The following is a 282265-nucleotide window of genomic DNA, read 5'->3' as shown; positions in this document are numbered from 1 at the left end:
GATTGTAGGAATATGACTCAATCTCTGATAAGCAGAACATCCCAGAAGTTGATTTTTTTTTTCAGAAAATTGGCTTTTAGCAAATGAGTCCTTATGCAGAATGGTCATTAGGCAAATTCATCATTTAGCCAAGAGGTCATTTAGTGAATCGGCTTTCAATGACTTGCCCTCTGAAAGTCTGCTACAGTGAGCATTTTCTTGTGCTAAATGTTCATTTGATGTCCATAATTAATATTCACTGGAGCATGGATGGGAAACATCTCAGGGACCCAGGAGCATCCAGGACAGACTTATAATAATCAGACTACTAAAAATGGTCTCATTAAGAAAAAAAAAAGGCTCAAAGATTCAGGGTGTTTTGGGCTTCCTGAAACACAGCTATGAAGCTTGGTGCTATGAAAAAGGTCTCAGGGTTCTGTTTGTTGTTAGGATGACCCATGCAGCCTCTCACTGGGGGAAAAAATGCATGCTCTTTGGGTTTGGGATGGTCAGTCATCATATTGCTATAAGCCATTGCAACAGTATCCTATGCTCCACTGGGGGTCCAGTCATGGAAGACCCCATGATCCAGCTATCTGACCTCACAACCCAAGGTACCCAGAACAGTGCTTACTTTATTTTATCTTATTTTGAGACAGGGTCTCACACAGCCAAGGTTGACATCAAACTCCTGTTGTACTCAAAAGTGTCCTTGAACTCCTGGTCCCAAGCCTCCATCTCCCAAGTGCTGGGACTGCAGGTGAGCCAACTCTCTGCTGAGTGAGAGACCCGTTCATAACTGCTCTATATTTAGAGAAGGGTTCTCACTGTGTAGCCTAAGCTGGCCTTGAACTTTAGATCCTTCTGCCTCCACGCTCCTGAGTTCTGGAATTACAGGTATCTACCACCACACCCAGCACCACTTTGAAATCCTTGATTCTTTATCAAAGCCCCTTGTCCTTTTGGTGTTTTTTTGTTTGTTTGTTTGCTTGTTTGTTTTTGCAAAGGACTCCCCAAAGTAATATGACCAGTTCTTTTCATTTCTAGGGCTTAAAGCAAGAGATGCCCAGTGTCTTACAAACCTGGAAGGTGGAAATCCAAAACAAAGGTTCTGGCACTGCTAGGCTCCCTCCATCTTTGCTTCTTCTAGACTTTGATGCTATAGCAGTCCTCGGCGGTACTTGGCTTGTAGCTGCATCACTCTGAGCTCTAAAGTAATGTGGCCATTTTCTTCTGTGCCCTTGATTTTAAGTGGCATTTTCCTCTCCTATAAGGAGAGCCGCTGGTACCCAGGATATCCTCTAGCATGCTTCCCTGTTAAGTTGATTGTATCTGCAACCACTCTGCTTCCAAAATAATATTCACACTCCTAGGAACCAAGGGTTAGGAATTCCAGCCTACCTTTGCAAAGGATACAATTCAATCCTTAATACGTGGCTCCACTGCAAATCAAAACATTATATAATTGGAGCTGACACTGTAGCTCAGCTGGTAGAGTGCTTATCAACCATGCCTGAAGCCTTGGGTTCAGTGTCCTGCACTGTTTAAAATGGGTATGCAGGCCCACAACTGTAATCCTGGTACTTCGGAGGTGGAGACAGAAGGATAAGGAGTTCAAGGTCACCTCAGCTATGTGGCAAAGTTAGAGGCCAGCTTGGACTGCACGAGACCCTGTCTAAAACGCAAACAAAAACAACAAAACCATCATATAATCCTTGTGTTTCTCTTTGCGTGTCCCAGGACTGAGATCATTACACCAAGGTTCCTATATGGATCACACCTGACCCTGCTGAGACTTTACTGCAGCACCTGTCTCCAAAGCTGCGGGGCTTCTTGGATGCTGGAAACAGCCCGAGGAAGGTTGAAACTTTATTTAACCTTAAATCCTATTATAGAGTCTGCATTTGGTGCAATTTATATTTGAACTATAAAATTCTTCTATAAGTTGAAACATGGCCTATAAAAGGTCGCTGCACCCTGAAGCAACATTCTAGAAAGAAATCAATTGGTCCTTTTTCTTACAGAAGCCATTAGCCAGAGGAGAGATAAAGGAAAAACTTCCTCATGCTGATTGAACTCCAAACCCAAAGCATAATTTCTAAAAGGCAATGGCTTCATATAGCTAAAATGCATTAGGCTATTATTAGATAATAGAGAGCCTTTAATATAGCTCGTGCACCTACTGCCTCATACAATGAAGGACAAGAGCACTCAGATGTGCACCCAGGCCTTGCTCCAGACATCAACATCTGGAATCAGCACTCTGCCTGACAGGAGGAGACTTGGCCTTCCATTACACCTGAACACATCACCCCTGTGAGGTCCCTGGGTCCTCAAAAGTCTTTCAGTGATCTGAATAATAGTTCAGTTGGTAAAGGGTTTGCCTTACAAGCATGAGGATTGGAACTGATCCCTCAGACTCATCCGCACTTGTAGCACCAGTGCTAAGTTTGGGAGCAGGTAGATCCCTAGGGCTCATTGGCCAGCTAGCAGTGGACTCCAGGCCAATGAGAAGCCCTGCCTCAAAAAACCAAGATGAACAGGAACAACAGTGGAGGCACACGTGTGTATACACACACAAGATCCCTCAGTGACTTGTCTCCCCTTCATTCAGATCTAATCAAGATGCATAGCTTTTGTCACACTCAGTATACGAGGACTCTGCAGCCCATGGAGGGTCTTTTCTCATTCTGCTCTTGTCTATGGCATCAGAAAGGCTAAACCAGCCGAGACTTACTAATACCTTAGGAACACATCATGCAGTCTTATCATGAGGACAGCTATTGCTCCTTTGTTTTGTAGCAACAGTGATTAATAAGAATGATGTGCATCTCTCTGCCTCCCAAGTTTTGCATCACCACCAACTGCAGGCAGAGAGCTGATCAAAACGGCACAGGTAAGCCAGTGTCCCTGAGGCCACCTCTAAAGTCAGCCTTCCTCAGTCAGCCAGACCCATCCTACTTGTGAGGCATCAGAATCTCAGGTGACTACAGTCAGGATTATGCAATGTAAGAAATACAGTAACAGTCCAGCATGGTGGCACATGCCTATAATCCTGGGCACTTTGGAGGCTGAGGCAGGAGTATCATTGCAAGTTCAAGGCCAAAATGGGCTACAAAGAGAATACCAACCTAGCCAGGTCTACAGAAGCAAGACTGTAAAACAAATAAGGCTAGTTAGATAACTCAGTTAGATAGTTAGATAATAAGTTAGATAACTTGCCTAATGTCTTGAGTTCAGTCCGCGTAGGAGAAGCAACTCCTGCAAGCTGTCCTTACATATGGTGAATCACACACACACAAGCACACACACACACACAAGCACACACACACACAAGCACACACACAAGCACACACACAAGTAATAAACGTAAAAAAATGAAAAGACAAAACCCCACAGAAACAACTACAATTCACTATGTTTAAGTCAACCCAGCCCAGGGAATAAAAGACCAGGCCCTTCTTTAAAGGTTGTGCTGCCCTGGCTCCTTGGAGGGTCACAGACCTGACTGCAATCAATTCCCCTCTGTTGTTCTCCTAAGGGGTTTCTCATCTGAAAAGAAGCAATGGGACTTAATATGTCCCCCTCATCTACCTTCTGCAAGCATATTGAACAGGCTGGCTCAGAAAGCTTCCAAATGGAGGGGTTTTTTTTAACATTTGCTAAAGTGAGCTGCTCTGCTTTGAACGACAGTGCAGAATCAGGGGGCAGCAGGGGTGGCTTGCCAGCGTCATGCCTTTCAACGCTAGCAAGACACGTTAGCTTTGAGAACTCGGCCACCCGCGGCAGCTAACTCCCACTCTTCGTTGGGATTCTTTTCCTTGCTAGATCAAACGAAACTCCTGCTGGAGGCCCCTGCGATTCTGTGCACTCATCTTCAGCGCAGATATTGCTACTGTTTTATGTTCCCGCTTGAAGCCCCAGGCCCTGGAGGGCAGAAACCAAATAGACTTTATCCCACTGTTGCAGCAACTGGTCTTGCCAATCATACTGGAGATGCTTAGTAAGAATTAGGTGATGTTAGGACGCAGACACAAAAGCTGGAGAGTAGACTGAGGTTGCCCTTCCTGGCGGGTCCCAGAGGGCGGTGCTAATGGGGAGGGTGTTGATAGGCAACCCACACCGACTGCACGAGCCGGGTGGACCAAGACCAGTATGAAGGAATCAGGAGACTTAGAGCTGGCTTGGGTGGGCACGAACCCCGCCCCGCCTCCGGAATCAAAACCCGGGAGTGAGACCCGCCCAGAGAGGAGCAAGCAAGGAAGCGCACCCGACTCAGCGCCGCACTAGACCATAACCCCGCCTACAGGATGGCCGAAAGCTCAGCATTAGGATCCCAGGCGGCCAGGAGCACTTCCAAGATCCGCCTCCGCAACTAGGCCCCGCCTCCGACTGGTCCGAGCCTGCACCCTAATCCGCCAAAGGACCGCTCCCTAAACTCCGTCCCACATCAGTCTCGGACCCGCCCCATACCCACCTTGAACCCGCCTTCCAACCGCTAGGCTCCGCCCCAGTTCTGGTCAACGACCGCTCCTAAGCTCCGCCCCACCTCAGTCTCAGACCCGCCTTCCAACCTCTAGACTCCGCCCCAGTTCTGGTCAAGGACCGCCCCTAAGCTCTGCCCCACCTCAGTCTCAGACCCGCCTTCCAACCTCTAGACTCCGCCCCAGTTCTGGTCAAAGACCGCCCCCAAGCTCCGCCCCACATCCGTCTCAGACCTGCCTTCCAACCTCTAGGCTCCGCCCCAGTTCTGGTCAAGGACCACTTTCTGAGCCCCACCCCAGGCCAGTGTAGGCCCCGCCCTCAGATTGCCCGCTCCATCTCCACGAACCTGTTTAGAACGCGCCCCGCCGCCCGCATTAGCCTTTTCCTAAGTTTCGCCTCTTAAGACACAGCAACGCACAAACCCTGCAGTTTACACCCGCCTTTACCCCGCCCCACTATACTCCCCGCCCCCAGGGCACCACCTTGCCCCACTTCCTGGGCCGGAGTATTGGCTAGTCCCGCCCACAGCTGCCTCCTCTTTGCCCCGCCTCCTCAGACTCAGGTCTTGCTTCCGTTTGCATCCAGGAGACATTGGCCCCGCCCCGCGATGGCGCCTGAGGACCACGAGGGGGCCACGTCTCTGCTGCAGAGTTTCGAGCGCCGCTTCCTGGCGGCTCGCGCGCTTCCCTCCTTTCCCTGGCAGGTGGGCGGCGGACCTATGGCGGGTGTTGGGGTTGAGCACCTGGGGCTGCTGGGCTGGGCTTCTGGGGCCGCCTTCGCTCACTGCCCGACCTGGGGAGGCAGGCTGGGCCCTTCTTTGGCAGGACTTGCAGGGTCTCAGGCCGGGCTGTCTTATTTTAGCAACTTTTTAAGCCAGTGATCGTTCATCTTGGCAACTGCAAAACAGCTTTGAAAACTTCAACCGCGCTCTCCTGAAGGGGAGGCCAGGCTCCCATCCAAAGGGCTGGCTGCAGGCAGAACCGCCTCGTAGTTCAGACTGAAAAGGGAACTTCCTGGCGGTCTGGGGACGTGCAGCTCAGGCACGAGGCTCCTTTGGAGAGTCCTCGCTGATAACTCATGTGCAAGGAACTCACCGGCATGAGTCACTGTAAAATTGTATTCCTCCAAAGTCTGCCCGGTTTCTTTGAGTGGTATTTCTGATCTTACCACAAAATGGAACTCTATAGCTTATGGGTCCCCATTCGATGTCAATTCACCAGCCGTGCTAAACACTTGCTCAGGGTCGCCCACAGTGCACTGTACTGGGGTCCGTTGTCACTCCGTTTAAGTAGGAAAGGGTGAGTGAGAGCCAAAACTCTGGCCAGGGAGACCAACTTTCTGCTTAAATTCGAGCTCAAAGCCCGTGGGAGGTGGCACGCCAATTATCCTAACACTCTGGGTCTCAAACTCTTGAGACCTGCCTGGTCTACAAAGAGAAGAATCCTAACTCAAACCTCTATGTGCTATATGAATTATATACTGTGGGACCTTATGCAAGTGGCTACATTTTTGTGCCATCATGTCTAATTAACACTGTGGGGGATACAATGTCTCTTGCTACCAAACAGTTGGGCTTCTTTTTTTTTTTTCTTTTTTCTTTTTTCTTTTTTTCCCAGCTAGAAATCATAGGCAGACAAGAAGCTCAAGGCATGCTGTGTTTTCCTGTGCCAGCTGTAAGCAGACAAGAGCAGCAATTGTAGGTCTCTTGCATATAGGACACCCTTGGTCCTTATGGGCATCTGGAGTTCTTGAGGCATTTTGGCTGCCAGCTTCCCAGCAGGCCTACATGCTGGATTTCCTCACCCCTTGGCAGCAGTTCTTACAAACATACAGCTCTTGTGCAGGCCTTAGGCATAGGGGATTCCTTAGCTCTTGACCACGGTCAGCTGCCTGGCTGCTTTTACAATTCTGCCAGCCACTGTTGAGTCACCCAGCCACCGCTGCTCTGCCTTCTCCATGTTACCAGCTCAGCCTGCACCAAGAAGAGACCATTCCTAGGAGGGATCTTTGTAGTCCACTCCCTTCTTTTTTTTGTTTGTTTGTTTGTTTGTTTGTTTGTTTTTCGAGACAGGGTTTCTCTAGCTTTAGAGCCTGTCCTGGAACTAGCTCTTGTAGACCACGCTGGCCTCGAACTCACAGAGATCCGCCTGCCTCTGCCTCCCAAGTGCTGGGATTAAAGGCATGTGCCACCACTGCCCGACATAGTCCACTCCCTTCTTGAGCCACCACAGCAGGTTATGTAGTTGTCTGAACCTATCACAGCCTTGCCTCTTAGTACCACTGAGCCACCAGGGGGGGCGCGCTCCCCATCTGCACATCAAAATGAATGCAGAGTAATATAGTGTGTACCCAGGCTTATGACAGTAAAAAGTCTGTTGCAAAGTACCTCAAACACCCCTGAACGAGGCTGCACCATGCAAATCAGCTGTGGTTGTCCAAGGTGTTTATGGAGTGATCAGACAGCCAAGGCTGATGTAAGGGCAGTCCTGCTGCTGTCTGACTGATAGTCCTTTTGCTTAAGGCAGCCAGGGCAGGAAGGGAGAGTCCAATAGCTCCAAATTAGGGAGTCGCATTGCCCCCCCAGCCTTTGCTTATTTATAGGAAAATGAACATAAGAGGGCTTACAGCGAGAACCTAAAGACTTCACCATGAACAGTAACTGTGGATTTAACAGCCTTAGCACGGTTGCTGCAAGATAGGCAGCCCCTCCTGCATCTCACTTTGTGGGAGCACTGGAATACGAACCCCACTCACACCTGGCTATGGAAGCACACCAAGTGTTGCCTAGCAGTTAGTGAGTCACTAAATCTTTACCGACTGCCTGCCATCCATGAGCTGCACACGGCACAGTAGAGACCAGCCCTACTCAGACAACACAGTAAGTAACCAGAAAACGCCAAGCGAAACCAAATGAGGGAGCCAGTCTCAGCTTGGGGTGCTAAAGCAGGAGAATCTCTGAGTCAGAGACCAACCCCAGCTACAGGCTGAGACCCTGTCTCAAAAGAATAAGCAAGGAAATGGCAAATAGAGACATCAAAGGCCTCCCCAAAGAGGCAGCTCTTGAACTGCTACCCGAGCCCTGATCAGCCAGCCACAGGATAGTCTTGAAGAACAGGAAGCAACGGTCTTATAGAAACATGGCCACCATGATTAAGAACAGTAAAGGAGCTGGTGCAGCTGTACTGGGGTGAACAGGGATGAGACTTGAGTGTAGACAAGGCTAGAAAAGCATCAAAGCAGGTCTTAGAGGACCTGTTAGGACATCGTAAAATGCTCTGAAGACATGAAGGCTTGTAGTGTTTCACATACCTGCCCTGACGGGAGCTGAGTCCCTGTGAGAAAGATGGCATGGCCAGGCTTGACACCACACATCTGAGTCCCCATTCTAGCATAAGTGGCAGATTCCAGGCCATTGTGCTGTAACTGATTCTTAGTTTACCAGCTCAGCTTCAGAGTTGCTGGAACCCCGGTGATGACAGGACAGCCACAGCTGATGTGAACTGGGAGTTAGTCTACTGATACTCAGCCACACATGGCCCGTGACATCAGACTGAGTTCACCTCGGGTGGCTCCCACTTCAGATTGGTTCCAGGTCCCTGGGTAAAGATTACTGATGCTCTTTATCAGAATATTCCACAGCAGTGCAATGTTGCTGAGAAAAATCCCCCTAGGATTTATCTCACTCTCTCTCTCCTCGGAACAGAGCCTAGAAGAGAAATTAAGGGAGCCCTCAGGTTCTGAGCTGCTGCTGGCTATTCTGCAGAAGGTAAGAGCCCCAGCATACTCAGATAGCGGAGCCAAGGCTCACCTGTACCCTTTCCGAGCAGTGCCCCAAAAAACAAAGATACAGCACTTCTGTTGGCAATGCACACGGGTGTCAGCACCACAGACAGCTCTGGCTGTTTGGTTTTAATTGATAAAGAAGATATTCAGATAGACAACTGCATAAGATGAGGGAAGCTAGGGGATGCCTTTTTTATTTTTTAAGACTATATTTCTGTGGAGTGCTACTATGCCATTCTTTCTATATGGCTTTAACTTTTGGGTATTTTTTAATATGTGTGGGAGTGTTTGCCTACGTGTATGTCAGAAAAGGGTGTCAGATTCTCTGGGACTGGAGTTACAGACAGTTGTAAGCCACCATGTAGGTGCTGGGAATCAGTGCTCTCAACTGCCGAGCCATCTCTCCAGCCCACCCACTAGGGAAGTCCTGAACTACAGGGACAACAGGTGATAGGTGACTGCTTCCAGCATTTGCTAGCCGCTTTGAAATGTTCTTTACATTTAAGGCAAAAATAAGAAAGCTCATCTTGTCTGCTCAGTATCAGAGGCAGAGGTGGGATTTGATCTCAGAAATGCACATGCCTTTGGGTAGAGGTTTCCTGAATCAATGCCCCCAGCCACCACACCCACTCTAGGAGCCTAGGCCAGGAGTTCTGTGCTGAGCCAGGGCCAACTCAAAGTCAGCCTGATCTATACTGTGGGACCCTGTTATCAGAAAGGAAGATAAAGGGGGAAAGGAAGGAGGAAGCAGTCAGGCTTTGTCTTACAACCTTCCATGGGTGACCCAACAAAAATTAGAGCATACTGCTTTAAGATCCAATGGGGTTATCATCAATGAACCCTCAGTAGGAAGCTCTGGCAGACATAAGGGGATTCTGTGGTCCTCCCAAGGTAGAAAGCTCCACCTCCCTCCAGGCCCATTTCCATCTCCTGCTTCCTGATGGTCCTCTGACCTCCTTTCACCTGGGAGCTACCCCACACTGCCCTCTCTGCCCTGCTCCTGAGGCTTCCACTGAGTCATTAGTTCCTGTCTAGGCAGAGCCTTCGCTCTTCCATATTTGCCTGCTTGGCTCCATCTCTAACCCTCCCACCACCTAGGACTCATAGCCAGGAAAGGTATCTGGGGGGTCTGCCACTGGGCCCTCACCTCCATGAAGCCAGATTCCCCACTTTTGTCCTCACAACAGACTAATGTCATCCCCATCTGCCACCCTGGGTGGACAGGAAAGGGACTGTGAACTCAGCTTCCTGCCCGGAGCTGTGCCACTATGTAGAAACATTGTAAAGAAAGAACTTAAAGCTCAATCTTACATTGGGAGTGGCAGCACATACCCATAATCCTAAGGCAGGAGGATTGTAAATTCGAGGTCAGTCTGAGCTATATAGTAAGATCATCTCAAGAAAAGACTCCACCTTGCAGATGCCCATGGCACACACCCCCTTTGTCTCTGCACATCAGGTCCCCTCCAGTCATATGAAGTGTCTTGGACACTAAAGACGTGTCTCTAGCAATCATCTTCTTGTCTTTTGTTGTCTAGACTGTGAAGCACCCTGTGTGTATGCAGCACCTGCCATCTGTGAAGTACGCCCGCTGCTTTCTCTCAAAGCTCATCAAAAAGGTCAATGATGGGCAGTGGCTGCCAGGGTTGGGCCATATAGGGGAACACAGAGGTCCAGAGCTCTGCCAGGCTCCAGCAGCCCCACATCCCTGCCTTGGGGCAGGCGGATGCTGGTGGGCTATCAAGGGAGGGCAGGGTGGGACAGGGTAGGAGAGAGGCCAGGACTCTCAGCAGCAGCTTCATCTCCTGGACTCAGGTTCTCCCTCCTACCAGACATCCCTGCCACTGAGTGAAGGATGCCTCCTCCTACCCCACACCACCAGCCATTTCCTGGCTGGCCTACCCACTCCTGCTGGAGTTTACAGTGTCTTCCCCACCTCTGTAAGACACCTTAAGAATCTGTAAGGCCACTGTCCTTAGATGATGTGTTCAAGTGAGCCCCAAGCGCCCAGTGCAGCTTTTAAGCTGCCTTTCAGTGGTGTTGAGACACAGCTTCACCTGGCCTCAGAGCCCTATCCCTCCCGGTGCTGCCAGGGCCTACAGAGGCACTGAGGTGGTAAGGCCTGGAGCCAGGTCATGCAGAGATCACACCTGTGCTGAGCCTTACAGAGTGGCTTTCTCCTGAACTCTGCCTGCTGGCCTAAGCCTTGCCTGCCCTAACTCTCCACACCTCTCCCTGAAGCACCCACCAGTGCGCTTTTGTTAATTTTAATTCTAAATTGTCCATATGCTATCTTATCTCCCACTCCAAAATTTCCCCTATACATCTGGTAAACACCAGGCTGGAGCGTGGCTCAGCAGTAGAATACCAACCTAGCTTGCACAGGTCCTGGGTTCCATCCCCAGCACCATGAATGCTGTAATCAGGTCCTGTTCAGAGCAGATAGAAGCGAGCAACAGAATGGTTCTTTACAAGGGTCGGTATGGCCCTCAGTTAAAGCTCACTGTCTGTTCCCAGCATGAGGCTGTGCCCACAGAGCCTTTGGATGCACTGTACGAGGCGCTGGCAGAGGTTTTGATGGCCGAAGAGTCCACTCAGTGCCACCGGAGCTATTTGCTGGTATGAGATATGTGATTGTATTGTTCCTACTCCCACCCACCACACACACTCTTATCTGTGATTGACTGGGTCGTTTTAGATGAAGGGAATCACACGGCATGGCTCCTTTCACTCAGCACAGTAGCCTCAAGCTCACCCATATTTCTGGCTAAAACAACTTGGTTTCTTTTCGCTGCTGAGTACATTCCAGCGTACACATATTCTGCTCAGCTGCTGTGGTTTAGGACCCACCAATAATATTCTGATAACTCTGTTCATTCTTCCTGTCTCTGCAGCCTTCAGGAGACTCGGTCACACTCTCCGAGAGCACAGCCATTGTGTCCCATGGCACCACAGGCTTGGTGACATGGGATGCTGCTCTCTACCTGGCAGAGTGGGCCATCAAGAACCCAGCAGCCTTCACAGACAGGTAATCTTGGGGCACAGGCAGGGCACTAAGGCAGGTGGGGCTGGTGCAGTTGTGAGCAGGATCCCCATCTCCCACTCAGGACTGTCCTGGAGCTAGGCAGCGGAGCTGGCCTCACGGGCCTGGCCGTTTGCAAGGCGTGCCACCCCAGAGTGTTTATCTTCAGCGACTGTCACAGCCAGGTGCTAGAGCAGCTTCGTGGAAATGTGCTCCTCAATGGCTTCTCCCTAGAGCCCGACACCCCCACCGACCCAGACAGCCCTAAGGTGACAGTGGCCGAGCTGGACTGGGACGAGGTGACAGCCTCTCAGCTCTCCGCCTTCCAGGCAGATGTCGTCATGGCAGCAGGTAATGCCCCGGCAGCACTCACCCAAGCAGATGAAGACGCAATGGGTGCTGCAGGCAGGGACAGGCAGGGTCCCCGAGTGACACCCTAGGCCACCAAGCCACAGCACCCACTCCAGAGCCCCAGACCTGTCTGTGGAGACAGATGCTCTCATTGCTATGGCATGAACCACCAGCTGTCCCCAGAAGACGTAAGATGGGCAGGACAGGTGCTAGGGCAGCACACTAGGCTGGCCTAGAGGACCTTCCCCTGGGGCCACCTATTCCCTCCCTGGTCCTGTAGTGAACACCAGGGAAGTCCTACCCACCACACCAAGACTGTGCCTTCCATTGCTGGTGATAAACAGCCACCCTGGATCTGTAGGTGGGGCAGAGGCCACACAGCCTGTGGTCCTCTCAGGGCTACATCCAACTTCACCTGTTGATAGCACCATCCTGGATCATGTTTATATGGAGTGACAGAGGCCAACTCAGGGAACAGGAGCTGAATGGCCCTGCCACACTGTCTATGCTGGCTCCATGCAGATATGCCAAGGATTTATTATCCTCCTGTGCCATGTGGCCTTGTCTATCCCCACCAGTACATCTGGGTCCTAGGTCCCTGTACTTACTGTGTCTTTCAAAGAGCATGGAATCTTTGAGAGAAAGCAATGTTTGCCTGGGCCACCAATGATCCTTCCTCCCCTAGCACAACAGAGGTCACCAGAAACAGTACAGACAACATAAGACCCCCGCCCCAAAGCCCAGAGCCAGGCTAGGACCTGCTTACTAAGCAAATGAGTAAGGGGCATGGAACCAATGTTGCCCGGTGGGGGATTTGGGGGGGGGGGCGCCACTGTAGAGCTTTTAGACTTTCTCCATTTCACCCGCGGCACCTTCCTATGGAACAGCATAAGTCTCAACACCCAATGCATGGGCCCTCACCCCATGCCAAAGTCTGCTCAGCCCCGCACCCTCACTCTGGGCACAGACCCTAACAGAAGGCCCTTTCCATTGCAGATGTGCTATACTGTGGGGAAGTGACACTGTCACTGGTCAGGGTCCTGAAGCTGCTCAGCGACTGCCAGAGGAAGAATGCTCCTGATGTCTATGTGGCCTATACCGTCCGCAGCCAAGACACGGGCAAGCTGTTCATCACAGAGCTGGGTCAGTTCCCGACCCTAGGAGGGTTTAAAAGTCGGGCTGACTTTGGTCTTGCTCCTCAGCACCCATCCTCATCTGTTCTGAGGCACAGCCTAGACTGCAGAGGCAGTGAGCAGTTGGAAGCCATTGTTTGAGCACTCTGCAACTAGAGAGAAGCTATAGGTGATTTAGAAGAGGAGTAAGGGCCCCGCCATCTGCAGAGGCCCTAGATGGCACTACTACAAGCCTAGTCTGTGCTCCAGTCTGACACTCACCAGTTAGCACCTGGAAGGTTGTCCTGCCGTCATCCCACATCCTCTTTAGACACTAAGGCGCTCAGACCAAAGCTGTCCACTCACCTGCCATAGCATCTGTGGACAGACTCCCCCGCTTCAGTATAGAGCAAATAAGCAGGTGAATGCTCCCGGAACCCACTGATAGAACACTGAGGACCTTGAATGTACTTGCGTGCACACACACACACACACACACACACACACCTGCAATCTATTTTCCCCTGGAAAAACCGAGTACTACAGAGCAGTCAGCCTGTTCCTGATTTCAGTAACTCTCTTTATGGGATCAGGGCACTTAGCTCAGTGGTAGAATGCTTCCTACTATGTGCAAAGCTGGATTCCATCCATAAGATTTTTAAAAATTCAGTAGGAGGAGTTTGAAGTGTGCCAACCTGTGTCTGTGGCACTCGGGTGGTGGGCTCTGGGGCCTCGCATATTCCCGTGCCTGTGGTGCTCTGCCCTTTAAACTCCTAGCTTTACTTATAATGGAAGTGTAGACGAGACCACACGCCCCACGGTCCTCGCAAATCCCATGAACCCAGGCAACCCAGGGGCTGTGGTGGGAGAGGGGTCACACTGTTGCTGTTTACCGCCTTCAGGCTGGAGAGAGACAAGCAGGCAGAAGTGCTCACTGCACAAACATGAAGACCTGAGTTTGAATCCTCAGCACCCATGCAAAAAGCTGGGTGTGAGCTGGGAGGTGGTGGCGCACATCTTTAATCCCAGCACTTGGGAGGCAGAGGCAGGTGGATCTGTGAGTTTGAGTCCAGTGTTGTCTACAAAGCAAGTTCCAGGACAGTCAGGGCTACACAGAGAAACCCTGACTTGGGGGGAAAAAAAAAGTCAGGTTGTGGCCACAGCGCCTGTAACTCTAGTGCTGCTGGGGGTAGAGACAGGAGGTTTGCGGAGCCTTAAGGGAATACAGTGGGAAATGACAGAACCCCTGCCATTCTCCTGTAGACTGAGCAGGCCCACACAGACCCTTAGGGCATCTGCATAGGCCTAGAAACCTGTGGCCCAAGTAAATCAGCTTGAATGCACACCTGTGTCAACAGCCGTGCACTAACAGACTGACTTCCTGCCCCAACGCTGCCCTCCTGAGAGCTCTGTTCTCTGTCTAGATCGTGCAGGGATCTACTGGGAAGAAGTGCCTCCTCACGCCAGCAAACTGTTTCCCTATGAAGAGCACTCGGCCATCGTAATCCTGAAGCTCGTGCTCAGCCATCATCAGAGTATTTGAAGGGACTGAAGGAAAAGTGAGACGGCTGTCATGGGAAGAGTCCGTGGGAAAGCTGGGAAGACTTCTGTTGGCAGAGAAGTTGATAGCAAACCACAAATGGACAGTAAGCACAGGCTGAGTATGGTGCCTATCCTCAGCAGCTCATCTGGAGTGGACATGGGCTCAGAGCAAGCATTTCTACTGTACTAATAAAAACATGAATTTATCAAGTATGACTGTCCTGCCAGACAGCTCAGGCTCATCCAATCCCAGTGAACACATGATATCCCAGAGCTTATGGCAGCCCAAAAGAACCAGGACACAAGGAATGTGAAAGTCCGGAGACAAAAACCCAGGGACTGAGAGGTTTACAGGGTCACCAGAGAGAAGAGCTTCTCAGAGACACAGGATGAAGCAAGCAGCTGCCAGATGATCCATTTCCCAGTTGTCCACTGTCGTACTTAGGCTTCTGGCCACTAGCGGGCACTCAACAGCCCACCAGAGACCAAGTGGAGCAGGTGCTGGTTGGAAGGGCGGGTACAGGATGGATGGAGCCTGAACCTAGCTCCACACTGAGGGCAGGGCCCTAGTCTCTGGCCCGGAGGTCATTTGTGAGTGACCAAAGGGAGCACAGTCTGCTGCCAGCTCTCGTCCCACCGCAGTTGTTCCGACTCTCGGAGCTCTTTCCGGAACTGCTTTAGCTTTCCATCAGGGTCAGGAAACTTTAAGAAAAGCATCTACAGGAAAAGGAAGACTGGAATTCAGCTCCCTGCACACCCTGCCCCATGTCAGGTCCTGGTTGCTCATGCCTAGCAGTGCCCCTCCCCTCACTGGATACCTGAGGGATCAATCTACTTACCCACAGCCCTGCGCTGGGGCATGAGCCTCCACCTGCTGTCTTCCCTTCCCTCTACCACCCCTAACACAACTGTAGGTGCAGTTAAGATGGAGGCCATGACAGCTTTGCCTTTGAAGTACCTATCAGGGGCCAGCAAACTGCAGGCTTCAAGCTGAGTCCTGCCCACCTGGCATTTTTTGTAAGTAAGGAACCCAGTCTCCCTGTACATGTCCACAGCTGTATTCCCATCCACACCAGGATGGGGTTTCAGAGTTCTCACAAGGACTTAAGGACAAACGAGTCTCTTGTCAGAAATGAGAGCACAAGTATCAGGACAAATACACTTCTGCAGAAACTCCCTTGTCCCCCACTCTCCCCAGAGGGCAGCACAGCTCCCATCTTTACAAACAGGAGGCAGGAGTATATGTGTGTCCCTGGCTCTTCGAGCTCCTGTCATTGTGAAAGGCAGAGCAGGGTGAGAGACTATCTTGGAGGCCTCTGCTTCCTTCCTCCTCTCTACATCCCAGAGTCCTACCACAGCAGTCCTTGTGGAGGAAGCAGAGTCAGAGAGCTGGCTCAAAGCCAGGGTGAAAGCCACCAAACCCCCCAGGGAGTCAGCCTACTACCTGCAGCTGTGCTGCCAGCTCCTCCGCATCCTTGAAAACCAGTCCATTCTCCCCATGTCTCACGAGCTCATGCAAACTGCAGACAAAACAAGGGGAAAGGACGGGAACACAGATGAGCCACCACTGCTCCCTCAGGTGAAGCCAGCGTCAAAAGTGGTAGGTTGGCCTCAGTGTTCTGAGATGGAGTTTTTGGAAAGAAAAGCCTACAAGAGCACATGTCAAAACACCAGGCTGACAGGGAGAAAGGAAGGTGACCTTTCTGTGTCAAGATGGTTTCTGTGTTTTTTCTCCACTCCAGCCTGAGAACTAGGGTCCCAGCAAGCCTGTATTTGGCTCTACACATCAAGGGTACCTTTTCAGAGTCACTGGGAGATTTGATCCCGACAAAGCCTGAGCTTGGCTCACACAGGGTTTCACATCCTGAACTCCATCCTGCGGCTGGTCTCTAGCTGTTAAGCTGCAGCCTCCATGCCCACATCCACCCTGGCCAGGGAAAGTGGAGTCCCAGAACTGCACTGGTATGGATGGTTCCTATCCAACTGAGAGACAAGCCACAGAACAGAGGGATGTAAATCCAGTCGACTGCAGGCAGCTCTGGCCACCATTCCCTTCTCACAGCAGGAGCCTGAGTAGAATGTTAGCCATGAACAAACTCCAGCCACCCCGTCCCTCTATCTGTGCAGGACATATTCCTGGAGCCCCTCTCATATCCGCAGGTGGTTCCTTATGTAAACTGCTTTGCATGTAAGCCACATGAACCCTACTCTATGCTTCACATCCTCTCTAGATGGCGTTAACATCCCAGCAAGGAACAAGGATAAGAAAGCTACATGCTGATACAGACACAATCAACATGCTCCTTGCTACAACATTCCCAAGACAGGAACTCATTGTGTAGCACAGGCTGGCTTTAAGCTCAGGGATCCTCTTGCCTTTGCCTCCAGACTACAGGCATGTACTAATATTTCCAACATCCTAACTACATTTTGTATCTGGATGACTGGCATGGTGTGGATGCCCCAAGCTGACTATCTTTCAGTAGGGCTCAGCCCAACCATAGGACAGGGGCCCCAGCTGCTGGTCTAGAGTATGCCCCAGGTATAGCTTGGTATCTGTTCCTACCACTTGAAGTTCACGGCACAAACAGGCAAGCAGCACCCAAACATGTCCACCACCTTCATGGGCAGGTCCAGACCACTGGAAGACATGTGTAGACAGACACCCAGATCCGCTGACCCTGCAAAGACAGTCAAAACACTAGGGCACATTCTCCCGGGTCTATGTAATGACCCCTAGACAAGGAGGGGAAATCAGAAGCTGTCCCTGTGACACTGTCCCCAGATACAAATGGCATAAACTGACCAAGGAGTCAGCAGCCTGACCAGAGGCAAAAGCATGGCTGACCACTGGGTCCTGTCTCCCACTAATGATTAAATTTTGTTTTTGTTTTTATTTGTATTGATTTATTGTTTCTACTTAGCCATAATTCATTTTCAAAGATAAAATTCCCAGGCAGTCACTGTGATCAGCAGTTTCTGGTTATGGTTGTAGTTCATTCAGCTTTGTTAAGAATACTACCCAGTGACCACTTAAAAATAACTAAAGATGGCTGCCTTGGCTTAGCAGGTGGAAGTGCTCCCAAGCCTGACACAGAGCTCCATCTCTGGACCCCACAGAGGATGGAGGAAGAGAGCCAACTCCTCTAAGTTACAAAACCAGTGGTGGCGCACGCCTGTAATCCCAGCACTTAGGAGGCGGAGGCAGGTGATCTCTGAGCTTAAAAGCCAGTCTGGCCTACAGAGTGAGTTCCAGGACAGCTAGGACTACACAGGGAAACCCTGTCTCAAAAAACAGAAACAACAAAACCCAGACACGCCAGTGCACACCTATGACCCCAGCACTCGGGGCTGAGGAAGAGGCAGTGCTGCAAACTCAGGGCTACCTTACGGTACAAAGATCCTGTCTCAAAGATTACAGGGCAAAAAGGAGCTCAGTCTGCCCTTGTGGGACAGTGTTGTACTGCCCTCTGTCTCACCTAGAAGCAGGGGGTAGTCCTCGGCCTCCAGCCATGGGGTGCAGAACTGGACATGCCGGAGGTGCTTCTGGCTGATGAGGTGGCGGTAGTGCTCCCTGAGAGGTCCCTTCCCTTCACAGAGAAGAAAAGTCACTTACACTGTCGCTCTCCCAAAACCACACCCACCAGTGGCCCCATCAGGCCCTGACATCCCTGGCCAAGACGCTAAGCACACCCCAGCCAGCTGGCACAGGGCTGCAGGTTGCAAAGGGGTCTAAGATAAATGCTAGGGTGCCAACAAGACAGACACCGAATCTCCACCTGCACCAAGTGATACAGGGACTTTCCTTAGTGTGCCAGGGTCCCCTAGGAACCTGACTGGGAGGGAGCAGGAGGAGGTAGCTGCTAACCCTGTGACTGGACAGAGGACACAGAGGCTGGGAGTGCACTGGGAAAGCGGACGGTTTGGTCTAAGTGCCATCCAGATTGAAATCTGAACTCTTGAGTCCTTTCTGAGCCTCAGGTTCCCTATTTATGAAGTGGATGTAGAACCTATACCCCCAGGGACATGATGACACAGTCCTGTACCAGCTACTTGGGAGTCTGAGGCAGGTTAGCATATCAAAACTTGCCAGCCTGGACCCTCTCTCCACACAGAAAGATAAAATACAGCTAGGGATGTAGCTCCACGGTAGAGCACTTGCCTAGCTTGGGCAAGGTCTTGAGGAGAAAGGGAGAAATTACCCTGGAGAACTGAGATGACTACTGAGACAGTGCCCTACAGAGGTGTCCTCTAAAGGCCATATGCCCATTCTTCTGCCACCCTCTGCCCTTCTAAAAGTATGCCATGGTGTTCCCATCGTACCTGTTATCACACAGACTAGGGAAGGAAGGCTGTCTCCACTGAGTGTTAGTTGTTCAAACTCTGTTTTAAAAAAGACACACCAACCAGGAAAAAATAAGGTAAGTGTAGCAGGGAAGCTGCTTCTCGGGGGGTTGCTAGTCTCAAAATACATTCAGACTGTGGGAAAAGCCACTCAATGACCGTGTAAGCTTCCCATGCCCTCCCCTACTGTCCCAAGCTGGCCCACCCATGACACCAGGGGCACACCACGTGACAGGCTGCCACAAAAGGTCAGGTAAGTGCCAAGCAGTGGCCCCTGACAAGCTCCAAGCTGCTAATGCACCACACACCTACTTTCTAATGCTCCCAGCAGGATGGAGAAGTCCTCGTCCTCTGCAGGGAGAGAAGGGAAAAGGGTCACAGACTGCCACCCAAACCTCCCGCCCTACTCGTACACCCATCCCCAGATCCCAAGATAAGCTGGGCACACACCCCAGGTACTGAGGGAGGCAGACCTGTCCAGCTCGTGCTGCTCACAAGCAATGCTGGCCGTCCATGCAGACGCCTCACCACCCCGCTCTGACAGTCCCTCTCGGTGAAGGCCGACCTCTCCACACTGGGGTCTGAGGGCGCAGAGCTGAAGAATCAGAGGAGAGAGGTGAAATACTAGACACTGTGGCACAAAAGAGGAATCACAGGCTCCCAGCCATTTGGCACCCTACTGACCTCACTGATCCTGGTTGCTGGGACTGAGGTTATAGGAACAGTACCCACCCCCATAGGCTCTCCACTCTACCTGCTCAGCATCCCAGTGAGAAGGTACTGACCTGCATCCCAGCAGTTACACCTGATTTCCAGGAGCACACAGCATCCCAGTGAGGTGTTGACCCGCCTCCCAGCAGCCATGCTTGGTTCCCAGGAGCACACAGAGAACAGGGGCAGAATTGAAACAGGTACCTTCTCTCCCCAGTGAGATGCCCAGAGGACACTCAGGTCCCCTGCCCCACAAGAATCCACTGGCTGAAGGGCAAGGTAGCACAAGGCTCAGCAGGCAGTTCCTTAAAGGGCCTGAGAGTAGCTGCTTCAGGCTTTGTAAATCATAGACTCTTGTGAAACCTAGTCCCACTACTGCAGTTTGGGAGCAACCACTGTTTTTAAGGTAAGGTAAGGGCTTGCCATGTAGCCCAGGCTGGCCTCAAACTTAAAAGCCTCAGCCTCCCCAGCACTGGGATTACAGAGATTCACCGCCACACCAGGCTTCTAGCAGGCACTGACAACACAGAGGTGAACGGGTGGACTGTGTTCCAATAAAAGCTTATTTACAGGAATAGGTGGCAGGCCGCAACATTAGCTCGCTGGCCCTGGACGAGTCTGCAGGAGACCAGGACAGCGGAGAGATGGGAGACATACCAGCTTTGGAAAGGAGGGTATGTGCGACTCAGCTTCATGAAGAGCTCGTGCTGCAGGTCCAGGGGTGTCTCCTTAAAGAAAGATGCTGGCTTGTCGTAGACAGTCACAGCCCTGATGTGAGATGGGAGTGGGCAGAGAAAAATCTAAGCAACAGGACACAGCAGGATTCCAAAAAGCAAGGGAGTTTAGGGAATCCCAAAGCCAAGAAACTCCAGGATCATTTAGAACACTGCAGACCTTCAGGACCAAAAAGATCCTAGGCCACACAGCTGGGAGGGAAAGACAGCCTACTGCCTCCTCCCTTGGCTTAGGGCATGACTGCTTCAACGCAACACAGCAGGTGCTGCAGCTCTCAAAACACATGGCGGGCTGATGGGTATCCCAGGCCTGCATACCTGATATGCCAGTTCTCTGCCAGGTCCTCCCGCATCGCATTGGTCACACACAGGTTCAGATGGGATAGGCGCCCGAAGAACTTCTCGTACCTACAAAGATGTCTTGGGGATCAGCAGGTAGCCATGGGATGAGCCTAGATCCCACCCCATTCTCCATATGACTTGCTACCCATGGGTAGTGAAAAGGCTGCAGAACTAGGGCCCTTGAGCGCATGTGTCACGCGCTCCCTGTACAGTTACTTTTCCACACCTTCCTACCCTGTCACCGTTCCGCTTACACAGTTATTTCAAAAGGAAACGGTCTCCATAAATCCAGCCTCACGCAATAGAGGAGAAACCCAGTAACAGCCATTTAAGGAAGTCTCAGCCACCTGGACTAGCAGGGCTGCCGCTCTCTCACTGCAGTATAAAGGGAGTTTAGGGACCTGAGGCTTTGTCCCAGGAGAGGGAGGAAGAAGAAGTCAAGGTTACTGAGGTGCAGGCTGGGAATGTGGCTCAGCTGGCAGAGTGTTTTCCTGGCAGGCTAAGGCCCTGGTTCCATCTCGAGTGCTACAAAAACAGGGCATGGTGGTGCGCGCCTATCCAAACACTCAAGAGAAAAAGGCAGGATGTAGCTCAGCTGGTGGAGTGCTTGCCCATAATGCATTGGAGTCCTGGATTCTATCCCCAGCACATCATAAAATAAGCATGGCAGCACATACCTGTAACCTCAGGTAGATCAAGGCCAACCTGCAATAAGCGAGACTCAAAAATCAAATTTAGGGAACAGATAGCACTAGCTGCTCTTCTAGAGGACCAGGGTACATGGCAGCTCACAAATGTCCAGACCCAGGGCATCTGATGCCCTCTTCCAGCCTGCACAGGTACACCAACAAATATTCAGGGAAAATATCCATATATAAAATAATTTTTAAAAACAAAAATAAATTACAAAAAAAAATACCTAAAAGCTGGGTGTGGTGCCGTAAGACTTTAACCTCAGCACTCAGGAGGCAGAGGCAGGCAGGATCTCTGCATTTGAGGCCAGTCTGGTCTACAAAGGGAGTTCTAGGACAGCCAGAGCTACACAGAGCCTCAGTGGGGAGGTGGGGGTAATAAACTGTGTGTGGAGGAGTATGCCTAGAATCCCAGAGCATAAGCAGCTGAGGCAAGAGGACTGACATGAATTCAAAGCCAGTCTGGACCAAGTGAGAAAGATCCTTAGCTACCACCATAATACCTACTGCAGCCTTTTTTCCCCCCTCCAGATATGGAGAAGGCTCTGAAATGGAACTCCCTGGGGCTGATTCCTGACTTACTTCCTGGGTGGCAAGAGACAACATGACTCTCGGCCCACTCTCCTAACTCGTACAGTGTACCATAGCTGGGGTGATGGAGACAAATGGGAGACACGCGGGCCTGGCCTGGCCTGGCACCTGACATGAAGTTGGTGTTGTGTGACAGTTAGGAACTGCCTGGGCAACAAGGGACATCAGTCCCAGTGGGGAAAGGGCACAGCTAGGTGACCCCAGAGCTGGAAGCACACAATGAGATGGGACAACCAGGGTCAAAGCAGAACCAAGGACCCTGCTCCAGATCCAGGCCCTTCTCTCCCACCCACACTCTCTCACCACTTGGCCAGGAGCACAATGGGGTGTCGGGGGCCGTGTACCAAGCCCATGATGGAGTAGCCATAGTTGTGCCAGTCGATGACCAGTTTGCTCCCACATATGCAGCCCACAAGCCAGCAGACGGCAATGGCAGGCAGGCCCGGAGGATTCTAGGAAAGAGAGACTTGGAGGCAGTGGAGGAAGCACAGACCATGGCCCATGTACCGAATGAAGAGGAGGGACCACACAGCAAAGAGCAACGACGAGGCCATGACCTATAAAGGCTCTCATCAGCCAATGGGCAGAAGGAAGGCCCTCTCTGCCATCAAAAGAAAACAGAGTAAGAAGTTATCAAAACTGACCAATCTGGAAACCCCCAAATCATGAACAATCAAGAGCACCTGGGTTAAGGAGACGGTTCAAGAGATAAAGAATTTGCCACCCAAACATAAGGACCTACTTTCATCCCAGACTCCGCATAGAGCTGGGCATGGCATCTCCCAAAAATAACCCCAGGATTCCTCCAGCAAAATAGGAGCTGGAAGACAGGAGATACCGTGGAAGGCCATAGGAAAGCTAGCCTAGTGGATGAGGTGAGGGACAGAGACCCCCATCTCAAACAACGAGGTTGTCTTCCATCCTCCACACACATGTTGTGGCATGTACACACTCAAGCCCACATGAACACGCATGTACATGCACACACACTAAGATAAAATAAAAACTAAGGGAAAGGTAAAAATAAGAACACAAAAATGGAAAATCATGGTTTTTTTGGGAGGGGGTTGGTTTTGGTTTTGGTTTGTTTTTTGTTTGTTTGTTTCTTTGCAAGCTCTGAAAAACGCCAAGCAGCAGCAGAAATCACAGAACCTAAAACACAGGCACCTCAAAGGCCCAGGTTCACTCTGAGGCCATCAAGTTACACACCACATTTTAAACAGGAATTTCTGACAAAGCAACTCCACTGCTAAGAATTTCTCCTAAGAAAGAAACTGGACATGAGTCACAGATGTATATACCCTATACTCTTATCTCAGTCACATGTAAAAGAGCAAAAAAAAAAAACCCCAATAAGGCCAGGAATAGTGGTGCACACCCTTAATCCCAACATTCAAGAGACAGAGGCTTACAGATCTCTGTGAGTTTGAGGCCAGTCTGGTCTAAATAGTGAGAACCTATGCCACAGGGCTCTTGAGAGCATTAAAATACATCAATTAAATACATCAAGATACCAGTGGGTACGACACACACAACAGACACTAGAAACTCCTACTCAAGTTTTTGGGTTTTAATATTCATTTTTATTTATGTAAGTGGTTGCCTACATGTATGTGTGTATAGCACATGCATGCCTAGTGCCTGCAGAGGCCAGGAGTGCATTAGATCCCCTGGAACTGGAGTTACAGACAGTTGTGAGCTACTATTGTAGGTGCTGGGAACTAAGCCTAGGTCCTCTGCAAGAACAAGGAATTTTAAATGCTGAGCCTTTTCTCCAGCAACCTCTATACTCATGCTTATTTGGTTTTTAATATTATTGTGCTTATTATTTGACAATTTCATTACTGTATACATAATTATTTTGATCACTCACACCTTACCTTTCCTAGCCTCCTCCCAACCTTTCAATAACCCAACTAGTCCCCTCCTAGTTTCATATGGTTGCTTGTATGAACACAGGAATGGGGTTACTTCCTGGAGCATGGGCATTTCACTAGTGGACCTACTATGGAAGAAAAAGGACTCCCCCTCCCTTAACAACCACTAACTGCCAACAGTTCCTCAGCTAGTGACAGCACCACATGAATCCCTCCCCTAGCCATGCTAAATGTTGGCAGGCTTGATCTGTGTCGAACAGGTGACCACAGCTGCCACAAGTCCATGAATGCAACAACAGTCCTCCTCATGTTTTTTATACTTTATGCACACAGAAGTATGCAATATATTTAATAATTTGTGCATTTTGTGTGTGGACTGGAAATCAAATCCAGGACCTCACTGACCCACACCCACAACCCAATCTGTGCGGGTAACAGTGGCTCTCACAGAAGGAGACAGCAGCTGGCATATACCTGAAGGAAGATGTAGGCCGCAGGGTCTGTACACATCAACTTCCATAGCAAGTACACTGCCTGGAATATAACCTTGGCTCCATACTGGAGAACTCGGGGTCCAGCTGCAAGTCAGAACACATCCATCTCTACAATGGAGCTCCTGGCAGTCTGCTAGTCCCCTCAGCTCCCCAATACACAACCACCCCTCCAAACCACCTACCCCTAGTCAGGAACCTGGAGTTGTCTGGTCCTACCTCCCAGACTTGGCAGTTCTGTCAGCTTCACAATCTGAATCCTATCACTCTGCAAGAGTTCATCGCGAGGTTTGGAGTCTGCAAATGCAAATGTGCCCTTTAAGGTATCAGAAGTAGTTACAGGCAGCAGGATGTGTTCCTTCACATCTGTAATTCTAGTACTTGAAAGGATAAAGAGGATAGGGTGTTCAAGGCTAGCATGTGCTACAAAGCAAGCCACTTTCTTAAACAAATGAAGCAGGTGGGGATGTCTAGTCTAGTACTTATCAAAACCTCTCTGGTCCCCAGTAACCAGAATGGAAAATGAGGTCACTCTGTGTTCTTCTATGAGAATGCCCTTGAAGGGCATTCATCATATCCATATTCTTTAACTTAGTGACTGGCGAGCAATAGGAAATCAATTGATGTAGAGTAGACTTCTAGATGTCAGAGTCTGGGTCAGTCCCCTCCACCCAAGGCCTGGGATAGCACTCCACACAGGGACCAATAAGAGCTGCTCCCACTTTCCCTTAAATAGACCCTAAATGAACCCCCTAAATTCACAGATGTGTCCAATTTGAGGTGCCCAGAATGTGTGCAAGGATAGCTATGAATGCGCCTGACATGCTGGTAGATTTCATATTGCTATGTCAAAAGGTCGGACACATTGGGGACTTGGTAGTGCATGCCTCTAATTCCAGCACCCTAAAGACTGAAGCAGGTTAATCTCTGTGAGTTCAAGGACACTGTGGTCTACACAGCGAGGTCCAAGTCAGCTAGTGGCTGCTTAGTGAGACTGGGCCCCTGCAAAATCATCAACATGGAGCATAAGGAGGAGGAAGTGGACACCTATGCCTGCACCTTAGGGAACAAGAGAAACATCCCCAGCCAGAAAGGCTCAGTGCTGGATAAGGGATGTAAAGAAACACAGTTAACTCGCTGACAAGGCAGCACGAGGAAGTGGTGGCCAGCACTGAGGTCTCACACACCAGGGTTTCAGCCCCAGTCTCTGCACTACCTAGGCGAATTAAATGGGACCTTGCAACCGATCTCTTCGTAGTCCTCACGTATGGTAAAGGGCGGCTGACACAGGCTGCTCGCAGACACCAGGAAGCAGCGGTCCAGGCCAGAACAGGCAGGAGAGGAGCACAACCGCTCCTGCCTCAGCCCCAGACCAGAGCGAGCCAAGGGTCCCGGCTGAGCATCCCTCCCAGGTCCCTGCCACTCACTGTAGAACCCCAGCAGCGTCACGGAGAAGCCGCTCTGGGCCAATGACAGCGCGTGGTACTGCATGCGAGGGCTGCGGCCCACATCGCCCAGCACCACGACGACCACGTGCGCGGACGCGCCCGCCTGTCGCCCGCGCTTCCACGCGCACAGCAGCAGCACCGGCAATAGCAGCGCCAAAGCCAGCACGGCCACGCAGGACCCCGCCATCTTGGCCCGCCGGCGCCGAGCACGTGACCTGACCGGCAAGCCTGGCTGTGCGCAGCCGCAGAGCCAGACCCTGCTGTGTCGGGGCGGGGCCTTGGATAAGGTGGTGTCTGGAAGATTGGGGCGGGCCCTGGAGGGAGGGGCGGGGCCTGGAGAGGATCGGTGGCCTCGGAGAAACTGCTTAAGGAGTCCAAGAATTAGTAGGACATAGCCATGTCAGGTTCCCTGAACTGTGCCCCTGTGAAAGTAAAGCTGTTCCTTTATTAGAATCTAAGAACTTTTTCAGAGATCTAAGATAAATTACAAACTTGCCTACTGAAAGAATACACTTCCCATCTTCCCTTATGGACTACGAGGTCATTTCCACCGCTGTAAGAGGTCGTATCTCAGCTACTGTGGGCATCTTGACCATGGGCACACGTGGGTAACACAAATACCCCCTTGTTAGGAATAAACAAGGTCCTGGTTAAGATCAGACCAAGCCTCTTTTTTTCTGCCTTCTGTCTCTCTACAGCGGCCTCACTAGCAAGTGAGATAAAACTTTGCATGAGAGGCTGATGCAAAAAAAAAAAAAAAAAAAGTCTCCTCAGGTAAAGGTGCCTGCTGTCATGATAGAGTTCGATCTCAGGAGCCCACACAATGGAAGGAGAGAACCAACTCCCTCTAATGTCCTCCGACTCGACACTACCAGTATGCCAGGCACATTCATAGCTATCCTTGCACACATTCTGAGCACCTCAAATTGGACACATCTGCGAATTTAGGGGGTGCATTTAGGGTCCATTTAAGGGAAAGTGGGAGTAGCTGTTATTGGTCCCTGTGTGGAGTGCTGTCCCAGGCTTGGATGGAGGAGACTGACCCAGACTCTGACATCTAGGAGTCTACTCTACATCAATTTAATTTAACCAAATAAATAAAATGAAAAACAAAAAAAAATAAACTAAGGAAGAAAGTAAAAACTATAGATTTTATTGTTTTTAATGTGTTTGCCTGTATGAACATACGGACATTGTGTGCCTGAAGAGGTCAGAAGAGGGTGCTGCATCCTCTGGAACTGGAGTGATGGGTGCCGGTGAACTGCTATTCAGGGCCTGAGAACCAAACCTGGGTTAACAGCTGAGCCATCTCTCCAGCTTATTGCGACAGCTCTGTGCATGCCTTAGCACATCTAGATCTTATTCATTGTGGTGGTTTGAATGAAAATGGCCCCTATAGGTCATAGGCAATGGCACTATTAGGAGGTGTGGCCTTGTTGGAACAGGTGCAGCCTTGTTGGAGGAAGTGTTCACAGGGGGCCAGCTTTGTGGTCTCAGATGCTCAAGCCACACCCAGCGTGGTAGTCGTTGCCTGTGGATCCAAATGTAGAAATCTCAGCTCCTTCTCCAGCACCATGTCTGCCTGCACACTGCCATGCTTCCCACCAGGATGATAATGGACTAAACCCCTTGAAAGATCCCTAGGATACCCCCCTCAGGACCTGCAGCTGGCCTGCTCTCATGAGAACATCCTGTTTGCTTAGGAGAACAGGATATCTGTGATTGGTGCATGTGCCAAGCTTAGAATGTCAGCAGTTCACAAAAGGAACAATCTGTCTTCTTGAATAATCTAACAAAACCAGATGGGGAAGGTCAGGGCCAGAATGGAACATCTGGGAAATGGAATGAACAAACAACTTTGTCCATTGTCACTGTTTGATCTATTTAATATAACCAATGATCTCTATGCTCTGAAAACTGCCGATTATTAATCAACTTTGCCTATATAAGCTTGGTGAAATTTTGCTCAGGGTGTTCAGTTAGCGGGAGCTGCTGACACACCCACAAGCGCTTGTGAACAATAAAGAAGCCTCTTGCTGATTGCATCCGCCAGCCTGGTTTATTGAGTCTGGGGGTTCTCCAAACACCCTTGAAACCGAGGGTCTTTCACCCTGAACTGTAAGACACCCCAGTTAAATGCTTTCCTTTATAGGAGTTGACGTGGTCATGGTGTCTCTTCACAGCAATAAAAGACAGTAAAATGGACACCTTCCAGGATACTCATCATTTTCAATAGTCTCCATTTTACTTTTTTTATTCCTTTGCCCCTGGATTCCAAGCAGGAGAGGAAAATGCTGCTTATCTTTCTGAGCCTAGATTATTTTTACTTAATATAATCCCCTGTTCATTCTAATTTCTTACAAATGATATAATTTCACTATTCTTTATGGTTGAATAAAACTCCAGTGTACAGGCATGGTGGCCCACACCTGTAATCCCCATACTCAAGAGGTAGAGGCAGGAGTATCAGGTCAAGTCCAGTTACATGTCAAGCTCTGAGACCTGTCCTCCTCCTCAGAAGAATCCTCCACTGTGCAGATGTCTCATGTTTTCTTTATCCACTCCTCCACTGGTGGCCATCTAGGCTGGTTCCATATCTTATCCGCCGTAAATAGTGCAATAAACAAGGGTGTGCAGGTATCTCTGCGGCTTGCTGACATAGATTCTAGAAGCAGTGTGGCTGAATCACATGGAAATTCCCTTTTTAGTTGTTTGAGGCCCTGCATATTGACTTCCATATGATTTCCTACTGTGTCCATCTGTCTTAGGGTTTCTATTGCCGTGAAGGGACACAATGACCACAGCAACTCTTATAAGGAAAAACATTTAATTGGGGTGGCTTACAGTTTCAGAGGTTTAGTCCATTATCATCATGGTGTGACATGGCAGCATGCAGGCAGACATGGTGCTGGAGAAGCAGCTCAGAATCCTACATCTTGACTCATAGGCTGCAGGATGTGGTCTGAGACACTGGGTGTGACTTGAGCATATATGAGACCTGAAAGCCAGCTCCTACAGTGACACACTTCCTCCAACAAGGCCACACCTCCCAATAGTACCACTCCCTTTGGGGGCCATTTTCTTTCAAATCACCACACTGAGAAAGGAAAATACAAAATGTACAGCTTGAGAAGATTAGGAGCACCAGAAAGTATGATGTCAGAGCCAAATCCAGATAAGAAGTTTAAAGAAAAGCCGGGTGCTAAATGGAATAAAGGAGTGGCGGCTTCAGGCAAGACCCAACCAGCTAAGCAAATTTCAAACAGTGAAAGGGAATTAAAGAAAAGAATCAGCAATGAAGAAGACCATCAGCAAGAGGCAGCTGGTGAAGATGTAATTGAATGAGGAGGCCAAGTCCCAGCCCCTTCAAGCAGCAGACCTTGGCAGCTTTAACCAAGTGGTTTTGGCTTTAGAGTCAAGGATATAAGAAAGGGATTCTAGATGGGCGGTGGAGGCACACACCTTTAATCCCAGAACTCAGGATTTAGAAAAAAATAGAGGGGCTGGAGAGATGGCTCAGTGGTTAAGAGCACTGCCTGCTCTTCCAAAGGTCCTGAGTTCAATTCCCAGCAACCACATGGTGACTCACAACCATCTGTAATGAGGTCTGGTGCCCTCTTCTGGCCTGCAGGCATACATGCAGACAGAATACTGTATACATAATAAATAATTTTTAAAAAAAGAAAAAGAAAAAATAGAAATAATTTTAATAGAAAAAATAGAAAAAAAAATTTCCTCTATAGCAAGGAAAGCCACTGAGACCAGGCATTGTATCAAGAGTGTCCCTGCGTGGAAGCCCAGAGAGACCATTGTGTGAAGATGTGAAGATGAAGCCTGGATTGTGTGGGAGACCCCAAAATATTGGAGATGCCAGAGTCATGGGATAACAGACTAAATATCTGACCCATAAGCCAGCCCCCAGTTAAATGTGTCCTTTTCTAAGAAGTCCCTTCACAGCCACTAAGACACCCCCTTTCCTCATTGGCTGCATGATCAGGAGGGAACAATCTGGATCTTGTCTTTCCCTCTGCCTCTTAAGTTTGTCTTATTGTTTTCTTCAACAAAAACTGTGTATGGGTTCAGCCATGGTCTGCATCCTGCTTATATTAAAGCTTACCAAGTACATGATCTTATCCCGTCTGCAGATCATTAGGCACCTTAGCTATTAGTAATTTTTCATTCTAAACATCTGGTTTTGGGGGCGACAGTTAGACTAACTGCTCAGATGGTAGTAACTATTCATTCGGAACCTCCAGCTTGCCCTGCATGGTCTGGAAAACCCCATATGTCAGGGTCCATAAGAATATGCAGTAGAAGACAGCTGATATTCATAAGGTCGACCCACAGATGACTAAACTCTCTGACGGAGGAGCCTCCTGAGCAAGGTTTATGAGATCATTGCCTGTGAATAACAGACTGCTTCTGTCTGTAATTCTCTTGTGTGCTGCAAACCCCCTCCTCTTAAAACGGCCATGGGATTCTTCCCATAACTGTTGGCTGGCAGTGTGTTCCTCCTTTGCTGGCACTGCTGTTTCTGTAAATTGACTGGAGGGTGACTTCTTCCTGTACTGCATGATTTTGATGAAAAAAAAATATGCCTTTATAGTTAAACCTTTGTTCCACAAAATGGTGAGAAACTGAGATGCCTGTTTTCCATCATTAACTGGTTGACAAGACAATTAAGTATAATTAACTAGACTGAATGTCTCTGTGAATAGATAAGTTAAAATTTCACAGATAATACACAAGGACAGAATTGCAGGTGTCTGTTTTGGTAACCAAGTCCGGAGAGAAACAGCCTTATGCCCAGATAACAGTGGGGAAGGCTTCACAAATGGCCAGGACTACAGAGGATGGTCTGGCCTCACAACCTTGAATGAAAAGTTACAAGTTTCCCTCCTTGTGCTCTGTGGGGTGGCGCACAAGATAAGAAAATGCATTATTAGACTTGTGACACTTTGGGGGGGGGGGGCTTTCGAGAGGTTTCTCACTGTAGCTTTGGAACCTGTCCTGGAACTCACTCTGTAGACCAGGCTGGCCTCCAACTCACAGAGATCTGCCTGCCTCTGCCTCCTGAGTGCTGGGATCACCACCGCCCAGCTGAGATGTAGTCTTCTTAAGAGAGCGTCTGCCTATGCTGCATAGTGTCAGCATTGTCTGGGATACAACTTTTATATCACTTTCTCTGCCTCAGAGTTGTATATAAGCATGCTGAGAAATAAACTCCGGGCTGCAGTATTCACTGACAGTCCTTCCAAATCTATCTTCTGTCTCTGTCTTTTCTCAATCCTTACTCCCCGCTCAGGTACTGTTTTGGCTGTGCCAGCAGGTACTGGCTGTGCACGACTTCTATATTTCTTCCTTAGACCTCTCAATAGTTTAGCCTTTCTCCTTCATAACCCCTTGTAGGCTATCTTCTTAAAGATAACGTTACAGCTGAATTCCCTTTTACAGCTGCCCACTAATCAGAAAGCTGACAGGTTTGTTCCTCATGCGTCCCTTATCGTTCACACAAGGAATGCATTATGACCTTGAGAAATAATTTTTGTGACCTTTTTATTGCCTAAAGTTTGTTGTTGAATGTGTATATAAGCTGTGTGAACAAAGATGCCAAGGAGAATGAGAACTGGCAATATAAAGCACATGACCTCAGATGGTGACTGGGAGTCTTTCCCTCAGATAGAGAGGAAATTTTTCTAAGTACCGCCACTCTGAAGGCATTCTTTCTGCAACCCTGGTGCAGACCTGGGGGCTGGTCTCACCAGGCTGCAATACCCATTCCTGTTTCTCTGTCTCCAAACCCTGCCCACTCAGAGAATCTCTGAATGTTAAAAGCCCAGTTCCACATTCTTGGCAGCTACTGCAGCTTCCTCCCCTGAAGTTGCCAGCCACCCAAGACCCCACTTAAAGAGCTCAGCTTTTGACCATACTTGTGCACAACCCCAGTTTGTGGGAGACACGTCATCACCCCTTGTCTACAATCTATAAAGTCTTCCTGTATTAGTTGTGGGGGGGAGCCTGTCGGATCTCAATCTCTGGGATTGGAGAAATTGCCCAGGAGTTGCTTTGCTCAAATAAATCTGCTCTTGTACTTTTTTAGTTCAGCTTGATCTGGCTTACTGAGTCTGTGAAGAAACTTATAATGGGGTGGTGGTTGGGGGGCAGAAAAACCTATTAATAGTTAGTAGACTGCCCCAGGAGTCCAGTATTTTCTGTTTATCGATAGCTGGACCTAAACTGACCCATGCTACTTTTCTTTTGAAAATGAACCACTGATCTATATCTTAGCGCTCCTTTTATGCTTTTAAATTTCGAGTCAGAATCATTAGGTTGCTCTGGCTAGCTTTCAGATCATTGTCCTCAAATTTGTAGTGGATCCTTCTTCCTCACACTCCCAAGTCCTGTGATTACAAGCACACTCCACCGCGCCCAGCTTTGTGGGTTACCTCCCTAACTTGACATCAGTTCCCACTGGTCAAGTGCCGCTCTGAGAAAGCTTGGGAAGACAACGTGCCTGCCAATGAGTTGGTTCCGCAAGCAAACTGCTGGGCGCAGCGGCACACACCTTTATTTATATTTTTAAATTTTATTTGATTAACATTTTTCTCATTTATTTTACATACCAACCAGTTTCCGCCCCCTCCTCTCTTCCCATCCCCTCCCCCACCTCCCACCTACCCCCCTCCCATGCACTCTTCCTCTGTCTTCATTCAGAAAGGGCCAGGCCTCTCATGGGCTTGCACAAAGCATGGCACATCAACTTGAGGCAGGACCAAGCTCCTCCCCCTGCATCAAGGCTGGGCAAGGTAACCCAGCATTGGGAACAGGCTCCCAAAAGTCAGCTAAGGGACAGGTCCTGATCTCACTGCTAGAAGCCTTACAAAGAGACCAAGCTACACAGTTGTCACACACATGCCGAGGGCCTAGGTCAGTCCTATGCAGTCTCCCTAACTGTTGGTCCAGAGTCCATGAGCTCCCATGAGCTTAGGTCAGCTGTCTCTGTGGGTTCCCCCATCATGTGTGACCTTGACCCTCCCCCCCCAACACCCCCTCCAGGCTCGTACAATCCCTCCTCCTTTCTTCAGCAGGATTCCTGAAACTCAGCCCAGGGTTTGGTTGTGGATCTCTGCATCTGCTTCCATTGGTTACTGGATGAAGGCTCTCTGATGACAATTAGGGTAGTCACAAATCTGATTACAATAGATGGTCAGTTCAGACACCCTCTCCACTGTTGCTAGGAGTCTTAGCTGGGTCATTCTTGTGAGTTCCTGGGGTTTCCCCGGCACCAGGTTTCTCTCTAATCCTGAAATGGGCCCTCCTATCAAGACGTCTTTTTCCTTACTTTCCCACTCTGTCTGACCCCCAACCTGCCTCCTGCACCCAGCCTGCCCAGCCCGCTCCCTCAAGCTCCACCCCCCATCCCCCCAACCCTTGCCCCAGTTTACCCGGGAGATATCTTCTATTTCCCCTTCCCAAGGAAATCCATATATCCCTCTTTGGACCCTCCTTGTTATCTAGCCTGTGACATGTGCCCTTAATCCTAGCACTTGTGAGGCAGAAGCAGGTGGATCTCTGAGTTCGAGGCCAGCCTGGTCTACAAAGTGAGTTCCAGGACAGCCAGGGCTGCATGGTGAGATCCTGGTGGAGGGAAGAAACCTGAATTTTTTGGCTTCGGTTACACCATGGCTAGATCAGCAGTGGGAAAGATACAGGAGCTGGGGAGACAGCTGTCAGGCAATGACGTGCTTGCTGAACAAGCACGAGGACCTGAGTTCAATCCCTGGAACCTACATAAAAAAATCAGGCATGATGACACATGTTTACAATCCCAGCACCAGGATGGTGGAGACCGTAGGATCCCTGGGGCTCCCTGGCTAGCCAGCCTAGACTACTTGGCAAGTTCCAGGTCGATGAGAGGCTCTATCTCAATCAAGGTGGATGTTTTTATCTAAGCAATGATACCAGACGTTGGCTTCCACATGTGTGTGATGCCACACATACACACAGCACACATACACACATATGCACATACACACACACATATCCCTACAAGTACATGTACTTACACAAACTCATACCTACATACGCCTATACACAAAGACAACCAGCAAAACCCATACGCCAAACTGGCCTGACCATGCCCATGACCCTGTGGCTGGCTGCAACCCTGCCCCTGGCTCTTGTCTCCAAGTCTTCCTGGAGAAGAGAGGTGGAGGAAGAGGCGGGAACAAGGTCTTTAAAGGATCTGGGAGGGTTCCTGGCATTTCAGGGTGTGACTATTCACCAACAGAAAGCCATTCATGGCCAGGTTGAGGATGTTTCTACTTCTGCTGCTGGCCCTGCCACCACAGCCCTCCTCCTCACTGCCATGGCCAGACACCGCACAGGGCACCATGGCAGGCCTAATCCTGACTGCGCTCGAGAAAGCCACCTCGTTCCTGGAGGACAGGCTGCCTAATATCAATCTGGACGGTGCAGTGGGATTCCAAGTGTTGGAAGGTATGTGAGCTTTGCTCCCAGATGGACTCTAGGAAAGCCAGTTCCCCTAGGACCTGAGACCCCAAGGCCTCCTCCTGGATAAGGTGAAGACCCAGGGCTCTTCCTGAGAGTGTAGTTCTCAGCCAGCTCTTATCAGACTTTGCAGAATAAGGACTTAAAGGCAATATGAGAAAATATTTGGCAATTATAGGCTCAGAAGGAAAAGATTCCTTTGGCAGCCCTTCCTGACAGGCTGGGAACAGTAAGGAAATGTCACTCCCCTTGCCTCAGGGTGGCTGGAGACAAAACAGGAACTCTCCTCCAGATCAAGCCCCTACCTGGTTTCCTCCCCTTCTGCCAAAGGCAGCTAAAGGTCCTGAGAAAACAGTCAAGTGTTTGTTAGCTTTGGGAGGCATACGATCTGGAAGGAGTGGGCTGGAACCTGGCCAAGACACTATGGTGTGCATGCATACAAGTACACATGCGGGTCACAGTGAGGTCCTGCCCAAAGTGACAAAGGTTCCATGCCTGGTGTCTGCCTAGGCTTGGGCAGTGGACATCTCCGGAGAGTCCCATCCCCTCCAGGCTGAGATTAGGTGAGACAGACGTACACAGCAGCGCCAAATTCCTCTAGAAAAGAAGCATGAGGTAGATGTGGTGATCTGTGCTTGCAATCCTAGTGCTCGGGAGGCAGAGTCAGGTGGATCTTCATGAGTTCTAGGACAGCCAGGGCTACGTAGAGAGACCCTGTCTCAAAATAAATCCAATAAAGAAACAAGGGATGAAAAGGGAGGAAGAGGAGGAGGAGGAAGATGAGGAGGAGAGAGAGAGAGAGAGAGAGAGAGAGAGAGAGAGAGAGAGAGAGAGAGAGAGAGAGAGAGATTTTTCTCTGGCTGGCTGTCTTTCCTGTTAGGCATATAAGCAGGCACAGTGCCGACCTCCCTCCACCTGTATTTTTAGGTACCTGTGAAGACATCTTAAATGGTAGATGAGCAGACATTGGCCATAAGAACAAATCCATGTCTCCAGATGCCTCCACCAGTCTAGACTCCTCCTTGCTTATCCCTCACAGGTTGCACTTGCCGAGTCAATACGGAAAACTAAACTTCATTACGTACTTTCTTTGTACAACAGAAAATGCTGTCTCCAGGCATTAGCTCACTTAATCCCTAAAACATCCTCCAAGAAGTAACAATTTCTGATGATGAATGAAGAGAGATTAAGTGACTTTTTCTGGCCAGTTGTTGAAAAAGCATAGAGAATCAAGATTTGAACCCAAGCCCAATTCTAGAATTCAAGTTGAGCTGTACCCACAGGCCAGATACGCTTTACAGGAGCCTTGTTTCCGCTCAGGTCCATGACTATAGCCTTGGGTGTTTTCCCTGCACAGGTGTGGTCTGATGTTAGATGACTTCTCATCTCCCCTTCTAGAGCAACTCCAAGGAGTCCAGAAAAAATGGGCTTCCGACACCCTGCTGCTGCCTCTCAGCCTGCGCGCTGGACAGTTGGCCAACACGCTGTCTGTTCTGCTCCAAAAGTCCATCTTCTACCTCAAGAAGAGTGACCCCACATACCTAAGAGGTAAGAGAGGGGTGGGCCTATTGCATCAGAGGTAGCATCCTTTGAAATACCTAGGTATGGGCATCTCCTGAGCGAGGCTGGGTCAGGACAGTCCACACCAGTCATCAGGAAGCCACAGGGGACCCAGCCACTTCCTGGCTTTAATCCAGATTTCCCATCCTAGGCCAGAGAGGCAGATCTAAAGTGGCCTGTCTCTTTGCACAGAGAACCTTAGTGACTAACGTTCTGTATTTTGAATCAAAAAATAATAATAATAAGTTCATCACCTTGACCCCTTTAAGGATCCCACAGAGCAGTGGTTCTCAACCTTCCTAATGCTGCGACCCTTTAATACAATTCCTCATGTTGTGGTGACCCCCAACCATAAAACTATGTTCATTGTTACTTCATAACTGTAATCTGCTACTGTTATGAATCACAATGTAAATATCTGTGCTTTTCAGTGATCTTAGTGACCCCTATAAAAGGGGATTGAGACCCACAGGTTGAGGACCACTGCCACAGAAGCTCCTGTCCTATAAGCCTCATTCATCTGTCTCTTGTAGACAGACTCTTCTTTCCCACCTGCAGTTCTCAAATAACTGGCATGGAGACTCAATATTTATTATAACTGTTCAACCAACAGCACAGGCTTATAACTAACTAGCTCTTGCAACCTAAACTAACCCATTTCTATTAATCTATGTATTGCCATGTCGCTCGTGGCTTTACTTGTCCTCCAGTATGTCTTTCTCCCTCTGCATCTTCTGGCAACTCCTCTGACTCCTCCCTTCTTCCCAGAATTCTCCTAGTCTGGCTCTTCTGCCCAAACTCTCCTGCTCAGCTATAAACCAGTCAGATCTTTATTAATTAATGAGAATAATATATATTTACAGTGCATAAATACTGTTCCACAGCAGTTCCTGGTGGGGATGGGGACACCAGTGCTTGCTGTGTGGCGCTTTCCCTGGGAAGACATGAATGTCTGCTCACTCAAGATAGGAAATGATGACGGACCAAAACGGTGTTAGTGAACCAGTGAGTTTATTGGGATTACAAGTAGGAGTATGGGTAAGGGGGAACTCACAGGAGTATAGAGGACTCACAGACAGCTTCATCATTGAAAGCCCATCCCAGCATGGATGCTGACTTACACAAGCCTGGAACTGTTACCATCTAGAGACCTAGATCAGGTTCATTTTCTCTGCTAACTAAAGAGTTAAAAGGCAGGAAAACTCTGGAACACAGCAGGTAGCAGCTAGAAAAATCTTAGACAGCACAATCAACAGAGTGAACAGGTATGCACACAGCAAGGCACAGGTGGCTCCCTTGCAAGGCAGGGAGACCCCCTGGAGGACTGGGAGTCTTAAGGGTCCTTGGTGACCTGGAATGAGTCCCCTTCCCTTAATTTAGGATTGGTCAATTTAGATAAAGAAAGGGAAGCTGAGAGGCCCATAGCTTCACATAAGCATCCTAGTCCAGCCTTGAGCATATCTGACCAGACTGGACCAGGCATCAAGGGGGAGGCTCTACTGGCAGTAAAAAAAAAAAACACCAGACCTTTGTCTCAGGTCAGAGGAATGAGGAAGAAGCTGTCACTTCAAATATCCATCTGTGGATCTTTCCCTGTGCCTGTCAGAGCTGTCTAATTCCTGGTTCCTCAGAACCAACGAGCTCTCCACATGATTTGTAGTCACCTTAACAGGTCACAACCTCTTGCAGGCTGCTTGGATGTTTTTAGCCTCCCCACAGTCCTGCTACACAGACAAAACTGTGTAGCAGAGACCAGGCCTTTAACACTCCATCCAGCCATGCTGGAAGCCCCTGGCTGGGCGATGATTTCCTAAGAACGCCACTGGACACCCCGCCCAAGAGGTCCGGGACTTCCTACCACCACTTCACATTTCCATGGGATGCTGTGGATTTAGGCAAAGCCTGTCCATAAATCCTTGCTATTGATTAGGGGAACCATGCATTCCCTGATAAGTGAGAGGCTTTCTGCATCTGGTAAATTTCAGTGCCATAGCAGCCTCCCTTTAGATGTTTCTAAACTTGTTTATGTGTGTGTCTCACCTGCATGTGTCTGAGTACCAAGTGCATGCCTGGTGTTTGCGGGCTGCGTATTTAGGCAAATCCTTTTCCCTAGTGATTAGGAAAAATGTTCCAGTTTTGCTGTTTTAGGAAAGGGGACCAAGGGCTGGGGGCGTAGCTCAGTTGGTAGTATGCTTGCCTAACACGGACAAAGTCCCGAGTTCCCTCTCAGCACTGTGTAAATCAGCTGTGGTGATACAAGCCCATCATCCCAGGACCTGTTGAGGTGGGGGTAAGAAGACTGGGGACTCAAGGTTCTCCTCAGCTGTGCAGTAAGTCTGAGCCAGCCTGAGCTACCCTCAGCTGTGCAGTAAGTCTGAGCCAGCCTGAGCTATCCTCAGCTGTTCATAAGTCTGAAGCCAGCCTGAGCTACCCTCAGCTGTGCAGTAAGTCTGAGCCAGCCTGAGCTACCCTCAGCTGTGCAGTAAGTCTGAGCCAGCCTGAGCTACCCTCAGCTGCGCAGTAAGTCTGAGCCAGCCTGAGCTATCCTCAGCTGTTCATAAGTCTGAAGCCAGCTTGAGCTACCCTCAGCTGCGCAGTAAGTCTGAGCCAGCCTGAGCTATCCTCAGCTGTTCATAAGTCTGAAGCCAGCCTGAGCTACCCTCAGCTGTGCAATAAGTCTGAGCCAGCCTGAGCTACCCTCAGCTGTGCAATAAGTCTGAGCCAGCCTGAGCTACCCTCAGCTGTGCAGTAAGTCTGAGCCAGCCTGAGCTACCCTCAGCTGTGCAATAAGTCTGAGCCAGCCTGAGCTATCCTCAACTGTTCATAAGTCTGAAGCCAGCCTGAGCTACCCTCAGCTGTGTGTAAGTCTGAGCCAGCCTGAGCTACGTGCAAGCTGATAGAAGAAAGGCAAACTGGTGTGATTCAAATGTTCAACTAGGCAAGGCTCAGGCTCTGCCACCTCTTGTGGGCTTAGGTCCCAGGAGGGTGTTCTGCCAGTTTTGTGTCAATCTGACAAAAGCTGGAGCCATTTATTTGGGAGGAGGAACTCAACACCAAGAAATGTCTCCATAATACGGCAGCACACGCCTTTAATCCCAGCACTGGAGAGGCAGAGGCCAGCCCATCTCTGTGAGTTCGGGGACAACCTGATCTACAGAGTGAGTTCCAGGACATCCAGGGCTGTTACACAGAGAAACCCTGTCTTGAAAAACCAAAATAAATAATAAATTTAAAAGATTTGCCTGGAGGAGAGTCTGTGGTTGGTGATTGATGGGTGTGGGAGGGCCCGTCTCACCGTGAGTGGTATCACTCTGGTCCTGGGTGTTCTAAGAAAGCAGGCTGAGCAAGCACTTCTCCCTGGCCTCTGTATAAAGTTTCCTGTCCTGACTCCCCTTAGTGGCAGGGTGGGACCTGAGAGGTATAAGGTGAAACAAACCCTTTCCTCCCCAAGTTGCTTTCGGTCACAGTGTTTTATCACGGCAGTGGATGCTCCACAGAGGGGCACCATCTTTCTGGGCTTGGAATAGTCATCAGCATTGTAGCGCTTGGTTCCTGACCATCACTCGGCGCACTTCCTTCCTCTCCTTCACTGCAGAGTTCCAACCAAGCATTCAGCCTGGGTTTTGGAAGCTGCCCCATGCCTGGACACGCACCAATGCCTCCCTGATCTACCCCTGGCTGGAGCCCGTGGATTCATTCTCAGAGGAAAGCAGCGATGCATGCCTGGTGCAACTGCTAGGAACAGGGTGGGTCCCGTCTCCCCAGTACCTAAAAGCCCCATCGTGTCCTCAAAGCCACAACCAGAGCTTTGAGTAAACGCAGGTGCCTGTGCTCAGGTATCAGCAGGCCTCTCCCGCCCTGCTCCAAGCAATCCAGACCTCACTTTCCCTGGACCACAGCGTTTGAACTCCTCCCCAAAGTGCCCCCCCCCCCGTGTCGCCGCCGCCCCACCCCACCCCTACCCCTGTCCGTCTCCACACAGGGCTAAGCTTCAATCCCCGCCAGGCCCTGCAGGGCCCCAGCACCTCCCGTCTGGCCTCTAGGGGCAGTACTGAGCACAGTCGTACTCCCCGCTTCTGTCCGCAGCTGGCAGGCTTGCGGGAAGGTCTAGGGCATTTAGTGCAGGGGGCAGAACAGGATGGAGGGGGCATTGTCTTCTTAGCCTCCTTCAGAGAAATGCCAAGCCACAGCTGACCCACAGAGGGGCTGCACTCTAGGCGGTGACCTCTATTGTTAGGGTATGAGTAAGTACGCTGAGCCCAGATCACACGCCCCAGTTTGCTGGGTTTGAATGGCCCTTTATTTAGGAGACTGATGGGAAAGATACTTGGAGACGCCAGGGAGTGATAGGAAGTCTCAGACACTGGTGGCTGTCCAAGCCCAGGACAGTTCCACAGTGCCTCCACTGAGCTAGCTCAAGACCAAGACACAGCCAGTCATGGTATCAGATCCCTGCAGTCCCAGCACGAAAGATGGCTGAGACAGGACTGAACTACAGGATGAGACCTTGTCTCAAAACAAAGTAAGACTTGGGACACCTGTGTTTTAATTGGTAACCCTGTGCCCAGCCCAGAACCCTCACCCTAACAATCACGGAGGGAAACACGGGGTGTGCAGACTCAGGGTAGGATGGGAGGGAGCACTGTCCTCATCAGCCTGGCTTGTCTTTCTGCAGGACAGACAGCAGCCAGCCTTGCAGGCTCTCCAGTTTCTGCAGAACCCTAATGACTAAGGCCGGCTGCTCAGACTACAGCCTGTCCCATCAGCTGCTCTTCTTCCTCTGGGCCAGAATGGTAAGTGCTGTGCAGAGAAAGCCAATTCTCAACTCGTTTTCCCCTCTCACAGCCTGGCGACGTCCTGAGAGGCTCCCTGGACCACGCTGTCTAGCAGCACTTGGTGCTGCCTTAGAGCGCCACCTAGTGTTTGTTCTCTTGTCAGGCACTACCACTACCTACCTACAGTGCCTACCCAAGCAAAGTCCCCTCTATGGGTAGTGTCCAACCTATGCACGCAGGGCAACACAAAACTGTAATCCCACTTCATACACTGTGAAGTCTTCTGAGATTCCTTTGCAACTCTACTGTGCAAATCAGCTCAGAAGGTCAAAAGGTTGCACACACCTGCATGGCCATCCCTTTCTGGAAAAGGACTTTGAGGCTCAGAAAGACTAATGAGTGAGCCACGGTCATTAGGCTCCTAATTGACCAAGCCAGAACATACGCTGGCTCCACTGACCTGCAAAGACGGGAGTGTGGCTAGGGAAGGAGGAGAGACCTTCTTCCAAACACAGCCCCTGCAAGACCAGCTCAGAGCTGCAGGCCCTCCCTGACTGAGCATGTATCTCCCACATACCCACTTCCTCATCTCCTGCTGTCTGTCTGTCCCCCAGCAAGGGTGCACCGAGGGGCTGTTCCGCCAGAGCCAGCACTACATAGACATCTTCTGTGCCAACATGATGGAACTGAACCGGAGAGCTGAAGCCGTCGGATATACCTACCGCACCCGAGACCTCTTCATGGAAAACAGTGAGCCTAGCCTCGTGGTAGAGGAGGGGGTTATTGACAAGGGGGCTGCATGCACACACTCCAGACTGCTGAGTTAATCAAGTAAGCACAGAAGGTACAGGCCTGGGGAGGTGGCTTAGTCAATAAAGGGCATGGTCTGCAGGCATGAGGACCTGCGTTTGATCCCCAGGACTGCTGTGGAAAAGCCAGCGATGGAGACAGGTGACACATGCTGATAATCCTAGAGCAGAGGAGGCAGGGGCAGGCAAATCCCTGGAGGTACTGAGGAGACAGACGGATCCCCCAGACTTGGTGACCACCCAGCTTTAGTGAATGGGCAAGTCCAAGAAACCAAGAGATCCTGTCTTGAAAAGCAAGATGGGGCTGGCTAGATGGCTCAGGGGAAAAAAAGGCACCCACCTTAAGCCGGAGGACATAAATTCAGTCCCCGAGATCCACACAGTGGAAGGAATCAGCTCCCACAGGTTGTCCTCTGACCTCTACATACATGCCACGCACACACATGCCCACACACAATAAGAAAATAAACAATAAGGCAGACAGCTCTTTAGAAATGCTGCTGTAGTTAACCTCTGACCTCCACATATGCTTGCACACATATTGCTTATTAGGGGCTTAAATGTAACCAATCATTGTGTGTCTGTCACAGTGACTACTCTTTGTCTACCACGTCTAATCTCCTGAGGGAGTTCTGGACAAACTGACCAACTGTCAAAAAGACACCCCCCCACACACACACACCAGGGTCTTGGAGATAAAGAAAAGGAGCCCTTGGGTGACTGCTTCTTTCTAAACGCCTCCACCAAGCCTGACTCTAGCAGCCCAGTGACAGGACTGGAAAGGCAGGACTCGGGCCTGGGGCCTCTGGGGGCCAAGACAGAACATCTGTCGAGGCCCTGTAATCCTAGAGCAGAGAAAGAGGCAGGCAGGTCCCTTAAGCACCCCCTTCTGTGGTAGCCCCAGGGACACAGGGTGGGTGGTGGAGACAGGCCTACAGAGGAACCTTGGTGTGTGTTTGCAGTCATGTTCTGCGGCATGGCCGGCTTCTCCGACTTCTACAAGCTGCGCTGGCTGGAAGCTATTCTCAGCTGGCAGAAGCCCCAGCTGGGATGCTTCGGGAAGCCTGGTGAGTTGTGTGTCTGCCCCGCCTGGGAGAAGGGTTGGTGGGGTTCCAGTTTGGGGTCACTCGAGAAACAAATGCATGGGCACTGAGCACTAACTGTGATTTAGAACACACACATGTGTGTGTGCACAGGCAAGCACACACATGGGTGAAGATGGGCTTGGCAGCCAGTCCTGTGAGGAAGCTTGGCCCGCTGCACGTGTGTTGATAAATTCATTCCTTCAGTGTTTCCTGAGCATCTGTGAATGCTCCAGACATTATCCAGGTGCTGCGGAAGTCAGAGCTGAAGGAATGAGGCAGAAACCCCTTCCACATACAGATATGGTCATGCCAAGTTCTGCCAAGAGCTGGGAAAGAACACTGGGGAAGGCTCTTTAGACAGAGTTAGCAGGGAAGACCACCCAGACCGGGTGACAGTTGAGAAGCCCGAGATGAGCCTCTTCCAACCGTGTGACACGTGACAGTCGGTTATCTTAAATTTTCCCATCTGAAAATAAATGAGCATAAGCATCACCACCTCCAGGAACTCCCAGATTGTGCCCACCACAGGACAGGTTCCGGGTAGTACCAGTATCTCCATGAGAAGCTTGGGGCCCTTAAAGCAGCAACTGCCCTTGAGATAAGAAGAACGCTAAGGCTCGGTGATGCGCGAAGGCGCGGTGATGCGCTAAGAAATGGTGATGCACTAAGGTGTTAGACACAGTGACGCGCTATGACGCGGTGACGCGGTGACGCGCTAAGGCGAAGTGACATGCCAAGGCAATGGTGGTGCAGCTCTGTCATCCTAGCCACTGAAGAGACTGAGGCTGGAAAATAAGAAGTCCAAGACCTGCCTGGCCTGAGCAATTCAGTGAGACCCTGCCTCAAAGTAACAGTGTGTGTGGGGGGGGGGGGAGGTGTGCTTCAAGTAGGCTTAGGATACAAAGACCTTTGCCACCAAGTATAATGAGCTAGTCCCACATGGTAGAAGAGAATTGACTCCCAGAAGCTGTCTTCTGACTTCTACACACATGTCATATGTCACCCTTTATTTTTTTGGTTTTTCAAGACAGGGTTTCTCTGTAGCTTTGGTTCCTGTCCTGGAACTAGCTCTTGTAGACCAGGCTGGCCTCGAACTCACAAAGATTCTCCTGCCTCTGCCTCCTAAGTGCTGGGATTAAAGGTGTGCCCAGCTAGTAATTTTATTTTCAACTTATCTGTATGTATATGAGTGTTTTTCTGCATACATGTCTGTGTACCATACATATCTGGTGTCCACAGAGGCCTGAAGAGAACTCGGGTCCTCTAGAGCTGTGGTTACAGAGGGTTGTGAGCTGCCATGTTGGTGCTGGGAATAAAACCTGGGTCCTCTGGGAGAGCAGGAAGTGCTCTTGACTGCTGAGCCATTTCTCCAGCCCCAATAATAATTTTAAAAAGGGCTAGGTGGCAGAGTGCAGGCACAGAGTGTGCAAGATTCCAGATTCAACCCAAATACCACAAAAATAAATAAACAAAATAATCAAGTAAAAGAAGGTTCAAAAACAGCTTACTCTTGGGAGGCTGAAGCAGGAGGATTGCTGTAAATTCTAGGCCTGCTTGGACTACGGAATGAGAACCTATCTCAAAACAACAACTTGGCCTGGTGGCTCACGCCTTTAATCCCAGCACTCGGGAGGCAGAGGCAGGTAGATCTCTGTGAGTTCAAGACCAGTCTGGTCTACAGATAGAGTACCAGGAGAGTCAGAGCTACATAGTGAGACATGCATCTCAACAACAACAACAAAAAATTACCATGGTTTATAAAATGAAGATTCCTAGGACACTTTAAGAGTGAGTGTCAGATAGGAGCCCCTCTAGAGGTTCTGATTTAGGGGGTGGAGCTTAAAGGACAAGCATGGCCCTGTGTCCTGCAGAAAGACACAGGAAGAAACCTCTAGGGCAGTGGTTCTCAATCTTTCTAATGCTGCGACCCTTTATTACAGTTCCTCATGTTGTGATGACCCAACCATAAAATCATTTCGTTGCTACTTCCTAAGTGTAATTTTGCTACTGTTACAAACCGTAATGTAAACATCCAATATGTAGGCTGATCCATAATTACCAAAGGGGTTGCGACCTAAGGGTTGATAACCCTGCTCTAAGTCCCTAAAGGGGTCAGGAGGGGAAGAGGCTTATTGAGTGGGAGTTATCCTGAGAGTTTTGCCTCTGGCTCTTCTCCAGATGCAGAGGGGGAGCTTCCGGAAGACAGGCCACATCGGCAGGGCGTTCTGAGAAGAGCACGAAGGCGGGAGAAACTGTTCACAGGTAACAAATACCCAGGGGTTCACTTTCCAATCACCCAGGCAATCAAAGCTCTTACCTGATTGGTGGCTGTCATTTCTCCCAGTACAAGGGGATAAGACCAAGGGTCTAGAGCATCGCACTGAGAGCTCCACTACTGAGCTTTCCCACGTCTGTTTGCTCCCATCTGACAGTTCGCCCTCAGTGGAAAAGGGCCTGAGCCTTACCTGCAGGGGGCATCTATGATGTGCAGGACACTAATATGCCTACACTGTGCCTGGCAGATCGGCTGGGGGAGACCCATAAAGTATTTCTGGTGAAGTGTGTTGAACAAAGAGCCAAGTTTGCTCCGAGCACTTATCTCCCCTCCACAGATGGCTGTTCTTGCCACAACACAGCCACCGCAGTCGCAGCCCTGGGTGGCTTTCTCTACATCCTGGCAGAATTCCACCCAGACAGTGGAGAGCCACATCCACCCGCACAGTCACCAGAGAGCAACTATCAAGATGGCACTCCCATACCTGAGAGCCAGAGGACTGGCATGTCTTCTTAGATCCTGCGGTCAGGGGTCACATGCTGAGGGGGCATCTGGGGAAAGTGAGCAGCTATAATCCCATCACAACATGTGGGTATTTAAAAGTCTTGAGAGTGGGGTCAGGAAAGGCAGGACTGGAGAACGGGGTGACCAGAGGTCAGCAGAATACACACAGCACAACTGCAGCTGAGTCTTCTGTCTTTTTGTATACAGATCAGATCGTTCATTTGCTTGTTTGTTGAGATGGGATCTCCCTGTGCATCCCTGGCTGGACTGCAACTCAGAGCCCTGCCTGCTTCTGCCTCCCAGGCGCTGAGATTAAAGGTGCCCATCCGGCTCTGTGTCAGATCTTGACATGTACTTCAGACAGGGCCACGATCCTCCTGCCTCCACTTCCAGAGAGCTAGGATCACAGGTGTGTGCCGCTAAACCCCGTTGGGAGTTGAGTCTGGGTTCTCAGTCCTCAGGACAGTCTCGGAGGACTGTGGGGTCTCTGTTTCAAGTCCCCACTCGGAGTCAGCTCAGATCCTGACTGGAGCCAGGGTCCTGCTCTGTTCTCTGCAACTGAGAGAACCTGAGTCTGGGTGACTTGCAGGCAATGGAGACTTGTTTGGCCTACCGTTCCGGAGTCTGGGAGATGCAGGGGCCCGTACGCTGCTTCATAGCATGGCAGAAGGGCAGAGAACATGCGTGAGACAGAGATGGGGAGAGACACTGGAGTAAGCCGGACCCGTGCCATGATAACAAACACTCCAGACAGCCTGGCATGAATCCTACCAGAACACCCAGAACCGAATCTCCTCCTAGCAGTCCCTGTCTTAGTTAGGGTTTTTATTGCTGTGAAGAGACACCATGGCCACAGCAACTCTTATAAAGAAAACATTTAATTGGGGTGGCTCGCTTACAGTTTCAGAGGCTCGGTCCATTAGCTTCAATGACGGGATCATGGCGGCGTGCAGGCAGATGTGGTACCGGGGCTGAGAGTGCTACATTTTCCAGGCAACAGGAAGACAAGTGAAAGTCACACTGAGGCAAGTTTGAGCAAAAGAGACTCAAAGCCTGTCCCCGCCGCCCCACTCCCCAGCCCCCCACCCTGCAGCCAGTGACGTACTTCCTTCAACAAGGCCACACCTCCTAATAGCGCCCACTCCTGACCATTTTCCTTTAAGCCTCCACTGTTCCACCTCACACTTTGTCATTTCGCTTTGGTTTGGGTGTTGTTGTTGGTAGTGGTGCTTTTCTAAAACAGCATCTGGCACCGTAGCCCATGTTAGCCTCAAACTCACAGCGCTCCTCCCGCCTCAGTCTCCCAAGTACTGGGGAGTACAGGTGTGTGCTACCATGCCTGGCCTGAGGTCCCACTTCTTAAAACTGCTGCAGTGGTGATGAAATGAGAGTGTGGTGGCTGGGTTGTGTTCCTGGGTGGAGTGCTCACCTAACGTGTGTGAAGCCTTGGGATCAATCCCCAGCACTGTACAAACCAGGTTTATGGTGTGTGCCTGCATACACAGATAAAATATTGATGTGAACACTGCATCTTTCCCGGAAGAGGAGGTGAGGCTGAGAACAGTCTGTGACCACTGAGAGGTGGCTCATGCTGATTTCTACATGCTGTGCAACGAACTCTGAAGTATTCTGAGGGCATGGCGGCCTGGGGGCATTGCATCCTCGGGGCATGGCGGCCTGGGGGCATGGTGGATGCAGCCACAGCACTGCACAAATGCAGTGCAGACTGCCCAGTGGTCAGCACTCTGGCTTTGTGCACAGGCTCCAGTGTTCTGTGACCCAGTTTCTCCTCCTGTAACATCAGGATGATGACATCACCTATCTCAGTATGATGTTCACAGCATGAAGATGATGCCAAAAACTGCCTGTCACACTAAGGGCCAAGCAAGCATTATCTGGGGTTATGAGGTTAGAACGTCACAGACTGAGGGGAGGGTCCGAACGCATCAGCAGGGGCAGCTGGCTTTCTGGAGCAGCTCCCTGTCTCGGTTCTTCCTTTCTTCTGGCTTAGGAAGGTATCTAAATGTTTTAGCATTTCAGAGAAGATCTTCCAGGACATTCTTAGGGTCCAGTACCATCTGTAGGGATGGCGGCACTGTAAACACTGCTTGCACCAGGTTCAAGAGCCGAAGACAAGCTCCCAACTCAGTCTTAATCCAGAGGGTGCTTTGACCCTACTGCCCTGCTTTGCCATGAGTGGAAAGGCTGCTGATATCCTTAGGTGACAGCTGAGCCACACCAGAGCCTGGGAATTAGCATGTCCCTTGTCTAGTCAGCCAAGCATGGTGGCACACACCTGAAATCCCAGGACTTGGGAGGTGGAGGAAAGAGGATCAGGAGCCTTAGGTCATTCTTGGCTACACACTGAGTTCAAGACCAGCCTGTAGTACTTGAGAGCATGTCTCACAAAGCCAAAAGGGAACAACCCAATTTCAATCCTTCCATTAAAAACAAAAAACAAAAAACAAAAAACAAAAACAAAAACAAAAACAAAACAAACAAAAAAACCAGATATGGATGGGGCTTGATGGTGCCTGTCTTTAGTCCTAGCACTTGGGAAGCAGAGAGGCAGGCTGATCGCTGAGTTCCAGGCTAGCCTATTAGCTAGATCGTGTCTCAAAAATAAACAGATGTAGGATCTACAAGATGACTTACCAGGTAAAGACACCTGCCTGAATTTGATCCCCAGGACCGTCCTACGGTAGAAAGAGAGAGCCCATTCCCTCAAACCATCATTTGATCTTCACACCTGTGCCTTGGTGTGCACACAAACCCACATGCCCCTACACACAGCTGGGGTGGTGCATATCTGCAATTCCAGCACTCCTACCTGGAGACAGGAGGCAGAGACAGAGACTCTCCTAAAAGTCCAGTGGCCAATTAGACTAGACAGCACAGGAGCAGAAATGAGAAAGGCCGTGCATCAACAAGAAAGAAGCTAGAAGCAGCTCCTGAAAGCTGCCCTTTAGCCCCCACACATCCGAGAGTGCACACACAGGCACATGCTAAAATAAAAATTTTAAAGAAGAGATAAGTCATTAACATTTTTAGTTAAAAAAATAATCAACCCCCCCCCCCCCTTGTTCCTGTGCTCAGCTGTAAGCCAGTGGTGGGAGTGTGGGACGGATCTTTTAAATCTCTTTTCACCTAATCTTACCCTACTGTCCCCACGACATTTTACCATAATCCCTCTTAAATTGTCAGGCCCGGGAACGGTGCCTGGAATTGCTGGCAAGTTTGACGTGCTTCTGAGGCTGCTGTCTTCTTAGGGAATCAGGAGCCAGAATTTAATCCCTACTGGCCTTAGGGGATTTCCTTTGCATCACTTCATCAACACAAAGTTACCAAAACAGGCTCTCAGGTTTGGGAGAAGTCGGTTGTACATAAATGGATTAGAGGAGAATTACACCCACCTCATCCTTCCTGAATCTGAGCTAGGTCAGTGACTGAGCTGGACAATGATGTGGTCCCAAAGCTTAAGTTACTAAACCAGGGCTGGAAGAAGGTAGGAGAGCCTGTGCTGACAGGTCAGGCAGGGTTGCCTCTTGGAAGCCGCAACCGGCACCGCACTGAGGGATGGGGATGTAGCAGCTGACAGGGCCTGAGGCCCCGAGTTCACTCTCTAATATCATGTTAAGAGCAGGCATGGTGACACATACCTGTGATCCCAGCACTTTGGAAAAGGATCAGGAATTCAAGGGTAGACTAGGTTACAGGAGACAAGAAACACCTATAGTCTGTCTCACCTGAGCAGAGTGGCTGTCATCCAGGAATCCCAACAAATGTTGGCAAGAAGGCAAAACAAAGGAACCCATATTCTCTGCTGGCTGAGATGTGAGCTAGCACAGCCACTGTGGAAATCAGCATACAGAAACTAAATACCCACAGCTCAGTGGGCAAAGGTGCTTTCTGCCAAGCCTGACGACCAGAGTTCTATTCCCAGGACCCACATAAGGGAAAGAGATGACTGATACCTGGAAGATGTCCTCTGACCTTCACATGTATACTGTGTGGTACACATGTGAGCACACATGCACATAAATGCACACACACAAAAAAAACAAATATAATTTTTTAAAAAACTAAAAATCAGCATGCCTTTAATCCGGCCACTTGGAAGGCAGAAGCAGGAGGATCTCTGCGGGTTCAAGGCTATCCTGGGTTACATAGTGATTTACAGGCTAGCCAGGGCTCCATAGCTAGTCCCTGTAAAAGAACCAGTATTATCACAAGACACCCCAAGACCAAGTTCTCAGCACAAAGGAGATTTATTTGCTCCAGAGGGCAGAGAATAGGAGACAAAGACAGGAGATAGAGGAGGAGGCAGAAAGGAAAAGGACAAGGGAAAAGGGGAAGAGGTATTTACCCCAGAGGGACAAGGGACTGGCTCTGGATAGAGCGGAGACAGATTTGGCCTGTAGGCAAAGTGAAGTTTATAAAGGGAGAGAGGGAAACCTCATGTTAGGATGTGCTGGTTGATTTTGACTGGGCACATGAATTAGGTGAGCCAGCAGGGGCTTTTGATTGCGGGACTTCAATACTTTGAGAGCTGGACCTTGGTAGTCAGCCTCAGGAGGAAGAGGTGACCAATAAGAGAATAGACCCTTGGTGGCTAGCTTTAGGAATGTAATCTAATGGTTTCTAGCAAGGCAGAGGGAATCTGGAAAGGACAAGGCCTGCCATCCTCCAGCCTGCTAGAGCCCTTCACCCTGTCCTTGAAAACAAAATACAATAAAGTAAAATTAAATAAAAAAAAAAAAAAACAAAGTACATCTACCATATGACTCACCATTCCTGGGTACTAACCCAAAAAGCTAAGTCAGCACAGCACAGGGATATCTGACTATCCATGTTACCACAGCACTGTTCTCAGCGACCAAGACAGGCATCGGTCTAGATGCCTGCCAGCAGGTAATGAAGGAAACATGGTGCCTAAATACAGTTCTCTTTGGCCATGAAGGAAGAATTATGCCGCTTGTAGAAAAAAGGACAGTACAAGAGATCACCACTTAGGTGAAATAAGCCAGACTGAGAAAGACAAACACTGCCTGCTTCTTCCATGGGTGAAATCTAGATTTAATATCATTATCCCCTTCCTGCGCTTTCTCACCAGCTCACACGCTGACCGTCCCCCAGCTTTATCAGAGGGCCCAGACTAAACCACAAGGCCAGGCTGTTACACAAGAGGAGGAGCGGCGGCAGGAGGAGCTCGGCAGTTCCAGGGCTCACCCACGGCCCACTGGCCTGCCAAGCTGAGGCAGAATGTGTGCACAAGGGGGAAACTGTGCCTGACAGCGGCAGGCAGGTGCCAGACTTCACTCAACCCCAGAAAGCTAAAACCAAAACAAAATAAACAAAAGCAAACAAACAAAAAAACTGATGCTTTCCTTACTTAGTGTCGGTCACCCCGCCTCCAACACGCCTCACCCCGCCTCCAACACGCCTCACCCCGCCTCCAACACGCCTCACCCCGCCTCCAACACACCATAAGCCTGCAGCAGCTGAAGTCATGAGCAAAGGAAGACATCCCAAAAACGATGAGATGGGGCTTGTTGCTAATGTATAGCTTGGCCTTTTTTGTTTTGTTTTTGGTTTTTTGGGTTTTTTTTGGGGGGGGGGGGCAGAGTTTCTCTCTGTGTCTGTGAGTCAGAGCCCATGGTGGGGAAGCCTTTTCAGTTGCTGCAGTTATCTTTGAGACACCCGTGTTCCTCTGCTCAAACCCTCACCCACGCCTCTGTAAGGAACCCCAGTAAACTCACTGGCTCCACCAGGCTGGATCTGGAAGGAACTGCTCCTGAAATCTGTTGTTGGCGCCCTGAGATAAACAGATATTTACTCTCGTTCCCCTAGGAAAAGTCGTGCACACTACTGAACACACAAACAACAGAACTCAGACAAGGACACGGGCTGAGCTATCTCCAGCTGAGGAAGGCGTCCCTGGCTCAGCTGTCTGCCCAGCTTAAACAGCACCTTCAAGGGAGAAGCAGGCATTGAAACAGATAATACCAAAGTCAGAACCTGCCATGGCAGCGGCCCACTCCTGGCAGTCAGAGCAAATAAAATACTTTTGGAGGAAGGGGAAATGCTGGCAGGCCTGGCTTGTTGGCTGACTGCCTTTAGCAGCCCAAAGTAAAGAACGGAGAGACACGGTCCCTCCACCTCCAAGCAGACCATTTAAAACCACATCCCCCAGAAGAGCAGTCTCTCTGAGCAGTGTTCACTAGAGTAAGTTGTGGCTATTTCAGGCCTCTGAGTGCCTAGGGATGTTGAGCATCTTAGTCATCACTTGGCTTGGGGCTGCCCTACTCCAGCCTTGCTTCCTCCGTGTGTACTACCTGTCTCTTCGGCACAGCAGTCAGACTAGGTGGGCCATCCACCAGCTCAGCTCTAGGATGCCCTCACATGAACTAATTACGTCTACAAAGCATCAGACACACAAATAACACATTCTGAGGTCCTGCAGAGAACATGAATTTTGGGAGGGAGCACGATCCCACACCAGCCCTCAGAAGCACAGCTCAGGGAAGCTAGGGTTCAAGCACACACACTGCTCACAATGGACAGAAAGGGCTAGAACTGCTCAAATCCCAGTGGCACCTCTTAGACTTGCAATGCCTCCTGAGGTCAGGCACCAGACCTTGCCTTGGTCACTGCCCTGGAGAAGAAGCCCCAAGAAAAGCAACCTCTGAAACAAAGTGTGAAGGCAGCAATACAAAATAAACCGTGCTTCCAAGTGACGTCATGGCCTTGGCCAGGAGGGTCCCAGGCGCAGGACTTGCTTTAACATACTACACTCGACACCTAGAGATCGTGAGTTAGTTATTACTATGTGTGTGTGATGTGGGTGGGTATGAAAGCCATGGTGCACATGCGGAGGTCAGAGGACAACTTTCTGGAGTCGATTCTTTCCTTCCTGTCTTACATGGGTTCAGGCATTAACTCAGGTCACACAGCAAGTAATTCTTTCTACCTGCTGAGCCATCTCACCAGTCATTCCGACATCCTAAAGGCCAGCTAAAGGAAAACTGGTTTCTTCGGGCAGGAAGAAGAAATCTCTGATATGGGTGGAGACCCATCGTGTGGAGATAGGTCCAGAGCCAGGGTTGGTGACCTGTGCCTTTAATCTCATCACTTGGGGATTAGGCAGAAGCAAGAGAATCTAGACACTGAAACGTTTCTGTACCCCAATAAGCTCCTCCGATGACGCAGCAATCCAAATCAGACCGAATCAAACCGAATTAGAAAAAGCCCAGGTTTAATGAGTAAAAAGCAAAAAATCCTGGATGACTTTCCAGGTCCCAAAGAAAAGACAGGGAAGAGAGACAAAAGACAAAAAAAAAAAAAAAAAAAAAAAAAAACCCAAAAAAAAACCCCAAAAAACTGGTTTTTTTGAGGGGGGAGGGGGTAAATACCCTACGGGAGTGGTCTTGAATATCTCTGGGGAGGAGCCTTGTTCGGCAGGCTGTCTGAGGTCAGGCAGGGTTTGAGGAGAGATGGGGAAGGGGGATTGAGGTGGAGCTCCCACCAGAACATTCTAGACTCTTTGGGATTATGGATGCCAGGGGTTGGGGTGGAGATTTCAACAGAACATAGATAGACCAGTCTATATAGAATTTCAAGCCAGCCTGCCTACAATAAAGAGACCCTGTCTCAAAAACAAAAACAAAAGTAAGCCAAGCTACCCAAAACACAAAAGAGACAATCCAGTAAAATGGGTCACTCACCTGGCACTGGCTACCCCTCTGGGAGGCAGGACAACCTTAGAAAGGCCAGTTCACCTACTCCACACTAAAGAGACACAATGTTACCTCTTTGATGAGCTAGCTAATGTACTTTTTAAAAAACACATCTAGCCTGGCGGTGGTGGCACACGCCACGCCTTTAATCCCAGCACTGGGGAGGCAGAGGCAGGTGGATCTCTATGAGTTTGGCCTGGTCTACAAGTTACAAGGGCTAGTTCCAGGACAGGCTCCAAAGCTACAGAGAAAGCCTGTCTCAAAAAAAAAAAAAAAAAAAAAAAAACCAACTAAAAGAAATCTCACTTTTTTAATTTTTAAAATTCCATATGTATAGGTGTTTTGCTTAAATATCTATCTGAGCACCCCATGCATGCCTGGTGCCTGTGGAGGCTTGAAGAGGGTGTTAGATCCTCTGGAACTGGAGTTACAGACTGTTGTGAGTCACCATGTGGTTGCTGAGAGTCCAATCCCAGTCCTCTGGAAGAACAGTCAATACTCTTAACCACTGAGCCATCTCTCTAGCTCCACGAACCAAGATTCTTTCTTACAATGTTTTTTTTTTTCTTGTTCCTAAGACAAACTCTCAGGTAGTCCTGACTGGTCTCAAACTGGCCAGGTGGCCAAGGATGACCCTGAACATCTCTGATTGTCCTGCCTCCCTCTCCAGAATGCTGAGATTGAGGCATAAACCACCATTTCCGCTTTGGAACCTAGAGCTTTGAGCACAGTAAGCAAGCAGTATACCAACTTACACATTCCCAGGCCCCATTCTTGAGTTTTTGATTATTTTCTGAGTTTTACAGCATATAAAAATAAAAAGTTGCCGGGTGATGGTGACCCGCGCCTTTAATCACAGCATTCCGGAGGCAGAGGCAGGAGGATCTCTGTGATTTCGAGACCAACCTGATCTAGAGAGCGAGAGCTGTCCCCTCTATTGAAAAAAAACCCATAAACAAATAAATATTAAAAGTTACCTATCGCCCTTCCAGCCTTACCCTCCCTCATGAAATCTGGAGGAGTAAAACAGGAAGGTATTTGGGCCTTTGGAATCTGGAAGCACCCACCAGCTAGCCTGGAGTCACGTGGGGCGGGCCCACGTGACCGGAGCCCCAATCCAATATGGCGGCGCCCAGGAGGCGCGGGCTGCTCTTCCTGTCCTCGCTGCTCGGCTTGCTCGGAGTGGCGTGGTGCAGCCTGGGCTCGGGGTGAGTGCAGCTGCCGGGGCCGCCCTGCTGGGGTCCCCCTGTCCTATGTGCTCTCGGGCACAGCCCCCGGAGCTCACGATCGCCCCGTCCCCCGCAGGCTTTCCCGCGACGATGACCTGCTGCTGCCTTACCCACTCGCGCGCACACGTCCCTCGCGGGACTGCGCCCGGGTGCGCGCCGGCAGCCGCGAGCACGAGAGCTGGCCTCCGCCGCCCGCGACCCCTGACGAGAGCCACGGCGCGGCCGTACGCACTTTTGTGTCGCACTTCGGGGGCCGCGCGGTGGCCGGCCACCTGACACGGGTCGCCGCGCCTCTGAGCACTTTCTCGGTGCTGGAGCCCGGGGGACCCGGAGGCTGCGCGCAGAAGCGCCGCTCCACCGTGGAGGACACAGCCGTCCCGGCCGGTTGCCTCGTCGCCCAGAACGGTGGCTTCTTCCGCATGGGCACCGGCGAGTGCTTGGGGAACGTGGTGAGCGACGGGCGGCTGGTGAGCAGTTCCGGGGGGCTGCAGAACGCGCAGTTCGGGATCCGCCGCGACGGGACTTTGGTCACCGGGTGAGGAGGTGGGGAACCCCGGGGATTTCGAGGGCAGAAGGTCTCCGATGTGCATTAGCGCTATCCCTCCGTGCCCAGATTACCTAACCAAGCTTCCCATTCACCTTAAGAATGGGGACGCTGACAACTTCTTTGAAGTTTACTCGTGTGTCACTGAATGCTTGCTCCTGTGACCAGGCCGTGTGTTGGGTCCTGGATAGGCGACCATGAGCCTGAACGCACAGTTTGTGCCTTAGTGAACTTTCCCTAGAAATAGAGAAAACAAACATTTCATGTTCAGCGAAGCCATGGAACCAATTGGAAATAATATAGAGTTATGGACAAGTAAGTCCTAAAAAGCTAGCTGGAGGCCTTTTGCTATCCCGGATAGAAATTCTGGGTAGACAAGGAGCTTGTCGAGTGACCTCTTTGACAGTTTCTGTACCTCTGAAATTTGACAGCAACCAGAAGTGGCAGCAGGCAGGCAGTAGAAGATTGCACCATCTAGTGTCCAAGCTTTCTTAGGAGATGAACAGTTTTTGCCAAGCATGGAACGTGGGCTTTCCCCGGTTCTTAGCAGCCCCTGGTTGCAGTTTTGGGGCCTGCTCAGGCCTCTCGATCTTCATCCTTCAATAGCAGCCAGGGCCACAACTGTTCCAGTGACCAGCGCCTGTAGTTTCTCTTCCCTGACTCTGTCCTTCAACCTCAGAGTTTCATCCTCTCCACACTTCCATTGTCTCTCTTGTTCACCTCTTGGGCTCGCCTTCAGACTGTTCAGCTATATTGTTGCCGTGGCCACTGTCTCAGTTACCCCCACTGCTCTTTCTATGATGGTCCACACTCACCTTTTTTTTTTTATGTGTGAATGTGTGTGGGCCAATGTGTGGAGGCCAGAGTTTGATTTCAAGCGGCGTCTCTTGTTCTCTTGTCTTATTTGCTGATAAAAAGGTCTGAATCTGGAGCTCACTGATTCCATTAACCTGGCTGGCCAGCAGACCCCACCTGGCCTCTTGTTTCCCCAATCCATCCGCAGCGCTAGGATTACAGATGTTCGCAGCCTCACCCCACTTTTACATGGGTGCTGGGCATCTAAACTCGAGTCCTCATGCTTGGGTGAAAAGGTTTTCACCCATTGGGCTATCTTTCCAGTCCATCCTCCTACTTGTTAGCTGCCAAGCTGTTGCCTCTTCTGTCCTACTCAGTGCTACTTCTTCCTTTTTTGTTTGTTTGTTTGGTTGTTTTTTCAAGACAGGGTTTCTCTGTGTAACAATCCTGTTTTGGAACTAAACTCAGAGATCCTCCTGCCTCTGCCTCCTGAGTACTGGGATTAAAGGCTCCCGCCACCGTCCAGCAGTGCTACTTCTTTGTGTTATCAGGTCAGTACATGTTACTAAAGATGGCAAGAGAAGAAAATTCTTTCATTGTGTCTAATGTAGATGCACAGGGGAGGAAACACAAGAGAGCATCTTCCAGTTCACTTCCCAACTCAACTGATCACCTGTTGCACATTCAGAGAAGAGTATCTGCACCAATCACAGCACACCTAGCACGCAAATAAAGGCTTGCATTTGCACCAGTCGCAGCCTTGCCTCTTTGGCACCCATTAGGCTACCAGGGGATACCCTCTCCCTTTGACTTAAGTAGGAATGGTTACAGGGTCATCCTGCAAAAACTTTGGCACAAACTGTTTCAAACAGCCCTGACTGAGGCCTTCAGAAACCCTAGCAATTGGTGCGGTCTTTGTGTGACTGCCTCGAAATCTCTATGGAGTGTTCTAGACCACTGATGCTGGTATAAGGCTTGTCTGATTGATTGATTGATTTGACTTTTGCTTAAGCAGCCAGGACACCAGAGTCCAACAGCTGCTAATTAGTGAATAAATTAAGAAAATTGCAGAAAAGCCTGGAGTTGTTCCTGCCCGTGAGTGAGCCTCCTGCCTTCCTGCTTCCAGATACCTATCTGAGGAGGAGGTCCTGGACACCGTGAATCCATTCGTGCAGCTGCTGAGTGGAGTTGTGTGGCTCGTCCGCAACGGAAGCATCTACATCAACGAGAGCCAAGCCATCGAGTGTGATGAGACGCAGGAGACAGGTCAGGAAGGGAGGCAGCTGTAGTGCTTTCTTTTTTATTGTTATTATATTTTGATTTATTTACTTTGTGTGTGCACAGGAGGGGGGCATGTGCCATAGTGTGTGGGGGAAGGTCAGAGGACAGCTCGTTCTCACCTTCCATCATGTGAGTCCTGAGTGTTGAACTCAGGCTGTCAAGTGTGACAAGAGGCACCTTTACCCTCTGAGTCACCTTCCTGGTCCCAGTATCAGCTGTCTTGAGACCCAGGAACAGTGTGAGTAGGCTACTCTTCAGTGTTCCCGAACATTTACTGATCAGCTATGCAGTGTTTAGCGCTATGGCAGGAGTCGTGGGACTTCAGTCTTCCTTAGGAGGGAAACATTTGGCAATAAGCTGGAAAGAGTTGGTAAGTGCCAAAAAAGAAAGAAGGAGAAAGGGGACAGGTGGGGAACAGATGCACAGGTACGAGGAAAGTGCTGCAGATCTGTGGGATAGTGGCCTCCGCACAGCCATGGAGCTTGTCATAAAGGCAGAACCATGAGCCCACCACCTTACAACTCCCATCAGGAACCGCTGGTTAAGTCCCTACAGCCAGGTGTGCAGGGTCTTCCTTGGTGACTCCAATAGATGCTCAAGTTTAAGAGCCACTTGGGTGTGGGCTGGTGAGTTGGCTTGGGCAGTAAAGTGTTTGCCTTGAAAGCATGAGAGCCCAAGTTCAGGTCCCAGAAAACACATAAAAAGTCAAGTGCCGGGGTGCACGCTTGCAGTCCCAGGGAGAGTGAGCTACGAGGTGGAGATGGGTGGGTCTCTGAATAGCCAGATAACCTAACCTACATGGTGAGACCCTGTTTCAAACAGAAAGTGCAAGGCATTCGAGGAGCAACACCCGAGGTTGTCCTCTGCCCCCCCCCCATAGGTGTGTACACATGCGTGCACACCTCCAGAGTGCAGAGTGCTGGGGTGAGAGAGGATGCTTTGGTCCTGAGAGTCTCTGGCTATTTCAGGGTGGATAGTGGGGGGGGGGGGGGGGGTGGGGGGATGACTGAGGAGGCTGTCTTGGATCTAAAGAACAAGCTGTCAGAAGACCCAGGGCAGAGGCATACAGTTCCCAGTCAGAGTGCAGAGTGCAAGGCCCTAAGGCAGAGAGTAGCTGCTAAGTGAGGGGGAAACCACAGAAACAAGGCCAAGGATTCATGCAAGACCTTTGTTCTACCGACACAGAGGTTTCTACTGGAGACTCAGGTCACTTGAAGAGTCTTCTGTCTGTGTCATGGAGGCTCACGGAAGGTGGAGTTGGGATGTGCCTCAGTGATCCAGTACTTGCCTTACATACATAAGGTGCTGGGTTCCATCAAAAGAGAGAAAGTTGAAGAGTACAGAGGGTCCCCTGGAGGTCTGGGTAACCAGCCAGGCCCCTTCTCCTTCAGGCTCTTTTAGTAAATTTGTGAACGTGATATCGGCCAGGACAGCTGTGGGTCATGACCGTAAGGGGCAGCTCGTACTCTTCCATGCAGATGGACAGACGGAGCAGCGTGGGTGAGTCCCAGGAATCCTCGGGGATGTCTATGCTCAGTTAACCTCACCTTCTGATAGTTTCTGGGCAGTGGGTGGGACAAGGCAGCTTTGAGCCATTCTAGAAGTTTCACCTGCCCCATAGGAGTGATAGTATTTACCTGCCGACCTCAGCTACACACCCCTTCTGCACAGCATCAACCTATGGGAGATGGCGGAGTTCCTGCTGAAACAAGATGTGGTCAATGCCATCAACCTGGATGGAGGTGGTTCTGCTACCTTTGTGCTCAACGGGAGCCTGGCCAGTTACCCTTCAGATCACTGGTAAGAGCACCTCAGCCACCTTGGTGAGAATGGAAGCCCTGGCCTACCTTCATCTGTCTCAGTCAGTCAATATTGAGACCCTGCTCTATGCCAGGCGATAGGGTTTCTCTGTGTAACAGTCCTGGCTGTTCTGGCACTCACTCTGTAAAGCAGGCTGACCTCAAACTCACAGAGATCCACCTGCCTCTGTCTCCTGAGTGCTGAAATTAAAGGTGTGTGCCACCACCGCCTGGCTGTGAGCCAAGATCTCTTTCCTCAGTGTGCTGCGGAAACCTGGGACTGTGGTCAGGATAGTGAAGTAGGAGCCGAGGCCATGGCTGGCCAGCATTGAGCGAGCCCTCCACCAAAAGGCACAGTGTATGCAAGGTGGAGAGCCTGTAAATGGCCCCACAAGAGGCTCAAGCTACTGCTCAACAGGAAAACGGTTTGCCTTGCAAGCAGAGGACCTGAGTTCAAGCTCCAGAACCCACATTTAAAAGCCAGATGTGAGTGGCACATGCTTGCAATCCCGGTATTTGGAGGAGGAGACAGGTGACCCTGACCATCAGGTTGGCCAGCCTAGCCTACTTAGCAAGGTCCAGGCCAGAGAGATAACAACAAAATGAATAAAATAAATGCTGGGTACCTAAGGTGGTCCTGACTCTGTATGCACACGCACATGTGCATCCCCTAGTGTGTGTGCAAACATACGTGCACATGCAGGACCACAAGTGTCAGGATGGAGATGGAAGCAAGCTAGAGCAGCCTTCATAGGCTGCAGCAGAGACTTAAGAGGCCAACACCAAGGCCAAGACCTCTCCTCACAATGACTCCCCCACAGCCAGGACAACATGTGGCGCTGTCCCCGCCGTGTGTCCACTGTGGTATGTGTGCATGAACCCCACTGCCAGCCGCCCAACTGCAGTGGCCACGGGACCTGTGTGGATGGCCGCTGTGAATGCACCAGCCGCTTCTGGCGGGGTGCCGCCTGCAACGAGCTAGACTGTGGCCCCTCCAACTGCAGCCAGCATGGGCTGTGCACAGAGAGTGAGTGGGGAGCCCACGAGGAGGGTGGCGCTCTGGTGGGACCCCAGTTCTCTCACGCCAGGCCTGCCTCTGGCCTCCATGGTCTTTTGCAGCTGGCTGCCGCTGTGATGCCGGATGGACGGGATTCAACTGCAGTGAAGGTGAGCGCTCCAGTGGCCTGCAAAAGCTCCTGGAGAGGGTGGCCTGGCGGCATGAAGCTGTTGCAATGCCTTCGCCCCTGCTGCTGGCTTGGAAGTGGCCTTCAGAGCCCCTTCTCACTTCACATGCAAATCTCTTTACATCCTCCTGAATTTGCTGAAAAATTCCCAAGTAGGAGGCTGGATTTCAGCACTGTCCACTCAATTCCAAAGACCAACAGCAAAAAACAAGGTGTGGTCAGGCCACAGCCCTGAAGGAGATCCACCAAAGTCCTTAACACCTTGAAGTCAGCCCCCCCCCCCCCCCCCCCCCCCCCCCCCCCGTATTCCTAGGCGTGGGTGGTGTCACTCGGGTTCAGCCTCGGTGCACTTCCCATTCCCTGTCTCTTTGTTTTATAGTCATCAGCTCTAGAGCCCCCCCTAGAGTCAGGCGATATGCTTGTTTTTTATTTGAAATGGGGACCTACTGCAGCCTAGGCTGTCCTCTAACTCACTACGTAGCCAAGGATGGCCTTGAACAGCTGCTTCCTGCTTCCACCTCCCACCATGGATACTGGGAATCAAACCCAGGGTCCCATGCATATCAGAAACTGAACCACAACCCTGTGTGCAACTGGGTTACCTTTGAGAGCTGACCCCAGGGGTCAGGGGACATCTCTTTCAGCATGGCCCTGCACACATTCCAAGAGCCAGGCTGTTCAATAACAGTATAGACCCTGCCCTCTAAGGTGAAACCTGTCTGCCACCATTTCCTCTCCACAGAGTGTCCTCTGGGCTGGTATGGGCCAGGTTGCCAGAGTCCTTGCCAGTGTGATCACCAGTGTCCCTGTGACCCCCAGACTGGCAACTGCAGCATCTCGCAAGGTACAGGGCCTCCTGGAGTCCTTGAGGGCAGGTCTGGGATAGGCAAACCTTCCCCAATCCCTGCATCTTCTGTCTGGTGTCTTACAGCAAAGCAGTGTCTCCAGTCAACGGAGGCCACACCAAGGGCAGGAGAGCTGGCCTTTTTCACCAGGTAGGTGTTTCAGCAGAGGCGAGCCCCCACACCCCATCCATGAGGCTTGGCATCTGTCCAGGCACCAGCCAAGCCCGGAGGTTGCAGATGATCCTCTACTTTGTGAGATCAAGGATAGGCATGGGTGAAACTGGCATCTGCGAGTGCAAGGGAGAAGGACCCAGACCAGACTATGGGCTTGATCTCCCTGGCCATACAGTCTCAACTCAGAGCCTGAAGCCAGACTGTAGAGATAGGATTCGCCTCACTTTTGGATTCATCCTTGTGTTCAGGCTTTGTGTTGCTGTTGCTTCCTTTTAGCTGCTTCCTGGATCTCCAGCTCCATCCCCAGAGGGCTCATGGGAAGGATCATGAGGTTGGGGATGTGGCTCAATTGGCAGATTGTTTGACTAGCAAGCTGGAGGCTCTGGGTCTAATCCCCAGCCCTTAATAAACCAGATGTGCAGACCCATGCCTTTAATTCCAGCACTTGGGAGGTAGAAGTAGGAGAATCAGAAATCTAAGGTCATCAGGAGTCTAAGGCCAATCTGGGATGCATAAGACCCTAAATAAATAAACAGATTCATGAGCTGGGCCTTCTGGCATAAGCCTGTCATCCCAGCTACTCCAGGAGGCTGCAGTGGGAAGACAGTAAATTCGAGGCCAGCTTGAGCTACAGATCGAGTTCAAGACCAACCCTGGCAACTTAATAAGACCCTGTTACAACATTAAAAGGGGGGCTAAGGTAGTAGCTCAGTGGTAGAGCATTTGCCTAGCATGCACAAGGCTCTAGGTTCAACTCCCAGTACTTCAAAAAAATACATTAGTGACATCTGAACAGCAGTAATGTTCACATTAGAAGTTGTGTGTGTGTGTGTGTGTGTGTGTGTGTGTGTGTGTGCGCGCGCGCGCGCGCGCACGTGCGCGCATTCTTAGTAGCTGTCCACCTTGTTTTTCATTGGCCTGAAACTCAAAGGTTAGGTTAGACTAGCTGGCCCAGGAGCTCTGTCTTCCAAGCAGTGCAATGACAGTGTGTACCATTGATCCTGGCTTTTAAAAAGTACCTTCTAGTGATCCAGCTTGGGTCTTCATGTCTATAAAACAATCACAAGCTATTTCCCCAACTCCTGAAATGTTTTTAACATCCTTAAAACATCAGAGAATGCCTCTCTTATTCCCTGCATGTGTCAGCAGTAATGCCCCAGTTCCCACCCAAGCCACTGGGCCCAACATTCCCCGAGTGGTTTCTGAGTGCCCTGAGAGTGCTCCTCAGCCACCCACTCGAGTGTCCCTTCTGTCCTAGGACCACGTGGCTGGTACTTACCCTCATCCTAGTTGTCCTGCTGCTGATCAGCATGGTAGTCAATGTGAACTTGATCCTGGGCTCCAAGGCAGAGCGGAACCGACACCTCGACGGGGACTATGTGTACCACCCGCTGCAGGAGATGAATGGGGAGCTGCTGGCTGCAGAGAAGGAACAGACAGAAGACACCTGCAACCCCTTCAAGGACTGACAGAGACCTGGGCTGCCAGTGGCGTGCCCCCAGATAACGCTGTCCCTGCTCCTCAGTTTTATGGGGAAGGATGTGAGGCCACTGGCATGGATGCTACACGCTCCACTCCTTGCCTGGCCGTGTCCCCACACTGTGGCCCATGCCACCCCAGCAATACGGAGCTCTGGAGAGCCTGCACCTGCTTCCCCGCCTGCCTGTGTCTGCTGCCCAGAGACCTGTCTCCCACAGAGGTCTCGCCACTGCCAAAGACTCTCAGGAGGCAACTAGCAAATGAAATTCTATAGCCTAATCATGATAAGAGTGGCCAACTCTCCTGGGCCACCTGCACAGGGGGGAGAGTAGAAAAACTTACCCCCCGCTCAGCCACGGTGTACCGCCTTTTATGTAGCCTCATTGCCGGACTGCCAACTAGAATTCTGCAACCTGTCACAGGAAGCTCCTCATAAGACGATGGGGAGGAAGGATGTCGCCATGTTTACAGACTTTCTATTTTTGTTCTGCGCCCTAAAGGAATTTTCTAATACTTGAATAAATTGGGATACTAAAACAAGCCACCAGGTCTGAGCCCTGGGCAGGGGCTCTCATGGGGGTCTGAGCCATTCCCAGTGCCTTCTGTCAGCCAATGCTACACAAATGTGGCCAGGCACAAGGCCACGGGGACCATGCTGAGCCCTGGTTCTGTGTTCCTGCAAGCTCCAATCAGTGTTGTTGCTGCAGGCGAGGTTACACTTCGAAAGCAAGGATTTGATTGGCCCTAAGCGTTTTTCAAAGAGGGTTGTCCTAGTTTCTATTGCTGTGATGGAGCATTACCCAGACAACTGTCAAAGAAAGCGTTTAATCCGACTTGTGATTTCAGAGTGGCAGAGTCCATGATGGTGGATTTTATTTTATTTTTGTCCCACTTGCTCTTTTTCATTCTAGACCTGCATAAGAGTGATTGCTATAACTAAACAGCAGAGTCAATAGTAGGCCATCTTGAAATCTCCAACAAGCCAGGCAGCCTCAGGTAAATTCTTTGGACAAGAGCAAATGTCATATCCTTTGCCAAAATATTGCATTGTGATCTCTGCCCAGCTTCTTTTTTAAACATTAATTTTTTTATATATTCATTTTACATTCCAACCAAGGTTCTCCCCCTCCCCCTCCACATCATCTCCCCCCTAGTCCACCCCCATCCATTCCTCCCAACAGGTAAAGGCTCCCATGGGGAGTCGATAGTTTGGCACATTAATTTGGAGCAGAAGCAAGCCCCTCCTCTCTGCACTAAGTCTGAGTTTGGCACCCCTCGTAGAGAGTGTCTCCCCAGTTTCTAATGTCTCTCTTTTCTGAAGCCTCTCGTGCTAGGCCTTCAGAGCCATGTTGCTTTCAGCGTTGCCATCCTCCAAACTCCAACTAGGATCGCCCATGAAGTCTTGTTTATAGCGTTTAACTATTTTCCTAGTCCAAAGTCCAGAGTCTTCCTCCTTCCTCCAGAAACAGCATGCGTGGTCAGACCTATCACAGAAAAAGCTCCTGGTGCCCACTTTTGTCTTAGTTACCTTTCTATTACTGTAATGAAACACACGACGCAGGCAACATATAAAGAGAAGGTGTTGCTGGGCGGTGGTGGCGCACGCCTTTGATCCCAGCACTCGGGAGGCAGAGGCAGACGGATCTCTTTGAGTTCGAGGCCAGCCTAGTCTACAAAAGCTAGTTCCAGGACAGGCTCCAAAACTACAGACAAATCCTGTCTCAAAGAGCAAAAATGGGGGGGGGGTTAATTTGGCTTATGGTTTTAGAGGGCCAGAGTCCATGCTGTAAAAGGGAAGAAACAGTTGAGAGATGGCATCTTGACCTGCAACCACCAGACCACCAAGCAGAGAGGGAAAGAGGGAGCGGGGAGAGAAACTGGAATCCCATGTGGTTTGCTTTGTAACTTCAAAGATCATCCCAGTGCTATACATCCTCCAAAGTCACGCCTCCTAAACCTTCCCAAGCAGCTCCATCAGCTAGAAACTAAGTATTAAAATATATGAGACAAGTGGATGTTAGACATAAAGCAAAGGAGAACAAACCTACAATCTTTAACCCCAGAGAAGCCAGGTAACAAGGAAGACCCTAAGAGAGACATACATGGATCCCACCGGGAACGGAATATCTCAGAACACATATCACAGTAAATTGGGAGCATGAGGGAGAGAGAGGAGGGTGAAAGGTGAGGGGGGGAGGGGATAAGGAAAGGAGGAAGCATGAGAGAATGGGGTGGTTGAGTTGGAGGAAGGATAGAGAGGGAGAACAAGGAAGGAGATATCTTGATAGAGGGAGCCATTATGGGGTTAGTGAGAAACCTGGCACTGGGGAAATTCCCAGGAATCCACAAAGATGACCCCAGCTAAGAATCTAAGCAATAGTGGAGAGGATGCCTGAACTGGCCTTCCCCTGTAATCAGATTGATGACTACCTTATATAACTAAATATATGAGCCAATAGGGGCCATTTTTCACTGGTGGTAGTAGTCTGGTTTGGTTTGGTTTTGTCAAGACAGGATCTCCTGAAGCCTAGGCCAGCCTCTTACTTACCACATAGCTGAGAATGACCTTGAACTCCTGATCCTTCCACCTCTTCCTCCCCCTGAGTTCCAGAGTGCAGGCCTGAACCACCACAGCCAGTATGTGGAGTGCTAAGGAAGGAGCCCAGAGTTTCGTGCTTGCTAGGCAAGCACTGTCAACTGAGCCACACCCTTATCCATACAATTTAAGTCAGTTGTCCATGTTTAAAGTCAGCACTCCAAATTCTTGGTTTCTCCTTAGAAAAAATCACACAGACACCCCTGCTGTCACACAGGGTAGTGACTTGCTGTGACCAAGTAGTGACATTCTTCCCTTGCCCTTGGTCTGGATGCCTTCCCCAACCTCCCAGTCCTGCAACAGCTACCCCAGTCTGTGACCTGCTCCACCCAGTGTGCATCAGAGCCTATCACTCCTGGTCCGTGAAGGGGCTTCGGAAGGGCCCAGAAGGTTCCTCATGAGTATGTGATACTATGTGCTTAGCATCTGGGAGAGGAGCAGGGCTTTCCAAGCATGTTTGTGTTCGTTATCTTTTCATTATGACTTCCTGGGAAGTTATGAACTGATATCTGTTTATGTCAGAGTGGCCAACATTGACAGCAAGGGTCTGTCATGTCATGCTCTGGGGCCCTGGTAAAATGTGTTAGCATTTAGGCATTACCTGCCCAGCCCCTTGGGAAACTTGCCAGTAAGCAGGCAGTACCTTGGTCTGCTCAGGGTCCTGACAATGTCATCCTACTTAGCCTGTTTGTATAGCCTGTTTCTGCATGTGCCAAGCCCCCTTTAAGAGGGGGGCACTACCCACCTTTCTCTCTCTCTCTCTTCCTCTCTCTTCCCACAAGGTCATATCTGCACCTCCTCTCTTCCCCCTTTCTCATCTCTTCTCTTCCTCTCTTCTTCTGTCCTCCCCTCTCCCAGCCATGTCTCTGTCTCTGTCTTTCTCTCTCTTCCCACAAGGCTGCTCTATGCTCCCTTTCTCTCTCATTTCTCCCCCACCCCAATAAAACTCTCCTTATGAGTGCTGCCTGCATGGCCTGTCAGTGGGGCCCCTTGGCTCCAACCGGCCAAGGCTGCTGCCTGCCATTTTATTAAATTATAACAAAATGACTTGAATAAACTAAGCCATGTGAACCACCCTGTGCCATGCAGAATATTTTTTTTAATTTGCCAAAGAGTTCTGTCTTTTTCTACCCAATATCTAGTTCCTGTTTTAAATTTTGTTTTGTTGAGACAGGTTCTGTGTAAGGGTTGGAGGACCCCTCAGGGTCGGTACAGAACACACCCAGACATCAAATTCTCAGCACAAAGGAGATATATTACCCCAGTGGGACAAACAAGGGGTGAGCTGCCTCTGGATTGGGCAAAGGCAGACAGCAGGCAGCAGGGGTTGTCTGCCAGAGATGGTTTTTAAGGAGAAAGGGCGAAGTCTGTGCTAGGGTGAGTTGGTAAGACTTGATTGAGCAGGTGCACAGTGTAACCAAATAATGAATTTTGATGGCTGGATCTGAATGAGTCAGTGACCAACTAAGAGAGCAGACCTTGGGGGCTAGCTTTAGGAATGTAATCCAATGGTTTAGCAAGGGAGAGGAAAGAGAAAAGGGTAAACCTGTCTGTGGTGTCTGTGGGCCGGTTCAAGCTCTTTCTTCTGGCTGTACTAGAAATAGCAATGCAGCCCAGGCTGTACTTGAATTCACAAGGCTTCTTCTTGGTGAACCACTAAGCCTGGCTTTTTGTTTGTTAGTTTTTTTGAGACAATGTCCTGATATATATATATATATATATATATATATATATATATATATATATATATATATATATCTCCCAGGCTGTCTTCAAACTCACGATCCTCTTGCTCAGCTTCCCAAGAGCTAGGATTACAGTTGTGTAGCACCAGGCCTGGCTCAGCTCCATTTCTTCTCATGACAGTCCTGTGTAGCTGGCCCACCCCTGCAGGACCTAGGCAAGTGGTTTAATGTAGGAGGTGGCCCCAGAAAGTGCTGGTATCCTGTATCAAGAGGACATTGGCACTGCCCAAAGCCACTTTCTATATTTAAAAGCCTGGTATAGAAATTAAACCCATGTGCATGTGTCCATGGCTCATATTAGATTCTCAAAGGAATTCGTATCTTGGGAAAAATCTGGAATCCAGGAAAGAGCTCAAGGGTTTCACGTGATGTTTCCTGGGCAACATCTTGGTTGGTCCTGCAGGATCCGGAACAAGCAAGGAATAATCAGCCTTGGCTACCTGTCTCCCTGTCAACCCCCTCACCTCCTAGCAGCTGTGGCTCCTGCCACCAAGGCCCTGCCCAAACTCCCACAGTGGCTGCTTCTGCTAAGACGGTGCCCTGATGTCCCAGAGGCAGCTCCCCAGGAGTAGCTCTGGGCCGCAGGGAGACTGGGGCAGGTTTTGCTCTCTCTTACCCAGACTCCCAGAGGAGGCCTCGGGAGGACTGAGGGCTGAGGCAGACGTCAGCAGGGCCAGCAGCTCAGCCCTGAGCCCAGCCTGTGCCCTCTTGGGAGTTGTCTTCCTCTGGTGCACCTGTCTCTGTGGCTGCAGAGAAATCCACGGGAGAATGAATGACTGAGCAGGTAAATGAGCGATGAATGAGTGGCTGGACGCACGCACTGGTAGCAGCTGAGCACCGTCCTCCTTGCTGGGATGCTGGATGGGAGGCTGGGTAGGAGGTGAGCACTGTCCTCCTTGCTGGGATGCTGGGTGGCAGGTGAGCACCATCCTCCTTGCTGGGATGCTGGGTGGCAGGTGAACACCATCCTCCTTGCTGGGATGCTGGGTGGCAGGTGAGCACCGTCCTCCTTGCTGGGATGCTGTCACTGAGTTCTAGGACATCACACAGAGGAACGTCCCAGCTCCATGATGTTCCACACAGTAACCAGCACCCAGCTCTTAGCTGTGAGGGGGGAAGGCCAAGCCTTGGGCAGGACCTTGCACTTTTGATCAGCTGTGGCTAGACCCTCAGAAAAATCAGCTGAGAAATGGTTTGAGTCTGGGGTTTTTTGAAACAGGGCCTCTCACCTTGCAGCCCAAGCTGGCCTGGAACTCGCTACACAGACCAGGCTGGCCTCAAATGTGTGGAGATGCTCCTGCCTTCACCTCCCGATAGCTGGGATTACAGGTGTGCCCCACCACATTTTGTTAGAGCTAAGAAATTCTGGAATTGGCCCAGGACAGGCACCAGGGGTCTAAGAAGCTGACAGCAGATGATATTCAAACACAAAATGTTTAATGTGTCTGTCAAATCCTAGGATCAAGCAAACATCCTGTTTCTCACTGAACAGGAAGATGTGGTCGTTGCTGACTGGTTAGCTTTTGAGAGTTAAGGGAAATGTCCAGGGATTCCCGGATAGAAACACAGCCACCTCTTCAATTCCCCCAATCCCAACAGTTCTCTCCCTGAGTGTGCCAGGACTGGACTCACCAAGTGCGTTCTGTGTGTGGAGGCCTTGCCGGTCACGTCCTCTGTCCCACTGTGACTTGGTGAGGTAGGCACTGCCATCCCCATCTTACAGATGAGGTAACTGAGGCACAGAGAAGTCAAGTCACCTGCACAGGGTTTCACAGCAAGCGAAAGAAAGTCTGGGGTTTCAAGAAGTCATATTGGTGTAGATCGCTCTGATCTGGCCACAGCGGGATGATGAACGAAGTGGAGGAAGAAACCCACACCATGTGGTTGTCTATCCTGGGGTAAGGGAAAGGGCACAAGCTTGGCAGGCCCTCCTGGGGGACATTTTGTGCATGTGTGATGTATGTGTGTGTGTGCACATGTGGAGGCCAAAGATTGATATCAGGTGTCTTCTATGTGTGTGTGTGATATATGTGTGTGTGCATATGTAGAGCTGAAGATGACATCTTTTGTGCATGTGTGATACATCTGTGTGCACATGTGGAGGCCGAAGATTGATATCAGGTGTCTTCAACATTTGCGCTCCACCTTACTTTTTGAGACAGGGTCTCTCATTGAGCCTGGAGCTCACCAATTCCGCTATGCTGACTGGTCAGTGAGTGCCAGGCATCCTCCTGTTTCCACTCAGCACTGGTACTGCAGGTGTGCACTGCACATCTGTTTTTTTCCACGACTGCTCAGGTCTTCATGCTAGTGCAGCAGTCCTTTGGCCAGCTGAGTCATCTCCCAAGCACTCTCGGGCTATTTTTAATTGCTGGTTTTCCCGAGTGCCAGTGTAGGAGGACACAGTGGATGCCACCACAGCCATCTTCAGGTGCTATGACCCAGCTTTCCTGCAGAAGGACTTCTTATTCCCCAGTCCCTGCTAGTCTGTGCATGTGTATGACTTGAGCAGGGTCAGTCAGAATCTTTTGGGAGTTTGTAGTTAGGGACCCATCTTTCTCTTAGACACTGGAAACCCTGCGAGTACAGGCTTGGAGCTGCCTTTCAGCAGAGAGAAAACAGGAGGCCAATGGGCAAAGAGACAAGAAGTCAAGAGGCCTAGGTGCCGCTGAGAGCTCTGCTGAATCTAGCCATGCCTGCAGTTACCACCTTTCCACCACCCCAAATAAAAGACAATGGATTCTTCTTGTTCAATGACTTTGTTGGGGGACAGGAGAGGGACAGCCTTTCAATACTCTGTCGTGCTCTGTTCTTCACTGTCTGGAGGGTAAATGTAAAGGGGCCGCCAGACAGCTTCTCCCCAAAGCACGTCTAGGGGAACACTTTGGTTTGAGATTCAGGTAGAGCTCATTTAAAGATCACTGAGAGGGGCTGGGATTGAGGTGTGGTGGTAGAGCGCTGGCCCAGCATGTATGAAGCCCTGAGTTCAGCTCCCAGAACTGCAAACAATCGATGTAGAGGCACAGACAGGTAATCCCAAAACTTTAGAGGCAGAAGCAGAAGGACCAGGAGTTCAAGCTCATCCTTAGCCTATGTAGAGTTCAAGGCTGGGATACAAGAAACCGTGTCAAAAAAACCAAAAACAAAACAGTCACCACAGCAATGGGCCTCGCATGCGGCTCAGCGGCAGAGTGATTGCCCAGCATGAACAAGGGCTGGGTTTGAGCCTCAGCACTGCAATGACAGCAAATAATTAACAACAATGATAATCAAAATAATAAAGATCATTGAAAAGATCACCAGTTGCTCTTGGTGAGTTGGAGACACTGTCTTTCAGTGTCTCTCCGGAAGATGGACACACACATATACACACACACATACACACACACACACACACACACACACACACACACACAAATGCTGCAGTCCCAGGTCTCACTGCTATTCCTGAAGAGCAGAACAAGGAAGAATTCTGACCAGACTTTCCATCAGTGGAAGGTTTTCTCCCTTCAACGGTCCCTCTCCTACTGCTCTGGATTTGGAGCAGGTGCCAGCATGCAGTCTATACTTGCTCACCTGACCCCACAGCCGGAAACCACCCCTTAGCCTGGGGAGCTATAGAAGTGACCCCAAAATCTAAGCGAGGCTGACAGAAGAGCAATGCAGAACTTGTGGGCTAGACTGGCCTGAGACTGTGCACAGAGCTTCCGCTGGGTGGAACCCAGGGGCAGTGGTGTAGGTCAGTGCTGGTTGGTAGGGATGGAAACAGGTGTGGGTTAAGGAAAACCAGAAATCCTGACTTCTGTGTGCTCTGCTTCAAGTTTTAAGCCACGCTGTAGGCAAAACACAAAAATGCCAAAGAAAGGCAGCAACTAAGGGGAGATCACCAAGCAGTGACCTCAACCTCTGTGGATCCAGGAAATGAAAAGAACAAGTCCTTGGTCTCCAAGAAGACCCACTAGTCTCCTGTGGAAGATCTGGAAAGTAGTATCAGTCTTGGAGTTCTGGAGTCAGAGCAACGCCAGAGACAACCACCTCCACCCTCGGGTTTCCCAGCACCATGCTGAGACCGGATCCAGTCTGAACTAAGTCCTCCTGGGCTGACCAGGAGAGTCCTGACATTTGGAGAAAAGGGATTTTAGATTTTGATGTTGTTTTGTTTGTTTTGGCTTTTCAAGACAGGGTTTCTCTGTGTAGCTTTGGAGCCTGTCCTGGAACTCGCTCTGTGGACCAGGCTGGGCTAGAACTCACAGAGATCCGCCTGCCTCTGCCTCCCGAGTACTGAGATTAAAAGTGTGTATCACCACCACCCGGCAGGGTTTTAGTTTGTTGTTGTTGTTGTTGTTGTTTTTAAATATCATAAAGGAGCCGCACCCCAGGAAGAAGAGACTCTGGAGGGGAACAAGAGAGGCTGGAGTCACCCCAACACCCCATCACTAGAACTAGGCAGAAGCCCTAGGCTCCCTATGTTCCTGAGTCAGGGTAAGGTGCGTCCCAGACTAGAAAGCGGAAATGCAGTCCATGACGGGTTGTTACCTGTAGGAAGCGGATCCCTGACTCCCATCACAGCTCCCTGGACAGTGCTCGGCCACAAACAGCTAAACAGCCACTGAGGCACCGGCTCCCAGCGACCCATCCCCAGTAGTCCTTCAGCACACCTTGCCCTTTCCAGACCACGTGATTGGCCCCAGCACTATTCCGTAATCCAGGCTGGCCAATCACTACACTGTATTCTATCCCCCCCCCCCCCAAGTCACAGTGATTGGTCCAGATTGGCTGTGTGACCGAACTGGCAATCAAGTGTCCTTCAAGCGCTCTGACAACTGTGATTGGCTCAGAATGGACCCGGGCCCCAGCAAGCTAAAGAGAGTGGACTGTAACTTTGGGAAGGGAAGTTCCTTTCTTCACTCTCCTGGGAGATAGCGGAGGGTGTTCAACAGTGATGATCCCATGGTAGAAAAGGCCTCCCAGAGGAAAGAGCCAACCTATCAGAAGCACAGTAAATGGTGAGAAGGGGCCCAGTCCTGGTCCCAGCCCTAGACTCCAGATCCAGGACAGGAGATGGAGTATCCATGAGGTCTCAGCTTTTAAAAGAAAGTCTGTCCTTGTCCGCTCACGCGTGGAGAAGTAAGGCTCCCTCAGCTCACAGGCAGAGAGGTGGATCTCTGCTGTGGGGGTCCCCACACCCCAGCTGTGGTATCGTCTGTATCCAGCATGGTCCCACGTGTCTGGACTGACTCTCTTCTCAGCCTGGACACTGATACCAGGAGCACTCGGGCTGCCAGCAGGCTCCCAGTCAGCTATCTGGACACCAGTGAGCCACTGTGGGACTGGCCAGAGGAGGAGGAAGAGGTGGTGGCGCTGAGCTGAGAGAAACGGCTGGTGCAGGATTCCAGGCTGGACATTGAGCCCCTGGGGAAGAAGCGTGTGTACACCTTAAGTTATCTCCCAAGCAAAAGCTGTTAATACCGCAAATGAGGCCCCAGGGCTCCTTCCTCAAGACTGCTAACCACCACCAGGGGCTAATCAAAGCAGAGGGGAAACTCAGTGATGCCATCACAAGCAGAGAGGAGTGACCAGCTCCTTGCAACTCGTTCCCAGGGACCAGTTAGGCCGACTGCAGCCAGGAGCTACGCTGACTAGAATGGAGCAGAAAAACCCATAGCCTGGGAAATCTCAGTCCCAGGCTTATACTCTCTGGTTTTCTTCAGTCAAAACTAAGTACGGAGCTTGGCTGTGGTGGTGCATGCCATTAATCCCAGCACTCAGGAGACAGAGGCAGGCAGATCTCAGTGAGTTCTAGGCCAGACTGGTCTACAAAACGAGTTCCAAGACAGGCAGGACTGTTACACAAAGAAACCCTGTCTCGAAAAACCAAAAAGAAAAAAGAAACAAAACAAACAAAAAACAACTAAGTATGGTTGCACAAATCTGCAAACCCAGCACTCAAGAGGTGAAGGTAAGAGCATTTGAGTCTCAGGTCAGCCGGGGCTACCACGATGTACCTTCTGTCCAGTTAACCCCACTCCAGATAACAGATTAGATATGGCCAGAAAAAAAAAAACTTTCTAGTTTCTTTTGGTTTTCTGAGATAGCTTCTTATTAGGTAGCCAAGGCTGGACTCAAACTTGGGATCCTCCTGTCTTGGCCTTTTATACGCTACCACACATAGCTACACTCATTCTCTACAAGTAAAACTAAAGGGAATGGGCATAATTCCATCGGCAAAGTGCTTGCCTGGCGTGCACGAATCTCTGGGCTTGATTCCCGGTACCACATAAAGCCAGGTGTAGAGGTGCGTACACGTGATCCCAGCACCTGGCAGGCAAGAGGATTAGGAGTTCCTCGTAGTGACATCATCAGCCACATAGTGACCTCAAGGCCAACCTATATTTCTTGAGACCCTGACTCAAGACTAGAGAAAAATTAAAATTAAATATGAAAAGGGGGGAGAAATTGAAGATGTCTGCTCCACATCCAGGCTGCCTGCTTCATCCACTTCTGAGTGCCTACTGTGTGCCAGGTGGCATCTTCAGTGCTTCCCATGTAGCTGGGAAGCTTGGTCTGTGTGTGTGTGTGGGGGGGTAGCTTAAACGCCCAAAGTAGCAACCTGTAGACAGTTATCTGCAAGACATCATTCTAGAATATTTTAGAGTAGTTGCAAACTGAGGAATCTAGGGGTGAAGGGTCTTCCCTAGGCCTGGTGCACTGAGATCCTTCAAAAGGGGTCTGCTTCTTCAGAGGGTGAAGGGTCAGCATTTGAGAGAGGGCTACTGATGTCCACCCAAGAGAAGCCAACCCCAAGCCACTGCACAATCAGTCAGCAATCACAGAAGCAGCCATGTCGCCAGAGCAGGAGGGAGACCCAGGCCTCCCCTACCTAAAGTCTTGGGATGCCAGCACTTCACAGTAGTACAGCAGTTTGCTTTTGGGGCCAGGGCTGTGCAGAGCTGTCAGGACATCATCCACACCGGGAAGGCTGCAGGCCACACTCTCAGAGGGGCTGTGAATCTGCCACTGGAGCAGGTAGGTGCCAGGCCACTGAGTCACATGGGAACCCTGAAACACAGAACCCACAGTAAGCCCAGGTTCTCCTGGGGAAGGGATGGAGAAATGGGTTCCCCTGGAAACAAGGTGGGGACAGGTTGGGGAGCTGCATTCCACTGGGCCCTCCTGAGGACAAGATGGGGAATTGGGTTCTCCTGGAGATGGGATGGGAGGTTGAGCCTTCATGGATTTTCTGTGCCAAGCTTGGGAAAGGAGGCTCCTTCTATTTGGTCCTTTCCAATACCCCAGGAAATCCTATATAAACATTTCCCGAAGCCTCCTTGTGGTGACTGCCATATCCCTGGGACCAGAGCTTCCTGCTTACTGTAGGGGAGGAGATACTAGGGTATAGGGGTTCAGGGCAGCAGATGGGTTTGTGTCTCAGCTGATGAGATGAGTTCTACAATCCAAGGGCTTCTGAGAAGCCACTAGGGGGTGCTAGGGAGACTGTATGGATGGACACGGAGGAAGCTGTGGGAAGGTTGGAGGTGGGGCAGCCCTGAGGAAACACTGTGGGGATGTTCAGTGGGATGGTGGGGAGCTGGCTGTGATCTGCAAGGCTCCACAGAGCCTTCAGAGGACTCTGACTGTGTGTGTGTGTGTGTGTGTGTGTGTGTGTGTGTGTGAGAGAGAGAGAGAGAGAGAGAGAGAGAGAGAGAGAGAATGTGTGTGGGGGTCTGTGTGTGTCAGTGTATCTGTGTTATGTGTTTGTGTGAGTATATATGTGTTTTGGGTGGCTGGGTGTCTCTCTGTGCATATATGTGCATGTGTGTGTTTATGTGTAAATGTATATGTATGTGTGTATGTGTAAATGTGTGTGTACATGTGCATATGTACATGTGTGTATCTGAGAGAATGAATGTGTGTGTGCAGGGGTATATCACTGCCTGTAACAGTGCCCTCATGGGGAGATTGTGGGAATGAGCATGGTACTCACAACTCAATTACACATTCATGTTCTGACCCTAGACCCATGGATTCTCAGCTGCCATGGAAACCTTCATGCCAGAATCATAGGAGGCAGGAGATGTGGACTCCCAGCCCTACATTCAAAACTTCATAGTGGGGGTGTTTGGGAAGATTCTGAGGCCAGGGTCTTGGGGTGCTGGATTTGGCTGCTGACCTGGGGGCCATTCCACTTGTGCAGGCTTCCTCTGGCTTCACAGCTCATCCCAGGCCCATGGCATCTCCTGCTTCTTTCTCTAGTGTAGTCCTTGCCATTCCTTCCACCTGTGACATCCCCTCCACCTCGCTAGCCCCGACCACCCTGAAGGCCCTCTTCTGCAATGAACTCACATGGGAAAGTGGGACTTGGGGTTCCAAAGTCCCATCCTTCACTCACCATGAGGTGATGACATGGGTTGAAAATTGTCTCCACAAATCCATGTCCACCCAGAACCTCAGAGAGATGACCTTATTTGCATGATTCTTCCGTTTTTGAGCTAAGGATTTAGGGTCAATCCCAAACACAACTACTGCTATCCTAACAGGAGAGAGGGGAGGAGACCTGAACAAAACAGGGGCATGGAGGGCAGAGCCAAAGAGGACAAGCCGGGGACCCACCAAAGGGGCAAGAAAGAACCCTTCCTCGAGCCTTTAGGAAACCCCTGCAGGCTCCTTGACTTTGGACCTGTGGCCTTCTGAATGTAGAGACAAGAAATTTTGTTTGATTTAAATGGCACCAGTGGTAGCCATTTGGGGGCCCCACGTGTATGCATGTAATTGTGCCCGAGTATGTATCCACACTTGGCTTTTTTTCCACATGGGTTCTGAGGATCAAACCCAGGTCTTTTTTTGTTTGTTTGTTTGTTTTTGTTTTTCGAGACAGGGTTTCCCTGTAGTTTCTAGAGCCTGTCCTGGAAATAGCTCTTGTAGACCAGGCCGGCCTCGAACTCAGAGATCCGCCTGCCTCTGCCTCCCGAGTGCTGGGATTAAAGGCGTGCGCCACCACCGCCTGGCCAAACCCAGGTCTTTGTGTTTACAAGAAAGACGAGCACTTCACTGATTGAGCTATGGCCCCAGCCTCACTTAGGCCATTTAATGATTTCTTTTCCTCGCGGGGAAACTGCGGCTCCAAGACCTCCCTGGCCTCTTAGCTCAGTGCCCCATCCGCCCTCCATGGAGCCTTCTGGGGTGGAGAAGGACCTCCTGTTACACAGACACTGTGGGTCTCTCTCCCCAGTCGCCCTGCAAGGTCCCAGAAGCTGGGAGCACATCCTCTTTGTCCACAGCTGCCTCCCCAGAGACCTGGCCTGGGAGGGTGCTTGATACCCCATGCTGAGTCAGTAACCAAAGCCCATGCCTACGCACCTGAATGCTCTGGCCTTCCCGGCAGATGAGGGGCGCCTCTACACGGCTGTAATCTGCCCCAAGGACCCAGCTCTTGTCGATGAGCTGCCCACTGACTCTAACCCCAGGCTCCTGGGAACCGAGCGTGGGTGCCTGCTTTACATGATACAGACTGAACACCACGTCTCCTCGGAGAATGTCAAAGTCCCAGGTGATGACTGACTCTCCTTCTGGAATCTCCACGGCAACCTGCATAAGGGGAGTAGAGGTGGAAGAGCCCCAGGGTCAGGGTGTTCTTCTCTGGTCATTTATCAGTCTCCCTGTGGTCAGGATGAGCTGCTAAGACCCCCCCCACACACACACACTATTCCCTCCCCCCAGGCCTGGTCACTCAGGGTCAACTGCAGGTGCCAGGAGAGTAAGGGCACCCAGGGATTCTGCAACCATCCCATGTCCCAAAGCTTCCTGGACAGAGCTGAAACTGAGAGACTGGAATCACCCCACAACCAATCTGAAGGAACGTGATCCAAGACACCGCCCCACCCATGTCCTCCCAGACCAGGTGGCACCTCGTGGGGGGTTCCACGGAACACACTAGCTGCATGGTAGGTCTCACTCCACTGCCGTAGCTGGTCAGCCTGCTCCTGCTCCTCTTCGGTCAGATACAGAGACTTGGGGACCAGGCCTCCTTCTGGGACATTACACTGAGGGGAGGTTTCAAAGACTAAGAAGGTTAGCAGGTCAGGGTTGCCCCATCAGGTGCCCAGTGCGCGCTGAAACAGCTTAGAATAGTGACCCCTATTGGGCAGTGGCTCCTGTGACACCACCCTCTGGAACCCTCAGAACCAATAGCAGGGTAAAACACACTCTTCTCATTTAAGGAAAGAGGGAAGATGGAGCCATAAAGGAGGGCAGGCTTCTCTCCCAAGATCACACAAGGTGAACATGACTGACCAGGGCACAGAACTATGTTTGGGTCAAGTATGATGGTTCATGCCTATAATTCCGGAATTCAGGAAGGGGGACCCCAAGTTCTGAGCCAGCCTGGACTAAACAGTGAGATCCTTCTTAAGAGCAAAACAAAACAGTGTCTGGTGAGATGGTTCAGTGCCTAAGGGCACTTGTCATCAAGTCTGAACCTGAGTTCCATTTTTCAAAACGCACTCCGGCAGGCCTTTGTCCAACCTCCACATGCATGATGTGGCATTTGTGTACCCGACACACACAAAATGAGACACACACACAGAGAGAGAGAGAGAGACAGAGAGAGACAGAGACAGAGAGACACAGAGAGAGACACACAGAGAGAGAGAGAAACCCCCTCCTGGCCCTTTTCATGGTGTCTGGCTAGGTGTGGTTCCCTCTTCTGCAATACATTCTAAGTGGGGGCAGCATCTTTCCTTCAGCAGTGGGAATGACCAGCGTGGGCCTGTCTATTTCTATAGATGTCTCCCAGACAAAGGTGCCCTGGAAGGCCAAGCCTCAGACCCCAAGCATAGACACACAACAAGTTTCCTTGTTTCACTTTGAAAACAAAAAGGGAGGATGGATAGCGGGTCAGTCGCTGCCCATTTTCTTTCAGTAAGTCCTTGAGAGAGCTGTAGGTCGGCCACCCAAAAGAAATCCTACATCTGTATCATGAGAACAGAGCAGTCAATTCGGACAAAGTTCCTAAGCAAACCATTTCACTGACAAGCGTCTGTGCAGCATTTTGTGCTGGGGGACTGACGAGTGTGCTCACAGATGGACATGGGAATGAGAGCACGACCAGGTTTGCCCTCCTGGGAGCATAAGAGAGTCCGGACACTGCTTTCACTGAGCATCCCAGGTGAAGGGGCCATGGGTTGGGCCTGGCTCACTTACTACCTTTAAAAAGATGTTTATTTATTTAGTGTGTGTGTGTGTGTGTGTGTGTGTGTGTGTTTGTGTGTGTGTGTGTAAATTTATGCACAAGGCACAAATGTGGGGGAAGGCCAAAAGAGGGTATTGGGGGGTCTCCCATCACACTGTCTATTCCTTTGAGACAGGGTCTCTCCCTGAACCCGGGGCTCAATTCTCTTAGTAAGGCTAGAAACCAACAAGCCACCTCTGTCCTCCAGCATCTGCCTGCCCTGGATTTGTGCATTTGTGAATTCCTGCCTTCCTAGATGAGATCCTTAAGTTGCATAGCAAGTGCTCTTTTTGAAATGTTTTAACATTTATTTCTATGTGTATGGATGTTTTTTGTCAGCATGTTTATGTACCACATGCATGCAATGCCTATGGAGGCTAGGAGAGGGCACTAGATTGCCTAACACTGGAGTTACAGCTGGTGTGAGTCACCATGTAGGTGCTGGAAATAAATTCAGGTCCTGAGGAAAAGCAGCCAGTGTCCTTAGCTGATGAACCATCTCTTCAGCCTCAGTAAGTACTCTTAAATGGTGTACCACCTCTCCAGCCCTCGCTGCCTTTAAAAGAGCCAAAGGAAGACCCCACCTCAAGAGATTTCACCTCTCTGGGGAAGCTTCTACAGCCAGGCCTATCCCCACTTAAAGTCAGCATCTCCCTTTGGCGAGAGGAAGGGGGGCAGGATCCCCTAAAGAGCTGCCCATCAGCTTCCTGGCCCCAGAAGTCTGGGTTTCCAGGCACCTGCCCCGCTCCTTTCTGAGACCCAGGACCACAGCCAGACTCACCACGCTCTCTCCTCCCAGGAAGTCAGGGATCACATCTTTGTCCAGGTAGTCCACCAGGCCGCCAGGGCCCTGGTAATTGCTGCCGCTGTAGATGAGGAACTTCCGCCTGGTGTTCTCGTTGATGAAGGGGCTGACCTGTGGGCGGGGCCAAAGTCATAGAGCAGAAAATCGAATCGGTCATTTTACTGGTTGGCTTTATTTCATTTTATTTTTGGTTTGGTTGTGTTTATTTGTTTTTACTTTATTTTTTATTTTTATTTATTTATTTTTTGGTTTTGGGTTTTTTGCTTTGTTTTGAAAAGGCTCCTAACTTGATCTTTTTTTGGGGGGACACAGGATTTCACCATGTAGACCTAGCTGACCTAGAACTTACAGAAATCCTCCTGCCTCTGCCTCATGAGTCCTGGTTTTAAAGGTGTACACCACTACAGCTAGTTGTTTTTTATCTTTTCAAAGACATGGCTCAGTCAGTAAAGTACTTGTCACACAAGCATGAGGAACTGAATTTGAAATCCAGAACACACATGTTAAAAAAAAAAAGCAGGGTTTGGGGGCACCCAATTGTCAATCCAGTGCTTGGGGCTTGGCCTGAATCCATGGGACTCCTTGGCCGGCTAACCTAACCTAATGAGTGAGCTCCATGTTCGGTGAAAGATCCTGTCTCAAAAACTTAAGTGGAACACTCCTGAGAAAGGACACCCAAGGTCGACCTGACTGCTGCATGAATGTGCATATGTGCAAGCGGACCTGACACACGTGTGCACCCACGTGAATAAATACCTATGCCCAAAAACATAAAATTAAAAAGTGCAGGGTTCGGGTGGTGGTGGCGCACACCTTTAATCCCAGCACTCAGGAGGAAGATGCAGGTGGATCTCTGTGAGTTCAAGGCCAGCCTGATCTACAAAGAGAGTCCCAGGACAGCCAGGGATACACGGAGAAACCTTGTCTCGAAAAACCAAAAAGGAAAAAAAAGCATGATTTATAGGCTTTTGGTCCATTCATCATGTCATAAAACCCCTACCATAATCCAGTTATTTGTCCATCTCCAGAAAAGGAGCCTGACAACCTAGGATCTGCACCATCTCTGCCTGATCATTCAGGGAGAGGGTTCACCCACTGTGGCCCCACTCTGGCTCTTGATCTCACCAGCGTCCATAGCACCGGGAATACGCGGGGCGCACGCACGATGAGCAGCCGGCCCAGGGTCTCGGGGTAGTTGTCCTCCACCACCTCGATCATCCGCAGCAGAGCCTTCACCCCCGGCCGCCACAGATGCCGCATGTTGAGGCCCTCAAGGTCCAGTAGGCAGGTCCAGGAGCTGTGACAGACACGGGACCTTGGGGCTCTACCTGGCTCTGCCACCTCCCAGGGCCTCCAGCACCACCGCCTTTCCCCTCCTCCCCCGCAAACACCTGGAATGAAGCAAAGGGCTCAGGAAGGCAGGGCTGGAAGCAGGGACACGGGACACTTTCACAGTCCCTGTAGGTTACTCAACCCAGAAATGGAAATGTACGGGAGGAAGAGGGGAACAATGGGTCCCTAAGAGGAAAAAGGTCTCATCGGAGCTGAGGAGGAAGGCTGGCCTTAAGAAGCAAAGGGGAGGAACTATGGAGCTAAGGGTGGAACAGTCAGGAACAGTTCAAATTATCTCAGCCAGAGTCCCGGTTCCTCCACCAGCAAAACCCAGGCCAGGGGTCCTGCCTCAGCAGATCATTGTAAGAATTAAGGGATTGCACTGTCCCACAGCGCTTAGCCAGCTACCTGGCCCCGCACATGCGCAGTCAGCGTTAGCTAGCCTGCTTTGGGTTTTCGTCCCCAATTCGGGTTCTTGCCTGATGGGACGGCCAAACTGTCTCGTGTTCCCTTCGCATCTCTTCTGTCCTTCCTCGTTGACAGAAAGAACCTAGAAGGCAGGCGTGGTACTGAGAACAGCTGGGTATGCTGCTCCGCCCCCAGACCCCCGACGCCAGAGAAGGACCCACTCACGTGCTGCAGCAGCGCCTCCTCGCCTACTGCCTTCATCAGGCCTTTGGTGTCCATCTGGCCCAGGCGCAGAATGTACAGCGGGCGACCATCTTTGCGAGTGGGCGGAGCCCAGCAAAGAGAAGAGATAGCTTTTAGGGGGAGTGTTGACATCAGGAACCGGCAAAGGTCCTGCACACAGGAAACAGCGCATCCACCCTGTGCTCTGAGCTATCCCATCCCGGTTGGCTGTTCCCTCTTGTGGTACTAAGGTTGGGACCCAGGGCCTCACGCAGGCGGGTCCCCTACTGCCAGGTCATATCTCCAGTTCTCGTCTCACACTGTGTTTTGAAATAGGGTCTCACTAAGTTCCCAGGCCAGGTTTGAATTCACTTTGTAGCCAACACATGCTTTAAACTTGCAATCCTCCTGCCTCAGCTCCTGAAGTAGCTGCTAGGATGTCAGGCCTTAACTACTAGACAAACACTGCTAGCTATTTTAAACAGCAAAATAAGCCACCCTCTCCCAAAAAAATCTAAAAGCTGGGAGGTAGAGAGATGGCTCAAGGAGTTAAACAAAACAAAACAAAAAAAACATACTGTTCTTTCAGAGGTTCAGAGTTCAGTTGCCACATCAGAAAGCCACAACTTTCTCCTCTCTTCTCTCTCTCTCTCTCTCTCTCTCTCTCTCTCTCTCTCTCTCTCTCTCTCTCTCTCTCTGCCCCTTCTCCCTTTCCCCTCCATAACCCCCTAAATAAACATTCAACATGTAAAAAAAAAAGAAGAAGAAGAAAGCCACAACTGCCTGTAATTCCAGTTCCAAAAGATTCAAAGCCTTCTTCTGGTTTCTGTGGACACACACACACACACACACACACACACACACACGGATTCATACACACATAAAAATAACCTTTCCAAGACAAGAAAGTGTCACAAGAAAAGGACACTTGTTTAGAACAAGACAGCTACAAGAAGATATATGGGCAGGAGAGATGGCTCAGTGTTTGGGAGTACTGGCTGATCCTCCAGAGGACCTGGGGTTCAATTCCAGCACCCCCACAGCAGTTCACAACTGTCTGTGGCTCCAGTTCCAGAGGATCCAATACCTTCTTCAGGTACACATGTGCTGTATAAACATATAGGCAGACACAATACCCATGCACATAAAATAAAGTTTAATTAAAAAAAGGAGAAACACAGCCAGGCAGTGGTGGCACACGCCTTTAATCCCAGCACTCGGGAGGCAGAGGCAGGCAGATCTCTGTGAGTTCAAGACCAGCCTGGTCTATAAGAGCTAGTTCCAGGACAGGCTCTAAAGCCGCAGAGAAACCCTGTCTCGAAAAACCAAAAAAAAAAAAAAAAAAAAAAAAAAACGAGAAACACAGAACAAACTTGGCCAACCTCAACAGAGATCCTGTGTGCCAGGTGACTCTGTGTGTGCATGTGTGTGTATGTGTGTGTGTGTGGTGTGGCGGGTGTGTGTATGAGTGTGAGTATGGTGTGTGTGTGTGTGTGTGTGTGAGTGTAGAAGCCAAAGGTCAACATCAGATTTCATCCTCTATATCTTTTAATTAATTAATTTATTCTCCATCAAGATTTTTTGCGTTTTTTTTTTTTCAAGATAGGGCTTTTCTATGTAGCTCTGGCTGTCCTAGAACTCACTCTGTAGACTCGGCTGGCCACAAACTTAAAAATCCTCCTGCCTCTGCCTCCTGAGTGCAACGATTAAAGGTGTGCATCACCATCACCATCACCCAGTGTCCATCATGGTTTTTTTTTTTTTTATGTGACAGGATCTCTTGTTAAACCTAGAACTCACCAATTTGCCTAGATTGGCCAGTGAGCCTCAGATAGTCCAATCTCCATAGTGAGCCTCAGATAGCCCTATCTCCACAGTGAGCCTCAGATAGCCCTATCTCCACAGTGAGCCACAGATAGCCTCCTGTCTCCACATCACTGAGACTACAAGCACATGTGACTGCACCTAGTTCTCTAGTGAGTGCTGGGATTTGAACTCAGGGCCTTATCTTGCACAGCCAGCACTTTGCCGACTGAGCCATCTCCCTCCCCAGCCTCTCAGAGTACTGGAAATGCTTACCATTCTACACATATCCTGGAACAAACTACTAGTTTGGGAAATTTCAAAATAGCCAGTAGGGAGAGTTCACAAATACGGAAGCCATGAATAAGGAGTTGACTATGTGTTAAGAAACCACCCCGGCCTGTTCTTCAGGAGAGCCAAGTGTTTGCCATTATCAGCTTGGGCACCATTTTTCATAAAAGACCTTAAAAAACACAACAGTCATTGGCCTCAGGACTGTATACTTTTTAAATATGGAAAGGGTACCTAGATAGGAAGAATAGTGTCCCCCAAGAACTTATGTCCCCCAGAACCTTCAGATGGGACCTAAGTTGTAAACAGAGCTACAGATGTCAACTAAGGATCTCAAGATGACATCAGGAGGGATGTGGGTGGGTTATAAACGACCCCGGGCCCCTGTGAGGTGGTGAAAGGACATGCAGATACCTACAGGGAAGGCCACGCCAAGTGGGAGAAGAAATTAAGAACGGTGCAGCCACAAACTCAGGGGCTATCAAACACTGAAAGGGGAGGGGTAGGACTCTCCCCTAGAGCTTCTTGACTCCATTTGTTTATTTGCTTGTTTATGAATGACAGGATCTCTAGCCCAGGCTGGCTCTGAACTTACTATATAGCTGAGAATAACCATAAACTTCTGATGTCTCTGCCTCCACCTCGAGTGTTGGGATTTCAGATGTGTCCCACCAAACCCAGCTCTATGAAGTGCTGAGGATCCAACCTAAGGCCCTGTGCATGCTAGGCAGCATTCTGCCAATTGAACTACACCCCTAGGCCCGCTGTCTTCTGATCTCAGACTTCCAGCCTCCAGAGCTGGCACCTGTTGCTTTAGTACCAATTTGCTTTGGCTGATTATGTCAATCTATACTATATTAACAAGAGTGTGACTTACAATGGCCCTAGGGCAGAAACATTTTCCCAAGACCAAAATCTATGCCTATTCCACCTTCTGCATAGCCAGGTAACACGTCATAAGTATCTCCAGACGCCCCAGAAATCTAAAAGGGAACATGAGGTGTCAGCATGGGGTGTATCATGTACAGTATCCTCGGTGCTCACACACGGCTCAGATGTGGGACACACCTATGTCCTGGTAGTGCCAACCGCCCGCATAGAACTCCTGCAGGGGAGCAGGGGGCTGCCAGGTCTGCAGAAGGAGATCCACCTGGTGCTGCTTCCGCCAGCTCAGGGACTGGCACAACATGTCCCGGGCCTTGTCCAGGTGGAAGTCTCGTGCCCGCAGGAAGCGCAGGATGTGCTCGTCTTTGGGGATCTGAGAGACAGAGAAGGGATAAGACCACAGAACGGTACTTCCAACCCTTCAGATGAAGCAACAGAAGTGACCCTCATCTGCAAAACAGCTGGGGAAAATAGCCCAAAGCAAAGAGAAATGGTAGGCGGAAGGGCTGTGGTGAACAGCTGCACACTGTGGCTGCCTAGCATCACTCCCTGTTTGTCTTGGAAATAGCATCTTTCCTTGGGCTAACTCCTCTTCCACCCCCTTCTCTCCCGCCCCCTTCTACTCCTCTTCCTTTCCCAATATAACATCGGTGCAAAACCAATCCTCGTACAAGCTGTCTTTTCTGGGGTTCTTCCTTTGAGCCAGATTCCGCCCTAAGCACTTGATGTGGATCAGTGTTTGTGACCCACATGATATGAACAATGTCCCTGTTTTACATTTGCAGACAGGTTATACCATAGGCCCACAATGAGCAACTCTCTTGTCTGGCCCCAGGGCTGGGGAGGGAAAGGTAGGTGATCCGTGCTAAGCAAGAAGTTCTGATTCAGTAGCGCTGACGACAGAGTCCTGCTTGGGACTGAGGTATGTGGTGCACATTCATGTTACTGGAGCTAGAACTTAAAGGCCTAAGCTAGACAATCAACAATCACCCTTATTAAGTCATTTGACTCTTAGAAAAGGACAGAGTCCACGGTCAAATGAGCATGGTACTATATAGCTATGATCCTCAATTGCACCTGATTGTGCATGTACACACACACATCCCCAGGGGACATACGCCCATGCCAAGGGCCATTTCACATTGTCATACCTGCATGGGGCAAGGAACTGGCATCTACTGACTGGAGACAAGGGGTGTTACCAGACACCCTACAATACACATAATAAACACGAACACCAAAGAACTTCCTGGCCCCAAATATCACTAGCAGGAGGGTGGTGGTGTCAGTGTGTGTAAAGGACTGATAGGACAGACATGATGCAAATGAATCAAAACATAAATCTTTAGTATTACTGATAGCATAAGCTTGCTTATCTTTCCTCCCCAAGTCCTAGGCCGACTCCTGTCACTAACGTGCTTGCCCCACACCCACCTTGCCTTTGTGAGTCTCCTGTAACCAGCGTCGGAGCTGGACCAGGCAACTCTCCTGCATAGGAGTGAGATGCCCCAGGCACCTCTCGATGTAGTCTGCATCCAGCTTGTGCCCTGGAGAGAGGAAAATGGGGGTTTCAGGGCAGGGGGAGTAAGAGACCATCCGTCTCCCTCTTTTTTGTTTTTTGGTTTTGAGACAGGGTCTCACGTGCTCCAGGCTAGATTCAAATGCACTATATAGCAGAGGCTACCTTTGAGCTCCTGCTCTTTCCACCCACACCTCCCAAGTGCTAGGATACAGGTTTGTGTCACCAAATCTGGCATCTTCATTAGGGTTCCTACTGCTCCGATGAGACTCTGTGACCAAAGCAACGTGGGGAGGACAGGGTTTGCTTGGCTCACACTTCCACGTCACTGTTCACCACAGAAGGAAGTCAGGAGAATTCAAACAAGGTAGGAACATAGAGGCAGAAGATGGTGCAGAGGCCATGGAAGGGAGCTGCTTACTGGCCCCCACACACGATATGATTTCATATACCATATGATTTGCAGTAAGTTCTAAAGTAGACTAAAATAGCCTGCACCATGCTTGTAAGTTCGAGGTCATCCTCGGCTGCATACCAAATTCAGGGCCAGCTCCTGTCTCAATAATGATAATAACAAGCCAATATTAGTAAGGCATAGAGCATTCATACGGTACGATGAGGTGTTGGTGTGTGTGTGCTAACAGCATTAGTGAGGACCACCAAAGTACAAAAGGATGCCTGGCATCCTCCCACCCATTCCATATCTTCTAAGTGTGAATATGCATTTACACATGCATGAGGAGGTGTGTGCCCTCATGTGCCATATGCCCCAGCAAGCTTTATGAACACAGAACTACTGAAGACTCTAGGGAGAGGGAATGAATCATCATCCTTTTCTTTTGCATGTGTCCATGTGTGCATGTGTGATATCAGGCGCATGTGTATATGTATGTGGAGGCCAATCTCAGGTGTGGTTCCTCAGGTATCACCTCCCTTGGCTTTGTTTGAGGGAGAATCTCTCACTGGTATAGGGCTCTCCAGATAGGACCACTTAGTCTCGGCTGGCACGTCTCCAGCGGTAAGATCATGAGTGGGCACACTGTGCCTGGTGGCTTTTTTAGTGGGGTCTGGGAGAAGCAATTCATGCAAGACAAGCACTTTATTGACTGAACCACTTCTCCAGCCCTGACTTCTCACTATTCATCTTCCAGTTCGTTTAGATATTTTGCTACCATGATCTTGCATTACTCATGCAATTAAAAATATCCTCAAGCCACCAGAGGTCAGTTCCTGGTCTAGAAATAGATCGACTCTGAGAAGCAAGGGAGGAGGCTGAGTGGATGCCAGACTGTCCCTAACCCTGGCAACCTACAGCACCTTTTCCTCTTTTCGGGGAGCCCGGCGGTGTGGCAGGCTTCCTAGAGCCACAGGTGAGAGCACAGACTTGGAGTCACCTACCATCCGCTGTGGCCATCTCAGGATCAGGGCCTGGGGCATTACTGGGGTCATCTGTCACCATTGAGCTGGGACACTGCTGCACAGCCTGGCTGCAGGCATCTTCCTCCCAGACTGGGGCAGGTGTCCAGCGGGGAATGTGAGATGTTCCCTGGGAAAGGAGCTCACTCAGGTAGTGCTCAATCACCTCCTTCCCCTGGAAGCAACAGACCCAAAGATGTCACCAGGCAAGCAGCACTGGGAGGTCACCACACCGGCTCTGAGGAACCATACATGCTCAGGTCCCAGTCCTGACATATGGCTATTGCACAGCTAAAACAGGGCAAGAGGAGTGGGATGAGCAAGACTAAACACAGGACAGATGCACATAGCTCAGTTTTATATTGGTAATGTGTTTCACTAGAAGAAAACTGTCCACCTGGTAAATAGGCCACTATCTGACCTGGAGTTTCAGGCCATTGAAATAAACAGTGACTTTGTAGTGTTGGGAGCGAAACCCAAGGTCTCCCACAGGCTAGGTGCTCTACCACCCAACTACACCTGCAATCCCTCACTGGAGGATTCTAGGTAGTCACTCTAAAATTAAGCCACACCCTCAGCCCCTCACTGGTAGACTTTAGGCACCACTAAATCCTGACTCTGGCCTCAGTGAGACTTTTCTTTCCATGACCTGGTTCTGGGGATTGAAGCCAGGGCCTCACGTATGTTACGCAAGTGCTCCATACTGAGCTGTGCCTCCAGCTGTTTATCTCACTGAGTACCTAGGCTGGCCTTGAACTTACTGCAGCACCTAGGAGCACAGGGACCGTGTCAGGACGCCTCCAGAACAAGCCAGTTCTACTCACTTGTGACCTCACTGGTGTGGTTATGACCCCAGTGTTCATTTCAGAAATAAGAAGCCAGGGCTGCTGTCCAGTGCCAGGGGAGCCGTTGGTGGCAGAGCAGGCCTGTGCACCTTCCTGGTGTGGCTAGCACAGAGTCACTCACCCTCTTGACGTTGGCCGTGTACTGCTTCATGGCAATCTTCTCCAAGGTGCTTTCAAAGCCGAAGAAAGACCGGACATCCAGGGAGGCAGACTGCTCGAAGCAAGTCCAGTCTTCATTCTCAGGATGGACCTGCAGATGGGAAGGGGCCACGGCAGGGCCTCAGTATGGGGTTCTGGGCTCTCTCCCTCTTGTGGCCACCAGAGCCTGCCATGGCCAGCGTTCCCCACCCAGACAATGATGCAAAGTCTAAGTGTGGGGAGCAAAGAGCCCCTTCTCAAGCTGGGCATGGTGGTGCACACCTATAATCCCAGCACTAGAAGGCAGGGGCAAGAGAATTACAAGTTCCAAGCTAGCCTGGTCTACATCTACATAGTGAGTTCCAGGACAGCCATGGCTATGTAAAGAGACCCTGTCTCAGAAAGAGAGAGAGAGAGAGAGAGAGAGAGAATCACATACAGAAAGAGAGATAAAATGGTGTGTGTGTGTGATGCTTAGATCACTTATATGATACAAATTATCAATATGTGTTTAGATATATTTTGATAGTTATTGTGTCATATATTTATATACAAAAACTTTAAATATCCTTATATGTTCACATATTTATATATGTCAGCAATTTAAAGAAATCTTCACTGGGTATGATGACACTCACCTATAATCCCAGCACTCAGGAGGCTGAGACAGGAGAATGGCAAGTTTCCAGGCTAGCCTGGGCTACATAATGACATTCGGTTTTAAAAAAAAGGAGAGGAGCCGGGCGGTGGTGGCGCACGCCTTTAATCCCAGCACTCGGGAGGCAGAGGCAGGCGGATCTCTGTGAGTTCGAGACCTGCCTGGTCTACAAGAGCTAGTTCCAGGACAGGCTCCAAAGCCACAGAGAAACCCTGTCTCGAAAAACCAAAAAAAAAAAAAAGGAGAGGGAAATAAAACCCACTCATGAGGGGCCAGGAGAATGTGGGGAGGGAAGACCGGAGGGACACACAGGGCCCAGCCCTGGGACGGCATCAGGGTCCCTGGTCGGCCAGGCGAACTCACTGTGTAGCGGCAGTTTTCCTTCACGGTCACTCGGCTGGCAAAGGTTTCGTTGTGGGCATCGATCAGCAGGGTTCTCTCTCTCCAGTTCAGCACGTTTCTCTGCACAAATACCACCTGCTCCACACCAGCAATCTGAGAAGGGAGAGCCCAAGGAAGAGACGCTAGCCTGCAGGCCACCCGTCCTGATTCCCACTCCCGCTCCCACACAGCCTGGGTCATCCCTCAGCTAGAAATTCAAGTTCCATCTCCTGTCACCCTCTAGCCTGGCCTGTGTCATCCCCAGTCTAGAAACAGACACCCTGCTCCCTCTGCCATCCAGTCCAACAAGAGACACCCACCCTGGGGGTGGGATGACTCCTGCTCTCGCTACCATCCACACTGGCTCAGGCCACGCCCAACACAAAATTCGGTCCCTTGGGCTTTTCAGCCTTTCTCAAATAACTCCCACCCTGAGGACCCTCAGGGCTTTAGATGCCACCACCATCAAGCCAAGAGTTCCCCACCCACGCACCGCGCCGATGGGGGTCCTTTGTCCTGTCACCAGACAGTCAGGTCCGGCCCTCTCACCAGTTTCAGACACAGCACTACCACCCAGCCACCTCCACCATCCAGCTGTGGCCCAAACCCTGAAACCTGCACTCCCCACTCTACATCCCAGGATTCACACCTACCTCTGGTTCCCAGACCCTACGCCTGGGCTCTCCTGCTGCTATACCTCCCAAGATCTCAAGGCTCCAGCGTCCCCATTCCACTGCAAGTGGACCTATTTCACAGCCCGCACACCGAGACTCCAGCCCCGTGATCACCTTCCGCAGCAGCCGCGGGGCATCCACACGCAGTCGGCAGCTCCGCTCCACCGTGTGCACAGCCCCATCGGCGCTTCTCCACTCGCCCAGGATTTCACTGCCCAGGAAAACAGGGATGAGGGGGCAGGTGGGGAAGCGCTTCTCATAGGCCTGTGGACAGAGAGACAGTGAGTTCACGCTCCGTCCCTAGAGAGAAGCACCCAGTCACAGTGAGAACAACATGCACCTCTTGGCTCCTTTTCAGAGCAGTGATACACAGAGGCCCCATCAGGACAGTTTTTGTATTTTTTATTTATTTATTTTGGTGACTTTAAGGATTGAACCCAACAAGGCCAGCACTCTAACACCGAGCTACATCCTCAGAGCTCTTTCCTTTCCGAGGCAGGGTCTCCCTAAGTTGATCCGCTTGTCCTTGAACTCATTCTGCAGTGGAAAGCAGTCTCACAGCCTTCTCAGGCCGGGGTGACAGCTTGAGCTACTAGACCTAGTTCCTAGCTCAGCACTAAAAGGAAAAAAATTTTCTATTTCTCAGAAAAGGTACCTGAGCCTTTCTAACTTGGGCCAGGTGGAATGGCTCCCACACAAAGATGGGTTTCCAGAAAAATGAAGGCTGTTATGCCTTTCACAAAGCATTCCTGGGAAGACACCACCAACACTGACATGAGTACCCACAGGCTGGCTCCAAGAAGCATGATCCTCAGGTAACCAGAGAAGTCTGGAATTTGATTTAGAACATGGGACTCCAGACATGCGCATTAAGAAGGAATGCATGTATGTTTGTCCAGAAAAGGTAATGAGTGAGGATTCTCCAAACAAGAGCTGTAATTTGGTGACCTATGACCCCATTACCACGACAAAAACCTTCAGTCAATGTGGATGAGAACTAAGTGCTGAGTGTCAAACCAAGTTACACAACAGCCCTTCAGGTGTGAGAGAAAGAGATAGAGACACGGAGGCAGACACACACACACACAGAGAGAACCTGATAAAATGCAACACCCCTTCCTGATTAAAAAAATAACAAAAAACAAAGACAAAAAATCAACAACAACAAAAAATGATAATAACACCACCAATAAACTGGCATCCACAGAGGGAAAACCCGTAGCTAACTTCATACTCAAGAAATAAGACTCAGGTGTGAGTTCGCCTCAGTTCTATTTAAAACCAAAGTTCAGGCTGGGGTCAGAAACCCAGTCTGAAAGGACATGAAGCTATTTATATTTATAGACTACATTATCTTACATAAAAGAAGCCTTGAAATCTCTCTCTCTCTCTCTCTCTCTCTCTCTCTCTCTCTCTCTTTCTCGCACACACACACTTTCTCTCTCACACACACACTCACACGCACTCTCTCGTACACACACACTCTCTCACACACACTCTCTTACACACACACTCTCTCTGTCTCTCTTATACACACACACTCTCTCACACACACAGTCTCTCTCACACACACACACAATGTCTCTCTCTCAACACACACTCACAAACACACTCACACACACTCATTCACACACACACACAGTATCAACACACTAATAATTAAGTTTGGTAAGGTCACAGGATACAAGCTCCATATATTAAGACAAATTTCAGGCTGGGAACTTAGCTCACTGATGGAGGGGATGTGGTTGGCCCTGGATTCTGCCCCCAGAATCACACAGCAAAAATGGCAGGAATAAACTTGTGACCATGCTGGGTGGTGGCGGTGCACACATTTAATCCCAGTACTTAGAAGGCAGAAGCAGGTAGACCTCTGTGAGTTCAAGGCCAGCCTGGTCAACAGAACAAGTTCCAGAGTGGTCTCCAAGCTACACAAAGAAACCCTGTCTCAGAAAAACAAACAAACAAACAAACAAACTTGTGACCTTGAGCTAGGCCACACTTCCCTAGTTGTGGTGTCAAAATAAAAAGAGAACTGGACTTTCCTTGAGGCTTTGTGGCTTTAATAGACTCCATCAGAAGAGTGAAAGGCGGGTCTGGAGAACTGGCTCAGCAGTTACGAGCACTTGCTAGTCTTACAGAGGACCCCAGTTCAATTCCCAGCACCCACATGGCAACTCACAACCATCTACACTTCCAGTTCCAGGGGATCTGATGCTGTTTGACATATTGGCCTGATGCGCACAGACAAGCATGCAGGCAAAATAGTCATATACATAAAATAAAATTTAATAATCTAAAAAAATATAAGAAAGCAAAAACGGAGTTTTTTTGTCTGAAGAAATGGCTCAGAGGTTAAGAGTGGTCAGTGCTTTCAAGAGAACCTGAAGCTGGGCGGTGGTGGCGCACGCCTTTAATCCCAGCACTCGGGAGGCAGAGGCAGGCGGATCTCTGTGAGTTCGAGGCCAGCCTGGTCTACAAGAGCTAGTTCCAGGACAGGCTCTAAAAAAGCTGCAGAGAAACCCTGTCTCGAAAAATCAAAAAAAAAAAAGAAAAAAAAAAGAGAACCTGAATCACACTGGGTGACTGGTAACTGCCTCCAGTGGTCTCTTCTTGCTCTGAGGACACCTGAACACACACATGAATTTACTGAAATCTGTTTTAAAGAAGAAAGGATAGCTTGGCAGGTAAAGGCACTTCCCAACAAGATTAACAGCCTGAGTTTTATTCCCAAAACTTCCATGGAAGAGAGAATCAATTCCCGCATACACGTCACAGACATACACACAATAAATGGGGAAAGTTTAAATAAAAAATGAAAGAAAAGAAAAAAGGAATAAACAAGGTTAAAATGTGTCAGGCATGGTTGCACACCTATAATCCCAGCACTCAGTAGGCAGAGCCAGGAGAACCAACAAAAGTTCAAGGCCTTGTCTCATGTGTGCTAAGCCTGCATTCTTGTGTCCAGAACACAGTGACAGCCCAGGGTGGTATGACAAGCTGACTCCTCCGCAGGCACCGAATGCAGGAAGGAGAATGGGGCTGCGTTAGACTCCACCTCCCCTCTGGGTAGCTGCTGCAGAGAACAGTCACCATCTCCGTCAGATCAGGTGGGCCTGCTTGCAGAAGCTGTCACTGCCCATTAGGCTGGGGTGCCTTTGATATTTTCTCATGGAAGGAGGGAGTGGAGAGGATCAGTGGCCCAACCACGCCTTCTGCCATTGTATGCGGTTCTGCTCGAAGTTCATGTGGGGTCTCGGGGGTGCTAAAGAATATGGTGCATATAGTTTAACTGACAGAAGATCTCTAGCTCCGAGGCTATGAGGGAGCCTTCATCCTCGCTGCGGTCACCTTCCGGTGCAGTGTCTTCGGGGTCACACATATTCCTCTAAGCATTCCCTCACCCATGCTCTGAAGTAAGCCAAATGTGGCTCTTTGGTGGCATGGTACTTTGGTTCACCGTTGGGACCTTAATGGGGGGTAGATGTTGTTTATATCTTCCTGGGGAAGGAATGTTAACAGCAACAGATGTGGCATCTGGGAAGTGGGCAGAAAGTGACCCCTGCACAAACTCAAGCAGACCTGGTTTCTGCTGCCTCCTAACTAGGGGACTCTGGTAAGTCACTGGTCCTCTCAGAGCCTCCAATGAGCCATCTCTGGAATGAGGTGGTTAAGTTCCTGTATCACCAGAGCTCAGCAAGGATGTCACCGAATGAGAGTCACACAGCAAGTCTGGGCTGTGCTCCTCCAGCTGCGAGCTCTCTTCTGTCCCATCCTTGGAAGGATTTCTTCTTTTGACTAATTCAGAAGCCAGAGCTCACTGATTCACTGACTCATTGATTCACCCCGGGTCACACAGAATGAAATGATGAATTTGGACTTGAATCCAGAGTACCCAGCCCCCTCTCTCCTCCAGGAACCCCTTGCTCAGCACTTGCTCCCGTGGGAGGCTCAGAAACAGAACCAGACATTGTGCTCCGGGCCTGTCCAGCCACATCTTTCCCTTTTCTGCCCTAAGTCTTTCAATTCCTGCATGGCCATGGCTGCACCACCCCCTGTCTTGGACTACTGTCAAGTCCCTGCTGCCACCCTAGAGAAACAAGTGGACAAAGGAGCAAGCCCTGGGCTCGGGGAGGCTCCATAAGGACAGTGCTTGCCTCATACCTTATAAGCACAAGGGTTGACTTTAGTTCCTAAGAGCCTAAGTGAAAGAAGCTGGGCAAGGTGGTGGTACATGTTTGCAATTCCAGCGATGAAGAGATGGGAGGTGGAGACAGGTGGATCCCTGGGGCTCACTGGACAACCAGCCTAGCTCCTATTTGGGTGAGTTCTCCACCAATGAGACCTTGCCTCAAAAAATGAGATGGGCAGCACCTAAGGAACAAGAGATTGACCTCTGGCCTTTACATATGTAACTGTAAGCGTGCAAAGACTCTCTTTCTGTCTCTCTGTGTGTGTGTCTCTCTCTCTCTGTGTGTGTGTGTCTGTCTGTCTGTCTGTCTCTCTCTCTCTCTCTCTCTCTCTCTCTTTCACACACACACACACACACACACACACACACACACACACACAGACCTCACATTCCTTACTTGGCCTCCAGGTCCATCAACCCACCTCCCACTCAGCCCCCAACCCTGTCCCAGCCTTGCTAGCTCTGAACAGTATCCAGCTTGTCCTGCGACAGGACCTTGCACCGGTTGTCCCCAGGCTTGAGATCATCTATTGGATGACTGAGAGAGTGGGAGGCATGAGTCACCAGGACTTTCTGGAGGGAGCTACCCTTCTTCTGGGGATTCATCCCGGGCACCTCCCCCCATAGCTGCCTCCTCTCCATCCTTTTGTCCCATTCATTTCCTCGACAGCTCTTATCAACACGCCTAGTGATAGGCGTGTGTGCGTGTGTGCGTGTGTGCGAGTGTGTGTGTGTGTGGGGGGGGGTGATACTTCATTTGTATTTTAATAAATAAACCTTCCTGAATTCAGAGAGTAAAAGAGCCACACTGGTCAGCCTTACAGACCAGACAGATGTGACACACACCTTTAAACCCAGTAGCCACACTAGTTTGTCATAGAAATCAGGTGGTAGGGGTGCACTCCTTTAATCCCAGCACTAGCAAGGAATATAAGGCAGGAGGAGACAGCTCTCACACAGTCTCATTCTGAGACTCCTGGAGGCAGGATCGCCATTTCGGACTGAGATCAAGGTAAGACCCAGTGACTGACTGTTTTGCTTTTCTGACCATCAAGTTGAACCCCAAGTCCTGTCTCTGGGTTTTTATTAATCAGCTCTGTGTGTGTGTGTGTGTGTGTGTGTGTGTGTGTGTGTGTGTGCACGCATGTCCATGCATGGGGGTGAGTAGTTATCACAACATGCTTCCCACAGAAGTCTTCTGCCCCATCCCTGGCTCCATCCCAGGCACACAAATGGCAATGCAATCAGGGAACTCATATCACCATGTCAAGGCCCGAGATGGCATCCAGGGAGAGGGGACAGGCCACAGACTCAGCACCACAGCCGATGGATGGCCTGCTTCCCATGGGTAGAATTCCATCTGGAGACCTCAGATAACAAGTTTTGGGGATGCTAACTAGCAGCAGGTGGCTCTCTACAACTGTAAAAGAAAGGGCTCCATCTTCACCCAGAGGCCCCCAGAGCTCCAGTGCAATGGGGAGGTAAGCAACCCAAAGCTACTTGTCAGTGTCGAGGACAGTGGTCACCAAGGAACGCTGTACACCGCTGTTCCTCTTTCAGAGTACTACGACAGGGCGTAACAATGTGGAAGCCTGGTGTCCCCTGTCACATTTCTATGATACTCCCCCTCCACAGACGTGTAAGTGGAGGCCAGGGAAGTCAGGAGACTAGCCTGGCGAGAAGGAGGGTGCTCCACCACTGAGCCACTCCTTCCTGCCTGTCATATTTCACGTTCTCATCCTAAAGCCGGGAAAACAGGATGCTGCTCCAACTGCAGAAAGATAAGTCACTACTTCCTACCCCAGGGCAGGAGCAGGAGGGCCCTTGCCTTTTCACAGGGGAGTGTTCTAGAATGTGGTCACTGCCCAGAAAATCTTGCTTGAGTTCCTAGTGTTGAGTCCCGAGAAGGGATGTGTACAGTGCAGCTGTCGGCTGTCGCTGTGGCAACATGAACAGTGAGCACTGAGGGTCAGGATGGAACATTCCAGGCATTTCACATTATCCCTTCCAACAATCCAAGGAAGTAGGCAGTAATCATGTGGGTATGAAGAATCCTAAATTCAGAAAGACTGAGCCACTTGCCTGCAATCACACAGTTTGTGAGAAGAGAAGCTGACATTTGACCCCCTGGCCGCTAAAGTATGGGTTCTGGGTTCTTGCATTGTGTTATCCCTCAAGCCAAATGGTCACCCGTGTACACACGTATGCATACACACTAATACACCACAAATACACACACCACATACACACAAACATATGCGCATCACAAACACACATGGGGGGGTGTAAACTCATGTTTTAGACCATGTTTAGTGCAGTCCCGACACTCCCATCCCATGACTTCTTGGATAGACACTCAGTTGTGTGGGAGTATGTCTGCCCTCCCAGCTCAGCCCATGCAAGAGCCTGTCTGAGAGTCCGTTGAGCTAGCCCTGTATCCCCTTCCTGTGCTACACTCAGAAAAGGAACAGAAGTTTAAATGCTAGCTCAGCGCATGACACCTCCACCCTGAAGGTGACAGGGTGGTTGAGCACTGTTCCCACCAGTGGATTACAGGGTCTGCCTATGCCGCAACCACTCACACAACCTCGGTCCCTGCCAGGCACCTCAGCCACCAGCTCATGTCCCCATACTTGGCCTGGCCACCCACTAAGGAAGCCTGCGCCTGTTCAGACCAAATAGGTATGCGGTGTGGCCTTCTGGGGTCACAGGGTGACAGGAGGATCAAGTTACAGCCTCTTTGCCAGGTGGTGGCAGTGGAGAAAGGGTGTTGAACAACAGGGCTTGCCTGCTCAGCAAAAGAGCAGGTCCAAGGCCCAGAGCCTGTCCAGGCAAGCCACATCTTATGGGACCCATTCTGCAAAATGAGACCCACCCTTAGTGGGTAGAGAAGGAAGACTGGAGTCTGGCAGTCCTGCATTCCTGGCTGCATGGCCACCTCCAGGCAACAGAATTCTGATACAACTTCCCCTAACTATGGCTTGAATCTTTAACAGCCTCCTCTCCCACAAAAGACACATTTTTAAGAGAGTTTCACTTGGTCCCCAGTGAAACACTACTGAGAGAGATGAAGTCTATAAAAGCTGATGCCTGGGCAGGACATCAGGGAAGGGCTCCCACTGTTCTTCCAGGGGATCTGAGTTTGGTTCCCGGCACTCATGTTAGGTGCTTCTCAACTGCCTGGAACTCGAGTTCTGAGGGAGTTGATGCCTCTGGCTCCATGGGTACCCGCACTTACGTATACATACACCCATCATGCACACACATACACAGGGGGGTGGGTTACGGGCTAGGAGTGCAGGGTCAGTGAGATGGCTCAGCAGGTGGTGGTGTTTGCTGCTAAGTGACCTGAGATTGACCCCTCCCCAAAGTACCCATAAAATAGAAGAAGAAACGGACTCAGATAGACGTTGTCTTCTGACTTCACACTGTGCCATGACATGAGCGCTACCCCCCCCCCATAACATAAACAAACAAAGTGTAAACATTAATAAAACTTGGATGGAGTTGAGTGGAATGAAACCATGCACAAAAGGGAAAACACAGTGCGACTCCTTCCCTTCAAGACACTCAGGACGGTTTAGCTTGTAGACCAAGCAATGCAGAGGGTCTCCAGAGTCCAGGGCAGTGGTGGAGCGAGAGGTGTTTTGCAGGTAGTCTCAGCTGGGCGGTGAGAGGCCTCTGGGGGTGCCAGTTGCCCAGCAATGCATTTGTCCCTAGCGTCACTGACAGTAGAGATAAAGCAGTTGCCATGGTGGGGCTTTGTTTTGTTGCTGTTGTTTATGGAGCCGAAGCTGGAACCCACTTGGCACGTGCTCTGCCACGGAGTGGCAGCCCAGCCTGCAGCAGTGAACTTGGTGTGTATTGCACTGTGAGCGACAGGCACACACTTCGGACAGCATGTCTCAGCACCAGGAACATTTGGTCTCTGCACCAACGTCTCTAGGTCTGTGCTGTTGACTACCCAAGCAGGTAGCACACAGCTACAACCCCAGCACCTAGAAGCTGGGTCAGGAACTCAAGACCAATCTTAGCTGCATATTGCATTATTGGCTGCATATTGTATTTGAGCCTTAACTACGTGAGAGTTTGAGGGGAGGGAAACAAAAATACCTTAAAAGTGCCGGAGAGGGGCTGGAGAGATGGTTTGGCTGTTAAGAATATTGGCTGCTCTTACAGATGGCCAATATTTGGTTCCCAGCTCCCACATGGTAGCTCACATCATTCTAGTTACAATTCTAGTTACAAGAGATTAACACCCTCTTCTGACCTCTTTGGGCACCAGGCATGCATGTGGTATACACACACACACACACACACACACACACACATACACACACACCACACTATGCAGTTAAAACACTCATACATAAATTAGTAAATTTAATCTAAAAAATGTGGGATTTTTTTGTTTTTGTTTTTGTTTTTTTTTTAATGCCAGACATGGTAGCACAGGACTATAATCTCAGAACTCAGGAAACAGAGGCAGGAGAATAGACACAAGTCTAAAGCCATCCTGGCATCATGATATTCATAAGGGTTCCAGGCCATCCAAGAGCTACAGAGCAAGACTCTGTCTCAAGAGATAATCTTGAATCCCAGTCCTCAGGAGGCAGAGACAGTGGATCTCTCTAAGTGTGAGGCCAGCCTGGTCTACATAGAGAAACCCTGCCTCGAACAAACAAAAAATAAAGCTAAATAGTCAGGAACTGGGGAGATGGCTCAGTGGGTAAGAAAGTGCAGGCATGAGAATCTGAGCTAGAATCCCAACAGAGCAAAGAGAATCGCTGGTGCTTACTAGCTCTAAATTAAGTGAGAGACCTGCCAAGGTGGAGAATAATGGACACATGTGCACAGACAGACACCATACCATATGCGCAAAAAAAAAGAAAAAAAAAAAACTTGACCACCGGACAGACATGGTATCACCTTCCAGAAAGTTCTTAAATAAAAAAAGACCCTTAAAAACAACTAAACAAGGGGGCTGGAGAGATGGCTCAGAGGTTAAGAACACTGGCTGCTCTTCCAAAGGTCCTGAGTTCAATTCCCGGCAACCACATGGTGGCTCACAACCATCTGTGATGAGATCTGGTGCCCTCTTCTGACCTGCAGACATCCATGCAGACAGAATGCTGTATAGATAATAAATAAATAAATCTTTAAAAAAAAAAACAACTAAACAAGTCGACAATCAGTGATCTAGTGCCTTTGGGAGCTAATGCATGCAGAACGGAATGATGGCCAAGGACCTCCTCATGTCCTGCAGGCCTCTGACATCAGGAGACTCTGCTGGGCAGTTGATAGGGATTGCCCAAATCAGGGTTCACCAGCAAGGCAGAATTGCTTCCCTTCATCAGTTAGCAACCAGATCAAATGATGCCCCAGGGAACTCATTTAATCTCACTTAAATAAGGCCCCAGCTGCTTTATTAAAAGGATGTCCACAGCAACCAGTCCACTGGAACTGCTTTTGGCCTTGCTGCAAGAGTATCCGGCTCCTTATTAATGATCCATTTGCTCAATTACACGCTGTGTATCAATACAGCACGGCCAAGGGTTTAAATATTTTAACACTAAATTGCAGGGGGATGGAATGACGTCTCTACAACCTGTGGGAAATCTACTGCTTACAAAATTCCACTTCACACTCTCTTTCCTCCTTACATTTGAAGAATCAAAGGGGATTTGGAACCCAAGACAACCTGGGACAATGGCCCACACAAGAAAGGACAAGCTCATTTTTTAATCCTTAGGGCCAAGGGTTTGATCATGGTTTTACCAAGTGTCACGATGTAAGCTTACTCTATGGAGTGAGGCTCTCTAATTTTTGGTCCCAGTTCTGCTGTGTGCTGGGTGTTACTAACACAGGACAAAATGAGCCAAAAGTTAAAGGAACATAGTGTTAGGTTTGTATGGGGGCGGGGGCTCAAAAGGACACAGACAGATTCCTGAAGAATAAGGAATTTACTACAAGGGTTACAAACTCTGTGAACAGCCGAAGTAGCAACAGTACGGTGGACACTCTGTAGAGTTCAGGCTGCAGCTCCAGAGACATGCAGCATGGTGGAGTCTCAGCAGAGGAGGGAGCTTCTGTGTTCAGAGCAAGCCGGCAACCAGGCTCTCTGCTTCCCAGGCAGGATCAGGGAGGGGAGAGAGTGTGTGCCCTTTGTGTAGGTGCACTTCCCAAGTGAGATTATAGACATATCCCAGGAGGGTGCCCATCGGTATCTGCAAGGGGGCTTGGCAGTGGGATTCTAACACTACATCCTCACACACAGGAAGGGGGAAAAGTCTCTCACCCTGGAGTCTGATGTTTATTTCCTAGGACTGGGTCAAGAAACTTCAATGCAGCTCATAAAGCCAAAATCTCGTTCAGAGAAAGTTGTGTCTTGTTAAAGATATCTCAAATGAGAATGTCTAAAGCAACAAGCTGTAGCTACCTAGAGTGTGGGTACCAAGCATGAAGCCTTAAGTTTCATCTCCAGCCCCACATTTAAAAACAGGGAGCTTCAGGTTCAGAGAAAGCCTATCCCAAATGAAGGTGGGTGCCTTGCTCTGTCTCTCTCGGCCTGTGCACACGAAGCAGGAGCTAGGCTGCCTCAAAACTTCCCTTTTTCCTTCTGTTTAAAACTATATCAGAAGCCGGACAGTGGTGGCTCACACCTTTAATCCCAGCACTTGGGAGGCAGAGGCAGGCGGATCTCTGTGAGTTCTAGGCCAGCCTGGTCTACAGAAAGAGTTCCAGGACAGGCTCCAAAGCTACACAGAGAAACCCTGTCTCAAAAAAACAAAACAAAAAATCAGATCATTCTATTATAGTATTATTCAATGTGTAAATTGCCTAGTCATAAAATAAAAACTTTAAGGGGCTAGGGAGGTGTTCAGCAGTTAAAAACCATGTACTGCTCTTCTAGGAGGACCCCAGCACTGTTCCCAGCACCGATGTCAGGAAGCTTACAACCACCTTAACTCCAGCTCCGGGGAGGTTGATGTCTCTGGACTCCACCGACACCTACACACATGTGTGCCTGCTTACCCATGGACACACATGCATACACATGATTTAAAATACAATAATCTTCTATAAGTCATTGCTGGATGATGCAATTTTAATCACAGCACTTGTGAGGCAGAGGCAGGCAGATCTCCGTGGCTTACCTAGCAAGTTCTGGGCCAAGTCAAGTCTACATAGTAAGACCCTGTCCCCCAATGTTCCGCCAAAAAAGTATTGAAAAGGGTTTTTAATAAAATAAAGGTGGAGAATGATTAAGGAAACATGGTACCTGACAGCGACCTCTGGCCTTCTCATACACATGCATGTACATGTATATATCCACACTGTATGTACATATAACACACAAATACATAAACAACACCAGTCCCTTCTTTTTTCTCTTTTTCTTTTGCTTTTAAAGGTTTCACTATATAGCCAAAGCTGGACTTGAATCTGCAATCTTCCTGCCTTAGCTGGTCAAATGCATGAGCCACCATGCCCAGCTTAAAATATCTAAACTCTCTCTTTGTGCGTGTGTGCATGTGTGCGTGTATGCATGTGTGTGTGTATGCATGTGTGTGTGTGTGTGTGAACATCAGTTGATGCCAGTGTCTTCCTCCATTTCTCCCCATTTAATTTTGAGGCAGAATTGTTCACTTAGCCTGGAGCTCCATGTGTCTCTATTAGGCTGACCGAGCAGTGAGTTTTGGAGATCTGCCTGTTTCTGTACCCCCATCCTGAGGGTTAGGGGTGCACACTATTGCGCCCAGCTTTTATATGAGTGCAGCGGGGGAGTCCTAACTCAGGTCCTCATAGTTACACAGCAAGCCCTTTTGCCCACTGAGTCATCTCCCTGGCTCAAATCTTTTAAAACAGTCTCCACACTTAGGAGGCAGAAACAGGAGTGTTGCTGTGAGTTCCAGATTAGCCTGAGCTCCAGCCTGAGTGAGATCCTATCTTAAAATAAACTCAATCAATTAGATCAGGGAGATGGCTCAGTGGGTAAAGGGATCCGTGGTAAGACTAAAGACCTGAGTTTAATTCCCAAAACTCACATGGTTTTTAAAAAAAAGGCAAAACAAAAACAAGCAAACAAAAAACCCAAACTGTCCTCTGACTTCCACATAAATTCCGATCCTTAGTATCTCTCTCTTTCTAAAATAGTGTAATAAAATGTTTTAGAAATCTTTCTGGAGAGATGGCTCAGTAGCTAAAAGCACTCACTGCTCTTCCAGAGGACCAGAGTTCAGTTACCAGTACCCACATCAGGTGGCTCACAGTAACCCGTGACTCCAGACATGCTCTGGCCTCAGTGGGCGCCTACACACATAAGATGCACGTAAATTCATACAGGCATACATACACATAAATAAGGATAAATATATAAATGAATCTTTAAAATGTTTTAGAAATCAGTCAGAAAATCAATTGTTTTTCAGTTTCTGCTGGTGGGCTTTTGAAGCATGAAGGACTGATTCAGTGACCCACATACTTCTGTTAAACAGACACCAACGGGCCAGCAGCTCCTCAGATGCCTGGAGGCAGCTGAGTTCACCCCCCCACAGTGGTCCAACCTGGAACCCACACTGAGAGCGAGTATCAGCTGAGGAACAAAGAGGGGCATTAAGGGCAGAAAAACCCCTTTGTGCCTCCAGAGCCACAAGTTCCGCTTGGTTATGTAGCTATTTGAGGGACAATAGTGTTTTGTCAACGTTAGCAAAGTGTCTTTGTCTGTGGAGAAGCTGCAAATCTGGATACAGACAAGAACAGGACGGAAGAAGAGAGGCTGTGGTGGTGACCACCTTCTAGAGAACTCTTTGAAAATGACTCAATGCAATTTGCTGTTTATTTGTTTGTTTGCTTTGGTTTTAGAGACAGAGTCTCTGTGCAGCCCTGGCTGTCCTGTTACTCTCTGTGTAGACCAGGCTGACTTCAAACTCACAGAGATCATTCTGCCTCAGACTCCCAAGTGCTAGAAATATACTATTTGAAAACCTTCCCTATTTTTTAATCAGGGGCGGAGGAGGCTTGAGATAGTGTTACACGTGGCTCGGGCTACCTTGCAGCTCACAATGGTCTCCTGAGCCTCTTGTCTCTACCATTCTCTCACCTACTGCTAGGGTAGGCATGAACCAACCACATCAGATTGTGAACTTTTTTATAACCTAGGCATGATAAACTGGGTTTACATTTATTAGGCCCACACGGTAGATCATTTCCACCCTACAGACAGGTGTCTTGGTTTCATGGCTGAATGCCCTGGTTTCAAAACAACCCCAGAAGGTGAGGACAGGCTCTCTCTTCGACTCAGTGAGTGAGTGGGTTCTGAAGTTTACAAAGAATGAGTCGCCAGGAGCAGTAGAGGACTTAGAGTCACCACCGTTACCCCTCAGAGGCTTCTTGAAATGCTTAAATTACATTTACCGCCAGGCGGTGGTGACATGTGCCTTTAATCCTAGCACTCAGAGACAGAGACAGGCGAATCTCTGAGTTTGAGGTCAGCCTGGTCTACAGAAAGAGTTCCAGGACAGGCTTCAAAGCTACACAGACAAACCCTGTCTCAAAAAACCAAAAAAAAAATGTTTTTAAATTTGGGAGGCTGTGCGTGTGGAGTTCAGAGAACAGCTTGTGGGAGTCCGTTCTCTTCTTCAGCATTTGGGTGCCAGGGACGGAACTCTGGTCCTCGGGTCTGAAGGTAGGCACCTTTACCCAATGGGTCATCTAAGCAGACTTTTCTCCTTTCCATGGCATCTTCAAATAGCTCAGGCTAGCCTCAAACTCATGACAAGATGAGGATAATCTAGCCTCCTGCCTCTAAACCTCTGTGCTGGGATTATAGTTGAGCACCACCATATGAAATTTTGACTGAGCTCATGCTGTGGACCGAGCTCAGGGCTTTGTTCATGCTGGAAGAGCACGCCTCCAATTGAGATACAGCCTCTCAGGCTGTGGTGGCGCACGCCTTTAATCCCAGCATTTGGGAGGAGAGGCAGTCGGATCTCTGTAAGTTCGAGGCCAGCCTGGTCTACAAGAGATACAGCCTCTCATCTGGTATTTTTCAGCTGCTTGGTATGGAGTGAGCTCTGTGCTGGGATGGACACACACACACACACACACACACACACACACACGAGTCAATCACCATGACAACCTTATGCAGAGTGGGCCCTGAAACAATGTGGATCTAGTGCTTCTGACCAAAGTGATCAAGTCTCACCCTCTGGAGTCACAGTCCCACGGCAAAGAAGGAGAACCAGCCCTACAGCCTGCCTGGACAAGAGGACAAGTCACAGTAAGAGCCAGAATTCAAGGCACCTTTCTTCTTCATCAGAGCCTGCTGTAGGAGCTTCCAGATATCGGCTTACTCAGTCCACGGCCATCACCATGATTTGGAAAACCAGGGATGCCCACTTTAAAGCCGGGCAGCAGAGGGTTGGTTGGGAGGGAAGTAACCCACATTGCCAACCTCCCACCCTGGGAACCAGTCATGTGCAATGATACCTCCTGTGGGCCTTCATCATTTATCTGATTAGGAAAACCTAAGCATGTGGGCTCACAGAGGTGGACCAAACAGGAAACCTGCACATATTCACCAGCTGAGAGGGGATCTTACAAAAAAGGCTGGGGTTAGCAGTAGGGGTGGGGTGCAGCAGACTGGGGAGACACTGGTCACTTTGACACTCATTCATATGATGAATGATTATAGTCTACTACTATATTGGGCCACATCCGTAGCTGTCCTGGGACACATGAAGCCCATGGGTCACAATTTGGACACACTTGCAAGATATTTCAGTATAATTATTTATAAAACCTTGTCCTCTCTCTCTCTCTCTCTCTCTCTCTCTCTCTCTCTGTGTGTGTGTGTGTGTGTGTGTGTGTGTGTGTGTGTGTGTGTGTGTGCATGTGTGTGTGTGTACTAGCTTGGCAAGTATTCACCACTGTGCTTTGCTTTCAGCTCTAAATCTTGTGTGATAACAGGGAGTGCCATATGTCACAGGTACCTACTATGTGTCAATTATGTGGCTTCCGGGACACCAGTTACTTCTGTTACTCTCCACCACAAGCCTGCAGCACTGCCCCCATTTCTCCAAGGAGAGACTGAAGCTCCAGGAGGCAGAGTGATGAAACCCAGAGAAGGAATCCAAGGCATGCCCCAGCTCTGGCCTGAGAGCAAAGACCTGGTCCAGGAGGCACCCAACTGCCTCCCTGTAAGACACTCAGACATACCATGTCTACATCCTCAGACTGGGAGGCTACATCTCCATCCCCTATTTTTGTTTCTATGTAACCCAGGAGGACTTTGAATTTCCGATCATCCTGCTCCAGCCTCTCAAATGCTGGGATTACAGGCACATACCACCACACTAGATCTTGTATTCTATCTGCTAGGCAGTGTTCCAAGAGTCATGACAGATGGAAGGGGGTGGCCAGGCAAAGAAGTCAGGGCAGCGGAATAGTTCAGCAGTTCTTTCCCATTCCATAGTCTGAAATGTCCCCTCTCCTTCCCACCATAGCTGACCTCCAGCCACAAGAGGAACCAAGAACCAGGGGTCACTCACCGCCATGACCAGCTCAAACGGATACTTGTACACTCGGACAGGAGACTGGTATTTTTGCACCATGTTCAAACTCAGACGCCACCAGGACAGGGTGAGCACAGAGCCTGGGAACAAAGCGTAACTAGTGAGGTGGCAGCTCCCGTCACAGGAAGAACGGATATGATTGCCAGCGGCTCCCGGCCAGGTACCACCCCTCTGAGAGCAAGCATTGCCATCTCCCCATCCCCACTCTTCCAGAGCCCTTCATAGGTACCCTCAAAGCCACCCACTCAAACAGGCACATGCATTTCAATTCTTCCATTCCCACGATTGCCCTCGCATAGTCTCCCCATGGCTTGCCGTGCATATCCTGCCCTATTGCCCACCCGCCACCCCCAGTATTTTTGTGCCTGCCGGTTCATGTTCCTGAGTAATACCCTGATACATGCACCCCTCTGTATATTTCCCCTGCACTCCACGCCCACACAGAACAGACCTTGTATACGCAGCACAGAACTTTGCACAGACATTCTGCTCTCTGTAGCAACTACACACACACACAAACACACACACACACACGCACACCATTCCCCAGGTGCATACAGTGCGCACCCACACAAAGCTATTCAAACACTCTATGCAAGCACGCGCAGGCCCGCTCACCCTTGGAGCTGCTGGAGACACAGCACTGTGCTCTGGCACCTGCTTAACCAGGGAGCTGAGCTCGCCAGAGTCCCAGCAGACACCTTGCCCGGAGCACCGAGCCTTGGAGCTCAACAGCCTCAGCCTGGCACCAGCCTCTTGCTCAATCCTACATACGCGGTGGCCGGACCGCAAAAGAAGGACCAGATTGGTGTCCCGCCTGGAGAGCTCCAGGACCCCGGACAGCGGGAGAATTTAGCTTGACTTGGCCCCGCCCCTAGAGGTTTATCTTGCTCCCTGATTGGTCTGGTCCCAACCACACCGGCCAGACTCTGCCCGCTGTCTTATACCTTGCCCCTCGTTTTTACCCTTCCCTCGCTTGGTCACGCCTTCAGCCCCGCCCTTGCTTCCAATTGGCCACGATTGGAGAAAGCCACGCCCACATTGAACGCGTCCCCCAAGTCGTCCAGACTCAACAAAGATTCCGCCCCTACCCAATCTCCTCCTCCATAAGGACCCAGCCCCCAGGCCCTGCACCCCTTCACCTGAACCTGCCCATAGGTACAGTTCAGAGCAGCCTCGCTCTGTGTAACCTCTCCTTCAAAAGGGATGAACATTTTGTTGTTGTTTGGTTTGTTCTGAGGCGGACCTGTCTATCCCCGAACTCGCGGCTAGACTGCCTCAAGTACTGGAATTACAGACGTGCGCCACCCCCCTACCCCCCAACCCCCACCCCCACCCCCGGCTGATACCTGGCCTTGAGCTCAGCTCCTCCACCTTGTCGCTTCCGTGCAGCAGTGGTCCAGACCAACCTTTCCGGAAGCATTGTTTAAAGCATTGTTTATTCACCATTCACACCTTTGCAGAGCGCCCACTGTCAGGCCCTCGGATATTAAATAAATTCGGCAGGATGGAGAAATGGCTCAGCAGTTAAAATATTTACTGCTTCTCCAGAGTAGCGGAGTTCGATTCCCAACACCCAAGTCAAGCGCTCACAACGTCCTGTAAGCCCACCTCCGGGGACAACCAGCTCCTCTGACCTCTGTAGGCACCTGCACTCACGTGCACATACCTACACATACACATACGTAATTTAATTTAAAATAACAAAAATAAATGTTAAGACTAGAGTAATATTTATTATTTGATAATTTAGACATGATGAAAAGTGCCGAGAAGGAGATAACCGGGAAAGGGGTGCACAGGGTGACTCTGGGAGGAAGGCATTCGCCTATTCTAATTTTACCCGCATCCAAACCCTGCCGGTCTTCCCAGGGTGCGCAGGGACCAATCTCACTCCCGTCGGCCCTCCCGTTTCCCAACCTGCTGTTTCACCTTGCAAGAGCAAAAGAGATGGCCCCGGTGTCGTTGCCATCCTTTTGTCGTGGCTGCCCAGGGAGCGGCAAGATCTTACCAGGACCTAGCAGATAGCTTTGTGCTAAGTGCTATCTGGGTTAAAAAGTACAGAAATAGGAGTCAAAATTTCCAGAGTTACCACAAGGTGGCAGCAAAAGATAACCCAATTTGCCGCAGGGTATGGTTCAGTACCAGCTGTCTTATCCTTGCTGGACTGGCTTGTTCTCTTGCCCGGGGATCAGCAAGGCACAGTGACTGTAACACTGTCATCTGGTGTTTTCCAACACCACAGTTAAATCACAACCTCCTTTGCTCCACACCTTAAGGGGAGATGTGACTGTACTAGGAGAAAGAGTGGGTGACCGTGTTGGGTGCAGGGAAGTCTGGGGAAAGGGGGTGCATGTGTGGACCAGACCAATGAACGTGAATTAATATCACCACCACCACCCACACATAACCTCTTCGTAGCTCGGTTCTGCTAATTATCTCTACCACTTCATTTGTACGAACCCGTCCAGATCTCAAACACGAATGCACTTAATCCCCAAGACAGGTACTGTAGTGAGGGACCGGCTTGGAACTCAAGGGAGGTGGTGTAGGCAGAGCACGGGGGAGCTGGAGAGTTGGTGGTGTTTGCCTGGCTCCCATGAAGTTCTGAATTCCACCCTCTGCACATATACCCCGTCTGTCACATCAGCACTCGGGTATGAAAACAAGAGGACCAGAAGTTCAAGGTCATCCTCGCTGCTTTGAGACCAGCGTGGGCTGCAAGAGGCCCCGGCTCAAAAAAATAAATAAATAGGGGCTGGAGAGATGGCTCGGTGGTTAAGAGGACCCAAGTTCAATTCTGAGCACCTACACTGGGTGGCTCACGCCTGCCTTTAACTCCAGCACAAGGGTCCCCAATGTCCTTTTCTGACTTCCAAGGTTCCCGTACATATGGCATACACTCACACAACCAGGAACAAGTAAATAAACCAAAAATAAGTCATAATAGGTATAAATAATAAATCAGTAACGAGTATAGGGAGATGGCTCAGTAGATAACAGCGCTTGTTAAGAACATGTGAGCAGTGGGAGGGGACGACTCAGCCCACACGTGAATTCCAGGCAGGTGTGGCAGCCCACCTGCAACCTCAGTATGCGTGCAGAAGATGGAGATCCCTGGAATAGAATTAGTGAGCTTTGGATTCAAGTGAGAAACCCGACCTCAAAATGTAAGGTGGGTGCCGGGCGATGGTGGCAAACGCCTTTAATCCCAGCACTCAGGAGGCAGAGGCAGGCGGATCTCTGTGAGTTCGAGACCAGCCTGGTCTACAAGAGCTAGTTCCAGGACAGGCTCTAAAGCCACAGAGAAACCCTGTCTCGAAAAACCAAAAAAAAAAAAAAAAAAAAAAAAAATGTAAGGTGGAGAGTTCTCAAGAAGACATCTAGCCAGTATAATGCTAGTACTTGGGAGGCAGAGACAAGTGGATCTCTGAGTTTGAGGCCAGCCTGGTCTACAGAGTGAATTCCAGGACAGCCAGTGATACACAGAGAAATCCTGTGTCTTTGTTAGGGTTTCTATTGCTGTGATAAAACACCATGACCAAAAGCAACTTGAGGAGGAAAGGTTTTATTTAGCTTACACTTCCATCACTGTCAGGACAGGAACTCACACAGGGTAGGCACATGGAGGGATACTACTTGTTCATCATGGCTTACTCAGCCTGCTTTCTTTCTTTCTTTCTTTTTCTTTCTCTCTCTCTTTCTTTCTTTTTCTTTCTCTCTCCTCTCTCTCTTTCTTTTTCTTTCTCTCTTTCTTTCTTTTTCTTTCTCTCTCTCCTCTCTCTCTTTCTTTCTTTTTCTTTCTCTCTTTCTTTCTTTTTCTTTCTCTCTCTCCTCTCTCTCTTTCTCTTTCTTTCTTCCTTTCTTCCTTCCTTTCTTTCTTTCTGGTCAGGGTTTCTCTGTGTAACAGCCCTGGCTGTCCTGGAACTAGTTCTTGTAGACCAGGTTCCAAGCTGGCTTCGAACTTATAGAGATCCACCTACCTCTGCCTCCCGAGTGCTGGGATTAAAGGCATGGGCCGTCACTGTCTGGCTCACTCTGCTTATAGGGATAGCACCACTCACAATGGCTGGGCCCTCCCCCATCAATCACTAACTAAGAAAATGTTCTACAGGCTCGCCCACAGCCGGATCTCAGGGAGGCATTTTCTCATTTGAGGCTCCCTTCTCTTCGATGACTCCAGCTTGTGTCAGGTTGACATAAAACACCCTTGTCTAACAAAACAAAAGAAAGGAAGGAAGAAGATACCTAGCTTCCACATACAATTGCACACACAAGCATCTGCATCCTCATGCACACATGCACACACATACACACGGTAAAATAAAATACATATGGCATGAGCGGGTCTGTTGTAAGCATCTTACTGTGCAGTCCAGCAGACCTCAGTGCATTCACAAGGCTGTGTAACCAACATGACAGTCCTGGGAGGGCTTCACAACACCACCCCTCCCAGAAAGCCTACACCCATGAGGCAGTCTCTGTTTCAGCCTGTCCAGCTGCTGCTTCTGAAGGCTCTCTCATCTGCCCCTGACGGCCTAGAATCTAGGATATAGATTGTATTTTTGTTGTTGTTGTTTTGTTTGTTCATTTGGCTAGTGGGGTTTTGTTTGTTTGTTTGTTTGTTTTGAGACAGGGTTTCTCTGTGTAGCCCTGGCTGTCCTGGAACTAGCTCTGTAGACCAGGCTGATCTCAAACTCACAGAGACACACCTGCCTCTGCCCCCTGAGTGCTGGGATAAAAGGTGTGTGCCACCACCACCTGGCAAAATTGTGTTCTTTCTCCAATTCTCAGCACACAGCCCAAGGCCTCCTTGTTGGGGGCCGTCTAGGGCCACGCAGGTCACAGTCAGGGTTCCTGAGCACAGTTGCTCAGGTTCTAACAATGCCGCACAGAGTTCCTGGTGCTTTTGCAGCCTTGATGGGCAGGAGCGTGGTCTAGAGGGGCTGACCCAGGGGCTGACCTAGGGGCCTGCACTGTGGGTCCGACCCAGGGGCCTGCACTGTCGGTCTCTGTCCACTCCGATCCCCAGACTGTTCCAAATCTTTTCATTTCCATAAAGGCTTCTGGACTCCACCCAGAGTCACCTGTAAGCCAAAGGTCACAGAAAGGTGAGAAGACTTTAAACAGTGAGGATCCTCAGCTTGGAGTGAGGGGACACACAGGGCTGTGTGGATCAGCAGGCAGTGTGGATGCTTTCACAGATCCACCCTAGTGAATTCGGACTCTCAGCTCACAGATGTGTGGCCATACTGCTTCCTATTTCATTTTATTTCACTTTAAATTTTATTTTTATTTTAAATTCTCTCTCTCTCTCTGTCTCTCTCTCTGCTCTCTGTCTCTCTCTCTCTGTCTCTCTGTGTGTGTGTGTGTGTGTGTGTGTGTATGTATGTGTGTGTGTGTCTATGTATGATATGTAAACATGAGGACTAACGCTGGCAGAGCCAGAGACATTGGATCCCCTGGAGCTGGAATTAGAGGCAGTAGTGAGCCACCCAACATGGTGCTGGGAATTGAACTCTGGTCCTCTGTAAGAGCAGCAAGAAAGCTTAAATGCTGAGCCATCACTATAGTGATTGTGTCTGTTTTTGTTTTTGTTTTTGCTTTTTTTTTTTTTTTTTTTTTTTTTTGACAGCCTTGCTACACAGCCAAGGCTGCCCTTGAACTTATCACGCTCCTATCTTATCATCCTCTCAACTCAGTCCCCTGTGAGCTGAGATTATAAGTGTGAACTAGCACAGCTTTGGTCAAGAATTTTGTTTGTTTGTTTTATCCAGAGTCAGGGAGAGACCCTAGGGCCTTCTCTCTGCAGGCTGCTGGGCAGTGGCAGTGTCCCCACCCTTCCTTCCTTTCTGTGATTGAGTCACGCTCCTCTGTGGACAGGGCACATTTCAGTCATCTGCGCTGACAGTGTGGCTTTCACAGGTGGATAAGAAGCGTGCTAGCGATGGGGAGATAATCCGGACAAACAGCCGGCCAGACAGGCCACGGCACCCCAGGAGCCTTCGTGGGTTCTGAACCTGGGCACACCCCCTCCGAATCTCTTGGTTGTTTCTTGTGTGGTTGATTGGAGGTTTTTGAGGCAGAGTCTTACTCTGTAGCCCAGGATGCAGCCCAATCAACCTGCTGACTCACTAGATCATCCAGGCTGGCCTCAAACCTGCGATGACCTTGCTGCGTCAACCTCTTGTATGCTGGGGTCTCAGGCGTGAACCACAACTCTTTGTTTTCTGTTGTTCTTTATCAGGACTTAGCAGGTAGCCCAAGCTAGTCTCCACTTTACACTCCTCTGCCCCAGCCCCCTGAGCCTCCAAGAGGTGTGCATTATCATGCCTAGCTCTTGGGTTTTGAATACATCTCAAAAAGGGAAGAGACAGGGTGTGATTTGGACGTCTGAGAGGTGTCGCCTATTGGGTCCTGGGTGGTCACTGCCTTCCCTTTGGATGATTGTATTTAGAGGGTATCTGTGATGGGAATCAAGGCCCGGAAAGGAAGCCCTCCTTGGTCCTTATTCCCTGCCTTCACCAAGGTCCTTTCCTCTGCTTGCCTCCAGAGGTCTTAGTGGTCCAGGCATAGGACCCCTGCAGGCTAGGGAAGGAGCCACTGCAGGCTGTCAGGCCAGCCGCTCCCCAAATAACCACGCAGAGACCTAATAATATTAATTATAAATGATTGGCAATAGCTCGTTTTAGCTAGCTCTTACAACTTTGATTGTCCCACTTCTATTAATCTATGTGCTGCCCCAAGGCTCATGCACATACTTCCCATCCTGTTTGCTCTGAGTCTCATGGTATCTCCGCAGACTCCGCCCTTCTCCCCAGCATTCTCTCTGTCCCGAAAATCCTGCCTAACTATCGGCCAGTCAGCTTTTTATTAACAATGAGAGCAACACATCTTCTTCACAGTGAACAGAAGGATTACCCCACAGCAAACCTCCATGCTAGTTCCTGGATTGCTGTCACACACAGGCACAGACGTGTGGCTTGAAACCCAGTACAAATTCCCATCTCACAATCATAGAGGTCTGGAAGCTGAAACAAGCCCCACCGGGCTAGGGGTGAGTGTCAGCCCACCCATCTTTCTGCAGGCTCTGAAGGGAGATGGTTTCTGGCCTCACTGGGGCACCAGGCCATCTGCAGAGAGAGGCCTCCTGAGGGAAGAGAGCCAACAAATAGAGCCCTAAGTAGTGTGGCTATGGTAAGACCAAGGGAAACCTGGATACCTGTCACTGCACCCTAAAACACAGAAACAAGACTCTGCCTACCCTGGGGCCACCTGCCTCCATGATTCTACAGTGAAGCATGGAACCTGTTGAGAGGACTTGGTAGAGGAGAGGATCCTGCTACTTCCCTGCCCCTCCTTGTCATTCCCTGAGCTCTCCAGGAAGTGAGAGAGACCCGATTCCCTGTCTCTCAAGATCAGTTGGGAAGGGGAGGGGTCTGGGCACTGACTTGCTTCTCCCTGTCCCCAGTTACTGGGCAAAGATGCAACACTGATTCAGTGAGAGAGAGTCAGGCAGAGGGACAGCCAGGCAGGGGCTGAGCATGGTAGTTGCCCGGAAGCAAACGAACCAACTGTTTGTTCAGAGAAAGAGGAGGAGCCAGTTCTGCAGCACAGCAGACTTCACTGAGCACTTGATAGGGGCAGTAAAAAGCAGGGTGAGGGTAGACCTGAGCTGGGGGAGCAGACAGAGACTACGGAGGTGCAAAGGCCCTGTAGCATGAGTGTGTTCCCAGGAGAGTGAGAAGGAGACTAGACGGGTTGTTCAGGGTGAGCGTGAGAGCACAGATCTTCGTCTGTTCAGCCTCTGGCGCTGGGCTTAGAATAGACCAGTGAACCAGTGAGGGGGAAGGAGGGGCATGGAGGAGGGGGGGAGGAGGAGGGAGAAGGAGGAGGGGCCTGGGAGCACACAGAGTCTCCCGCAGTGCTGGGAATGAGGAAGAGTAGGTGAGGGGTGAGGCCTTGGATCTGGAGCTCAGATAAATGCCACAGGTGAAAGGGTCCCAAAGATGACTTTTGTGGATGAAGGGGAAGCTGAGAGAACCTGCAGCCAGAGGAAGGAGAATCCCATTTCTGCACAGGGTCACTCGCTCAGGGCAGACAGGAGCCTATGACAGAGTAGCCGGGGCCTCACCTCCCTGTGCCAGTCTCTCCACAGGCTTGTTAGGTCACAGAGTGCCGTATCCACAGAGCAGACTCCAGAGTCATCTGTCCTCAGCCTGAAGGGCTGCTGCCCAGCCCCACCCACCAACTGGCTCTAGAGCTGCTCAATATGACAACTCCCAACACACAGCTGGCCAAGCTGACATGAACAGAAAGAAGCCTTTGACACTTCCACACAAGCAAAATAAACGGCCAAATTGTCAAGCCCCCAGTTAGACTTGGTAGCATACACTTGTAATGGCAGCTACTCTAGAGGTTGAAGCAGGAGGGTAAAAGTTCAAGGCCAATATGAACTACAGAATAAATTCAAAGCCAGGCTGGACAACTTAGTAAGACCCTATCTGAAAACATAAATAAATACATTTATTTATTATTTTGTTTTTGGTGGTTTTTTTTTTTTTTTTTTTTTTTTGGTTTTTCGAGACAGAGTTTCTCTGTGGCTTTGGAGCCTGTCCTGGAACTAGCTCTTGTAGACCAGGCTGGCCTCGAACTCACAGAGATCCGTCTGCCTCTGCCTCCCGAGTGCTGGGATTAAAGGCGTGCGCCACCACCGCCCGGCTGTTTTTTGTTTTTTGAGACAGGGCCTTACTAGGTGGCTCTAGCTGTCCTGGAACTTACTGTGTAGACCAGGTGGCCTTGAACTCACAGAGATTCACCTGCTTCTGCCTCCCAAGGGCTGGATTAAAGGCATGAGCCACTGTGCCTAGCTATAAGTAAACTATAAGTAAATTTTTTATAAGGCTGGGCATGTAGCTCAGAAGGATGCTTGCATTCATGCAGTCTCGTGCTCAAATCTCGGAAATGGAAAGAAAAATCTTAGCAGGGAGCGGCTGGCAACTCCTCCCATGCGCAGCATGGTCGGGCCCTTTGATGAGGATCCTGATGACCAGAGCCCCCGCAAGCAAGGATGGGGCGGGGATCCTGGTCAGGGAGGAGGGAACTCTGTCCAGAGCTGGGATTGATTCATCAGTCTGGGCCCTTGGCCCAGAGCTGGAATTAACCCCTGAATCTGATCCAAGAAGGGTTGCGAGAGCAGCCAATGGGCGCTTGGCACCGGGTCCCAGGATGGAATGTTTGAACTCAGCAGAGAGGGTACAAAAGTCAAAGCAGACCTAATGGGTAGATGGTGGCAGGGAGGAGAGAGGTTGTTCTAGTCGCATCCGCTCCCACTGCATCACAGGCCTTCCTTCCTCGTGACGTCACACCTCCCACGCGCCAGCCACCTGCACACCTTCCAGTTGCAGAGGTCGCTCATTTATCTGCGCTCCCTGACTGGTTGGCGCTTGAGCTTTTTCTTTCTTTCTTTTTCTAGGGCGGGGAGCGACTGGGGAAACAGCTCAGTGTGTAAGGTATCTGCCATACGTGAGGACCTGATTGACAGCACCTACGTAAAAGTTGTGGCTGGAGCTGGACTTGGCTTACCAGCCACGGACATTTGCCGCTCTTGCAGAGGACCCAGGTTCATTTCCCAGTACCCATGAAGCAACTCAAAACTGGTTGTGATCCTGTTCCAGAGATCTGATACCCTCTTTAGCACCAGGCACACATGTGGTGCACATAAACACACGCAACCAAACAGTATTTACATAAACAAAAAATATATATAATATATTTATTTGTTGGCACTTTTATTTTTTTTATTTATTTATTGCCCGTCACTTTTTGGTGTTTTTTTGTGTGTGTGTGCTAGTGTCTCTCACTCTGACCTGGGCCTTGCTGATTTGGTCAGGCTAGGTAATCAGAGAGCTGCCAGGGATCTGCCTGTCTCTATCTCCCAGCAATGAACTACAATGAGCTCTACCAGCCCCATTTAAAAAATATATTGAGCCAGATGGAGATGGCACATGCCTTTAATCCCAAAGGCAGGTTGATATCCAAGTTCGATGCTATGCTGGTCTACAGAGTGAGTTCTAGCACAGCCAGGGCTACACAAAGAAACCCTGTCTCGAAAATAAAAAATAAACAAAAGCACCTGGTGATGGTGGCTCACACCTTTAACCCCAGAACTCAGGAACTCAGGAGGAAGAGGCAGAAAGATTTCTGAGTTCAAGGCCAGCCTGATCTACACATCTAGTTCCAGGACAGTCAGGGCTGTTACACAGAGAAACCCTGTCTCAAAAAGCAAAACAAAACAAACACAACAAACAGAAAGCAGCCAACACAGACAGTGCCAAGGAACACCTACCCAAAGTTGACTCCACAGGCTCACATGTGTGCAGGGCACCTGGGGATACACATGCACCCAAACACAAGGATATACAAATGCACCACAGCGAGGAAAAGAACAATGTGGCTGCCTGCTTTCCTGTTCCACCATCTTCCCAACGGGAAGGGCTCCTCACACAGGATGTGTCTTGTAACTCCTAGGCTGGATGGACAGAAGGTGCTATGTAAATTGATCATTACTCAAGAAGGAAGCACAAGGGGCCATGGGTCCACCTTTTTCTTTGGCAAGTAATGCAGGAGGACATGAAGGACCTCGTGCCTATAGGGTCTTCTGTTCCCAATGCCCTCAGCCTTAAGTCTGACCACTTTCCCCACAGTGTTCCCAGCCCCCCCCCCACAGTGTCTTTGCACACAGCGCTCTTTCGTGTGCTGGGCTGCTCTTTGGGGACCTTGAACTTACCCCATCTCCTATCCTCTCCCCGCTTCTTCACAGCAAAGCCCTCTGAGGGCGCCACCCTGATATCACGTACTGAAGAGCCGGAACTTGACATGTCAAATAATATCTGCTCAATAAGTATCGGATGATGTGATGGGCTGGTGATGTGGCACAGTTGACCGAGTAATTACCTAGCACACGCAAACCCCTGGCTGCCATCCCTAGCACCACACAAACCAGGTGCTCTTGTAATTCCAGTACTTAGGAGGTGGAGGCAGGAGGATTGGAAATCCAAGGTCATCCTCAGCTCTATATATGACCTCTTCTCTGACTCTTGGCTGGAGCTCTGGGGATCTTCCCTGGGACCACATTCATTCATGGTGAGAAGACTGAACAAAGTCTTAGGCCAGCAAGTGGTTAGTGCTGGCAGCAGTGGGGATGAGGGGGCTGGTCCAGCACATGGTCCTAAGCCTCTGGGAGTTGCCTTGAGAGGCATGTCATGATCATCAGCTACAGCTGAAAAGCACGGAGCAGAAGTAGCTCCTCCATCATTTCCGTCAGGGTTGGCAGCTGGGCGCTTGAGTCAAGGCACATCAGAACGCTGCTGTGAGAATGCACTTTTCATTAGCTGACATTGTCTTGCGTCGTCCCTGAGTTTATGGAGTTGGTATCCAGATGCTGCCATTTTGCAGGTGTGAAAACTGTCAGAGAATTGAAGACACTTGCCCAGGGTCACACCACAAGGAGATGAAAGAACTCAGACTCGACAGTTCAGTTCCTAAATTCCTCTCATTTAGCAGAGGGCAAACCATCCCCCAACCCCAGGTCACACATCTGGGAGCAGAGCTAAACTGGCTTTTGAGCCCAGATGGGCTTCATAGTGTATCTGGTTTAATTTCTAGGTCTGTGCCTGACTCACCTATCACTTGGGATTCTGGGCATTGGAGAGAACAAGGCCCTGACCTTCTGACCCGACCAGACCCAGGGTCATTCACACCCTAGACACTGGCCCAAGAATGCAGCTGCACTGGTCTGGTCTGCGTGAGCCTGGCAGGGCTCAGAAGGGGAGGAGCGGGCAGCAGGCAGGAAGAAGCATCTGGGCGTGGACAGGAGGCAAGGCAGCCTGTCCTGCAGGGATGCTGTGCCTGGCAGAGCTTGTTCAGCCCCACCCAGAGCCACCCCGCCCTGGCAGGGTGACTTCCTTGCAGAGAAACCCTCATGGTGAGGGTGAGAGAACCAGGGATGGTCCTAGAGTGAGTTTTCTGATCTTCAGAGCCACCCCTTTGTGACTAGGCCATGTAAGGAGAGGGCCAGGGCCCTGGGGTTCAGAGCAATCACCATTCAACCATAGTGGGAGTTGTTTCCATATTTTGGCAACATACACAACTGTACAGGTGCATACCTGAGTCTAGGGAGGGTCGCAGAGAGTCATGGGAACCTGTCTTCCAGGAGTGACCGCTGGGCAGGGCTACCCATCAGGCAGGAGGAGGCTGACAGGGGCCCCAGAGGGTGAGAGCCTGAGGTGAATACTCTAGGGGTGACTCAGGAGCAAGAAGGCTCAATGAGTCACCCTGGACCCTCTTCTGTGCCTACTTCCAGAGCTCAGCTTCCCCTCTTGCCAAGGGGAAACTATGGGGAGCTCCAGGGAGGGGGGAACAGCTCGGGGTTAGGTATGAGTCAGCCCATGTGAGCTGAAGGGCCAGCTTGACTTTCCATCCGAAGAATTGTCCTGCAAGAAAAGTAAATATGTTACACAATACAGGGCAAAGCTAGGCCAGCCCCCTCCTGCCCTCTGGGAGTGCGGGGAGGAGAGAGACCTCAATACCTAGTGCTCTGAACACAAGCATCCCTTTGTACTGAGTGCTCCCTACACAGTAGCTGAAGCAGTCCAGAGTGGTTAAGCCCCTGTTGCGATCACACAGCCAGGGTTCAAACCCAGGCTGGCTTTGAACTGTGTTTTTCAGATAGTCCCCTAACTGCTTGCTTCTGTGTCCCAGAGCAGTGCTCCTCTGGCTGGTTATCTCACTGGGTAGAGCATGGTGCTGATAAGATGCAGTTTCTTGGGTCCTCTAAAGACCCATTCCGTCATAATCTTAGAGGGAGATAAACCTGAAATTGGACGTAGGACCTCACACATGCCAGGCAAACAGTATACCACCGAGCTCCGCCCCACCACCAGCTCTTTTTAGTCTGTGTTTGGAGACAGGGTCCTGTTAAATCACTCAGGATAGCCTTGAACTCATTCTGGAGCCAAGGTGGGTCTTGAACTTTTAATCGACCTGCCTCAGCCTCTGCAGAAGTGACAGGCCTATGCCTGACTGGAATCTCTATCATAAGTGTTCCCCAGGTGAAGGCAGAGCCACGTAGGAGGTGCGAAAGGGACACTCGATGAGAGGCTGGACCTGGGCCTCCACCCTGGGAGGACAAGGCTCCATCCTGGTCCTGTGCGCATGGCCCTCTGCTCCCCGACTGAGAGAATGCTGTTCTTCCTGTTTCAAACTGGTTCAAAGTGAGTGCCGAGTGTGCATTCCTCTCCAACTTCTGGGGAAATGCTAAGCACAAAGAGGGTGTGGGTAACCCTTGCAACAAAGAAGTCCCACCTTCCAGCTTTGGAAAGGGACAGGTGTGAGAGGCCAAGGGTCACTGGTTGCTGAGCACTGGATGGCCTGGCAGGTGCCTCCTCTATGAGGTTTGACCATCCTGGAACAAGTATCCACCCAGCCCCAGCGCTGGCTTCCCTGCCCCCGCCACAGCAGAGGGGATGAGTCACTTGGCAGAAGGCAGCTTGGCAATGCCGAACTAACCCCATCTGGCCCCCAGAGGATGTACAAGTGAGGCCAGATCCCCCACCCCATCCTGCCTGCCCAGAGATGTGTGTGGGGTGTGTGTATACACACGTGCACACACACCCATGCATATACACACAGTTGCACCAGCCCTGAGCAGGCTGTTTTAGAACACAGTGCGAGAAGGTGGGTGAGGGCCAAGTGGAATTCCTCCCTTAATCTGTTAATTCCCTCCAACACTCCTGGACTGGGCCCAGCTGAGTCAGTGGGCACCAGGCCCAGTTGCCCTGAGCCTGGGAGTGGAAACTGTGGTGGGTAGAGAGGGGTGTCCAGATTTGGGGCACTTGCAGCTGGCAGATGGGGCCACAGACCAGTCAGGCACTGTGACTTTCGGTATGGCTTCCCTTCCCAAGAGAAAAAGCCAGAATACCAGGTTCCTCCTGAGCAGGGAGTCCCGCGGGCTTCACTTCACAGGAAGCACTCAGGAGAACTGATCACCAGAGATGTTGTCGTTACTCTGTGGTGCTCTAGGCTTACAAGCCTGGCGTTCCCTGTGCACCGCCTTCCCCAAACCACTTCACGTCCACCCACTCATCCACCAGGAATTGTTGAGGAAAGGATTTGAGTGTTTGGGGAAATCTGGAGTTTTATTCAGAGCTCTGTACCTGGCATCCCAGAAGCTGATTCTGTCCCTGGTTTTGCCGAGTTCTCTAATCACCACCAGGCTGTGTTAGGGACTCACTATGAGGGTCTCATCCCATGGCAGTCACTCTGCTTTGACCCACTTCACAGATGGAGAAAACTGAGGCCCAGAGAGGCAAAAGGGTCTTGCTCATTGTTCCCCACAGTTGAAAAGAGACCAAGTAAAGATTCAAACACTGGTCTGTCCTGGCTGCCTCCCCTCCTTCCCCACTGAAGACTTGTTCACCCTCAGGGGACTCAAGGCTAACAATTTCTCATAGGTCCTTCCAGAAGTTTTCGATGTATACAAAAGCACATTGTACAGGTATTCCCACCCACCAGCTCTCAGGAGCTGCACTCCTTGCCTCAACCTCTAGAGTTCAAAAACGCTGTTTTTAAAATTATGTGTATGTGTGGGTGCACGCGTGGGTGTGTGCATAGTGTGTGCAGTTGACAGCAGAGACCTGTGGAGCCCAAAGGAAGACACCAGATCCGCGGTGCTGGGGCCACCAGATCCGCGATGATGGAGCCACCAAACCTGGGTTTTCGGAACTAACAGGGCTCCTCTGTATGAGCAGTGTGTTCTCTTAGCTGCTGATCCAGGCTCCCCTCCCCCACCCCAGCACCACCCTCCTTATTTTAAACCCGTAGAACAGAGACTGGAGACCATCTCTTGCTGCCATGATCAAGGCCCTTTCCACTCTCAAAACCTCATCTCCCCACTTGAACTCAAAGCCCTTTGGCTGTCTGTGAAGTCTCTCCAGAGTGCATCTTCCCAGATGAGCTCCCACCCCACTCTCACCCCCACCCCCTACTCCCCGCCCCAGGGTGGCACTGAGTACTCCTCTCATTCCTACGCAGACTCAGTTTTCTGTCAGTCAACACAGAGATGCGTCCCTTGCTGCGGGCTGTGAGCTCGTGGGATGCGGGTCCAGCTCGGAATGGGAGAAAGCTCCATGTTTCCACCAGTCTTCTGTCCCCAATCCTGTCTCACCCCGGACATGCTGGCAGGATTGTGCAACGTTGCTATGCTCAGCCAGAACTAAGCAGCTTTTATGACCCACCATGAAGTCTCTATCATACCAGGGCCCGGGGTTATGAAAGTTTCAAGGGATATTATGTCCTCCCCAGCTGGCCTGGGTGACAGTAGTGGCCAAGCTTCGTGCTTGTTTGGGCTGGCACTGTGTGCCAAGCTCTTTTGTGAATTAGCTTCAGAAATTCCCTACAGCCGTTACGGATGTGGATCGCTATCATCCTTTGACAAAGGAAGAAACTGAGGCAGAGGACAATAAGTAAAACCTGGCACAGAGAAATCTTGACTGGCCACAGGTGTCCACAGGATCTGAATTTAGTACCACGCCGTAGTTGGTAGCTTCAGCCTTCACCAGTCACGTGGCCCCCACCTTGAATGTGATTTTTTTGACCATACAGGGAGCAGGGGCCCCACCACCACCTTCAGTCTCCCACATCTGTCTGAGGATCCAGCTGGGGAGTCATCAAAAGAGGAGTGTCTTGGTGTCTAAGCCCAGGTAAGCCCTTCAGCCAGGGGGCGCGCCAGGCCCGACGTGCATGATGGGCGCGGCCTCGTGTGCCGGCGCAGGTGGACTGGGAGTCCCGGTTCTGGCTACCGGCTGCGCAGCCTCTGCAGTACTAGGCGGCGGGGGCGGTGTCCGGCAGGGACCAAGGGAGCGCGCCTGAAGCCCCGCCTGCAAGGTAAGCGCCACCTTCCTGGGGAGCGGCTGGCAAACGAGTGGCGGGCGATCGCCCCGCCCTGTCCCAGTAGTGACCCAGAGTCGCGGCCCTCCTCACTAGGGGCTCCGCGCGCCGCCACCACCTCCGCCTTTCACCTGAGCCCGCCGCCCGCTTTCGGTGCGCGCCGGGCCTGTCGCCGCGTCCCAGGTCCCTCCGTCCCAAGCGCCACCATGCACTCGCTCTTCAGGAAGAAAAACAAAGGCAAATACAGCCCAACGGTGCAAACCCGGAGGTGAGGGGGCACTCTGGCTGGGATGCGGGAGACTCGGAGCTGAGCTAGGAGTTGGGAGATGCGTGGAAACGCCAGGCGGAGGTCCCTCTGGAGCTGGGAAGTTTTTATCTGGCGGGATGGGACCGGTGAAGGAAACCAAGAGTGACACAAGGAACTCTAGAGTCCCAGGATGCGCTACTTGGGGGCCTAGATGGGGGTTGCTTGGGTAGGGAGGGAGTACAGAGCACTGACTCTACCCCAAGCTGAAGAGTTGCCCTGAGCCTGGAATCTCGGTTGTGAAGCTTTGTGTGGCCACCCTGGAACTCTAGGAAAATAAGCTGGGTGTAGGGTGCTTCCCCGAGGGACTAGAAGACCGAGCAGGTGCGGCTGGAGTTGGACTGCGAGAGACGGTGGCTCCAAGGGTGGGTCACCTGTCCTAATTCTCCGCAGCTGCACCTGCCTACTTGCGCTGGAGCACTCAAAGGCCGCGGTGGGTGCAGGGGCCGCGGGAGTCCAGATTTAGTCACTCCCAGGCTCTCGGGAGTCCCCGCTCAGCCCGGCTGGGTGGGGACGGGCCTCTTTCTCACAGCACGATTTCTGAGGGGTGTGGCTCCCGGCGCTTCCCCACCCCCCTAGCCCCGAAACTGGCCGCGTCTGCTATCCCTGGGTTCCCAGGGCCGCCCGAGAAGCGAATGACATGTCTTGATGCGTCTGGATGGAGAAGCAGCCCACGTCGGTTTTGATAAGCCTAATGTATTCATTCGCTTAATAACCGGTTTAGGGGAGACTGGTGGAGTTGCTGAGATTGAGGGAGGGGGTGGAACTCGTGCCTCTGCCTTGAAACTTCCCTAGGGGAAGTGGGGGTTGGTCCCCCCCAAAGAACTTCAGGCAGATGAGAAGCGACAAATGTCAGAGCTCACCTTGCTGAGAGATTCCTCCTCCATTGGCCCAAGAGCAGTTCCGCCCCCCTCCCCAAACTCCAGATGGAGGCAAGAGACTCCACTCTGGCCCCGGAGCTACCCCATTGGCTGTCTCTGCTGTTCAATCCAGACCTACTTATGAGACAGGTGTCTTGGACACCACAGCCTGAAGTGTGGCCTGCAAGGTCTTGTGCTTTCAAAAGCTCTGCTACCCCGTTGTCCCACGGACAGGGCTGTTGAAGCTCAGTCATTTCTTCCCTTGTTCTGAGGTCCCCTCCCCTCTCCTGCCCTCCCCTCATCAACCCTGTCTTTCACAACCCCGGAGACTGGGCAAGGCCCTCCGTACTGTTCCTCTGTGTCTGATCCAGCTGGCTGTCAGTCCCAGCTGGAGTCCCATCCAGTCCTTGTACTCCTCTCTTGAGTATTGCACAATCGGATACTCCATGTCAGTCCCACAAGGGTCAGGCCCCTATGGTCCTCAACAGGAGAAGAGTCATACATCCCAGGAGCTAGGCCAGGTCCCACCCCACACTCCCAGTCCTCCAGCCCGGGAGGCCTGGGCTTGGACTAACAGCAAAGCCAAGAGCCAGGGAAGGGAGGAAGGAAGAGCTCCATCTTCTCCAGCTGAAGGGACTCTGGGGTCACTGAGGTTAAGTACGGGAGTCCTGCCCTCCTCCTGGCCAAGGCAACCCACTTTGTCCTTGGCTAGCAGCTTTGGTATGGGTCTCAGCTCAGAGGTCTCTTGCTCCAGGACAGGGTGAAGCCTCCTTTGGGCTCCCATGGCCTTGTGGTCACCGAGCCCTGAGTAGGAACTAGTCACTCTCTTTATGGTCTCCCAACTCAGGATGCCCTCTGTTTGTTCCCACCCTCACTGGAGGGCTAGTTCCTGACAAAACTGTGGTAGGGCCACCTTGTGCCTACTCAATTTCTTTTTCTTTTTTTCTTTCTTCCTTTCTTCCATTTTCCCTCCCTCTCTACCTCCCACCTCTCTTTCTTCTTCTTCTTCTTCTTCTTCTTCTTCTTCTTCTTCTTCTTCTTCTTCTTCTTCTTCTTCTTCTTCTTTAGTTTTTTTTTTTGAGACAGGCACTTGCTATGTAGTTCAGGTTTACCTCCACACCCCTGTGAAGCCCAGCCTGGCCTTGAACTCCATCCTCCTGCCTCAGCATCCCCATAACTGGGACTACAAGAATCTCTGTAGCAGTGGCTGGTGTCCAGTCAGCCCTGTAGCAGGCATAATGCTGATGGTGTGGTGGTGATGGTGTGTGTCCTCTTGTTGTTCTAAACTTTAGCTGCTAGCCATGGGGAACACCCACTAAGTTTTCCCTCACTCCGTTCTCTGTGGCTCCTCTGTTGCTGTTGCAGGGACAGTGCAGTCCTGGGGGAAGGAATTCGGGTCCAGGGAACAGAAGGCTTGCTGGTCATCCTGGTCTTGCTATACTGGTGGGAAGCTCTGAGCCTCAGTTTCCCTGCCTGCAAAGTATGGGATGATCAGCATTTCACCGGCGGAGGGCTGGAGAAAAAAATTCCCAGCATATCAGAAGTACCCAAGCAAGGGTTGTTAGCTTTCCCAAGCTCAGGGGACCCAGCAGTCCTGAGGAACTTTACACCCAGGCATCCAAGGACTTGGACAGCACAAGTCCCTGTCAGGGGACAGAGAAGCACTCTCCCTATTTGTCTGCCTTTTAGCAGCTGACAGGGGTTGAGGGGTGCTAGGCAGGGTGTGAACCCCACTGCTCCTGTCTCCCTGGTTCCTAATGACAGGTGTAGAAGTTGGTGTTCACACCTGATCTAATGACAGGGTCAGGTTTGGTGGTGCAGGTCACCGAGGACAGCAGCTAGACTAACAGGGAGGTACTGGAGGGCACGTGCTCCCTTTCTCCAGACTGGACAGCTTAGTGGGGATTCTTGACCTTTCTGAGCCACTCACAAGCAGAGTGTCTGCCTTCGAGTATTGGCTAAGAATTAAATGAAATAACCCAGAGAAAAGGGTGAGAGCCATAGGGAGTGTCAACATAAGGCGATGATGATGATGGTGATGATGGTGATGATGGTGATGATGGTGATGATGATGATGATGATGATGGTACAAAGGCAGGGTCTTTGTGGCCGGGGCTGTAGATCAGTTGGTAGAGTGTTTGTCTACCATGCACGAAGCCCTGAGTTTGAATCTCAGACCTGTACAAAACCAAGCATGATGCCTGTCATCCGAGCACTTGGGACGTGTAGGCAGGAGGATCAGAATTTCAAGGTCATCCCTGTTTATGTAGAGGGTTTGAAGGCAGCCTAAGCTGTGTGGGACCCTGTCTGAAAACAATGTGTGAATGCAGGGGATGTGCCTGCTCTCTACCCAGGAACAAATCGTGCTTTTCCCAGGGGGTGGAGCAAAGCTCAGGGAGACCTAGACAACACCCTGCACTCAGTTACTGGCGTCACAGTGGGAGATAAGATGAGGTTAAGCTTAAACACAGGTATGACCTTGTGACTGCTGGATTGATGGGGTCAGGAGGACAGAGCATCGTTTTGGCCAGACCAGGTCTGCAACCCACCGACTCTGTGTTCTGGAGGTGAGGTTGTCAGGTTGAAGTGTATCCAGGTCGTGGCGGGGGAGGGCTTCCTGGGAAAGATGTCTGAGTGGAGCAGTTAAGATCATCTGGCTTTGGGGTCAGGCTGAATCCACATTGACCACAATGATGGATCTCTGTGAGTTTCAGGCCAGCCTGGTCAACATAGAGAAATTTTTGTCTAAAAAATTAAATAGAACTGATCTCACACGTCCACCTTCAATCGTGTGCCCCTCCCACCCTGCCTGACACTCCAATCATGTGTCCCTCCCACCCTGCCTGACCCTCATACCCTCTCCCAGCAGCTGACAGCACCTCCTGGCTCTGTTGAGTCTTTGAAGAAGGCTGTGTTAGTTACTCATTGCTGGGACAAAAGCAGCTTAAGGAGGGGAGAGTTTACTGTAGCTGGCTGTTGATACAGTCTGTCACAGGGGGAAGGACTGGTGGCAGGCATGTGAGGCAGCTGGTCCCCCTGCGCCCCCAGTGTGCAGAAAGAGATGGACGCTGATGCTCAGGTCACTTTCTCCTTTCCCTTCAATCTGGGACCCCAACTTGTGGGACACTGCTGCCTGCATTTAGGGTGGGTCTTAGCACCTCAGCTAACCTAATTTAGTCACTCTCTGGCAGACATGCCCAGAAGTTTGTTTTCAAAATGAGTCTAGATCTTATCATGTTGGCAGTCCAGAATACCAGCACACATGGCTGTGGCCATGTGGGAGGATCCTGTGTGTAGAGAGGGGACTGGCAAGACGCGTGTCTTGAGGGCACCCTGACCATCTTGGTGGCAAAGAGCAGTGTTTGATGTCAGCTGGGCCTTTCCTGAGCTGGGTGACCTTGAGATCACGTCTCTGAATGAGGAGAGTTCTGATATGGACACCACTCGGACCAGCTTCTGAGCGGACCAGCTGACCAGCTGTGGAATAGGCCCAGCTATGGGACAGTCTCAGAGCAAGCAGCCATCACAGACGGCTGAGGATCAGGAACCTAAGTCTAGAAGCCTGCCAGGTAGCAGGCTCAAGGCCATGCATGTACCCGCTGATGAATGACAGCCGGAAGGACAATGATTCAGGGCAGGGCCTGTCAGCTAAGTGTGCCGCCCTCCAGGTACCTGGATGTCTTGGACAGAGTCAGCTGCCCATGACTCCCTTGCACCTGACCAGGGTCTCATGGCTGGGATACGGTCATGTGTCATTCTGACTGCATGCCCACAGAGGGACTGGGTCCCACTTCGCAGAGGTGGACAATGAAGCTGAATGGTACCATCCTGGACTCACAACCGGCCTACGCTGGGGCCTGAGGAGGAATCCCACCCCCATACCTGAGGCTGGCGGCAGCCCAGTCCAGGGACTCTGAAGCCAGATGGCAGATTGTTAACTCCAGCTCTGCAGACACTGCTACTTACTAGGGATGGCATTGGAGAAGGTGATTTAGGCAGGATCTCCACTTACTATGTAGCCCAAGGTAACCTTGAACTCACTATATATCCCAGGCTGGCTTCAAACTCATTCTGTAGCCCAGGCTGACCCCAATTAACTATGTGGCCCAGATTAGCTTTGAACTCATGGCAGTTTTCCTGCCTAGCTCCCTTGTGCTGGGATTGCCCTTGGGAGCCTCCACATCCTGGTCCGGCCTCTCTCTGCAGGTGATGTTGGTAGATGAAGAGATCTGAGACAGAGCTGGGCTCAGCCCCTGGGCAGCACTGCTAATGAAGATGGTGGGAAGGCATTATCAGCGGCCAACCTTGCAAGGAAGAGGGGAGGAGTTTTGGGGAAACACAGAGTTAGTTAACACCCAAAGCTGAGGGGATGGGGATCAGGCACTCCCAGGGTACAGCAATCCCCTGTAGGCAATGTGGGACTTCTCTGGCACTGTCTGTGCCCTCCTGCCTGCCTCAGCCTGTCCAGGCAGCAGAAAAGGAAACTGGCCTCCGGGCTTTGTTCTTTCTGCTTTTGTAGTCCCAGCCTCCTAAACCCGAGCAGCCTCCTGCTACCGGATTCTCCCTTAAATGGCTCCTCACTCCTGCAGCCTCCAGAAGTCAGAGAACCCACTAGGGCCCTTGGATGGCTGCAGATGCCCTTTGGCATTCCTGCTCTAACCCATGCCACCCTGCACAGCATGAGTGCAGTGCCTATCCCGTCTCCACGCTGCTCGTAGCGAACCATAAGGCCTTTGCCTAGGCTGTGCCCCCTGCCTAAAGTGCACTCTCCTCTTCTCTGTGGCATTTTCTCCCTGATTTGGTTCCCAGGGAAGTGCCACCCCCAAGCCTCTCTACTGGGATACAGCCATCCTCCCAGCCCATTGTCTCACCTAAGTCAGTGTTATCTCAGGGTCATTTGGGTTTGTGTGGTAGCCCACTGCACCAGGAGTGAGAGAAGGGTGCAGCCATCAAATCACAGGCTAGGGGATGGAGAAGGTAAGTAGATGAGGGCAGAGTTCTCTCTGGAAAAGGGAATACTAGAGGTTGAGCAGTGTGGTCCTCCCCCACCCAGTCTCTGGGCTAGGGAGAAGGCAGAGTAAACAAGAGGTAACAAGGAAGAGCACTGGGTACCGACATATCGGAAGGAGGGGAGCTGGGGGCATCTAAGCAGAGCCAAGGGTCAGCAAGAGATGGACTGATAAAGACAGCTTCAGAGAGGCTTAACAAGGCTCATTGTCTCCTCATGGGGTCGTCCTGAGCAGGCAAAGCAAGTGGATGAAAGGTGAGTAGGTTTTTTAAAACGCACAAACAGCAGTCAAGTATGGTAGTGCAGGCCTAGAATCCCAGCGCTGGGGAGGCTGAGGCAGGAAGATGGTGACTTCAGGGACAATCTGGGTGACATAGTGAAACCTTATTTCAAAACAAAACAAAAGCAACTAACAACAATGAAAAAGAAAAAATGCAATTTTGTTGATAATTTACATTTGGATGTAGACAAACAGATGTATTAAAAATATAAATGGGGGGCTGGAGAGATGGCTCAGTGGTTAAGAGCATTGCCTGCTCTTCCAAAGGTCCTGAGTTCAATTCCCAGCAACCACATGGTGGCTCACAACCATCTGTAATGAGGTCTGGTGCCCTCTTCTGGCCTGCAGACATACACACAGACAGAGTATTGTATACATAATAAGTAAATAAATATTTTTAAAAAAATATAAATGGGGTGGCTAGAGAGATGGCTCAGCAGTTAAGAATGTGTGTTGCTCTTACAGAAGACCTGGGTTCAGATCTTAATACCACCCGGTGATTCAGAACCTTATGCAACTCCAGGCCCAGGGCGTCCAGAGTCCATTTCTAACCACCTCACGCACCAGGCATACTGTGATGTATAGATTACAGGCAAGCAAACACCCATAAATAATAAATATGTAAAAATAAAAAATAAATGTATATATTCCTGAGATGGGGGTCTAGAAAAGTAACATAAATGACTATTTATTTCTTTTTAAAGAAAACCAGAAATGAATATGGCCATGAAAGGACATCCACTTAGTCCTGGTGGCAGACGTGGGGTGACCACTTCCTTTTGGTACTATTCTGCCAGCTCATGATGATTTACCCCTCAGAGTGACATTCTAATGCCCAGAGGCACCATGGTTATGTTGAGCCAGATAATAAATACCATAGGAATCTTCAAGACCAGCTTCGTGACCCAAAGCAACTTGACCTCTGTCTGTAATGAGAACCAGACGCCCAGAGGCCAGCAGGTGGGCGGCCTTCCCTGGGCAGAAACAGTTCAGGCCTTAAAAATAGAACAGGAATTACTGCCCCAGCAACCCACTCAGTGTAGGATTTACTTCCCCAGGATTAATAACTGGGTGTGGGGGAATTTATTGCATAATTACCACAGAAGTTTCTAGTAGGGAAAGTATTGGTCAATTGGCTAATCAATCTGGCGTTTATTGAACACCCCCTGCATGTGGCTTTCTCTTAAGATTTTCTTCCAGTGGAGACTGGAATTTTCTCTCATCCATGTTACTCAGCTTTAACAGTTGCTGTGCATTAGTTCCTTGTTCTCAGCCCTGGCTATGTTTTAAAATACCCTGAGGAAGTCTACCAGGATATATCTTATCTCAGACTAATGAAGTCTGAACTTTCTTGAGAAGTTCTTGGGCTGTGTAGTCAGGAATAACCACAGTAGTGATGTTGATGTCATGCTCTGTCCTAGCTTTAGATCATACTGTGTAGATCATACTTCCTCTTTCAGTGGCTGCTTCCTGGAACGTCACCTTCTGTTCCTTTCTGCTTGTCTTTCTTTTATCAGTTTCAGGTATGTCTTAAAATGTATTACAAGTCAGGCCTGGTGGTGCACACCTTTTGTTTTTTGTTTGTTTGTTTTTGAAACAGGGTTTCTCTGTGTAGTTCTGGCTGTCCTGAAACTCACTATGTAGAGCAAGCTGGCGTGGAATGCACAGAGATCCGCCTGGCTCTGCCTCCCAAGTGCTGGAAGGAATTAAAGGCATGTGCTGCCACCACCAGCAGTGGTGTACACCTTTAATCCCAATACTTGAAAAGTAGAGACAGGTGAATTTCTGTGAGTTCCAGGCCAGCCTGGGAAGGATAACCGTCTGTCTTTGGACAGACAGAGTCTCATGTAGCCCAAGCTGGTTTTTAACTTGTCATGTAACTAAGGATCACCTTGGACTCCTGATCCTCTTTCTTCCTTTTCCCAAATACTGAGATTTCAAGAATGAGCCATCATGCCCGAGTTATGAGGTGCTGAGGATTGAACCCATGCTTTGTGCGTGCTAGGCAAGCACTCTGCTAACTTGAACTAGATCCCCAGTCCCTTAATTAGTGAATTTAAGTCATTTACATCTATTGTAATAACCAATGTGTTTAGATCCACTCTGTGTTGCTGTTTGTAGTGCTTCACCTTTTTATTTCTTTACTCATTTTTATTGGATTGAGCTATATTTTCCACAATTAATTTAGATCATAAGAGTACCTGTAATCCTATCACTCATGAGGCTGAAACAGGAAGATTGCAAGTACAATACCAGCCTGGTCTGCAAAGTAAGGTTCTGTTTGTACAAACAAACAAAAACAAAAAACAAAAATAAGTTGGATTTTATGAGGTCCGAATGGGACTAATGAGACTAGGTAATTATCCAAATTATAATCAGTGGGGTGTTTTCTTAGCCCTCCTATTAACCTATAAAGTTTAGGACAATAAAGATTTACTCATCTTTAGGGTGGGCCCATCTGTAACCCTTAATTCAAGGGCTTGCATAAGTTTGGGGCTCGGGATATAGGCATTAAATGAACCAGGCATTTTATGGCCTGTCTACAGCTCATATCTTCAGGGGCTTATGGTCAAAGTCCAGTCTCCAGGGCCTGTGACAGGAAAAGGGAGATGGAAGGAGTCGGGGAGCAGGAGTGAAATGTATTGAGCTGTTATTGAATGTCTACGGAGTACCTGCTGGCTACTGCAGTTCTTAGTGTGGACATTTACTGACTAGTCTTACTGACTAGTCTAGGTAAACAGGAAGGCTGTCTCAAATAAAATTAATAATAGTAATAACTGCATTAAAAAACCACCACAAAGCAATTCCACCGGCCCCTCTTGGGTAGAGACATGCAGATGTGTCAGGTGAATCACGAGGCCCCCACCACACCAGTCGGCTCTGAAGCTCAGCCTTCCACCCCCATGGAAGCCAATGACACCCATCTTGGCAGGTGGCCCAAGGGTCAGAGAGGGAGCCTGTTTCATCACTGGGTGGGGTGTGTGGCCCAGGTTCCTGTGAAGCTGGTTCCTGGCACTTGAAAGTCCTGTTTAGAGGGACAGGTAGGGAGTCCCTTGTGGTCACATCTGAAAGAATGACTCACCCTCAGTTTACCACCACTGATTGTTACCTTGCCTGTTACCTGGGACTAATTGTCCTGACAAAGATGCCAACAAGATGTCAATTACTGTGTCACTCCTGATAGTGAATGCCTCACCCTTTTGTCCCTGGTGTCTCTTGTCACTTTGTCTGGGATGTGGTGGATGTGGTTTAGTATTGATGTCTCCCTTGGATTGGGGAGGTTGTTTTGGAGCCCAGCTACTTAGATTCAGATCTTGATACTACAGTTTCTTAGCTGTGTGACCTTTGACAGGTTTCTAAAGTCTGCTGAGCCTCAGATAACTTCCTCTGGAGAAAGGTGTAGGACTGTGGGACTGTGGGACTGTAGGACTGTGGGACTGTAGGACTGTGGGACTGTAGGACTGTGGGACTGTAGGAGTGTAGGACTGTGGAACTGTGGGGCTGTGTGGCTGTGGGGCTGTAGGACTGTGGGACTGTGGGACTGTGGGACTGTAGGACTGTGGGACTGTGGGACTGTGGGGCTGTAGGACTGTGGGACTGTGGGACTGTGGGGCTGTAGGACTGTGGGACTGTGGGACTGTGGGACTGTAGGAGTGTAGGAGTGTGGGACTGTGGGACTGTAGGATTGTGGGACTGTGGGACTGTAGGACTGTAGGACTGTGGGACTGTGGGACTTTGGGACTGTAGGACTGTGTGACTGTGGGACTGTAGGACTGTGGGACTGTAGGACTGTAGGACTGTAGGACTGTAGGATTGTAGGACCGTGGGACTGTAGGCCTGTGGGACTGTAGGACTGTGGGACTGTAGGACTGTGGAACTGTAGGACTGTGGGACTGTAGGACTGTGGGACTGTGGGACTGTAGGAGTGTAGGAGTGTGGGACTATGGGACTGTGGGACTGTAGGACTGTGTGACTGTGGGACTGTAGGACTGTGGGACTGTAGGACTGTAGGACTGTAGGATTGTAGGACCATGGGACTGTAGGCCTGTGGGACTGTGGGACTGTAGGACTGTGGGACTGTAGGACTGTGGAACTGTAGGACTGTGGGACTGTAGGACTGTGGGGCTGTGGGACTGTGGGACTGTAGAACTGTGGGACTGTGGGACTGTAGGAGTGTAGGAGTGTGGGACTATGGGACTGTGGGACTGTAGGACTGTGGGACTGTGGGACTGTGGGACTGTGGGGCTGTAGGACTGTGGGACTGTGGAACTGTAGGACTGTGGTACTGTAAGATTGTTGGAGTGTAGGAGTGTGGGACTGTGGGACTGTAGGACTATAGGACTGTAGGATTGTTGGAGTGTAAGGCTGTAGGACTGTAGGAGGCGTAAGTGTGAGAGGTCTAGGAGTGGCTGATGTTCCTTAATGTACCTGCTCAGTGCAGCGATGCTGATGAGCCCCAAACACCTTCAAGGCCTGGAACTGAGAGCCATTGAAAAGTAGTGTGTGACAGTGCACCCCTGTAATCTAGCCATAGGGAGGCTGAGGCAGGAGGCTCATCAGCTGAAGGCCATAATGAGACCCTGTCTCAAAAACAAGAACAAAAGCAACACACACACACACACACACACACCAAATAAAACCAACCGTCAAAGAGGGCTGAGGAGATGGCTCAGTCAGGACAATGTTTGACTTACAAGTGTCAGTACCTGAGTTCAACCCCTGGAACACGTGTTAAGATAAGAGCTGGGTGTGCTGTGAAGCATCTATAGTCCCAGTGATAGAGACAGCGGGTTCCTGGAAGCGTGCTGGCCAGCTAGCCTGGATCACTTTGTAAAGTCCCAGGCTATGAATGAGCCCGTTTCAAATAACTGGTAGAAGGCAGCTGATCAATGGCAGCTGAGGTTGTCCTCCCACCTTCACATGTGCAGACAGATATACTCACGCCCAACACACATGCCCACTCTTCTCCAACAACACACACACACACACAAAACCAAACAAACAAATAAATAAAATGTAATAAAAAAGAAAGAGAAAGAGAGCCCAGCCCCAGTTAATCTATAGTGCTACCCTTCTCAGATCCTCAGATTTTAATAAATGAAAATTATGACACATGAAAAGACTGGGCAGGCTTTCAGCACCTAGCGCGTGCTCTGTGTTTAACTCTTGACATTCTAGCTATGTTCAGAGTCACTATGTAGAAGACCAGATTGGGGGCTCTACCACACACAAGTCAGCCTTTATAAGACCGAAGCCTCAGGAGCCAGTGAGCCCATCCCCGGTTCCAGAGGCCGGTAGGACCCGGAATGGCAAGTGGGACCTAGAATGTGCTGGGGCTGGGGCTGGGGCTGGCAGGAGGCTCTGGGGAGCTGAGCAGTTCCCGGGAACTGTGCACTCCCACGTTCCAGGCATTCCTGCTCAGACGGTTCCCGCTTCCCCACCTGCACACACCCAATACTCATCAAGACCGAATTAACCCCAAAAGGGAGGAACTGAGATAGGACCAAAGGGTGGTGCTTGGGAACTGCTTCAGGCCTGGAGAGTCAGGTGGCTATGCCAAGAACAGAGTGCCAAGGAGAGGCAGGGGAGCAAAGACAAGCTGGGCAGGCAGGGACAGCTGGGGTAAGGGTTGCGGCATAGACCTTGGCCTCTCCAGGGTCACTAGGAAGCAACTGACTCTCAGCATGCCTGCTCTGGGGAGAAGGCTTTTTTCTTAGTCTGGGATAAACCAAGCCCCCTGCCCTGTGTGCTGGGGGCCTTGTCGCTGCAACTGGTGTCCAGCTACATCTTCATACACTAACTCTCTACAGTCAGTCCGGGGCTTGGCTAGGCAAGGCTGAAGCCCTGGATTTGGGGGTTCAGGTTGTCAAGGAGCTGGAGGCAAAGGCCTGGCCCCAGTGTGTGTGTGTGTGTGTGTGTGTGTGTGTGTGTGTGTGTGTGTAGAGTGGAGCAGGTACCTGGGAGCAAATACTGACTTTATTAAGTATCTATAGGTACCAGACCCTGAGTGAGACAGACAGATGCTCTGAGCCCTTGCTTGCTTCATCCTACACAGAGGCCCTAGAAATTCCTGGAGTCACACACCCCCATCATCCAGGTCACATGACTTCCTTGTCAGATGGGAGACTTCATATGAAAAAAGTGTGAGCAGCGCCTGGTGGTGCAGGTCTTCTAGTCTAGCAATTCCCATGCCCCAGAAATAAGGCTCAGAGAAGCTAAGTCACTGACAATGCACGAAGACGGGAGGCATCTGATCAGTTTATGTACTTAACAGACAGCTCTGCTCCTCGCCCCAGCTGTGGAAAAGGACCAATGACCCTGCATAAAATAACAGTTGGTCAGGGGTCCAGCAGGACATGAGTCAGGGTCTCTCAGACACCTGTGTCCCATCTTAGAGCATTTGTGCTTGGGTATGCCGTGGATGTCCCTGTTCCTAGCTCCTCTCATGGATGTCTGTGCTGGGACTGAGAGGATTATGTGCTGTCCTAGCTGTGCTGTGAAATCACATAGCATGGAGCTCAAATTCCAATTTCTTACTTGACGGTCGCTATCACTGCATCCCCAGCATAAAGCAGGCCAGGTTGTAGCCGCTGAACTTCTAACAGCCCGTGACGGAGCCAGGGCCAGTCTGTGACTCCCTGCCCTGCCCCCTACGTTGCTCTGCTCCAGATACATCCTAGGGATACAAAGAGATACCTGTTCCTGTTTCTGTCCCCAGAAAGCTCTCGTCGGGTCCTCATGTTCTCAGACCCAGCCCTGGTCATGCCTATTTGTCCCCATTGTCTCTGTCTTAGGGTTACTATTGCTGTGACAAAACACTGCGACCAAAGCAACTTGGGGAGGAAAGGGTTTATTTGGCTTACACTTCTACATCTTACTCCTTCATGAAGGCAGGGAAAGGCATGCACCACCACCGCCCGGCTCAGCCTGCTTTCTTACAGAACCCAGGACCCCCAGTCCAGGGGTGGCACCTCCTGCAATGGGCACCTCCCCCATCAATTAAGAAAATGCTGGACAGGCTTCTCTGCAGCCTGATCTTATGGAGGCACTTTCTTTTTTGGTTTGTTTGTTTTTGTTTTCTTTTCTTTCTTTTACTTTGTCCCCCAGATTGGTTTATGTAACTTAATAACATGGATGGAGGCATTTTTCTTAATTGAGGTTCCCTCCTCTCTCGTAACTTCACTAGCCAGCACAGACTCCAAGGAGGCACTAGCAGCCTGGCCTCACTTTGTCCCGGGAGAAGAAAGAGGGACATGAGAGGACCCCACTGGACTTGCAAAACCTTCTCAGCTGGCAGTCCCTACCCACAAGTCAGGCCTGGGCTGACATTTCTGGGGCCAGCGAAGTCCTGGAAGCCATCTCGGTCCTGCTTCTTAACATTCAATGGAGTGTGAGCCAAGACTGTGAGGTAGCATTTCTCAGGCCTCAGCATGAGCCTCCCCTGACCAGATTGCTTTAGGTGGACGTCTGATGCCACTGTCTTCCCAGCACCAGCACACCCACCCCACCCCACCCCTACCCCCTGTAGCTGTCAAGGAAGTTCCTCTGTCTTTGTCTTTTGTGGCCTTGGCCCACCTAGGCCTGTGTGTTGGTTGAACTGTGGGATGAGAGAGATCATGGAGTCACTGGGCCGGAGTCCCAGCAGTGGCACAGTGTTGGCTTTGGTAACAAGTAACAGGTATCAGGACCCCTGCTAAGTCCCATCTTGGCTTGTGAACCTGGCTTACAGGACCAGCATGGCAGAAATCAAGCCCTGTCCCCGAGAGGAGGGTCCACCTGCAAAAGCCACACACAGTATGGCGGCAGTTCAGCCCCAGTTCCGTTTTTAATGGCAACTCTAGAGGGAGAGACATTGCAGGGAATCAGAGACCCCAGGGGAATTATTACCACTGAGGTGCCAGGCCACCCACGTGCATTCCAGAAGCATGTTGGGTGCACCCTGTGTGGTCAGACAGACAGTGCTACCCTACTGCCTTTAGACCCTGCTCTGAACCCCAGCTCAGTCCTTGTACCCCCAAAATAAAATAGTGTCTTTAAAACTTAGTTCGGATGTCAGATGCAGCCTTTACCTAGGCAGCAGGATGTATCGATCTCATAGTAGGGATGATGAGAAGGGTCATGGAATAAATAGGTCACTGGGTGTAGTGATACAGGTCTGTCATCACAGCGACTGGGGAAACTGAAGCGGGGGAATCAAGAGTTCAAGCCTTTCCTGAGTGCAGAGTGAGTTCAAGGTCAGCCGGTACAACTTTGACCCTATCTCCAAAAAACTGAAAAGAAGGTTGGGGCTGTAGCTCGGGGTAGAGCACTTGCCTACGTTGTATAAGGCCCTAGGTTCAATCCTCAGTACAAAACGAACAGGCCCATTGTTGGCTGGTGCGGCCAGGATCTGATCCCTGTGTGGTTCTAGACACAGGTCTTTCCTCTCCACAGCTGTGACCCTGGGTGGTGCCTTTACTTCCGAAGTTGCCAGGGCAGTGGGCAGATGGGAGTTGATGGCTTCTGAGACACCTTAAAATGACAATGTGCACACCCCTGCTAACCTCTGGGCATGGAAGTGAGGCTGGGCATGCCACCACTTTCAGAGGGGTGCCTTATTCTAGCCCTGCCTTATTCTGGGGGTAGGCGGTTGGGAATGCTTCAGGCTCCCTGTTCCAACCAGGTGGTTGCCAACTGTGGGCGGGGCATCTTGGAAGAGGGTGGAGGAAAGGATGGTATCTCAGCCTCCATCAAGGCCATGAAGAGTGGATGCCCAGTGTGCTTCCTTGGTAAGATTAAAAGCCCAACCTGCCAGGCCTGTTCCTGTGCCCTGCCCTGTGGGTCCCACCCCCACATTCCTGTGCTGCTGGCATGGAACTCCACAGTTCTCACTGGAACAAACAGTGGCCCTCGCTTTCTTACTCAGACCCCAAACCTGATCAAAAGCACAGAATGTTCCAGCCTCGACCTTGTAAAAGCAGGGTAAATAATGCTGACATGGAGGGATGGCTCAGCCGTTGAGAGCACTGGCTACTCTTCCAGAGGACCTGGGTTGGGTTCCCAGCACAACACAGAGGCTCACAACAGTCTATAGCTCCAGTTCCAGAGGATGCAATACCCTCTTCTGGCCTCCTTGGGCACTGCACACACATGGTACATAGACGTACATATAGGCAAACACACACATAAAAATTTTTCAAAACAGTTGCAATAAATAATGCCACTTATTTCAGAGGGCAGCAGGATTCCTGAGCAGTGTCATAAGTACCAGGCCACTCACCACTGGGCTGGTGAGAGTCAGACCCTGAAAGCATTCACTGGCATCTTCCAGGTGGCTGGGGTTGCCTGCCCCTAAGAAGCTAAGCTAGTTCAAAGACAGGCTGGGGTATTCAGCCATTTGGGTTCAGCTCTTAGATCTGGCTTTCTGTCGTGGTTGCTGCCACTGCTGGCCACTGACCTGGTCCCTCTAGCTCTTAGGGCCACTCATGGCTCCTCCAGCTTCTGCTACTCAGCCTGGCCTCTACTCTTAGCCCCAAAGGTCCTAAGGTCACAAAAGGAGGGAGGTAGTAAGAGGAGGGTGTCTCCTCAGAACCCCTGAGTGAGCCTGCTTATGTAGCTGGGGAGGATCATAGGCTCTCACATGCTAATAAAGGTGGTGTTTGCACCAATCACAGCAATCCCTCTGCCAGGCCAGTCAGGAAGTGCTCCCTCTCTACCTGGGTAGACAAGGTCAGCTCCAGCTCACTGAAGCTTATGACAGCAAAAGATGGCATGCACACCTTCAGGGCTGGAGGGCTGGCTTTGATCAGTGAGTGGTTGTCTAGAGCTGTCACTACGGAGTGTTCTAGTCGGCGGGTGGCGGCGTGAGGTGCCTCTGGCTATTTGACTGGCAGAATTTTTGTTCAAGGCAGGGGCAGCAAGCCAGAGGCCAACAGCTTCCTATTAGGGAGTCACATGGCACCATCCCCCAAACCTTTGCTTATTTATGGGGAAAATGAACACTAGCTATGCTGACAATATAAACTTAATTTACTATTATCACTAACCCTGATATTTATAAATTTTGACAATGGTTAACACGAGCTGGGTGCCCCAGGTAGAAAGGGGCACCTTCGCCTGTCTCAGCCCCAGCCCTCAGGTGGAAGGATCCCTTGGTCCCAGGGGTTTAAAGCTAAACCCAGACAACAGAGACCCTGTCTCTTCCTCCACCATGTATTCACAACCACTGTAAATAGACTTTTGTTTATGTTGCAGGGATGGAGTCCTGGGCCTCCTGCACTGAGCTGTACCCCAGACTCACTCTAACTATTCCGTTAGTTATCTGATGTTGATTTTTTTTTCTGAGACAGTCTCATACTGTAGAATTTCCTATGTAGCCCAGGCTGACCTTGAATTTGCAATAATCCCCCAGCCTCAGCCTCTGGAAATAGATGTGTGCCACCATGCCCAGCTGGCCAGTCTCTTTAGAAAGGGTTCTATGAGACAAAGTACGCTAACTCTGCAGTTCAGTTGCTGAGTGGATGCAGTTCATGAGGTTTAGTATGTTCAGGATGTGCACAGCCAACGGCACAAGTAACTTAGAATAATCCATCACTCCCAACCCCCAGTGTCACTGCCCCACCCTTAGCATTCCTGAACCCTCTCCCGGCTCAATCCCCAGCCTCACCTAATCTGCTTTCTACTCCTGGGGACCCCCCCCCCCCCACACTCTGACATGTCACACCAATGTGTCCTTCACAGCTGGCACCTGGCCCTGTGGGTCACGTTCACAAGGGTCATCTTTATTGCAGCAGGTGTCCAAGCACGATTTGTCGTGTGGTTGAGCCGTACAGATGGGCCCCGTGTAACTTACCTGCTAATTGATTGATAGGTATGCCTGCATTCAGCTACTGGCTTATTGACTTGTTTGTTTTGGGACAAGATCTCTGAGTGTAGCTCTGACTGTCCTGGAACCTGATATGTAGACCAGGCTAATTTTGAACTCATAGAAATCTACCTACCTCTGCCTTCCAAGTTCTGGGATTAAGGGCATGTGCCACCATACCCAGCTTATCTACTTATTTATGTGTTTTATTTATATTTTTTTTATTTGTGAGGCAGGGCCTCATGTAACCCAGCCTGGTCTCCAGTTTGCTACATATCGGAGAGTGACCTCAAACTCCTGATCCTCCTGTCTCTGCCTCTTGAGTGTTGGGATCATAGGTGTACAAGCTACCACACTTGACTTTATTCTGTAGTGTGTGCGTGTGCACGTGCACACGTGTGCGGGAGTGCGTGCGTGCAGGTACAGTCACAGGAGGCCATCTTGACTTCTCTATCACTCTCTGCTTGTTTCATCCAGACAGGGTCTCTTAATGAGCCGCAGTCTGTCTCTCTCTCTCTCCCTCCCCACCCCTCGGCAAGCGTCCGCAATCCCCTGTCTTTGCCTTTATCGGTGCTAGGGCTGCAGAGATGTGTGGTGTCATGCCAGCTTTTACATGGGCACTGAGAGCCGAACTCTGATCATTACTGGGCCATTTGCCACTCCATCCTTCATCCCCCTTTGAAGACAGGGTGGCCTCAAGCTCATGACGTAGCCTTAAACTTCTGCTGCTGCAGCCCCTGCCTCCTGAGTGCTGGGTCACACTGTATGGATCTGGTTTTTTTTTTTTTTTCCCACCACCCCCCACCATTTCACATCCTCACCAGCAGCACGGGAGGCGGGCTGGGCGATTTTCTCCTCGTTAGCAGGTAGCACTGTTTTCACTATTCTTTACTATTATTCTGACCGTTTTAGTGGCTAACAGTGTGGCAGTTTCGAGCACATGTCATCTTAAAACAATCTATTAAGTATGTACTGTGTGCTCTAAGGGCCCCAAGATTGTCAAATAGAGACATTAAGGGCATGGACTCTGGGCACCACCTCAATTGGAATCCTGGCTCTGTCATGTAATTACTGTGTGACTCAGGGAAGGTTACCTAACCTCTCTGGTCCTTATTTTCCACATCTATAAAGTTGGGATAATAATATGGTTCCCCATCATGCTAATTACATGGTTCTAAGAAGATAACGTCAGGAGGGAGTAGGAATCTGGTGTGCAGAAAGTCGGTATTGGCACCTGTTGTTATCGTGATGCATGTTGCTGCCCTGTGTTGGGTCACAGTACATGTGACATGTGGCTTTCGCAGCATCCATCTGGGTGTAGTCAGTGCTCTGGGAAGAACTGCTGCTCTCTGCTCACAGGCTGCATGACTCCGCGAGAGTGTTTGATGTCCCTGAGCCCTGTTTTTCTCATCTGCAAAGTTCTCCACAAGCCTCCCTAAGTCTCAGGATGAGGATGATGCAGAGGTGGTATTGCTGTCTGGCCAGTCACTCAGCCAATGCCAGACGAACAAGATGCCTTTGTGTTCATCCTTACTCAGCAGGCGGAGAAACCGAGACACAATGCCTGCCTGAAACTGCCCAAACTCCAGCTGGCCCCTCTCAGTTCCCACTCTCTGTGCCCCATCCTGTGTGCTGAACTCTGCTGGAACTGCGACCTGTAGCAACGCTGGCTGAGCACATGACATATCCCCTGGGGGAGGCTGGAGGTCCTAACAGTGATGGCATTCCACAAGTGACCAGCCTGTGGCAAGGCTGGCTGAGCACCTGACACATCCCCTGGGGAGAGGCTGGGAGGTCCTAAGAGTGGCTCATAGGGGCAGGAGCAGGTCATGGAAAGCCTTGGTCTCCAGCTGCAGCAGGTGGGCTGCCGGTTGATTACAAGAGCAGGAGGCAGGGCATTTGGTCTCCTACAGTCTGCCCAGCTGAGGAACAGGAGAGCAGGGTGGGCCCTGACCTCTCCTTTCTGGGAAGCTCAGTGTATTCCTCTAGCCTGGCTTCTGCATGAATTCCCCCAATCGGCTCCCTCTTAGCTCACCCCTCAGACACCAGTGTCTGTGAATGGGCTTCTCGGAGCCTGTTATTGGCTTGTGACTTTGTCTGGGTGGAGGAGGCTTCCTAACTGCCTAAACTGGCAGGTCTTAGTCCTGAGTGACATACAGAATGAGGACCTTCTGTAGGAAATGCTGCTTCCTCGGGTGATTCTATAGAAGTGTGGCCTGAGTCTTGTTCTCTGTGAGCCTCCACAAGGCAGCCTCCAGGGCAAAGTCGAGGAGGTGAGCAGGTGCACTCATAGCTTCTATTTGCTATTATCATTTGTGCCCCCAGCTTTGTTTACCTCATTAGTAACCACTGGTGGGTATCCAGGTCCCCAGGAGACCTGAAAAACTAACTGCGATAGTACACAGAGCCCCAGGCTCTGGAGACCCAGACTCCAAGGTTTAGAGCAGTGCACAGCATCCTCAATCCCCCCTGAACTAGGAGGGTCACTTTGAGGATCTAGCACCCCACTTCCCCCCAGCCTAACCCAAAGGAGGCACCCAGGACCCACCTTTCTCTATAGCCTCTCCTTAACATACATTCTGACCAAGACACTGAACTTGTCCACATCTTTCAAAGCCCACCTATACAATGGAATTTTAGGCTGCTGTGGAAGGGGGTAAACTTTTCACAAAGATTGTGGCTGGGATGGACCTTGCAAATGCTGAGAGAAGCCAGACATGAAGGGCCACACACAGATAAAACACCCAGCATAAAATGCATACAGGTAGAGTTAGTGGTTGCAAGGAAGGGAGGGGGAGGGAGGTGAGAAGCAGTTGCTAACGGGCATGAGGTTTTAGGGGTGACAAACAAATTCTTCAGGTAATGGTGACGGCTGTGAAACTCTAAATATACTAAAACCCACTGTGTGTATTTCCAATGGGTGAGCCAATGTGGTGTGAATTATGTCTCCAAGAATATACTGAACGTGGCCCGGTGGCCTGCACCTATTATCTGGTTATCAGCCACCCAGTTGGGTCCTTCTGCTCTATTGAAATTGTGGGTGGGGAAGGAGCAGTGTAAGGGTGGGGCTTTAGCATGAACACTGCTCTGAGTGCTATCCCTGGGTGATTGACAGAAGTTAGTTGTGATGGCAGGTAGGGGCAGCAGTAGAGGCAGACAGCTAGAGTCTCCAGTCTTGGGCAGGCCTCAGGTACCTGCAAATGTTACCGTTCTCTTTTCATTTGGGTTGTAACCATCTGGAGATAGAACCTAGAGCTGGGTTATTGCCAAGGTGGGCGCTCCATTGCTGACCTGCTCCTCAGCCCTTTTTAAAATTATTAATTAATTAATTTCTTCCTCAGCCCTCTTTTTGCTTTTTATTCTGAGGCAGGGTTACTATGTTGCCCAAGCCAGCCTTGAACTCACTGTGTAACTCTGTGAGACCTTGAATGTGTGATCCTCCTGCCTCAGCTTCCCAAGTAGATGGGATGATTGGCCTGTATCACCAGGCTTAGCTGTATACCAAACCAGGCAGGCCTGGGCCACTAGGACTCTCAGCCCTTCAAAGTGTCCCAGCTCTCAGACAAGCCTAAGAAACTTGGGCAGGTGATGGTTTAATCCCCACCCTCAGAAGGCAGAGAGAGGCAGATCTCTGAATTTGAGGTCAACCTGGTCTCAGAGCAAGTTCCAGGACAGCCAAGGCTACACAGAGAAACCCTGTTTTGAAAAAAGAAAGAAAGAAAGAAAGAAAGAAAGAAAGAAAGAAAGAAAGAAAGAAAGAAAGAAAGAAGCCAGAATTCCTCAGCCCCTGACAGCCTAGCACTATGGGTCTCTGTGACCCCATCGTAGCCACCATTGCTCCTTTTGCCATTGTTAACCACTATCCTCTGGCTTAACCCCGCCACCTGCTGTTGGGGCTGCTGGGGTCCACACTTTTGCAGTGATACCTAACCTGAGTGTTTCAGGAAAGGAAGCATAGAAGAGAACTGTTCAGGCAACTCCCCAAGTGAGGTAGCCCCTGGTTATGTAGATTAAAAAAATGTGCCTGCACCAATCACAGCACACCCTGCATGCAAATAAAGGCTCCTATTTGCAGACATCACTGCACTTTCTCTGTACACCAATCACAGCAGTCCTTCTGATAGAATGCCAGGGAAGTGCTGCTGCTCTGGCTTGGGTAGGAATAGTTGTAGGGTCATCTTGCTTTCACCAAGGTTTGTGACATCAAAAAGTCTGGTGCAAAACTTTTTCAAACAGTTCTGTCTCCAGCTGCCTTCAGGAGCCGTGACAACCAGCTGTGGCTGTCGTGTAGTTTATTTAAGATGTCCATGGAGTGCTCAGAAAACACAGAGCTGGCATAGGGCAGTTCTGCTATCTGTCTGACCCATGGTCTTTTTGCACAAGACAGCCAGGGCAACAAGGGGGACATTCTCAATGTCTTTGTTCATTTGCTGGACCATACACATTAGCAGCATCTTCAATAAGAACCCAAGGGACTATCATTAATACGCATAGTGATTTTTACAGACTTCAATAGTGCTTTAAGGGTTAAGTGCTCCAACCTGCCAAGTGCCACAAGAAGATAGTGCTTTAAGGGTTAAGTGCTCCAACCTGCCAAGTGCCACAAGAAGATAGTGCTTTAAGGGTTAAGTGCTCCAACCTGCCAAGTGCCACAAGAAGAGCTGGGTCCATTCTTATATGTCTCAGTTCCAGTATGGATGGCTTGAGTCAGGAGTGGGAGTCAGCCAAGACAAAGAGGCCAACTCCAGAAAAAAACAAAACATAAACAAAAGATTCATGCTTTGACAACTTTGACAACTTGACCGAATAGAAGATCTAAATCCAATAGACAAAGTGAGGTTTGGTACTCCCGCCCCATGTACTGTTTATGGTGTTAGTGGCTTTATCCTGTGGGGACAAGCTAGCTCCTGGAAGTCTGACTGAGGTGGCAGGTCCTGCTTGGGGCCTAGGGTGGGCCAGCCTGGGAGGCCGGAAACTAGGGGCTTGCACTGAGCTCCATCTCCCTGCTCCTTTCGTCTGCAGCATCTCCAACAAGGAACTCTCAGAGCTGATTGAGCAGCTGCAGAAGAATGCGGACCAGGTGGAGAGGAACATTGTGGACACCGAGGCCAAGATGCAGAGTGTGAGTACCCAGCTCTCCCCATCAGGGCCTTCTGCATCTTGGTCTTCACCTAGTAACGACAGCCCAGCGTCACCCACATCCAGAAGTCTTTGTGGTTGCTCCAAGGAGTATGGCTCTTGGTATCTAGAGAGTGAGGAACCTGCGGTACTCACTCAGCCCAGCTGTGCCGAGACCTCTCCAGCCCAGCTGTGCAGAGACCTCTCCAGCCCATCTGTGCTGAGACACCTCTCCAGCCCAGCTGTGCCGAGACCTCTCCAGCCCAGGGCCTACAGGATGCTGAGCTCCTGAACTGGGTCTTACACAGACAGAAATTGGGAGAAAAAAAAAAAAACAGGATAGGTGAATTGGTAACCTAGTAACATAGTAGAGGGGTTATTTGGCTTATACTGTCCTCAAGGACATAGGCAGAGCTTTTCCTGGGCAGAGCCTTGCCCTGAGTAAAGTTTCCCTGTAGGCGGAGCCTCCCCTGGATGGAGCTTCCTGGTCTGGAGGAGAACTCTTAGGGTTTAACCTGGGGTAGAATCACTTACTGGCTGAATGATGTCTCCACTGTCTGACTCCCTCTCAAAGGTTTGGAGCGCACACCCAGTCAGGAAACCCAGGAGGTACAGCCTGGGGCTCCACAGGAAAACCAGGGCTGTTCTCCCTGTACACCTCCAAGGCCACAGTCTGCAGCCTTCCTTGCTGGGGAATGTATATCACTTTCCCATTCTTTCTCCCTTCTCCACCCCCTCAACCCCAGTGCTAGGGAGGAAACCCAGGGCATTGGGCATAGGAAGTCCTCTTCTGGCTTCCTAGTTGAGGTGCTAAAAGAACTGGGGAGTAGTCCGTGACAGCCGGCCCAGGAGTGGCTGCACGTAGGGCTGCTGGACTGGACAAAGGAAGTAAGTTGAGAAACCGGGTTACATTTGAATTTCAGAGTACTTCTCCCTGAGTGTCAGCGGGTCCTGGTGCTGCTCAGGGCTCACTTATACTCCAGTGTGGATTGTTGTTTATTTGGAATTCAAGTGTAGCCAAGAGCTGTGTTTCATCTGGCTTCTTAGTCACCAGGTGACTAAGAGCCTGCCCTGAGCAGTGGGGAACTGAGGGTGGGGAAGTCATGGTCTCTAGCCTCTGTTGTGGCCGCTCCTGCTCCCACAACCACCTCTGACAGACAAAGTGTACTGTCCCAGGGCCCATCTACAGACAGCTCAGAGTCCCCAAAGGATAGGGTGGGGGTGGCAGGTGGCAAGTAGGGATGTTGGGGTCAAGAAGCCAGGTGGTCAGTCCTGGCCCAGGATGGCCCTGCAGGGACTCAGGAATGGGGCCACCTTCCCCCTGCCTGGGGTCCCTGAGCTCTCCTCCCCAGCCTATATCCCCCACCACTCAGAATGCCTGTCCCCTCCCAAAATGCCTCTATGATTTTTTTTCCTGCTATCCTCTCTCCTGGGGCCCTGAAATAGTGTTTTGTTTGTTTTATTTTCCTAAATGAAAATCATCTTGTTGGGGTCTGTTTTTCATCACGACCAGAATAGCGTGTGCTTGTTACTAACATTTTTGGACAGATAAACAATATGATGAGGGACATTAACATCCCATAGACTCCATCCACAAAAGTAGATTCTCTCTGTCTCTCTGTCTCTCTGTCTCTCTGTCTGTCTCTCTCTGTCTGTCTCTCTCTTTCTCGTGTGTGTGTGTGTGTGTGTGTGTGTCTGTCTGTCTCTCTCTCTTTCTCTCTCTCGTGTGTGTGTGTGTGTGTGTGTGTGTCTCTCTCTCTCTCTCTGTCTCTCTCTTTCTCGTGTGTGTGTGTGTGTCTGTCTGTCTGTCTCTCTCTCTCTCTCTCTCTCTCTCTCTCTCTCGTGTGTGTGTGTGTGTGTGTGTGTGTGTGTGTTGAGGGGAGGTGCATGTTCAGGCTTCCCTTTGGGTTTGCCTGAGGAATGACTCAGACTGAGACTGACAACAATCTGCCTGTGTATGTAAAGCTTGAGATGGAGCCCAGGCAGTGTGCACATTAGGCAGGCGCTACAGCACTGAGCGACACCCCAACCCGGAGTCACTTCTTAATCTCAACAGAACACAGTTGAAAAAACAGCAGACACTTTTTTTGTTTTGTTTTGTTTTGGATTTTTTGGGGGGGAGGGGGAAGCAGAGTTTCTCTGTGTAGTCCTGGCTGTCCTGGAACTCACTCTGTAGAACAGGCTGGACTCAAACGGAGACCCTCCTGCCTCTGTCCTGAGTGCTGGGAGTAAAGGCGTGTGCCACCATAGTCCAGGCAGCAGCCACTTTTTGAGGAGTCCATGGGCCAAACCATCTCCTTCCTCTGGGCTTTTCTCTCTCCCTTCCCCCTCCTTCCTACCTTCCCTGTTTGCAGAAGGCATCATTATTTGTCCATTGTACTGCCCAAACATTTTCCTGAACTTTTCGTTTTTTTCTAATTGGTGAGAGTTGCTTCAGGCAGTTCAGTACAATGTTGGCCTCATTCCCGTTCCCCAGGAGCACCCTCTACCCTGAGACAGTTGTACCCTGCTCTCTCTTCCCCAGCCCCTGCCCCAACCCCTCCCCTCCTCTGTCTCTGTGTCACATGACCTGCAGATCCCTGTGACAGAGCTATCCAGTGAGGTGTCCTGTGTGCAGACAAGCCTGAAGGATGGAGCAATGTCCCTCTGTAGCTCCTCCACCAAAACTGTCCTGCGCCCACACGGATCACCTCGCTCTCCCACCTGTCCATCAGTGGGCCAGTCGTGCAGGGGCCCTGGCAGTCCTTCTGAGCTGAAGGACTGTTTTATCAAGGTGTAACTTACAGGAAGAGCCCAGAAGTGGCTCCCATCAATGAACTCACCCTGTGAATCTGCTTTGGTAGATAGTCACCTAGGCAGGATAGAATATGTAGGTAGGAGTTTTTTAGAAAGTCTTTGATGCTTGCCCTCTAGAGGCGAACTCTCCCTAACTCCTCTCACTGCCCGTTAGTCCGACTGACCTGAGCCCTTTGTCACCCTCCCCCTGTCCCCAGTAGGTCTCCGCATCTCGGCCAGACGTGTTCCACCCACATCATCTGTAGCACTCGGTGAAGATTTATAGACTTTTCTTTTGACAAATTAATCTTTCACACTAAGGCTGCCCAGGGTGGCCTTGGGTCTGTCAGTGATTGAGAGGATGAAATTCCACCCAAGCCAGGAAGTGTGTTGTGTTGCCTGCCCCAGGTCAGGGATGCCTGGCCCACTGGCCTTTGACTCCACAGCCTCAGCTCCAAGTCACTGGGGGAGCTGGGCTCTCCTGTGCCCGGGGTGGGAAGCCTGGATGCCATCTCCTCACCCACAGGGAGCCGGGCTCTCCTGTGCCCGACTCTGTGGCATCTCTGGACCTACCCTCCTTTGCCGTTTCTTTTTTCTGCTTTTATTTTTACTTTTCCAGTCCTCAGGATGGAAGCCAAGGCCCCACCCGCTAAGCACACTCTGCCGCTGAGCTGCTCCTCCTTGTCCTCGACTTTGCTCTCCTCCTCCTCCTCCTCTAGAGTCTCGCATCTCATGTAGCCCAGGCTGGCTTTGAACTGACTATGTAACTGAGTCTGGCTCTTTTTCCTTCCCTCCTTCCCTTTGCTTGTTTGTTGGTGTTTTTTTTAAAAAACACATGCATTTATTTAGTGTGTGTGTGTGTGTGTGTGTGTGTGTGTACACACGCGCGTGCTCACATCATGGCACATGTATGAAGATCACAAGACAACTTGTAGGAGTTTGTTCTGTCTACCATGCAGGTCCTGGGATGAACTCAGTTCATCAGGCCGGGTGGCAGATGCCCTACCCCTTTCCTGATTGTGTTTTGTTGTGTGTCTGGGTGTTTGGCCTGAATCTATGTCTGTGCGTCACTTTCATACCTAGCTCCCACGGAGGCCCGAAGAGGGCTTTAGATCCCCTGGAACTGAACTCCCAGATGGTTGGGAGCTGCTGTGTGGGTGCTGGGAACGGAACCCAGGTCCCATACAAGAGCAGCATTGTCCTTAACCACAGAGCTATCTTGCCAACCCCATTTTCCTCTTCTTTTTTTTTTTTTTTGTTGTTGTTTTTGAAATAAGTTCTTGCTATAATGGACTAGCTGACATTGAATGTGATTCCCCTGCCTCAGCCTCTCCAGGGCTGAAATCACTTTCATACACACACCCTTTCTTCTCACTTTAAAGAGTGTAGCCTGCTTTGCACCTTACAAGGTACGCGCAGTCCGAGTGCACCATCCAGTTTTCTTAGGACCTCTCTAGGGCAGCATGATGTTCAGTGTCAGCGTCTCTGCCCTTTCTTTTCATGTTCTTCCCTAGTCCCGGGCCAGGTACCTGCCCTTCTGCCTCCTGCCCTTAAGTCGGCTTGTTGGAGAGTTTTTATCTCAATGGAATCCCACACTCCTGGTCACTCTGTCTGTTTCTCAACAGTCTCACCTCCTGGGTGGGATCACCTCTCTCCGGGTGGGATCACCTCTCCCCGGGTGGGATCACCTCTCCCTAGGTGGGATCACCTCTCCCTAGGTGGGATCACCTCTGCCCCTGAGCTGCATGCCCAACCTGCTTTCTTTCTTTCCATTTTTGTGGTGCCGAGACAGAACGCAGATTCTTGCACCTGTTAGGCAACCACCTGCACACTGAACTTCTTCCCAGCCTCAACTTTCCTCTTCTGAAAACAGGTGGAGACGAGGTCCCCAAAACCAACCAGTGGCAGACCATGCTGCTGCGGTGCCCCAGTGTTGTCTATCCTGCCCTCAGTTCACTCACTGCCCTCCTGACCTCTACTGAACTCAGCCTTAGGGATTCAAGACACTGGCCGGCTTCACGGCAGCTGCAGTATACAGACTGTGTGTAGATACGCTGTCCTGGGGCTGGAGAGATGGCTCGGTGGTTAAGAGCACATGCCATTCATTCAGAGGGCCAGTTTGGTACCCAGCACCCATGTTGGGCAGTTCACAACTGCCTATAAACCTAGCTCCAGGGATCTGACGCCCTCTATTGGCCTCTGTGATTACCCAAACGTGTGTGCGCACACACATAGACACACATAATAAATACAAAATAATTCCTTTTACAAAGAAAGAACCCCATCTTGTCAACTAGCTGTTTTCTCTAAACAGAGGTTCTAGACTCACAGGGAGGCTATCATCTCTAAGTATCTACCACCCACTCTTCCTCCCCAGCACAGAACAGCCCAGTTCACCCCATTAGGTGCTGTCATGCACGACCCTCTATTCCCGCTCACACCCTAATGCTGACAGCCTGCTGCATGGCTCCTGAAAACCTCAACTCAGGCATCAAAGGAGCCATGTGACTAGCTCTTCCTTGGAGACCTTCTGTGCTCTGAGTTGTGTGATTGGCTCTTCCTTGGAGTCCCATGCTCTGGTGTCCGTAGATCACGTGACCAGCCCCCATCTACTCTGGTTTTCCTCTCACCCCTGCCTCCAGCCAAGTGGCCTCTCACTGGTGCCTAGATCATGGCTTGCTGTCTGTCTTTCCTCGGGACTTTGCATAGGCTCTTGCTTTTGCCTAGAACATATTTTCCTTCTGTCCTTCAGCTTAGATTATGTCGGCACCTCAGAGGGGCTTCCCTGAGCTACGTAGCTTCACTTATTCTGTCTCTGGTGCCTGCGAGGTTTCTGTCAGCTTGCCTTGCAGGGGACTCCCAGCTTGGGCTATGAAAACCAGGCAGCAGAGCCATGCCTAGGTACCAGTGGGACCATTCACCCCTGTGTGTGTCAGTGCCCAGCTGTGTTTGCTGAGTGCCAGTCTGGACAAGGCCAGAGGAGCCCCCAGCGGGTCCTGCCCCTCAGGCCCTGTGCTATCACTACTGACTCCTTTCTTTTCCTTCTCAGGACTTGGCCCGGCTACAAGAGGGGCAGCCTCCTGAGCACCGGGACGTGGCCCTGCAGAAGGTGTCTGACTCAGAGAAGCTGCTGTACGTGCTGGAGGCGGATGCGGCCATTGCCAAGCACATGAAGCATCCACAGGGGGACATGATCGCTGAGGAGTAAGTCCCCTCTGTGTGGTGTCCGGGGGGCATGCTAGGCTGGGATGCAGGCTGGAGGGCTGGTGCTTTCTAGCTCCCAGGACCACTCTCTGTTGTAGGGTGTACACAATGCAGGTGGACATCCAGCATGTGTACCAGAGGCCTTAAGTTAAACTTAACGAGAAGGCCGTAGTTGGAGGCTGAGGCTTTGGGAATAGATGCGCTCACTGCTTCAGGACTCTATAGTCTTTGTGTCTCCTGAGCTTACGGCCCACACTGCAGCTCAACACAGGTGAACCAGTGCCCACCCTGTAGAGTCGTGGGTCTTTCCATGTCCCTTACCCCCGTGCTTGTGCCTGTGTGACACAGCCCTGCCCATGCCTGTGCTGGGCATGTGCTCCAGTGAACAGTGCTCTTGCCTGTTTCTTCCAAAATCTTCTTTAGTAGCGCTTCAGAAGAAAGGGAGGGAAGGTTCGGGAAAGCAGACAGTACGAACAACAGGATTCAGAGGTAGTGTGGTGCCCAAGGCTGCTGCCCTCTCTCCAGGTCACTGATCTGAAGCCCATGCTGAGACCCAAGGCCTCTCTAGGGCTTACATCATGATCATTTGGGCAAGTCCCTCTAACATGGTAGCTTATCCCCCCCCCCCCCACAGCATTCGCCAGCTGAAAGAGCGCGTGACCAACCTACGGGGAAAACACAAGCAGATGTACAGCCTGGCAGTGAAGGAGGCTGAACCGAAGGTCAACTGGGCTGCACTGGTGGATGAGAAGCTGGTATGAGCCAATATCAGCAGAGTCAGCTCACAGTATCACAGCATTGCTGAGTAGGGGTCACCATTATGCAGTCTCCCGAAATTGCATGACGAGAGGATTAGGGCTCAGAGAGGGACAATACCTAGCCTGGAGTCACACAGTCAGACCTCAGTCCCTGCCAGCTGTGCCTCTCATGCCTAGCTCGTTGGTATCCAACAGCTATGGGGGCAGACTGGAGAAGCTCATCTCCTCCATGGCAAAGCTTGTGGCAACCACATCCGGGTGTCTTTGTGGGACGTCTACTGTTAGTAGTTTGTCTACCTGTAACATGAAAACAGTGACCAGGGTCCCATACGTTATTAAGGCATGAGCATCAGCAGTGGTCCAGATAAATACCTGCCACTACTTGCTCCAGAAAAAGTTAGGGAAAAGGCACTCACCCAACTGGAGTCAAAAGCCCAGGCTCCTGTGGGGTATGCCAAAGTCTGCCCCAGCCCACATCTTCCTGGTGTCTCTCCACCGACCCTCCAGGACAAGCTGAGCAGCCAGGGCTTTGGGACTGACCTTCCTCTGGTGGACAGCCAGGTGGAACAACACAACATCTTCCACAACGAAGTCAAAGCCATTGGACCCCACCTGGCCAAGGACAAGGTGCGTATGTGGTGGAGTCTTGGAGATGTGGGGCGGAGAGGGGCAAGTTTGGCCTAACCTCATTCCTTGGTTCTACCCACAGGAACAGAACAGTGAACTCCAGGCAAAGTATCAGAAGTTGCTGGTGAGAAGCCCTGGGGGATGGGAGAGGACACGGGTAGGGGGCTTATGGGCTGGGAGCTTGGGACACCATGATCTTCTAAAGGTGACACTGTATACTTATACTCCAGTGTCACCATAGCAGTCTATGAGGAGCCCGGGCTCCATGCATTCTGGAAGAGCACTCTACCAATGGAGCAACACTAAGCCCTACTCAATTCTTTGTGCAGCATTGCTACATGACAAGTAGATGCCATGTACTTTCTAGAGCATGGTTCAGGCATGTGTGTGCACATGTGCCCACATGTATGAGTGTGTGTATGTGTGCTCTTTTGTTGTTGTTGTTTTGTTTTGTTTTTGAGACAGTGTTTTTCTGTGTAGCCCTGGCTGTCTTAGAACTCACTTTGTAGACCAGGCTGGCCTCGAACTCACAGAGATCCGCCTGCCTCTGCCTCCCAAGTGCGCTACCACCACCCAGCATCACTGTTCTTGTTCTACAGGATGAATTACAAGCCTCCCAGTCTTCCCTAACCCTTCTTTGCCCTCAGAGGCTTCAGATGCTTCTCTGAACATAATCATAAAGAGCTGAGACGAGCTTGGTTTGTAGAGAGCTCGCCTAGCAGGCCCAAAGCCCTGGGTTCCAGCCCCAGCACCAGATAAAATCTGGTCGTGCACCCCTGGCGTCCTAGCACTCGAAAGGAGAGGCAGGAGGATCAGAGTTTAGGAGCTCCATGATAAGCTTGAGACCAGCCTAAGCTACATGAGACCCTGCCTCAAGTCAATAAATAATTATAAAAAGCAAATGTAGAAGGTATGGCTGCAGTCTGTTGAGTGCCAGCTCTATGGCAGTCCCTATGCCTTAGGGGTGAGCACGTTACAGGCGGCAAACCAAAGCTCCCAGGACACATCAGCCCCAAGGATGTCTTTCCCTTTGTTCACTGCTCTGTACCCTGGGCCCAAAACCGCCCTACACATCTCGTTGATGCTCCATAAACACTTGTGAATGAATGCTTTCAGGGGGCCATTCTGCTTGGCTGGGGAATGGCAGAGCTGGGCCCCAGTGCCGTGTTCACCTCACGCTTGTCCCACAGGCAGCGTCGCAGGCACGGCAGCAGCACCTGAGCTCCTTGCAGGACTACATGCAACGCTGCACCAACGAGCTGTACTGGCTGGACCAGCAGGCCAAGGGCCGCTTGCAGTATGACTGGAGCGACCGCAACCTCGACTACCCCAGCCGCCGGCGCCAGTACGAGGTGAGCACAAGGCCAGGAGCAGCTCTGGAGGGGGATGCGGGGCTGCCAAGCCAGGTGCTGACCCCACCTCCCTTCTGGCAGAATTTCATCAACCGGAACCTAGAGGCCAAAGAAGAAAGGATCAACAAACTGCACACTGAGGGAGACCAACTGCTGGCAGCGGAGCACCCAGGGAGGAACTCCATTGAGGTGTGTGTGCTCACCCTAGGGGCTCCTCTGCTCGAGCTGAGGGGCTTCTAACTGCACCCCATAACCACTGAGCCACCTTTGCCTTGGTCCTCTTCTAAGCTCTGCCCGGGCTGCCCACTTTTGCCTGGATGTGGCCTGGCTTTGTTTTCTGAGCTCCCCACGCAGACTGTCACATGGGATGGATGGTACATGTGCTCACAGATCTGGAGGCTGAACTGTGAACCCCAGGTGTGGCCAGTGCCTCGCTCCTCAGAGGCTCCCCCATCTCTTCCATCCAAGGCTGGTCCTCTCGTCTTCCTCCAGGAACTCTCCTACCTCTGCTGCCAACTTCTTGCTTTTTCTTCTTCCTGTCTCTGTCCTTTCTTCTTTTCTTCTGTTGAGGCAGTCTCCCTATGTAGGCCAGGCTGACCTCAAACTCATTCTCTCTGTGTCTCTTTCTGTCTCCTCTTTCCTCCCCCTTTCGCTCTCTCTCCCCATGCTCCTCTGTCTCTGTTTTTCTGTCTCTCTGTCTCTCTCTGTCTCTCTGTCTCTGTCTCTCTGTCTCTGTCTCTCTGTCTCTGTCTCTCTGTCTCTGTCTCTCTGTCTCTCTCTCTCTGTCTCTCTCTCTCTCTCTCTCTCTCTCTCTCTCTCTCTCTCTCTCTCTCTCTCTACCTTTCTTATCTCACTGTGCAGCCCTGGCTGACCTCAGACCCATAGAGATCACCTGCCTCTGCCTCCCAAGTACTGAGATTAAAGGTGTGTGCCGCACGCCTAACCTGGACTGTAACTCTGGATTCTCATGCCTTCCTCGCCCTCCTGAGTACTGACCACCATACCAGCCATTTCCCTTCCTTTTAAAGGACCTAATTCCACCATGATTTTACCCTGCAGTCTTCATTCAGCCCAGTCTTTTCCAAGTGGTCCAGGTGGAGAGAGCCTCGGAGGTGCTCAGTCCACTCTGGGCAACCAAAGCAGAAGCTTTGTTCTTTTACAGTGTTGGGCATGGAACCCCAGGTCTTGGAACCTGTCAGGCAAGCATTCCCATTACTGAACTTATTCTTAGTCCATTGTGGAATTTATATTTTGAGATTGAGTTCCACGTAGCCCAGGCTTACTGGGCTACACTTACTGTATCGCCAAGGACAGCAGGATGACCTGCTTCTGCCTCTCCAGTACCGGGACTACAGTGTGCTACCTTTCCTAGTGTTTATGTGGTTCTGGGAATGGAACCCGGGACTTTGCGCATGCTGGACGGCACCCTGCGATGGAGCTACAGCCCTACTGGTGGGACTTTGTTAAAGGCACCACTTTGAGTAGACACAGCCCCCAACTTGGTTGTACATGGTAACCCTCCTTGGAGTCTCAGTATGCCCCCTGTCTTTGACCCATCTGAATAGGAGCTGGCTACCTTTGGGAAGGGCTTCACCTAGGCTTCACCCACCTTTCTCTACCTTCCCCACCTGGATTCCTACCAGCCCCTCCCCTGACTTCCCAAGATAGCAGCAATGGGTCTCTCCTTTCCCTGGCAGGCACACATGGAGGCCGTGCATGCGGAGTGGAAACAGTACCTGAACCTGCTCATCTGTGAGGAGAGCCACTTGAAGTACATGGAGGACTACCACCAGGTACCTGCCTGACTGCAGGCATGGGAGAGGGCTCGAGAGATACCGGGTGCATTACCACCAGGTACCTGCCTGACTGCAGGCATGGGAGATACTGGGTGCATTACCACCAGGTATCTGCCTGACTCCAGGCACGGGAGAGGGCTCAGGAGATACCGGGTACATGCTGGGCCTCTTGAACACAGATGGCGGTCAGAGCACAGCTTTCCGTGAGTGAGTTCTTGTGCCTCTGCCGAGGGATCAGGGAACTGAACTCAGGTCATCTTGCCGAGGCTATGAGCACTTTTACTCACCAAGTGATCTAACCAGACCAAGGTTTTGATTTTTTTAACATAGGATTCCACGTAACCCAGGCTAACCATTATATGTAATAGAGGATGGACTTGATTCCCAGTCCTCCTGACCCCACTGCACCTGTAGAGTTTAATTTTGCTGAGTTACACAAAACATAAAACTTGCCATTTTAGCCCCTTTTCAAGAAAACTAACATTTCTACCCCCACCTTTTTGAGATAAGTTCTCAGTATATAACCCAGACTGTCCTTGAATTCAAACTCTCAGCAATTCTCCTGCATCAGCCTCTTGAGTGAGCACTTTGCCATTTGTTACATTCACAACACAGGACAACCTCTGTTTCCTCAACTGTACCAGCGTCCCCTTTCTTCCCCTGCCCTGATGACCTCTGACCCACTCCCCATCTCTGAATTTGCCTAGTATTAGCTAGGGTGGGCATAAGGGATGCAGAAATCCTGTCTTTTGTCCTTCTGTGCCTGTCTTTTCCCACTGAGCACAGTGTCCTGGTACTCACCGCAGCATGGCTGGTTTCTGCGCTTGGTTCCTTCTTATGGCCAAGCAGCCGCCCATTGTCTGGGTGGGCACCTCTCTACGCACCCATCTATCCAAGGAAATAGGTATTTTCATGGGAATGTGTGTTTCTAATAAGAGCTGCAGGTGGTTGTCATGATGAAGGGTCTTCCTCACTCTTCCCTAGTACTAGGGATGGAACCCGGGGCCTCACACTTACCAGGCAAGGGTTCTGTCTCTGAGCTATATCCCCAGCCTTCCTTTTACCTTTTGTTTGGAGACAGTCTTACTACTTGGCAAAGTTGAACTCACTGTAGCCCAGGCAAACTTGAACTTGTGATCCTCCTGCCTCAGCCTCCTGAGTGGCTAGGGTGACAGTGCTACCAAGCATATGTTTGATTTGAGGTCTTAAGATTGAATTTGAACTCAGTGGACTCTGTGTGACTCTTGTGGGATTTCACAAAGATCCAAAAGCCCTACTCAAGTCACTGAGTTCAAGTGTTCAGACCAGGGAACAGCTAAAAATAAGTGAATCAAGAGTTGATAGACCAAAGAATGGGCAAGGGAACTTTCTACAACTCGAGGAGAAGGTAGCTGGCCAGGCTTAGAATTAAAGCATGGTTAGGTGCTGCTCAACAGTGCAGATGGCTTCTGGGGAAATGCATGGCTGGGTGTGCAAACTCATGGTGTACACTTATGCCAGTGGTTTCTACTGGGTCAGGTGTTTGTAAGAGTTACCTGTCATATGGAGGGTACTCCCCTGAAGGTTTGCACGTGACTGTATTGTTAGGGTGTTCCTGGCACACACAGAAACCTGAACTTACTGGCATCTAAAGAAATACAATATAGAAGTGCGGTGTTGGGGAGACAGTTCTTCCCCCTGAGACCCTGGGGAGCCAGGCTGAAGAGGGAGTGTCCCATGGCTCAAACAGGTCACATCTTAGATTTAGAGTGAGTGGGAGGCTCAGGCCTACCTAGGAGATAAGCATGAAGCCGTGGCCAGAAGTCGAGGTACTTGTGGCAGGTTTCCATCTGTGACATACCCTTGGGTCTCCCCCAGTTTCACAAGGACATCAAGGATGCTCAGGAGCTGCTACACAAGGTGGACTCGGACTTGAACCAGAAATACAACCCCGACTTCAAGGACCGGTACCAGATAGAGCTGCTGCTGCGGGAACTGGATGTGAGTGACAGCCTGGGACCCCGCCAGGCCAGAGAAGGGGTCCCCACACCTCCCCTGCTCTGGACCTGAGCAGATCCCACCCAGTGCCTGCCTCATACTCCTCCCGGGACATAGAGGCCAGCCTTACCTGGCCCTGTGCTGCTCTTCCAGGACCAGGAGAAGGCTCTGGACAAGTATGAGGACGTGGTACGGGGGCTGCAGAGGCGAGGGCAGCAGGTGGTGCCACTCAAGTACCGCCGCGAAACACCGCTCAAGCCCATACCTGTAGAGGCCCTCTGTGACTTCGAGGGTGACCAGGTCAGTCACTAGCTGGAACCCTAGGCAACCCGGACCTGGACAGCACACTCAGGAGTAGCTAGCTATACCTGAGACCTCAAACAATCATCTCCCATGGGTGTCACTCTGTCCACCCTTTCACCTGGGGGTAAATATGCTCCCCCATGCTCTTTCCCTGGCTACACCGCCCTGCAGTCTTCTTGACAACCCTAGCCATTCTAGCTGGAGTCCTGGGGAAGCCCCTCATTGGTCCACTTTGTAATGTGAGCCACCTCTAACCAATCCCTGTGGCTGAGGGACTGCCAACTTCTCGCTGGCCAGATTTCCACCGTATTGTCCATCTGGAGACTGGACTATAGAAGAGGTGTCCCACTCGGACTAGGGGGTAGGAAGGGATGGTTCCCCAGAGTGAAACTGAGGAGCTGGGATGTAGCTCGGTGAGTAGAACACTGATTTAGCGTGCATGAGGACCTGGAGTCCTCTGCATTGCAGAAACCAGCCATGGATGATGCTCAGACTTTGTCAGCTCAGTACTCCAGCAGTAGAGGCAGGAGGCTCCAAAGTTCAAAGCATCCTCGGCCACATAGTGAAACTGAATCTAGCCAAGGCTTCACAAGACCTTGTCGCAAAAACAAACACAACTGAAGTTGAAATAAAGATGAGCTGGCATCCACAGTGCACCCTTTAGCTGGCTCCACTTCACTCTGTGGCCTGAGGAAGAGGCGGACTAAGACTGAGGCAGGGGAGACTGGGCTTTCAGGCCTGAGGTGAATCTTAACGGCTGGGTCTGTCCCACCACCAGGGCCTGATCTCTCGGGGCTATAGCTACACTCTGCAGAAGAACAATGGGGAGAACTGGGAACTGACAGATAGCACCGGGAAGAAGCTGAGTGCCCCAGCTGTCTGCTTCATCATTCCCCCCACCGACCCTGAGGCCTTGGCTCTTGTTGACAGGTACAGGAGGGCGCGAGGGTGGACCCACACCTGGGCTCCGCAGGCCTCGTCTATTCCAACCCTGGGCATTCTCTCAGTGGACAGTAGGGTGTGACTTATACCTTGTTGTTTTATCTTTGGCACAGTGACTGTGCCTTAATCTACTCTTAGTTCAGCCAGCAATTGTGACTCCACAGCTACTGGCCTGCTTCCCTGGCTGCTCAGGCCACAGCCTGGTGGGAATTCTGTTCCCGCAGGCACTGGCTGTTACTGCCACTAAAGGTGGCTTTAACTAAGTCTCTATCATTCTGTTTATAAGTAAGACTTGAGATTCAAAGGCTAGGATGAAAACCTGCTAGCTCAGAGAGGTTGAGTAGCAACTAGCTAACCTTCTCTCCTTGTTGGCATCTCTGAAGGAGAACATCCTTCTGCTCCACCAAAACAAAAAACCTGCCCACTCCAGATTCCTCCCTGCTACTCTGGTGCTTCTCTCTATCCTTCCAGATGCCCTCTGTTTTTGTTTTGTTTTGTTTTTCAAGACAGGGTTTCCCTGTAGTTTCTAGAGCCTGTCCTGGAACTAGCTCTTGTAGACCAGGCTGGCCTCGAACTCACAGAAATCCGTCTGCCTCTGCCTCCCTAGTGCTGGGATTAAAGGCGTGCGCCACCACCAACCAGCTCCAGATGCTCTCTGATGCTCTATCATTACTTTCTGCCAACTAGTTGCTAACTCAGCCTCCTGACCCAAGGTTAATTTTATTTAACTAACACAAATGCAAACTCGGGGTTCACAGTGTGATTGAATATCCCCCAAGAACCCCTCTCATTCTGGCCTCCCTAAAGGCTCCAGGAAAAGTGGTAGCTTAGGCTGGCTTTCTGAACAGGAAGTCTGGCTGAGGGCCAGTATAGCATGCATTTTGTCTTCGTACCTCTGTGCCTTTGCAAGTCTTAAACCTCCTGCCCTCAGCACCTGGGTGCTGTGTTACTGATTCTGGTCCTCATTTTGCAGACTTAGTAGGTAGAGTTCCTACCTTTCCTCCCTGGAAAGCTCTTTCAATGTTTTATTTTGCTAATATCTGTGTTTTGGCCTTCCTGGGCCCTGGCCCCATGATGTCAGTATCTGGTGGCAAGTCATTCAGTCACTTAAGAATTCTTTGCTCAATGAGTAGACTCAAGGGAATGCCTTTATTTACTCATCTCCCAAACATTTGTCAAGCACCTCTGCGCACAAGCCCCTTAGAGGTCACGTGTTAGAGAACACTAGTGAACAGATGGTTTTAGGTAGCAGGGCTTGCAACCTAAAGTAAACCTAAGGTAAAGGAGGGGGAAAGGACAAAGGCAGAAGAGGTTCTCCCAAACCTTGTTGCAGTGGCTCGCATAGAACTTTATTATATTACTTATGGGGATGGGGGTGCATGTGCATGCGACAGCGCATGTATGGAGGTGAGGGGACAACTTGCTGGCGTTGGTTCTCGCTTTCCATCACGTAGGTTTTGGGGATCAGAGTCAGGTCATCTGGGCTCAGTGGCAAGTGCCTTTACCCACCAAGCCATCCTGTTGGCCCCACATAGTCCTTTTGACTTTTCAAAACCCTCCAGGGAGCTGCTTGGCTCCCACAGGCTGTTGCCCAATTCAGGCTGGGGACCCGGAAGGAGGGTGGTTTGTATGAGGTCTGGGTTCCCAGTACATTCTTGTCCTCACAGTCTGGGCAGCCAGTACCGGAGTGTGCGGCAGAAGGCAGCTGGGAGCAAGCACACACTCCAGCAGCGGCATGAGGTGCTAAGGACAGAGAACCCTGGAGGTGGGTACCAGGGCTTCCTGCAAGGGGTCAGGGACATGGAAGAGGGGCCGGACTAGACTCTGTGCTGTGCATGGGTGACAGGGATCAGCTAGAGGGTTGAGGGAGGGAGGCCAGGCCAGCCCACAGTCTCAGCTGGTTCTTGGGGCCCTCATACTCCTGCCATACCAGATTTGTCTTCTCTCCAACAGATGCCTCTGATCTGCAGGGGCGACAGCTGCTGGCTGGCTTGGACAAAGTGGCCAGTGACCTGGACCGACAGGAGAAGGCCATCACAGGGATTCTACGGCCACCGCTTGAGCAGGGACGGGCAATAGAAGATAGTACTGAGCGGATCAAGGACCTCAAGGTATTAGCAGGCTGGGGCTCAGGTTGGGCCCTTGATCCTCTGGGGCTCCTGCTCAAGGTTCTACTTCTAAGGCATCTTAAGACATTCAAAGCAGGTGCTGGATAATTATGGTGGCAGCAGGCTCCAAGTAGATGTCCTGACCTGGTCCTTGACCATGCCCCTAGATGTGACCTGGTACTGCTTCCAAATGGCTTTTCAGCCTGAGATCATGGCCATAATGACGATAGCAGGAACTGGGATCCTAACAGGTACCTGCTGAGTGAGGCTGTGAGCAAGGGGTATTGTGGGCTGTGGAACTGAAGGCCCATTTCACTTCTGCTTCCTCTGAGATAAACTTCTGAAACCAGGCCAGGGTTTCTGAAGCCAACTGGTCCTCATTCGAGTATTGCAACTACCATACAAGAAGCAGATGTCTCCATGTACCACCGCCTGCCTTCACGGCCTTCTGCCTCACAACTCTTTGTGGTAGTGTCTGTCACCCCTGTTGTAGAGACAGGTAAGGGTTCAGAAAAATCCAGTGGTCTCTGGTGCAGGCACAGGGGCACAGGCCCACAGTATCCCTTCCCAAACTCTTTGGAGTCATTGCACGGGTAATTCACAGTATCTGCCTGGCAGGTTGTCTAAGATTCCATGGACTCTTCCGGAGGGTGGAGCAGAGTATCGAGTGCCCAGTGACACCCTGCTTGTTGTCTGAGTCACTGCCTTTAACAGTTCACTAGCACCAGATGCTCGTTAAAAACATAGACCCAGGAGCTGAGAAGATCTCTGTCAGTAGGGTGCTTGCCTTGCTTAACTCATGTGCAAGAATGAGGACCTGGATTCAGTCCCTGCCACTCACATAAAAAACTAGGCGTGGTAGGATACCCTTGTAATTCCACTGCCAAGGAGGTAGGATCAGGAGGATCTGGAGGTTTGCAGATGGGGCACCCTCATTGACAAGCCCCAGTTCCTAGTAAAAGACCCTGTGTCAAAGTCAAACACTAACAAACAAGGTACAAGAGAGGCTCATTTTATAAAGCGCCCGCACACAAGCATGAGGACCTGAGTTCAGATCCCCAGCACCTGTGTTAAAAGAAAAAAAATCCCAGCATGGTTGCACTTGTCCGCAAATCTGACTTTGGGTGAAGCTTGCACGCCAGTAAGTCTACCGGATCAGTACACACTGTTCTCAGTAAGAGACCCTGTCTTAGAAGACAAGATAGGGTTCTAGAAAGAACTGGCATTGGCCTCTGGCCTCCACACGCACACTAGCACCAACCCAGTCTAACCTACCCTCCTCTCTCTCCCTCCCTCTGCCTCTCTGTCTCTCTCTCTTTCTGTCAAAACAAGGTGAATGGCTTCCAAGGAACACCTGAGGGTAGCCTCTGGTATCTCATACATGTACACATACCCACACATGTATGTGCACATCCACACACAGAAACAAACAAAACCACAGACCACTGTGCTGGTGATTGAGCCCCAGATGGACACCCCAGGGAGGTTGGCCTTCTCATCCATTTATACTGCCCCAGGGCAAATCCTTGGGGGAAGAAAGCTGCTGGACTGTGGCTGACCTGGGCAGTCTTGATCCCATAGAACATCACCAGTGAGCTGCTGCAGATTGAGCCAGAGAAGACACAGCGCACAGCTGAGTGTGAGGCCTTCGTGCAGGCCCTCCCGGGCAGCGGCACTACCCCCTTGCTGAGGACCCGGATGGAAGACACCAACCAGAAATATGAACGACTGGTACAGCTGCTAGATGCAGCCCAGAAGAAGTAGGTATCAGGTGGACAGGAGGGTGGTCACAGTGGGGTCAAGGGGGCAACTGCCCCCTACACATATGACGGTGACCTGTGTCCTTAGGATGGATGTGGCCAACCACTTGGAGAAGAGTCTTCAACGGGGCAGGGAATTGTTGGCCTCACATGAGAACCGGCTGATCCAGGAAGACACAATGCCTGAAAGTGGCCACATGTTGGACAACAAGAGGCAGGAGCTGGAGGTAAACCTAGGATCTTGGGACCATGGAGTCCTTTCTTTGGGCTCAGGACAATCGCCTCCATCACCAGATGAGGGTGAGGGTCCTGAAGGTTTGGAGCATCTGGTGTGTCAAGCTGGGAGTTACAGCCATAGGTAACATGGCTGTTCCTGGGATCTGTGCATCCTGGAAGGTTTATTATATTTTGTATGCGTGAATATTTTGCCTGTGTGTATATCTGTGCACCAATACCTGATGCCCACATAAGCCAGAAGAGGGCACTGGATCTCCCTGGGACTAGAGTTAACAACAGGTGGTTATGAGCTACCCATGTGGGTGCTGGGAATTGAACCTGGGCTCTCTGGAATAGCAACCAGTGCTCTTAACCTCTGATTCATCTCTCTAGCCCCCAGCCCAGGGAGAGAGATACGGGTAAGGCCAGTAGTTCACAATGGCAGTTCTGCAGAAAACAGGTTTTGGGAAGCTCTGGTGAGCACATGTACCATCCCTGCCCTGCAGCTTGTGGGTAGATCCACAGTCACTGACACCAGTGGCCTTGGACACAGGTTTGCCTGCCTGAGCAGTGAGGCCCTTGGTGAGTAGCCTGCAGTCCTTCTCTGTCTCCCTTTCATGACCAGCCTTGGAGCAGAGAGACTGGTCTGAGTGAGGACCTCATGGCTGGAGGAAGGCAGGTACATATGCCACCCCTTCAGCAGTTTGCAGAAGGAGACTTTCAGAGTGTACGTTTATTGTAATAAAGAGGATGTTGCAAAAGTGGCTCAGACTTTGTAAGTGTGGAGGCTGAGCCATTCTCCCTGGTCCTAGGCCTGAACCTCCTCCCAAAGCAGGGGGCCCCAGTGCTCTAGTGATGCTGCCAGGCTCTTTAGGGAGCTCTTAGGGAGCTGCTGTCTCTTTACCCATCTGGCAGGCCATGGCTTCTGAGCTGCAGGCTGAGAAATCCCTCCTGGGTGAGGTGGAACAGAACCTGCAGGTGGTCAAGCAGTGCTCCAACTCACTGGCCAGTCGCTTCCAAGAGCACTGCCCTGACCTGGAGCGCCAGGAGGCCGAGGTCCACAAGCTGAAGCAGCGTTTCAACAACCTCAGCCAGCAGGTGGAACGCAGGTGAGGGGTACCACAGACAAGTGGGCTGGGACAAGGGCCTGGCTTAGCCTGGGGATCCTCTGGTGTCACCCAAGACCATTCTCATTTTGTTTGTTTGTTTGTTAATTTTTTATGATTTGTTTTATTTTATGTGCATTGGTGTGAAGATGTCAGATCCCCTGGAACTGGATTTTCAGACAGTTGTGAGCTGCCATGGGTGCTGGGAATTGAACCCGGGTCCTCTGGAAGAGCAGTCAGTGCTCTTAACCGCTGAGCCATTTCTCCAGCCCCTTGTTTGTTTGTTTTTTATATGTGTTTGTATGTATGTGTGGTGTGTGCATGCCCATAAGCATGTTTTTATGTGTTTGGGGTACAGGTGTATGTTTGCTCTTGTGGAGGCTGGAAGACAGTATTAATAATCATCCTTGATCATTCTTCTACCTTATTCACTGAGGCAGGCTTTCTCCATCAGACCCAGAATTCACCAATATAGCGAGATTCACACTGGTTGCCTTGCTCTGGGGATCTAAAGCTGAAGTTACAGCTGAGTCACATGCCTACCCAGAATTCACATGGGTTCTGAGGATCCAAATTCCAGTCCTCAACGCATGCACAGCATTTGACTTTTCACCGATGAATCATCTCCCCAGCCCTGGTACCCTCTTTTTAAAAAAAGTGACACACACAAAATAAGAAAATCAGTGCAATGTCCCCAGCTAAGCCATCAGCAACATGTGTGCGTGTATATGAGTGTGATGTGTGTGTGTGTGTGTGATCTGTGTATGTGTGTGATTGTACATGCCATGGGATGTGTGAAGGTCAAAGGATCATTTTGGATGTCAGTCCTTACTTTCTACCTTGCTTACAGGGTCTCTGTTCACCATTGTATAAGTCAGGTTAACTGAGTCAGGCTAGCTGCCTGAGAGCTCCTGTGCTCCTCCCACCTCCTCCTACCTGCGCCCACCTCCTCCCACTGTACCCAACTCCTCCCACCTCCCTCCATTGCTACTGTATTCTGGCTTTTGCTTGGAGCCTGGAGAGCTGAACCCAGGTGATCAGCCCTGCACAGCAGGGCTTTTCCCAATGAAGTACCTCCCTAGCCCCACCCATTTTTGCACGTCTCTCAAGGCAGGTGGATGTGGCATCAGTGTGAGCTGTTGCTTGTCTTTCTTCCGTCCAAGAAGGGCTGTGCTGTCAGTGTTGTCTCCTCCACTTCTGCTAGTGTGCTTAAGTGGCTGTTCCTAGTAAGTCTGTCTGAGGTCGATAGGTTTATGATCATTTCAAAGAACTTGGTGTTCCAGAACTTTCTCTCCTGTGTTCCTTTCCCTTGGCTTCCTTTATGTAGCTTACACTGGGTTTAACGTACCCGTTTCTTCATTTCTTTCTTTTATATTTTATTTTATTTAAATAACATTTCCCCATTTTTTTACATACTGACTGCAGTTTCCCCTCCCTTCTCGCCTCCCACTTCCTTCCACCCTCCCCATCCACTCCTCCTCTGTCTCCATTCTTCTTTACTTAAGGTGGAAATTTAGATTGTTGTTGTCTCAAGGTGGTTCCCTTCCCTCATGGAAGCATTTAACACTGTATAAGTTCTGCTTTTGCTGCACCCCAGCACTGCTGAAATTTTCATCTTGAGGGGATTAGAGGATTTCCCAGCCTCCACCATGGGCCTCCCTTTGCTCAAGTGAGATACATTGGGCACCTGTGCCTGTTAGGATGCAGCTTCTAACCCTCCCATTAATAATCCAGGCTTAACCATTTGCTTTTTCCAAGCTCAGTTAACAGCTGGCCTGTCTACTCTTTAAACTCAGAGTGGCAGGAAGATAGCCTTCAGTCAAAATGGTCCTTGTCACACAAACACGAGGACCTGAGTTTTCTCCCAGGCACATATGTAAAGGGAGGCATGGTGGCACATATTTGTTGTTTTTTGTTTTGGTTTTTCAAGACAGGGTTCCCTGTAGTTTCTAGAGCCCGTCCTGGAACTAGCTCTTGTAGACCAGGCTGGCCTCGAACTCAGAGATCCGCCTGCCTCTGCCTCCCAAGTGCTGAGATTAAAGGCGTGTGCCACCACCGCCCGGCTCAGATTTGTAATCCTAGAGTTGGGGCTGTAGAAACAGGTGGGCCCCCTTGGTGCTCACTGACCAGTCAATCTGACTTATTTACCTAAACACATACAAACCAAGAAAGAGCCCCCCAAACAGAGGGATCAGTGAGGATTTTGCCTGCTATGTCGACCTGATTGGTTCGTCTCCTCAGGGCCCAGAGCCTGCAGAGTGCCAGGGCTGCCTACAATGAGTACCGCCGTGGTTATGACCAAGTGCTCCAGTTCTTGGCTAACACCCCCAGCTACCAGCCTCAGGAGACAGACAGCCTCAGCCAGGTGGAGACCAAGCTGAAGAACCAGAAGGTAATATGGCTGCTTCTACTTTGCAATGTCTGGGGGGATCCAAGGTCCTCAATCCCAATGGGGCAAGACAAAGGACTAGGCCACAGCTTTCAGTGTCATCTCCCAAGCACCGCATGTCTCTGTCACCTCTTCCCTTTCGGTGCCCTTCACAGGGCTTGACCCAAGAGACACTCATGTGGAACCCTGTAGGGGAAGATCTCATTATCCATGTTGGGCTTCCTGCCTCTTCAGTGTCATAAGGACCTCAGAAACCCAGTGCCCGGGGCTAAGTGACTTAGTCAGAAAAGTACTTGCCATGCAAACACGAGGAGCTGATTTGATGCCCAGAACCCACCTAAAAAGCCAGGCATGGCTAAGGCATGTCTATAATCCTAGCACTGAGCAAGGAGGGAAGGGGACAATGAATCCCAGAAATTCACGGGCCTGTAAGCTACAGCCAAATTGATTGAGTTCCAGGCTCAGTGAGAGATCCAGTCTCAAAAAATAAGTAGAGTGCAACAGAGGAAGACACATGATGTAGCCCTCTAGCCTCCACATGTGCACACACAGAAACAGACAGACAGAGAGACAGACAGACAGGGATGGAGAGAAACAGAAACCCCATGGCTGACATTCAACTTGCTGTCCTTTCCTGGGCTTCTGTTTCCTCATTCTCATACAAGTTCCTCAGGTATGGCTTAGGATTACATGCTCTGTCAGAGCACTGCCTGGCATTCCAGAGCACAATCAACACCTGTTTCCTGGCATAGATAAGCATCTTCATGGCTCTTGCTCCAGGCCTTGGCATTGCCCTTTGTGGTGAACACATGTATACAAGAAAGTCATCACTACACTTGGAACTATAGGCATGTTGACTTTAGGTTCTATGGATTCAGACTTTTGATGGGTGTGTGTGGATACGTGTGCACGTGCACATACATGTTTTCAAGTATCTTTGTTTTACAGAACTTGCTTGATGAGATAGCAAGCAGGGAACAAGAGGTGGCAGAAGGTCTATATGGATTCCCAGCAGTACCAGCAAGCTGTGAAGGTGAGCCATGAACCCTGTTAGAACACACAGGAGGGGCTTTTGATTAGAGATAGAGAAACCTGGGTAGGCTGCTGGGAAGATGGGCAATAGCCATGTGTAGGTCCAGCCCTTTGACAAAACGATATGGCACCAGGCACCCATATCAACAGTTATACTCTTTGAACAGTAAAACTCTTTGGGGTATTTACCCTAAAGCAAAGCAAAACAACAGATAATGTACAACCAAACAGAATTATGTAATAGCTCTACTTATAACAGGAAAACAAGGTAGCAAAGCCTTATGCAGAAACATCTGTGTGAATGATCAAGCCAGCTTGATGGAAACATCAAGGTCTGTGGTGGAGGAAAGCAGGAGAGGTTCAGGATGCAGTGCTCACTAAGCAGCAGCATCTGGCCTCTGGACCTGTTGGAAGGCCTCAAGAGTCACTCGGTTTGTGTCTCTGCAGTAGTGGGAATTGCAGAGCATGTTATCTCGTGTGCATGTCTCCTCATGTGCATGTCACAGAGTGAGATAGCAGCTTACCATCATCACCGTCTTAGTAGCTCTCAGGACCTCCTGGCAGCCAGCTCAGGTGCAGATGTGAGGAAGATGTGAAGGCTTAAAAAACAGCTCCTGGCCAAGGGCAGGTCGGAGTTCTTAGAGGGAGCATAAATCATTGTAGCTTCTTCTCTGTTGCCATTAGCTGACTACTGCACTGTCTTCCTTTTACCCAGGACTACGAGCTGGAAGCAGAGAAGCTGAGGTCCCTGCTGGACTTGGAGAATGGACGGAACAGCCATTTGAACAAGAGAGCCAGGCTGCAGTCTCCTGCTGCCAGGGTGAAGGAAGAGGTGAGTTGAGTAGTGACTGCCAAAGGCTCTCTGGATGCAGGCCTCTGTGATACCCATAGACGAGGAGGAAGAACTTGCTTTGGGGCCGTGATATCAGTATCACTAAGAGGCAGTCTGGAAGGGGTTTCCCAGTGCCAGATAACATAGGAAACTCCCATCTTGCTCCCCTGTACAAGTCTGTAGTGGAGAACAGTACAGACCAGAACACATGTGAAAAGTATTTGGAAAGATTGTCTGTTGGCTTGCCTGCCAACTGCTCTCCTAAAATTTCTCTACAGGAAGCTACTCTTGCTGCCAAGTTCACGGAGGTCAATGCCATCAACAGACAGAGGCTGCAGAACTTGGAGTTTGCACTGAATCTCCTGAGACAGGTAATTCATCTTAGAATACTTCAGATTGTTCTATAAGGTGTTAAAGGACTCCCCTGCCTCAGAGAACAGGCCGTGAATGAAGAGTGTCCTCTGTGACACTTCTGAGAAGGACCAATGCAAATACTATTCTGAGCCAGTCTTCTACACTAGCATTGGGATAACTTCCATACCAATTCAGAAGACATTTCCTGAGGACCTATCAAAGGTTTCTTGTTTGATTTTTTTTATGAGTGTTTTGCCTGCATGTACGTACGTGTAACCACATGTGTGCCTGGTGCTCAAGGAGGTCAGAAGAAGACATTGCATCCCCAGAACTGGAGTTTCAAATGGTTGTGAGCCACCATGTGAGTGCTGAGAATTGAACCAGGGTCCTCTGTTAAGAACTCTAGCCCGCAGTTATTTTTAACAGCATGGTCATGTTTATGTGGATTCACATATGTACAGGTGCATGTAAACCGCTCGTGTGTGTGTGGAGGGCAAAGGACAACTGAAGTGTCATCCTGTCTCTAACCATATATTCACTGTCTTTCTGCCATAGCAGCCAGAAGCAGGAGTGACCCATGAGACTCTGCAAGGGGGCAAGCTGGGCTCCAACACAGAGGAAAACATGGAAGAATTAAGAAGGAATTGGAGGAGGAGATGGAGCGAAGGCAGCAGCTGGAAAATGAGGTCAAGAGTGCCCAGAAGGAAATCCAGAGTCTGAAGGATCAGGGGCCTCAGGAGTCATTGGTGAGGAAGGAGGTGCTGAAGAAGGTGCCAGACCCCACCCTGGAAGAGAGCTTCCAGCAGCTGCAGCAGACCCTGGCTGATGAACAACACAAGAACCAGCTGTTGCAGGAGGAGCTGGGAGCACTGCAACTCCGGCTGAAGTCCCTAGAGCAGGAGACCAGGAACGGGGGACAAGAATATGTGGTCAAGGAGGTCTTGCGCATTGAGCCAGACAGAGCCCAGGAGGATGAGGTACTGCAGCTTCGGGAGGAGCTGGAGGCACTGCGACGGCAGAAAGGTGCCCGCGAGGCTGAGGTGCTCCTCCTACAGCAGCGCGTGGCAGCCCTGACTGCTGAGAAGAGCAGGGTGCAGGAGAAGGTTACTGAGAGGGAGGTGGTAAAGCTGCAGAATGACCCTCAGCTGGAAGCAGAATACCGGAGGCTGCAGGAGCAGCACGAGCAGGAGGGTACACTCAAGGAGAAGCAGGAAGAGGAGCTTGAGTTTCCTGCAGGCTAAGCTTAGAAGACTGGAGAAAGAACGGGCCATGGCAGAAGGCAAGATCACTGTCAGGAGGTGCTCAAGGTAGAGAAAGATGGCAGCCACAGAGAGGGAGGGTCAATGATCTCACCCGCCAATATTGAGGATGAGGCTGCCAAGGCACGCACTGGCCAGCGGGAGAAGACAGAGCTTCTGAGAAAGATAGGGGCACTAGAAGAGGAGAATGCCAAAGTGTGGTACAGGAGAAGGTCCGGGAGATCGTGCGGCCAGACCCCAAGGCAGAAAGTGAAGTGGCCAACCTCCGCCTGGAATTGGTAGAGCAGGAGCGCAAATTCAGGGTGCTGAGGAGCAGCTGAAGAGCTACCAGAGTGAGCTGGAGGCCTTACGGAAGCGTGGACCCACAGGTGGAAGTCAAAGAAGTGACCAAGAGGTCATTAGATACACGACTGACCCAGAGACCGAGCAGGAGCTCCGCGGGCTAAGGGAGGAGATCATGGACAAGACAGGCTAATAGAAAGGTGTGACCTGAGATCTACCAGTTGAAGCAGGAGATCCAGGCCCTGAAGGACACCAAGCCACAGGTGCAGACTAGAGAAGTAGTCCAGGAGATCCTGCAGTTCCAAGAAGACCCCCAACCAAGAAGGAGGTAGAATCTCTGCGTATAAAGCTGTTGGAAGAACAGAAGAAACAGGTGACCTAGAAGGGGAACGGGCATCCCAGGAAGGGAAGATCCAACGCAAAGAGGAAGAGCTGGCACAGGGCAAGGAAAGGGGTTATACGCCAGGAGGTGGTGCAGTATGAAGATGAGCCAGACTTAAGAGCTGAGGTGACTGCCTTCACAGACAGCATTGGATGCCGAGCTGCGACAGATTGACAAGCTGCGTGTGGAGGCTGCGGCGGCTACAGCACTGCCGAGCAGAGCTGAGAGCGGCAGTTGTAGGAACTGGAGCGTGAGCGGCAGGCACGCAGGGCACTGAGCTGAGGTGCAGAGGCTTCAGCAGCGGCTGGCTGCACTGGAGCAGGAGGAGGCCAAGGCAGGTGAGAAGGTAACCACACACAGAAGGTGGTGCTGCAGCAGGACCCCACAGCAAACCAGGGAGCATGCCCTGCTCCGAGCCCAGCTGGAGGAAGAGCGGCACCGGAGGCAGCTACTGGAGGCGAGCTTGAACCCCTTCGTAGAAGTTGGCTACCCTGGAGAAGACAGAGATCAAGGAAAAGGTGGTCTTCTCTGAGAGCGTTCAGGTGGAAAAGGTGACACTGAGCAAGAGATCCAGCGGCTCAAGAAGAGCCTGGAAGAGGAGACCGGAGCAAGAGGGAGCTAGATACAGAGATGGACAGGCTGGAAGCAAAGTTATCTGAGTTAGAATTCTATAATTCTAATCATCCAAGGAACTGATTCCTCAGAGAAGAAAACCACAAGCTGCAGCTAGAGCGGCAAAGCCTACAGCTGGAGACCCGGAGACTCCAATCAGAGATTGAGATGGCAACAAACAGAAACTCGAGATCTAAGGAACATCACCACAGTGGATTCTGGAACCCACCTCAACTCTAGGCTGTGGTCCCTAGAGAAGGAACTGGATGACCTCAAGAAAATGTCCAAGGGACAAGGAATCTGGAGATTGATGAACTGCAAAGGCGCCTGGGCTCTGTGGCCGTCAAGAGAGAGCAGAGGGAGAACCACCTAAGGCGTTCCATAGTAGTCATTGACCCTGACACAGGCCGCGAGCTGTCCCAGAGGAGGCCCATAGGGCTGGGCTCATCGACTGGAACATGTTTGTGAAGCTCAGAAGCCAGGAGTGCGACTGGGAGGAGATATCAGTGAAAGGCCCTAATGGGGAGTCATCAGTGATCCATGACAGGAAGTCTGGCAAGAAGTTCTCTATTGAGGATGCTTTGCAAAGTGGAAGGCTAACCCCTGCTCAGTATGACCGCTACATCAACAAGGATATGTCCATTCAGGAGCTGGCAGTCTGGTTTCTGGGCAGAAGTAGGTCCAACTCTTCTGCCTGGCTTTCCTTGGAGGGGGGTGGTTGGCTTGCAACCTCCTAGGTGTCTTTCGCTCCCCAGTCCTCATGAAGGCCTTTGAGCTAGGTGTTATCCACACTGTATCAGGCTGATTACAATGCAGCTTTTGTAGTACCAGCACAGACACCAACTGGAGAGGCAACTCTCAGCTCAGCATTATTCAGTCTGGTGATTGACTTGCTCCCACATCAATACCTGATAGTCTCTTCTCTCCCTTTCCTATATGTTCCCATCATTGGTGCTTACAGCTGGAAACTATAGCACTCGGAAATATTGCAGACACATTCACCAAAACAGCATGGGGCTTTAGCATGTCATATTACACAGTGAAATAGAGGGCAGAAGGCCTCCTTTCTGACTCTTTCCACTCAAGACTGGGTCATTGGGGCTGTTGACCTTCCTTCTCTCACCATTTCAACTTTTAGGCTGGGATCAAACTATCAGCAATGCCCACTCAGTAATAGTGACTCTTCCCATGAGACAGACTGAAAATGTGTCCGGAATCCACAATGCCTGGCTCTTGGTGCTAGAAAGCTAGAAAAATGTGCAGAAGACAGGCATCAACAGCTGTTTCCTACTCTTCTGAAGTGAAAAGAGCTTAGTAATGGATATGTGCTACCCTTCCTTTCAGTGCCTTACAAGTCCTCATTATCTCACTGGCATTTAGATATATGAAGGTTGATCATCAAATTTCTGCTTCTCTGTATCCAAGTATTATGTAAGAAATGGGAAGTGTAGGGACTTTATTTGTAGCATGAAAATAAAAATCTGGTGGCTGCTTCTAACTCTAAGCAAGTATGATTCCTTTACAGAGGCTGACTTGGCTCTCAGTCACAATGGGGCATTCCATACACACCAGGGCTCCTATGCATGGAAGAATCACTCACAAATACAAAAGAATGAGGAAAGACAGTTTGGAAACCTCAAAACAATTTATTGAGTTGCTTTATACAAGATTAAACAATTTCCACACCCACCCCCCTAACACCAACATCGTGCTGCACAAAAAGCCACAGCCCCTCTCACACCTAAAAAACGGCCACGCCTGGTTAATGCTCAGAGCCTTGCACCCCCAAAGAAACCCTTGCATCCCCCTGAGCGCTCTCTACCCCCACCCTCTGCTGTAGCCAGGCCGCAGGTCTTCCCCGGCCATGGCTGTAGTCCACTCCTCTTTCATTACCACAAATAAAGCATAAACAAGGAAAAGAAATCTCATAACTCCCATCAAAGAAGAAACATTTCCCTGAGGCAAGAGGCATCGCTAGATTCCTAAAGATGAGGGCATCCTGCTCTAGCTGCACACGCAGTGGCACATGGGGAGGAGGGAGCACCAAAGGGGTGGGGTGCTGGGGCCCGTTGTTTGACGGGCAGAGGAGCCTGGAGAGTTCCCACTGCTCAGCTTTGCTGGCGGCCTCAGCTCGGCTTAGAGCTCAGCTATACAAATCTCTTCTTTGGCTCTTTTTTGCTACTACCTAAGACTATTCTGTAAACAAACTGGAAATCCAAGTTGCAAAAAATATGTGTAATAAAAGGATAAGGAATCCACATGGCCCAATGTGAAAACAATTGGTTCTTCCATACAAAAGGAATCAGAACAGAGGCCAGACCAAAGAACTGACAAAGGTCTTGCTCCCAAAAAGGTGGAAAGGAGACCACCTTCACAGAAACGGAGAGCTACTGAGTTCCACACCCTTGAGGCAGGAACCAAAAGCACACCGGACTCACCCTGGGTGCACACTGAGTGCTGATCACCTTCCCAAATGTTGTCTGGCTAGGCAGTCAGCCAGACCCACTATGTGGTAGATTTATAAGATAGGCAAGGGCCCTCCAAGTCCATATGAAACAGTCACTGGGTGAGTGTGATAGGCTAGTGATGGAAGCTCTGTAGTCACTATCTTTGTCCTCTGTCGACTCTCCAGACTCTCTGCACATCCCCCTAAGACCACACAGAAGCTCACTGTCCAAAGAGCACGCAGTACCCCAGACCTGTTTTCTGTGGCAGAGGCTTCAGAGAGCCTGTCCTGCAGCTCTGCCAGAGAGATTCTAAGAATAAGACAGTGGAATGTCTATCTGTGGCTTGGAACCTCTGGGGCTCAAGACACAGAGGGACTGAATGACTCCCTGCAGCCCAATCTGCATAACTCTAGAAAAACAAACAGAGCTGTAGCTCTATGGGGAACCTGGAACTTGGGGGTTCAGATTGACTTTCAAGTCAAGGACGGCACAGATTATGATGTGCAGTCATAAAAAAACCCAATTAAATAAAACTGTCTTAAATACAGACTAGCTTTTAAAAAAGGTCTTCATCTCAGATCCACTCAGTGGGCTGAATGGATAGATTCGAGTTGTCAAAGTCTGCTCCACCAAAAAGGCACTGGAATTAAGTCTTCCTATAATGTGATGTGTGAAGAGCAGTCCCATTCTATCCAATGCATTCAATGGTAATGACGAAAACAGCCCAAGATAGGTGTCTTTAAAAATCCTACCACGATTGTTGAATCTATAAAGATCTTTTTCTCTATAAGAGCTTCATTGTCATGTTCTGAGGAGAAACTGGCCCCTACAAGAGCACACATTAGGTGTTCTTAGTATTTTGCAAGATTTCCCACCTGTGGCTCTGGACTGGGTCTTATCCTCTTGAGCACACAGCCTGAGGATGGGACAGAATCACAACCATCCAGGGATTCTCCTGTGGCTAGGAGTCCCTGATCAGTAGGGAGCTCTGAGATACACCAAATGCCAGGAGTTGGGCAGATCTAGAACCCAGTAGCCAACAAATCTGCCACAGGAGCTCATGCACACCATGTTTCCCAACACAGTCTAGGCACACTTCTCAGCCCAGAGCTGCCCCTTGATGTCGTCCAGCGACAAAGCCACGAGGCCCCGAGCACCAGGTCAGTAAGTGCTTTGTGAGCAGCACAAGCTGCCCCTTGGTTGAAGGCCCATCAGAAGTGCTAAGAAGTGCTCCATTTCAAACTCGTCCCTGCTGCAGAATAAAAGCAGAGGGCAGGAAGAGCACAGCAAATGTCTGTTATCAGAGACCTACATGTTGGGCTTCCTCCTAGACCTACGTCATTTGATTCTATCCTCCAAAGTGGTCACAATTTCCTCGGTACAACAGGCCCTTTCCCATGAAGCTGTGAAGCATCTGGAAAATAAGCAAAAACATAATATTCTTTAAACACTCCAATTCCTTTATGACATAAACAACTTCACAAGGAAAGTAAGCAGCAAATGTCCTCAAACAGTGGCTGTGTGCATTGCTTCTTGTAGCATCCTGCATCATGCATGAGCACTAGCACTGTGCAGGCAGGGGGCCATGGAGTACTGTCTATAGAACAGGCACTCTGCAACATGACAAGGACAGCTTCAAGGCCTGATGACCACACAGAATCCAGACAATATCCACCCTCTTGCCAACAAAATGCACTCAGGTACCAGAGGGACAAAGACAAAAGCATCAGCATCAAGTCCACATGGGAGAAAGGAAAAGCAGAGCAGAAACAAGTTTCAGCTCCTGGCTAACCCATTTTGCGTGACTGCTCTTTTGCTTGCCTCCAATGCTTTTTCTTTTTACTCTTTGTGGTACTGGTAATGATCCCAGGGCTTTATATATGCTAGGCAAGTGCTCAGTCATGAACTACACCCCCAACCATTCAGACAGCTTTGGAAGACAGGGGATGGGGTGCGGTGGGGGGTTGGAGGGAACACGATAGGAAAATAGTATAAGAAATGTCTTTCCCTTTCTATCAGCTCCCCTCCCTCCCCCCCTCCCCCCCCCCCCCCCCCCCCCCGGTCGACTGAAAACTCCACAGACCCAGAGTCTGTTTCCAGTGGTTCTTCAATCACTTTGTTTCTCTCAAAGAACCACACAGGCTCTCTGGAGCTGGGGAGGTACCCACACTGCACTTAACAGAGTAGCAGCCACCAGTGTAGAAAGTCCTCAGATGTGACCGCTTCTTCAGAGGACAGGAATGACTACTGACCCTGACTTTGCTCTTCAAAGGGTTTCTCACTGTGGAGACCTACAAACTCACCCTCATCCTAACAAGACCTCCAGCATTCACTACAGAGTTCTCAGCTTTAAGACACTGGTACAAAAAACACACAAGCAGATCACAAAGCAGTCAAGAAGCTGGGAGCCCTGACTGTCCATGAGCTGGTCAAAGGCACACATAGCCCTAGAGTCCGCATCTGACATAGCCCTACGCAAATCCCCATGTTCCCTAAGCTCAGTCCTGCTCTCCCCAGTACAGCCCTGAGTCCTGTTTGGAACAGGTCTAAAGTGCTAAGAACACTAGGTCAAAATCAGGTTCCCCTTGGGCTCCTAAGCCGAAATCCCATGAGGTGTCTATATGCAAGAATCCAGGAGAGAGTGAGGCCAGTCTACTTATTACAAGATGCCTGCCTGTGGTAACTATTCCCCATTCTCATGCTCTCAAGCTGATAGCACATGTACCCAGGGCTCTTAGAGCTGCCTACTTTCAGAAGCACCATTCTGTCTGGCTTTATTCCTGGTGCGCATCCAAATCAAGGTTACACCAGGGTGAATTGACAGTTGCTTCTCTTTCGGGTTCATACTAACTCTCTCACAGACATGTACTATGTTCTCTTCCTATTCTGTGGCTATTTAATCATTTCAAATAGCATCTGCCACCTGACAATGCCTGGCAGGATTTCATCATGAAGGCCCTGAAGTACTTGGTTAGCTTTTGGTGGACAAGAGCCACCATTACCTTTCTTCTATTTAAATGCACGTTAAGGGTTGGAACACTTATGTTCCATGATCAGGCTCTACCATATACTGCTGTCACACAGGCTAAGTCATATCCAATGGCCATTCCAATAGGAAATCAGGAAAAGCCTCTGGTAGAATAGGCTTATATTATAAAGCCAAAAAGCCAGAGCCTCAAAAGACAAAGCAAAATACAAAACAGTGATGATGAAGCAGGGATGGCTAAAAGTGCTGACGGCAAAGCACCAAGGGTGGAGGGGTATGGTGCACAAGGCTCATGGCACACTGCCCATCTGGCATTTACCTGGCAGACTCTGTGGGACATGGGTGGACACAGCAGCATGTGGGAGAGGCGCTGTGTGGGGTGGGCTGGAGTGCAAGCCAGCCAGAAGACCTGAGAGAAAACAGGAGGGGAGAGAACAAAACACACACATTGAAGACAGAACAGAAAAGCAGCTTGGGAGATCCAGAGCCCCAGGTAACCTGTGGGCCAGTCTGGAACAAAACAGCTACTCCAGGTACTAAGCAGCTTCCCTGGACAAGGGGCACTCCCACAGTCACACCAAACACATACAAGACCCAACATGGCACACAACATAGGAACAGTGGCAGAAGATAAGAACTTACTGTGGCTGAGGCCATGGTGAAAGGTCCCAGGGGCAGGGCCTGTAACAATGGCATCCTTAGAGACCCCTGCTTTGGCAGAGGAGTCTGAACTGAAGGAGAGCACATGAAGTGGAAATGGGGCTATGATTCCCAGTGAGTTTGAGTTCATAGCCCCTGGAAGCTTGGGGTTGCTGGACTTATAGGTTGAAGGCAGCAGGCTTAAGGGAGAGGTGTTGGACAGCAGCACTGCCCCTCCGGTTCCTTTCTGGGGAGGAAACACACACACATTAAGAACCTCACCTGTGAGAGTCCCTACTACTCAGCACTCAAAAGAGGAATGAGGAAGTGTCTATAAGCCAGCATCTAGAGGCTTCCAGGGTACACAGACAATTTAAAAAAATGTAAATATGGCCAGGAGGTGGTGGTGCACACCTTTAATACCAGCATTTGGGAGGCAGAAACAGGCAGATCTCTGAGTTCAAGGCCAGTCTGGTCTACAAGAGCTAGTTCCAGGACAGCTACGGCTGTTACACAGAGAAACCCTGTCTCGAAAAATTTCCCCCACCCAAAAAATCCAAAAGTAAATATGTTTCTTTTGTGAAGCATGTAAGTAATATTCCATGTATGAGCCTGACAGTGGTGGTGCATGTCTTTAATCTCAGCGCTCAGGAGGCAGAGGCAGAGGCAGGCGGATCTCTGTGAGTTTGAGGTCAGCCTAGTCTATGGCATGAGTTCCAGGACAGCTAAGGCTACACAGAGAAACCCTGTCTCAAAACAAACAAACAAAAAATATAGTTATAAAATATACACTATATATAGATGTCTATAATGCATACAAACTCATAGATATACAAATATAGAATAAACAAATTTATATACACTCATTTTAAATTTATTATATAAATCTATGTAATACATACATGGGCAGGGATGGTTCAGTGAGGACCTTTGTGGTTTTTGTTTGTTGGTTTGTTTTTTGGTTTTTCAAGGCAGGGTTTGTCTGTGAAGCCCTGGTTGTCCTAGAACTGAGAACTCAGAGGTCTACCTGCCTCTGCTCCCAAGTGTTGGAATGAAAGGCATGCGCCGCCATTGTCTGGCTGTTGCAGTTTTAAAAATTCGGCTATGCTTCTAGAAGGCCCAGGTTGGGCTTCCATCACCTCTTATGGTGGCCCACAATGGTCTTAACTACAGTCTCAACGGATCCAACACCCTCTTCTGGCCTCTGTGGGCACCAGTCATGCACATGGTACACATGCAGACAAAACAATCATACTCAACACACACACACACAAATTTAAAAAAAAAAAAAAAAAAAAAAAAAAAAAAAAACCAGAAGTTATCTAGAGGAGCCCAGGATCCCACCCAAAGCCTTCATAAGTAAGTATAAACAGTGTGGCAAGATTCTCATTATAAAGATCCAACTGCAAATGGTTCCCCCACATATTCATGTTCACATGAAAGTGAACACTACTGTCCCATCATTGGACTTTTAAAGTTAATTGGAAAAGAAAGCTTCATTGTAGCACTATGGTGGAATGTGGCTGGTAAAATCTAACTGCACCAGATCATAATTAAATTTTCAATGAGACTAGCTAGTACATATTCATGAACCTTGACACCACAGTAAGTTAAAAGATAAATAAATAAACTAAAAGAAGTCCTGTTTAGCTGGGCATGGTGGCACACACCTTTAATACCAGTACTCAGAAGGCAAAGGCAGGTGTGTGTGTTTTCATTTAATGGGCTGAGTTGCAGCTTATCCATTATATGCCCTTATCTTACTTATAGACACTTCAAGAAGATCATGGATCGTCACAAAAAGTGTAAGTCTTTATTAAGATTTTCACCATGGCTGCAAATCTCAATCAAAGGGCTTATAGGAAACAGGAAGTTCTTATTCTATTTTTGAGACAGAGTCTCATAATAGGCCCATACTGGTCTATTATGTAGCTGATCCTGCTGACTCTACCTCTCAGTGCTGAGGTTACAAACATGCACCACTACTGGGCAGTGGTAGCACATGCTTTTAATCCCAGCACTCGGGAGGCAGAGGCAGACGGATCTCTGTGAGTTCAGGGCCAGCCTGGTCTACAGAGCGAGTTCCAGGACAGGCTCCAAAGCTACAGAGAAACCCGGTCTCAAAAAAACCAAAAACCAAACAAAGAAAAAAAAACCCAAAACAAGTATGTAGCACCATGCCCAGTTAGTGTGCTGCTGGGGACCACATCCAGGGCTTCATGTTAGTCATGCATTCTACCAACTGAGCTATAGCCCCAACCTATAATATACTGTCAAGGCAACATTAAGTCAATGGTTTCCCTTTTTCCTTTTTTTCCTAGCAGTAGTGAGGATTAAATGTAAGACTTTGTGCATGTACTGTGAGCTAGAGCCTCAGCTCTGAGGCCCGAGTTTAAACCCCCAGAACCCATATAAAACTGGATGTAGTGACATGAGTCTGTAATCCAGTACACCTACAAGATGAGCAGCTTTATAAAACTCAAGGGCCAGCTAGCCTGGTATAGCAGTGAACAACAAAGAGATCCTGTCTCAAACAAGACAGAAGGTGAAGTCTGAACTCAACACACACACACACACACACACACACACACACACACACACACACACTGTGTTACATATGTGTTCCCACTCATACAAACGTGTGCATACACCATTTTTTTTCTTTTCTCCTGGAAACTAACGTGTACAGTCACTATTCAGAGAGGCAGGGAGAATCAAGACTTTGATGGACTGACCTATCTACACCTTTTTTCTTTTGGTTTTTATAACACAGGGTTTATCTGTGTAGCCCTGGCTATCCTGGAACTCACTCTATAGACCAGGCTAGCATCAAACTCACAGAGATCTGCCTGCCTCTTCCTCCCGAGTACTGGGATTAAAGACATGTACCACCACCATCAGGCTTATGTGTTTTTAACTGCTGAGCCATCTCTCCAGACCCCTTTTCAATTTAAGACAGGGTTTCATGTATTCAGACTGGTCTCAAACTAGGTATGTAACCAAAACTGGCTTTGAACTCCTGATTCTCCTGTTTCTATCTTTGGGATTACAGATGTGCAACACAACCCTGGCCAGACTTCTAAATTTATATACACACCTCACAACACACCTTCCCTGCTAGGTCAAACCACCTTTGACTTACAGAGTTTTTTTGTTTTTTTTTTATTTATTTATTATGTATACAACAACATTCTGCCTCCAGAAGAGGGCACCAGATCTCATTACAGATGGTTGTGAGCCACCATGTGGTTGCTGGGAATTGAACTCAGGACCTCTGGAAGAGCAGCCAGTGCTCTTAACCACTGAGCCATCTCTCCAGCCCTTACAGAGTTCTTTTAAGTCTATTAAAGAACCGCAACCAGAAGGTACTGCCAGTTTATGCTGAGGCTAAACATTTCCTGACTGCCACCTAATAGCTGAAGGTACTGTTATTCAGAGGGCAGAGCAGGTTCTGGTGCATACTCTACTCCTCGCAGGCTCAATCTCTCTAAGAACCCAATGCCAACAGGTATTCCCTTCCCTTTCCCCTTCCAGTTCCCCTACTAAAAAAAACATTCAGGTAATAACAGTCCTCCAACCACCAGTAAAAGTGAGACTAAACAGGAAATCCAGTACTCTCTCTAGTATCTAATCTCACTTACTGTCCCCTACCTGACTTTCTGTTTCAGACTACATTTGTAGACCAGGCCAAGGCAAGCAGCACTGTCCCCAAATGCCCTTAGTAGGGGTAGGTTACAATGCTGGGATACTCACTGGCAAGGAGGTAGACGATGTCACACTACTAACTGCAGCAGGCTTCAGGGAGGAGGTCAGTAACTTTGCCACTCCCTGGGTCCCACCACCAGAATCTCCATTTGGACCTCCAGGAGGAGCCACCAGGGTCAGCTTCTGAGAAACAGGTGTTTTTTTCACAGCTGAAGTTGGGGCAGCTCGGCTTGAAGGCTGTCCCGCTGAGGGAGACTGCACACCAGGTAGCAAGGTCCCAGAAACAGAGCTCTGTACTTGGGCTCCTCCAGGAGATGGACTACTAGTAGAAGCCCCATGTTTAGAGACTGAGCCAGCAAAGGGGTTATTCTTATAAGATGGTCCCACAGTGCTGGCTGGATGCTGCTTTGCTGGATGGCTCAGGGTAGTGGAGGATGAGGCTGTGTTCTTATGAGAGCTGCTGCTGGAGGCTGGTGAACTTCCAGAGGAGGTTGGCATAGTGGCATGGAAGGCCTGGCCTTTGGTTGCTGTCTTTACCACCTGCAGGAGGGAACGATGACACTGTGGAGAGGCAGGCTTTGGGCCTTGCAGCTTGTTGACAAAGGGGGTCGGGGGTGTGAAGCTTTTCTGCTGTTGAGTGCCTGCATGAAAGACTTTGACTTGGGAGTTAGGCATGGGAGCTGCTGCCTGGGCTCCATGAGACGTCCGTGGCAAACTGTGGTGCTTTGCTTTGGACTGGTGCAATTCAGACATACCCTTGCTGAGGGTAGCTTGGCAGGACAGCTCTTTGTAGCCAGAACTCTCTGGTTTTTTCTCCTGAGAGGACTGCCCCAGTGCTAGAGCCTGTTCAGCCAGAAAATTGAGAGGTGACTGCAGAGCATTAGTGGGTGGTGGTGCAGAAGAGCTAGGCTTTGCAAAGTTCCGTTTCTCTTCTGTACACAAAACACCAGCAACTTTTTCTGTTGGTGTTTTGGAGGGTGCAGGCAGGGTAAATTCAGAACTGCTGGCAGCTCTGTTGTTCAATACAGCCAGTTCTTTAGACACAGCTTCCACAGAAGAGGCTGGATTCCGGGCTAAGTCTTCATCTAGTGAGTCCTCCAGGGGATAGGTACAGGGTCAGTGAGGCCACAAGCTGCCTGGGATGAAAGCTCCCTACTAGTTGCTCCAATGCTCAGGCCTCCACCCTGATGTTCTGAGAGCAAAGCAGTGGGACCACCAAGCTGTCCTGATGAGATAGAAACTTTTTTGTCAGGCTTAGCAGATGATTCCTAAAGAAAAGCAGAGATGCTCATAGTTAGAAGTATTCAAAGATACCAATAGTGGCCTGTTACAAGGATGTCAACAAGAGAAATGGGTAATTATAAGACAAGTGATGGATGAGAGTAGGTACCATGTCTGCCTTGCCTTGTAGTACTATTTGGCATGTGCCTAGCTGGCAGAGGTTGATTTTAAGCCAACATGCTTTGCCACAAAGTATGCCCACGCCCACAGTAAAATTTTTCTTCTTTTAGTTTCTGAAATAGTGTAAGACTTGCTCAGATACTCTGTTAGCTACTGTTATATCAACTGTCTAATGCAAGCTGGAGTAATTTTAGAAGAGGTAATCTCAGTTGAGAAAACACCCACACAAGGCTGGCCTGTGGGCAAGCCTGTGGTGCATTTTCTTGACTGATGATTGATACTGAAGGACCCAGCTCACTATGGGCAGTTCCACTCCTGTGCTGGTAGTCCTGAGTGCTATACAAAAGCAGGCTGAGTAAGCAATACTCCTCTATGGCCTCTGTACCAGTTCTTGTCTCCAGGCTTCTGCCCTGCTTGAGTTTCTGTCCTAACTTCCCTGGATGATGAACTATAAGCTGTAAGGCAAAATAAACCCTTTTCTCCCCAAGTTGTTGTTAGTCATGGTGTTTTATCACAACAATAGAAAGCTAACCAAGACAATCTGCTGACATTCACACTATCTTGAATGCTCCTGACTGAAATTAGACTAATGAGAATTAGTTTCAATTAACTTACTTTTCCTCAATACCTAACTCACCAGCCATTCTCATGGCAACAGAAATGGGATCTATATTATTGCTCCTGCAGCCCAGTACTTAACACAGTATGTTCTCACATATTGTAGGAACCTTTCAGATACTCAGGAATAAACAATTTAAACATCTGTTCTAACAATCACTTTAAGTAGGGCTAAGGGAACAGCAAACTCAACAGGTAAGTTTGGCAAGGACCAATGTTCCCTACTGAGAGGTTTCTGCGATCTCTAAGATGTTTTTCACATTTCTGTGCTCCATCCACTACTTCCCTGTAGTTCTCCCAGGTAACAGAGCCACTTCTCCTTTCTGCCACTGTTACAAACTAACTGGCCATAGCAGGAATATACTGCCTCTCTAAGAGATCTACTACACCGCTGAGCTTTCACATTTACAGTGACCCTGTAATTCCTGCGCTTCTTTGGAGTTGCTTCAAACTCTACTGAGTCCCGCAGCAACTGGGCTGGCTGAGTACTGCTGTGAAAAACTGAGGCTAGAGAGAGAGGGTTAAAGGCTCAGCTCAGATGCCTGCCTTGTTCAAGACTGCCATCTGAATAACTATTCTCAGTGAAGCTCACCAAGCAGCCATGAGCAGTCAAGACATTTCTTGAACTTGGCTTCAGAAACACCACATAGCCAAAGCAAACTGACTCACCTTCACCTTGATTTTTGAGGGAGCTATTACTTTCTTCTTGGCCCTGTTCGAAGAAATAAACAAAGAAATGGTTCAAAAGAGGTCCTCAAGAAGAGATTAAAATAGCAGTGTCCCATGAAATAAAACACTGAGGTACTTACAGGAGTGACGTCAGGTGCCCATGGCCTCGCCGGCTCTCTTTAAATAGAGTCCTGAAAGAAAAAGGGCTAGGGTATCATATCTGCCCCCAGCATGCCACAACTCTGCTTCTAGAGCTTCCCTGGATACTTCCCTGATACTCAGTGGCACTGAATCTAGCTGACTAGAGAGCCAAAAACCAGCTGACAGGCCTAATATGACCTCACCAACTCACCTAAAGCCAAGCATCTAGGCCCTACTAAGAAAGTCAGTGGCTGTGCTGCAACCTCTCAAAGCCACAAGTTCCCTAAGACAGTGGTACTTTTCTTACTGATATTCTAAATCCACCTAAGGAGACAATGTGAAGTAACACATATAGCATGCCTTTTTTTCCCCTCAGAGAAACTTAACAAAATTTATCTTTATATAACATATTCTATAAGGAAAGAATAATAATTCCCAAGGTTCCATCATCTGTCTAAATCACTGATGAATCAATCACTGTCTTTATTTAACCTCCCATTCCCTACATAAAAAAGACATGCTCCATTCATGGGTGGCAACACACATAAAGGAGCTTCTGGGACAGCAGCTCACACTATGCTCCCACATGGAATTAGAACTGCACCCTGTGAATCTATGAGGAAATCCCCAAGATGACTTCGATCTCTTAGCCTCTGGTAGAGCCACTGCGCCAAAACAACAAAGTTCATACTGTGACGAAATGAGAATACAGCCAATCCTCTGACTAAAGTAGGACACGCACTCTACAAGTAAGATCTCCTAAGGATAAGAAGACTCCTTTATAGACCCCATTATGTCCCTAGGTACTCAAGTGACATCAGAATTGAATCATCAAGACAGTGACTTCTGAGGGAAGGGATCACTGTTAGCCTAGACTAGCCTGTCTCACCTGGCCTGCATCCAGCCTTTGGGCCACAAAGGCTTGACCTCAGCATCCAAAAAAGCTTTCACACAGTCCTCCCAGGCCTGAGCCTTGCTGTTCCTCTCCAGATCACGGCTCTCCAGTTTGATCTTCACCACCTGGCACAGAAGCTCCCTGAGAAGCAGAGAGAGATCAGAAACTTCCCACCACCCCAAATGCTGTTTCACAGTTGTCACTGTGTGCTTTCAGCAACCCATGAAAGTAATTAATCCTAACCTTCATTAGCAATATGGGGACAGGCTCAGACACTGGTCTCACAAACCCTCCAATGACGCAAGGTCCCAGTTTGTGCACACCTGATTTCATCATTCCACTGGAATTTCTTCCGGGGTCCCATTATCCTCCGGCCCCCCTTTTCTTCATCTTCTTCCTCATCAGAACAAATTCGTTCTCTCTGCTCCTTGTCTTTCTCTTCCTCCAGCATCCTACAGAGGGAACAGAAGGAACCTTGAGGTCCTCCTGCCCACCAGCTTCCCCCTCCCTTCTACAATATTCTCCTTGATTTAAGATCAGAAAATGATGAAAAGCCTAGAATTGTGTTGGAAATGTAATACTGAGAAGTGTAAAAAGAAAAGACAGTGACCTGGAGAGATGGTTCAGTGGTTAAGATCATGTACTGCTCTTACAGAGGATCCAAATTCAGTTCCCAGCACCCCAGTTCACAACCACCTGTATAGCTCCATGGTATCTTTCTCTTCTGGATGCTGTAGGCACACGCACATTTCTACACACAGACTCACACAAATAATTTTAATAGGGGATAGAAGATATAGGAAAATAATAACACCCAAGTGAGATGGGACACACTTACTTAGCAACCTTTGCTTGTGTGTGTGCTTGGCATTCATCCTGGTACTTGGCCACCTGCTCAGGCATGGCCCTACCAATGGCATCCTTGAGTTTCTGGAGTGGTTCCTTTAGGCGCCCGCCCTGCAAAGAAAGGACAAAGTCCAGGTTTGACTCATGCACCACTCTCACACTGAGGACCCACAAGAGGCTATCAAAAGGAGACGAGATGCAGCATATATGATCCCTGTGCAGACGCTGCCACCCACCTGTTCATAGAGGTGAAGTTTCCGAGCACGCTTGACCAAAGCATCCTTGCTGCAGGGCAGGAATGAAGCCAGATAAGCAAACACCCCAGAACGAATTTGGCTAGTCAGCTCCCGGGTTTGCACCTCTATGCTGAAGAACACAACACAGTAATTAATGGCATGCAGCTTGATGCAAGTTTCATCTTCCTTAGGTTGCAGTCTGGAGAAGAAAGGTAGGCACCAAAAGCAGTCTGAACCTTATCTTGATGGAGACAACACAACCACATAGCCAGAGCAACAAAATCTCCAACAACAACATAAGGAAAAACTCTCAAGCTTAATGAATTTGGCCAGGAAAAGAGGGTCAAAGCTCTTAGGTCAAGAATAAGATCAAGTCAAAGGAAGCCAAGAGAACAAAGCGAAGAAGTAGATAGTTGTGGCATATGTCTTTAATCCCTGCACTTGGAAAGTAGAGGCAGGTGGATCTTTCTAAGTTCGAGGCCAGTTTGGTCTACTGAGTGAGTTCCAGTGGCAGCCAAGGCTACACAGAGAAACCCTGTTTCAAAAAGGGGGAGGGGGGAGTATGAGCATTAAAAAAAAAAAAACCATAAAAGCTTTAAAAGTGAAAGTAATTGCCACGAAATACTTTCCAGCAATATTTTAAAGATTTCTTTTTTTCTTTCTTGTTTTTTCCTGTTCTTTTTTTTGTTTGTTTGGTTGGCTTTGGTTTTTTTAAGACAGGGCTTCTCTGTGAAATAGTCCTGGCTGTCCTGGAACTCACTCTGCAGACCAAGATGGCTCAAACTCATAAGAGATCCACCTGTATACTTATACTTTCTAATCCAGTCCACACAGCAAAGTACCCAGATGATTGAGGATCTGGGGATGATGGGATGAAATGTACTGGGAACACAAGTAAAAACAAGAATGAACCCTGAGAGGCACCCCATGCAGAACAAACCTGAGGTTACCAGATTGTCACTCATTCTTCTGGATTCTCTCTTTTCATCTCATACTTGCCAAGAAATCCTCTTCCAATGGGCCATGACAATACATGTATTACAGCATTTTAATAATGTCTGTAAAACCTATCATTATGGAGACAGGGATCTAGTGTCCCTGTTTCATTCTAAATAGGAAAACAGAGACAAACAGATACTCACTCTAGCAGGATGCCATTAATATCTTGAGTGAAAAACTTCTGTTTGCTCTCTCCCTCAGCAGCTCTGGCAGCCTGATTCACAGGAGACAGTAACAAATATTAGTGTCTTTTCCCCATTCACAATTTCCCTCAAACATTCACTAGCAGGCACAAAATCACTGTTCCCAAAGAGCACCTGCCAGCAAAACACTTCCCACCATCTTCCTGACTATACCCCAGCCCCAGATTAAAAAATCATAAAGCTGATGCAATATCTGTGGGCAAGTTTCTTGGGACCTACAGTACTAATCACGGAACAAAAAGCAGTGATCTTGAGGAATCTGGTCAGAGGCCAACTCAACTAGTAACCCTGCATCTGTGTCTAGACGCTTACCAACTACACTGTAAATTGGAATTTCTACACTGTCAGTGGTAGAAAAGCAAATAAGACCTTAAGCAAACCTACAAGATTTAAAACAGTAGTTCTCAATCTCCCTAATGCTGTGACCCTTTAATACAGTTCATGTTGCGGTGACCCAACCATTAAATTATTTTTGTTGCTAAAAAAAACTCATAACTGTAATTTTACTACTGTTATGATTTATAATGTAAATATCTGTATTTCCCAATGGTCTTAGGCAACCCCCAAGGGGTCTCAACCCACAAGTTGAAAACCACTGATTTAAAGGCTTTTATGTATCAAAAATTATGCAAAGTAGTAAAAAAAAAATACTGTGTACTCCAACCATACCTAGTACCCAGAGATAAGCCTCCTACTAGAAAAGAAATTATTGTGTAATTTCAGTACTTAAGGATATCCTCTGAAAATTTGTAATATACTTAACAGTATCTCACACCCAGACTCCTGAAATAATACATGATACTGAAGATGACACTTGGGAACAAGCCTAGAGATCCCTGAAGTGATTCTCTCTTGGCTGTACATGGAAGTTACCTAGGCAGCTTTCCCTACCCAAGGCCAATAACCACAATCTTGGGAATTGGGTCTGAGGAATGTATGCTCTTGAGAAGTGGCCCAAACATCAGCCCTCACAAAAATAACACATGGTGATTTGAGAACCACTGACCTAAACCAAAGAAATACTGACCTGAGACTTTAAGGCAGAACATACTTTCTGAAATCAGACTCTAAATAAATTGGGGACAAGGTGACTGTAGAATAGATATATAAATCTTACATCTTCTGCTTTCCTCTAATTGCAGTCTCTGAGTCCCTCTGACTATGCCGTTAGGTCTTTTACCCACTCCCCACCAGAAACAGGTTTCAAAAGCTGAACCTGACCTTTAATTCCTGATCTTCAGGCCCCCACTTCCCAAGAGCTAAGATCAGCACCAAAATAGAATTTTTCCCCAAAATGTCATTCTCCCTTGTGGGTGATAGGAACAGAGGCATAAACTACTACGTATGGCTAAGGACGTGCAATTTCTTATACTTTCAAAAGCAGTCAGAATTCTACTTTGGTGTGTGACAGAGGAGCATGTCAAGTATCCTTCTCAATCACTCTCTGCTTTATTCCTCTAAGGTAAGGTCTCTCTCTGAACCTGGAATTCAATCTTTTTAGCTAAGCCTTTAGCCAGCAAGCCCACTGATTCTTCTGTTCCATCCCACCTAAGAGCACAAAGTGTAGTTACAGGTACATGCTATACCACACTTAGCTTTGTTATATAAATTCTAGAATCCAAAACTCAGGTCCTCATGATTGTACAACTAACTAGTACTCTTAACCACTGAGCCATCTCTCTGGCTCCTAGCCTTGAACTCTTGATTCTATCCTCTACTTCAAGAACTGAAATTAAAGGGCGTGCAGTACCATACCAGGCTATAAATTTATTTTATTAAGCCATTTCTCCAGTACTTCAGAACCTTTCTACCTGTATAACCCTTTAAAAACTTTCTTTCTGAAGCCTTTTATACTGCTTAAGCTGTATTTGAGGATCTGGTTTTATACTAAATTACTTAGGTGCTACATTTTTAAATAAATCCAAATTAAAGACCATTGGACGTTGGGCTAAGTGCCACACACCCATAATCCCAGTTGCATGAGAGGTTGAAGCAGGATTACAAATTTGAGATAAGGCTGAATAACTCAGTAAGATAACCACAATCTACAGAAGGTCTTGATAGGGAGGTCCAGCTAGCATCTGGCTAGGCTAATGTGCTGGCTGAATACAGTCACAAGTGTGAACTCAGACAAAATCAGAAAAGAATCAGTTAGCCAGTCTAGTCAAGAGCAAAATGAGGCTAGGCATTCCTTTTCAAATTTAAGCAATGGAAATGGGCATGTATCTCATCTAAAGGCCAGATTTAAAATCTAATCTTATTTTTAAAAAGAGAGAAAAGTAAAAAATAAAGCAAGAAATACTTAAACTGCTACCAACAATTATACACAGCAAGTTTAATTTTGGAGTTGAAACAGGGTCTTATGCAGCTCAGGCTAATCTTGAACTTCCTTTGTTGCGAAGGAATTACCTTGAACAACCATTCTGCTACCACCTCCCAACTACTGGGATTATAGGTGAGTGTAAACCATGCCCAGCATTCTAATTTTTAAAATGATATGTTCATTTCAAGATCTAGCATAGAACTCTTTATTAAGGCTACAAATAGCTGAATGTGGCTTTTGCAATTCTATGTAATGTTCTGTGTCCAAATAAAATTCTTCTCTGGAAAGACTTCCTTTCCAGTAAATTGTAAAAAAGGACCAGGCATTCAGACACCCATGCACACATACAAAGGGCTCCAGGCGCAGCAAAATCTGTAATGCCGAGGAGACATTACAACTTGCCAAACAGCAATGCCTACCTAGGGAGGCTTTCTTATACCACAGTCCAACACTGTTTCAGGCTGTGATACTTTATATCACTAAACCTTCCCCCCCCCCAAAAAAAGCAAAATAATAGGTTAATACTTTGATCACAATCTACTATGGGAGTGAGGGCATACCTAAGATTTTATTTTGACTTTTCTGTAAAATAAACAATGGTCTATTGCTTAGTCCTATTTAATTTCGTGAATAAAACTTTGAGAGACTACAAAACAAAGTGCTTACAAATTAAGGCATTGAAAAGAACAAGAAGCTTTTTTTTTTTTTTTTTTCGAGACAGGGTTTCTCTGCAGCTTTTTTAGAGCCTGCCCTGGAACTAGCTCTTGTAGACCAGGCTGGCCTCGAACTCACAGAGATCCGCCTGCCTCTGCCTCCCGAGTGCTGGGATTAAAGGCGTGCGCCACCACTGCCCGGCTAAGAAGCAATTTTTTAAACATGAATTTTGAGCAATAGGTTATTATGCTCAAATATGCCAAGTGCAGACTTAACTGCTCTCCCTTCAATATCATATTAAGATATACTATGAGTCTCTGGCATGACACAATTCATTAAAGCATTATATTCAAGAAGAACACATGCCCAATACTACACATGGGCTAACAAGGAGGAATCACAGATGTAAATAAGATATTTTATTTGCTTTGTATATTGTGTTTAAATATTTTCTCTAAGCGAGAAAAGGATTTCTAGATGAAGCTGACGTTTTACACTATCCTAAAACATGGAATATTATTCACAATCTGAAAATGCTATTAAGAATCACTAGTTCAAAATGTACAGCTGTTGAGCACAATTGCTCCTGGAACTAAAGTTCAAATCATAGTGCCTAGATGGAAACATTGTTTTAACAAAGGTAATGATATAAAACTAATAATCCACAGTTAGATTACAGCTAGTTGTAAATTACTGAACTGATAGTTCTTAGCACTTAGGGATCAACTCCAAATACTGGAGGAAAACAGGCAGCACAGCTATCCCATGCTAGATTGTTGTGTCTGGGACAGGAAAAGTGCTCACAATGTTAAGCTCCCACATGCCACCACGCAGGTACACCTGAACACTCCTGATGATACCCAACACAAGGGAGCAAGTAAAACCAAGTAGCAGCTAAGCATGTGCTATGTTTATACATACCACAAACCAATGAAATTTTCAAAATGTTAAAAAATGACACTCTACCTTAGCTGCCTGCTGCCAATATCAGGGCTGACAACCACAAAAGCAAAGGTCGATTGTGGGAAAGAAACTAATAAGTAGAAAATAAAACAAGAGAAAACAACTCCCCAAAGTAAAATTTCTAGAAGTGAAGGAATTAAGAGAGGCAGGGAAAAAAAATGAAGCCTGGTGTGCAAAGCTTAGTTAGTTCCTTCTTTGATGAAATAAGAACTTGGGAACTTTACACTTCCATTTCCCAACTCACTAAGGGTCTGTTTGGCAGCAAACTTCACAAGGTGTAGAGCTAATGCCATTCTACCCAAATAGCTTCCAGGAAAGCTCAGCCATACTGTGTCTCCATACCTGAGCCAGCTCCTTAACGCGCTTCTCCAGGGGTGTTGGCAGGCCTTCAGGGAAGGAAGAGGGCTGCCTGAATTCCTGATCCAATCCCACTCCAAGGGAATCACTTCCATCATCCATATCTTGGAAAGGGCTTCCTTCTGGAGACTCACTGAGCAGCTGCTCCAAGTCCAAGTCTGTCAGGGAGTCCATGGCAGTGGCAGCTTGGAGCAAGTCATTATCAGAAGTGGAGCCAAAGAGTGAGAGCAAGGGGTCAGAAGTGCCCTCCAATTCTCTCAGGCTCTGAGCATCTATTGATGAAACAGCTACAGGCTTGTGCTCCTCCTCCCTCTTTCTGAGCCTCTTCTCTTTCTGAAATTTCTTCAGCATCTCTTTAACACTTAACCCAGAGTACTTCTTCTTCTTTTTCTCCTTATTGGCATTGAGGGCTGTGAAGCTGTAAACAAGAGGGAAACTGATTACTCAGCTTGCAGGACTCTCTCCACGAGAAATGTTATCCTTTTAAAGGGTAGCCTTTATCCCTGTTCCCAGTAAAGAATCTCCATGAAAGCCTCTGTTCTGTCAGTCCACTCTGTTATGCCTCCATCCTCATGGCAGAGAGAACTCATTTTTGCCAGACCAAAGCTTGAATATGAATACAGATTATAGCAACACGGTATCATATAATGTAAATATCCAGTGAGTTAAGAACCACTGCCAGGCTGAAATAAAAGGTAGGAAAAAATGGGAGGGGCAAGGAAAGTATTTCAAGGAAGAAAGCATGAGAAGCAGAGAAAGAACATCAGTAACTTGAAGGCAGCTGGGGTGACCAAGGAGGAATCACGACTATAGACCTAACAGCTAAGACAGAAGAACTGGGACAGAGAAGAGTTCTAAGAGAACAAGGAACATCAACAAGCATATGGTAACAGAAATAGCTGCCAACATTGACAGAAGAACACAGACAGGCACATAGGCTATCTGACACACAGAGATGAGAATGGCTGACTATACCCAGAACAGCCCCGCTGGAGAAGACAGAAAAGGAAGGTCAGGCCCTATTGCCTATTTTGAAGCTGGGGAAGAGGGAGCGGGCAAGGCAAGTTGACTCTCAAGTGTCACGCCCTCATCTGGACTTCACAGGCCAGACTTTATCCTAGCGAAAAGCTGCTGCCTCACCCAGTTTTGGAAAACTTGGATTTTTTCGATTTCTTCTCCTTATCATAGGTGTCATCTTTTTTCTTCTTCTTTATCTTTTCACCACCTTCTTTCAACTTCCGCTTCTGAAAATTAAAAACAAGGTACAATTATACAACTCCTTGAGTTAGAGAACAAGCACACTAAACAGCACTGGCCTTGCTCCAGGTAGGGTACATCTTCAGACTCATTTTATTTCCTTTATGAACATAAAAGGCTTCCTTTTCAGAGCAGTCCCTGGGACTCAAACCTATAGATCTCATCAACGGTGTTCAGTAAACACCCAGATGGAAACTCCATGGTGGCAGTTCTGAAGACAGATTTTTTTAAAAAAATTATTTGTTTTATGTATATGAGTACTCTATCTGCATGTATTCCTTTATATCAGAAGAGGGCATCAGACCTCACTAAAATGGCTGTGAACCACCATGTGTTTGCTGGGAATTGAACTTAGAACCTCTTGAAGAAGAGTCAATACTCTTAACTGCTGAGTCACCTCTCCAGCCCCCTGAAGACAGATTTAGAAAAGGCTGTAGGTGGGTCCTCTCATTTTAAATAATGGGCAGTGGTAGACAGACCCTAAAATATGCTCAATCTAAGGCTGACTAGTTTTCAGTGAGTAACAATCCTAGACCCAAAGTTCTCTCCAAGTCCACAGTGGAGAAGCCAGTAAGAATGGTATACAGTTCACTGGCTCACACCCTCATGGCTCTCTACCCACTCTAAGATGTATCTGGAAACATGACGCTGCTGAGTCTACTGGAACATCTTGAGACATGGATGAAATGACTGAGGCCTGACAAGTATTCCCATACTCACATCATGTGGAGACAACTCTACCTTTCCACCAGTCTCCTGAGCCTTCCTAAAAGACTGCATATTCTAGTCACCCACTGATCTCACAGGCACATCAAAAGGTATTTCTGAAATCCAAAAGGAAGAATAGCCTAACCTTTGGAGATTTCTTCTTCTTTTCCTTAATGAAGTCATCCTCAGATTCTGAAGCTTGTCTAAACTGCAAGGTTCCCGAGTTAATGTAAAATCCTCCATACTTTGTTGTCAAAGAAGCAGGAACAAGTTCATCATACTAAGGGAGAGAAACATACCATCAGCTCCCATTTCTGGTTCTTTACTACAAGGTACAAAGCACATCTTGAGAATGCAACTAGGATTTTCTGTCACTCTTCAAACACCATGCTAAGACATCCTCTCCTCAATCACTAATATGCAAGCTACTGGGTATTTTAGAAAGAATGTGATTTTCACATGAAAAAAACAAAGCCTGGGTCCAGGAAGTCCCTTCCTCTTAAGTTCAGGACTCTTTGTACTAAGAGGACAAACTGACATGTCACAACCCTGCCCCACTGTCAGTACCATACATTCAGTAACTACTTACCGCCTCAGAGTTATCGATGAAAGAATCTGATTCATCATAGCCATACCCCATATCAATCAAATCCTGTATTCGGTCTTTCCTACGTTTCTTTCCACCCTGAAATTTAAAAGCAAGGGTTTTGGTAAGTACAATAAATATTGCCTTGACTCTCAACAGCTAGTGATTAAAGGTTGAAAAGCACTGAAAACATGTACTACCCTTAACCTATATCTCCTGTCTGTCTTCGTGTCTCTGTCTCTATCTCCCTTTTTCACCTCACACACACCCCAAACCTATCTCTAAAGACCTTTGGAAATAGGTCAGATTTATATCTGCATAAGTGGCCTAAGACAGAATGAAATAAATGGATTCTCTTGCTCTGTAACAAACACATTCTCTAAGGCCTTATTTGCCCATTTAACTCACACATTTCTCCTGCCACATGAGAGTTCTGAACCTTAATGCATTTGGTTAATAGCTGTAATCTATTTTCTCTGAGTCCTACATCTATTTCCAGATCACTTCTGACTACAAGATAATCCACTAAATGAACATGAAAATGCCTGGAGACTACTCTCACTAATGAGGTTGTTGTCTTGCCCAACACAGAAATCTTACATATTTTTCTTCAAGTTTCCGTGCAAGAGCCTCCACCTTATGCCTTTCTTTTTCTTCATCGTTGAAAGGATCCAAGACATCTTTTTTCTGGAAAGAGATATTCCAGAAAAAATAAATGAGACACACATACAAAGCCATAGTCCTAGTTAAAGAACCAAGACTGTAATAAAAAAATTTATTATTTAGAAATAGCAAGATAGAATACATGCCGCCATCACATCATGTTTAATTGTTGAAAAAACAAAATTGCAGCAAGTGTATCAGTTCATTGTCATCTTAGTTCCTAGAAAGGCTGAGGCACAAGTGATGTAGGAGGTACTTCTGTTTGTGTGTTGCTTTCACTGGTTAATGAATAAAGAAACTGCCTTGGCCTAGCTGATAGGGCAGAACTTAGGTCGGTGAACAAGACAGAACTCAATTCTGGGAGGAAGAAAGCAGAGTAGGAGAGAGAGATCATGGAGCGGCCAGAGTCAGACACGCTGAATCTTTCCCGGTAAGCCACTGGCACGTGACAATATACAGATTAATAAAAATGGGTTAAATTAAGATATGAAAGTTAGCCAATAAGAGGCTAGAGATAATGGGCCAATCAGCAATTTAATTAATACAATTTCTGTGTGGTTATTTCGGGTGTAAGCTAGCCAGGCGGCTGGGACAAACAGCAGACCTCTCCTTGTAACACACAAGGACCTCAATTTCAAAGCCAGTCTGAATATAGAGTGAGGTTAAGGCTAACCTAAACAATGCATTGAGGGCTTGTCTTAAACTAAAAGAAAAAAGGGCTAAGGGCCTAGTTTAGTGTTATTGCCCTTGCATGATCAAGGCCTTAGGCTCAATCCAAGAACCATACATTAAAGAGAGAGGAAGAGAGAATATGTAATTTCAACAAAACTTAATATCTACAATGGCCTAAGAATGAGGCTTCAAACAGAGGGCATTTACTAGAGATATTCAATGTCTACAGAACTGTGCTCAATAACGTTGATTCTTTCTGTAACAATTTTAGGTACTTGAAAACATTTTGAGATCAATAGGCTTCATAAAACTTCTGTAACAGTGAAGGTTCAAAAAGGTTAAAAATGATGTCTTAGGAGATAGCTCAGGGACTAAGAGCACTGATGTCTCTTTAAATGACTTTGATTCAACTCCTGGCATCCACATGGCAGCTCACAGTCATGTCTAACTCCAGTCTCAGGGGATCTAAGACCCTCTTCTGGCCTGTGAAAGCATAGACACACATACAGACAAAACACCCACATACATTAAATAAACAGAGAGATTAAAAAGGTTTTAGGGTCTTTTTTTTTCCCCTTTTGTATTTTGAGACAGGGTTTCTCTGTTGTAGCCCTGAATCTTACTCTGTAGACCAGGATGGCCTAGAACTCAGAGATCTGACTGCTTCTGCCTCCCAGGTGCTGAGATTTTAAAGGTGTGCCCCACCATACCCAGAAACAGATTTTTAAAGTTTTAAAAAGTGCTTTCTTTGGCAGTATATATACTAAAATTGAAACAATACACCGACGATGGCTCCTGTTGTAATGACACACAAATTCACGAAGCATTTCATATTAAGAAAAGGATATTTAAAAAAGGGTTAAAAATCCACTGAATATAATACAAATTCTTGACAAGCATTCTGTCTTTAGAAAAGTGTATGAGAGGTTTAAGAAGCTACTCCTCTGATAGTCTTTACCTAGTAAGCACAACACATTGAAAAAAAGGAAACAAATACCAAAACAATAAAATCATCATCATCAAACGAAAACTTAAAGGAACTCAAAAAGTGGTCTAAATAGTACTTCTCAAGTCAAACACTGACTCAAGGAATTGCTACCCTTGGAAACATACCTTCAAGGGCCCACTGTCATAACCCTCTTGTTTGCCAATCTCAATAATCATTCCAAATATTTTCATCTTGTCTTCTAAAGTTTATTTTTACTCCATTAGCTTACTCATGCATTTTTTAATCAAGTAAATTTTTCATAGCGGATATATGCTCTTGAACAAGGAATTTTAATATTAATAGAGATTAATATTAATACGCTAAAACTTAAAAGTACAAATAAAATACTGAAAAATGAATGTTTGCTTCAAACAAGTCCCTACTCTAGGCCAGGCATGGAGCTACGTGCCTGTAATCTCAGTACTTAGAAAAAAGAAGCAAAAGAATAGTTTTAGGCCAACTTACTACATAGTAAGGCTCAATTTCCAACCTCATACAAACAAAAAAGAAAAAATAATTCCTTTATTCCACACCTTTCGGCCTACTAAAACCCACCTACCCAAAAGATCAGTTATGTGATTTACAGTGTGCCTATATACTGGAATACTGTTGTACACACAAAATATAAACATTTAAATAGTAATAAATGATTTTATTTTTTAAATTTACCTTTATTTTATATGTATAAGTGCTTTGTTTGAATATATAGTTTGTATAGTATGTGCATGCCTGGTGTCCAAAGAGGTCAGAAGAAGACATCAGATCCCCCAGAGCTAGAGTTACAAGTGGTTGTGAGACACCATGTGGTTAATAGAAACAGAACCCAGGTCCAATATAGAAAAGCAGTCAGTGCTCTTAACCACTGAGCCAATTCTTCAAACCTACATAGGCAGTTTTTAAAAACAGGTGCTTATTTGTATCTTCTAATATTTCTACAATGATCACATACAACTTAAGCGGTTAAAATAACATTAGAAATCCCATTTTTGAGTACTACTCAATTCAATATGAATACTCCAAAGCCAAGCCAACACACCATTCAATTACCATTTCTGGACCAAAGGTTTACCTCTGTCCAAACACAGCATCCTGGCCATTATTAAGCTCACCCAAAGCCCTCTGGAGCTTAAACCTCAACATATTTTAACTTCTGCTACCTGTTCTCCTAGAATTTTCTTAAAATACCTACGAGACTGTAAATTCCCATTAAGCAGGGATAGTCCTTCCTACTTTTATATGGTCCTCACCATGCAGCAGCACTTCACATTGTAAAGAATATGTGCTGAGCCAACACACAAATGTATCAGATTATGCTAAGAGTGGTAATGGTGTTCAGGACCTCATGCATACTATACTCTTAACAAGACAGATCCACACTCAGGATTTGTAAAACTGACTCAGGAGTTGTAAAACTGAAGTCTAGGAGTGATTCCCTCGAAACTTTATCCAAATTTCTCTGTGTATTTCCATGTATTTTTCTGCAATATTGAAAATACGGAGCTCCTCTACCCCAGCTGCCAAAACAAAAAGCAAAACAAAACAAAACAAAACAAAACAGGGTAAGCAAGAGCACTGGAGTTCTAACTTCAGGTGTTCTACCCATTTGGTTTGAGCCCAGAGATAAATATGTTAACCTATTCCTACTAACGTCTCTTAAGGAATGGGACATTAACCTTACATGAAAAAGGAACTGTGAACAGATTTTAAATTCTTCTTCTCATCCTGTTTACTGGCCCTTATACAGCATGATGGCCCTATACAGACGACCCTTAGTATAGATGCATTGACTTTATTCTATCAGTAAGATACCAATCAAGACAGCAAACAGTTTGGGCTGGAGAGATGGCTAAGTAGCTAAGACTATTTACAGTGGACCTGTGGTCCCCTTTTCAGCACGCACATAGTAGCTCACAAACCACTGTAACTGAAACTGTCCAGAGGATCCAACCCCCTCCTCTAGCTTCTATATGCAACACACACATGTAGAGCAAACACTCATATACATAAAAGCAAATGGACCTGGAGAAATGGCTTAGTGGTTGACAGTGCTACCTGCTCTTGTAGAGGACCTGGGTTCAATTCTCAGCACCCACATGATGGCTCACCATTATCTGTAATTTCAGTTCCAGGGGTTCTGACACCTTCTTTTAGTTTCTACAGGTACCAGGTACACATGCAGTACACATATGCAGGTATAGGAAAAATACTCATAGCTTAAAAAATAATAATTAAAACATATTTTTGGTCAAGTATGGTGGCATATGGCTTAATCTCAGCACCTGGAAGGTGAACAAAGAAGGTTCAAGAATTCAAGAGCATCTTGTTATATGGTAAATTAAGAAGCTGGCCTAAGATACATGAGACCCTGCCTCAAACAAAAAACATAATCCTATACATTATATTTAAGAAAAGTGAGGAATGCTTCTAACTAGACATGCTTCCTCCAAACATCCCTAAAATAGTCAAGCTAAGTGAGTACTTGACACTGAGATACTATGCTAGAGACTTTATCAACATGACCTTACTCCACCCTCAGACACTGTGAGCCAGGTACTACCTTCCTTCATCCTTGTTCTAGTAAAGGTTATTCTAGAGACCAACTTCCATTGAGTATGATCTTACCTTCTTCTCCTAGTCTAACACAGTACACTAGAATATGCTTAAAATGTTCTTCATCTACCTTCTACTTATGATATATGTCTATATACATAAAACACAAAGATATGCAAAACTAGTCTTGACAGCAGTTGCCTATGGGGAGATAGTGTTCTTTGAGGCAAGTAAAAATGTTTCTAGTATCCTGATAAAAGTTCTATTTTGTGAATCATGTCATGTACAGGTTGCATGGCTGTGCTGAGTTTGTGAAAATCCACAAACTTTATCATGTATGAATGACTCAACTAAAAATTATATTTAGATTTTGTAGTTGGGTATAGTGGTATAAGGAGGATCTTAAGTTCAAAGTCATTCCAAGCTATAGAGTAGGACTATGTACTTCTTGGCTTTTTTTTTTTTGACACAAGCTATAGTGACCTTGGAAAAGACTTCAACAGAGAAAATGTGTCCATCAGAACTATAGGCAAGTCTGCGGGTGGTGGTGGCTCACGCCTTTAATCCCAGCAATCGTGAGGCAGCAGCAGGTGGATCTCTGAGTTCGAGGCCAGCCTGGTCTACAAGAGCTAGTTCCAGGACAGGCTCTAGAAACTACAGGGAAACCCTGTCTCGAAAAACAAAAAAATAAATAAATAAATAAATAAAGGCAAGTCTGTAGAGGTATTTTCTTGATTAATGGATGATGTGGGCATGACCCACTCTAGGTGGTGACATTCCTCGGCAGGTGGCCCTAGGTTGTATAAGCAAGACAAAAGGAGCAAGCCAATAAGCAGTATTCTCTCATAATTCCTGCTTCTGTTCTTGCCTTAACTTCCCTTCATAAAGGACTATAGTGTAAACTGAAAAAATCTTTCCTCCTCCCCAAATTGTTTTTGGTCTCTGTGTTTTTCACAACAATAAAGCAAACAAAGACACTGTTTCGAAACTACATAAAAACACACACTCTTTTTAAAAATGTTAATGAGCTGGGTAATGGGGATGCATATCTTTCCCAGTACTCAAGAGGCAGAGGCCGAGATCTCTGTGAGTTCAGGGCCAGCCTGGTCTACAGAGCGAGTTCCAGAACAGGCTTCAAAGCTACAAACAGAGAAATCCTGTCTTGAGAAACTGAAAAAAAAAAAAGAAAAAAGAAAAAAAGAAAAAAAACTTATTTTCAAACAGCTTGAAGTCTACAAAGCCAATTATGGCTAAAATAAACTTAAAAACTAAGAAAGTTTAAAAAAAAAAAAAAAAGCAGAAGCAGACTTCTACACATCCAGAAAAGAAACGACTCAAGACACTCCTGGTCAAAAGAGATGAGCAGTGTGGGCCTCTTCCTATCTGTTCTTCCACCACAGAGTGGGCAAAGCATACACCACTGAAACCATCAAAGAAGATCTCACCTATGTCACATAAAAATGTTACCAAACAGCAGTGGTACATGCCTTTAATCCCAACATTTGGGAGGCAGAGGCAGAGGCAGAGGCAGAGGCAGAGGCAGAGGCAGAGGCAGGAAGATCTCTGTGAGTTTGAGGTCAGCCTGGTCTACAGAGTAAGTTCTGGAAACATCCAAGGCTACAGAGACAACCGAAACCCTGTCTCAAACCCCCTCCCTGCAAAAAAAAAGAAGAAAAAAAAAGTTAACATAAAAAATGTGGTTGCTTCTTTTATTTTATATAACCAGTCATAACTCAAACTGCCTTGGATGTGCCATACGGTTTTCTCTAGCGTAAATCAGGAGAGAAAGATTCTTAAAAGAATTCTTTTCCTACCCAGTGCCTGCTCTAGATGAGTGGTGATCTTGGAAGAGTCTAGGCCTCTCTAGCCTCACTTCCCTGAGATAAAGGCCCATGTGAAACATATTGGCATCTGCAGTAACTCTGGGGTTTACTGGAATGTACCTTGTCTCCAGGATGAAGGCCTTCACCTTCCCTCCTCGATATTCTTCAACCAGCTCTGGGTAGAAGAACTCTGGGCAGCGTTTGGTGATCTTGGTCAAGAGGGTGAGTGTAATCCGAACAGCAGCTGCAGCTGGCTCACAGTCTTGATGCTGTTCTGTTTCCTCAACTCCTCTTTCTGGACTTCTTCAAAAATGCAGGATTCAAAGAACCTGTGAGAGAGGTGAACTGGACCCCTGTGGGGGCTCCGACATGGCTCCCAACAAGTCTTAGCAGGTGTCACTGCATGATTTCTGTTAACATTGAAAAGAAGGGCCAGGTCAACAAAATAACAAAGGTAGAAACGTTATCAAAGTAACAAAAACAGTTGTCAGTTACACAGAGTTTAAAAAAAAATTCCTTGTCAAGAAGAATCCATTGATAAATTATAACGTGTTAACTCATTTAAGCAAAAAGTGGTAATATAAATTTTTTTTCCTATTTAGAATCATCCCACATCACATAATTCAGGTTAAAAGCCTGTGTATTAATGCAGTCGAAAACTTTTTTTTTGCATGTGACCCTTCTCATTTTCTGTGTACCTAGCAAACTCTTTACAAACAGACCATAAGGAAGAAACCAACCTCCTCAGTCCTTTTACAGATACTAACTTCTAACCTAAGTTGAACTTAATGTCCTCTAAGGTTCTGAGAACAGGCTTCTAACTTGTTTTTTTTCCCCAGTAACCAATTACGGAGTAATATTCCTTTTCCTGATGATTTCTCACAGACCAAAGCAGACCTGAATATACTTATGGTCCATGCTAAAAGCCGTGTTACAATAATCAAGTATTTGAGAGATTCTTTAACCAATACAGCTTTGTCTTGAAAACACTTATACTTTTAGTATATGAAATTAAGTTCATCTTTTTTTCTTTTAAAAAATAGTAATGAGGTCTGGAGAGATGGCTCAGAGGTTAAAGAGCACTGGCTGCTCTTCCAGAGGTCCTGGAGTTCAATTCCCAGCAACCAACCACATGGTGGCTCACAACCATCTGTACTGAGATCTGACGCCCTCCTCTGGCGTGCGGGCATACATCAGACAGAATGTTGTATACACAATAAATAAATAAATCTTAAAAAAAATAAATATAAATAAAAATAGTAACGAACTAGGGGGCTGGAGAGATGGGTCAGCAGTTAAGAGTACTAGCTGTTCTTCCAGTGGACCCAGGTTCAATTCCGCACCACATAAGAATTCACAATTGTTTGTAACTCCAAGATCTGACCACCCTCACACATTTATACAAGCAGGCAAACACTAATGCACAAAAAATAAATATTTGAAAAATGATAACTGGCTTTAACCTATTTCAGATCAATTTTAGAATCATTTGTGTAAGTTCCCTCCAAATGTATTTTGCAAATGAATCACAAATATGAATTTCAGAATGATGTCTATCTCCACATATATGTAGATACAGTAGACTATATAGACATTCATTTCTTTCATTATCATAAAAAGGTGATGTAAGATCCATAAGGGAGTAAAACTATACAAATGAGTTTTAAAAAAATCTTCTAATCAGGCAGCAAAGACATACCAGTAAAACAGACTGGCCTGTGCAAAATGTTTACTAACATGCACTAGGATACTGGAAAAAAGAACCCTAAAAGAAACTTCCAAGGGTCTCAGAACATTGCAGAAAATTCACCTGGCTGTGAAAACAAACTTGAACTGAAAGTTAAAGGCTAACAGGCTCCCCACTGGAGGAAGCACAATCTTACTGAAAGAAATGGATCCAGCAAGTTACTCAATTGGATGAAGAAACCGCAACCAGATTCCTAGTCTTTCCTCTAGCAAAAAATGTTTAAAATGTAGCCTCATCTCAGTCCAGGTCTTTAGAGGGCACAACTCAATGCACATAGTCAGTATAATATTCCTATTAGCTAATTTGTACAAGTCTTATCAGGGAGATAGGACTGAGGAAGAAGTAAATCACCTATTAACTCTCACAAGTCAGAATTTTGGTTGAGTTTATGATCATCACAATATGCTATTTTGTTCTGGGGGCTAAGACCAGTAAAAACTTTAAGACAATCAGGTATATAAAGGTCATGTAAAATTTGTGCATTTAATTCCAAATGCTCAAGAAAATGGCAATTAAACTTCTAAAGTTTATAAAAGATTGTGAATCATATTTATACAATTAACTATATGAGTTATGATCTTGGAAAGAGCTTACTATAAGGCTACAAGTTTAACCTCTTTAGAAATATGAAGTAGCCAAGCAGTGGTGCACCACCTTTAATCCCAGCACTTGGAAGGGAAGGGGCAGGTGGATCTCCATTAGTTTTGAGGACAGCTGGTCTACAGATCAAGTTCCAGGACCAGCCAGGGCTCACAGAGAAACCCTGTCTTTGCAAATGGCCCCCCCCCCAAAGAGAAAGAAACAAAAAGAAATATGAAGTAATCTGAAAAAATTAAGAAAATTAGTTTTTTTCTTAGTGTAGTTTAAATAACTTAAGAGAATTTAATTAATCTGGTTTAAAAGAGTTAACTGCTTAAGAAAGTTTAATCTGGTGCTGTCTCAAACATTTGTCCAAGTCTTACTTTCACATGCAGGTATGCATGTGTGCATGTGTGTCATGTAGAAAACTTACAGAAGTTGATTCTTTCATTTCATCATGTGGTTCCGGGAACTGAATGTAGGTCCTTCAGGCTTGGAGGCAGGCACCCTTATCTGCTGAGCCATCTTGCAGACCCTCAAGTCATTTTTTAACATATAAGTTCTTAAAAATTTGTAAACAAAACATTAATGAAATTTTATAAGTCTTAAAAACAGCTAGGAATTGGGCTGAGATGGAGCTCAGCAGAGTGCTTTCCTAGTACACTGGAGGTCCTGGGGTTCAATTCCCACAGTGAATTAAAATGGGAACAGCAATAGACACTTGTAATCTCAGCATAATTGGAGGATGGAAGTAGGAGGATCAGAAATTTAAAAATTACTCTTACTAAAGAAGGAGTTGAAGGCAAGCTTGGATTATGTGAAACTCTGTCTCCAAATAAAACAGCAAAGAGAAAATAAACACACACCTAGAGATTAGAAGTTTTGGGGGTATTTTTTCTTGGTTTTGGTTTCGTTTTGAGACAGGGTTTCTCCATGTAGCTCAGGCTCCTAATTAAGAAATTAGGTTCTTAAATACTCTGAATGATTTGAATATTAGAATGCCACACAAAGGGGGCAAAAATTCTTTTTAAAAAAGATTGTGCCTAGGAAGGTGGTAGCACATGCCTTTAGTCCCAGCAAGTGCAGGCAGATCTCTTAGTCTGAGACCAGCCTGGTCTACAGAGAGAGTTCCAGGACAGCCAGGGCTACCCTGAGAAACCCTGTCTTGAAAACCCAGAACAAGAAAAAAAAAAAAAAAACTGAGAGCATGCAAAAAAAGTCACTGGATTCCTCTGCATCTCCAGATATTCCCAGGGGCTGTTTATGTTTTTGTTCTCATATTCTTTTTAACCATTTTACTTTTTGAACAGACTTTTGATGAAAGAGACAAACTTGTATGCTAATTTAATCATTATTATTATTATTATTATTTTTTTTTTTTGGTTTTTCAAGACAGGGTTCTCTGCAGCTTTTTTTAGAGCCTGTCCTGGACCTAGCTCTTGTAGACCAGGCTGGCTCGAACTCACAGAGATCCGCCTGCCTCTGCCTCCCGAGTGCTGGGATTAAAGGCATCTGCCACCACCGCCCGGCTAATCATTATTTTTTCCTTAAAGGCTTTCCTTCCTCTTTTTCTTGCAAAATGCAGTTTATTATCTACAGAAATGACAACTTTTCTTTCACATTTACTTTGTTTCCTGCCTTATTTCATTAGTTAGAATTAGATAGCTATCTTATTTCATTAGCTAGAATTAGACAATGTATTCTTTGCTCTATTCCTTACTTTGAAGGGATTCCTTACTTTAATGGGATTACTTCTATGTCTAGTTGTAAAGATTCACATTTAAAGAAGTCATTACAATATTTTTTTATTTCCTCCAAAATTCTAATTTCTAAATTAAGAACACTTGTTGAACTTATTAAATAATTTTTTTGTTGTCTTTGTTTTTGAGACAGGGTTTCTCTGTAGCTTTGGAGCCTGTCCCTGGAACTAGCTCTTGTAGACCAGGCTGACCTCGAACTCACAAGATCTGCCTGCCTCTGCCTCCCGAGTGCTGGATTAAAGGCATGTGATACCACTGCCAGGCTTTATTAGGTGATTTTTATGAAACATTAAATACACTTGAAAATGGTCATCTTGTATTTAAAATAACAGTGTAAAATGACAGTCCCTACAACTAATCTGTGGTACTTCTGGGCAATTTGTTTCCAAAGAAAAACAGACTGGGGTCAACCTAAAGCACCCACCCAGCTTTCTCCATCCTAACTGCCCCCAGAGCAATTTACAATCAAAGCCTCTACATGGGGGCCACTGCCTTAGGGAGATAGGTGGGCATGAACTCGACATCTTCCGAGCTAGCACTGACTCAAGAAAGTTAAGTCACCCCTAGAGTTAAGTTCACAGATTCCCAGCCGCCCGCTCTGAGAGTGGAAACTCTCTTACCTCAAAAGTCAGGCTTCAAGCCCGTCTGCGGAAGTTAGGGGCAGCCGCCCTGCCCCTCGGCAGCTAACTGTTCCCAGTACGCTGTCATCGGTCTTCCAGCTGTCACAACTTCTTGCAAGTGTCACACTACTTACAAAGGCTAACGCGGGAGGCTGGACCGGACCGCGGCACACACGGTTTGTCCCCAGAGCCGACGCGGGCCGCAGACGTCCCCCGTGGCGGTCCTCATGCCGGCCCAGGACCCCCCGGGCTGCGGCGCGCTCAGCGGCCCGCTCCCGAGCGATGCGTGCGGGCGCGCGGAGGGCCCGCGCCGCGGCCCATGGCCGGTTCCCCAGCCCGTGCGAAGGGAGTTCTCTACAAACCGCCGCTTTCCTCCGCCAGCCGGGGGAGGGTGCAGGGGGAGCCGAGATATGCCAAGGTCGACGTCCAAGAAAACAAGTCGGGCGACGCCGAGAACGCTTTGCGCGGATGGCGCTCCCGGACAACCGACTGTCGAGCGGGGCGCTCCTCAGCAGGCTGGAGCTCCCCCCCGGCGCGGGCTCGCGGGAACCAGGGCCTCTCGGGCTCCCAGCTTGGACCGAGACGGGCTTCCAGGCCGCGCCAGGGTCAGTCAGGGCAGCACCCGAGCTCCAAGCCCCGTCCGCCCAGCACCTCAGGCTCAGGAACGGCCCGGGGCCCGGGGCCCGCGCCCGACTAACGGCCGTAACGGAAGCGGCGAGAAAGACTTGAGATGAGTCCAGAGCCCCGGAAGCGAGGTGGGCAGCTCAGTCGGCTTCCTTTCGCGCTAGTCCGGCCCGCGCAGCCTCCGCCGCCGCTGCTTTGGACCGTGGACGCTTCGTTGTCACGAGCCGGAGGGAGGAGGGGGGCAGGAGCCTGGACTCCCCGGGCTTCGACGCGCTGAGAGCGCGGCGCTTAAGTCACGTGTTCTCCAAGCCGCCCAATGAGGACCAGCGGCGCGGTGACGTCAGCGCATCCGCTTGGCGGATGACAGCAGGCCCCCGTCACGTGGTCAGGCCCACTCCAATGGGCGGTGCCGCGGCGACCTGAAGTTCCCGGCTGCCCGTGCGGCGGCGGTGGTTGGGTGGTAAGATGGCGGCTGTGAGTCTGCGGCTCGGCGCTTGGTGTGGTGAGTCCCGGCTGCCAGGGCTGAAGGAAAGACGGCGCGAAGCTGTTTTTCCTGGTTGCAGGGTTGGCGCCTGGCCCAGGAGTTGCTTTATTATGCGCTCCTGGCAAGCGGAGAGTGGGGAAGACGAAGTGCTGCCGTGCTGCGAACGACGCTTGGGCGGAAGGGGCTGTCCGGTCCCCGGGGGGACCGAGGCCGAGGGTGGCTGCGGCGGTCCGGTCTCTCAAACCCCGAGGCTATCCCAGGGGAGGGCTACGGCTCTGGAACCCGGACGCTGGCTGCCGCTGCAAGAGAGTTCCGTTGTCGCGCAGGTTCCCTTGTCCCGGGGTCTCTCCGGTGCTCCTCTCAAGGCAGGAGAGGCTGCCTCGCGGGGGACAGAGCCATCCAGACCCGCGTCCCGGTGGGACAGACGTGGGCTGGAGGCTCGGTTCCAGGTGGCGAAATCCGACTGCCCGGCCGAGGGAAGGGGGGGACTTCTCCTTTGCAAATGATGGCTAGGCGGCGACCAGTGCCTCTCGTTCTGTTCCTTGTGTCCCCGCTCAACAGCCAAAATCAAGACTGACCATTGTCTCCTTGGAACTGCGTAGTTTCCCGACCTAGAGGAAGGTTTCCATAATCATTTGTCAAAGGCAGGCTGATCTTGTGGTGAATTAAACCGGACTTAAGGAAAGTCTCTTTAAGAAAGAACTGTTTTCAACCCTGTCACTGGGAGGGCCCAGACCAGTGACTCTTAATGGTTTTGTTATTCTTTATTCTTTCTCAGAGGAAGACTGCACGGACCACAGGCACACACACACGCACACACAGTTCTGTATTCATGTGTGAGGGTCCTGAGCCCAGCTCGGCAAGGCCCTTTAAGGACTCCAGTTTGCCTGCTTTTGTTCTGGCCCTTGAAAGTGCCAGCCTAGAGTTTACAAGAGCATAAATTGCGTGTTGAGTGGGCTGAAGGAGCTGGACTGGCTTTTCCAGGGCAAGTTCTGACTCTGTATTATTTTCTCTAGGGGGAAACTGGGCCGGTATCCTCCCTGGCCGGGAAAGGTGAGTGTGTTGCTACTATTAAAGGAAGCCCTCTGAAGTTAAGGGTGTGGGAGAATACTGAGTTTCTTCAGTCTCTAACACTGGCTTCAAATGGGCTCATTCAGATAACACTTGGTATTTTACCTCTAGTTATCAGTCGAATTGAAAGGTATGTCATAAACCAGAGTGTTTAATGTACAGTCATCATGTCTGTCTGCAGTCAGAGATGGGTGTGAAATTCGTTGTTGTTTTTTTATCTTGGAAATCAGTTGTAATCAGAATGTAGCATTATGTTTAAATCTTAAGAAGAAACAGATTCTGCAGGAAGAGGAAAGTCTAAATGTAGGTTAGTGAAAAGCCAAAGTATTTTTGTCCCAACTAAGTTTAAATCTTCTTTCCCTGCTACCATATGTGCTGCTCCAGTGCATATCTGCAGAAGCTGACATTCCAGATTTTTCGAGAGGTGATCCATCATAGCTTTCCAAATGTTCTGAGTTTTCAGTCTTGCTAGGAATCCAGGAAATGTCTGTAGACTTTCCAGTATGGTGTTTCCTGTGCCTCAGTAGGTCCTTTATTTTCACCATTTCCTGTCTTAACTCTTCCTGCACCAAAAGTATTTTGAAGAATGTTTTCTGTTTCTTCATTGATCACATATTACCTGGGGATAGAGGTGATATTGCTGTTAGTTTTAACTGTTTGCATACCAGGAGCCATTGCATAAAAACTATCTACTAAACAGTACACTGCGTGTTAGCCATGGGGATCTTAGGGGACATTTGCACATTTCTTCATATCACAATAGAAGACTTCCAGATACGGGACAAATAAAAGCCTTGGTTTCTTTTGGAACATAGTTCTTTTTAAAATCTTTGTGGTTTTTTGTTTTGTTTTTCAGATCACTTTTCTAGTAGACTGCTGGGTTCTCATACCTTTTTTCCCTTTTATCCTTCAGATTGTTAATCCACCCAAGGACTTGAAGAAACCACGTGGAAAGAAATGCTTCTTTGTGAAGTTTTTTGGAACAGAAGATCAGTGAGTAGGATTCCCTGAGAGTTCATAGTGCCTTTTGGTGTTCCCCTGAGTCTGACCTGCTTTGGGAATATTCTAAGGCCTCTTAGTTCAGGCTTACTGCAGTGTGTGAAAAAATGGTACCTCTTTCTGAGTGCAGGCCCAAATAATGGGTGGTATTCTTTCTTATCTGGCAAAAATTGTTCTGGGGCCAATAGTAATGTCCCTCAGGTAAGAACCAGAGTTCATAACTTTCTACATATTATAGACACATCAAAGTAGTTTCTTATATCTTCACTTAACCACCAGTTCCTATTCGCTTCTCTCTCTCATCAATTTTTTAATAATTTTGTTGCCTTGTGGATGGAACCTAGAGCTTTGCCCATGCTAGACAAGCCATTGACCACTGAACTACATGCCCAGCTGATTTTCTGTAGTGTGGTCTGTTTTTGAGGTACACTGAAAGCTAAGATGTTATTTGATAAAAGTACTTATTTAATCCTGTTCTCATTGTTAAGGCAAAGTAACTTACTGTGTAATTATAAAGCTTTATTTCCTAGTATGTGCTGAACTGAAAGAAGCTAAAACCATTACTTTGAGGGTCTTTGACATTACATCAGTTAAAGCAATGACACAGGAAAGAACGTGTATTAACTTGAATTTGCAGTGATTTGTTTAACTTTCTCCTCAGTACAAGAGGATTTCCTGATTCTGGCTAGGTAACCTGATTTCTTTTTTTTCTTTTTTTTCTTTTTTTTTTTTTTTTTTTTTTTTTTTTTTTTTTTTTTTTTTGGTTTTTTGGTTTTTTCGAGACAGGGTTTCTCTGTAGCTTTGGAGCCTGTCCTGGAACTAGCTCTTGTAGACCAGGCTGACCTCGAACTCACAGAGATCCGCCTGCCTCTGCCTCCCGAGTGCTGGGATTAAAGGCGTGCGCCACCACCGCCCGGCGTAACCTGATTTCTTTAAGCAGTTGTTTTTCTCTATAATTGTTAAAAGAAAAATGTTATTTTTAAGTTTAAAGAATGTGATTTTTTCTGCTAAATCTGATACTGATGGCCAAAATATTAATTCCATAAAAGCAACATATAATACTGTATATTAAAGTTCCTTATAGATTGCTTCACACATTCAGAAGTTTGTGTCAGAGTGCTCTACCCGGTTTCAGTTTACATAGTACGTTGACTTTCACAATACAGATATACCCTGCCCCCATTTTTTTTTTCCACAAGCCAACTTATCAGCTTTGTGGTGGCAGTGTTTCAAGGAAGGTTACTCTGAGTTCTAAGAGTGAGCCTGTGGAAGAGGGAATGTTCTTCAATGCCATGAATTGAGATTGAACTATAGCTCAGTGGTAGAGCACTTGCCTATCATGTGCAAAACCTTGGGTTCAATCTCCATCACCACCACTACCTCATCCGCCTCAGGAAGGAAGGAAAGTGTTATTGCCATAGACTACTTAAAGAAGATTATCCTGATAGAAAAACAGGTATTGGTGATGTTGCATATGAGTCTACATTCAGTAGTGCTAGACACTGAAGGAATTCCTAGAACAGTTAATGTTGTAGTCCTCACCTTTTTTTTTTTTTAATATTTTTTTATGGTTTATTTAACTTTGTTTTATGTTCATTGGTGTGAAGTGTCAGATCCCCTGGAACTAGATCTTCAGACAGTTGTGAGCTGCCATGTGGGTGCTGGGAATTGAACCCGGGTCCTCTGGAAGAGCAGTCAGTGCTCTTAACCACTGAACCAACTCTCCAGCCCCTAGTCCTCACCTTTTGAGAGCTTGGTAAGGGAAGGAGATTTAGTACTTGAGCTGGGATAGTGTGCAGAATAACCAAAGTAACTAAAAACTGTGATGGAAGTGGGCGAGGTCAGCGGAGAACAGCAAGGTCTAGGAAAGATGATGGGTATCAAGATGGGAATCCAGTTGGAAAGCATGAGTAGAGTTTGGATGATCAGGAATGAAAATGGCAATGTGGATCCTATTGAACTATGGGAAAGAAGGCTTCTTGCCTGACATAACTGATGCTAGAGAATCACAGGCAATATTATTAGCCACACTGTAAGATGACTAAATGAAAAATTAGGCATGTCTGAAAGAAATATGGGAACTCATTCAGATTATTTGAGGTCTGAAAGCCATTATTTGGTAAATTTTTTTTCTAAAGCTAAAATCCTAGAAGGTTTCTCTACACAAAATACTAGAACTAAGTAAGACACAGGAAATTGGAATTGCATAAGCTTGAGTACTCAGTGATAAGGGCATGTGTTGAATACATACATAATAACCCAGTGCTGGTAGTGACGGTGTGATTTCCAAACAATAAGCTCTCTCTAGTAGGTACATAACAAGTGGATACAAGGCAACAAGTAACTATAAATGACTTTAAGCCTTTTAGTTTCTTTGATGGATTTCCACATTAAAAATTTTTTTAGAAGGGCTCAAGGTGAACCTAGTAATATGGTATCTGTTTAACATTCATGAGGCTCTGGCTTCAATGCCCAGTACTTCCGAAAAGATGAAACCCAGTGCAGGACTCAAGTACTTGTTTGTTTGTTTTGTGGACACTGAACAAGTGAGATGGTTTGCAGCACTCTTGTTAAGGACGGCCTCCTCAGTGCTCAGTGTTAAGGCTGGTTTATTAGGTCAGTGTGTTATGTCTGGAGTGAGAGCTCCAGGTTATTTGGTAGCAGCAGAGTACTTGAGGAAATAACTTGGAATGTGTTGTCTGCCTAACATGTGTCAGATAACTGGTCTACCTGCTCTCTGATCTAAACAAACTATTTCACCTATCTGAGCCATCATCCTCATATGAAATGCTTTGTGAGGAAAAGCAGCATCACTTCTAACATGAAAGGATACATTTTTGCACTTTAGTGATGTGGCTCTCCAGAAAACCTATGTGTAGTTTAGTTGTTTCCCAGAAGACCAGATAGAGCTAGTCAAGATCCAGAGAAGGGACGTGTCAGACAGGAGGGTAGTGCTCTTTACTATGGGAAAGCAAATCCTGAAAAAAAAAAAAAAAAACATGGTCAGGAGTTAGGAACTAGCTAGTGGCCTTCAAGAGTTCTGCAAGGGACACCTCAAATAGAATGCATGATTGTTCAAGAACAGCACTATGATCCCTAGTTCGTGAAGTAGTCACTTTGAAGGTATTATAGACAAATGATAACTGAATATTTTAGAGATAAAAACAAGTTTCTAAAGGGCAAATATGTCTGAGACTATGGTGGAAGCTTTAAGACTGACATTAGGGTTGAGAGTAAGTGTGACCCTAGCTCATCCTGTTTTGAAGACTTCATTGGTGACTGAACCCTGGCCCAGTGAATGGAGCCCAACCCATGCTATTATATTCCTGAAAAACATAGGATTCAGTCAGATGTATTTGGTTTCAAAATTGACACATGAATTAATGGAAAATGCATGTAATTAATTTTTATTTTAGCAAAGACCTTTATTGCAGAGTTGAGTAAATTTATTAATGTCTTTTGATGGTCCTGGAGAGATGGCTCAGCAGTTAAGAGCATTTACTGCTTGCTTTTGCGGAGGACTGGATTTGGTTCCCAGCACCCACACCAGGTGTCTCTGACTTCCAAGTGCACTAATATGCACATAGTACACATTAACTCACATGGCACACACACACATGCACATAAATAAAAAGCAAAAATTTTCAGTATGTGTGTGTGTATATAAAATATATGATCCTACAGTTTTAGACATCTGGCTTTTCCTTTCCTTTCTTACCAAAACATCTAACAAATTACCTTGGCATCCCACAGTTAGGAAAAGAAGGCCCAACCTACCTCATCGGGCCTCTCTGTTGAGGACAGGACTTAATGAGATAGAGTCATTAAGATGCACCTTTTCCCTTTTACTTTAAAATAAATGAGGGAAAAATAACTTCAGCATAGCTCTATTAACTATACCATATGACCACAGTTAAATATCAAGAATCGGTGTATGTGAATCTACCTTGGACAAGTCTGTTCTTGGTTATGGCTCATCAAAGAAGAGATGAGGTTCAGAGTTTAAAATTTTGACCTGACATTAGAGAGGTGGTTCCACAATTTAGAGCACTTTACTGCTCTCCTGGAAGACCCTAGTTCATTCCCTGCACCCATAGTACCTAATTCATAATTACCTATAACTTTAATTCCAAAGGATCTGGCACCTTCTGCTTTTCACTGGTACTTGCACACATATAACATGCATCCACATGTGCATATGCACACACTTGTGCATGCAAATACAAATAAATAAAAATAAATCTTTAAAAAAATTTTTTTGATCAAGGCTTGGAGAGATGACTCAGTGGTTATGAGCACTGGCTGCTCTTCCAGAGGACCTGGGTTCAGTTCCCAGCACCCACATGACAGCTCACACCTGACTGTAACTCTAGCTTCTGGGCTTCTGACATCCTCACACAGATGTACATGCAGGCGAAACACCATTGAACATAAAAAATAAAAAGAAATTACGTATATAATCAGTTTATGTATTTTGATTAGTGCAAGCTGGCAAAGATGCAGATAAAGGTACTTGGCTGCCAGTCCACACAATCTGAGCTCAGTCCTCAGAACCCACTCAGAACCTTCTTGTAGAAGGAGAGAACTGACTCTTTGAAGTTGTTCTCTAACCTCTATACACCGTGGTCTAGTACATGCCCACATACACACTCACACTATTGAAAACTTTTGGTAAGCTTTCTAGCTGGAGATAGTGAAATGAGAAAGTGTTCGTTTAGTTTCAGGTACTCAGAGCCTCCAGTTCAAGAATACTGCTGCAGGTAATGAAGTGATAGCTCAGTGGTTAATAGCAATGTCTTCTCTTCCAGAGGACCAAGGTTCAATTCCTAGAACCCACATGGGGCTCACAGCAGTGTATAACTCCAGTTCCATATGATCCCATGCCCTCTTCTAGTCTCCATGAGCACTAGGCATGCACATGGTGCACAGACATACATACATGTAAAACACAGATACACAGCAAATTAAAATAAATAATGATGATAAATCAAGGAAAGGCCCTAAGGAATTTTCTTCTTTAAGAGAATACTATAGGCCAACTAGGCAGCTTGTGACTAGAGACCTCAGTTTCTATGGCAATGTTTATGGCCCGTTCTCCCCTCTGCTTTCAGGAAGTGGATAGGGATGGTGTTCTTACTCTTCTTATATGAGGACCAGGGATTGCAAATTTAAATGGTAAGATGTCCAGGATCCCAGACTCAGGAGCTTTTTAAATCAAGCCACATCAAAGGTGAGCCAGGCCTCACTGATATAAGGTGTAAAGAACTAAATGATGTGGTTGTTGGTGAAGAACATAATGGTTGGAAATGTGTGAGCATACCTTTTTCTTTTCACCTGCCATCAAGCTATCCACTTTCTATCTGATACCATTCATAGTTAGAGAGTGGAGCTAAGTGAGTAGTGAGGTCCAATGTTCAACCTGTCCTGTGCCAGCTGCATGGTAGCTGTCCTCAATAGAATGGATTAGATTCTTCTCCCTAGTAACAGGAACAGTCCAAATAGTGCCTCTCTCCATGACTGGTGACAGTGTCATGAGACAAACAGGCCCATAGAGGAGTGGTGACTATTGATTAACGGAGGCAGCACAAGTAGAAAGGCACTTGAGGATGTTACCAGTGTCCTTGTTAGTTTCTGTTGCTGTGATTAAGCACCACAACCAAAAACTATTTGAAGGGAGGGATTCTTTCAATATTATGCCTCCAGGTCACAGTCCTTGAGGGAAGTCAGGCAGGAACCATGGAAGAATGCTGCTTACTGACTTATTCGGCCAGTTATATACAGTCCAAAACCAACTTCCTAGTTGTGACATTGCCCACAGGGGCTGGGCCCTCCCCTATCAATCATCAAGCTATTTCCCCATGAACTACAGTACAATCTGATCTGAGTTCTCCCTCACTTAAGGCTCCCTCTTCTCAGGAGAAGGACCTAATCCATGCTTGGTTGTGTCAAGTTGACAATAAAAACTAAGTACATCAAGTTCTAGAAACAAAGTTTTCTAAATTCATCTTAATTACAAGTCTTTTGGTGTTTTCTTTTGTTGGTGGTGGCAGTGATGGTGATGCTTTGTTTTGTTGTTCTTGTTGTGGTTTTGAATTCCTGATCCTCTTTCCTCTACTTCCCAAGTGCTAGAATCACAGGAGTGCACAGCCATGCTTGACTTTGTTGGTGTCTCTAAGGTAAACTTTGCTTGAAGTGAATTGAGACATTTCCATATTGCCTTTGTTTGCCTATGTGTGTGTCTGTTTCCTGGTGCCTTCATTTCTAACTAGCTTAAAATTGGAGGTGACACATGTCATCTTTGGCCTCTAAGGACTACTCACACATCCAGATAGAGAAGGAGACCTGATGTGGGCTTTCTGCTCCTGTGTCTTTTTATATGTTATCCCCATCCAATACTGTTTTTGTGTGCCTCCATTTCAAAGCTTCAGCCCAGATTCTTGTAAGGTTCTCATATCTGATCAGTGACTAAGACACATGTGAGGTTGTCATATGGTTTTTCACTTAAGGAGAAAGCAGCTCCAAAGTATGGGCATTTTTATTTAAGTGGAGTTACCTTGAGAATGACTTAGTGGCAGATCTGTCTTCCATTTGAAGAGTTTGTAGAAAGTATAACAAGACACCAAGGAACATGCTGCCAGCCATGTCAGATGAACTCAAAGCAGCAGCCAGGTTGAGTTTCCCTGCCTCTAAGCCAGGAGTCTATGGCAACACCTGCTGAGAGGCTGGAATGATCTACATAAAGGTCTTTAATTGAAATTTGGATTCTTGATAATGTTAATGTTTTTTAAAATTAATCTGAAAATAATGAAATGATTCCATTGTTTCTTTTTTCCTTTAGCCATTCAGGTGGGCTAGTTTCTCTTTTCCCCTCACTCCTTTGTTTGTTTGTTTGGTTGGTTGCTTGTGTTTTAGTTTTTGTTTCTTGGGACCTTTTTGGTTTCATTTTGGTTTTGAGCCAGGTCAGCCCTGGCTGCCCAGGACATCACAAGAGAACTGCCTGCAACCAACTCTCAGGTGCTGGAGTAACATACTCAACTCAGGTTGACTAGGTTTTTTGGGTTGTACCATCCCAGAGATGTAGAATCAAGATTTCTTTATTCCTCTTATGTAGCTAGTAGCATATTACAATACACATAGTGCTTTTTCTTCTTTTTACATTTAAGAAATGTCTGATTGGGTAAACTCACAGGTTTCCAGTTCTTGTTTTCCAGCATTTACTACCAAAAACAATGTATAATTAACTCCCTTGTATATCAGAGTAAGACTTCATACTTTAGGCACAGACTGGATGAGTTTGTTATTTTTTTAACTTCCTGATCTATGGCAAAGTGGTCTCAATAGGTACAGCTTCTTCTAAGTCCTAGGAAAAGGTTGTGAGACAAATCACAGTAGCTCACTACAAGTAAAGAAACAAAACAGCTGTATAAGGCTGAGTGTCTAGCTTATTGGTTGACCACATGACTAGCATGTGTAAGCCCTAGCTTCATATTAACACCACACCCCTATCATCCACCCCGCAAAAAAGAGAACAGTCTTTTTTTAAAATGCCATCACAAGAGCTAGGACTCGAACTCAGTAGAGTGTCTGCTTAACATGCATAATCCTCTGGATTTGATCCTGATCACTTATTAATCAGACATGGTGATACACGCCTATAATCATAATTCTAGCACCTGAGAAGTCAAAATAAAAGGATCAAAGATTTAAGGATAAATTCATCCTTAGTTACATATGGAGTTTGAGGTCAACCTGGCTACCTGAGAACCTTTTCCTCCAAAAATTAAAATTAGTATGGTGATGAACATCTTTAGTCCCAGCACTTGGGATACAGAGGCAGGCGGATCTCTGAGTTCCAGAAAAGCCAGGGCTACATACAGACATGGTCTCAAAAAAAAATCAATAAGTGGCCGGGCAGTGGTGGCACACGCCTTTAATCCCAGCACTCGGGAGGTAGAGGTGGGCGGATCTCTGTGAGTTCGAGGTCAGTCTGGTCTACAAGAGCTAGTTCCAGGACAGGCTCCAAAGCTACAGAGCGACCCTATCACGAAAACCCAAAAAAGAAAAAAAATCAATAAATGGATGAATTTAAATTAATTTGAGGCTAGGGTTGGTAATGTACACACCTTAATTGAAGCATTTGAGAAGCTAAGGCAGGCAGATCTCTATGAATTTAAAGCTAGCCTAGACAACAGTGAAAACCATTGGTCTAGTGAATACCAAGCTAGATCCTGCCCTCCCACTTATTCATGTATTTTATTTATGCAAATTTTTATTTTTTAATGCTGAAGAGTTACCCAGCCAAGGGACTGAAGAGATGATTCAGTGGTCAAGTGTGCTGGCTGCTCTTCCAGAGGACCCGGTTTGATTCCCAGCATTCACACGCCAGCTCACAACCTTCTATAACTCCAGTTCTAGGGACACCACCTTCTGGCTTCCATGAGTAGTACTAGGCACACGGTATGCAACATACATGTGGGTAAAACATTCATACACATGAACTAAAACAAGATAAAATAGTTATCCAGCTGAGCATTTTATTTAGCACCTTCCCTCCCACTTAGCAAGCAGTTTTTCTAGCCCCTAAACATGGCTGGAAGATGCTATCATGGAAGCTATCATTTACTGGCACCAGTTTCATGCCAGCCTAGGCTGCTTTGCTGTTCCTCCAGGATTAGAAGTCTTACTGAGATTCCAGCTAAAAAGCACCATATCCACTATAGAACACATTTTGTTTGGATGGCTGAAGTGATTTGAGTGTGATTTGCTTTTTAGAGGTGATCCTTCTGGACTCTGGTGAGCTGGCATTTTATTGACTGTACTCTGGTGGGGCAGGATGCCTCTCTGTCACTTGATCAATTTCCTGAGTAGATTAACATTCTCTTTTTCTCCTCTCAAAGTCATATTTATATTGTAATGTCAAAATACATTTGAATATTTCAAAGATCATTGTATTGGGGATATTTTCATTATAGTTTCTCAAAGTCAGGAAGGTGAGTGGGATTTTGTGCTTATTCTTTTTTCTTACAGAAATCAGAAATCTGTCTAAAACATTTTGACTCAAAAAAAAAAAATAGGGGCTAATTTATTGGCATTTCTTCCAGAGAAATCTTCACCTCTGCTTTTTCTCTGAATCAGGTTGGTGGGAGGAACAGGCATGGCAGTGACCAAAAGGAGTGAATGGGGTTATTGCCTGTGGCGCATCTAACCTAGTTTTACAGCTCTGGGAAAGATGGACAGTGTAGGTCTTGAGAACCATGACTCTTCAGGATTTATCCCTGACACTGGTGTAGTCTCAGAACTGAGCCACCAGTTAGTACTTCAGCTTTACCACCTTTACCTCTGTCCTTAGAATTCTATAAATACAGTGAGAGGTCGGGTTTGGGGTCCCTAGGGACATACTAGCCTGCATTAGGAGGTTAGTACCTTAGTCCATGTTTCCTCCCTGTGGATTGGATTCATGCCTTCCTTATAAGGTTGCAAACTATAGCTGAACTAGCCACTAAAAAAACATCTCACTCCACTGCTGTTGTTGACCTGTTTGCCTTAGCCATAGATACCATGCCTGCCCTAGTGTGCTGTCTAAAACTTGTGGGCCAAGGTCTAAGGACTACCATATTTGTTCTTGACCCATCCTCACAACTGCTCACACAACACTCAGAGTGCAGGAAGATGGAGGTGGATAAAAACACTTGGGCCATAACGGGTTAATATTCTCTGGCTTTCTCTAAAGAATGAAACTTCAGCTATTGTTGTAACCCAGTTTCTGTATCCTTAGCCTGGCCCACTTTTTCTGAAGGTTATTCTGTGAGATCCTATGAGTATTACAGGGGAAAACATATGTAAATTAACTGATAACTTGTCAGGTACAATTGATACTTGTAATGTGTTCTCATTTGTGCTTAGAATCAGAACAGCATTTGGGGAAGCCACAGAAAGCCTACTGCAGAAGACTTGTTTATGTTCCATGACAGGCCAGATACTCCAGAACTAACAGCTAACTGTTTTTGTTTTTGTTTTTTACTTTAATGTTTTTTACATGCTAACAGTTGAAATTAACAATTAGAGGAGTTCATTTTGCCTTTCAAGAAGAATGTCATTTAAAGCCTCCATTTGTGACTGCTTCCCTCATCCCAAACCATATGTGTGTGTGGTTAAGTAGTAATGGATACCATCATTAAGGAATAAATTTAGGCTCGCTGGCTACAAATATCTAAAGAACAGCAAACTTTATATGTTGCATTTGGGGTAGAGTTCTCAGTTGATAAGTAGTTCAATCCCCAGCACCACCTGTAATCCCAGCATTTGGGATGTAGAGGCAAAAGAATCAAAGTTCATGCATCCTTATCTTTTTTTCATCTTCTTAATGTGGGTGGGTGTTTTACCTGCTTATATGTCTGTGCAGTGTGTGTGTGTGTGTGTGTGTGTGTGCGTGTGTGTGTGTGTGTCTAGTGCCTGTATAGTCTAGATCCCCTGGGTGCTGGGAATTGAATCAGGGTCCTCTAGAAGAACATCCAGTGCTCTTAACCACTGAGCCATATCTCCAACCTGAGTCCTTGCTTTTATAGTATGGAGGTGCTGCTGGCTGTGTCCCGCCGCCTGGCTAGCTTAACTCCCAAAATAACCACACGGAAATTGTATTAATTAGATTACTGCCTGGCCTATTATATCTAGCCTCTTCTTGGCTAATTGTTACACCTTGATTTAACCCATTTCTTATAATCTGTGTAGAACCACGAGGCCATGGCTTACCTGGAAAGATTCAACATGTCTGACCTGGCAGCTTCATGGCGGGCGGCTCTCCCTGCCTTCTTTCTCCCAGAATTCTGTTCTGTTTCCTCCTCCCACCTAAGGGCTGCCCTATCAAAAGGCCAAGGCAGCTTCTTTATTCAACCAATGAAAGTAACACACAAACAGAAAAACCTCCTACACCACTTGATTTTTATATGGATGGATGGATGGATGGATGGATGGATATAGATATGTAGATATATAGTTCTGGTTACATTTCCTGACTCTAGGCTCTAGGTTGATGGACAAATTTTGTAAATCTGGTTCAAATAGTTGACTAAGCCACATATGGTTCATACCTGTAATTTTAGCATTCAAGAGGCAGAGGTAGGAGGAGTGCCAGGTCTACATGGTGAGTTCCAGGACAAAGAGCTATGTATTGAGAGCATAGCATGTCTCAGAAAAAGAGCAAACAAAAATAGTTGATCAGCAGCAGTTGTTTCTTTGTGTGAACGTGTTGCCATGGTTTATAATGCTTGCAGGTATCCGTGGCCATCATGCTGCGCACTGTAAACAGCAGACTATCTACAGGCTTCTCCTGCAGTTGCAGGTGTGTGTGGTTGGGTATGGAAGGCCAGCAAATGAGAGTGAAAATAAAATGTATGACCGTGATTTCACTTAAGGAAAGTTCTGACCTATTGTATTTCTGTTTGTTTCAAGAAAATGTGCTTTAGGCTTAAAAGTTTGAGATGAATGGTGGTGAGGTTTATTCGTTTCCAGTTCCAACCAACACAAATGGATGTTCAAATTCTACCCTGGTGAGATCTCAGGACTGTGTTGGCCTATGCAGTATGGATAAAACTCTTTCTGTGTTTGTTTTCTACTAGTGCCTGGATCAAAGTAGAACAGCTAAAGCCTTATCATGCTCATAAAGAGGAGATGATAAAGATCAACAAGGGCAAACGGTTCCAGCAAGCTGTGGATGCTGTTGAAGAGTTCCTCAGGAGAGCCAAGGGGAAAGACCAGGTGAGAGAGACTTTAGCAGTTCCCCACAACAGCAGGCCCGTGGTTTAGCGTGGTTACCAGCAGATGAAATGTGTCACAGACACTCTCCATTCCCATGAGATGCCCAGCAAGGGAACACTGTGTTTCCAGAACTCTATGCCCATGGCTCACTTTTCTGAGGCTCACTTTTTTCTGAAGCATGTTGCTTTTAGAAGGAGTAGCTCAACTCTGGAGTATCTTGAGAGCTTAGGAACATAGCCACCACCTAGCGTTAGGGCTGTACAAGTGACATGATTTTCTTTTTTTAAACTGTTTTTCCAGTGCAAACGGGTGAGCAAGAATCCTGTTTGTCAGGGTGGCTATGAGGACAGTTCACAGAAGTGCCTAGAGCACTACATGGCCAGTGTTGGTAGTGGCTGTTGTAGTGGTCATCATTATTGTTGTTGAACTTTCAGACATCATCCCACACTTCTGCTGATGACAAGAATCGGCGTAATTCCAGTGAGGAGAGAAGTAGGCCAAACTCAGGTGATGAGAAACGCAAGCTTAGCCTGTCTGAAGGGAAGGTGAAGAAGAACTTGGGAGAAGGAAAGAAGAGGGTGACTTCGGGTTCTTCAGAGAGAGGCTCCAAATGCCTTAAAAGAGCCCAAGAGCAAAGTCCCCGGAAGCGGGGTCGGCCCCCAAAGGATGAGAAGGTTTGTCTTACCACTGTAGCTTCCCAAACTAGTGCTTTTTGTGTGTGTAAAGTAGAGCCATGCTCATCTAGTGGGTGTGGAGTTCCTGCCATGCTTTATAAATGATGCAAAAACAAAATGCACAGACATAGTAGGAGCAGGAGGTGGAGGCAGGAGAGCAGTCTCGTGAGTTGCTTGAGTACAACTGGCCTGGCCAGGGGTAAGGCTAGCAAGAAGGGAGGGAAAGCTCTGTAGAGGTGAGCATGTATCCCATGTGAGGCATGAATCTGGCATGAGTATCCTGGCAGGTAGAGGGACAGATAGGTTGACACTGGATCACAGAGGACCATACAGTAAATTCATGATAATGGAAGCTTTTAGAAAGCTATTTAAGCTGGTTGTTTGGATGGCATTGTGTGCCAGACTGAGACTTAGTAACTGTGAGGACAGAAAAGACAGCTAGAAGCCATAGTCACCCATGAGAAGGGATAGCATTTCCTGAAAGGAATGGGGCAGAGGCATTTCAGAGGAAGCCTTTCTATGATTTGGCAACCGGGTATGTGGAGGGGTGTAGATGAAAAGGAAAGAAAGAGAAGGTAGCGCCAAACTTCACCCCTAGAAGATAGTGCCCTTGCTTTCTTACATAATCAGGAGTCAAGAAATGGAGCTGTCTCCCAGAAGAGAGAGAGCTGGTTCTTTTTGGCTTTTGGAGGGATTTGGGGTTTGCTGTTGTCATTGTTTATAAAACTAAAGGTAGAACCTGGAGCTTCATACATGGTCAGCAAACACTCCACCACTAAGCTACATGCTAGTCTTTGGTTCTTTCTTTTAGTGTGATGCATTTGAAGCATGACCCAAACAGTATTAGAGCTGGGGACTTGGGAAGCCATCTTGGATGAAGAATAGCCTTATCCATGAGACTAGATGAGCTTGTCTTGGGAATATGAAGAGGGGTGCTCAAAAAGACAGGCTGTACTGCAAAGAGAATATTTGGTCAGGGCTAGTAAAGTTGGATGTGTGGCCAGATGAAACCAGGAAGGAACGGCACATCTCTCATCTGTGTCTAACAAGTCTTGAATTTCAGGAAGTGAGTGACCTGTGAATTGTGAGGTGCACACTGGGAGATAATGCAGCCAGGATAAAAGGAGCAGAAGCCAGGTGGCTGACGAGTACTGGGTGATAAAACCTTGGTGAAACACTACACACCAGAGCAAGACTGGCAGGTTCAGTCAAACACCAGTGAAACGACCCAGAGCAACTAAAACAGGAGCGCTCACTGCGTCTTGGAGCTGGCCCAGTTATACCCATTCACAGGGTGCCTGGCCAACTGCTACCAGGTTGTCTGATCTTTATGAGATGGGCCAGGAGTGCAGAATTGTATACAAAGCACCCTAAGTTTAAATGTTTGAATCTGATTCACATTTTAAAAACATTCTGCCTGGTCTGCCTCTGTGGGCCACTGATTGGAGAAGGTCCTTCACACTGTCCAAGGCTAAGAGAGCAAGAGTTTCCCTATGAGCATGATCAGGAGGTAGGGAGCTTCAGAGAACTGTAAGCCTCAGTGAATAGGGGACTTTGCAAGGAATGTGACCTGATATGAGCTCCCAAAAGACATAATGTAGTTTTCAGTCAAGAAGGAATTGGAGTTGTCACATTTTATACTGTCTTCAGGCACACGCCTCATAGATTCCTGAATTACCCTGGACAGAAACAGCTTCCTATTAGATAAAGGGAAGTACAATGGAGAGGTTGGAACATGGGCCCTATGTTTGTATTATATATAACCTGTGGCTTCCTGCAACTGATTGACTGTGGCCAAGTTCCTTTCCTTCAGTTTCCTAGTCTAATGGAGCCTCATAGGTTTACTGTGAGAATTGAGTGAGTCCATGGGTGGTGCTGAAGACCATACCTGAAGAGTGATGGGTATCAGATCCAAAACCTGTGTGAGCTATTTCCAGGATAGGAGCCAGGTGTGCAGAGAACTGAGTGGAAAGTTACTCCAGTCTAGCCCTCCCAGGATCCTACGCAAGCTTTCTTCTATCTCAAGACTTTCTTCAAGCTGATAATGAGAAGCATTTCACCCTTACAACCGAGTAACTCATTTGGGTGGTAGTAGCTTTTAACCAGGTTTCAGTCTAGGAAAGCAACCTGCTCTTGACCCCTAGCTGGGTCCTTTCTGGGTGTTTTTGGGTTGGGCCTATGCTCAGTGCTTCAAAGAGTGTGCCCTGGTACTGGAGTGACAGTACATCTGACCTCATCTGTTCTGTAGCTTAGAGTGCAGGTGTGTTACCATAGCAATTGTCATTTGGCTGGCAGTAAGCAGTAAAGCACAGGCTCCTAGCTGCAGAGTCCCAGGTGAGTGCCATTCTGTTGTGGTACAATCTTCTGTCCCCTAAGAATAACTGAAAAGGCCATCCTTGATCTCAGAGGTGTCAAATGCTTACCTTCAGACAAGACTGAATTTATGTCTAGACATCTGTTTCAGATCTTGCCTGGATACTTGCTCCCATGTCTTGACTGCTTCTAAGCTAAGAACTACAGCTTCAGCCAAGTTCAGTCAGTCCCATGGTAGACCTGAAATTTCACACTAACACCAAAAAGAGTGAATCAGGGATAGAGGTCTTTGTGTTTGAACTAAGAGCTGTAAACTCCTTGTTCTCATTCTGGTGTCCCTGGAGCTCCACTGTCCCAACTTCATTGAATACAATCTTTTTTAAAAGACTTATTTATTAAGAGGGCATCAGATCTCTTCACAGATGGTTGTGAGCCACTATGTGGTTGCTGGGAATTGAACTCAGGACCTCTGGAAGAGCAGCCGGTGCTCTTAACCTCTGAGCCATCTTTCTATTTAAAATTCACCAACCTTGTATCAGGTGCCACGTAGTAACGTGATTGGAGGCGTCAATGTTAGCTCAAAAAGATTGTATCTGCCACTGCAGAACTGTCTTTGGGGCAGTGCTACAACATCCTGTCTATTACACAGATGCTTATTGGGCAGCTTTGTCCCCTCTCAGGAAGAGATCCCTACCCCCACTTCTCTAAGGCATATTTAGGTTCATCTACATGCCAGCATGATTCCCAATGTGGAGTAGAGTGGAAGGAGAACACACTTGTAATAGCACCAACCCTGGGTCCAAATTACTGGAATTTGGATTGTTTTGTGTGGGTTTTTGTTTGTTCAATTGGTTAGTTGGTTGATTTTTTTTTTCTGGTTGGTTTTTTGTTTGTTTGTTTGTTTTGGGTTTGTGTGTATATTTTTAGATAGGTCTCACTATATAGCTTTGGCTGGCCTGGACCTGTGCAAACTCAGAGATATGCCTGTGTCTGCCTCCCCGGGGGCTGGGATGAAAGGTGTGTGCCACCATTCCCATGAGTTTGAATTTTTAATCTGTCTCACAGTTAACCAAGTTGATCTCCTTGCTTTTCTTTTCTGTAAAAGGAAGGCAGTATTCTCCATTGTGAGTAATGGGGTTACAGAAGACCATATATGTAAATTAGTACTAAGATGATTTCTGAAACCTTTGCTGTCATTGTAATCAACATCACCTTCAAATGGGAGAAGGTACTGAGAGGTCAAATAAAGCTATTTTGATGAAGGAACCTTTCCACGGTGTCCTAAAGTGAGCCTGTGACTCAGTAGACATGGTGGAAGACCATCCCCAGTAATACAGAAGTTCTGAGGTGGGTTGAGTTTGGAGTGTTTGGAATGGGGGAATGGAGGGCTGGTAAACTAGAGAATGACAAAGGAAGAGAAAAAATTAGGACTCAGGCTGGGTAGTGGTGGTACACACCTTCAGTCCCAACATTCGAAAGGCAGAGGCAGGTGTTATCTCTGTGAGTTTGAGGCCAGCCTGGTCTACAGAGCAAGTTCCAGGACAGCCAGAGCTATTAAGCAAAGAAACCCTGTCTCAGGAGGGTAGGGGAGGAAGGGGAGCAGAAAGTGGGGTAAGGTGACTAACAGTAGAGCCCTTCCTGAAGGCTGCTATAGCAAATTTTAGCTTCCTTGTGAGACATGGGAAACTGGCTTCAGGCAAATAGGGGGGTCTGACATGAGCTGGTGTGTGAAATCTAGTCTGAATGGAGCCAGAGAGGGAGCAGGAAATACATTGTTCAGCTGCCTGCTTACGGGGATGGTGGTATGTTGGCCAGTTTGGTATGAGTGACAAGGGAGAAGGGTGGCTTTATAGTGACAAAGCAGTGATCACTGCCCTTTGAGTCAAGGGAAACTCAAATTAGTAGAGGAGGAGACCTGGCACCAGGAAGATGGAATGTTTGTGGGCACATGGGCATTCACCCTGGTATCCCACCAAGGTGGGTGAAGTATGATTTATTATCACGGGTAGGAGGGGCCAGACCAGCTTAGTCCAAGGGAATGGGGCCCAGGCTATGCAGATGAAGAGCTACTCATTTGAACCTGTGCCAAATGTATTCTGGCATTCATCATCACTTTCAGATCTGGGTGGGTCTCCTCAGCATACCATAGTGTTGTTCTTGTTCTTGTCTATTTAAGACAAGGTAGATTCTCTCTGAAGCTGATTATTATTATTAGTGATTATTACCTGCCATAACGAATTTCCCTGTGACCTGCTGGCAGCTTCCTAATTAACCTTCATTCTTGTGACATAAGGTGTATGTGTGGGTTTCGTTAATACAGGACTGGAGAAGGCTCACTTTGTGTTGGCAGGAAGCAGTTGCCCTTCTCCCACTTAGAACCTTGCCCAAGAGATTGGCTTGAACTTACACTTAGACCATGGCACTTGCTAGGAGCTTAGTTTAGGGTTGAGTGTGGCCAAAAGGGAAGCAAAGTATCCTAATGGTTTCTCTGCTTTTCTCCTTTAGGACCTCACCATCCCTGAGTCGAGCACTGTGAAAGGGATGATGGCGGGACCAATGGCCGCATTTAAATGGCAGCCAACTGCAAGCGAGGTAAAGAATTTTTCCTGCTGTTAGCACTGGGCCACAATGTCAGAACAAGCACACAGCAGATTTTCTGGCTTTGCTATGATCCTCTTTCCATTTCCACCCTTTCTGTTGTTTGGTTTTGTTTTATTGAATAACAAGCAGTACAGAGGTCTAGGAGGAAAAAACTGCTTAGTGTTTTAGGTTTAATCTTCTAGGCAGTTTGCCTGTTTAGCATCATATATAGGATTATAGAGCCACTATCATTCTTACTGTTTGTAGTAGAATTGTTTTTGTATTTATTGTAAATACCCTCTCTTCCATTAATATTCTTTTTTTTTCCTCTGTTTTGTTGTGCATGCGCCCCCCCCCCACCATGACCACCTTAGAGGAAGTATGAGGAAGTAGTTTTTTGGGGGGAGGGTTGAGGGAGAGGTTATTTTGTCTTATGGCAGGGTCTCCCTAGGTAGTCCCTGCCTACATCAAACTAGATATCCTTCCACCTCAGATACCAATGTTAGATACTAGGATTATAGAAATGTAGCTACTAAGCCCAATTAATGCAGGTCTTGATGTTTTGTAGCCTGGGGTCACACTGACTTCCCTGTGCCTGCACCTGGTCGTAGGCATAGTTGTGAACAGTTGTGGAACTCTGTGGTTGTGACCACTATAATCAGAATTGATCCCAGGAAGCCAAGCCCTCCCTACAAGGGTCTGGACTCAGACCCAAGGAGACCAGAGTTCTGAAACGAAGAGTCCTGGAACTGTTGTGGCTTATGCAGCCAGACCAGCTGCATGCCTGGTGAATATTTAGTACTAAAATGCAGGAGGGCTTTATAGTATTTTCCACAGAGTGACTAGAGTGATTGGTCTTAAACTGCAGAAGCATCTGTCTTTTTTGTACTTGAATCCATTTTTCCTTCACTAGAAAAACATAACATAAAAAAACTTAAGCTAACTCTGGCTTATGAAAGGCCAGAATTAGGCCTGATGGCACAGGCTTGCAATCCTAGCAGAGGCTGAAGCAAGACGATCACAGGGTCATGGCCTGCCTGAGTAACCAAGTGAGCTGAAGGCCCAGCCTGAGTAACATGAATCCATTTTAGCTTATAATAAAAAGTGAAAAGAAACCAGTAGCACCCACCTTTAATCCTAGGACTCAGGAGGCAGAGGTAGGTAGATCTCTGTGAGTTCGAACACAGCCTGATCTACAAAGCAAGTTCCAGGACAGCCAGAGCTATAACAGAGAAACCCTGTCTCAAAAAGAAAAAAAAGAAAAGAAAAAAAAAGATGAAAAGAGGCAGAGTCAAAGACAGGTGAATATATGTGTTTGAGGCCAGAGCTATAAAGTGAGTGTCTTAACAAAAAAAAAAAAAAATGTGGAAAGAGGGCTTAGAGGTAGAGCTCAGTGGTAGAGCACCTGCCTAGTATTGGCAAGGCCCTCTAGATTCAATTCCTAGTACAGAAAAAAAAAACACACACACACACACAAAAAAAAAAACACTGCCAGGGTTGGGGATGGCACATGCCTTTAATCCAAATAAAGAGACAGAGGCAGGTGTATCCCTGTATGTTTTAGGCCAGTGTAGTCTACGGAGCAAGTTCCAAGACAGCCAGGGCTACTCAGAAACCCTGTCTCAAAAAATAGAAGTTTCCCAACAGCTTTGAAGGAGATTTTGTTGGAGAAACCTTGCAGCAGAAGGGCGTCCCTCATCTTGGCAAGAGGAAGTGGCTTTGTTAGAGGGTAGCTCATTTGATTTCCTTGTTTTCTGATTTCAGCCAGTCAAAGATGCCGATCCTCATTTCCATCATTTTCTGTTGAGCCAAACAGAGAAGGTGAGTGCTCACTTGGGACGAACCTGTTTATGAATGCCATAGCAACAAGCTAAGTGACAGTATAGGCCCATGAGAAAATCACATGCCAGTGAAATTAAAATTGAGAACAGTTTTAGAACTCAGCCACTTGTACTGCTGAGAAATCAGCTGTTGCCTTCAGAGTCTAAGGCGGAAGGAGCTAGACATGAAGGCTGTCTCCATGAGGTTGCCCATGCTTCCTGGGTCCACATCCTGTGGCTCTGTGGTCAGGATAGCTCCCAGCCCCGTGGCTATTGCAGGAAGTGTTATTAAAGTTTGTGAGACTGGGGGTTGGGCCAGACTTTGCAGGAATCCTATAGCAGTGAGTGACTTTGGAGGTGGGCAGATTTGATTTCCAGTCCAGCTTTTACTGACCAGCTCCGTAACAAGATACATAAGTTGACACCTAAAACCCAGAGTCAGACAAAGACCTGCAAAGAGCTATGTGGAGTGTTGAGGGGTAATGGATTTCTTAAAATTATACACCAAAGAAATACCCTGTGTTATTGTCTCACTCTAGGTATAACCACTTAGGGGATTACCATGTAGAGCTGTTACACTGCACTTAGTAAACTGACTTTTCCCTTCCTCTTTATTAGCCAGCTGTCTGTTACCAGGCAATCACAAAGAAGTTGAAAATATGTGAAGAGGTTTGTAAGCTCCCTGCCTTTCAATTTTTATCTCACCTGTAGTCTCGTTGTGGTCAGACTGCTAGATGATCATTTATACTTCCTGTCCCTAGGAAACTGGTTCCACCTCCATCCAGGCAGCAGACAGCACAGCGGTGAATGGCAGCATCACACCCACAGACAAAAAGTAAGACCTTGGGTGATGAGGCCTCCTGGAGACTCCGGATTCTGTTACAGCGGGGGAAGTGGCACCGAGGGAACCCTGAAGGACGTGTCCAACCAAGCCTGATAATAATTTGACAGCAGTTATATTTATCAGAGGAAGTTGTCATTCCTACCCCCACCTCCCATGGGGTCCTTCATTGAGACTAGACTCAGGTCTTGACTCCCTGTCAGTGAGTCTGAGCAGCTACTTAGAAGATCTCTGAGCCTCCCAAAAGATGGCTTGTAAATCACTGTCTCAGGCCCCCATCCTGGTTGGGGCTTCTCAGCTGATAGAGTCTGTCTAGGGTACAGCCCAAGAATTCATTTCTTTGCAAGTAGCAGAACTAACTGCTCTTGCTGCTACTGCTAGTCTGGAGCTACTCTTGGAAATTTGGCTCAGTATATACATTTACCGTGCGTGATGGGAGCTCTAAGATTAGCCCTGGTGAGAGGCAAGCAGGTTTTTGGAATAAAGCCCTTTGTATTAACTTACCCATTCCTCCCTCTGTCACCTCCCTGTTTTTCCCCTGCACCCTCAGCTGCTTTCCACCTTGCCTACAGGATGGGCCCCAAACCTTCCAGAGACCTGTCTTTGCAGCTTCACTGCTACTTCAGCTGAGCCGGTTGAACCTGTAGTCATTTAATGGAAAGGGTTTCATTACTAAGGAAGTGTGTTTTGAGCAATATAACAAGTATGAATTCTCATTTGTATTTTCCACATAGTTCTCTCACAGAGTAAACTCAGTATAACTTTTAACAGTTCAAACTCTTGAAATCCCAGGTTATATAGAGTCTTCTTGAACTCCCTCTCTGCAGTGTGCAGAAGATAGGAGCTTGTTGGAAACTGATCAAAGGTTGGGGGAGATAGAGCCCAGAGGTGGTGGTACACACCTGCGATCCCAGCACTTGGGAGGCTGGGACAGAAAAGGATCAGGAGTTCTAGGCCAACGTGGACTGCTTAGCACAACCATGTCTCAAAACAGAAAGGTGAGGGCCAGGCATAGAAGGTAGGTATCCTTTAGTAAGGATTATACTGGTTTTAAAAACAAGACCAGCACAGGACTAATGACTTGAATCATATTCTCACCCATGACCTTGACTCCCTCTCAAGGCAACTCTTTTGTTTTTCAGTTTTTCAAGACAGGATTTCTCTGTGGCCCTAGCTGTCCTAAAATTTACTCTGTAGACCAGACTGGCCTCAAAGTCACAAAGACCCGCCTGCTTCTGCCTCCTGAGTGCTAGGATAAAGGCATTTGCCAACACCACCCGGCAAAGCATCTCTTTCTTTATATATTGAGTTTGAAATCAGCTACCAAAGCAACTGATCCATGTTAACCCACACTGACATAGCAACTGTTGGACTATTACTTGTCATGTTGGAAATACAGATACTTTGTTCATATCTGTTGAGTTTCCTAAAACACAAAAGGAAAGAAAATGACTGACTTGAAAGGCCTTGTGGGGAGAAATTGTACTACTACATAAGAGAGATATGAATGTCAAAAGTCTTGTTATAAAACCTAGTGGTCAAAGAACCCTTTGTTGAAGAAGGTGGTGGCTTTGATTAACATGATGTTATGTGTGCTGGGACAGAAAGTGTTGAGTACTAGATATTCCTGCCAGAATAAGGAAAGCCTCCAATTAAAGGAGTCATTTTCCAATGGTGCCTGCAGGTGAGATTCCAGAAAAACCAAAAGTATGGAGAGGCTGCACAGAACCTTTGTGAGGAATTTGCAGAAAATGTTGAAAACTGAGAGAAAACCCGAATAGAAAACAAGAAAATAGTGAAATTTCTAAAAGAAAGGCATTTAACTATTATACCATACAAGAAGAAATGAAGGTATATAAAAACCAGCTGGGTATAGTGGTTCACTCTGGAGTCCAGCACTCAGGAGGCTGACACAGGAACATTGCTCTAAGTTGAGGCTACTGAGCCACATATCTGACCAGACTGGTCTACAGTGTGAGACCCTGTGTCAATTTAAAAAAATAAAATAAAAGTCTGGGGAAATGGCTCAATTGATAAACTCTTACCACATAATTCAGGACCTAAATTCTGTTCCCAGTACCCACATGAAAAAGCCAGACATGGTGGAGCATACCTCTAATCTAAGTGCTAAAGAGACAGGCAGGTAGATCACTGGAGCTCACTGGCCAGACAACTTCGCCTGCGTAGCAAGTTTCAGGCCTGTGAGAATCTTGTCTCCCAAAAAAGTTGTTTGTGTCTGACAATGACACTCAAGGTTATCTTTTGACCTACACATACTCACAAAAATATAAGAACCAGAAAAGACATTTAGGCAAAATTAAGATCTCTGTACAAGTACATAAAGATAGCAGTAATAGCTTTGTAAGTAATGCTTACATACTATTTTTATGTACTTGTACAGATAGTAGTCTCTCGATTTCTTCAGTGGCAGGAAGTTAGAATAAGCAGCAGAAGTTAAAGGCAAAATTTACCATTTGCACTTCAGTCACTGAGAGTTGTGATGGATTGAGAATAAGGTGTTGGAAACGAAGCTTTGGAGGATGTAAGGTGAACCTGGAAGAACAGGTGTCAGGGAGAGGCAGTGCATACTACTACTATTGCCTCCTGCACTGTGGAAGTCGCCTGGCTATCAACACTTGTCTCTGTAGTTTATGGATTTGGGACACACTATATAGTGGTCTGAAAGCCTAGTGCACGGAGTTGCTGATCAGCATGCCAGCCATTCAGGAGCTGAAGACAGCTCTGTGCTTTGTCACTGGAGTGGAATTAGAAGCTCAGATGCTCTATCAAAAGCAAGGGGGCCCACAATTGGAAGACTAACCATGAGGTATGGAAATAATGCTTTGGTATCTGGTAGTCAAAGATTTAGACATGGCCATATGCATTTAGGGACACTTACTGACCATCCAGAAGAAGAGGTAAAGCATTGCCTAATATGAAACTCCCCTAGCTTTGATACCCAGTGTCATAAAAGAAAAAAGTGCATTATTACTTGTGCTGCAAGATGGACGTGCCTTTGAACCAACCAATCTTTGTCTTTTTCAGGATAGGATTTTTGGGCCTTGGCTTAATGGGAAGTGGCATCGTCTCCAATTTGCTAAAAATGGGTCATACAGTGACTGTCTGGAACCGGACTGCAGAGAAAGTAAGTATTAAGGGTGAGGTTTGTCACTTGGAAAGTGGAGTAACTGGGGTAGTTACTCAGTGTTTCCATTCAGTAGTGTTCTGTACACAGAAAAATGAGCTAAGCTCAGTCCAGACAGAAGGATATATAAGATGTTATTATAAAAATTTAAATATTTAAAACTACTCAAGGTATGCCACACATGATGTTCCATGTCTGTGATTTCAGCACTGAGGCGATTGAGGCATGAGGATTGCCTTGCATTCTAGGCTAGCCTAGGTTTTATAGGAAGCCCCAGACTACAGTATGACCTTTTCTCAACAATACAAAGAAGCCTAGTAGGCCGGGCGATGGTGGCGCACACCTTTAATCCCAGCACTCGGGAGGCAGAGGCAGGCGGATCTCTGAGTTCGAGACCAGCCTGGTCTACAGAGCTAGTTCCAGGACAGGCTCCAAAGCCACAGAGAAACCCTGTCTCGAAAAACCAAAAAACAAACAAACAAACAAAAAAAAAAAAAAAAAAAAAGAAGCCTAGCATGGTAGTGCACTCCCTTAATTGTAGCACTCAGGAGACAGAAGCAGGCAGATCTCTATGAATTCAAGGCCATCTTGGTCTACAGAGAAAGTTATGAGAAACCTTGTCTCAAAAAAAAAAAAAAAAAAAAAAAAACAGGCTGGAAAGATGGCTCAACAACAGTTGAAAGTGTGTGTACTGTGTACTATTCCAGAGATCTAGGGTTCAGTCCCTGGCATATACATCAGGTAACTTACAAGCACCTATAACTCCAGCTCCAGCAAATTCAGTGGCCTCTTCTGACTAATGGACACCTGTGTTCATGTGTGCGCGCACACACACACATACATTAAAAATAGTCTTTTTAAAAAGAAAATACAAATAACAATAGCAGCAGAAATACCATTGCTATAAAATGAAGAGTACCCTATCATGTGGAGTATGTAGGCAGACCAGCTTCATCCTTTGTAACCACCATACTGTATCTATGATGTGGCCCAGTCTGAGCAGATTGAGCAGCAAGGCATGCTTCAGGAAATGAGAGCGCTGTTCTTATATGGACTGAAGGACCAGAGACTAGAAAGGTGCTATAGTCCTATGAATGATAAATAACTGCAGGGCTGAAGTGAGAACTGATCACTAAAAGAGACATTGGAGCTAAATGATGACAAAATATTAATAAAAATGATTATTAACAAAAATGTCACCAAAAAAACAAAAAACAAACAGATAAACCAGGCAGTGGTAGTTCATGCCTTTAATACTAGACTAGCACTTGGGAGGTAGAGGCAGGTGGATCTCTGTGAGTTCGTGGCCAGTCTGGTCTATAAAGTGACTTCTAGGACAGCCAGAGCAGTTACACAGAGAAACCCTGTCTCAAAAAAAAGCATGTCTTCAGGGCTGGGTATGGTAGTATATGCCTTTGGTCCTAACAGAGGCAAAAAGATTTTGTTTCAAGGCCAGTCTGGCCTACAGTGTAAGTTCCAAGCCAACCAGTGCTACATCATGAGACTTCATCTCAAAACAAAATATTTTAGGGACTAGACTGTAGGTGAGTGCTAGAGCAAGGCCCTGGTTCTCTTCCTTAGTACCTCCACTCCCAAAATTGGTTTGTACTGGATCAGGTGCCTTTCAGAACAGAAAAATGATTGGGTTTTGTGGGGAGCCTGGGACAGTGGGCTCCAAAGGCCATGCTTTATTGTTAGGCCACAGGTGTTGGGCATTGGGTACATTCTGTGAGGCTCAGCCCAGGTAAGATCCTAAAGCTCCACTGCAGTAGTGACTCCAGCATTCTCTGCAGAACTGCAGTTGCTGCAAGTGAGGGAAAGCAGGGTGTCTGGGCACGTGTGGTAGTGGGACATTTCCCTTTGAAAGAAGTGCCTCTGGCTGCCATTTTTCTTGATTGGAAAACATAGACAAGAGAGTGAAGCGTCTAAGAATTAAGTCAGGCAGACCCAAATTCAAATCACAGATATGCTGTGTACCTTACATGGCAAGACACTTGGCTTGTCTCCCCCTGTGTGAGTAGCAGAGCGAGAGCACCTGCTTCCTAGAGGGCAGAAATGGACAGTACTCAGCTCTGAGGAACTCAACGCAGGACCAGGCAGGAGACTGCTGTAAAAAGCCATTTAGTCTTCTAGTAATCCCCCTTGGAATTTCTTTTAAGTCTGTTGATAGAAATGGTCTTTTGACTGGGCATGATGATGCTTGCTTTCAGTCCCAGAATTTGGAAGACAGAGGCAATGAGATCTCTATGAGTTCGAAGGTCAGCCTGGCCTACAACACCTAACAAGTTACAGGCCAACCAAACATAGTGAGATGCTGATACCCATCTGTCAAAAGAGGAAAGGTCTTCTAGGACTGGAGAGATGGCTCAATAGGTGATGGTTCTTGCCACCAAGTCTAACCACCTGAGTCCTGAATTTTATCACCAGGACTCAAATTGTGAAAGAAGGGACTCCTGACCCACGTGTTCACATACATACATCACTAAGTAAATAAATATAAAAGCAAGAAAAAAGTTTGAATAGTCCTCTGGCCAGGTACAGAGGCAAGTGTTTATGGTCCCAGCTGCTCAGGAGGCTAGACTTCCCAGGCCAGACTGACTGCAAAACACAGTGAGACTGTATCAGAATGACAGCAAAATAGAATGATCTACTGGTGCTTCTGAAATAATAAATAAGAAACATGGTCTTAGTATTCAGAAAAAAAAGAATAAACTGAGTGGTGGAGGTGCACGCCTTTAATCCCAGCATTTGGGAGGCAGAGGTAGGCCGATCTCTGAGTTCAAGGTCAGCGTGGTCTCTATAACTACTTCCAGGACTCCAAGAGCTAGAGAAACCCTGTCTCGGGGTGGAAGTAAAATTGACTTATTATGGCTTATACATAGACAGAAGGAACATTAGTTCAAAGCCAGCCTAGGCTACCTAGCAAATTGAAGGCTAATCTGAACTACAGAATTAGACACTGTCAAAAAAAATTATTTTTATTTATTTTTTTTTCTGAGGCAGAGTTTCTCTGTGTAGTCCTGACTGTCTGGAACTCACTGCGTAGACCAGACTGGCCTCTAACTCACAGAGATCTGCCTGCCTCTGTCTCCTGGCTGGTGGAATTAAAGGCATGTGCCATCACTGCCTGACCCAAAAAAAAAAAAAAAAAAGATTTAAGAGTGTGGTGGGGGGCTGGAGAGATGGCTCATTGGTTAAGGGCATTGCCTGCTCTTCCAAAGGTCCTGAGTTCAATTCCCGGCAACCACATGGTGGCTCACAACCATCTGTAATGAGGTCTGGTGCCCTCTTCTGGCCTGCAGACATACACACAGGCAGAATATTATATACATAATAAATAAATAAATGAATGAATAAATTAAATATTTAAAAAAAGAGTGTGGTGGGCTAGAAAAATGGTTCAACAGTTAAAATTGCTTGCAGAGGACCAGGGTTCACATGTCAGTGCTGTATGGTTCCTCATAACCGTCTATAACTCTAGTTCAAGGGATCTGACATCCTCTTTGAGGCCACCAGGTGCACATATGGTGTTTATACATATATTCAGGTGAACATTGATTTATGTAAAATATATAGTTTTTAAATAGAAGGGGTGGGGCAGTACCTCTCCTGTTACTGCCATGTCCGCTGTTCTTTGCAATAAATATACTAAGTATACCTATTTTCTCTCTAAAATATAATTGGCTTGGGAAGATGGTTAGTCTTACTAAATAGATTGCTGTTCACTGAGGTTCTAAGTTCAAACCCCTCATATCCGCATAAAAACTGAGCATTTACAATAAATTTTTAATTAACATTGAGGCCAGTTTAGGAAAACACTAGATGTTGAGCTCTGGCCTCCATGTTAATATACGCATGAGCCCACACATATATGCACCTATAAACATAAGCACATACAAATAATAAAAAAAAATCAAAATTCAAAAGATGGGGCACTCTGTGAGAGCTCCTTAGCCTGGAAACAAAATCTAAAGCTTCATTCCCAGTAGATTAGACAGCACTAGCCTCCAGAAAGACTGCTCATTATAAGGTAGGGAGGAGCAACAAAGACTGATAAGAGGAAATTTGCAAAAACCATCTATAAACAATCAAAATTCTCTAAAGAAAAATATAAATATGGGGGCTGGAGAGATGGCTCAGAGATTAAGAGCAGTGACTGCTCTTCCAGAGGTCATGATTTTGATTCCCAGCAACTAATGGCTCACAACCAATCTGTAATCTGGTGCCCTTTTCTGATGTGTGTGAGGACAGAGCACTCATATACATAAAATACATGAACAAATAAATCTTTAAAAAAACAGAAAAAAATAAGTAGTGTTTTTGTTGGTGTTGATATTGTTGCTTTTTAAGTTTTTGTTTGTTTTTGCTTTTTGTTTTTCGTTTTGTTTTGTTTTTTGATACAGGATTTCTTAGTAGCTATGGAGCCAGTCCTGGAACTCGCTCTATAGACCAGGCTGGTCTTGAGCTCACAGAGATCCTCCTGCCTCTGCCTCCTGAGTGCTGAAATTGAAGGTGAGCGCCACCACTGGCCAGCTTAAATTTTTTTTGACTTTTTGAGATACAGTCTCACTGTATAGCTCTGCCTTCGCCTGGAACTCAATATGTGAGTTCAAGACTGACCTTAAACTCTCAGAGATCCACCTTCTGCCTCCCAAGTGCTAGGATTAATGGTGTGCATCACTACATCTGACCTTAAGATTTTCTTTTATTTTGTATGTACTTTCTGTGTATGAATATTTTGCGTGTGTGTGTGTGTGTGTGTGTGTGTGTGTGTATACAGCATGCATTCCCAGTGTCCTTGGAAGTCAGAAGAGTGTTGGAACCCCTGGAACTGGAGTTACAAAAAATTCTGAACTGCCATGTGGGTGCTGGGAATAAAAACTATGTCCTTTGACAAAACAGCAAGTGCTTTTTAACTGCTGAGCCTTCTCTACAGTTCTAGATCATTAGTTATTGGATAATAGTTTTCCAAAGCAAAAATTAGACAATATTGACTGTCCACCAACTGAAAGTAGTTGTGGCAGTGTGTGGTTCAGTGTATCTAGTGGGTAAGATGTGTGCTGCCTAGACTGACCACCTGCACCAGTGCCCAGAACTCATGTAGTAGAGGAGAGCCGACTTCAGCAAATTGTTCTACGACCTTCACATGTGAATGCACAGGCACACAAATAAAATTAATGCAATTAAAAAAAAATTAGGAGTCCAGGAGAGATGACTCGGCACTTAAGAACACTGTTTAATCTTGCAGAGGATGCAGTTTCAGTTCCAGAACTCATGTGTTGGCTTACAAACATCCATAACTCCAGATTCAGAGAATCTAACACCTTCAGCTGAGCATCAAGGGCACCAAGCACACATGTGTGTCCAAGTTATTCTGAATTTTTCTTTTAATACTTTTTTTGGGGGGGGTTGTTTTGTTTTGTTTTGTTTGGGTTTTTTGGGGGGGGGGTGAGACAGAGTTTCTCTGTGTAGCCCTGGTTGTCCTGGATAGATGAAGCTGGCCTTGAACTCAGATGCCCCTGCCTCCACCTCCCAAGTGCTAGGATTAAAGGGGTGCGCCTCCTCCCGCCCTGCTTTCTCTTCCAATTATCTTAGGGGGAATTGTGCACCAAAATACAGTGATCTGTTTTGTGGGATGTTCTGGATCATTTTAATTTTAGACAAAAAGAAGTTAGGTCTTCGAGACCCTTCATAAGTCTTAATATAGCTACAGGATTTGGAACCAGCCCAGGAGGGAATGGTGGTTAGAGTGGCTCAGGTCCCTAGACTGGTTTTACCAGAGCTCTCCCAGCATAGAGGAGCTGGACATAGGCACTGTTCATATCCTGCTCTTCAAACTTCAAACTGCCAGCCTTTAACAGACACTGACTTTGTGTTTCTAAAACAGCATATCATTCTAGATACCATGTCTATCTACAAAAACAATATAGTTTTTTAAGTTTCTGTCTTTTTATACTCAAGAGGTCAGGCCTCCAGCTCCAGTGTCCTGGGGCCTCAGCCTCCTGCCTTGGGAGACCAGCCAGGGATCCACACATCTCTGGCCTGTCCGGCATGTTTGTTGTGCATTGCATGCAGCTCACGTTAGGATCTGTGACTTTTGCAGTGTGATTTGTTCATCCAGGAGGGGGCCCGCCTAGGAAGAACCCCCGCTGAAGTCGTTTCAACTTGTGACATCACTTTTGCCTGTGTGTCGGATCCAAAGGCAGCCAAGGACGTAAGGATCCCCCTTCCCTCAGCATCTCAGGTCGTAGCCAAGAGAACTGGCTGGCCTCCTCCCCTTCTCCCCTGCACACTGAGTGAGTGTTTGCATGTGGGGGGGGGACATCCCATCTGGGGGCATCTCCCATTGGGAAAGATATTGTCAAAGATGAATACAGACTTCCTTTAATTCAAAATGAATTTCTAGGGTCCTTGAAGTCTGCTGGAACATTTTTCTGAACTTGTTCTAGATATTCTATTGAGCTGGACTGTTTGTGGCTGAGTGTGCCTTTCTTTGACCCAAGGACCAACTCCTGTTTTAACTGTTGCTGAATTTGCATGTGTTACAAAGTCAGAAGCACTAGTGATCCTGTTAAACTGAGTGATCCAGTCCAAAGAAGCCCCATAATAAGTAATGAGATTGTGTCTTTTAAACCATTGGAAGAGAACACAAAAGTAAAGGGATATATTCTGGAATGACGTTAAACAAAAGCTCACTATGTAGCTGTCTCCAGTCTGGAACTTGCTATGTAGGTAGACCAGGCTGGCCTCTACCTGGAATTACTTTTTTGTCCTATACATATTAAGTGGCTCTTTCCTTTTTATTCTTAATAGTTAATTTTTGATCAGGAAGTGAGGCCCCCAAAAACAACAGACTGTGTTCTGCAGGGACTTCTGAACACTTAACTGCAAGCCTGGGCTATTGCTCCTCATTGTGTCCCTACAGCTGGTGCTGGGCCCCAGCGGTGTGCTGCAAGGGATCCGCCCTGGGAAGTGCTATGTGGACATGTCAACGGTGGATGCGGATACAGTCACCGAGCTGGCCCAGGTAGCAGCCTTATCTAGGCTGGCTCTGGATCATCTTTTCAGTGGGAGCCCAAGACCCAGGCTGACCATACCCAAGTACGGGCAGTTTGGTTACACTAGAGCCAAAGCCAGAATGGACGTCGTGAACCTTGGGACTAGCCTCTTGACTGTCCCCCTTCAGAGCCTCAGCTGGTTGGAACTGCCATGGAAGGTCACTGCAGGCTAGTAGACAGGAGGCCCCATGCTGTCAGCCCTCCTGCATTGAGAAGCCTCCAGACTTCCAGTGTGGCCTTTTTGGCTTAAGCAACTGTCTACAGTTGAGTCTAGCATAGTGTCCTCCTACCAATCTTCTGGGCCCACTTGTGTTCTGAGGGTGGCTGAATTCAGTGATGGGCAGGGTCCAGTGGGTAGGAGGAATTCAGCCAAGATATCTGTATGGCTATGTTTGCCCCCTGGTCTCTGAGAACCAGAACACTGGGAAACAAGATGCAGACCCTAGCTCCGTTTTTCCTTTCTGTGACTTACTTCTACTAAAAGGATAGCCTGTTTGACCTACTACAGTAGTAGTAGAATTTGGAACTTTAGTGTAGATAGCCACATGCTAACATACTCCATGGTGGGGCACCATGACCCCTGTGTTTCTTCCTCCATATTTGGAGAAGCAAGACCCATCAGAAGCTGTGACTTTCCTTACAGGTAATTGTATCCAGAGGGGGGCGCTTTCTGGAAGCCCCAGTCTCAGGGAATCAACAACTGTCCAATGACGGGATGTTGGTGATCTTAGCAGCCGGAGACAGGGGCTTATATGAGGACTGCAGCAGCTGCTTCCAAGCAATGGGGAAGACTTCCTTCTTTTTAGGTAATACATCTGCCCACCTATCTGGGCATATTGGATCTGAAAGCTTGGGGGCAGGGAAGCACAGTGTCTATCCCACATGGCCTTCCCGCCAGGCTCCCTGAAAGAAGGCTGCTTTTGCCAGGCACAATTAGTATCTGGAAAGAAAAAGAACCTGTCCTGTCCAGGACAGATGAAAGAAGTTTTCAGGGTGCATGGGTGAGGGCAGATAGAGATGACCTGCCTATAGGATTCTTGAGACATCACCTTTGCCCTGCAGGTGAAGTTGGCAATGCAGCCAAGATGATGCTGATTGTGAACATGGTCCAAGGGAGCTTCATGGCTACCATCGCTGAGGGGCTGACGCTGGCCCAGGTGACAGGCCAGTCACAGCAAACGCTTTTGGACATCCTCAATCAGGGACAGTTGGCCAGCATCTTCTTGGACCAGAAGTGCCAAAGTAAGTCACCTTTGGCCTCTCTTGGCATTTTTGTTTTCACTGGAACTGAGCAGTTGGGCCAAATCATCCAGGAAAGTCCTTTCTTGGTTCATTGTGTTGAAAGCTCCATTTCCAGTCAGTCCTTGACCCGGTCAGAGAAGGCCCAGACACGCAGTGAATGGTTTTTGAAACCCCAGGTTGGGGCCCCCAGTCTTTAAGAGATGGACTTTGGAAATGCTAGAGGTGAGGCTGATACTCTAAAGCAGTTTTCATGTAGGTCTTCAGACTTCTGATGAATGGCTTTCCCTCCTCAGATATTCTACAAGGAAACTTTAAACCTGACTTCTACCTGAAATACATTCAGAAGGATCTCCGCCTGGCTATTGCACTGGGCGATGCAGTCAACCACCCTACCCCCATGGCAGCTGCAGCCAATGAGGTAACTTGACATCAAGTGGTCCAGGCCCTAGATTCTTGCCTTTAGTTGTTTGTTATTTCTTTCCTGTTTGCTTAGGCCATTTTATTGAACAAATCCTTCTGCTGCTCAGCTTCCTGAGTGCTGGGATTACAGGTGTGTACCCCACACCTAATTCTTAAATTTTCTTTTTTTTGTTTTTGTATTTTTAGTTTTTGATTTTTTGAGACAGGGTTTCTCTGTGTATTCCTAGGTGTCTGAAACTTAGTCTGTAGACTAAGCTGACCTTGTACTCAAGAGATCCTCCTGCCTCTGCTTCCCAAGTGCTGGGATCAAGGTGCACTACCACCACCTGGCTACATCTTTATATTTTATTCTCAGTACACCGAGCCAAGAAAGGAAAAGACATCCTATGTAGGATTGCACTATTTTTGTCTTAAATTAGGATCTGAATTTTTCCTGTGTAGTCCTGAAGAAGGCACCCTAGGCAACAGTTCTAGACTTACCTGTGACATAAGGATGAGAGCTCATGTTTCTGAACCACAATAATTGTTATTATTTCCTTCATAATTTCTTCTTTGATCTGTGGATTATTCTAGTTTGTCTAGCCAGGTATGGCATACATACCTGCAGCCTTAGCTACTCAGGAAACTGAAGCAGAAGGTTCAAGGTCAGCCTCTACAACTTAGTGAGAGTCAGTCTCAGAAATAAAGGAAAGGCTAAAGGCAGGTAGTGGTGGTGGAGGCCTTTAATCCCAGCACTCAGGAGACAGAGGCAGGCAAAGCTCTGAGGCCAGCCTTGTCTACAGAGCAAGTTACAGCTAGGGCTATTACACAGAGAAACCATGTCTTCATAGGGGGCAGAACACAGGAAGGACTAAAGATAACATTTCTTGTTATGCACAAGATCCTGGGTTCAATCCCTAATATCACCCCAAAAAGAAAAGAAAAGAAAGAAAGAAAGGAATAAAGGAAAAAAGAAAGAGAAGAGAAAGGAAAGAAGAAAGAAAAGAAAAATAGAGTGTGTGTTTGTTCCGTGGCTGGTTTGTCTTGTTCAGTTATTGATCAAAGTGGTTGACTGTTCACATATTTCATCTGTACCTGTGGGATTCCTGTTACTCTCCTTTAATTCTGTCCTTCTCATAGGATTTCATTTTATAGCACAGGCTGTCTTGAATTTCATTAGGTAGCCCAGATTCACAATCCTCCTGCCTCAGTATCCATAGTGCTAGGACTACAGGTGTATTTCAACATACCTAGCTGAATTATGTCATGTTTGCATGGCCTGTGGTTTTAGGGCTTGCATTTTCAGCCATCTTCAGTATCAGTGCTGTGTCCATTCATACCATGTCAATCTCATAGAATGTAGTGTGTTGTATCACATGGTCACTTTTGAGAAATTTCTTTTGGAAAAGGAGTCCCTGTTGTCCTGGCTGCTTCTTTATGCCTGGGCTCACATATTCTCTCCCATCAGTCTCCTAAGTAGTTAGAATTTGAGTTTCCACTTCATTTCTTTTTTAATCACTTTTTAAAAAGATTTGTTTTTTTAATTATGTATGCACATGAGTCCTGGTATCCACAGAAACCAGAGATGTCAGATCCCCCTGGAAATACAGGCAGTTGTGAGCCACCTAAAACAGGGCCCTCTACAAGAGCAGCAAGTGCTCTTCACTGCTGAGCATCTCTGTCCCCCACTTAATTTCTGACTTCTTGGCAGGGAATTTCTTTTATATTTGCAGCCTCCTCATAAAACTCATCTTAGAAGTGATTAGGAAGGGCTCTTTGTAGAGCTAGTTCTGGGGAGCTTCATGGTGGGTCCAGTTTATTTCTCCTCTATCTGCAGAATTTTGGTTCATTTCACACCCCAACATGAACTGTAAAACCCTTGGATCATGTGAGTTTAGGCTCTACTGCGCAAGACCCTGAGGGCAGGTTCCCTAGGCTAGCCCCTCCATTAGCATGTTGCCCTTGTATTGAAGAGCACTTGGATTTGGAGCTGTCCTTTTAACATTTGTTCTGTCGGTGCCTTTCTTCGTCTGTTTCTTCTTTCTATCTTTTCTAAGGCTATCTGTGTGTATGGTAGAATTTCATTTTCATTCATATCTTGGCTTTTTGTCCGTAATTTGCTATTCTATAGTGGTTATAGTCAGTATTCAGTGGATACCCTAAACTTGATGACTTCATAATTCATCCTGTGCCAGTTTGCAAAAATCAGAAACCTTGTTCACTTTTCCACATACTCGTCCCTCACCATAGGTTCTTGACTAGTTCCTCTAGATAGCAGTTCCCATCTTTCTGTTCTTTGTTAAAAATTAGGTTTCTCTGGCATTATTTCTTTTACCTGGAAGACTGCTAAGAGTTTCTTATCAAACCGGGTAGTGGTGCATGCTTTTAATTCTAGTGCTTGCCGAGCAGTGATGGCTGCACCTTTAATCCCAGCACTGAGGAGGCAGAGGCAGATGGATCCCTGTGAGTTCGAGGCCAGCCTGGTCTTAGTTCAAGGATAGCCAAGGCTATTGCACAGAGAAACCCTATCTGAAAAAAATGGAGGGGGGGGGTTCTTATCACATTCCTGCCAGTGATGGTGTTCTTGGTGTTTGATCTAGGAAGCTATTCAGGCTTCATTCTGCATTAACAGATGCACCAGAATGACCAGATTGTGTATTCTTCTTTATGGTGGCTCTGCTAGACTGTTCAGCTACCCTGTGTGTGGCCAAGCATATCACCTCAGCAAAACTGGGCGCTCTGTTGCCTGTCACACAGTGGCTTTGATTCTTTTCAACCTTTTAAGTGATTCGAGTTTTGGGTAGCTGCTATTGCTAGACTCTATTCTAGGTTCTGGAAACATGCTGGTATACAGGCAGCTGTCCCCTTCTCTGCAGCTTCTGTATTTTAATGGAGGAAACAGAAAATGAGTTTGAAGCTTTTAAACAAGTAAAAATTTCAGGGTGTAAGAAATAGCTTTTGGGGGACGTGGGATGTACTGGAGAAAAGTCTCAGCAGTTAAGAGCGTGCACAAATACAGGTAAAGCACCATGTACATAAAATAAGTGACACTTTTAATCCCAGTACTTAGGAGGCATATCCAGCTTAAAGCCAACCTGGCCTACATAATGATTTCCAAGCCAGCCAGGGCTACATAGTGAGACCCTGTCTTTAAAACATAATAATAAAAATTAATAAACAAGACAGGTGGATCTCTGTGAGTTCAAGGCCAGCCAGGGATACATAGTGAGAAGAGGGAAAAAAGCTATGAGATCTGTAGGCTCTACAGGAAAGCACTATTGCAAACAACAATAAATAATAAAACTTAAACACTGGGGTTGATGGCTCAGGAGTTAGAGCACTAGCTGCTTTTCCAGAGGACCTGGGTTCAATTCCCATCACCTACAGGACAGGTTACAACCATCTGTAACTCTAGCTGGAGAGGGTCCAACACCCTTTTTTGGCCTCCAAGATCACCAGGCACACAGATAGTACACAGACATACATGCAAACATGTGAAATAATAAAATAAAATTTTTAGCCAGGCGGTAGTGGTACAAGCCTTTAATCCCAGCACTTGGGAGGCAGAAGCAGGCGGATCTCTGTGAGTTCAAGACCAGCCTGGTCTACAAAAGCTAGTTCCAGGACAGCCAGAGCTATTACACAAAGAGACCCTGTCTCGAAAACCAAAATAATAATATAAAAATTTTACACTGAATAAAACAAAATAACAGGTAGAAGATAAATCAAAGGGTCCCGTAGCCATGTTGATGAGGAGCGCAAAGGAGCTTTTATAAAGTTGGTTAGGCGGTGCCAACCATTTTTAAGAAAATATTTCATGCAGCAGGAACAGTAGGGCACAGCGACCCTGGGGATAATAAAACATTACTTTTTTCTCCATTGAGGGCTGCCACTGTGACTCCTAGTGGCACTGAACACTTCACATCTCTGAATATGTGTAGTCCTCTGAGTAAAGTCATGTGGGTTGTGACTGTTGGCTTCTGCAGATGAAGCTATGGCAGAAGCCCACAGAGGCTGGAACATTTGCCCTCCTACATTAAGCCAGGATTGGTACCCAGATATCCCAAGCTTCAGGTCCTGCCTGCTAAGCAGCAGACAAGACTCATATCAGGGCTGGGTTGCCACATAATACCCCTGTAGCTAGAGACTGACATCTACCTCTTTTTCCAGGTATACAAAAGAGCCAAGGCACTGGACCAGTCTGACAATGATATGTCTGCAGTGTACCGAGCCTACATACACTAAGCCTTGCCCATCCATCCACCCCTCCCATCTTCCCTCTGGCCTCTCTCCCCAGTGTGGGGTCAGGGTTCTGGGACTTAGCTCTGGACCAGTCACCTGTCTCCATTTCCTTTTATACAGACTTTGAGACTTGCATCAGCACAGTAAACAGCAGCACTCTCCCTCCCTGAGGCCCTGGGCAGGGATTGGAGGATCTCCACAGGTGACTGTGAAGAACTCTTGAGCTGGGCATTGGCCCTGGAGCAGGAGGCTGTGTATTCTCTCTGTTTCTCTTGTGTTCTCTCTCTCTCTCTCTCTCTCTCTCTCTCTCTCTCTCTCTCTCTCTCTCTCTCTCTCTCTCTCTGTCTCTCTCTGTCTCTGTCTCTCTCTCTCTCTTTCTTACCCATCCCAGGATAGAAACTGCCCAGAAACTGCTGCCTGGCTGTTCTTCCTCCAAGCTTGTCTTATCTCAGCACCCTTCTGGTCAAGGGACTAGAGGAACTAGAATTGGCAGGGAGCACAGGAAAGCCTTCTCTCAACTTCCCCAGGAAAGAGGCTGGCAGAAGGTCCATGCCCCCGACTGGGCCCCTGGAAGGAGAGGTCCCTGAGCCATCATGAACCAGCAGACTCCCAAAGGAGGCTCTGTGGGCCTCCTCCTGAGGAGGATTTTCCTGTAGACACTACCATTATGCAGCACCTCCCCAGAACGCCTTTGTGAACTGAAGAGAGACCAGCATGGCCACACAGACAATTGACTCTGTGGCTGGAGCCTGCTCCTCCCAGGAGGTTTTGTTTGGATTTGCATTCCAACCCATGGGATGGGGTCTTGAGGGCACTGGGAGCAGAGTGTCGAGGTGGCTCCTTCCTCTTTCCGTTAATGGCAGTCTCTTCAGCCGGGCCACCTTGTTCAACCTGCTCTACACAGGTCTCCTGCATGCCCCTCTTTCCCTCTTCCTCCCAGGGAGATAGTATTTCTGTCACATCCTCTTTTGGCCCAGACCCAGCCTGACCAACACCAATAATAAACATTTCATAGATGAGCATTTCATAGGCTGGGCATTTGAAGTGAAACCTCACTTCTGCCAGTTATCAATGGTTCCAAGTCCTGGGTTTGCTGGGGAAGAGAACTGGGCCTTGTTCTGTTAACCTAACTGCTCCTCAGAGATGGAGCCAGTCCTCTGTAGGCCCCAGCATTTCTCCTTGGAGAGGGGACCAGAGAGAGAGGCTTAGAATGTCACATGAGAGGAATCACCTGAGTGGTGTGCCTTCCTCCTCATGAGTTAGGATTTCCAAAGCCACAATTTGACTTTTCCACTGGGAAGAACCTGGGATAAGGATCTCAGGACATAGGCATGGAGCAACAAATGCTTTTGGGGTTCAGTACAATTGCTCATTCACTGGGATGCTGAGCCTGTTTCTGTCTGAACACATCCTGTCTTGATCCTGGGGGTTAGGGGAGGGGAAGATGCTGTAAGGAAACCGGTTAGTCAATGTTGTCTTAATATTGTTGACAATTCTGTAAAGTTCCTTTTTATGACTATTTCTGTTTAAGCTATTTCACCTTTTGTTTTGAAATCCTTCCCTTTTAAGGAGAAAATGTGACATTGTGAAAATGCTTGTAAGAAAGCCCCTCCTCCCCTTTTTCCTTTTAATAACAAATCTAGGTGATTAAGGTTGTGAATTTTTATTTTCGCTTTGTTTTTAATGAACATTTGTCTTTCAGAATAGGATTGTGTGATAATGTTTAAATGGCAAAAACAAAACATGATTTTGTGCAATTAACAAAGCTACTGCAAGAAAAAAGAAAAATAAAACATTTCTTGGTACCACAGCTGTGCCACTTGTGCCAGAGCGCTTTGGGGACCTTGGGAGTCAGAGGGCATCCATGCCTAGGCTTCCTTCCAACGTCAGCCCAGCTGAGTCCTCCTGTGTCCCTGCTAGGCGGGCGCCACCTGGCGGAACAATACAGAAAGCGCAGTGAGGGACGGCTCCGCTGGCCAATCAGTAAGCAATAGAGATAGGTTGGTTGGCGTAGCGTCCCGCCCCTATTGAAAAACAGGGGTTAGGAAGGACGGATGGGCGGTGATGGGATCCGGAGCGGTAGCTGATCGTGTGCGGCGTCGCTGGGTTGGGGGTGGAGCTTGCGCCTCATCTACCAATCAGTGACGGGGTGAGGAGACGGGCCGGGCACGGTGCACCAAGTTCCAGACTACAGACCTCAGAGACGGCGAGCGGCCGCGACGATGGCGACCGCAATGGCTGCGAGTGCTGCGGAGCGGGCTGTGCTGGTGAGGCGCGGACGGTGGTTGGCGGGCGGCAGGGACGGACGGGTTTGACGCCGAGCTGTCCGCAGGAGGAGGAGTTCCGCTGGTTGCTGAACGCTGAGGTGCACGCGGTGCTAAAACAGCTGCAGGACATCCTCAAGGTAAGTGCCGGTCACGGCCGACCTGCCATCCCTCTTTCCACCGCTCCCGCAGCGGAGGCGGCTGAGCATGGTGGCGTTCAGGAACCAACGCTCTCAGAAGAGTTACAGTCCAGACGCAGACAAGGTGACATGTGTGAGTATGTGTGTGCAGCGAGGTATTAGACCCCAGGGTTAACACGAGGTCTTGAGTGAGAACTAACTTTGAAACAGTGACATTTCATCTATGAACCGGGTGATGGTGGATTTGTAATCCCAGCACTCGGGAGGGTGAAGCTATCGGATCACGAGTTAGAAACTAGCCGTGGGCTACATAATGAAACACTGTCTCAAAACAAAAACTGATAACCCGAACTCTGAACTATCCCCCTCCCTGCAGTGTGATCTCAGCCAATTTACATCCGTGAGCCTCTTCCCTGACCCTAACCAGCTGGGCTCACAGAGCTATTGTGGAGATGAATAAACCATCTCACAAAATGCCTAGCACGGTGACCTAGGAAAGCATGTTACTATGGCTACTGAATGGCTCCCTGCCTCTGCTCCCAACACCGGATCACAGTGCTCAAGTTAGCTGGGTACTGTGCCTCTCTGTTCTGTGTTCCTACCTGACAGCTCCCGATACTCAGTCCATGGAACGAACAGGTCTGAGTTCACAGAGGCTTGAAGACTTGGTAGGGCAAAGGCAGAGGAGCCAAGTCAGGCTTGCCCACCTTGTCCTTTCCCTGGCTAATTTGGCAACATATCTGGGCCTCGGAACGGAGCACTGACCAGACTGGGGTGTTGGAACTGCCCTGTCTTCCACAGGAGGCCTCTCTCCGCTTCACTCTCCCAGGCCCCAGCACAGAGGGACCTACCAAGCAGGAGAACTTTATCCTGGGCAGCTGTGGGTAAGCTGGGTTGGGCAGGAACTTTGGGGAGGGCACTCTTGGAGTACCTGGGGGAGGAAATGTTTGTGGCACTATGAAGCAGCCTGCAGGGGAGGGGACAGTAGCAGGTACCCCTCTGACTCCTATGTGTTGTAGCACAGACCAGGTGAAGGGTGTGCTGACTCTGCAAGGGGATGCCCTCAGCCAGGCGGTGAGTCCCCCGGGCCCTTTCCCTAACAGTGCTGCTGGTGATGAGGACGGTGATGGCCTCTTAGCTCTGCCACCATCTAGCTGCATGTCTCTGGGTAGGAGGACCCTTGTGCTCTCTGGACCTGTTTCCTTGTATGTCTGTAACTTGACAGGCAACTCTAACACTACCTCATGAAACAGGCATAGATTCAGCAAGACAAGAAGTGGGTGGCTTAGCCAGGTGGTGGTGGTGCACACCTTTAATCCCAGCACTCGGGAGGCAGAGGCAGGTGGATCTCTGTGAGTTTGAGGCCAACTTGGTCTACAAGACCTAGTTCCAGGACAGCCAGGGCTGTAACATAAAAAAAACCCTGTTTTAGGAGGATGGGGAGGAGTGGGTGGCCTGACATCTGGACCCTGTGAAATGTGAGTGTTGGCAGCCTGGCCCTGGGTCAAAATTAAGTCAACATCTGAGCTATGGACTATGCAAGGCCGCAAGGCACGGGGGACAATCCCTGTCTGTGTTGATCTTACAACACTCCCTCCTCTTAAGACCTTCCCCTTTCTCAGCTGCTTTTCCCTTTCACTGCTTTGTGGGACCTGAGTTCCTGTTTCTACACATCGTGTTCACTTAACCCCCAAGTGCATGGGCCCTCAGCCACCCATCTACTGCATTCCTGGCTCCAGGGATTCAGGAAGGACAGGGGTACCTCTGCCTGCTTATCACACTCTGGCCCATAGGATGTGAATTTAAAGATGCCTCGGAACAACCAGCTGTTACACTTTGCCTTCCGGGAGGACAAGCAATGGAAGCTACAGCAGGTGAGGTCCACTGCCCAACCCTGGCTCAGGCCCCCGGGCAGGCCCAAGCAAAGGCCTCCCTGGGATTGCCTTTCATGGGGAAGTCTGGCTGTAGGGTCGTTGTGACCACAGCAAACATAGGAGACTGACTGCTAGCAGAACTGCAATGGTGGTGCCTTGGGGCCCTAGTGTCTGCACCACATGATGGATGTGAAACTGGCCCTACCTTTGTAACTTTGACCACGTGAGGACAGCTGAAGGTCCCTTTAAATGCCACTTACTCCAAAGGGGCTTCCCAGGTACCTGGGATCATACACAGGTCCCCTGCCTACGCATAGTAGTCATGAATACACACACCCTGATCTGAAGCTGGTCCCTACCACAGGGCTTTTGCCTGTGTGTGCTGCTCTGTCTGGATCCTTACCCTTTCCTGCTTCTGTGGGTTTGGGGTTTTTTGTTGTTTGGTTTTTTTGTGTTGGGGGCAGGGTTTGAGACAGTTTCTTTGTACATCCCTAGCTGTCCTGAAGTTTCTCTGCTGCCTAGGCTGCCCTTGAACACAGAGATCTACCTGCCTCTGCACCCTGAGTGCTGGAATTAAAGGCTTGTGCTGCCACCCCCCCAATCCTGTGAGGTCTCTCCTGTCCTTGCTTATTTCCTCCTTGAGCCCTGCAGGATTATTTGTAGGTGTACTAGGAGTTGTCTATGTCGAGCTGTCTGTGACACAGGGCCAAGAGCCAGTGTGCCTTGGCGGTCAGGATTATCCAGGGCCTGGTCATCCAGCTTCAAAGACTACAGCTGTGGAGGGGAGGGTATTGATCATAAGTGATACTACTTTCTCCTGAGAGATTAGCCCATCAAGTGGGATCCTGTGCTTCGGGATCAGGCTGAAAACTCAGAAATGTGGCTATCCTGAAACTAATAGACTTTGGTTATGTGGGTGGTGGGGGCTGTTCCCAGATCCAGGATGCCAGAAACCACGTGAGCCAAGCCATTTACCTCCTGGCAAACCGGGATGAGAGCTACCAGTTCAAGACAGGAGCCGAGGTCCTCAAGGTGACTCCTGTTGTCCCAGCCCCATGTCCCCAGGCTTCACTAGAAGCTTCCCTTTTCCCAGTCATTGCTCACGGGTCTGGCCACAGTTATTGGCTGATAACCTGGATTGCAGTATCAGGCCTGGTTCCAGTCCCCAGATCTCGACGTGAGATGTGCAACCTTAAGTCCTTTGCTACTGTGAGCCCCCATTTGCTCACATGTTAAAAACTCACCTGGTGAAGTGCCCTGTTTCCCCATATCTACCTGTTAGTATTGCAGTGGTAGTGGCGGTAAAATCCTGTTACAGAACAAGGCCACATGGTATGTGAGGACAGCTTTCAGATGCCCAGGACTCTAGCTTTTTCTCTAAGACCCCCCCCACCCCAGGTAATAGACCCCCAGAATGGCAAGCATTCCTACTGGGGTTACAGAGTTTAGGCCTGGGAACCATAGTCACCTGGCAGTAGTAGAAGCTACAGTGTTGCTCACTGATGCTAGGGGGTGGGACACAAGGGACCCTAGCTACTACCGCTCAAGTAGCAGTGATGACCTGCCCCTTCCCAGCTCATGGATGCTGTGATGCTGCAACTGACCCGAGCCAGAAACCGGCTCACTACCCCAGCCACCCTCACCCTGCCTGAGATTGCTGCCAGCGGCCTCACGGTTAGTACTCAGATAGCCTCTGCCCAAGAGAGACGTCCCCTCCTGAGAAGCACAGCCAGTGGGAGTTCTGTGCCCTGCGACAGTTTCTGGGTTTCAGTTCTTGGCTCCCAATTATGTTAACCCAGTTTTCAGCCGTGGCTTCCAACCTAGCAGCACATGGAGATTATGGAGACAGGTGGGGAGCCTCTAGTGCCCCGGGCCTATGGAGAAGCACCTGGGGATAGGGCTTGGGTCCCCCATAGATAATTCATACCCGGCAGTAGGTATACAGCCTAAAGTGGGAGAGGGCCTTATTCCTCCTCCCCCTCCCATTTCCTCCCTCCCAGCGGATGTTTGCACCTACCCTACCCTCTGACCTGCTGGTCAATGTCTACATCAACCTTAACAAGCTATGTCTCACCGTGTACCAGCTGCACGCCCTGCAACCCACCTCCACTAAGGTAAAACTCTCCCCACCTCCCAGTACCCCCACACCAGCCCTGCTGAGAGCTCTCCACCCTGCCCTCACGGTCTCTGCTGCTTCTGCCTAGAACTTCCGCCCCTCTGGAGGTGCAGTGCTCCACAGCCCTGGGGCCATGTTGTAAGTACACTGTGAGATGTCCTAGAGCCCTTTCCCTCCGGCTCTGCATCTGAGGTCCAGGCCTACCCTCAGGGATCCACTTGTCATCTTTCCCCAGTGAGTGGGGCTCCCAGCGCCTAGAGGTGAGCCATGTACACAAGGTAGAATGCGTGATCCCCTGGCTCAATGATGCCCTGGTGTACTTCACTGTCTCCCTGCAGCTCTGCCAGCAGCTCAAGGATAAGGTGTGTCGGGGCATCTGGGGCAGGGAAGGCCATTCAGGAGCCACGTCATACTTAAGTGCCCCCAAGTTGTAAAGCCCATTGGCAACAGTTCCCAGACATGAGCCCCTTCTGTAACCTTGACATCACATCTGGGTTCTGGGGGTATAGCACCCACTGACCCATACCCCCTGAAGCCACACCTGTTGTTGACCACACCCCCACCCTCTGCAGATCCTCTGTGTTTTCCAGCTACTGGAGCTCCCGGCCCTTCCTGAGGCAAGCACCTGCCAGAATCCTCCTCCCAGGAGGGTGGCCCCTGTCCTGGAGTCCCTCTCCCCCAACACATACCCCCTGTAAGCCTGTTCACTGCAGGCTCTCCCTCTCACCACCCTGGGACACCTTTGCACTGCTGAAAGCAGACATAGAGGCACCCTAGGAGAAAGCGGTGCTGGCTGGTTGTTATGATGGGGGAGGGCAGTCAAGTAGATGGGCTAAGGTGTGGCCATGGTCCTAACCCTGCCTTTCTGGACACTCTGGGAACCTTTGGACTAAGGGTGGGGCCAGGGCTCTCCTCTCCCCCACTCTCTCTGCTCCCATTAGGGAAGGATGGGGGTTGACACTGAGCTGTGACGTGCAGGGAGGAAGAGGGGCCCAGCCTGTGAATGATCTGCAGTGCTGCGATGTTTGTCCTGTGACCTCAGCCCCCCTCTAAGAAATAAAGGTAGATCTTTTTGACTGCAATGCTGTTGTCTGTCTCTGCTCAATGGGACTAGGTCGAAGGACCCTGGTTGATCAGTGGTCTCCCATGTTCCTATCACCTGGTCTCCCCACTCAACACCATGTCAAGCCCTTTTTGAAATAGAGTCTGGCTGGGGTTTTGCCATCTTCTTGCCTCAGCCCCTTTAGTGCTGGCATCACAGCCTGTGCCCCAGGCAGAACACACATTTGAGAAAGGGACCCCTGGCTGCAGAGTGGCCCTGTGGGATAGTGACAGATGTCAGCCTGGGAGTCCAGGCCCTGAGTCCAAGACAGAGCCACATAGGCATCAGCCACCACATGGTCCATGGCGGGGTTAGAACACAATCCAGACTCAGGCTTTGGCAAAATTGGCTTTGTTTCTGTCATCCAGCAGGACCCATGCCAAGGTCTAGCATTAAGGTTCCAGTGCCAAGTTATCCACACCCTTGGGCTTTTCCTGCAAGAGAGACAGAGAAGCCATGTGGGTAACACTCCCAAGCTCTGCCTAAACCCTCTGCAGAAGAGCCTGCTGACCCTGCCTGTCCCACTTAAGAGGCTGCTATAGGAGCTCTCCTTCCTGAGTGACACCCCTTCCCAGGCTTACCTTCCCAGGGCTCACCTTCCGGGGTCTGGGGGAGGTGGTGCAGCAGCAGCAGCAGCAGCAGTGAACAACAACCAGTAACAACAACAACACCACAGTGCCTGGGGACCAGACAGACAGGCATCCTGATGTGGCCCTGCCCCAACACCAGGGTAGAGCCTGCGATCAGGAGCCACACTCACCCACAAATGTGAGAAAGACCACAAAGGCCGCGATGTCCCAATCAGACTGGAACAGCTGGTGGCTCTTGAGCCTCCCCAATACTTCCTCCGCAGTGGCCTCCAGCTCCTGCTTCAGCTCATCAGCTGACTGTCCCATCTTGGCTACCTGCCCCAGCCCCCCAAAGGGCCACCTCAGTCCAGGCCTCTCTCAGGTCATCCACAACCTCCTCGACCATACCCTAGGAAGACCCTGCCTTCTGCCCTGTGAGCCCTCCAGCCTCCTCCTGCTCACTCTGCTCCTGACCCAGCACCTCCTCCCTTCCCTGTCACACCTCTTTCCACCATCCCCTTCCAGACCTGCCGGCTCCCTTTCCTCCGCTGGCCCTTAGCGCCCCACCCCCACCCTGCTGACCCTTACCTGGCAGCCTCTACCCACCCACCATCCCTTTACCTTCTCTCTCCCTAGCCAGGCCTCTTCCAGTGCCCCACCTGCCTCTGGTGGTGCCCTCTACCCCAAACCAGGTAGGCCCAGGGTCCTGGAAATTCACACTACTTCCTGCTTCCGGATCCACACTACCTGAAACCTTAGCAACCAGCTCCGCCCTCCCCTCAGGGCCAGCTGAGGGTGTAGAACAGGCAAAGGCCAGGGCCCAGCTGACTGCAGGGGCTGGGGAAGAAAGTCACAGGCTGTCAGTTGCTCTGTACCCCCTATTCGCAGTATTCCAGATGTGTTAGTTACTTTTTCTGTTGCTATGACAAAACACCATGACCAAGGCAACTTCTGAAAGAAAGCATTTAATGGGAACTCAAAGTTTCAGAAGTTAGAACCTCTGAACTTCCCCAGTGAAAGCAAGCAGAGTGAGCTCTCCCCTGTTTTCTTGGCACCTGAGGGTCCAGATGCTATGCTCTCAGCCTAGATACATGTGACCATAAGACAACAGTTTATTTCTTCTTTTTTTTCTTTTGTTTTCCTTTTTTTGTGTGTGTGGGGGTGCTTCAAGACAGGGTGTTTCTATGTAGCCCTGTCTGTCCTGGAACTCAGTCTGGTCTCAAACTCATGCCTGCCTCTGCTTCCCGAGTGCTGAGATTAAAGGTGTGCGCCACCACTGCCCGATTGCCATTTTTCTTTTTTAAGATTTATTTATTGTATGTATACGAGTGCTCTTTCTGCATGTATACCTGCATCTCAGAAGAGAGCATCAGACCCCATTATAGGTGGTTGTGAGCCACCACATGGTTGCTAGGAATTAAACTCTGGACCTCTGGGAGAACAGCCAGTGCTCTTAACCACTGAGCCATCTCTCCGGCCCTGACAATTTCTTGGTCATGTGACTCTTAACCGTTTGCAGACAGGTTCCAGTATTGGCCCCTCACTCTCACCGTACACAGCACACACCTGCCCTGGCTCGGTCACGGAGTGATCCGAAAGACATAACCTCACTCTTCCCGCTTTTCCAGATGTGCAAACTGGGGACTGGGAACAGAGTGCAGTGGGTAAAGAGCCTGGTGTGTGCAAGGCCTTGGACTTGGTCCCCAGCACCACCTGAACTGGGCTTGTAAAAAAGGCCAGAAGTTCAAGGTTCTCCTGAGCTACATAATAAGTTTGAAGCTAGGCTGAGCTACATGAGACCCTGTTTCAGAAAAGAATTGGGGCTGGGCAGTGACTGCACACACCAGAACTCAGGAGGCAGAAGCAGGCAGGTCTCTGTAGGTTTGAGGTCAGCCTCATCTCCAGGGTGAGCTCCAGGACAGCGACAGCTACATGGTGAAACCCTGTCTCAAATTCTTTTTAAAAAATTGGGAGGCTGTCAAGATGGCTCAACAGGTAATAAACAGTGCCTGCCGATAGGCTGAGTTCAGTCCCTGGGACCCACGTGATGGAAGGAGAAGAGTCTTTGTGAAACTGTCACTTCCATGTGTACACTGTGCCACGTGTACACAGGCACACAGTAAAATAAAAACACACAAACAAATGGGCAACTAATGAAAGTCAGATATACTCCTAATGGACTCACTTGTCACTGTGATGTACAAACCACAAGCTCAGTGACTCCAAAGAGAGCATGCAGATTCTCTCGGCTATATAGACCAGCCTCCAGTGTGGACTGGCTGGACTGTGGAGGGGATGCATAGCTCTTGCTTTTTCTAGCCTACAAGACCCTGCCAATGTGTGAGTGTAGGCACATCTCTGATCCGTCTGTTTCAGCAGTCCTGACTGTAAAACTGAACAGGAACAGTGTCGGCTTTCTCGGGTATGCATTCGTTCATTCATTCTGGAGAAAGGGTCTCTCTACACAACTCTGGTTGTTTGTGGAACAAATGGAAATTTGCCACTGGGGTTAAAGATGTGCACCAACAAACACCCAGCCCCAGGATGTAGGAATTCCATGCATTGCTAACCCCATGGAACTGTCTCAGAACAGCGGGATGCTGTGCTAAGTTGCTTGTATTTCCTTGTGACAAAATAGCAAAGGAAAACAAGAAAGGTAAGGTTGACTTTGGCTCGTGGTTTCAGTCCATGGTAGCAATGTCTGTCCTAATCAGGGTTTCTATTGCTGTGCTGGAACACCATAACCAAAACAACTTGGGAAGGAAAGGGTTTATTTGGCTTACATACCCTAATCATAGTCCACTGAGGGAAGTCAAAGCAAAAACTCAAACAGGACAGGGACCTGGAGGCAGGAGCTGATGCAGAGACCGTGGAGATGCTGCTTGCTGGCTTGTTCCTCATTGCTTGCTCCCCTGCTTTCTTACAGAACACAAGACCAGCAGTCCAGGAATGGCACCACCCACAATGGGCTGGGGCTGGGCCCTCCACCACCAAAAACTAATTAGTATGGGCTTGCCTGCAGCCCAGTCTTGTGAAGGCAATTTCTCAGTTGAGGATCCCTCCTCTCAGATGGCTCCCTGTGTCAAGCTGACATAAACCTAGCCAGGACGAGGTGGAGAAGGAGCTCAAGAGGAAGTGGGCAGAAGAGGACCAAGCCAGCTGGAACTAGGATAGGAGAGGTGAGGACGTGGGGTAGAGCAATAGTGTGTGCCTCTCGTCTACAGCTGGACCAGCACACTGTCGTGCCTGTCCACCTCCGGTCACCTGGGAGGAGCTGACCAGTGCTTACAACAGAGGCCTGAACCCACACAGAGACATCTGTCCACCCCTCCGGACATGCAAACCTTAGGGCTTGCTAAGTCAATGCCAGAAAACCGGTCTGAAAAGATCATGTGAGATGGGTTTGGATAAAAGAAGCCTGGAGCCCCAGAGACACAGGGAGGAGTGAGGAACGGTAGAGAAATTCCCGGGCGGCAACTGTAGCCTGCCGAGCTTGGGAGGCTGTAGGTTACAACCTTTGTTGCCAGAAATAGACTGAGATGTCCTCAGTTTTATTTATTTTTAATGGGTATGAGTGTTTTGCCTGCATGTAAACCTGTGCACTACGTGTGTGCAGACCAGAAGAGGGAGTTGGAAACTCAGGACCCGAGTCACATTTGGTTGAACTCCCACGTGGGTATTACATTCAAACCCAAGTCCTCTGGGAGAGCAGCCAGTGCCCTTAACCCCTGAGCCATCTCTTCAGCCCCAGATGTCCTCAATTTAATTGCAAGGAAAAGGTTGGAAGTATTTTTTACATTTATTGTTTATGAATGTGTTTATTTGTTGTATGCGTGCATGTTGTTGGGGGCAACACATGCCACAGTATGTGTTGGAGATCAGAGGACAGCTCATAGGAATAGGTTTCTTCTTTCCATGTTTGTGTAGATTTGGGAGATTGAACTCATATCATCAGGTTTGGCAGCAAGTACCTTGTGTTGGCTAGTTTTATGTCAACTTGATGCAAGCTAGAGTCATCAGAGAAAAGGGAACCTCAACTGAAAAAAAAATGCCTCTAAGCCTGGTGGTGGTGTCATATCCCTTTGATCCCAGCAGGTGGATCTCTGTGAGTTTGAGGCCAGTCTGGTCTACAAATTGAGTTCCAGGACAGCCAGAGCTGTTATACAGAGAAACCCTATCTTGAAAAATCAAAAATAAATAAATTAAAATTAAAAAGTAGATAATAAGGCAGATTTCTGAGTTGGATGCCAGCCTGGTATATCGAGTACCAGGACAGCCATGGCTACACAGAGAACCCTGTCTAAAAAAAGAAAAGTAAGATTGGGCTATGGAGCCTGGTGGGGTGTCACACACCTTTACTTCCAGCACTCAGGAGGTAGAGGCAAACAGATCTCTGTGAGTTCAAGACCAACCTGGTCTACAGAGTGAGTTCTAGGACAGTTAAGGCTGTTACACAGAAAACTCTTGTCTTGAAAACACACACACACACACACACACAGAGGTTGAACTGTAGGCAAGCCTGTGGGGCATTTTGGTCTACAGAGTGAGTTCCAGGACAGTCAAGGCTGTTACAGAGAAAACTCTTGTCTTGAAAAACCGCACGCAGAGAGACAGACAGAAAGACGCGCGCGCGCACACACACACACACACACACACATACATACACACACACAGAGGTTGGACTGTGAGGCATTTTCTTAATTAGTGGTTGATGAAGGAGATCCTAGCCTACTGGGGGTGGTGCCACCCCTGGGCTGTGGTCCTGGGTTCTATAAGAAAGCAAGCTGAACAAGCCATGAGGACCAAGCCGGTAAGCATCCTCCATGGCCTCTGTATCAGCTCCTGCCCTGTTTGAGTTCTGATTTCCTTTGACAGTAAACTATGATGTGGAAGCTTAAACCAGATAAACCCTTTCTTCCCCAGCTTGTTTTTTTTTTTTTTTTTTTTTTGGTTTTTTCGAGACAGGGTTTCTCTGTAGCTTTGGAGCCTGTCCTGGAACTAGCTCTTGTAGACCAGGCTGGTCTCGAACTCACAGAGATCCGCCTGCCTCTGCCTCCCGAGTGCTGGGATTAAAGGCGTGCGCCACCACCGCCCGGCCCCCAGCTTGTTTTTGTCATGGTGTTTCATGACAGCTTTACCCTCTGAGCCATTGTACCAGCCTCGAAATCCTGGGTTAAACCCAACACAGTCAACCACTCTTGTAGCCTCTCTATGTGTAAACTTTGCTGATTGGTAACCCCCAGCAATCCAAAGGCCAACAGGTCTCACACAGGCAACTCCTATGCTGAAGCTCCACCCCTTCCCATCTCTCTCTCTCTCTCTCTCTCTCTCTCTCTCTCTCTCTCTCGGCGGTTGCTGCCTTCCTTCCATCCATGAGGTTTATAAAGGTGTCCTCACTCTGCTCCAGAGAACATATCCAGCCACTCTGTACCTGCTGCTGGGAGCTGTGGGGTACTTGTCTCAGGATCTGGGCATCTGCCATGTGGTTAGCATGTGGGACAGCCCAATCAAAGCTTGTATTACAGAAAGCCTTCCATGTCTAGACTTTGGGCAAGAGTTAAGGGAGAAAAACTAAGTGTGGTGGTACACACCTGTAATCCTACAGTTGAGGGACACAGTCAAGAAGATCAAAGTTCAAGATCATCCTGGTTACAGTTGAGAGCAGCCTGGGCATATGATAGATATCCTGTCTCAAAAGTAAAGTGTCATGTGGCTCACTCAAGAGGGCAGAGTGGCCAGGGCTTTTTATTTACTTTTTGGTTTTCTAAGGCAGGGCTTCTCTGTGTAACCCCGGCTGTCCTGGAACTCACTCTGTAGACCAGGCTGGCCTCAAACTCACAGAGATCCACCTGCCTCTGCCTCTGAATGCTCGGATTAAGGCATGCACTAGCACCACATGGCTATTTATGTTTAGTGTGTGTGTGTGTGTACATGTTTGTACATATATGCATATCTGTGTGTGCGTATGAATTCATATATGTGTGGAGGACAGAGGTTGCTGTCAGAGTCTTCTGCAACCATTTTTTCCACCTTATGTTTTGAGAAAGGGTCTCTCACTGAATCTGGAGCTCACTACTAGACTGGCTGGCTAGTAAGCCCCCAGGGATCTGCCCGTCTCTACTTTCCCAGAGCCGGGATTGCAGGCATATATCACCATGCCTGCAATACATCACCTTTTAGAAGATATTGGGGATCTCAGCTCAAATCCTCATGCTTGTATGACAAGCACTTTACAAATGAAGCCATTTCCTCCAGTGCTCTCCTCCTGCCCTTCCCAAAGATTTGCTTTTATTATTGTGGTGTGTGTGCGTGTGTGTGTGCGTGAGTGCACACAACAGGTTCCTTCCATGCCAGAAGAGGGTGCTGGATTCCCTGAAGCTATAGTTACATTTGGTTCTGAGTGGCCTGTCATGGGTGTTGGGAACCAAAGTTGATCCTCTGCAAAAACAACTGTCCTTTCTCAAAAGTATACGTTTTTATTATTCTATATGTATGAATGTTTTGCCAGTATACATGTCTGTGCACCATGTGTGCACAATGCCCTAGGAGGCCAAAAGAGGTTGTCCGATCCCCTGGGACTAGAGTTATAGATGGTTGTGAGCCACCATGTGGATACTGATATCAAACTTGAGTTCCACTACTTTAACTGATGGGCCATCTCTCTGGTCCCACCCTATACTTTTTTTTTTTTTTTTTTTTTTTTTTTAGGAAGGATCTAACTGAGTAGATGAAGATAGCTTAAAGTTCAAAATCCTCCTGCCTCGGCCTCTCAAGTGCTGGCATTTCAGATGTGTTTATCACACTTCTCTTGTCATCTAACACAGCTGGTATAGGACATGTCCCTGTCTATATGTCCTATACCAGGAAGCAGGGACAGTCTGCAGTCTGCTCCAGCTCAGCTACTTCCTCACGTAGACTGGTACAGGGATGTAGGGCTCAGCCCACCACGATAAGCTTAATAGGAACAGACCACCCAAAGAAAGTCCTTAACTTCCAACCATTATCATGGACCTAGCCTCGATAAGTTTAATGAAGACCTGAGTCTCAGTAGTTTACCCTGAGGCAATACCTGGTTGCAGGAAGAACCACAAACTGAGATTACCCAGGCATCACCCAGGAACAGACCGTCCAAACGAAATGCCTAATGTTCCAACTGCTGTAGATAGGATCACCTGCCAGCACACTCACCAGGACACCCCTAGACAAATGTCAGCCAGTCAGGGGGTCCTGAACCTCAGAAGCCCTTCACCCCCACCTTCACTACTCTAAAAACCCAACTCTAACTGAGCTTAGGGCTCTTTATTCCAATATGTTGGACATGCAGAGAGACCGAGTTTGCAAACTTGCTTAAAATAAAGGCTCTCTGCTTTTGCATACAGGACTCAGTCTCCTTGTTGGCTTTTGGGGGGACTTGCAGATCTGGGCATAACATAGAACACATTCCCGTAAACAGGAAACCTAGACAGACTTCCTGCTGCTCCAGCTCAGCTGCTTCCTTGTGTGACCTTCAGTTTCGGACTTTACTCTCTCATCCGTAATCTGAGATCACAGAGCACAGGTGACTTCAAATCCCAGGGCTGCCTGGTCGGTAGGTGTCTAGAGGCAGGTTCACCCATGGGTGCCAGCTTCTAGACAATGAGTCTCTATTCATGGTCCTGAACAGAAAGCTAAGGCGCATGGACTTGGGAGTGAAAACCAGCCTTTTTATTATCAACCCAGAAGTCTTGATGAGGGACCTGACTGGGGGCCTGGGCTCCCAACTCTAGCTGGGAGTCTTGTGTGTTAAGGTCAGGGTCACTGCCTGATGTTAGGGTTTCAGGGTTTAGGGTGAAGCAACAGGTCTCTGGCCTTAGCCCCTCCTGCCTGAGGGGGAGGGGGTAGGTCACAGGAAGGAGGAAGAAGGAAGCAGGCTTAGATTCTGTGGCTAACTGCCAGCCCTCCCCTCCCCCTTGAAGCACCCTAGGGCCTGCCAGCTGCTCACAGCTCCCCCAAGGAACTCCTCCACCAGGTGCCACATGAGCCAACTTCTCTTTCTCTGTGTCCTCTGTTGCTGCCCACTTCAGCCTGTCCCCAACCCCCGTTCCCCTGTTTGTGTGGTGGGGGGGCGTGTGTGTGTGTGTGTGTGTGGTGTTTTCTTCATTCAAGATCTGTCACTATCCTTTCATCTCTTCCAACTCTGCTCTTTGTCCCCCTGTAGAAAGTGAAGGGTCCCCAAGTTCCATGTTGAGATAATGAGCTCCCTAATCGTGGTTCTTTAAAGACTCCAGTCCAGCCACAAACGCTAGGGTCTGACTGGGAAGGTCATTGACAAGAAGAGTAGGGGAGGGGTAGATTCCTGAGACAAGAGTGTCTCAGGATGGGGACTCAGTCTCCCCAGCCTAGGGTCATGAAGACTCAGTCTGATCAGGGGTTTTAGAGTGTAGCCAGGAACAACATACTCAGCTATGGTTGGGAAGTGAGGAATCCAGCCAGGTATGGTAGTAAACACCTATAATCCCAGCACTTGGGAAACAGAGGCAGGAGGATTGTCACAAATTCAAGACTGCCCTGGCCTGAGCTATGTAGGGAGTTCCAGATTGGCCTAAAGTACAGTGTGAAACTGAGGGGTGGTAGCAGAAGGACGAACCAGGATGTAGCTCAGTCGGCAGAGTGCTCGCTTGTCCAGAGTGTGCAAAGTCCTGGTTCAATCCCCAAGGTTATTTAAGAGGTACGGTGGCACACGTCTAGGATCCTTGTACTTTGGAGGTGGAGGCAAGAGGATTAGGAGTTCAAGGTCATCTTCAGCTACAGAGCAGATGGAGGTCCCCTTGTCCCCTTGAGCTACATAAGAGCTTTTCTCAAAAGTTCTCTCAGAATAGTCCCTCCGAGCCCCAGCCCTAGCAAACAACATTCCTCTCCAAAACTTCCCCAGCAACAGGCACCATTGTATCCTCGGTCCCATGGAGGAGAGGCAATCGTCTTCTCCCTGCTCTTCACGGCCCTCCAGCCCCAGGACCCCACCCTGTGAGATGCTTGGTTCTGTGGGCATTGAGGCTGTGCTAGACCAGCTGAGGATCAAGGCCATGAAGACCGGGTTCGAGTTCAACATTATGGTAGTAGGTGAGTTGGGGCAGAGCCACAGAGGGAACGATGAAGAAGACTCCACGGGCATGGCCCTATCCCATCCCGGACCCAGTGACCCACCAGCTGCAGGCACGGCCCCTCCCCTGTTCTGGACACAGTCTTCCACTCTGAACTACCAGCTCACAGAAGAGCTGAAATTAAATATCTGAGAGATGTTGCATCATTAGATACAAAACCACCCATAATGGGATTACAGCAGCAAAGGTTGATCATGGGTGAGGGCTTTCCAGACAGCAACCACAAATGACCTTGCTCTACTGCTGATGGTTTATGCAATAGATGTCTCAGGACCCAGAGTGGAGGGCAGAACCAACACACACACACACACACACACACACACACACATACACACACCCTATGAGATACATACCCTAACATACATATCTCAGTCACTGTGTTCTGTATCTCCCAGGGCAGAGTGGGCTGGGCAAATCCACCATGGTGAACACGCTGTTCAAGTCCAAAGTGTGGCAGTCAAGCCTACCCAACCTGGAGCTACCCATGCCACAAACCTTGGAGCTGCACTCTGTGACCCATGGTGAGTGACCCTGCCTGCCCCATGGGCCCAGCCAGGGCTATAGTCTTCCATTTCTCTCCCTCTGCAGTCATCGAGGAGAAGGGATTGAAGCTGAAGCTGACAGTGACAGACACACCTGGCTTTGGAGACCAGATCAACAACGACAAGTGGTGGGTCCTTGGTGTGCAGCCTTTGTCCCCGCAAGGGGAAAAAGTACCCTGGAGTGACTGTCATCTGCCCTTGTCACTTGTGATCCTCAGTTTCCTATACTCAGCTTACCCTCCTGAGCTGATGAGGGCTGAAGATGCATAGGTCTCAGCCACCTGTCTAGTATTCAGTTGGTGCTCAATAAAAGCACCAGAGATCCATTACTTCTGTAATCCCTGTACTCTAGCAGCTGAAGCAGAAGAATCATGAGTTCAAACCCAGCCTGAGCAACGTATCAAAACTCTTATCTCAAAACGGAAGGGTGAGAACAGGGCTGAGCTCATAGCTCACAATTAGGGTTCAGGGTTAGAATGCTCACACAGCACATGAGAGGCGCTGGGCTCAATCTCCAAGAGCAGAATCAGTCAGGCACTCTGTTGGAGTGTTGTGCTGACAGGAACCCAGATAGGAAGACCCCAGCAGAGGAGTCAGACTGCAGAGATGGCGACTTCTGTGAAGGGCTTGCCTTGAAAGCATGGCGACCTGAGCTTATCCCCAGAACCCATGTGGGGGGAAAAAGGCCAGAAATGACAATGTATTCCTGAGGTCCTATTGCTGGGGAGGCAGAGACAGGGGCAGCCTATGAGCCCCGGGTCATTGAGGGAATCTTCTGTCAGCATACAAGGTGAAACCAGGTGGCACCTGTCTTTTCTTGTTGTTTTTGAGATAGGGTCTCACTGTGTGACTCTGGCTGTTCTGGAACTCACTATTCAGACCAGGCTGACCTCAGACTCACAAGAGATCCACCTGCCTCTTGACACCTTACTTCAATTGCAGCACTTGATCTGGAGGCAAAGGCAGCGAGAGCTCTCTGAGCTCGAGGACAACCTGGTCTGATAGAGCTCCAAGTCAGGGGCTGGAGAAATGGCTCAGATGTTAAGGGAAGTTGTTCCCGCAGAAGGACTGGTGTTCAGGGATCCAATGACTTCTTCTGATCTCTTTTGTGCCATTGTCTTACTTAGGGTTTCCATTGCTGTGAAGATACCATGACTGTGGTAACTCTTTTTTTTTTCCAAATCAAGTTTTTTTTTAATATTTATTTATTTATATGTATGCAATATTCTGTCTGCTTGTATGCCTGGAGGCCAGAAGAGGGCACCAGACCTCATTACAGATGGTTGTGAGCCACCATGTGGTTGCTGGGAATTGAACTCAGGACCTTTGGAAGAGCAGGCAATGCTCTTAACCACTGAGCCATCTCTCCAGCCCCTCGTTTTTTTTTGTTTTGTTTTGTTTTGTTTTGTTTTGTTTTATGGCCCTGGCTGTCCTAGGACTAGCTCTCTAGACCAGATTGGCCTCAAACTCACAGAGATCTGCCTGCCTCTGCCTGCCTCTGCCTCCCAAGTGCTGTAATTAAAGGCATTCACCACCACTGCCTGGCATACCATGACAACTCTTATAAAGAAAAAACATTTAATTTGGGTGGCTTACATTTTCAGAGACTTAGCTCATTATCATTACGGTGCAACATGGTGGCATACAGGCAGGCGTGGTGCTGAAGAAGGAGTTGATAGTCCCACATCTTGACCTGCAGGCAACAGGAAGTGGTGGGGGACACTGGGTGTGGCTTGAGCATATATGAGCCCTCAAAGCCCACCCCTACAGTGACACACTTCCTCCAACAAGGCCATACCGACTGCAACAAATCCACACCTCCTAATAATGTCACTCCCTATGAGCTTATGGGGACCATTACATTCAAATTACTACAGTCATGCAGGTGAAACACACACAAAATAAGATAAATCCAAGTCAGGCATAGCTACACGGTAGAGAGCAACTAAGGAAGACAGCCGAGAGTGACCTCTGACCTCCACATAGGTACACATATGAACACACACACACACACACACACACACACACTTTTGCAACCATCAGGTAAGAACCAGTGGTGTCTTGGACCATGCTGGTGACCAAATGTCATTTAATGACCACCCTTCCCTCACCAAGGAAATTGTATATACATCTGGTATGGTGATGTAGATATTAGGATATGTAAACGCATTAGTGCTGGAGAGTGAACCTAAGAGGTGGGGCATGATAGCAAGCCCCGAATGATATCCCCAGCTCCAGTTTTTACTTTTTGTTTTGAGACTTGGCTTTCCTAAATTACCCAGGCTGGCTTGAACTAATAATCCTCCTGCCTCTGTTTCTTTAGTAGCTGGGATGATGAGCCTGTGGCCACTTACTGTGGCCCAGCCAGTAAGTGCTATTACTGTGCTTGTTTTATGAGTGGAGAAGCTTAGACCCCACGTGAAGAGAGGCAGAGGTTTCCAAGTGTCTCTGAGAATGTAGATAGAACACCCAGAGGCCAGGAGGTGGTGCTGAGGGGACATCTCTGCCCCAGCTGGGACCCCATCCTGAGCTACATCAACCAACAGTATGAACAGTACCTACGCGAAGAGCTCCTCATCACTCGCCAGCGCCACATCCCTGACACCCGCGTGCACTGCTGTGTCTACTTCGTGCCACCCACTGGCCACTGGTGAGGTGACCCACTGGCTGAGGGAGGGCCACTTGCTGGGAGCTTTGGGTTGACTCTCCTCCCTCCCTCATCCGTCACTGCCCCCTACTGTCACTGGCCTGGCCTGGCCAGCCTCCGGCCCCTGGACATTGAGTTCCTGCGGCGACTGTGCCGGACTGTGAACGTGGTGCCCGTGATCGCCCGGGCTGACAGCCTGACCATTGAAGAGCGAGACGCCTTCCGGAGCAGGGTGATCTGGGTGCCCAAGGTAGAGCTGGGTCAGTGTGCAGCGAGCAGAACGCATGGTGTGCTGAGATCACTTATGCTTGGTTCCCCAGATCCAGCAAAACCTGAAAACTCACTGCATCGATGTGTACCCACAGAAATGTTTCGATGAGGATATCAATGACCGGCTCCTTAACAGTAAGATCCGGGTAAGGTGCTGTAGAAGGACAAACGGCCAGTGACACCAAGACCATTTGATTTCCTTCCCATCAGAAAACTGATCTCTTTCTGCAATTCCAGGAAATGTGTGTAAATATTTAAAGGTTCTTCTTCTGTTCACAAATTCAAAATAAGCAAGAAACAGCTCTCATCAGAGAACCCATGGGATGGGAAGAAATGTTGGTCAGCCATGGCTTTACCTGGAGTTACATTCTAATACAGAAAGAACTCTTGCTACTCAACAATAAAATATAACCATACTTTAAAATGGATGAGGAAAACCAGATATGGTGAAATACACCTCTCCTGTGTGCTCACACACACAAGCACAAACACAGACATGGTGGAATACAGTTCTCACGTGTGCTCACACACACAAGCACAAACACAGACTAGAGTATAAATAAACAAATAAAAAATAAAAATGTAGCCAGGCGGTGGTGATGTACACCTGTAATCCCAGCACTCAAGAGGCAGAGGCAGGGGGATCTCTGTGAGTTCGAAGCCAGCCTGGTCTACAAAGCAAGTTCCAGTGTTGATATACAGAGAAATCCTGTCTTGAAAATATTTGTGTGTGTGTGTGTGTGTGTGTGTGTGTGTAATTGAATTATTAAAATTTTAACTCTTAGCTACTGTAATCCCAGCACCCAGGAGGCTGAGGCAGGAGGATTGTGAATGCAAGGCCAGCCTGGGTTACATTAGCTTGGGCTCTATAGTGATCCCGTGTCTCAAGGAAACCAAACCAAGAATGGGGGCAGTTAGGAAGTTTGAATTTCTCCTTTCAGCTGTAAGTGAAAAAAGCAAACATGGAACCTGGCAAACTCCTGTGTGGGTGGCCAGGTGTGACTCCTGTGTGGGTGGCCAGGTATGACTCCTGTGTGGGTGGCCAGCTGTGACTCCTGTGTGGGTGGTCAGGTATGACTCCTGTGTGGGTGGCCAGGTGTGACTCCTGTGTATGTGGCCAGGTGTGACTCCTGTATGGGTGGTCAGGTGTGACTCCTGTGTGGGTGGCCAGGTGTGACTCCTATTGGTGGCCAGATGGTAAATATTTTAGTTTCTTTGGGCCAGATAATCTCTGATGTAACTCCTGAACCCTGCAGTGTATCCCAAGAGCAGCCCCAGAGGAGAGAAAACAAAGGGGCTTTTGTGCCAATAAAGATGCAGGTTCATAGGCCCTGGGCTTGGTCCCCATCACCACATAAAAGAAACATCCAAGGTCCTTGGGATGTAGCTCAGAGGTAACTACATGAGGCCCTGATTTTCATCTCCAACATTCCAAACAATAATAATAAAATTAAATATTTTTAAGTTGATGAAGAACATGGTGGTGCACACCTGTAACCCAGCACTTGAGAGGTAGAGGCAGGAGAATCCGCAGTTCAAGCTCATTCTTGGATACGTAGCGAGTTTAAGGCCAATCTAGGATACATGAGATCCTGTCTCAGGAAACAATTTTTTTAAATATAATTTACTTATTTTTATTTTATATGCATTGTTGTTTTGCCTATATGTATGTCTGTGTGAGGGTGTTAGATCTTGGAGTTACAGACAGTTGTGAGCTGCCATGTGGGTGCTGGGAATTGAACCCAGATTCTCTGGAAGAGCAGTCAGTGCTCTTAACTACTGAGCCATCTCTAGGCAGAAAACAACATTTTAAAATTCAAAGAATAGAGGCTGGCAAGAGGATCAATGGTTAGTGGTGCTTGCTTCAAGCTAAGTGACTTTAATTCAATTCCTGGGACCCACATGGTGGAAGAAGAGGACCACTTCCCGTAAGTGGTCCTCTGGCCTCCACGCAAGTGCTCTCTCCGTCTCTGTCTCTGTATCTCTCTCTCTCACACACAGACAGAGAGATAGACATAGACAGACAGATACACACACCACACACACACCACACACACACACAAACACACACACACACACACACACACACACAGGCACCGGCTAGAGAAATGTCTCAAAGGTTAGGAGACTGGATTCTTTTCCAGAAGACCTCAGTTCTGTCTCCAGCACTCACAGTCACCTGGGACTCAGTCAGGGGATCCAGAACCCCTCACATGCACTCACATACACATACCTATACGAACACACACATAGACAGAATTTAAAATAATATTTTTGTGTCTTCTAAATTTTTGTGTCATTTATTTATGTGTATATATGTGTGTCTGTGCAACTGCCCAAAAGGATGAATGAGGTCAACTCCTTGAAGCTACAGTTCTGGGAAGTTGTGAACTGACTGATGCGGGTGTTGGGAATCGAACTTGGGTCCTCTGCAAGAACATGTGCTCTTGCTGGGCGGTGGTGGCACAGGCCTTTAATCCCAGCACTTGGGAGGCAGACGCAGGTGGATCTCTGTTGAAGTTTGAAGCCAGCCTGGTCTACAGAGCAAGTTCCAGGACTGGCTCCATAGGTACTGAGAAACCCTGTCTCGAAAGCCAAACCAAACCAAAACACAACAAAAACAAAACAAAAAAAGAGCATGTGTTCTTAACAATTGAGTAATTTCTCCAACCTCTGCTTTTAAATCTTTAAAAATAAATACATAAAGCTGGGTGGTGGTGGTGCATGCCTTTAATTCCAGCACTTGGGAGGCAGACACAAGCAGATTTCTGTGAGTTCAAAGCCAGCCTGGTCTACAAATAGCCAGGACTGTTTAACAGAGAAATCCTGTCTCGAAATACCAAAATAAATAAATAAAATTACATATATATATATATATATGTGTGTGTGTGTGTATATATATATGTGTGTGTGTGTGTGTGTGTGTGTGTGTCATTTCAAAAAATCAAAACCAGGCAAGAAGGCACACACCTTTAATCCCAGCATTCAGGAAATAGAGGGAGGACAATCTCTGTGAGTTTAAGGTCAGTCTGATCTGTACTGCAAGTTCAAGAACAACTAGAGCTACCCAGTAAGACCCTGTCTCAAAAAATAAATAACTTTTAATTCAAATAATAAATTGAAAGTATTTTTTAGCTTTATGATGGAGCTAATAAGATAGCTCAGTGGGTAAAGGTGTCTGCTACCAAGCTTAAGGACCCGAGTTCCATCCTCAGACCCACATGGAAGAAGGAGAAAACAAACCCTCCCAACTGTCCTTTGACAATATATCATGTGTCCACACATATGCATGCATACACACATACAAATGAAAACTAAATGTATTGAAAATTTTAAGTAAACTCCTAGTTACCATGAGAATTTTCTTGTTGTTTGGTTTGAGCCATGGTTTATCTACATAGCCCTGACTGTCCTGGAACTCACTGCAGACCAGGCTGGCCTCAGGATTAAAGGCATGAGCCACCACCACCCATCCTTATGAGGTATCCTTAAAAGTTTATGAAGGAAAATACAAGGTAGCCAGTTCAGTTTGACCACTAGTTACCAGGGGCCAGTTCCTGTTGTATACAATTCCTATTTAGCCTGATTATAACTTCATTACTGTCTCATTCCTGAGACATTTGATATTATCAATATTCTGTGTGTGTGTGTGTGTGTGCATTTGTGCACGTGCACACACATTATTGCATGCCTTCACACAAAACTCAGAGTTTCGTTCATATTAAGCTCTGAGCCACACCCTTTCCCTCAAGACTATGTAATTAATGTAGGAGTTAATAACAACACCATTTCCTCTGGGCAGAGGTGGCACACACCTTTAATCCCAGCACTCAGGAGGCAGAGGCAGGTGGATCTCTGTGAGTTCGAGGCCAGCCTGGTCTACAGAGTGAGTTCCAGGATAGCCAGAACTGTTAGACAGAGAAGCCCTATCTCAAAACAACAACAACAACAGCAACAAAAAAATCACACCATTTCCTTGAGTTACTTTGCTAATGTGTAGCTGTGCTGGGCACTTCACCGTCAGCCGACAACCCTGTACCAGTATCAGTATCATTTGTGCCACCGTTTCATAGAGGAGGTGAGGGTGGCATGAATCCCAGTTGGTGTTTAGGGACTTCCTAGTTTTATGTGCCTGACTCCTGCCTCAGTTTCTTCTCTCCTCTGTCTTAGGAGCAGATCCCTTTTGCTGTGGTTGGGGCTGACCGAGAGCACCTAGTAAATGGGAGATGTGTCCTGGGCCGCAAGACCAAATGGGGCATCATTGAAGGTAAGTTTGGGGACATGGTAGGCATGCAGTGGGTATGGGTTGGAAACAGGGCACACCCTACACCTGCACCTGCATCCTTCGCACCCCCTTGCCTGGCAGCTGCCCTACCTGCAAGTCAACCTTGGGTTTCCCTCCATGTGCATGGAGTTACTCCTACCTCGGCTCCCTGATTTATTATTATCATTATTTTAAACAGATGGAACCAAACATGAAAGCACACTCACAATTCTAGAATGAGAGAGGTGAAGGCAGGAGAATCAGAAGTCCAAGGTCATTCTTGGCTACTTAGCAAGTTTGAGTTCAACCTGGGCTATCTGATACTCTGCCTCAAAAAAAAAAAAGAAAGAAAGGAGGAAGGAAGAAAGGAAGGAAGGAAGGAACAGAAAGAAAGAAAGAAAGAAAGAAAGAAAGAAAGAAAGAAAGAAAGAAAGAAAGAAAGAAAGAGAGAGAGAGAGAAAGAGAGAAAGAGAGAAAGAGAGAGAAAGAGAAAAACAAAAATTTTGTCTTTGGTGAGGGCTGGGCTCACTAGTTTAGCAACTATCTGTAGGAGCCAGGTCCCAGAGATATAACAATGAGTAAATGAATAGGTGAATCAATGGGGGCTGGAGAGATAGCTCAAGAGGTTAAAAGCACTGGCTGCTCTTCCAGAGGTCCTGAGTTCAAGTCCCAGCAACCACATGGTGGCTCACAACCATCTGTAATGAAATCTGGTGCCCTCTTCTGGCCTGCAGGCACACACACAGGCAGAACACTGTGTACATAATAAATGAATAGGTGAATGAATGAAGCAGGGAGGAGGAGGTGGGACACGGCAATGGCAGTTCTCAGAAGCCACATAACATGAAGCAGCTGTCCACTCTGGACTCTCAGAGGACAGAGCCGTGCTAGGCCCCATGTCTTACAGTGGAGAACATGGCACACTGCGAGTTTCTTCTCCTGAGAGACCTGCTCATCCGGTGAGGTGTGGGGTACCCTGTGTTCGGGTGGTTGAGAGGCGGGATCTGGGACCACTGTGACCTAGGCTGACTTGCCTCCTATCATTCAGCTCCCATCTCCAGGACCTGAAGGACATTACCCACAATGTGCACTATGAGAACTACCGGGTCCTCAGACTCAATGAGAGCCACCAGCTGCCCCGAGGGCCAGGCTGGGTGAACCTGGCCCCAGCCTCCCCAGGACAGCTGACGTCCCCTGGATCAGGGAAGGTCCGGAAACGAGCTAACAAGGACTCCAGGGAAGATGAATGCTGAGTGTCATAGCCCCAAGCTTGCTAGGCTTCTCCACTCTTCATCAGCCAGCCCACAACACACACCTACGGACTAGAGCATCTACGAGAAGCCGATGTTGCTTTGTACTAAAAGCTGTGCTTTGACAACTAAAGGGTTTGTAAATGAGTCCTCTGAGCCAGTCTGATATAAATGGATGACTTTGGAGCCAGTCTGATATAAAAGGATGACTTTGGGGGCTGTTGATGCGGCTCAGATGGTAGAATGCCTGGCATGCCCAGAGCCCTGGGTTGAATCTCCAGCACCATATAAAGCCAGCAGTGTGCACACCTGCAATCCTAGAAATCGGGAGGAAGAAACAGGATAAGAAATTCAAGGTTTGGTAGTTCCCTGGTCTAGGAGTATGAGTCTCCCTTAGGGTGTGAGAGGTTCCTGGTTCATATCAAGATGAGCCCAACTTTTAAGTAATATATTCTAGTTGGAAAGAAGAATCCAATCCAGGCAGTGGTGGTTCATATCTTTAATCCCAGCACTTGGAAGGCAGAGGCAGGGGACTCTCTGAGTATAAGACCAGCCTGGTCTACAGATCAAGTTCCAGGACAACCAAGGCTACACAGAGAAGCCATATCTTGAAAATACAAAATACAGAACACACACACACACACACACACACACACACACACACAAGAAAATCAAGGTTATCCTCAACTAGATAGTCAATTTGAAGTATTTTTAGGGTTCATGGAGACCTTTTAGGGGTTCTTGTTCCATCAAACTGCACTAGCCTGGAAACAAAAGCAGAACCTCTTTTCCAAAGTAACATATTCTTAGACTCAAATTTTGAAGCCAAGATAACCTTGAAAATATATATTCTGGTTTAGCTTAGCAGCCCCCAGAATCAAATGTTTTTAAGCAGTTAACTCATTAACAGTCAAAAATCAAAAAAAACCCACAATAATATATATAATTCAGACTCTCTGTGTATATTCCATATTTATGTGGTATTTTTTATTCTATTACTTTTTAATATTTATTTTATTACCTTTATTCTTTAATCTATGACTGTCTATACTCTTTTCTCTCTCTTAAGCCCATGTACATGTATCCAACACTGTGACCTATTCAGAGGTATTTTTGTCTGAATCTGTCTTATTGTGTATCCGTAGTAATTTTCTGACCCAGGGAATTTTTTTTTTAATGCTAAGCAGGTATGGCTAGGACTAACACTATGACTTTGCCTGTTGGCTCCACTCTGTCCAACATGGTGGAGGTATGTTCACCACCTCTGTGAAGCATGCTCACCTCCCCAGCTCCAGGGATGTAGCTGGTCTATGTCACCATTAAGCAACTTGTAGCACTCTGCTCATAAGCCCCATTCAAGTGCTTTGTGCAGGAACTCCTGAAAGAGCCAGAGCCATTAGTGCCATCTCTTTAAAAAGCCACACCTCAGCCCGGCAGTGGTAGCACATGCCTTTAATTCCAGCACTCGGGAGGCAGAGTCAGGCGGATCTCTGTGAGTTCGAGACCAGCCTGGTCTACAAGAGCTAGTTCCAGGACAGGCTCCAAAGCTACAGAGAAACCCTGTCTTGAAAAAGCAAAACAAAACAAACAAACAAACAAACCCCAAAAAGCTGTGCCTTGTTTATGGCCAGCAAGCAGAGCCTAACTGAAAAGCTGTGGCTACCAAGAAGCTCCAGTTGACTCCCGTTTCTGTGGGTCTAGAAGCCCCTTTATAATTCTTTCTTAGGCTTTATGTGGATGTACATTGCTGAACAGTGGGTGCCATTATGTAAACAGAGATTGCTTTGTAAAGGAAGACTGTACTTCGTTTCCCAGCCACCACCCAGTCCTGAATAATCACACAAAAACTGTATTAATTACAACACTGTTTGCTCAACGGCTTAGGCATATTTCTAGCTATCTCTTATATCTTAAGTTAACCCATCTCTATTAATCTGTGTATCACCACGAGGCTATGACTTACTGGTAAGATTTTGGTATACTTCTTCAGCAGCTACATGGCATCTGCCTGACTCTGTCTTCTTTCCTCCTCTTTCATTGCTTGGATTTCCTGCCTTGCTATATTCTTCCCTGCTGTAGACCAAAGCATCTTCTTTATCAACCAATGATAATAAAACACATTCATAGCATACAGAGGGGAATCCCATATCACTGCTTTTGTTTCCCAGCTTCCCAGACCCAAGCAATCACACAGAAACTATATTAATTGCAACAATGCTTGGCCAATGGCTTAGGCATATTCCTAGCTAGCTCTTACAACTTAAATTAACCCATTTCTATTATTCTATGTATTGCCTTGAGGCTTTGGCTTACTGGTAATGTTCTGGCATCTTTCTCCTTCAGCAGCTACATGGCATCTCTCTGACTCTGTCTTCTTTTTTTAGTTTTCATGCCTAGCTATATTCTGACCCGCCATAGGTGCAGCTTCTTTATTAACCAATGGCAATAAAACATATTTCTAGCATACAGAGGAGAATACAGGAGAATCAAGCCCTGGGATAATAGTCCTGGGTTCTATTAAAAAGCAGACTGAACTGAGCAGCGGTGACACATTCCTTTAATTCCAGCACTCAGGAGGCAGAGACAGGCAGATCTCCATGAGTTCGAGGCCAGCTTGGTCTACAAGAGCTAGTTCTAGGACAGGCTCCAAAACCACAGAGAAACTCTGTCTTGAAAAACCAAAAAGAAAAGAAAAAGAAAGAGAGAGAGAGAGAGAAAGAAAGAAAGAAAGCAAGCAGGCTGAACAAGCCATGAGGAGCAAGCCAGTAAGCAACACCCCTCTATGACCTCTCTATCAGCTCCTGCCACCAAATTTCTGCCCTGGCTTCCCTCAATGGACTCTGTGTAGAAGGAGGAGCGGCAGACTGTGTCCTGCCGCCCAGCTATCTTAACCCCTGAAATAACCACACAGAAATTGTATTAATTAAATTACTGCCTTGTCCATTAGCTTTAGCCTCTTATTGGCTAACTCTCAGATCTTGATTAACCCATTTTTATTAATCTGTGTTTACCATGAGGTCGTGGGTTACCAGGAAATATTTAGCATGTCTGACCTTGTAGCTTTATGGCATCTCTCTGTCTGTCTTTTTCCCCCCAGCATTCAGTTCTGTCCTCCCCACCTACCTCAGCTCTGCCCTATCAAAAGGCCAAGGCAGTTTCTTTATTCAAACAATGAAAGCAACACAAATACAGAAGGACCTCCTACACCAACTCTGTGTCCAGATATGTAAGTGAAATAAACCCTTTCCTCCCCAAGCTGCTTTTGATCACAGTGTTTCATCTCAACAATAGAAACCCTAACTAGGACATCCTCTTTAACTTTAAAAAAAAAAAAAGCTGAACTGGGCATGGTGGCACACGCCTTTAACCCCAGAACTCTGGAGGCAGAGGCAGGAGAATCTGAGTTTTCTGTACTGGGGATCAAACCCGGGGCTTTGTGCATGCTGGGTAATCACTCTGCCAAGAGAAGTGCATTCCCAGGATTTCTGCTTACTGTCCTCAGGCCTTGTTATCCATGCACGTTATCCATGGCCTATTATCTCGTAAGTCTCCTGCACTAAGCTATGTGTTTTAGTCAGGTTTTCTATGTGAAGAGACATCATGACCTTGGCAACTCCTATGAAAGAAAACATTACATTGAGGTGGCTCACCATTTTAGAGGTTTGGTCCATTATCATATGGCAGGATATGGTGGCATGCTGACAGACGTGGTGCTGGAGAAGGAGTTGAAAGTTCTACACCTTGATCAGAAGGCAACAGAAAGTGAACTATGACACTGGGCATAGCTTGAGCATAGGTGACATCGAAGCCCACCCCAACAGTGACACACTGCCCCCAGCAAGCCACACCTCCTAATAGTGCCATCATTCCCTTTGAGGGCCATTTTCTTTTAAACCACTACACTGTGAGAGGACAAAAATCCCTCCGCTTCATCCCAGTGTCCAGCTTTATCCCTGTGTCTATCACCGTAGCTAGGGCTCAGCAAACGATGGACCCTATGCTGCTGTTTCTCTGCCTGCTTAGTGAATTCACAAGCCTGTTCTCGGCTGACTCTAGGCTTAAGGAACTCCTATCCCCAGGGCTCAGTGGGCACACATCACTCATACCCACCATCTCAGAGGCAGCATATTGCCACACAGAGGTTGAGACATTACTCATGAAACAATAGGTTGTGAAGTTTCAGATGAGCTTCCGGCAACTTGGCAAAGCCCGTGGTATTTCAAGAACACGTGCCCTTTGGCTCAGCAGTTGCGTTTCTAGGAATGGGATTACACACAACCCTGCTGGTCATAGCATCAGCGCTGCCCCATCAGTCTTGGCGGTAAAGGAGCTAGCCTGCACTCTCTAGGACAGTTACCGTTACCACCATCCCAGTCTTTCACCGGCTGGATGTCAGTACTAACTTCCCTGTTGTTAACCAGGACATTGCCACGCGTTCCCTAGAGGAACACAAGTGTGTAAAGAGTGTCCTCCAAGGCTATCCAATGTGATAAAGGGTGGGAAACCGTCTGTCTGTCCAAGCACAGCAATGTCATGAGGATAAACAACCCATGGCTATTCTGAGCAATTAGCACAAACAGGAGAACAGGAGGTTTCTTAGCAAAAATAACTTAATAGTCGCTGAGCCAAAACTAAGGTTTCAGCTGGAAGTAGAAGACCGACTCAGTCTGCGGCTTGCATTTGTGCTATTTTGGGTTTTGAGACGGCCCAACAATGTAACCCAGGGTGGCAGATGGCATTCCTCCTGACATGAGAGGAATGAGGCACTCAGCTCGACCAATGTGCAGTTCTGTTTGTTCATTTTCGAGACAGGATTTCTTTGTGTAGCCCTGGCTGTCCTAGAACTCACTCTGTAGACCAGAGTGTTGTGATTAAAGGCGTGCATTACCACTGCCCGGCTCAGTGTGCAGCTTCTAAACAAATAGGTCAACGGATGATTGTGAGTTAGACGGTTCAGAGTGAACGTCTCCGTTCATCAATATGGATACTGAGGCTAAGAGTGCGCAAAAGTCCATAGCGGCGCACCATCCAGAACTACTCTCTCAGTCTAGGCTCCAGAGAAGACTTAAAGCAGCACCGCCCAACCCAAGGAGCTCTCAGAGCCTCATCCAGCAGGTATCGGTGCGCGGTGGTCTGGGAAACGTAGTCCGGTTGCAGGGTCAGCCTAAACCTGTCACTTCCGCTTCCGGAGCCCCTTGCGGCTCGCAAGACTGACAGCTTGGGAGCTGATCCAGGCCAAGAACCTGTGGTTGCCTAGGGAAGAGGAGGCGGAACCTGGGCAGACCTGTTGCCTGAGGTCAGGTCCAGGAACCCTGTCAGCTGTGTGAGCCACTCCGCAGATTCTCAAAGGCAGGGTGAAGGAGACTGGACCCCTGGGTTAGTACTGAGAACTAAACTAACCTGTGTCAAGAAATCTCTGGATTTCTTGAGTGCCGGTCCCTACTTGAGTGCCTAAAACTCGGTGTTGTAGCTGTTCTTTACCTGTAGAGGTAACTACAGTTTTACTAAATTAGGCGAATGGATTTTCTTTTGGGGGGGGATAGGGGAGCTCGAGACAGGGTTTCACTGTGTAGCTTTGGCTGATCTGTTTTGCAGACCAGGCTGGCCTCGAACTTGTAGAGACCCACCTGCCTCTGCCTCCCTAGTGAGTGCTGGGATTAAAGGCTTAAACCACCACCGCCCAGCATCGATTTTCTTTTGAAACAGAGGTCTCAATAGCTGATGGCCTTGAACTTGACACGTGTGTGTGTGTGTGTGTGTGTGTGTGTGTGTGTGTGTAGCCAGTGTTTGTTTCTTTGGTGGTGTTCCTCAGGAGCAATCCACCTTCGTTTTGTGCTTTGTCCTGGGACTTGTCAAGACTAGGGAGGCTGGACATGGAGCCTCAGGCATCCACCTGTCTCTGCCCCACTAGTGCTGGGATTGTAAAATAGGCCCTCTCTCTCTCTCTCTCTCTCTCTCTCTCTCTCTCTCTCTCTCTCTCTCTCTCTCTCTCTCCTCTCTTTTCCGAGACATGGTTTCTCTGTAGCTTTGGAGCTTGTCCTGGAACTAGCTCTTGTAGACCAGGCTGGCCTCGAATTCACAGAGATCCTCCTGCCTCTGCCTCCAAAGTGCTGAGATTAAAGGTGTGCACCACCACTGCCTGGCTAGGTTAGAGTTTATTAAGAAGAGCATTTACGGGGTTGGAGAATGGCTCAGTGGTTAAAAGAACTCTTCCAGGGGCCCCTGGTTCAATTCCCAGAACCACATGACAACTCACATCTGTAACTCTAGTTTCAGGGGATCTGGTATCCTCACACTGACAGGCATGCAGGCAAAACACCAATGTACGTAAAAAATAAAAAAAAAAATGTTTTTTAAAAAGGAGGAGACTTTATAGCCGGGCAGTGGTGGCACACAACTTTAATCCCAGCACTCAAGAGGCAGAGACGGGGAATCTCTAAGTTCAAGGACAGCCTGCTCAACACATAGAGTTCCAGGCATGCCAGGGCTACATAGTGGGACCCTGTTTGATAAAAAACTTTTTGAACGTAGATTTAAGCACAGAAGTTAATAGGCACTCAGGGAGAGTACACACCCAAGCATGGGTGTGGGATTCTCAAGGTACAGTCATGCTTAAGTGTCTTAGCAATAACCATAGACAGTCTCAGTAACTTCTGAAATTGTGCTGTCCACAGTGATTCTAAAGGAGGCCTTTTGGGGGGAGGGGGGAGGGAATGAAATCATAGAGTGGCTCTTGAGGTGGATAGGCCTTGAATAGGATTGTGACCTAGTAAGGAAAAACTGTGGGTCACAAGGCTGCACAAGGGACTGAAGACATCTTTTCCTGTAAATGGAGTGGCCTTAGAAAATTGCGTGGTTATAGCTGGGGAAAGGGCTGTACTTTGCTGTATGTGCTTAGGCATCTAGCAGGGTGCTTTGCCCTTTCAGCGTTTTGGTTTGAAATGTCTATGTGGAAGGAATATTGTCTTCATGTAGGTGATCTTCACAGCATTTTTAAAAATTGAGCCGGGTCCCCTCCTCTGTTTCTGAGTGCATAGACCCTGGGCTTCCACCCAGCTCAGGAAAAGGAAGCAGAACGAGGCTGAGCTGATCTGGGAAGGGGCAGTCAGGGTCGAACTCACTGAGTCTTGGGAATTGACCTGAGAGATCCGAGAGACCACTGGCTCTGGGCAGATGGTGGCAAAGGGATTTAGCATATGTTTCCCACTTTTTTGTTTGTTGGCTGGTTTTTTTTCAAGACAGGGTTTCTTTGTAGCTTTGGAGCCTGTCCTGGAACTCACTGTGTAGACCAGGCTGGCCTCGAACTCACAGAGATCCACCTGCCTCTGCTGCCCAAGTGCTGGGATTAAAGGCGTGCGCCACCACCGCCCGCCCCATTTCCCACTTTTGCTTTGCTGCCAACTGGTTCTCTATGTTAAACAGGCTGCTCAGCCACTGTCCTGCCTCATCCTCAGGAGTAGCTGGAACACGGGTGTGTAACATCGCTCCCAGTTTATTCTGAAGTTTTACTTTTTGGAAATGAAACCCTCAAAGGGGCATTTCCTACTTGTTGAGAACAATCTACATGCCTGCTGGGAGAAAGAAACACTCACTGGCCCTAGGTATGCTTCCCTCGGGTATACACAGCCTCCTAGGCTCTGCAGAGTCCACGGGGGAAGCCCAACGCTTGTTTCTTTTCTCTTAGTCTCAACATCCATCCTTTCCTTTCTAAGGAAGCCTTGAAGTAGATTGAAGTGAGTTAGGGTCCGTTCTGTAGTTGGGTTTTTCTTTAGACCACCAACCAGCTTTCCAAATAGAGACATGGTGATTTATTATTAATTATTAATTTCGGCCCTAGCTTAGGCTTCTCCCACTGCTCTTTTTTTGTTTGTTTGTTTGTTTGTTTTTAAACAAGGTTTCTCTATGGCTTTGGAGTCTGTCCTGGAACTAGCTCTTGTAGACCAGGCTGGCCTCAAACTCACAGAGATCCGCCTGCCTCTGCCTCCCGAGTGCTGGGATTAAAGGCGTGCGCCACCACCGCCTGGTTCCACTGCTCTTTTAACTTAAATTTAACCTATTTCTACTCAATCTGTTTTGCCTCAGGGCCTTTAACATTTCATTCTGTATGTCCTACTTTCCTGACTCCTCCATGACTGACTGGCTGGCCCCTGTCATCTCCCTGCGTCTCTTTTTCTTTCGTATATTTCCTCTGTCTTCTTCTGTCTCTGTTAAGCCCAGATCCTCCCCCTACTCACTCTCTCTGCCCAGAAGTCCCGCCTATACCTCCTGCCTAGCTACTGGCATGTTAGCTTTTTATTAGACCAATCAGGTACCTTAGGCAAACAAAATAAACAAATGCAACATATCTTTACATAGTTAAACAAATATTCCACAACACCTTTTCATTAGTATTGTCTCTCCTGACAGCAACCTTTCCTTCTCTCAGTCTGCTGTCTTTTATTCCCAATGCCATCCCTGTCAACATCATTTCATATGCTCATGTGCACACGCTCATTTGTATATGTAGACACAAGTTTCATGTGCACACGCTCATTGTATATGTAGACACAAGTTTCATGTGCACATGCTCATTTGTATATGTAAACACAAGTTTCATGTGCACATGCTCATTTGTATATGTAGACACAAGCTTCATGTGCACACGCTCATTTGTATATGTAAACACAAGTTTCATGTGCACATGCTCATTTGTATATGTAGACACAAGTTTCAAGTGTACTGATATGTACAAGACTTAAAAAAATGGATGTCCAAAATAGCAGAGACTCAGGAAAGAAATTTGAAGTGGGATTAGAGCTGTAACTCAGTAAGTGGAGTGCCTACCTAGCATATGATGGAGGCGGGTCTTCTATCAATCTGTTGATTTCATTGGTTAATTAATAAAGAAAACTGCTTGGCCTAATAGGTTAGAAAATAGGTGGGTGGAGTAGACAGAACAGGAAGAAGGAAGTGAGGTAGATGGCTCAGACAATTGCCCTGCCTCTACAACCAGACCCAATGAAGCTCCAGCCCAAGATGGACATACGCTAGAAACTTCCCGGTAAGGCACCATTTCGTGGTGCTACACAGATTATTAGATATGGGTTAATCAAGATGTGAGTAAGAGGCTGAAATAATGGGCCAGGCAGTGTTTAAAAGAATACAGTTTCCGTGTAATTATTTCGGATAAAGCTAGCCTGTGGCTGGGAGCTGGGCGGCGGGAAGCCGGCCCACAGCTCCTCACTACAAGCATACACAAAGGTCGGGGTAGATCCCCAGCACCCTACCGACCAGGTGTGATAGAGAATGCAGGTAAGATTGGCGCTTGTGAGGTCGAAGCTGGAGGATCAGAAATTCAAGGCTTTATTGACAACATAGCCAATTTGAGGCCTACCTGGGTTACATGAGACTGTCTTTGGAGAAAAAAAATCTACACGCATGCCTTTAATCCCAGCCCCGAGGAAGCAGAGGCAGGAGTATGATTGTGAGTTAGAGACCAGCCTGTTCTACATAATGAGTTCCAGAACAGCCAGAGTTAAACAGAAAGACCCTGTCTCCAAATAAATGAGTAAATAACAAATTTTCCTACCTACACTCAGGAATGGATGAACTGGAGATTCAGTGAGTGACTTAGCAACTGAACTATGTTATCCACAGTGCATACTGCAGATTAGCCTGTAAATCGAAGGCTAACAGCTATGCCATGTATTGTAGGCAATGTAGTCCTCGCAGCCTGTCAGGTCTAGAACTGAGGCCTCCGGAGCCGGTCTGTGACAGGCATTATGGGCAGGTAGTTCTCATGTTGGCTGAGTCAGCTGCTGAAGGTGATATCTTTCCCACTCTTGATACACCTGATATGGCTGTGCAGGGATGATCGGTCCCATGTGTCTCATTCATTCTGCAGTACAGCCCCAGTGTGTGGGCCAGGCTGCCCTGAGGCGAGCGCCTCACGAACAATTCATGAAGCTCTCCGCAGCTAGAACTTCTCCAGAAGCCACCAGGCCAAAACTTCTGATGCTGCCAGAGTCAGTGCAGCATATCTGACCTGAGAATATCTTTGGACTGACTCTCTGTGTCCTGTGGCCACTGTGAGGACATTGCACAAGTACTTTCAGTGTACCCAGGGCACAGAGTAGAGTAGGAAGGAGGATGCATGTGTCTCCTGTGTTACAGACCCCATAGCCTAGTGGCCTCTGTAACAGAAACCTCTCATAGAGTCAAGATGTTGGAAGGGGTGGAGGACCTGGTGGAGAATCCATCCCCACTTCCAGCTTAAAGTGGCTGCTAATGCCCCTTTAATTGAGTCCCATGACACTTCCCTCTTTCCTGCTCCCTCCCCCTTTTTAAATTTTTTTTTCGGTTTTTCCCAAGACAGGGTTTCTGTTCTGTAACTTGCTCTGTAGACCAGGCTGGCCTTGAACTCCGGGGTTCACCCGTCTGTCTCCCAAGTGCTAGGATCAAATGTGTGTGCCACCACACCCAACTTTTAAGTTGTGTTCTGAGGTTTGAGGGGACATGAACTTTGGGGGGATCCTTGGCAGTGCACGATACAGCACAATAAGAGCTGTGGGTGCTTATTGTATGGGGTTCGTGTAGCTGGCCCATGACTGCTGCCAACCAGCACTCTCCAGCCAGAATCACCTCCTTCCAGACATTACAGAAAGAAAATGTGGGACTTGCTCAGGAGCCAGTGAGGAATTAGGTGAATTTGGAGTCCCCTTTGCAGATTCAGAGCTGCTCTGTAAAAGGGGTTGCCTGGGTAGAAATACTTTCCCAAGATCTCAGCCTCCTGGGAAGCCTGGGGATTGAGCACCTGTCCTTGGAGCGGGGAGCCTGGGTTGCTTTGACCCTCTTCTCTGAGCCCTGTTGGCCTGTAAGGTAAACTTCTGTGATCAGTCCACATGGCTGAGAGCTGATGTAGACATGTGGTAGTAGTTACTGAAGTTAAGAGGCAACTTTTGAAGCTGTGGCATTCTGGGATGTTCCATCCAGGTGGTATGTCTGTTCCTCATGGATGAATACATTTTTTAAAACATTGCAAAGGGACTTCAATTCCCAGCACCCACATGGCAGCTTGCAAGTATAACTCCAGTTCCAGACACATAAGACACATACATATATGCAAAATACCAATGGACATAAAATTTTAAAACAACACATTTAGTGAAACTGGAGAGATGACTCAGTGGTTAAGAGCATTGACTGCTCTTTTAGAGGTCCAGAGTTCAATTCCCAGCACCCATATGGTTGTTGCAGAATATTTGTTTACACTGTGAAGATGTGTCTTTGCCAAGGCACCTTATAATTGGTTTAATAAAGATCTGAATGGCCCATAGCTAGGTGGAAAGAAGTCAGGCAGGACTTCTAGAGACAGAGAGGACTCTGGGGGAAAAAATGGCAGGGTCACCAGCCAGATGCAAAGGAAGCAACATTGGCAGTAGGAGAGATGAAGTATGAGCCACGCCACAGAATGTAGGTTAAAATAAATGGGTTAAGTAAGTTTTAAGAGCTTGTTAGGAATAAGTCTAAGCTATAAAAACAAGTCTAAGCTATAGGCCGAGCGTTTTGTAATTAATAAGAACTCTTCAAGTTGGAGAGATGGCTCAGTGATTAAGAGCATTGACTGTTCTTCCAGAGGACCTGAGTTCAATTCCCAGCAACCACATGGTAGCTCACAACCATCTGTAATGAAATCTGGCACCCTCTTCTGGCATGCAGGCATACATGAAGGCAGAATGTTGTATACATAATAAATAAATAAATCTTTAAAAAATAAAAATTAAAAGAAGAAGTCTTAATGTCATTATCTGGGACATGGCTCATGGGATCAGATGATGTTTTCTGATGTGCAGATCGATCTATGTGCAGACAAAGCATCCATATACATAAATCTTATTTAAAAACCATTTATGTGTGGGCATGTGCAGGAGGTGTGTTCCACCGTGTGTATGTGAGCTCAGAGGACAGCTGGTTGGTTGTCTCCATCCACCTGTGTGTCTCAGGCAGCAAACACAGGCTACCGGACTCAGCGGCCAGTGCCTTTCCCTGCTGAGCCCGCTCCCCAGCCCCAGGGTGTCTGGCCCACGCTTGTGTTTTCGCCATCTCTCAGGACCCAGGGCTGTCATTTGGTCTTTCTTCACTCACATAATAAACTCTAGTACTTGTCCTGAACCCATGAGCTCTACCTGTTCTCTGGAGAATGGAGCTTTGGTATGGCATTTATCTCCTGAACCCTCAAGATCACTCAGGGGGCACATGGAAACAGCAGAGGCCCCCCGGCCCCAGGCCATAACGCTAGCAAGGCTGTGCAGCCCCACCCTAGGTCCCTGTACTCTGCTGATGCCACAGGGAAACAGTCGACAGGCATGGCATTTTTGGGCTTCTCATATGGAGACCCCTCCACCTACTGGGGCCCTTCCTGTTTGGGGTCCTGTCTTTAACCCTCGTGGCCTTGTCATTCTTGATGAGGAAACCTGAGAGGGTTTCGGGTGCTAGGTGTGTACCATGATGGCACTTCACCGGTCTATAGGGGGACCGTCAGTTTTATAACCCCCCCAAGACCCCCACCTTAGAGTCCTTTTGTACTTGTCTTCTCAGCCCCTCTGGTCTGCATGATCTTCTGAGACATGATGACGTCACCCAGGTGGTAGATCTAGCTTTGGACCCAGGTCTGCTTGCCCACTACCACCCTCCTGCCTTCCCTTAAAGCCAGTGACTGACAGGCACAGTTGAAATTGCAGCAGAATTTATTTCCTATCACATGAGGCATTCTCAACAGGTTTTCTACCATTAGTGGGGTGGGGTTGGGAGAAAGAACGTTTAGGAACAATGAGGCACTTTTGCTCTTGACAGCTAAATGGCTTAAGTGGAAGCTGCTGGGCAGGGGGTGGAGCCGTGCTGCCCTGGAGTTCAAGCAAGGGACCTCTGCACTTGGGCAGGGCAGCCTGGCTCCCTTACAGGGAGGCTGCCTGTGGCCTTGGTGGATGTCTGTCTTGCATGTGGCATCTAAAGAATATGTCTTGAGGTTGGGATTAATAGCAGTCCCTGTGACTGTATCAGACAGGGTTTTCGTTCAGGATTCTGGGCGTGCTGCAGCCAGTGACAACAGTGGTCTGTTTGTGATCCTGTCACAGGACCTGACATGTGGCTCAGGACTTGGCACTGAGATCCTTGCCTAGCAGCAGGACAGCTGGCAGTGGTAATGCCCCCACACCACAATGAGTGCTAAAACATTTGTCAGATGTCAAAGATCCTCCTCTGCCACCGAAACCCTGCCTTGGTAGTGGTTTCTCTGTTCTTCCATGGAGGGAGGAGGCAGGGGAAGACTCTGGGGAGATGAGGGGGCAGAAAATCAAAGGGGCTGAGAACGCAGGTAGAACAGACCCTAAAGATGGAGCCTGGGGTGGAGTGGAGAGGTGGAGGGGAGACAAGTTTTGCAAAGTAACCAGGTGGAGGAAGCACAGGTGTCCCCTCTGGGGTCCAGGCCTCAGCTGGTCACACAGCTTTCATTGAGTACCAAGGAGGGAGAGTGGGTACCACTGCATTTCACACAGTGTGACTCCTGGTGTTGGAACTCCTGGTAGGTACGGTGTTAC

The 282265-nt window shown here is 48.4% G+C and overlaps 11 protein-coding genes across 17 annotated transcripts; 7 read left to right on the top strand and 4 right to left on the bottom strand.

The window, feature by feature from the left end:
* Nucleotides 1-5040: 5040 nt before the first annotated feature.
* Eef2kmt (eukaryotic elongation factor 2 lysine methyltransferase) lies at nt 5041-14487 on the top strand. The gene is made up of 8 exons (XM_038327674.1): nt 5041-5167; nt 8168-8230; nt 9786-9866; nt 10765-10866; nt 11142-11275; nt 11355-11620; nt 12617-12763; nt 14157-14487. The coding sequence occupies exons 1-8, from the start codon at nt 5072-5074 to the stop codon at nt 14273-14275; spliced, it is 1008 nt and encodes a 335-aa protein (XP_038183602.1). The 5' UTR covers nt 5041-5071; the 3' UTR covers nt 14276-14487.
* On the bottom strand, nt 14459-25712 carry Alg1 (ALG1 chitobiosyldiphosphodolichol beta-mannosyltransferase). Its single transcript, XM_038327673.1, has 13 exons — nt 25484-25712; nt 24276-24353; nt 24040-24143; nt 21992-22140; nt 20382-20471; nt 19987-20097; nt 19092-19213; nt 18931-18969; nt 18598-18657; nt 17754-17864; nt 16841-16955; nt 15719-15794; nt 14459-14991 (listed from the first exon to the last, which is right to left on the bottom strand). Exons 1-13 carry the CDS (start codon nt 25689-25691, stop codon nt 14860-14862), a joined length of 1395 nt encoding a protein of 464 aa, XP_038183601.1. The 5' UTR covers nt 25692-25712; the 3' UTR covers nt 14459-14859.
* An 8092-nt stretch (nt 25713-33804) lies between these two features.
* Nucleotides 33805-45035, top strand: C4H16orf89 (chromosome 4 C16orf89 homolog). The gene is made up of 8 exons (XM_038325473.1): nt 33805-34003; nt 35414-35563; nt 39171-39321; nt 40251-40368; nt 40965-41100; nt 42122-42226; nt 44423-44506; nt 44857-45035. Exons 1-8 carry the CDS (start codon nt 33805-33807, stop codon nt 45033-45035), a joined length of 1122 nt encoding a protein of 373 aa, XP_038181401.1.
* An 8819-nt stretch (nt 45036-53854) lies between these two features.
* Nucleotides 53855-62949, top strand: Nagpa (N-acetylglucosamine-1-phosphodiester alpha-N-acetylglucosaminidase). Its single transcript, XM_038328117.1, has 10 exons — nt 53855-53967; nt 54065-54523; nt 56454-56593; nt 58000-58108; nt 58280-58408; nt 59229-59434; nt 59527-59574; nt 60334-60435; nt 60523-60586; nt 61869-62949. Exons 1-10 carry the CDS (start codon nt 53882-53884, stop codon nt 62077-62079), a joined length of 1554 nt encoding a protein of 517 aa, XP_038184045.1. The 5' UTR covers nt 53855-53881; the 3' UTR covers nt 62080-62949.
* Nucleotides 62950-67443: 4494 nt separating this feature from the next.
* On the bottom strand, nt 67444-105600 carry Sec14l5 (SEC14 like lipid binding 5). The gene is made up of 17 exons (XM_038328943.1): nt 105424-105600; nt 104782-104885; nt 89149-89298; nt 88343-88474; nt 87305-87433; nt 86321-86513; nt 84838-84950; nt 83587-83776; nt 80428-80516; nt 80274-80344; nt 79588-79759; nt 78439-78573; nt 76336-76470; nt 75788-76015; nt 73311-73489; nt 68063-71842; nt 67444-67464 (listed from the first exon to the last, which is right to left on the bottom strand). The coding sequence occupies exons 2-16, from the start codon at nt 104842-104844 to the stop codon at nt 71731-71733; spliced, it is 2091 nt and encodes a 696-aa protein (XP_038184871.1). The 5' UTR covers nt 104845-104885; nt 105424-105600; the 3' UTR covers nt 67444-67464; nt 68063-71730.
* Nucleotides 105601-120807: 15207 nt separating this feature from the next.
* Ppl (periplakin) lies at nt 120808-170736 on the top strand. Its single transcript, XM_038324933.1, is given in 44 exon segments — nt 120808-121021; nt 143071-143170; nt 148991-149145; nt 149780-149900; nt 150411-150530; nt 150613-150654; nt 151721-151882; nt 151964-152071; nt 153580-153675; nt 155536-155658; nt 155809-155955; nt 156737-156888; nt 158568-158665; nt 158854-159011; nt 160590-160768; nt 160857-160995; nt 161900-162093; nt 164332-164482; nt 165428-165466; nt 165468-165512; nt 166227-166343; nt 166622-166714; nt 167253-167324; nt 167327-167917; nt 167919-168035; nt 168037-168060; nt 168062-168149; nt 168152-168253; nt 168256-168420; nt 168423-168443; nt 168446-168550; nt 168553-168609; nt 168612-168691; nt 168693-168770; nt 168772-168810; nt 168812-168844; nt 168846-168898; nt 168900-169097; nt 169099-169163; nt 169166-169219; nt 169222-169409; nt 169411-169521; nt 169524-169647; nt 169650-170736. Coding segments are annotated over 44 exon segments (5286 nt in total). The 5' UTR covers nt 120808-120959; the 3' UTR covers nt 169970-170736.
* A 162-nt stretch (nt 170737-170898) lies between these two features.
* Ubn1 (ubinuclein 1) lies at nt 170899-206051 on the bottom strand. The gene is given in 21 exon segments (XM_038325471.2): nt 170899-173093; nt 174985-175074; nt 175308-175551; nt 179058-180112; nt 180115-180277; nt 181698-181740; nt 181838-181888; nt 182728-182874; nt 183057-183185; nt 183572-183690; nt 183816-183945; nt 184958-185028; nt 189300-189732; nt 190455-190558; nt 191425-191559; nt 191869-191964; nt 192466-192552; nt 198682-198711; nt 198714-198840; nt 198842-198946; nt 205852-206051. Coding segments are annotated over 21 exon segments (3609 nt in total). The 3' UTR covers nt 170899-173043.
* Nucleotides 204281-244323, top strand: Glyr1 (glyoxylate reductase 1 homolog). 4 transcript variants are annotated; one of them, XM_038325088.1, is made up of 16 exons: nt 204281-204393; nt 205392-205428; nt 206360-206439; nt 218061-218199; nt 218634-218873; nt 223692-223778; nt 225531-225587; nt 226205-226255; nt 226348-226421; nt 229473-229572; nt 235694-235786; nt 236498-236599; nt 237274-237436; nt 237693-237872; nt 238166-238290; nt 242442-244323. In XM_038325088.1, exons 4-16 carry the CDS (start codon nt 218113-218115, stop codon nt 242514-242516), a joined length of 1434 nt encoding a protein of 477 aa, XP_038181016.1. In that variant the 5' UTR covers nt 204281-204393; nt 205392-205428; nt 206360-206439; nt 218061-218112; the 3' UTR covers nt 242517-244323. The 4 variants fall into 4 exon arrangements, with proteins under 4 accessions (XP_038181016.1, XP_038181015.1, XP_038181017.1 ...); XM_038325087.1 differs by having other exon boundaries at nt 235676-235786; XM_038325089.1 differs by lacking the exon at nt 218634-218873 and having other exon boundaries at nt 235676-235786.
* Nucleotides 244324-244455: 132 nt separating this feature from the next.
* On the top strand, nt 244456-249989 carry Rogdi (rogdi atypical leucine zipper). Of its 2 annotated transcripts, none has more exons than XM_038325092.1 (10): nt 244456-244774; nt 244846-244917; nt 245719-245801; nt 245937-245991; nt 246711-246791; nt 247728-247823; nt 248367-248465; nt 248792-248905; nt 248996-249045; nt 249143-249989. In XM_038325092.1, exons 1-10 carry the CDS (start codon nt 244736-244738, stop codon nt 249339-249341), a joined length of 888 nt encoding a protein of 295 aa, XP_038181020.1. In that variant the 5' UTR covers nt 244456-244735; the 3' UTR covers nt 249342-249989. The 2 variants fall into 2 exon arrangements, with proteins under 2 accessions (XP_038181020.1, XP_038181019.1); XM_038325091.1 differs by having other exon boundaries at nt 244456-244780.
* Nucleotides 249990-250351: 362 nt separating this feature from the next.
* On the bottom strand, nt 250352-251320 carry Smim22 (small integral membrane protein 22). 2 transcript variants are annotated; one of them, XM_038328939.1, is made up of 4 exons: nt 251200-251320; nt 250770-250914; nt 250591-250688; nt 250352-250443 (listed from the first exon to the last, which is right to left on the bottom strand). In XM_038328939.1, exons 2-4 carry the CDS (start codon nt 250903-250905, stop codon nt 250402-250404), a joined length of 276 nt encoding a protein of 91 aa, XP_038184867.1. In that variant the 5' UTR covers nt 250906-250914; nt 251200-251320; the 3' UTR covers nt 250352-250401. The 2 variants fall into 2 exon arrangements, with proteins under 2 accessions (XP_038184867.1, XP_038184868.1); XM_038328940.1 differs by having other exon boundaries at nt 251238-251314.
* A 7225-nt stretch (nt 251321-258545) lies between these two features.
* Septin12 (septin 12) lies at nt 258546-268694 on the top strand. Of its 2 annotated transcripts, XM_038327667.1 has the most exons (10): nt 258546-258586; nt 259490-259677; nt 260114-260239; nt 260307-260388; nt 262773-262910; nt 263022-263139; nt 263228-263323; nt 267348-267444; nt 268349-268400; nt 268490-268694. In XM_038327667.1, exons 2-10 carry the CDS (start codon nt 259518-259520, stop codon nt 268692-268694), a joined length of 1074 nt encoding a protein of 357 aa, XP_038183595.1. In that variant the 5' UTR covers nt 258546-258586; nt 259490-259517. The 2 variants fall into 2 exon arrangements, with proteins under 2 accessions (XP_038183595.1, XP_038183594.1); XM_038327666.1 differs by lacking the exons at nt 258546-258586; nt 268349-268400 and having other exon boundaries at nt 259518-259677; nt 268490-268509.
* The last annotated feature ends 13571 nt before the right edge of the window (nt 268695-282265 follow it).

Source organism: Arvicola amphibius, chromosome 4, assembly GCF_903992535.2.
Source record: "Arvicola amphibius chromosome 4, mArvAmp1.2, whole genome shotgun sequence".
NCBI classification, from domain to species: Eukaryota; Metazoa; Chordata; class Mammalia; order Rodentia; family Cricetidae; genus Arvicola; species Arvicola amphibius.
The sequence above is the reverse complement of the archived record's forward strand: the minus strand, read 5'-3'. Positions and strand labels throughout refer to the sequence as shown.

Excerpts from the sequence above, each read along its gene's own strand:
- Alg1 (XM_038327673.1), bottom strand. The coding sequence starts at position 25,691 with ATGGCGGGGTCCTGCGTGGCCGTGCTGGCTTTGGCGCTGCTATTGCCG. Across the intron at positions 18,658-18,930 it reads CCTGCTGGGAGCATTAGAAA|AGTTTGAACAACTAACACTC; the intron begins GTAGGTGTGTGG and ends TTTTTAAAACAG. Across the intron at positions 14,992-15,718 it reads AGCTGGCAGCACAGCTGCAG|ATGCTTTTCTTAAAGTTTCC; the intron begins GTAGTAGGCTGA and ends CTTTTCCTGTAG.
- C4H16orf89 (XM_038325473.1), top strand. The coding sequence starts at position 33,805 with ATGGCCAGGTTGAGGATGTTTCTACTTCTGCTGCTGGCCCTGCCACCA. Across the intron at positions 34,004-35,413 it reads GGGATTCCAAGTGTTGGAAG|AGCAACTCCAAGGAGTCCAG; the intron begins GTATGTGAGCTT and ends CTCCCCTTCTAG. Across the intron at positions 41,101-42,121 it reads AGACCTCTTCATGGAAAACA|TCATGTTCTGCGGCATGGCC; the intron begins GTGAGCCTAGCC and ends GTGTGTTTGCAG.
- Rogdi (XM_038325091.1), top strand. The coding sequence starts at position 244,736 with ATGGCGACCGCAATGGCTGCGAGTGCTGCGGAGCGGGCTGTGCTG. Across the intron at positions 246,792-247,727 it reads AGCAATGGAAGCTACAGCAG|ATCCAGGATGCCAGAAACCA; the intron begins GTGAGGTCCACT and ends GGCTGTTCCCAG. Across the intron at positions 248,906-248,995 it reads TGCAACCCACCTCCACTAAG|AACTTCCGCCCCTCTGGAGG; the intron begins GTAAAACTCTCC and ends GCTTCTGCCTAG.
- Nagpa (XM_038328117.1), top strand. The coding sequence starts at position 53,882 with ATGGCGGCGCCCAGGAGGCGCGGGCTGCTCTTCCTGTCCTCGCTGCTC. Across the intron at positions 53,968-54,064 it reads TGGTGCAGCCTGGGCTCGGG|GCTTTCCCGCGACGATGACC; the intron begins GTGAGTGCAGCT and ends CGTCCCCCGCAG. Across the intron at positions 56,594-57,999 it reads TGATGAGACGCAGGAGACAG|GCTCTTTTAGTAAATTTGTG; the intron begins GTCAGGAAGGGA and ends CTTCTCCTTCAG.
- Sec14l5 (XM_038328943.1), bottom strand. The coding sequence starts at position 104,844 with ATGGTGCAAAAATACCAGTCTCCTGTCCGAGTGTACAAGTATCCGTTT. Across the intron at positions 89,299-104,781 it reads CGTTTGAGCTGGTCATGGCG|GCCTATGAGAAGCGCTTCCC; the intron begins GTGAGTGACCCC and ends CTCTGTCCACAG. Across the intron at positions 80,345-80,427 it reads AGGAGGCGCTGCTGCAGCAC|GTTCTTTCTGTCAACGAGGA; the intron begins GTGAGTGGGTCC and ends CCTGCCTTCTAG.
- Glyr1 (XM_038325087.1), top strand. The coding sequence starts at position 218,113 with ATGATAAAGATCAACAAGGGCAAACGGTTCCAGCAAGCTGTGGATGCT. Across the intron at positions 236,600-237,273 it reads CAGTCACCGAGCTGGCCCAG|GTAATTGTATCCAGAGGGGG; the intron begins GTAGCAGCCTTA and ends CTTTCCTTACAG. Across the intron at positions 237,873-238,165 it reads CTTGGACCAGAAGTGCCAAA|ATATTCTACAAGGAAACTTT; the intron begins GTAAGTCACCTT and ends TTCCCTCCTCAG.
- Smim22 (XM_038328939.1), bottom strand. The coding sequence starts at position 250,905 with ATGGGACAGTCAGCTGATGAGCTGAAGCAGGAGCTGGAGGCCACTGCG. Across the intron at positions 250,689-250,769 it reads GGTCTTTCTCACATTTGTGG|GCACTGTGGTGTTGTTGTTG; the intron begins GTGAGTGTGGCT and ends TCTGGTCCCCAG. Across the intron at positions 250,444-250,590 it reads GGAAGGTGAGCCCTGGGAAG|GAAAAGCCCAAGGGTGTGGA; the intron begins GTAAGCCTGGGA and ends TCTCTCTTGCAG.
- Septin12 (XM_038327667.1), top strand. The coding sequence starts at position 259,518 with ATGGAGGAGAGGCAATCGTCTTCTCCCTGCTCTTCACGGCCCTCCAGC. Across the intron at positions 260,240-260,306 it reads GCTGCACTCTGTGACCCATG|TCATCGAGGAGAAGGGATTG; the intron begins GTGAGTGACCCT and ends CTCCCTCTGCAG. Across the intron at positions 267,445-268,348 it reads CAAATGGGGCATCATTGAAG|TGGAGAACATGGCACACTGC; the intron begins GTAAGTTTGGGG and ends CATGTCTTACAG.
- Eef2kmt (XM_038327674.1), top strand. The coding sequence starts at position 5,072 with ATGGCGCCTGAGGACCACGAGGGGGCCACGTCTCTGCTGCAGAGTTTC. Across the intron at positions 5,168-8,167 it reads TTCCCTCCTTTCCCTGGCAG|AGCCTAGAAGAGAAATTAAG; the intron begins GTGGGCGGCGGA and ends TCCTCGGAACAG. Across the intron at positions 12,764-14,156 it reads GCTGTTCATCACAGAGCTGG|ATCGTGCAGGGATCTACTGG; the intron begins GTCAGTTCCCGA and ends TTCTCTGTCTAG.